The 217,500-nt window shown below is 40.4% G+C and overlaps 4 protein-coding genes across 13 annotated transcripts in view; 2 read left to right on the top strand and 2 right to left on the bottom strand.

The window, feature by feature from the left end:
• The window catches only part of myt1la (myelin transcription factor 1-like, a), a 72,877-nt gene extending 22,161 nt beyond the window's left edge, over positions 1–50,716 (top strand). For 2 of the 6 annotated variants that reach the window (XM_088089421.1, XM_088089420.1), the window contains exons 5-25: positions 1,771–1,833; positions 12,778–13,313; positions 15,582–16,215; positions 18,379–18,794; positions 21,702–21,836; positions 24,827–24,917; positions 28,027–28,137; positions 29,377–29,597; positions 31,372–31,667; positions 32,315–32,332; positions 33,502–33,726; positions 37,478–37,629; positions 38,806–38,874; positions 39,048–39,110; positions 39,217–39,300; positions 42,000–42,221; positions 42,497–42,588; positions 42,666–42,769; positions 43,592–43,735; positions 45,245–45,307; positions 47,524–50,716. In XM_088089421.1, coding sequence (XP_087945547.1) covers positions 1,771–1,833; positions 12,778–13,313; positions 15,582–16,215; positions 18,379–18,794; positions 21,702–21,836; positions 24,827–24,917; positions 28,027–28,137; positions 29,377–29,597; positions 31,372–31,667; positions 32,315–32,332; positions 33,502–33,726; positions 37,478–37,629; positions 38,806–38,874; positions 39,048–39,110; positions 39,217–39,300; positions 42,000–42,221; positions 42,497–42,588; positions 42,666–42,769; positions 43,592–43,735; positions 45,245–45,307; positions 47,524–47,664 — 3,880 coding nt within the window. In that variant the 3' untranslated portion in view covers positions 47,665–50,716. The remainder of the gene's footprint in view (positions 1–1,770; positions 1,834–12,777; positions 13,314–15,581; positions 16,216–18,378; positions 18,795–21,701; positions 21,837–24,826; positions 24,918–28,026; positions 28,138–29,376; positions 29,598–31,371; positions 31,668–32,314; positions 32,333–33,501; positions 33,727–37,477; positions 37,630–38,805; positions 38,875–39,047; positions 39,111–39,216; positions 39,301–41,999; positions 42,222–42,496; positions 42,589–42,665; positions 42,770–43,591; positions 43,736–45,244; positions 45,308–47,523) is intronic. The other 4 variants (XM_088089422.1, XM_088089424.1, XM_088089423.1 and 1 more) reach the window with 4 other exon arrangements.
• Positions 50,717–51,816: 1,100 nt separating this feature from the next.
• On the top strand, positions 51,817–60,745 carry e2f6 (E2F transcription factor 6). Its single transcript, XM_042503483.2, has 9 exons — positions 51,817–52,087; positions 52,570–52,884; positions 53,740–53,780; positions 54,629–54,672; positions 54,891–55,077; positions 55,827–55,982; positions 56,140–56,254; positions 56,370–56,517; positions 60,092–60,745. Exons 1-9 carry the CDS (start codon positions 51,977–51,979, stop codon positions 60,127–60,129), a joined length of 1,155 nt encoding a protein of 384 aa, XP_042359417.1. The 5' UTR covers positions 51,817–51,976; the 3' UTR covers positions 60,130–60,745.
• Positions 60,746–70,904: 10,159 nt separating this feature from the next.
• Positions 70,905–74,849, bottom strand: LOC148186911 (uncharacterized). The gene is made up of 12 exons (XM_088089752.1): positions 74,745–74,849; positions 73,797–74,650; positions 73,608–73,676; positions 73,365–73,496; positions 73,147–73,270; positions 72,903–73,054; positions 72,699–72,798; positions 72,514–72,590; positions 71,709–71,817; positions 71,545–71,605; positions 71,152–71,306; positions 70,905–71,044 (listed from the first exon to the last, which is right to left on the bottom strand). Exons 1-12 carry the CDS (start codon positions 74,847–74,849, stop codon positions 71,039–71,041), a joined length of 1,944 nt encoding a protein of 647 aa, XP_087945878.1. The 3' UTR covers positions 70,905–71,038.
• A 16,891-nt stretch (positions 74,850–91,740) lies between these two features.
• On the bottom strand, positions 91,741–211,063 carry hivep2a (HIVEP zinc finger 2a). 5 transcript variants are annotated; one of them, XM_088089056.1, is made up of 18 exons: positions 210,598–211,063; positions 199,392–199,450; positions 158,497–158,551; positions 157,294–157,385; positions 118,964–119,038; positions 117,502–118,851; positions 114,712–116,594; positions 113,657–113,917; positions 113,219–113,387; positions 112,475–112,568; positions 110,330–112,121; positions 110,008–110,165; positions 104,261–104,436; positions 103,440–103,541; positions 98,807–99,668; positions 97,633–97,741; positions 96,416–96,529; positions 91,741–94,886 (listed from the first exon to the last, which is right to left on the bottom strand). In XM_088089056.1, the coding sequence occupies exons 6-18, from the start codon at positions 118,490–118,492 to the stop codon at positions 94,146–94,148; spliced, it is 7,452 nt and encodes a 2,483-aa protein (XP_087945182.1). In that variant the 5' UTR covers positions 118,493–118,851; positions 118,964–119,038; positions 157,294–157,385; positions 158,497–158,551; positions 199,392–199,450; positions 210,598–211,063; the 3' UTR covers positions 91,741–94,145. The 5 variants fall into 5 exon arrangements, with proteins under 5 accessions (XP_087945182.1, XP_042359605.2, XP_087945184.1 ...); XM_042503671.2 differs by lacking the exon at positions 157,294–157,385; XM_088089058.1 differs by lacking the exons at positions 199,392–199,450; positions 210,598–211,063 and adding an exon at positions 170,037–170,570.
• Positions 211,064–217,500: the final 6,437 nt, after the last annotated feature.

The raw sequence follows: 217,500 nt of genomic DNA, 5'->3' as shown, positions 1-217,500 counted from the left end.
GCGGTGTTATTATACACAACCATTCGGCCAGACGGCACCTTCTGCAGAGGGCTGATACGCAGACAGGTGGTGTCAACTGTGAGCACAGCTGGACATATCTGTGGCATCCACATGATCACCAGGTTGAATTACAGTTTTGTTATCCTTGAACATATAAAGCAGACGCAGAAAGATACCTACAGTGTAGTATGTGGATCCAAAAGTCGCAAAGCGGCTATGTTAGGATTTAGAATGAAAAGGGGCAACACGAGGGTCCATGCTGGTGATGGAGTTGATTTAGGTACCAGTGAGAAAATGACACATAATCAAATAAGACTGATTCGAGCTACAGATCCATGAATTTTAAGGCTTATCCAGCTGCACAGTGGTTTTTACAACTACGAGCCAGGTTGTTACACCTCTTGAAAGTTATCGGGGCTGCAAACTTTTGTTGTTGGAGATCATAAGGGAAAATCAGGAAAGTATGGTAAAGAAAATAAGTTTCCCTTTTAAAAGTACAAGGGAAAGTAGAAATGCAGCGTTCATGTTACAAAGTAATCTACCAGGAATGTACACTTGCATGTATTTGACTGGCCAACATTGTGCGTTGGCGGATGAGGTCGTATTGAGATGCGAAAAAAGTTATGCCAGGTTAAACTTTTTTAACGGACCTCTTTTTGCCAAAACTCTCTGTGTTGCAGTGGCCTCATTGAAATGAATGAGGGGGCTGAGTTCTTTCATGCAGTGCTGTTGTCTGTCTGAACACAGCCTGTAGGAATAATCCACCAAAAATCTAGGAAGCAGGTTTGTGTCTTGCTTATTTCCGGAGGACTGTAGCAGAAGTTAGCTTGGACTCATACTTAAGCAGTTATAACAGAGATCTTGAGTCATGGTGGAGGAATATTGTCAGAAAATTCAGTAATTTCTCAGAGGACTACTGCAATAGACTCCACATCTCCATCGTCTGTAAAGAAAGAAACCACTTGTCGTGCTACTTTTTGCAGAGCTTAAGAACTAGCAAGTGCAAAACAAAGCACTGTTTGTATGTGTACCTATGGAAAGTAATGCACCGGAATTTTTATATAACACAAGATATCATGAGCCAGTAATTCATATATAACCCATGTAATCACGAGGGCTGCAATCATGTGATGGATGTGCTGATAGAGGTAAAGAAGGATGTAGTATAAGCCCACGTAAGGAGGCAGGATGGGGTGTCAGATGGGTCAAACACAGAACTTTCCCTAAGGAGGCCTGTGTTTGTGTCCCATGTCATCTTATTTTAAGGTACATTTCACATTATGTTAAGTACTTAGCTTTACATTAAGTACATAACGTCATGACGCACTGCCACCCGAACCTACCTGACTTAACTCTCCTGAATCTAACCTATGCAACTTTACAATAAGTACATAACTTTGGGCTAAATATGTGACTTTACGTTATGTAATTAAAGTGATGACACCCAATCATCATTCTATTCCCAAACCAAACCTAAGTAAACGTAACGTGAAATCGATCATGATTTTATTTGTTCGAAGTTTCCGTTAAACATGTAACTTTACTGTATGTACATAACCTGATGACTCCCAAATGTGATTCTCTTCTTTAACCTAACCTAACTGGTAGGGGCGCTACTTTTTTAGATATCATATGAACTGCTGTCTGAGGACATGTTGGATCCAGACATAAGCGTCGGGTCAGATGGATGCACATCCTCATGTTGCATCAGCACTACAGTTTGCGTGCTGCTGTGTGTGTCCTGACCACATGTGTGTGTTTCATCCTCAGCTGTCCCACTCCAGGCTGTGATGGCAGCGGTCACGTCAGCGGAAAGTACGCCAGACACCGCAGGTAGGAATTGCTTGACATATTTTTTAAATTTTATAATAAAATTATCATTTAGGTAGTTCGTATACAGTTCTTATACAGTGATTCTTATGTGTCAAAGGCAACTCTGGATGTAATGGGAGACATATAGCAGTAGTGTCACCTGATATTGAGGACATGGGCTCTAAAGCTGTTTAGTCAATTTTCCTCCACACTGCATGTCTGGTTATTGCTGCTGCTTTATAGTAATTTTCTTCCTTCCCCTTTAAGAAATCTACTTTTGTATGAAGTCTGAGAAGCTCTGCTGAGCTCTGAGGATGCCTCACACTTTACATGTTCAATGAGATCTGATATTTTGTGTACAGAACATCAGATTTTGAGATCTCTGGATTCAGTCATTCAGGGTTTGCCATTTCTCTGCACCTTTTATTCTGAAAAACTCAAGGAATAACAGTCTGTAGCAGGGTGCTCAGGAATATTTTTTGTTTTTGTTTTTTGTTACCCGTTTCATTTTCCTGCAACTTGTTATGTTTCCCAATAAAAAAAATTACAGTGACCTGTGATCCCCCCAAAGCCTGGATTTCATCCTACAAGTCAGGAGTTTGATGCTGACCCTGTATGACCACTGTAGCTGAGGACACTGATTTCTGTCTTGGCTGTTTTCTCTGGGATTTTAAGAGTTTTAATAACCTGACAAGGATAACGGATGCCACAATAGCACACAAATTATTTGGCTGATTGTGATAAATTTGAATATATTTGGGCACAATAATAAAGTTGGAATGAATTAATTTTTTTTTCCAAAATAAAATTTACAGAAAATAAAAGTCAACATTGACATGAATAAAATGAAAACAAGATGTAGAAAAACAAAAACAAACAAACAAAAAAAAATAAAAATACAGACTTTTCTTGGTGGATTGTGAAAAAAAAAACAGGGTGGGGCTGGCTGTGGCCTGGCCTGCAGGCTTCAAACGTCTCACTCAGCATCTCAGAAAACCGAATCGTACCAACTATAAATGAACTCACGTCACGGCTTAAACCTCCTGGATTTGCAACAGGCCACAGCCTCCAGCTCAGTAAATCTGCCGCTCTGTCACAGGGCCGCACATAGAAAACCAATCAGGCAGAGTCTGGAGCTGTGACAGCCTCAGGTCACCTCGGCCGATGGTTGTCCGTCCTACAGCCTGAAGGGGTGGGACTGCTTGATGGTTTCTGCCTCAGATCTCCGTTGCCTTTGGAAATGGTGAATTGCTAACAAACGCAGGGGTGCTGCTTCAAGAAGTGATGCTTGCTTCAAGTCATTTCAGCTTGTGTCCTGTGCTGAAATCTGCAGGCAGAGTGAGATTCTTATACTTAAGTCCCACTATTATCTTATTTTTCTTACAATAAGTAAAAAGGTCCAAATAGGATGTGATGATTTCAGTTTTTTTCAGTTTCTCCCAATGCATATATTCCATTTTTTGTTGAAGCTACAAAAACTTTCTTCGGTACAAATCTGCATCTAAACATCATGCATTTTATAAAACAGGTGAAATATACATCAAAGCAGGTGTGCTGTGGCTGCCTTGAAGTGGAGGGGGTTGTCACTCAAAGAAAATATTTGAAGGCTTTAAACGAAGCTGCAGAAAAGGGAAATTGCACTATTTTTTCTTTTAGGCATGGGCATATTTTAGGTTAAACAATCAGATTTAAACATCCATTATGAAATCAAAGCACTCGTTGAGATGTTTTGAGGTTATTTTGGAATATCTCCATGGTATTGTTTTTTCAGTGTAGAGGCTTGTGTGTGTGTGTGTGTGTGTGGGAGGCTGGCATATAGAGAGGTTGCACGGCTCAGGACAGCGGTGGTTTGACGCCCGAGGTAACAGAGAGATAATGAGAAGGGCAGGATGGCGAATCGCTGGCAGAGCAGACTGATGGTGCTGCAAAGGGCACAGAGACTCTCAGGAAAATTCAGCACCAGGCGTGCGGAGAATCAAACTCTAAAATAAGAGCTCTGATATTCACATATGATGTCCTATAAATACTTTTATGTAAGTTTTTAAAAGGATAATGTTTATGTAAACATTAATAAACAGAGTTATGTTCTTTTTGATCATGACATGATTTTCATCAGCAGATTGTCATAGAATTGTAAATTTCCACATTTTCCGAACATTTAAAGGACTTCTTGTTCATGTTGGCTTAAAAGCTAAGGCTCAGAGTTCTTTCTTGACAGTGGAAACAAGCGGTAACAATCTCGCCGCAGGACTGTTTTTCCTTTTATTGTCTCTCAGAAAGTCGTGCCGACAAATTACTGAAGTGACGGAGAAGGGAAGACAGAGGTAGAGACACGTAGAGCCAGACAGACTAAGAAAGGGAGAGAGAGAGAGAGAGAGAAGTAGGTCGTCTGATGTCTCCCTCTCTGGGGAAACGACGGCTGAATCATTTAATCAGTTAATCATCAGCTGATCACAGGAGTGTACAGTACACAAACGTCTGATTTTACAAAGAGGCACAGCGGAGAGGGAGAACACAGCATCTGCACAATCATCCATTTCCTTGTTTTCTTAGTATTTATTTCTATACAGGTTGGGAAGTTTCCTCTAACTCTACCAAACATTGATCAGCCATATCTGACTTGTTTTAATTGACGGAAGTGTCTTCCCCAGAGTCTGGATGTAGATGCGTGCAGAAGGTGTTAAGTCCAGCTTAGAACAAAGAGTGGCAGTAGCTTTTCTCAAGTATTAAGACATATTAAGTAACAGTAACCACCTATGTCAAATGGAGTGAACTGCATATTATTCTTTCAACTTTATTGTATCCAAATGAAAATTATGTACAGTAAAGACTACTCTGAGTCCTTAATGTGAAAGTTTTCTAGCTGATTCTCTAATTGTAGCACTTCAGATGAGGACCTTTACTGTGAAACAAGCAACTCATGGTATTCAATCTTATATATTCAACTCAACAAAATTTCAAAACATGCTGTCAAATTTCTTTTTACGAATGTTTATCTTTCCATACATCTGTGGCATTTTTTTTCAAACATTTGTTTTCTCATCAAGTATTACTTCACAAAAAAGTGACAGAATATTTTTTTCCCCCACAGAACAAGGTTGATGTTTTTCAGCTCTTGCACCACAGATAAAGGCATCAGCCTTTCACATTGTGCACATACTCTGAGGATAGCAAGGGACAGCAGCACAGAAGCTCAGTACTCTGGACCTTAATGGAAAACTTAATTACTCCTTCCATCTTGACAAAGGCAGTGCATACCAGATCGACTGAGTATGGTAACGGTAGTGAGGGAGAACAGATCAGACGTTTTGCTAAAAGCAAACTCAATGAAGTAGTTTACAGTGGCTTAAGCTGTGCAACAACTTAAGTCAGACTGCCAGACGCTGCTCTGGGTCTATAAGATCACAATAGCCTAGTTGTTGCAAATTTGCATAAAACCTTATACTGAACAAGTGTTGCAAGTGTCGCAAACTTGCATCACTGCCAGTTTGAATAGTTGTGGTGTGAAATATTCACAGGCGAGTATTCTGCATTTTAGTGTTCTTTATTCATCACATATCCAGCGTGTAAAGACCTTTATGCAAAAATAATCTAAATTCTATTTGATGTATACTGTAAGTATGTAATATAGACCCAGAACACATCATGTGAATCCCTTGTGCACAGGCATGCCGTCTGAATCCCATGCAGGAAATTTGGACTGCCAGACCTTTAATGGAATTTTTCATAATAAGAAAATGACAGAATATAGGTGCCTATTTTCCTTTAACCCTAAACTCACTCCTAATGCCCAACCTTGTGGTTTGAGAGCCAGTCACAACATTACTCTACATCATCCTGCTGAGATCTATAACTTCTTAAAGCAGAGACACAGTTAGCACTGCGCATGATACTGAATGAGTTGGAGGTGGTGAAGGGGGGGTTCAAAGTCATTGTCTCTCCCCTCTCTGTTTCTTTCCTCCTCCCTTACCTTTCTTTGTCTCTCTCTTTCACTTTACCTCTCTCTCTCTCTCTCTCTCTCTCTCTCTGGAGGATGTCACCATGGCGACAGCACCGTGCGGATGCTGCAGTATGAGGACCAGGAGGGATGCAGCCTGTCTCCCATGGCAACCGCTAGTATAGGATGTGAACATTGTGTCGCCCACATTACCCCTCCCCCCCTGCCCCCCTATTCGTCTCACTGCCACCACCCAATCTCTTATATACCCCCCACCCCCCACCTCCACCCTCTGTTGGTGCCAAAGCGTTGCCACGGCAATGAGTGTTGGCACTTGGCGTTGCCGGGGGCAATGATTCCACCTAACATACCTAGATGTAATTATCACACTGCAGCTGATATTTCTGTCACCTGAATCAGTCTCTACATTGACACTTGTTTTTTTTAAAACCGTGATAATATTAAAATAACAATCATCAGCCAAGAAAATGATTTGATGAATTAAACAGTGATTCAGTCTATTTTCACAAAAGAAGTATTTCACTGCTTTTAATAAAACTATGCTGCCTAAGAAGAAGGATGATGCAAACACTTTTGAAACTGGTGCTACACGACAAGAAAAAAACTGAGGAAAAGTACCTTTTGCTCAAAAGGTAGAAAACCTACCCACTACCAGAATGCACTGTGCTGCACCAGACCAAACCGCCCCTCCCCGCTGATGGGTGACATAACTCAAACTTGCTTGTGTGATACAATGGCAGCTGACCAGCAAGAGACAGTCTTATATGGCAGGTAACTGAGAGCTAAAACATGTTTCTGACTACATTTTTGGGCCTCTGTTTTGATGATACTCGAAACAGTATGGCACCCACTTCCTGTTCACAAACTCTTGATATTACAGCTAAACACAGCACTAAAATGTGTTTATAAGAACATATTAGTAGAGAAGTAGGCAGTACATGACAGTATCTTTATTTATCTTCGATCAGCACTGAATTTGATCCAAGTTTGAGAGAGAGAGAGAAATAGAGAGGCAGGTCTGTGTCTTGATGCATTTCTATGCTCTTTGTGTCTGCGGTGGCAAGATGGGTGATTAATATGAAAGTGCAAAAGTACAGCCTGAGTAGTTTGAACAAAAGCCCAGGAGAGCCCACGAAACTCCACCAGATGATGTGTTTTGCACGTCATTCAGTGGGGGGTGTCTAGGCACTGGTTAGATAAAGGGAATCTACCACACTTCATCTACACATACTACCCACATTGTTTTGATACAAAGCTGGTTGATAATTGACAAAATATCCCTTTAAAATAACATTCTTGAGTAAAAACTGACAAATTAAATGGTTATTCAGAATATTTTAATTACTGTATAATTTATTGTAAACTGACTGTGACTAGCTATAACCAACACTTAAAAACATAATTGTGGATTTAAACATAACATCTGTTTGTTGCTTTTGTAAGTTGACAATGGTATAGGAGACAATAATAGACTCCCAGGTGTCCTTATGGACTCCAGGTATCCCTACAGAGACAATAATGGACCTCAGGTGTCTACATAGAGACAAAAATTAACTCCAGGTGTCTTCACAGAGACAATAACGGACTCTCTGTTGGACTCCAGGTGTCCAACAGAGACAATAATGGACTTCAGATGTCTACGTAGAGACATAAATAGACTTCAGGTGTCCATGTAGAGACAATAATAGACTCCAGGCGTCCCTGTATGGACAATAATGGACTGCAGGTATTCTTTTAGAGACAAAACTGGACTCTAGACATTCATGTGGAGACAATAATTGACTGCAGGTGTCTGCATATATAGACAAAAATAACCTAAAGTGACCTTGTATTGGACTTCAGGTGTCCACATAGAGATAATAATGGACTCCAGGTGTCCATGTAGAGATTATAATAGACTTCAGGTGTCTACATAGAGATGAAAATGAACTCTGGGTGTCCTCATAGGAACAATAATGGACCCCATGTATCCCTGTAGGGACAATTGTGCACTGCAGATTTCCTGATAGGACAATAATGGACTCCAGGTATCCCTTTAAGGACAATAATGGACTGCAGGCATCTACATAAAGACAACTTTCCTCATAGTGACAAACATGGACCTCGTGTGTCCACATTTGGACAATAATGGACCCTAGGTATCCTTTTAGAGACAATAATAAAGTCAAGGTGTCCTTATAGAGAAAATTATAGGTGTCCAGGTGTTTATGTAGAGACAATGGACTCCAGGTGTCAGACCCAGAGATAAGTGTCCACATAAAGATGATGGTACATTGCCAGAATGTACACATAGACATTAATGGACTTCCAGGTATTCAAATGGATACCATTAACAATTTAGAGATAATAAGGGTTTCCAGGTGTCCTCATAGAGACAGAAATGACCTATAGATGTCCTCATTGAGACAATATTGGAGCTCCAGGTGTTCTGGGTTAAGAGAGGCTAACTAAGCATTTTTAAAGCTAACCCATGATGCAACACTCTCTGCAGAAGCTGTCTATGGCACTCTCGTCATTCAGAAAGAATCTGATGTTGGTAATGCACAAATGTGTCGTCCAAAAATATAACAGTTTCTAAAAACGTCATTTCCAGACAAATATTTATGTTTGGGCCTCATTGGCATCAGCCAAGGTCTTCTACAGACAAACAATAAGTTATTGATCGATTGAAGACACAGTATGTAATCCATCACACTGCATCATATCAGACTGCAGCAGATCAGATTAGTGTGAGGAGAAAATGTGATGTGTGAAGCCCCCCTCCCCCCCTCTCTCTCCCTCCACATAATTACCATGCGTAGTCTCTCGCCCTTGTCTGCAGCATTCCCTCGTTTCTGATCTGCTTTAATTACCACCAGAATTTTAATTGGCGGGAGACAGGAAGGTGGCTAAGGTCACACACACACACACACACACACACACACACACACACGAAAGCAGACAGCCTATAAGGTAAAAGATGGAGGGATCATTTGAGGAGAAGTGTGTGTGTGTTATCTGGTAGTAGGAATATATGCTGCAGTGTTATAAGGTGAATGAAACTGATGTAGCCACTGTTTATTTCTCTGTCTTTCTTTCTCTCTTTCTTCTTAATTAAAATTAATTTGGCATTTTTCATGAAGAAACACCTAAATACAGATCATAGCTGGAAGACGGTGAGAAAATAAGATGACAAATGATAATGGATAAAGGCCTCCTCTGAGGCAAAAGTGTTCTTCTATACATTTTCTTTCTAATATGATAACAGCATAAATACATTTAGTATGGATTATATGGCATATTAAATATTGGGTTTTACAGTGATTTAGATTTATTGGAATTTCTGTAAAACATTGCTAAAGCTGGATGACCTTGTTTGTCTTGCTTATGCTAAATCCAGATTTATGATTATAAAAATCAGAAGAGTGACACAAAATATAATCTGTTCTTTGGAGTTCCACAAAGGTCATCTGTGTCTACATCATCGTAACATCTGTCAACTATATATTGCAAGACAGTTTTAAATGACAAGATAAACATTATAAATGGGTCCTTTTGTATTACTTTTTTGAATGTAGCTGACAGGAAGTAAACAGGGACAGACACTGTTGCCCTAGCAGCAGAATAGCAATTAAAAGGGTCTATTGCTGCGTTCTTATAGGGTCTTGTTTACTGACTTCATGAGAAGAGTTCATATGACGCCCCAACTTTCACAGCTTCACAACTCTCCATGTCACAAACAAGATACAGTTATGGAAATTGGTATTTAGACTGTTTATTAGGTGTATCAAATTGGAAGTATATGAGATTTCAAAACGTATTTTTTTATCTGGCTCTCAAAATCAGGACAATCACCAAAAACCAGGTCTCTTTTTCAATTATCAAGCGTACCACTCATAAACTTGCCATGACATTTGAGTCTTTTACTGTTAGTAATTTTTTTTGCATAAATAGTTACGTCACAGATAAATTAATGAAAATTTCTGTATCCAGGTTCCTATGTTCCCCATCTCAAAAGCCTTTTATGATGACACATTAGGGAGACCTGTCAAAGGTTTCATGTTCTCCGCAATGTTTTTCCAAGGCTCCACCCTCTTTTTACCAAATTTGGACTTTCTGGCTCCAGTAAACATGAAAATATAAAATAGCTAGCGACGCTTCACTGCCTTCCGTGTAGTTTAGTTTCTCTCTGACATTTTCAAGAAATAACCGACTGACACTTGAGTAGCAGGATAACATTGATTGAAACACTGACACTTCATGAGGAAAGAGGAAAAAAATTGTTGTAAAATGGTTAAAATGTTGAATGTTTTGCAGGTTTGTCAGATGAACACACAGCGGTTTCAGTCAGAAAAGCAGCGTAACCTCCTCCAACCCGCCCTCCAAACACAAAATAAGCTCTTTCATATGGAAATGGACTAATTGATTTCCTAAAATCCACATTAAAGCCGTGTATAATTGTGCTTGCTGTTTTGGAGCAATTAAAGCAGAATTTTCCCAACAGTTAATGACTATTATGGGATTTGCGTAATTGAGGCCCTGGTTGAATAAGCTTTGGGGTTTTTTTTAGAAGCTGATTCTCCTCCTCAGCGAAAGCGAGTGGAAACCCACTGCAGTGTTTCAACACATTAGGCCCAGCAGAGGGAGTCCCAGCACTTTGACCTTTGACCTTAAGACAAAGCCCTCTGATGACCCTCCTGAGTATAGCAATTTATTATGACATCTGACATTTTTGGAGAATTTATCTGCAGAAAGGGATTTTTCTTTGAGCTAGAAAACAGCTCTCAACACTATATGATGGCATTTCATGTATTTATTTTTGTGACAACTTCCATATGTAGCAAATCACAAGTACAAGAGCCATGTATATCCAAGGCCTCCATGTGGGTATGTCAATGCTGATATTTGCTGTTTGAAAGCTATTATAAATATCAAAGTCAAGGGAAATCTGTGTCATAGGTTTTTTTGTTTTTGTTTTTCTCAATCTTGACAGCAGTTAGCTTTGTTTTCAACTAGGAACAACTTTGGTGTCACCTCAACAGAACAAGCCTCATGTTTTCATGAAAGAAGAATTTAGTGGTCACAAAATAATTTTTCAAACGGTTATGTAGATTAAAACAAACAAACTGTTGTTATTTAAAAAAAAAAAAAATACTCCTTTAGTGTCATGGCAAATAAAAAGAAAGGGTCCAAAAGTGTAGTTTAAAGAACTGAATTATTTAATTATTTGCAAAAAAAAATCCCCAAAATTAAATAAACAGAACGCAACAGACATGAAATGCAGATGGCAGCAAGTACAGCAGTGTGGTGTGCAGGTGACCCAAACAAAGAGCAAGGAGAGTGTCTCAGAGGAGGCAGCTTATGTAGTGACTGGGAGCACTGGGACCAGGTGCTTCCAATCAGCTCAAGTGGACGACCCTGCCTACCTGTTACATGTACCTGCAAGAGGAAAGCACACAAGGCACAGCCGAAAAGGGCCATTTCAACGGAGCAAAATTATAATTACAATCCATTTTGCGTAGCTCTTTTATTTTATTATCTCATAGGTCATTCACAGATGAAAACAATAAAACATTTTTCAAAACATGCAAAAATTATTAACTTGTAAAGCTTATTATTATTAAATAGCCTAAACTTTTCAAAATGGATCTGAATGGGTCAATCCCCTTCTCACTGGCAAAAGGAATGGCTGTAAACAGAGAGGCATTTTTTATCTAATATCTGAGACATATTCAAAGTGTGCCACCATCACATGATCAAAAATAAAATAAAATAAAATTGTACTAAATTGAAGTTGTTAAATAGCTGTGGTCCAGGACCCCTAGGGGATCCTCAGATTATAGATTACATTTCAAATATAGATCAAATTTTAAATTGAGGTTTATATTTATTTGTTTATTTTTTCAGAAATTATAATATGTATAAAAATACACAGTAAAATTAATCAGCAGGATAAAGACGCTTTTTTAATTTTAAAAAAATCACAATAGTCTACTAATGAAAAGCTAGCTGTTACCTGTAAATCTTTGTGCAGTCATTTTAGCAAGCTAATGCTGAATTACTGTGCAGCACTCATCCATAAAGTCAACTAGTTAGCTAACAGCACCAGTGAAACATATTGGTCAGTTTGCTGAATTATTATTCCAAGTTTATGGACATTATTTTGAGCCACAGTGGATTGTTTTGCAATTTTTTGAGCCATGAAACCACCATGACTCATATTCATAATACAACCGCTGCCACTGCAGCCACAGGCAAGCACAAATATATTCCCAAATATTTCCAGATAATTAGCTTAAGCACAGTTAAGTTTTATACAGTATATGTAGTAGGGGTTCCTGCTCTGTCTGTCCTTCAGGTAAGGGGTCTCAAAAATGTTGAAGACCCCTGCTCTAAGGTTCTTCTCTGCCAGAGACTGGCCGCAGCTAACATTTGGTTAAGTTAAATTATTACATTATTACACTTCCTTTAGCTGCAACTGAACACAATGTCCATGTTATATTGTTATTGAGACTCATATTTTCTGAGGTTTTCAAATGTTAGCACAAAACAGTAACAGTAGTTTACTTCATATGAGCTGCCAAAAGAGTGCACTGTCACCATTGGCAAAATCTGTGTAGCATATAGTGTATATAGCAGGATATGATGGTCACAAGAAGACAACTGAAATTATATATGAAATGTTTTGACCTCTACACGCTCATCTACAGCTGTGTTTTTTTTCTCGATCAACCCCTAAGTAGTTCTGAAGGGCCAAATATAACATGACCAAGTTAGCCATCCAAGTTGTCCTGTGTACAGCTGAGTGTCGGCACATTCGGCTTTGTTCTGGCTCTGTGGGATCCAGTGTGAGCCAGGTCTGGCCCATATGTGTCTGCCAGATTTCGCTGGTTGTTCAGGCTTATTTGACCCGAGAATCGGCTCCAGTTAGCGGCAGGAGGGAAAGCTTTGGGGCAGGGAAGATCAAATAGTAAATAAGAGAACAAAGATGGCTACTGATCATGTATGTGCCCTCTGTTTCGCTTCAGTGTCTACGGCTGCCCGCTGGCCAAGAAGAGGAAGGCTCTGGAAAAACAACCACTGGAGCCAGCTGCCAAGAGGAGGCCCTTCCTCACCTCCTGCACAGGGGAGGAAGAGGAGGAGGAGGAGGAGGACCCCAGCGCCTACACCAACTATGAGAATGAAGCCATGGAGATGGGGGAGGAAGGAAAGGAGCAGGGAGAGATAGTAGAGGAGGACGAGGAGGAAGAGGAGGGGGAGAGAGAAGGAGATGAAGATGGCGATGTGGAGGACGAGTTCTCGGAGGATAATGAGGAGCAGGGAGAGGAAGAGGAGGAAGAGGAGGAGGAGGAGGAAGAAGAAGAGGAGGAGGTGGAGGTGGAGAGAGCGGATACAACCATTGGGGGAGAGCGGGCGGAGGAGGAGGAGGACGAGGAGGAGGAGGGGATGTATGAGGAGGAGGAAGAAGTGGAGGATGGTGATGATGAGGACGAGCAGGAGGATGAGGGAGAGGATGAAGAGCAAGAGGAGGAGGAGGAAGAGGAGGGGCAGAATCGTCAACATGGTGAGTTTCTCTATTTGGCTATTTCCTGCTGATTTCCTTGATTTTCATTGTGTTTTTATCTGGCTGTTTTTCAGGTGCCATCATATGGGTTTAAAAAGTCTTTTGAACCATGCCACCCTGTCGTAGAATCTTTTTTTCACGGTGTCCATAAATATGGAAAATTGACTGTTCTGTCATCTCACTCTTGATAAGCAATCACAGTCAGCGTTAACCTACATTAATGGCATTTCCTGTGACTACTTCACATTAAAAGCCATCCCGTATTTCACCAGCTAAATGCTGGAATACATAAATGCCTCTTTTTTTGTGAACCCCTTGTGCATGCATAGTCTATTAATATTAAGAATTGGAATGGTGGAGTAGTGGATAGGATCCAACAAACCCCGGACTTTCACCAAGGAGCCTGCTTGTTCGTCTTCCATACGAGTGTTGAGCCAAACCATAAAGTTTTTTTTTTTTAAAAAAAAAAACCTAACCATGTGCTTTTGTTGCACAAGGAAATAAACATAAATATGAGGTGTTTTACTAATGTTGTTAAGTTTAATTTGGAAAGAATGTATGCATCTAACGAGCAGAAACTGTACATTTCCCGTGAAAACTATTTTGAGAAGACACATGCATTTATCAGGCATTACTTGACACGCTGTTGCAGAGCATCAACACCAGAGGCAGGAGTACACCTACCGTGTCATATTAAGATGTGACTGACAATGATAAAGCAACAATATTTGACAAGTTGGGATGAGAATGTCTTGCAATGAGGACAGAAAACATCTAAAGATTGAAAAAAGGAAATTCATGTATTGATAAATATTGTTAATGTCTCTTTATTAACTGGCCATTGGCCTCTGTTCATTTTGCAAAAGTGGCCTCTGGGCACAGGAAGTTAAGTATCCCTGCTCTGGAATTATTGTATTTCAAAGCAAACAGTCGTAAAATGAGATCCAGACTGTAATGCACCAACTTTGATTGTAAAGAATGAATGGATTTGTGCCAAATATCTGCCAGTCCAGGAGTTAGGGTTAGGGTTGTATGGTCTTGCTGTGTCTGCGTGGGTTTTGTCCAAGGTGCTCCAGTTTCCTTCCCGGGCCCAAATACGTTCTGATTAGGTTAAAAGGCATATATAAATTTCCGATAACAATCCGATAAAAATCCCAGCTGGTCTTTGTCTAGTTTATGATACATCCATAGCATCGCAGTCATTTTTCGCAGTCACACAAGGTCATTTTTCAAGAAAACATCGTCATACATCAAGTTTTTGTGGAAAGTCTGATTATGCTTTTTTGAGAGCACAGTCTCAAGAAGTTTGCATATTAAACGCTAAAATCTTGGGACAACTGCAGCTCAATCTGCAAGAGTCCCATCACTTTTGAACATAGTCATCATGGAACTTTTCCAAAAGATGGAAATATATGAAAGTCAAAAAGCTACAACTGTAAGAGATAGATGAACACAGCAACGTGCTCATATTCAGGTCCTGTTCTGGGTCAAACTGGTGTCCAATCTTGGTTTGCATTGTGTTTTGGATCTGCAGTGTGAGAGGAGAAAGTGATGAGAGCAGAATGTGTGGTAGACCAGATGCTCTGCGCTCTCCCTCCCGCCACGTTTCCCTCGATTCCCCCCAACACCCCCCGTGTCCTCAATCGCTTCTGACAGCGCTTCACGAATAATCGGGAGAGGAGCTCTGCTGAGTTATTAACTCCCACCCTCCCCTCCCGTCCCCGTTCGCCTCCTCGTCTCAGCGGACGTGTCACATGCGCTCTGCCTCGGCTTCTCCTCCTGAGAATATTTATGGCTCCCGAATCGGAGCACCTAACACGCCTCCCTTTTCAATTTCTCTGCTCTCATTCGCTGTCTCTGTCCCCAAAATCAACAGCGAGGCTTAGCAGGGAGAGCGGTGCTGCTCTGCACAGCTCTGCACAGCTCTGGGTTGTATGTTTTTTGTGAGTAAACAGTGGATCATAATTGGGAGGGATGCAGCTAATGTATTCAGGAATATATGAGAAGGAACTGGGTTCATCAGCACTGCTGAGTTTATTAGAGGCTGTGAAAGCTTCATTTCCTTTTCATCTGCAGGATTTTTATTCTAAAAATGAACAGATAGTTATATTATCTACAAAATGAATCAATTTTCTCTTTTATTTTTGACCAATTATGTTGTTTAGAGTGCAAAATACTGAGCGAAACTATGCTGATAACTGGCTTTAATTCAAGATGGGTATTTTCAGATGTGAAACCTGAGAGGTTTGTTTTTTTCCCTCCTGACAGTAGAGAACCACTACAAACCCAGTGGACAATCAAAGCTCATTTCAATTCAGAAGGACGACAACAACAACAACAGCTGCACCATCAGCGCCGGAAACGGCACCGGAGAGGAGTACGAGAACTACGACGAGCTGGTTGCCAAGTCACTCCTCAACCTAGGAAAGATTGCAGAAGACGCTGCCTACCAGGCCATGACCGAGTCTGAGATGAACAGCAACTCTTCCAACAGTGCCGGGGAAGACGAAGATGACGAGGAGTATGATGGCAGCAATCATGGTGACCGGAAGGGTGAACTCAGCGTAGACCTGGACAGCGATGTAGTCAGGGAGACGGTAGATTCCCTGAAGCTCTTGGCGCAGGGACATGGCGCCATGCTGCCCGAGGACGGCTATCCAGAAGGCACCATGGTGGACGATGTCGGCCACGCTAACGGGCGAACCGGGTTGGGGATTAGAGGTCAGGCGGAGGAGAGCGAGGAGGAGGTGTGTCTCAGCAGTCTGGAGTGTCTGAGGAACCAATGCTTCGATCTGGCTCGGAAACTCAGCGAGACCCAGACATGCGATCGTCCCACCCACCATGCTCTCCATCACCAAGTCCAAGTCCCAACAGACCATCAGGGGGTGCATCACCTGAACAGGTGAGTCATCTCTAGTCTTTTGATCATGCTTCTGTTAATTCCACATATTCATATTTTCATCCCCCTTTGTGATAGTAAAGGTTCTGCAGGTAGATTCCAGCATTATTTTTTACTAATCACCCATATTAGCATACTTTCTGTTGACATTTCTAGTGTGACTCAATGGGCTGGCTTTGATGAGAGTTAAAGGGTGGGCGCAGGGGGAGAGACATGAGGCAATAGTCAGATGAAAGGGACAGGTGCATAACAGTCGTCTAAAAACAACAGGATGTTAGTTATTGTACGACCTGGACCCCTTTTCAACACTGTCAACAGCTGTGACACACAGCTCATAGAGGCAATTAAAATACTTAAAAACCATAAGAACCTGAAAAAAGGAAAGTGATGGCGGTTTTCTGTGGGCTGATGTGGAAGTTAGAGTTGGCCTTGTTCCCTCGACAAAATGCCATCTGGATTTTTATATCGGATTTTTGATTATTACAGAAAATACGCCCTGTGGGTTGCAAAGGTTTGATATTTTCATATTTAGCTCAGCAAGACGATCTTCATAAGTGAACACCACTTATATGATTTTTGAAGCATAAATGAACTCACCTGAAGGCTGTAAAACTGTGTTCGGCGCGATGACGTTCTGTAGCATCATTTAGCCAATTGTTGGAAACGAACCTTTTTCAAAGACAAATAACAGTTTCAAAATTCACAAGTGGGGTATTGACTGAAATGTTTTACATCGTAGAACAATATGTTAAAATCTTTTAAGCTTTTGTTAACCAAAGAACTTTTTTCAGGCATCTAACAAAAAAGCATTCAAAAACCCTTTGACGCTGACATGAGGGAATGCTAAAATGCTAACTCATTTCCAGGTTTTAGGATTCATTACTGGAGCACTCTGTAACTATGGAACACTCTTTTTTTAGGTTTTCTTCATTATAAGAGTAATCCAGTGATGGTTGTCTGGACATCCATGCATCCATTGCAAACAGGAACTGCTAATAGCTCATTCAGCATACTTTAAATAGCACCATCTTAGCAAAATGTAAACAGACATTGACAAATATGCCCCTGAAGTTGTAGCCCAGAGCTAACTCACTGGCTGCATGGTAATGCATTATAATTTGTTGTTTAAGTTATTTTGCCTCTGTACATGTACAGACATATATGTAACAAGGTCATATTTAGGATTTATAGAAGTATTTTATCCCCATAGTTATCAACAGGATATTTGTAAAATATCAAAGTGTTGATAGAAACTATAAAAGTAAAAATTCAGTTTTTATTTATTATTTTTGCTAGAAGGCCAGATCCGACCTACAGGTCAACCAGGTTTAAATGAACAAAAGAAAGTATGAGCTTTGTATATCAACAACTGGCAGTAATGTAAGACTACCCACAAAATGGTTGAAGTGTTGCATTCACAACAAAACTGAAACCAACTTCTATTGACTGGGTGGGACAGGATCTCCAAACAGTGTCTTGTTTCCTGGACAAATAATTATTTCAATCAGGAGAGACAGGTGAGTGAAGTAAAGGTAATTGTTTAGCATAGTCTAAAGACGTACAGATCAACAGATGATGATGTGATGATTAAGATTTTGCAGAAAGTCTTTGGTGCTTTGATTCTGCAGGGAGTTTTTGTTATTGAGCTTCCTCTGCCCTGAGCAGCGGCAAGCTAAATCCCCAATGGAGTCTAGACTCTTGTGGTGGTGGTGGCTGATGACTCTGAGACTGATGGCTGATGACGCTGATGAATCTGAGAGGACGAGGTGGTGATGGGGAGGCAGGGCAGGCATGACTGCAGCGTGACAGTGGTACAGACAGAAAGAGACCCAAATCTAAAGCGAGACACAGTAAGATGATTAGCTAAAAGACTAGGTGCGTTGCTGTCGTAGTGGTTAGCTGTGATCAGCTGACACAAGTGCTGATGTCACCACTGGCAGCCACATAAAACCACAGCAGTAAACTATAGGTGAGCACAGATGTGAAGAGTGAATGGTAGATTGTATGACAAATAAATTATGGATATAAGCATGCAGAAGTGTGATAGTCCTTATGACTGAACTGCCACCAGAACTTAATTTCTCCAGAATCCATTTGGGCCTTTTCTAACTTTTGAGATCAGTTATTTGTCACTCGTGGTCATTACTTGTCCTACTTGCCGCTCAGGTACGACACCTGCCAACAGAGTGAACAGGAAGAGCACAGGTCTCTGGAACGCAGCTACTCCGACATGGTGAATCTGATGAAGCTGGAGGAGCAGCTGAGCCCGGGTTCCAGAGGTTATCCAACCAGCTGCAGCCAGGAGGGCGACGAGGACACCACATCGGTGGCCTCTGACCGCTCGGACGAGACCTTCGACATGGCTAAGGGAAACCTGTCGCTGCTGGAGAAAGCCATCGCCTTGGAATCAGAGAGGGCGAAGGTCATGAGGGACCGTATGGCCTCAGAGCACTCGTTGCCCCGTCGGGATCACCATCATCATCGAGGTCATGGCGAGCATAGCTCGAGGCTGAGCTGCGCCGGCGAGGAGCGCAAGTCCAGGATGCACCACGACGGGTTGAAGAGGGCGTACTACCCTAAAGGTAGGCAGCGAAAACCCACACACTGACCCTCACTGTGGCATCATTGATCCGTTTTCAGCAGAGTTATAAGTCTATATGTTGATTCTTTATGTTTGTTCATTACTGTTGGAAAATGTTACATATTGGGTTGTAGACGTGTTGTGCTTTGTGTTCATGAGGAGTGTTATCTACATTGTTTGTTCATCCACGTGGTTCTACACTCTGATATTTCACATCTGCGAAAGAGAAAGTATTGTCTGGGAGGTTTTTTTCATGCCAGGACTATTTTTACCTCGACGGCTGGACTTCCAGAGGCAAATTTAGTTCAGTCAGTCAGTCAGTGTGGAGCTCAACAATATTAAACTGTTCACAGCACCTGAACAAAATCATTTCATAACTGTATTTAAAGAAACATGCTGCAGTAAAAGAATTAAGAAATAAGTAAGCTATAATACTACACACAGTAGAAGTCACACTGCAAGATGATAAAAATAAAAATACTGTTTGTTCCCCACAACAAATATTCTTAAAAGCTGTATCATAAACTTCTCTTCTCATCATGTTTCCTTTCCAAATTCTGCCAATTTCACATCACCTCTTTGCATCATATTTGACCTGCAACTGCTTTTACTCCAAAAATCTGACCCCAGGTCAGCAGGGAGGAAGTTTATCTTTTCTGCCTGACTTATTGTAATCCTCAACACTGCAGCAGCCAGAGGCTATCACTGCTGCAGCATGAAAAAAAACATAACTGTAACTTTAATGTCTGTCTTTTCCCCTCCTGATTTGAGCGTTTCTGTGCACACTGAATGAGTTTTCTGACCCCTGGGCTCTTGAAACCTGTTAAAATCCCATTGTGTTATTTCAGAAATGTTGTACATGGCCGCCGATGAGATAATGGGCGCTCTTTTTCAGCATTCAGGACCAACACAGTTTTTTTTTTTTTTTTTTTTTCCCGCAGATGCATGTTTTTCCTCTGACAGCAGCTTATGTTGTTAAAATAGGCCGGTGTGGGAACATCAGACGACCGGGTTGTCAGGCATGAGTAATGGCAATCTGCACGGCCCGTTAGGAGAGCAAATCCATCTGTGGGACGCTATCTGCGCCCTATTTCTCTAAATCCACTCAAATACAACCCCGCCGCCGCTGAGAGGGAGTCGGAGCTGTGCGGTTATCAGCCACACAGCAGACTCAGATTGGCTTCAGACTGCCTCATTAGCACACAGGATACCTTTGTTGACCCAAAGGAAGTTTTTATTAGTCCACAGGAGAGCCTCAAAATCAAGAATCTCACCAAGGACATGAGACTCGGGTCAATTCTAGCTGTCACTTTCTGGCCCTAAAACTGACCTGAGGTCTGTTAACTTGAGCTGATTTTCAGCCCAATTGCTTCAAATCTCACCCTTTAAACCAGGGGTGTCCAAATTTTTTTGAGTGGGGACCAGATTAGATCATGTGAAAACACCTGGGGGCCAGCTGCCTCTAGCATCAACTGAATTAGTACGATTTTTTTTGTTTTTACAAACAAGCGAGACAAACACAACTCTGTCATCTTTAAGTGAAAATTTATTCAACTTCTCACTGCTCCATAAAGTGTCAGTCTTCACTGTTGATGCCTCTTTACTGTGGACATTATCTTTTGATAAGGAAAACACATTAGTTCCTACCTGATGCAGGACTACAATCCCTATGATAAGTCCTGTCAATGAAAGGTGAAAGGAAAAAATTCACAGTGATCTTGCATAAATAGCCAATATTGTGTGGCAAGCCACATATAGTATATTTTGAAACACAAGCCGAGGGACGTTTCAAATCAATTCCGGAGCCACAATTGGTCCCCAGGCCGAACGTAGTCCATGTCTGCTTTAAATTATAGCCTGACATTTTGTTTTATTTTATTCTTTCAGCCTGATGTTGTGCTTATATCAGCTGTATTTCCTGCTGTGTAGTTCGTTTTTGATTTTCCAAAACCAATCAGTAGCTTTGGATGTTTTCCTTCCCAAAAGATAGTTTTCAGTTGTAATAATAGCTGTGTTGTAGTGACTGAAATGTGTCAATTTCAAGAAGTTATTTCAAGTATTAACAACTTGTTCATCTGTACCAATCTCATCATAGCATGTCGCCATTTTTTGGCGCAATTTTTCATGAATGTAGCAAGGTTGCTATGTGGGAAGATGAGGTACCCATTCCTAAGGGGAGACTGCCAGTGTTTCGATGGCCCAAAATATGAAAGCATTGTTATTCCAAAAAATGTCCCATTGGACCAAAAGCCAGTTTCTCCGACAGCCCATCATCCCCCAAACCAATGCCCATTGCTCCAAAGTCCCATTTCTCCAAAAATACACACTGCCTGCACTTAGTCAACCCAATTGCCAGAAAAACTTTCACATTGTACATTTCTTTAAAGCACAGATATGTTTCAATTGTGCATTATTTTGTTGCCAATCCATGGAAACTTTATTTCCATTAATGCTTTAAATGCGTGCTTAGGTTTTTGGAACAAAAACGTCTTGGTTTGGAAAAGATCAGCTTCAATGGTTCAAACGCCACTGGAAAATGCTGACAAGGGTCGGTAAAAACACCTGGTCAAATGCAGCAGGGAAAACTGTATACTTCTTGCACAGAGCCTGTATTTTCGAAGTCCAGTTGGACATTTTTCTTTAAAAATGAGACTTCTGCATTTTTGGCAGTCAACCTTGCACGGAATATCCTAATCCTTCATACAAAGTTTTGTCAAGAATTTCTCCAACTATCTGAAACAGCCATCAGTGGGTACAACATCAGACATATTTGACGAATCTGAGATGTGGCTGCCAATTCAAAGTATTTGCACCAGACTACTAGCCAAATCTGCCTTCCATCTATGGACCATAACTCGTTCGCATTGGTCCTTTGACTCAAATCTCCTCACCTCTCTGTCTCTTCCAGACTCTTCCAGGGGCGAGAAAAAAGAGAGCAAGTGTCCGACGCCGGGCTGTGATGGGACCGGTCATGTGACGGGTCTGTACCCGCACCACCGCAGCCTGTCTGGGTGTCCTCACAAAGACAGAGTCCCGCCTGAGAGTAGGTCCCACTGCCTGGATGTTAAATCGCATTGAAAACACACAGAGCTGTAAAACAACCCTCAAAATAAAAACAGTCTGACAAGTCATTTCAACCAGCTTATTACTTAAGGCGGGTGTTGTGGGTTGTGGTTTTAGATGTACAATCATTTCTAAGAGGTGGAACTGCTTTGGAGGAAGAAATCATGTCATTGTTTGAGTTAAACCTTAGCTAGGGGAGATTAAAATCCCCAAATTTTCTGTGCTGTAGATAACTGAAGTTGGCTAATACCAAAATGAAATAGCAAAGAAGAAACTCCAGCTTAATGGGTCTCACTGGGCCTAATGCTGCATTCACGTAAATTTGGCCATAATTACAAGAAGCAGAAATGCTGATTTGGGAAAATTTGTTCATTTCCTTCTTAGAATTCAAATTGGATTTTAATAGCTACGATATTTCAAGTTTACTGAAAAGTCAGCGGCAAATAACCCCACCATGCTGGCAGTTTCATAAAAATGAAATCCAATGTTAACTCTTATTCATTTGATTCAGCCACTAAAAGGTGCTTTACACAAATAAACAACTCTGCAAACGTAAACTTATTTTGGCTATTCATCTGGTCTGACTACAAGGCTAGCAGGAGAGGTTACTTCTTTATGTTTGAATAATACAAATATTACTCCTGCGGGTTCTTTCACCTGAGGTTTAACTCATGATGAATCAGATTATTTTTGCCTCAGAGAAATATTTGTAGATCTGAAACCATAATCTTTTATTTCACCTTGAATTAAATATCTCCTGACATTAATATCTGACACTATTAGAAGTAATTGTCAACAGGTAGACCACAGTGATAAATGTCTATAAAAAAAAGGAAATTCCTTTACACATCATGTTTTGGCTGAGAGACATTTGATCCACTTCATGATCCAAAACTAAAATACTTAAACTTAAGTACTTTTATTGGTCAAACCACTCTAAATCTCCTGATTTCAGAAAACTCTTAAAACTAAATTTCCATTGGACACGACTGAGAGAATTTCAACATGCAGATATTTTCACAATAAAAGAATTGACTCTAACTTCAAATGATTTGTCAGATGGATTGTGTCGCAGTGAAAGTTGGATGCTGTTGGGCATGTTAGCCATCCACCATCATGCATCCGTCCTGCATGACTTGACATTTGTGTTTTGTTGTGTTGGAAGTGTTTTACAGATATGCTGAGTCGGTAAAAAGTGGAGCTGAGGATGTGTTGCTCATTCATACATTAATACTTTGTTTTAAATCTGACTTTAATCAGAACATGCGACAAAGCAAATTCAGACTACTGGTGGTTTTAATTTTTTTGATCATTGGTGTTGAAGTGAAAATTTAGTTTTTCCTGAACAAAAACACTCTTAAAAGTTTGTTATCTTGTGATAATGTGGCACAATACTTTTTTTTAATTTTTTTTTTTTTTAGTTTTTTGCTTTAGCTTTTGTGTCCTCCTTTCCTTTCTTTTCTTCCTCCTCATCACACCTGCCTGATGTCTGGTGTTGGTATGTGTTGCTGATGTAACGTGAAAAGTGAACAATACGTTTAATTTACCTGCTGGCTGCAAAAAACTCACAAAGCAACCTGCATGAGAACACGTCCAAACATCCGAAGGTGCTTTCACACACACTAAACCCAAAGGTAATATGTGACATTAGGTTAGACAAAACCTGAGTCACCTAGGTGGTGCAATCTTTGTGTCACACCCGCAAAATGTGACAATATAAATGGAATACAAATTCAGACTACTACAAACAGCAGTTGTATTTTCTTTTTTGGTGTTTGCCTCTCAGCAGAGCAGCTACATTTGAGCAAAGACTGCATATACTGCATGTCTTATTACATAAAATAAAATGATAGCAGAACAGACATTGTACTTATTGCTGTGGTAATTTGACCAGTACAAATGCTAATGGCGATTTTTGTTGGTTGTTATGATGACAACACGTCAGTTGGGCCGTAAACTGTGTCGTCTTCACTAGTTTGAGAACTAAGCTTATTCTTACCCTTAGTTTCCTTGTTACAACTGCACACATCAATCCAAGTTTCTCTCTCTCACAAAACTAAGACTAACATTATCTTAATCACCTTATTAACTCTTTATAAAACATAGAAACTTGACAGAAACAAAAAAAAAAAACTCAACAAAAAGGTCTTAGTTAGTCTTGTTAGCCATCTAGTTAGTGAGTCCACTGTTCCAGCAATCACCAACTCTGGTTTGGTCAACATAAATCCTTAACTCACACAGTTAGTTGTGAAAACTATAGTGATCATTTTTCAACAAACATGCAATTAATGGCAACATAAAAGAGGAAAGAACACTGGCACGTATACCAATTTCACATCAGAAAGAAAGGGACAGACATTACATTTTGGTTGGGAAGAAAATCGTGATGACGACATTTATATACAACTAATTCATTTGGATGTACACAATACTAAGTTCTTATGATGCAAAATCACAAACACTTGTATTTTATCACCGCACTCATTGTTCCTTTACCATCTGCAGAGCCATCAACAGATTTTAACAGTGCATGACAAACTTTTGCTTCCAGTATGTTCTCGTCTCATGAAATTTCATGAAATGAGCACAGTGATCAAAATGCAAATGAGACTTGTGTTTCTCAGCAAGAAAGGATTACTCGCAGAAGACATGACTTGAAACACAGGGAGACATTTACCTTGAACTTAAATTGTTTTTACAACAAAACAGTTGTGCGTTTATGTTGTGCTATTGACACGTAATCCTTTCAAGCTGGAGTTTGTCACAACACTGAATCTTTGTTTGTAGCTCTCATGCTCATTTTCTGAAATGTTGTAGCCCGCTGTCGTGTCAGTCGTGCATCTGTAATCTATTGTGCCAGTTGTGCAGCTGTAATCTGTGCATGCCTAACCGTCGCAGCTGAACGCCCGGTAACTCTCCTGTCTGCTCCTAACCCTCACTGTCTTTCTCACCTTTTCCTTTCTGTCAAAGTCCTTGCCATGTATGAGAATGTTTTAAAGTGCCCCACTCCCGGCTGCTCTGGACGGGGTCATGTCAATAGCAACAGGAACTCGCATCGCAGGTGAGTGAGCGACCTTCAGCCGGGCCGCTAAAAGCTGAATAACGCCGCCGGCATGTCATTGTGGCAGATTTACAGTACAGATACTGTAAGTTTGTGCTGTTTGATAGAGATGAGGGTCATTCCAGTGCTGCCTGAAGTCATGTCTTCATAAGAAAAGTCAGTTATCTTTCAGGTCTCAGTGCTGACCGTTCAGTGACACAGTATGTTTTTTCTTTCAAAGCTGAGTGTTTTTATGGGCATGTGAGATTTGAGCATGGAGGCCAAAACATAGCATTGTCTAAGGTCGGATCTCAAAAGGATCAACACACAGGAAGTCTCTTATGATTGCTCGCTTTACGTACAACCATACATTTTGAAAACTTTGTTGGTTTTCGCAGGTCTTTGTCACAGTTTTTGTCCCATTAAAGCCGTTGAACAAAGAATTTCAGAGGTTTATCTCTACCCTGATACCAAAGATTTTTATTTTCTTTTGTAAAAAAATTATCTCTGTTTCTGCCGACTTCGTGCAGATATGCTGGATCATTCACAGGTTTGGATGAGTGTGGGAAAGGGGCTTAAATTTGAATGTTGCCATGTGTGAGCTGAAGGTGTGTCTGCGTCACATCAGCAGTTCAGCTGTTTAACAGGCAGAGCAGAGCATCACACACAGGCGGCAAAGACACACACACACACACACACATGCATTTCTTTGAATTATGTAAAGTGATTAGGATTCACACTCATTTTCTCACACATACGTGGAGCCTCAAATCACATACAAACTGTTTTATGCACACAAAGTCTTACTGGAACACATACTCGCACACGCACACACACAGACACTTACAAATTAGCTCACAGACAGCAGCACACGTGTGCTGGCAGACAGAGAAGCACACACACACACACACACACACGCGCGCGCTCAGACTTGGCTGCAGGGTGTGTTATGTAGCACAGCTCCGCTGGGAGAGGAAACAAAGCACGAGCTAGCTAGCTTAGCCACTGTTAGCTACCAGCTCACATAGCTTTCATGTCTGGCAGTCGCCATGGAAACGCCTTCATAGCAGCAGTAGCAGCAGTAGCAGCAGCCGCCGTGCTGATCTGTCACAAACTCTTCACACACTCCTATCATCCTGAAAATGTGTGTGTGTGTGTGTGTATTGGTAATAACAATATTTCACTCCCTCTGTGTATGAAGTGATTAGGAATTGCCCGGAGTGACAGACGGAGGGAGAAGCAGGAAGTTTTGAATAATAACTGTGTTTCAGGCTTCTCTCTAACGCCAAATTCACACTGCAAAAATCATGTCAGCAACTTGGAAATTACTGTCCGTCCAGTCAAAGCCAACTTTATTTATGACTAACTGTCTTCACCAAGAATACCTTGAAACTATCAGACTGTTTAGTGGACAAAACATTTTTTTTTTTTGAGTAGCTAAACCAATAGCTATGTACGTGTCAGTCTGGATTAACAACACATTTTAATTGTCACTTTTCACTTGTAATTCTTTCTTTTCCTTTTTTTTTTGTTCAGAAGCGCTGCACAATTGTTGGCAACTTATAGCCTTAATTCTCGAAAATGACAAGGTTTATCAGGGTCCAAAGCAACTGCTTCAGTAAATAAACATAATTTACCCTAAATGAGACACTCATTAGATAATTGCAGACATAGCAATTGATGGAAAGTAGTAGATATGTGTCATCTGCATAGCCGCCTGTGGGGTTACACTTGACTGCGAAAGAAAAAAACAAAAAAACTTGAACTTGATACAAATTTAGAGGGTGTTGCTTAGTTATGCTCGTCTTTGGGAGTTGGTGTGAAGTAACACGTTTGTTTAATGGAAGTGACTGCAAACACATTTAAGAGAAAAGCGTTTGTGTGGAGCAGGACCCACTGCTTCTTACTCCCAGCTGTCCGTCAACCAGTCAGTAAATAGGTGGTGGGTAAAATAGCAGACCAGCACCTAACCGCTTAGGTACAGTTTGAGGAGTTCACATAGAGTCACTGCAACAGTAAGGTAGTCATAACGGGCACAGTGCACGCTCTAATGATGGGCCCTTATGCATGCTAGTCATTAATTATGTACGTAAACTAGCTACCGTATAATTGCATTGTGTTATTGTATAACACCCACATATGTATTGCCCAGAAGCCATCATTGCACATATATAAATAACAAAAATACCACAGAAAACAAGGAACTACTCATTTGATTTAGTTTTTTTTAACAGTTTACTTTTAGTTCATGTAGAATAACCACATATTTTTTTTAAACAGATTTTGTTACAGATCGCTACTGACTATTTTTTATCCCTTGTGTTTATTTGTTTTTTTATACATTCTAAAAAAATTTCATTATTGTTGTAATTTTGTAAAATTGTTGTAATCGCTATTTACTTTTTCCGTGGTATTTCAATCCTGCTCTTTGAAGCACTTTGGGCTGCATGATTGTATTAAAGGTGCTCTATATATAAAAAAGTTTGATCTGACTTTTTTTCATATATAACACAATCTTTGGTTTAATGTTAGTTCTCCTTCAAACACAGGAATGTTTCTAAATTGGCAAAAAAGAGCCCATTTTCTGCCCAACATATTGTTTGAGGGCTTACTCTTTCTATGGATCCCCTCACTCTGTCAGCCCCAGTACAAATACGCCTGCACTGTCTATATTTACACCCCTGGCCAGTATATAACGAGTTAGTCAATGAACTAGTAAACCAATCAGTCAGTAACAATTCTGCTTAAAAAATTATAAAGCAGTCCGACAGTCAGTACAGAACTTAACTACCAGTTAGTCTGTTCTCTAGTTGTCCAGCTATTATCAAGAAAACCATCAGTCTGTAAACCAGTCAAAGTTTGACTTTGTAAACCAGTAAGTCACTGCATCAGTCACAAACCATCAGTCAGTAAACCCGTAATGCTGTCATCATGAAGTAGGCCATATTAAATCCATAATTCATTCTGAACTGCTGTTACTGACAGCTGAACCGGTCTCCATTCAGAGCCAGATGCTGTGTGTGTTTGTGTCTGTGTGTGTGTGTTTGTGTGTGAACAGTACAGTATGTAACCAGGCTGTGTGCTGTCCCCCCCCCCTCCTCTGTCCTCCCTCCTCCTCCTCCTCCTCCAGTCTGTCCGGCTGTCCCATCGCTGCCGCAGAGAAGATGGCGAAGGTCCACGAGAAGAGCCTCCCAACTGACAGCGGCAGTAAGACCAATCAGACGTCAGACCGTGTCCTCAGGTACCACCCACTTAGAGACTTAGACCATAATTAAGATTACATGCATCACACGTGTTTGTCATGCAGGGCAACATTTAGACTTCAGGCCTACCTTGCCTTGATCCTTTATGGTTTTGGAAACAACTATGGAGTACATTATTATTATTATTATTTAATTAAATCAGGGATGCTAAGTGGTGCCCATTCTGAATTGTGCTGAATCCCACAATTTCAGCTACAGATCACGTGAACCTTAATGAGATAGGGAAGCTCAATAGTGCAGTAAAGCTGTAAAAAACAGTCCAGCCTTGCCTCTTAAAAAGTATAAGACAAGAAGGCTTTCGCAAATGAATTAAGATTATTATGAGTCTCTTAAATGAAGGATGTCAAATGGTACAATTAAGCCACTAGCGCATTAACTCTGCCTTTTTTCATTAGTACACAGTGGATAGCAAATGGTGACATGAAAATTTTAATTTTCTAAACCAGGAATTGCAAATAGCTAGTATAGATAACCAGCATAGAAAACAAAGTGACTGTTTGTGTTGACTGTCTCCTAAGATGTGGAAACACATAAAGATATGTTTTTAGAATCTGTTGGTCATACTGCTTAGCTTAAAACTGTCATGTGTAAATAAGGGATGCTTAATGGTGCTTTGAAATGGAAGCACAAGCCATTAATACAGCACCTACCCTGGTTTGTTCATTGTCATTTTGGGATGTGAAAACAGCAATTTTTTCTTAACTGTGTTGCTTAAATCTGGGATGCTAAATGGTGCAGAAAATTCCTCACACATGTTGGCGGGAAGCAGCTGTAGATCATACAAACTTTAATTGACTGGTGAAGCACAATAGTGAAGTAACAACCCAGTCTCTCATACATATCCACAAGACCAAAAGACGTAATTTCTTGTCTCTTAAAGATGATGTCAAATGGTTTCCTGTTTCCTAAGATTTGGAACCATGTTTTGATATCATTTACATATAAAATGTAAAGCTGATACGTCAGATAATGCAGAGAAATGAGCAGTGTGCAGAATTCCCCTTCTGCACCACTGTGTTGTCATGCAAATAAACTGTTAATTATTAATAAGGGATGCTGAATGGTGTATACAAATTTCCAGAATACACTATTAAGACAGTGTCTACTTTGTTTTGTTGATTGCCATCTTGGCTTTGGAAAATATATTTATATTCACACTTAATGCTAAATCAGAGATGCCGAATGGTGCGGAGAAATCCCCTCTGATTGCCTTTCAGGCCGATGTGTTTCGTCAAGCAACTGGAGATTCCTCAGTACGGATACAAAAACAACGTTCCCACCAGCACGCCACGGTCCAACCTGGCCAAGGAGTTGGAAAAATACTCCAAGACCAGCTACGACTACGGCGGCTACGACAGCCAGCACGGCAGCTACGGAAAGAGAGGCCCGACAAACAAATCCCACCACGGGCGAGACACCTCTCCAAAGGGTTATGATGGTAGGAAAAATGAACGCACATCAACAAGATGATCAAATTCTAAATCCTCAGTCTCACAGTAAGACTGTGTGACTATCATTTATCATTTATGTCATTTATTTGTCTCCTTTGTTTATAGGAGGTGTGGTGTTCTGTTTTTTTTCTCCAGCTTGCTGGTGGAAATAAATATGTCACAGTGGGTGGCAACAACACAGATGCTGTATCTACAGTACAATACTGGAATTCAAATAAGTTAGAAGAAGAATAACAAGCAGTATCGAGAAGAAGCAGGTGTTGCAGCATCATTATTTTGTCTGAAAATCTATTACATTCAGTCTAAATCCCATTTTCTGTTAATGAAAATGCCAAATTTCCCACTTCAGGCAAACGTAACATAACATTTATTTGAATTCATGTTGCTTTTATTCCTAATTTCTCTTAATTCAAAATGACCAGCAAAAACAGGTGGACTGAAACAGATCTACTATCAGTCCTTTGTCTCAGTTTAATGAAATAAACCACTATGAAGAATTTCTATTCATTTTCCTATTCTAGGGAGAACATTTTGTACTTGACGACAAAGGCTTGATTACACACACACACACACACACACACACACACGCTCAGCACTCAGTGTATTCTCTTTGTTACAGCGCTGAAAATGCCGGTGTTTTCCGCCTCTCCACATGGTTAGAGTGAAAGCAGAGCAGAGTTATGGAAATGCCAAGCCAAGAGCCTGCCTCCTCTGAGCAGTGGATGGAGGGATGGAGGAAGGGAGGAGGTGCAGATGGAGGGATTGTGAAACAGGAGAGAGATAATGGAGGCGAGCCCTGTTTCTTTGGCTGGGAGCCATTAGTGAGACGCAGGCAAGAGGGAGGTTTTTTAGACGAGGTGTCTGCGCTCCCCTCTCTCCGTCACGACTCCCTCCCTCCTTTCCAACATCCTTCCCTCCATCAGCATCACTCCAGCCTGCCGAGCCCCGATTCACCATTGCACCAGCATACAATAACTGTCTTTCTCCCTTTTTCTTTGTTCCTACGTCTGCCTCCTCTTGTCTGGTGTTATTCTACATTTTTATTGTTGTCAACAAATCCAATGAAGAAACCCAAAACAGCAATGTGTTTGTCCGTCTCTCAATACTTTTCGACTTCTCTACCACTTGAGTATGTGACTCAAAGCCCATTCGCTCCTACTAAAGACATAGATCTTCAAATATGTAGCTTCAATACATAGTCCAAAATTTCAGAAATCAGCTGGACACTGTGGGTTTTTTTTATTTGCAAATGTTAGTGAACCAGGAGGAAACAGTGCATTTGTTGGGGACTATATTCAATGGTGGATTAATTCACAGTTGTTGGTCAAGCGAGTATTTGGGGCAGCAGGATAGTGTTTGTGGGATTGAGTCAAAATAAATTACATTGTGTGTTCATGGTAATGAAGGAATATGTCACCCACTGCAGCAGTGTGGCTCATTTGTGTGTTTTAAACAGTTTTTGGACAACAACGGAGCTCTATTGCACAGAGGGAGAAGGCTTTGATACAAACACACACACACACACACACAATACTTAGTCGATACATTCACTGTTGGTTAATAAGGAATATCACCATTCTTTCTCCGTCTTTCACTTCATCAGATACTTTTTTGGCATATTTTTAGATGTGACAGAACCTTTTTTTTTTGTAAATTTGTATCCATCTGCCTCACAGTTTGGCCAAATGCCATCACCAATCTAACAAATCACCCATACATGTGTGTGTGTGTGTGTGTGTGTGTCTGTGTGCCTCCCCACAGCCAAGCGCTACTGTAAGACGTCAAGCCCGGCCAGCAGTACGACCAGCAGCTACGCTCCCAGCAGCAGCAGCAGCCTGAGCTGTGGAGGAGTTGGAGGAGGTGGTGGAGGAGGAGGAGGTGGCGGTGGAGGAGGAGGAGGAAGCAGTGCCAGCAGCACCTGCAGTAAGAGCAGCTTCGACTACACCCACGACATGGAGGCGGCCCACATGGCGGCCACGGCCATCCTCAACCTGTCCACGAGGTGCAGGGAGCTCCCGCACGCTCTGGGAGGGAAACCCCAGGACCTGCTGACACAGGTAGTCTGAGGCGGTGTGCACAAACACGTCTGACTTCATATATCACAGTTACACACAAGAGCAGGAAAATAATAAACATTATGTTAGCATCAGGAAGTTACTTTAAAACGTGTAGAATAAACAATACATAAGACATCAAATAAAGTTTGAGTTATGCTCATCACAGTGAGATTTTGTTGGATAATTCAGATTTATTACATCTTTAGTCTTATTTTCATTGTTTTAAAATCTTTTCTATCAGTAATGATAGCATTGTATCCATCAAGGTCATTTTTGAGATCTGTGAACATGGTGAAATCTATAAAAACACAAGAGATATTCATAGTTAGACATCTGGACAAGTTGTCAACTTTTTGGGAGTACGAAGGCGAGTAATAATTGAATTTTAACCAAAATGTCTTTTTCAAACATCCTTCACAGTTTACAGATTCACTTCTTGCGTCAACTTTGACCCACTGTTTTTAATATAATTATTTGCACAGAGTTATTCTGGGCAGTAAGGGGTTATTACCAACATTTAAGGTGTACTTACTTGCTGTTGCCAACATTTAAGGTGTACTTACTTGCTGTTACTACCTTTACATGAAGCAGTTCAGATAATCTGGATAAACTTTTTTTTTCCCATCCATTTTTCTCCATGTTTCCAGATCTCAGCAGTCAACTTGGTGAGTACATTATTATTATTACTGGTAGAAATGATGAACAAGACCATGAAAATCAGACTTGAGTTATAATGAAATGAACATCATCTTTTAACGGTGCTTTAATGCTAGTATTTAATATGAATCTGAAAACTTTGGCAATATGAACTATCCAATATGCCAATATTTTATAACTCATTTTGGCCAATTGCTGATATATGTACATATCTTTTTCCACCTAACTGCAGAGAACATCAAGTTTATCTACTACTACTTTAACCTAGGTTATATATAAAGCATTCCATATTTATTATTGTGCAACAAATTTTGAACAAAACTAAACTCTATTTTTTTTTAGGATCAAGTTTTTTTGGAGCTTGACTGTACTAGGGACTAAAAGTCAGGCTGTCTTGGCTTCTGCTCTTAATTTTTTACTATTTTGTGTTTAATCTTTAACTTGTAAGTCCCCCAATTTTACAAAAGTGCACTGACAGAATTGTGACCAATTCATGTACTTAAAAATGCTTTTCAACACCCACCTTGAGGCTTGTCAACAACCACGTCAATACAGCATCGTATCATGATAACTTGTATGGCAATATTGTATCGATGCACAGACAACGAGTATTGACTTTTATTTATCTTTTTTATGGAACTTATTATCAGTACAAGAAAACAAAGCAATGTTTATTTATATACACAATGATTATTTATATAGCACCTTTCATAGACACCAGCAACAAAGTACTTTACAATCAAAATAAAGTAAAGTAAAGTAACATAAAATAAAATAAAATATAAGTAGCCTACTAAAATAATAAAGTCAAGTGTTTTCTAAATCCACTAGATATACTTTGCTGCACTGAAAAGGATTGAAGTGAGATGAACTGACTGAAAACATTATCTATCTATCAAATTTTGACAAAGTTTTCCTTTGGGGACATCATTTGTAGTTGTAAAACAGTAATAAATTGCAATATATCGTGATATATGTTATCGCAATACTCAGTAGATCACAAATGTTTAAATACTGCAATACATTTACAATAATATTGTATTGTGACTTAAGTATTGTTATATATATATATTATTGTATCGTGGGGGCTCTGGTGATTCCCATTCCTACCAGCCAAAGTTGTTTGTGAGCTGTGACACCAGTGATCATCAGCTCTCTCCCTGCTTCTCTCCATCAGAGCCCAGTTGGCGACCTTGATGACAGCGGTGCTGTGGATGTAGCTGGTCAGCCCGGCGGTCCGGAGGGCAGCGGGACAGTGCTAACCCCCCTGCAGCCGATGTCACCCCAGCGGCAGGCTCTGCTCAGCAGCCGCTGCTACCAGCTGAGCGACACAGACTGCTGGGACCTGCCTGTCGACTACACCAAGATCAAACGGCTGGGGGATGAGCAAGACCACAAAGAGGTAATGGGAAGGTCTCAGAAACATCATGATACGACTGATGGTTCAAAGTTTACAGGCATCATATTGAAAAGAGGTACTGCAGATCTGTCAGTGAATTTATATCCAAAGTACCACAGCAGTTTGTAGATCTAAAGACATATTTACACCGACACATTTGAGTGGATTCTTTGTGTAATTTCTGCACAATCGCTTTAGTTCAAACTGTTCAAAAGTTCAGTGATGTGAAGGCAGAGAGAAGAAAAACACTAAACTCTAAACCTGAAAGCCACCTTAAACTTTTCATTAAAGATGAATGTAAGGTGCACATTGAATAAGTGACCTGAAAATGTAAAAATTTAATCAATTTTAGACCAAACTGAAGCCCTAAAAGCTGCTCATGCTCCACACTCTGGCCTTACAGTTATGATTAGAGGCTTTAAGCACCTAATTTAATATTTAGGCAGCCTGTCGCCTAATCATGCCAAGTAAGGATAATTTGAAGCATGAAATTGAGAGATTTAAGGAACCCAGAGTTTATATTAAAGGGTGCACACATAGATTAAGAGATGATTACACTTTATAAGCTATTTAAAGGGATGCTTGTCCCCTGGTGCATAGCAGAAAAGCACCACAGAGAAGTTGTGGACTTATTTTGCGAGGGCGTAGTTGTGGTTGCTAGTACGCATAATTTTTGCATCACTTTGCATACATATGAGGGAATTTTGTGAGTTTGGAAAGGTCCACTATGTGTGTATGTACGACTTCACTAACCAAAGGCATGGAAACTGCACAGAACGACGGTGCTTGCCAAAGTTGTACATCACAGTGTGGGTTTTGTTGTTATTCTTCACCCTGGAGCCACTAAATAGAAATAGTTCAGCACTGCAAATAATAAGAAAAGGCCAGAGACAAAGACAGTGCTTCAAGGAGCTTGTTTTACTCTCAAGGAAATAAAATGTGTTGTTTGAGTTTTTAAAACTTTGATATTGAAGGAGAAAAGGTGCTGCAGCCTGTGCAGAGAGGGAGTTTAAATGTTAAAGTGACAATCAGCGAGGATAGAGCTAATCCTAATCAGAGCAGGATCCATATTCATCAAACTTCAGAGAAGCACACTTAAGAATGCTTAAAGAAAACAGCTACGAAGGTACTTTGCTGAAAGAGGAAGAGGAAGACATTTCGTTGTGACCTATTTTCTCATTCTTTCGTATTACTTTCAGCAAAGTGTGAACATTTAAGAGCTATGGAAGCCAAATTCTGCTAGAACTAAAACAAAAAATTAAGTAACTCGGAAACTTTCTCATTAATTTAAGGAAATGACATTATTTTGAGATACCATGCCATTTTTTGAGTCATTATTTTCAGATCCCAAGACATTAGTTTGAGATACTATGTCATTATTGTGAGGTACAATGTCATTATTTTGAGAAGTTTCTCAGTTTTTGAGATATAATACCATTTTTTAAGATACCGTGTCATTATTTTTAGCTACTAAATTATAACTTGAGGAAGTTTCTCATTATTTTGAAGCACTGAGTCATTAAGTTGAGTTAATAAATAATTATTTTGAGAAAATCTCATTAATTTGAGATACTATGCCATTTTTTTAAGATTCTGTGTCATTATTTTTAGATACCAAGTCATTATTTGAGAAAGTTTCTCATTATTTTGAAACAGTCATTATTCTAAGTTAATAACTCATTATTCATAAGTCATTATTGCAAGAAAGTTTTCTACTGTTTCAAAAAAGTTTCTCATTTTGAGATATGAGGTCAATATTTTGGGAATGTTTCTCATTTTAATGATTTATATGTTTTTTTTTATCATTGGATGGAAATGGGCTTCTAAACCTGCATCGACAGCATCGCTGTCTTTTCAAGTTCTTAGCTGTAACCTACTCAGTGATATGTTGTTCTGCAAAAACACAGCGGAATACAATCAGTTTTAAATACACAAATCCAATATGCAAGTTGATATTTAGTACTGAATTGATATGTGCACACAGTGGAGATGCATGAAAAGTGATTGCAACCTAAAATAATGCCAACCTCAGATTTGTGCTTGTTGTTATGCCAATAATAGATTAGAACTACCTTACTCTGAATTATACATTCACCATCAAAGGGACCTGTGGAGTTTAAGAACATTTTGAGTCAAAATAAATGTGATAAATAGACATGTTTTTTCTTTAAGTGTGTGTGAGAAGGAATAAAAGTAAAGTTTTGCTTTCACTTAAATTTAAAAGCTTACTTTTACCAGTCTGATAGCTAACTCGGGTTGATAGCGTGGATGCAGCCGTCTCTCCATCAGGTCTTAGTGCGCTCTCATGTGGTGAAAAGCAGCACTGCATCAGCTCAGACCCAGCAGCTCTCTGAATGAACGCTTCAGGAGCTCGAGCATGGTGCATTAAAATGCTGAATTACACCACTAATACACAAGTAAAACATGATAGATCATCTGCACGCTTTAAATCCTCGCAGATCTGATATCACACAGAGCAATCCATGCAGCAAATTGCTACATTTGCCTCGTTGGATTTAGAGCGCTGAAGTGAAAGGTTTTAATCAGGAGAGTAATTGCGTTTGTTAATGAAGCACGACATTGCAGAGGAGGCCAGAGCCTGGAGCTCGCCGGCTGATGGGATTTTTCTCCAGACAGTCCTGAACAATTTCTGCTCCCGACTGAGGAGGTGTGATGTGTGGACTGCAGAGCAGACTGCAGTGCTCACAGCTACAAAGGCTCCTGTTCACTGAGTTCAACTGAGTCTAACTGGTGCAGGACGACACTGAACTGGTTACCCAGGGCTGATACATTTCACAGAGTCATTACCATGTGTTAAAGTAATCAAACAGGGCATATATAGACATACAACATAATAAAGAAATCATAACAGGCTCTCAATTTCAGCAACATGGTACAATAATGAGATTATCAGACTGTTCTAGATTATCAGACTGTTAGTTGTTAATAGTAATAATCATATTAATATGTCAGATGACTTCTGTCCTTCCTGTTATTTATTAAACAGCACTTTTTCTTCCATGTAAATGTATCTTCTTTTTACAGCCTCTGTAGGTTTTCTTTGGTCTAATTTTAGAAATGCACACACACCGTCAACAGCTGCAGTTGCTCATAATTCTTTAAAGTTTTCATATTGTAATTACAGATGCAGTCACCTTTTATTTTCATTTGTTCTATAAAATATACTTTTCTAAAGGCCCAAATTAGTCTGAGCAATAATCATAATCACAATCATGTTGATCATCAGAAAATATGCAAGAACACACAGTGAATAAACACCAAAACAGTTTTTGTCATTTTGCCAAAGTTTAGCAGTGAATTGAAGGAAGTTTTCGTGTGTTTGAGTGACTTTTAAAAGTTTTAATGGCTTTAAAAGGCTAAATTATTGCAAAACTGCATGTTCAGCCATGCGACAGAGCGGGTGTGATCACTCATATGTCCCATTTGGGGTTAAGGGAAAATTAATTATAAGCTGTCCCACAGAGGATAAAATTACACTGCTTTTTAAAAAAAATTGTAAAAAAAAAAAAAAGTCTGTCTTACAATAAAATGTCATTAAGTCTTGCAAATGAAAAATATACCAGTGGATTTTGCCTTTCTCAAAAATAAGTGTTCAAGAAAGTGAGATTAGAAAGCATTACATTAAATAACTTGATGAATATTCTTTGAGTTATCATCTGCGTCTCACATGTAAACATAATGTTGCAGAATTATGTTAATGTGTTGACATGGAGCCCGTAGTGACGTGTCGTAGTCTGCTTATTTCTCGTCTCTACACCAGAGCGACGAGCTGGATCCCTTCCAGGAGCTGCTGGACGAGCAGCGCTACCCAGCTGAGGTCACAATGCCCAGCCCCAAACACCACAAGTACCCGCCCTGCAAGGAGAGCAAGAAGGAGCTCATCACGTAAGACTCACTCGTACCTCTGACCTGATTAACACAGCACCATAATGGGATGTCTAGAGGGACTTAAAGTCAACCTAACTTCACTTTATTGTCCCTTCATGGAAATCTACTCTTTAAAATATGCAGTACATAAACATACATATAAGCTTAAATTCAAAAACACAGTACAGTCTCCAGAGGTCCAAAAGGAGTGCATGTGATTTTATGCCATCATCAATAGTTGTGGCTAAGAGCTAAATGTTTTTAGACTGTACATATCTCAAGAATGACCTGAGGGAATTTTTTTAAAATATTTGGCACAAACATCCACTTGATTATAACGATAAACTAATTATATTTTGGTGTTCAAAGTTCACTTTTGGTGTTTCAAGGTCACTGTGACCTTGTCTGTGTCATGCTTGTGAATGCTGTATATGGAGAATGCCTTTCTATGAATTTGGCACAAACGTTCACTTGGGCTTCACAACGGCCTGATTATATTTTGAAGATCAATGTCAGTGCCACCTTGTGTTTGTCTTATTCTTGTGAACACAATATTTCAAGAAGGCCTTGAGTGAGTTTCCTCAAATTTGGCACAAATGTCCACTTGGACTGGAGAATGAATTGATTGTAATTTGGTGGTCAAAGGTCACTATGACCTCACAAAACATGTTTTTGGCCATAACTCAAGAATTCATACACTGATTATGAAAATGTTCCACACAAATGTCTAAAAGGATAAAATGATGAAGTGATAACATTTTATATCCAAGAGGTTAAAGGTCAGCTTCACTGTGACATCATAATGTTCTGCAAACACATTTTTCTGGCCATTATTCAAAATCAAAACTCTGGAACAGAAAGGGAGACATTTGGTCAGATACTGATTTGATGTGTGTGAAGCATCCATGTTTTTATAGACATAGATGTAAAGTGTAAATGCAACTTGACCAGTTTGCATAGTCATACAACCATGAGACGCTAGTTCTAGGCTGCTAATGTTAAGAGTGAAAAACAGAAACTTTTGTTTCCAATTTTTTTTCTTGCTTGAGGAAAATAAGGTTAATGCATTAGTTTGATGAACATGCACTTGTTGTTAAAATGTTTAAAAAACAGCCTAGTTTTTTGTGAATACAACTTTCAGAATCAAGTTAAGGTTTTGCTGGAGTTCAGTTTGTGTCTCTTTCCCTCCTGCAGGTTGTCAAGCTGCCAGCTGGCCGACAAGAACATGCGCGGGATGATGACATCCAACTCACAAGAACTCAGGTGAGTCTACAAAGTCACTGTACTTTGAATCATATTCAGGGCAGGGCTGTTATTATGACCACTAAAAGCAGGACCAGGTTTGGACAGGTCAGAGGTTCAGATGGAGTCCGAATGTTGGTTAAGCTCACAATTCAAGACCAAGATGCTGTTTAACCCTTGCGTTTGTGCCTCAGGTGTCCGACCCCTGGCTGCGATGGATCTGGACACATCACTGGAAACTACGCCTCCCACAGGAGGTACAGTAACTACAGTTCAACTACAAATGCCTGCAGCTGTGCATGCAGCTTCACTGTATATGTCTTTTACAGTTATAAATATAAAATTTGTCCTCCTATCTCGTAGTCTGTCCGGTTGTCCACGCGCCAAGAAGAGTGGCATCAAAATCCTGCACAGCAAAGAGGATAAGGACGACCAGGAGCCAATCAAGTAAGGTTTCTTTCAATTGTAGCTTTGATAGAAAGCCTGGGAAGTTTCAGCGGGGGATTTTGAGAAATCTTACCCTCAAATGCTCCCAAATTACCACCTCACCTCTGTTTCATGGAAGACAGCCATACGCCTTCATCACATAAACATGTCAAAAGTCAAAAGCTTTCTGCTTGTTCTGTCTGACAAACATGCCAAAGCCCCTGGATGTTCTTTTGTTGTTGATAAACTGTCTTTTGACCACTCGATTCATCCAGCACCAGTTCAATGAAGCACTGTGAAGTGAAAAGTACTATGAAATGAAAATGTGTTGAAAAATTCTGCCCCTTGAAATCGAAAAGATTATATTTCTAAAAGATTTACTGTATATTTCCTGGTATGTAAATAGAACAACAGTCACTTTATAGTGACGGCTCTCTGTCTGTCATATAGTCATCCATCTACTCTTTTAAAATGCTGCCTGTGTGTGCTGACCTTTCTAACTTTAGGGAAGAATATTTTAGAGAGGAGCTGTGGTCAGTCCTCTACTTCACCTCCCGCTCCCAGCAGGCCGAGTCCACTAAAGGTTAGCACTAGTGAGCGTTTGACATTTTCCTTAAAGCAGAGCCATAATGTTAAGCCAATACGACCTTGTGAATAATAAGTTCAGCTGGTGTCAGTCTGCAGCCAGCTGTTGCTGCCACCTCTGTTCCATCCGCCATCATCGTTAACAGTGGAATCATAATTAAGCTTAACCTGAGCTCGGCTGGGGAGCGGCCCCACCGACGCTGGGCTAATTCTAATCAGCACAAATGTCACTGCGAAGGGCGTTTTGGGATGCAGGAGGCAGAGCAGAGTGTCTGGAAGCCGAGAGGGTGTCATCGGCAGAGCAAGCCGTGTTTGTCCTGCTCGTCGTTGCACCGCTGTGGCCTTGAGGCAGAGTACGGGCGAGAAGGAGGGGGTTGTAGGTGACTCTGTGCCTTCCCCCTCCTTCCATCAAATCCTTAAGAGATACCGTTTTTTAAAAAACTTCACAATTTTTATGCCTCTGCACCGGCAACAGCTGCAGCCAGAGGCCTTATGTTTTTGGGTTGTCCGTCCATCCATCACATTCTTGTGAATGTGATATCTCAAGAACGCCTTGAGGGAATTTTTTAAAATTGCAATTTGATTTCGATGGTCATAGTCCAAAGGTCAAGGTCACTCTGACCTTGACTGTCCCATTCTTATAAACACAATATCTCAAGATTGTCTTGTGGGAACTTTTTCAAATGTGGTACCAACATTCACCTGGACTCAGCTAAAAAGGGATTCACTTCTGGTGGTGAAAGATCAGGGTCACCGTGACCTCATCCATCACATTCTTGTGAATTCAATACCAACGATTTCTTCAAATTTTGCGCTAACATCCACTTGGACTTAACAATGAACTGATGGCAATTTTCTGTTCAAAGGTCAAGGTCACTGTGACATCATTATGATCTACAGAAACACTTCTACTACTTTTTATTCAGAACAGAAGTGGAGACATTCGGTCTAGTACTGAATTGATGACACTAATCTTTAGTGCCAGTCTTAATTCTAATGATGTTATGATTGTTTAATTGGAAGTGTAAGATGAGATTTGTTTAATTTGGTAGATGATCTTGTTTTCTACTCTGATTTATTTAGATAAATAAGTTATTTTAAATGTATGCCTAATTCATATATTGTTTTGAGTTGCTCTTACTTTTGAAATAAGAAAACAGGAACTACTTAATGTGATGCACATTTTGCGGAGTGATACAAGAGATGCTGTGTGTGTGTTCTGTGGAGTTGAGTAGTTGTCCTGTAGTTGGGGCAGATATTAAAAACTAACGGATAAACTGAGAAAACGTCCCCGTGCTTTTTCTTACTCACAGCCCTCAGATTGTTTAACCTTTTAAGTTAAGGCTGGAAGAAGGCAGCTTCACACAAGCAAAAAAACATTTTGATTTCTCCTGGTGAAATTTAACTTGCAATGGCATTAGAAACTTGCAGTTTGATCGATATTCCTCTGCATGAGTTTCATCTTTCCCTGTCTCTATTGTATACAACCTTGTGGAAACTTTGATGAGTCCACTCTTAATTCATGTTTTAACAAGTTTTCCCTTAATTTCCAAAAAGGGGTGAGGGTGGGACGGGAAATTCTGTGAGGACAAGGCAACAATAAAACTCAAGCTGCTTTAAAGGTATCTGCTGCTGGCATTTGAGAGAGAAGGCCTGATGCAGATCTGTCCTCTTGCATTCCTCTCTCTTAAGTGAGGTTTGGAGAGGAGCCTTTTAACCCATGATGAGCTGATTGAAGATGAGCCTCAGCTGGTTCTCCATGACTGCAGCATGTGGTGGGGGAGTACTGATCAGCTACTACAATCCTCAGCTGCGTTTCTACTGAGTTTTTGTACTTTGCTCTGGCTCCATCTCCTGGTGTCTGAAAAACCACAACCTGTATAAACAGTATACAATGACAATTAGTTTAGTGCACAACTATTCATACTTAATATTGTTGTGAAAAGGTTAACATGTAATAGTTTCTTGCTTTAATAAAAGCTGATGAATCTTGTTCTTGAACGCACCAACCGGGAAGAGGTTTTGAAAGGTCTCAGTGCTAGTCAGCATTTAGTTGCCTTTGTTTTTTTTTTCTAGATTGTGATGGACTTCCTTTATTAAGCTCATCGACACCTTTATCTTGTTTTTCCTCTCAGGTGTCCAGTGCCGGGCTGTGATGGACAGGGTCATGTGACGGGGAAGTACGCCTCCCACCGCAGCGCATCAGGCTGCCCCTTGGCGGCAAAGAGGCAGAAGGACAGCTACGTCAACGGCTCGCAATTTGTCTGGAAATCTGGCAAGACAGACGGCATGAGTTGCCCAACCCCAGGCTGTGACGGCTCGGGACATGTCAGCGGCAGCTTCCTGACGCATCGGAGGTTGGCGTGGCTCTGTGTCATTCTGTTTCAACTGTATCACAGACATTTGTATTTGATGTATTTGTTATGATGAAGGATTTGAATTTACACTTTCCTCAGATCTACAATGCTTATCCTAGATGACTATTTTACAATACGTAGATTGATTTCCTTCTTTACAGGCTGCCATTGGTTTCGCTTAATTTCTGAAAGTGAAATCAGCTAGCACTGACTAACCCATGGCAGTCAAGCTTTCGTCAATGTGTGTGTGTGTGTGTGTGTGTATTTTATTCCAGTCTTTCCGGTTGTCCCCGTGCCACCTCGGCCATGAAGAAGGCCAGGATGAGCGGTGTGGAGATGCTGACAATCAAGCAAAGAGCAAGCAAAGGTTAGAGCTAAACCCTAACCCAAGACATGGGGGAAAAGAAGTATTTGAATCTAATTCAATGTACTTTTTGGTGTCAGGCATTGAAAATGATGAGGAAATCAAACAGCTGGATGAAGAAATCAAAGATCTGAACGAGTCCAACAATCAAGTGGAATCCGACATGATAAAACTGAGGACACAAGTAAGTTGACCTCTCAGTATGTGTGTTTGTGTGTGTGTGTGTGTTTACTGTCACATAAATATATTATATGGGTAGATTAATGTTGTTTGGAAAACAGATTAAAATATATCAATCTGGTGAATCTTGTAACAAACATGTTCATTTACTAAGTGAATATTCCAAGGATTGATATCAAACATAAAAATACATTCACAAGTAGAACATTTGTGAAGTGAGTTCATGACAGCACAAGAAAAAAGACAAGAACCCTTCTGAACCTTTTGATGCCGACTTTATACAGATGATGTGGCCTTTTACATGTAAGATCTTGCAAACTTTCCATGCATAGTATTGTATGATAACACATAAACCTTGTTTATGTGCTTCATTTTCAATTATTCCCTCCGTGTTTACCTGTTGTCTTAATAAATAAAGTATATTACTGAATTCCTCAGGTCTCTTACAACTTCATCCGGCTGATTGTACGTTGCTAATTGTTTTAAAATCAATGTCAAGCTGCTATTGACAAAATTTAACGGTCACATCTGTACAGATGTTTCACATTGAAAGCCTTTCAAGAGCATTAAAGGCAAAATCACTCCTGTTCTTGGTAGTCTGCTTTTATTCTGAATCAGGCAGTGATTTTAAAAAAAGGGCAAATGGAGTGAAATAGTAAATAAAAACAGTACTATAGATAAAGATAGAAACTCGTAGCAGAAGAGTGGTGAGTATGATGAAATAAAATTGGTACAAATTTTCTGAGCAGTTTCTGTCCTTGTTTTGCATCCCTTTCTCTCCATAAAATGCCTCTCCCAAAAATGTAACTGCTGCTCATTTTGATAGATCACCACCATGGAGACCAACCTGAAGTCCATTGAGGAGGAGAACAAGGTGATCGAGCAGCAGAACGACTCACTTCTGCACGAGCTGGCCAACCTCAGTCAGTCGCTCATCAACAGTTTAGCTAACATTCAGCTTCCGCACATGGTAAGAAATAAGTTGATTGCACCGTCAGGCAAATGGTTTGTGAAGACTACTTTTACAGGCTTAGGATTCAAATAGAAGAAAACTACCAAGAGAGAAAAATAATTCTTTCATTCTTTCATTTCTAATTCAAAGACACTTGTTTTTACTATCATCTATGGCGGATTGTCGAATCTTGAGACATGAAAGTATTGTCAGACTATTTTTGTTCTTGCATTAAAGAAACTATTATTTTTTATTACTAAATAACCCATTTCTTCAAATTGAGATATATTGATAAACTCTAAAGTAAAAGAAAAGGGATCCTTTATTTTCATTTTATTGTGTTTAATCAGTTTATCTGAGGGAGTTTGGAGCTTCAGATGTTTGTCTTTTTCATATTTAATGTGCTGGATTTGTTTCTTGCTTTATTCTAAACATTAAAATCTGTTTGTGGGACTACAAAAGATTTGAATTGATCTGCAAAAAGCCAACATCTGCTCACAATATGAATCCAGGGAGGTGTTAAAGTCGTCTCCAGCCTATTCTGTAGCGACACTCAGGTTTATTTCTCATCTGCTTCTTTCTGTTCGCCACCTTCTTCTTTTTTTCCCCAGCAGTCCATGCTGTGCTTCTTCTGTGCTTTACAACGCCTCACAGAGTTTCACACAAAGAAACGGCGCTGTCTTTTTTTCAGTTTGAGTGAAGTGCTCATGGCTGTTTTGACGTCATGTTGTCTCAGTGTAGAGAGAAGACTGGGGCTAATTGGATAATCTCTCTTCAAGCAGTATGAAACCGAGCTGCTTGATAACTGGACTCTTAGCTTCCTGTGCTTTCATTTATGTGCTGGATCGCTTCATATCACACTGCGAGAAAAATGTCCGTCTTAAAATGAAATTTGATCTTTATCCCTCCTGAAATCAGCTCTAAATTCTGCTTACTTTCACTTGCTTTGATTATTTCAAATAGAATTATATCTTGTTTTTAGATAATTACACAGTTTTCTTGAAATTAGTTGATTTACATCGTGCATAGAGAAAACTTAATAGAATTTTCCCTTTATTGTTTCCAGAAAAGTACCAAACTGATTCTCAGGTTTTATTCACACTGCAGGACTTTTGTGCAACCGTTCCTACTTTTTTAGGATAAAAGATACACCCATTTTTAATAGGAAACTATCAATATGCACAGTAAGATATGACAAAAAGAGGCCATATCCATTTTTGTTTCAGTACAGTCATTTGCATTAATAATAACTTTAAGGGGGCGTAGTGTCTGTTGTTCTTCCTGTCATTAAGACTGTTATATCAAGTCATTGATTACATATATAAACAAAGAGAATTTTTGTTTTGTCATTTGTTGGAAAGACTAAGAACTAGGGAAACCTTTAGCTGTGATGTGAATAGAGCTGGAGGGGAAATAATTTGCTTAGGCGCGCATTGTGTGTTTTTTCTCGGTGTAGCCTATGAAGCCTTGTGACACCGCCATATGTCTAGCGGGCTAATAGACTTTTCTGTACACCCTCTCCTGTAGAGACCGCTGCCACAGAAAGAGGCCCCAGTAAAGCATAACTGCTGTTTACAGATGCCTCCCAGAGTAAGAGATCCATTTATCCTTTATCCAATTATCCTTCTCTTCTGCACTGTCATCCTCCCCTTCCTATAGCTCCCTTAGCCCACTGTAGTGTCCGCACATCACAACTATCCATTTATGCTGCAGTATACCTCAGTCAGTAATATACCTCAGTCATTTTCCCAAATGGGAAAAAAAAACAAAAACAAAACGTCAAAACTGTCTTTAAACATAATTTGTTTCATGTATTTTATTTCCACCAGCGTTTAAGTTATAATCATAATTCCATTAACTGGAAAACACTTTAAAAATTTAGCGATCAACAAGAAATATAAAGTTATAGCTCATGTCACAGCTATGCTAACAGTACTTTTTGATCCCCAAAACTGGAAGCATAGATGCTCTGAAATCACAAATAATTGGATTGGTTGAGTTAAACCACAGTTTCCCAACACTGGTCCAAGTTTGGTTACTAACAACTTACCAGAAGTGGGCCTAAAATTAAGCCTTACATGGTACCGGCTCTACCCTACTCTACTCGCCTTTGGTATCGTGTACTTTTCTGGGAGTCGTTTTCCATAAGAAGATAGTACCTCCTCAGTGTAGCTGGTTGTCATGGTGTTGCTGTGGGACGCTGCTGTGATGTCAGTTTCAACGCGACACACACATACGCACAGGGTTCAAATTACACAGTTACTTATTACAGAAACCTTAATGTGCAGATAATATATCATCTATAACACAAAAGTCATCAATTTTCTAGAGCTCCCCCTGAACGTCTCAAGAAAGGCTTTCAGTGGAGCTGAGCTCCCATTAACTCCCCCATAATTTGAACTATGCATACATAGACTCGCACTCGCTGGATACGCTCGTCGGCCAGCAAGGTGAGGAACGTTTGCACCTCCTCGAGCAACCACGGCGTGATCTATCCGGTTGGCATTTTTGGAAAGAAGAAAAATATGATACCAAACTGCGGCTGCTACAATAGCTTTGATGTTTGTGCTGTTCAGAGTATTCTGTGCGTGACGCGCATTGATGACACAAACAGTGACGATTCTGTCTGACCAATCAGTGGTCTGAAGTGCTTCATGTCACCATTTAGTACACCTTAGTACCCGGCCGGCCTTTTTTGGAACCCCAGGAGAGCAGGTACTAAAAAAGGTAGTACCAGGTACCAGGTACCAGGTACTTTTTCCTAATGGAAAACCAAAAAAAGGCAAGTAGAGTAGAGTAGAACTCTGTGCTCATCCAAACAAACAGAAATCACAACCTTACCAGACAAACTCTAACTAATTTAAATTTGATTATAAAAACACCAATGCTTGTTTGCTTTGCCCACTGGGGTTAAGCCAGTAAGACTCATTTTTAAACCAAAGCTGCCCTGTCTCTTAGAAATATCTGAATGTAATTTATGACACAAAAAGTAAAATAATTCAAATTCTGATAAATAACAAAAATGCAATGTGCTGTATGCCTCTCAACCCTTTTTCCTAGCCCACTGCATATAGGCCACACCAGTTCCTGCATTGGCACTGGACATAAATCTTAAGATGCAGAAATGTTCTCTGTGTATGGAATTTCCATGGATACTGGCCTCAGAAAGCACATACAGGTTAAAAAGAACTGGGCTTAAAATCGAGCCTTGTGGGACTCCACATGTAAAACTAACTGTGCTCATCCATACAAACAGAATTCATGACATTTCCAATAGAAATTGAACAAAATAAATATGACTTAAAAATACCAGTGCTTGTTTGCTTTGCTTAGTGGGGATAATCAATAAGATTATCTACTCTGTCTCTGAGAATTATCTTTACAATTTACACTCCAAGTCGCTAGGTTGAAAAACCAGTTCTGTGTCTTTCATCTGCCCACGAACCTCCCATCAGTTTTTAACATCCTGATTTTGTCTCCATATGCTAAACATTAACCTTCCATCTATCCACCCGCTAACCATCCCTCTCCTAATTTTTGCATGGTTTAAGGTTGCATTCGTAGACCTTCACAGGCTGAAGTATAGATATTAATTAAATACTTAAAATGTAATAAAGGAGGAGTATTTCAGCGAGTTTGTGTAATCGAGCCATACTTCCTTGATGGTGTTCCCTTTCTCCCTTGCTGCCCACTTGTCTTCCAAACCTTTCCCCACAGTGTTTTATAGAAATATACTGACTGACTAAAAACACAAACTCTAATACCTCTGATTGTTTGTTTCTTCATGGGTTTCTTCCCTCTCACAGGAGCCAATGAATGAACAGAACTTTGACACTTATGTGAGTACGTTGACAGACATGTACACTCATCAGGACCAGTACCAGAGCCCGGAGAACAAGGCGTTGCTGGAGAACATCAAACAGGCCGTTCAGGGTATCCAGGTCTAGCCCTGACAGAGGCCAAAATAACAAATGCAAAGCAAAAACAACAACAAAAAAAATCAAAAAGAGGGGAATGGGTTGTTTTTTGCTGCTGTAAACTACCATAGTTCTTTTATTTCTTCTGCTGTTATGCTCTCAACTCCATGGGTATCTCTTTTTTTAAATTATTTTGATTGTTGTTGCCTTGCTTTGAAAAACAATGTTTTAAAAGAACATCCACGTTTTGTACATTTTCATATGACCTAATATAATGTGATGTACTGTTTATAGCTGCTAATGTATGCACATTCTAGTGTATATGTATGTATTTATTTATTGTAAGCTTGAATCATTTCTTATTTTAACGCGATACATCAAAAAAACTGGGCGTCACGGGTTTAACGGGGAGCAGAGCGGGGAACTCGAAGAGCAATCATTTTCGAAAGGCTTTTCTCACGAGCTGCAAAGCTGGAGATTGTTTAATGGATGTAATTCATTCATTTTTGTAATCTTTGGAAGTTGACACTAATATTACTGTAAATCTTTAGCTAAAATTACGAGAAGAACCAATGCTATAAGCAAGAAGATCTCAAACATCATGACACGGAAACTTACTGGTGCAAATCCCATCATCCCCTTCGGAGTTGTTTCGTTTCAAACTGTCACTGTTCTGTCGCTTTTCTTTGTTCATGCGGAGAATGAAGCGGGAAAGACCAATGGCTACAGAAAATGTAGGAGACAATCTGCCATTCTGAATTTATTTTAATCATCAACCTTGACTAGCTAATAGGACAACTTGTCAGCAATATTGGTGTGATAATATTAAATCATTTGTTTAGATATGGGATGCAATCTATATGAAAAAATGTTTGGGTATATGCAATTTCTTATGAATAAAACTAGCAAAGAGCTGATAGATCTTTTTACTAACTATAAATGTATTGCGTTTTGTATAAACCTTTTACTACAATCATGTTTTAGGAATCTGACGCGGGTGAAAGGACTTTGGTTCTGTCATGTTCGACTTTGCACAGGGACACCTTTGTTTCCATGTTTTGATGTTTTTATTGTTGATTAAGAGGCACTCGGCAGGCGAAAGGATTTGTAGATATGATTTTTCTTTCTAAAGGCTGACGGCTCCACTGGACTTACAGGGTCAAACGTCCCCATCCGTCATTGTATATTGCACTCGTTCTGTAGAAAACGTCTTTCCAGTCATGCATCTCATTGTGTGAGCCACAATGGGACATGATGCCAGACGACTTGATGACCAAGCAGCACTTTTTTATTATCTTTGATTGTTCTTGAAAAGATGAATAAAAACTAGAGCCAGCAGTCGTAACGCGACGTCTGCGCACTGAATTTACCAACTGAGTATTTGATCTGAATCGGCCTTACGATGACATTCAGTCTGCAATCACAGTACTGATGGAAAATGTTTTCTCAACACCGTCGATCATGCATGCACTTTATTGGAGTATGTCAAAGTATTATCACGTGGTAACTGAAGCAAAAACTGTACAGCGAGTTTGTGGAAACTGTGACTTCGACAAGACTTTGTGCCGGTGATTCTTATTTGAAAGCAACCTGGAACGAATTTCACTGATTTGATTTGTTTTTTAAAGGAAAACTCCCCCTGTAGTCCCCTTAAACTGATAACCTTAAAGTATTTTTTTAATGTTCAAACAATTTAAAAAGAAAAACCAAAAACAGATTGCTGAACCGCACTGATAAGCTTCTCGCTAAAATGTTACCTTTTGTTTAATTTATTTATTTATTTTCGTAAGTATCAGGAAGCCAAGACATAATGTCCAATCATAGAGCTTAAAATTCTGTTTTGTGTACCCAAACGAGTTGAAACAAAAGATTATACATTTTTTTTTTAAAACCGCAGCTTAAATTTACTTCCTCTGGGTCAATTCTGGATGAATTAGGGAACTATAAGCTAGCCTCTTATCCACAGAAACTTTGGCCTATAGACTCATGAGTCTATAAAGCCATCCGCCATAGGCTACCAAACTGACAACGAATGAAAATAACTGGATTTCTAAAGCACCAAAAATCATCAGTCTGGTTCAGTGTCATACCTTAACCTGCCTCCACTATTTTTAGCACAGTTTGTAATTTCCTACATTTCCCAGAATGCTTTTCAACAGGGAAAGGGGTCAAAATTGTCACTTAAATAATATGATTAGTTTTTTAACCCTTACAATTTAAGTATAGTCCAAATATATGAATGTATGAAAATGATGTAAAAGACCACGTATGTCAAAGAATGTGCCACATTAGGTTGGAATATACACCTTCACTAATGTAAGCACCATATAGCTCCTATGGAAAATAATTTCAAGTGACTGACCCCTTAAACATGATGTTTACCAGCTTCTGATCATTTTTAGATGACTGACACATTTAACAGTTTCCCATAGGAAGGAAAAACAAACACCAAACGGGAGTTTTCCTTTAAAGATACATCTTCTTTGGACTTTTACTGCTAAGCCTCATCCCTGACTTCACATCTCTGTCCAAAGCTTTGTGTCCGCAGCTTCCTGCCAGTAAACTACTGCATTAGATAGACTGACGGCTTGTATTTTTTATTCAGTCAGTTATTCTTACTGATAACAAAGGAAATGGGAGTTAAAGCACAATTCTGCCACTTAAAGACAGTCAATAGACTAGATATTGTAATATCAGATGTAAAAGCTAAACTGTAACTATTTACATAGAGAATCTCAACACTAACATGTGACATGCTAGAATGCAAAAGAAATCCATATGAATATTTGTGAAATCATCAGTTTATGAAAATGTTACAGTTTCTTTTCAGCGGTGCATTGATAAGGGGTTTTTATACAACATTCATTTTCTCTCCTCTTACCCCTTCTTCTGTGTTACTCGCAAACTTTCAACAACAGTTTTCTTACCACATGGCATGGGTTTTGTTGATATTTTTGCTGTATGTTTAAGGTCACGAGATACGCTACGTGATATTTTAATTTGACTTGTGAAGTTTGTACAATTTTTATCATGCTGGTGTTGGCATCTCTTGCTCTGAATAAATCTTGTGTTGCAACACTGATCAGCACCTGCTCTGGTTTTCAATTGGAAGCTGATTCAGGAAGTTTATAATGAACAGTTAATATAAGTGTGTTTTTTTCTGTCTTTGATGAAACTGTTTGCTTAAATGTATAAAAATCAACTTGTGGAGCTTCAAAACCTCTGCTGACAATTGATTAATTAATAATAACCATGACATAATAATAATCTCAGGACTGGTTGCTGGTAAAATGTAACTAAATACATTTACTCAAGCACCACATTTAAATACAATTTTGAAGCATACACTTTACTTGATTATTTCCATGTCATGTCAAATTATACAACATATGGTGTAGTATACAACATTACAATAAACTATTGAAATAATAATATGGTGTATTGTTAAAAGGGATATAATATAATTAAAATTATTTCCATCCATACCAGCTGCAACACTATAATGGGGGGCCATTATGATAAGAGTTCACATAATATGATGTTAATTCTACCACAGAAAAGACTAGATAAACACTAAAAATAGGTGGGAAAAAACGTGGCGTTGCTTATCGGCCAAATGAGTTGCTAAATATAGGCATATTGGATATTGGGGAAAAAATTCAGTAACGATCATCCCTAAAACAAGGTAGGCTATGGGATGTTATATGCTATTGTATAATATAGGGCTAGTAGAGGTTAAAGATATAGTAGCTTATATAGGCCTGAGTATAAGCTATAAATGGAACTGTAATAGTCGTAATAACATTTTTTATGAAATAGTATAGTATATCGAATAGTCTATATAAACATATAGGCTATAATTTTAAACTTCAGTCCTCATGTTTTCCTCTTAAAATAAAAAGTGCCGGAAATCTCATATAAGCAATGAGATTTCATTGTCATGATTTTCAGTGTTGTACCTTCATAAGTTATAAAACCAGATAATGGATTAAAAAAATAAATAAACACACACACACACACACACACACACACACACACACACACACACACGCACACGCACACATACACAGACACACACACACATATATTATTGTGTAGATGTGTAATAACGGGCTTCAGGCAGTAGATGGCGCTCATTTGGCGCGCTCTGCTATATCTCCCTCCGTTGTTGTATTTCCGGTTCATAAACACACCCTTTCCGGTCTGAAAAGCAGCGGCGACACACGACACATAAACAAACCGGGCAACGTTAGTCGTATTGTGGCGCTTGTTAACGGTTAATAACGGGGCTCGGTGAGCCGGTAGCCCGGCTCGGTTCGGGGGGAGAGGAGACGTCGGCATCATGGGGAAGTGTGTTGTCTCTGGATGTCCGAACCGCGAGGCAAACCGGGGGATCTTCAACCGGCCACCGAAGAGGTTCTTCAACTTCCCCAAAGACCCCGCACGAGTCAAGGTACGGTCACGTGAAAATTTGACCAAATCTAACATACGGTTATCTGGCTAACGTTACGTTAAGTTAGACTGTTAGCATAGCTTTTTGGCTAAAAACACCACGTATTACCAAAAACAAGGGTTTGCAGAAATCCAGGAATATACACGGTGGGAAATTTCCATTGGAAATAACGGGAAACAAGGGACTGCACGTTATTCATTAGATTAGATCAGCCTCCTCAAAGCTACAGGTTTTTTTTAATCTCTCTGAGGGATTGGGGGAAAATATGTGACCCTCCCCCCAACATAAATAAACACATATGAGTGTGAGTATTTCTTTTTCCAAAGCTGATACGAAATCATTTTCAGTTTAAAAACAGAACCAGGTTGATGCAAACTGTTGAGGCAAAAATTTAAATGATACATTTCGAATAAAATGAATTTGACAAATGACCTCTACTGTAAGCAGGGACATTTTGCAGTAACGCTGCTGACTTTGCTCAGGTATGGCTGGCGGCGCTGAGGGAGACGGACAAGCAGGACTCCACGGAGCAGCATTTAATCTGTGAGGACCACTTCCTGCCGGAGGACATCTCCACCAACGGGGTCAACAGTGACGCCATTCCCATCATGCCCCCTTGTCTGGACGGGCCCTTGATCAGCCCCTGGGGAGCCGAATCGTCCGAGGAAGAAGATCAGTGGGCCACCGGTGGCGGCTGTGATGATGATGAAGATGATGCAGATGACGGTGGGGATGATGGTCCTGCTCACGTGGAGCCTCCGGCACCAGAGCCTCCTGCAGTGGATCCACCACAGCAGGTCAGGACAGTTACTCTGTCACCACATTTTCTCTTTGAATATTAAACTGCATATTTTTATACATATGTGCCATAAAGTAGGTCCCATTCAAGTTTATTATCTTTTGATTTATCAAAATATCCGACCTGAATAAACAACAGATCCAAAAAAATCATGTTTAAATGCTTCCAGATGTGATGCAGGTTCTTTAGACAGAGACGGTTTTAATGGGTGTCAATAGAATCTCTCTGTAAAACATTTTGTTTTTAGTAATAACATGTAATAACTCCCAAAACTGCAACATGATTGTAACAAGCGAGATTCAGGGTTCCCACGGTCACCTGGAAATGTCATGAAATTAAAAAAAAGTTTTGGAAAAGTCATGGATTTTTGTTGTGTGTACAGAAGTCGTTACAGAAATCTTCCAGGGATACCTGTCCATGTAATGTAACATTAATGCTCGTTTATTTCCTGAAGCTGTCAGCATTACGAATCTTTAATATGCGTCAGTGTGTGAGGATGTTTTTGTTTATCGTCACGAAGGTTTCTTCAAAACAAAAGACATTTAAACCATAAATTGATGCAGAAATGGCACAAATTGGTGCATAAAAATATAGCGAAATGCTGGAAATTATTCAACCCCCCCTGTTTCATATGTGTTCTCCCCAAATTTGAAATGAAACCTACTCCGTTGTGTCTCTCCCTTCATGTATGCTCACTAGTCATGGAAAAGTTTTGAAATGTTATCCGTGAAAAGGGTCGGGAACCCTGCAGATTTTGTAATGTCAGTCTCTTCAATGTTGAATACCAAACTTACAATGTGTCAGATGTATCCAGAGCTGTTTTCATCTGCGGTTGTCACTTTCTGAATTTCAGGATCTGGGTGCCATGACGACTCCAGAGGCCAAGACGACGGGGTAAAACACACCTCTGCTTCTGGTTTTCATCTTACGTGTTTCTGACTGCTTCATCAGAATGATGTCAGCGGGCAACCGCATAACCAAAAGTGGCAAAGCACTTTTTTTTTGGAGTGTGGGCGAAACTAAGTGGAAGAAGTTAATCTCTTGAAACCTGGATCCATATTGGTGTTCTTGGACTGCGGTTCGACGCCTCTCACGAGCTATTTCGGGCTTTGAAATCCAAGCAAATGGGTTTGATTTCTTTCGAATACCAGGGGTAAAAGCCGCTGACCGACCGGGCAAGAAATGTCCCACAAACTGCAACAAAGTAGTAAAAAGTGACAAACAAATTACCTAATAAATAGTTTTTTTGAAAAGAGAAAATTATCCAAAAAAATAGTGTAGTCCTTTAAGAAATAAGCACAGAGAAGTTGTCTCCAACCTCTAAGTTATTGTTTCAAGGCCCATCAGCACTGCACTGATTGGAAAGAAATTCATCTAAAAGTCAAGATCATTAATGCAATTACTTTGCATTGACTTGATTCCCGATTAAGACTTGTCAATGTGGACTTCACAACTGTTTTAAAATGCAAAGTAAAAGAATTTTAAACATGCAATTAATCGAGATTGACTACAGAAATGCAGCAGTTCACCAAATGAATTGTTCGATAGCCCTGCTTAAAATAAATGTTTGCTTCAGTCGTATTTTTTGCTCCAAGTCTTGTGGGGGGCCAGTGTCATGTGCAGGTATTGCGGGACACTGAAATAGTTCCTGCACACGTTGGCACAAAGCGTATTTTTCATAAGCTTTACAGAAATGACAAATTTAGCTGAAAGTTGATTGATATCTCTTCTCTTCTTTCCAGCATCAGCCCTAATCAGAGGATCCAGACCAAGAGAGTCACAGCAGGTGTGTGCTTCTGTCTAACCTTAAAGACCTCACCTTTTACGTATTTGACATTATTTAACATGAAGGATAAGATACAGACTTCAAGCACAAGATGATTGGTAGAAATGATTATTATTATTGTTTTTTAATCTGTTTTTATTAACACAGATGAAAGTAAACTCTGTAAAGGTTTAGAAAGATGTTCAGAGTCGTATCTTTGACTCTTGGTGTGTATTCAGATGTGTCTCTGGGGACGCTGACGCAGCGTTTCCTGGAGCTGTTGCTGAATGCTCCGGACAGCTCGGTTGACCTCCGGCAAGCGACCACGAGCCTGCAGACCCGCAGGCGGCGAGTCTTTGACATCATCAACGTCCTGGAAGACATCAGCCTCATCGAGAAGCAGTCGGCCAACAAGGTCAAGTGGATGTGAGTGAACAGATGGAGACGGGGTGTGAGGAGATGTCTTTAGGTTGCGTCATTCACTGCGCATGTTTGCGTCTATATTTTGGTGTTTTATGGAATTATATTCTTTAATAGTCCATGTTGGCTCGTGTTAATAATGACCGACAACAAATCACATATTTGTCATTATAGCCCAAAAGAAAACAAAAAAAAAAGGGTCTGAAATCAATACATTGGATTTTATTTGTTTGTAACATAAACATTCATATCCTAGCATTTCTGTAATTTTAGTCAATGATTGGCTGTCATACACAATTAATAGAATGAATAGATGAGCGTATCGCCATTAAATTTGCCAACAATTCAACTGAAAACATTTGCTGATTTCAGCTTCTCAGAAATGGAAGGTTTTCTGCTTTTCTCCGTTTAGAAAATTGTACAGTTGATATCTTTGGTATTTTTCAGACATAAAAAAATTGAATTTTTAGGCAAAAAATGAATAAAATAAAAAAAAAATGTGTATATATATATATATATATATATATATATATATATATATATATATATATATACGTAAAAATAATAAACAAATGAATAAGCAGTGAAAAGAACTAGTTGCAGCTTCAATTTACATTATTTATGCTCCGTCTTGTATCGATATTCTTCAGAACTATAATTTCCAAAGTCAAGATTGCCCTTTAACGCAAGTGAAAAAACGTCTCGTGTGTTGCCGTCGAGCGTCGCAGTAATGGCGCTGTCTGTGGTCTGTGCAGAGGAAGCTGTCAGATCTCCAGCTTTCTGTGGAAGAACCAGCAGAAGTTCGAGAGAGAGCTGGAGAACCTGAAGCTGGTGGAGGAGACGCTCGACAGCCTCATCAAAAGCTGCGCCCAGCAGCTCTTCGACATGACCGACGACATGGACAACGCCGCATATCCTTCCAGAGATTCATTTGTCACATGTTGTAAACCTTCAGTTTAACCATTTACGCCTAAAATGTGTTTTTTTTTTCTTTCTTTTAATTTTAGTTTGTGGACTAAAACAGTTGTGTAAAACAATGAAGCAGGTTTTCTTTAACTTTTCTTGCACGTTGGCTTATGTGACCCATGAGGACATCAGCCGGGTCAGAGCCTTCGAGGAGCAGACGGTGATCGTCGTCAAAGCTCCGGAGGAAACCAAGTTGGAAGTTCCTGCGCCCAAAGAGGTAAACAACAGAAGATACAGGCATTTTCTGCATCACTGACTGATACATTCAGGAGGTAGACAGAATAAAAGCAGCATCATCAGGCTGACGCAGGCTGTCGTGTGTGTTGACTCAGGACAGCATCCAGGTCCATCTGAAGGGGGGGAGGGGTCCCATCATGGTGGTGACCTGCGATATCGAGGCAGGAGACGCGACTACAGAGAAGAGCAGCTGCTTCTTAACGCTGGAGGAAAGCCGGATAAAGACGGCCACGCTGCACACAGGTAACAACACGGGGACTTAGCCTCTTAAGACCTTGCGTACACATGTGTGGACATCACATTTTGGGTAAAAATTACCATAGTAGTTAATTCCGCTTACTTGGGGCCTTATGGCAACGTGAATACTTACACTACCACACAGTGGTAACAGAAGAGTACTACACACTACCGGAAGAATTCAAAAGGGCGACGAGTACAAGAAAAAGTTCTGCCGGTCACTCCAAAGCAAAACATCGACAAGGTAAGAAGTCCAATCATATTTCATGGCTTATTCTTGTTTAGATATGCATAGACGCATTGTAGGTTTGCCATGGCATGCAAATTTGACAGAAATTAATAAAAATAACAATCTAGTAAGATAAACATGATGTACACGTATGCGTTCAGAGGGACTTAGCTTGGTTAAAAATGCTAATCCGTTAGCTGAAATGTGCCCAGGACTAGCGGCTATAAATAGGTTTATAGCTAATTCCAGTGCAGCTAAAAAACTGTACATTGTCCCAGTGAAATAAATAAACAAATAAATACACGTATACATAAATTACATGGATTTGTATTTGATTTTTTCATGATTTTATTTTCAGAGCATTTTTCTGTGGAAAGAGCACTGGAGCTGATCTGGCTACCTGATGGAGACGAGTCAGATTTGGATAATTTGTCTGACAACGATGATGCCATCCTGGATGCTGGTTATCAGCCCCCACCACAGGTTCAAAGCAGCAGTGAGGACGACAGTAGTGGTGAAGAAGACCCCATTCCCACTGAGCACAGCAGGGGACGTAAACGTCTCCGTTGTCAGAATAATGGTTAGCAAAGACCCAGTGGATATGAGTTTATTTTAGGCAGTTGGGGCCTCAAGCCTAGGTGAAGGATTGGGAGGAAAACAAAACACAGCACCATTCAGTGTTTGTAGCAAAATGCTAATTTACTTCACTTGCTGACAGATTCAGGGACAGGGACAGGTACAGGTTCAGACTATGAAGCCAGATCCCACACTCCCAGACGTCCCCGTCAAACACAACGGATTGAAGCTGATGACTCAAATAATGGCCCAGAAGAGCCAACACCAGGACCAAGCCCTCAGGGACAATCCAATAAAGGTAATTGTTCTTATTTTGGCACACCTTGAAGATAAATCTTCAAATTTCTTAGAAACGTCCACTCAGATTTAACTTTGTTATGCACCAATACACCTCAGTGAATTGCCTGTGACTTTCTTTGCACTAAGTGCTATTTTAATTCTGATTCTGATGCAGGACGTGGAATACGCTGGAGGGCTACTCCATTGACGCCAAACCTTGCCGAGTTTGAGCATGAGGACGATACTGAGCAGGACAGACATGGCTAGACCCCACTAAACTATTTTGAACAGTACATAGATAAAGATTTGATGAAAGTTATTTCAGATTGCTCTAATGCTATGTCACTAGCCAGGAGTGAGGACCCACTCGGCACATCAGTAGATGAGGTTTACCATTTTTTTGGTGCCTGTATTTTGATGTCCTGCGTGGGATACCCAAAAATCAGGATGTACTGGTCCAAAGCCTTGAGATTCACTGCCATCACTGATAGATTCACGCGCGACAGATTCTTCAGACTGAGGCAATCATTAAAAGTGCTAATTGATGACGATGTGCCAGAAGACCTGAGGAAGAGTGACAAATTCTGGAAGGTGAGGCCTTTTCTGGATCGGATTCTGCAAGGCTGCAGGTCTCAGACCCGACCTGAATGCATATTGATCGATGAGCAGATGATACCTTTCACAGGAGCCTGTCCATGTAGACAATGTCTGCCAATGAAGCCAAACCCAGTTGGCATAAAGAACTTTGTTTGTGCTACAGCAGATGGCATTGTGCTGGATACAGGTAGGTACAGGTGCACTGCTTGAGCAGGTTGAAGAACCAGAGGGTCTGGGTTTGGGAAGCTTAGTCATCGCTCGTCTGTGTCAAACTCTGCATCGTGGCACAAAAGTGTATAGCGACCGGTTCTTCACAAGCATCCAATGTGCAGAACAAATGATGAAGAAGGAGCTGTACGTGACCGGTACAGTAATGAAGAACCGGGTCGCTGCAGCAGTGCAGAAGTTACCCACTGACATAACCATGAAAAACACAGGAAGAGGTACCTCAACAGAAGTTTCCACTGAAGATGGAAAGTTGTGTGTAGTGAAGTGGTACAACAACAAACCAGTACTGATGATGTCTGTTGTTCATGGTACACAGCCCGAAGACACCTGCCAGCGCTGGGACAAAAAACTGAAACAATATGTGTCTGTCTCGCGACCAAGCATTGTCCGTGAGTACAACCTCAAGATGGGTGGAGTTGACTTGGTTGACAGGATGATCAGTTACTATCGCATGAGCGCTCATACTAAGAAGTGGACAATGCGAATGCTTATGCACTTCACAGATCTGGCTTTAGCCAACAGCTGGATACTGTACCGCAAAGACCTCACAACATGTGGTGCACCCAAGAAGAGCATCATGCAGTTCCTTGAGTTCTGTATGGAAGTGGCTAACGCCCTCTTGGCCCAGCATCACAGTCAAGAAGACGATGCAGACTTTTCAGAAGTGTCAGGGGAGGAAGAATACGATTCAAAACAAGGAAAAAAACGTCCAGTGACAACAGTGCCCCATGTCTCAGTCCGCAGGAGGGCTAATGCACGTCTCCCAGAAATGATCAGCCTGAAGAATGCAGCACGCTGCAGAGCAGCAGGCTGCACTGAGTGAACCCGAGTGCGTTGCGCGATCTGCAAGGTGTTCTTGTGCTTGCAAGCCGATCGCAACTGTTACACAGCCTTTCACACATAGTTGTGTACATGTTCCTAAGGGAAAAGGGCATTCTTAGTTTTTTCTTGTTTTTTTTTTTTTTTTTACATTGCAAATGCGAAATGCTTTGAATGTTTTATACTTTGTTATAGGCATATGATGTCTTCCTGAAACAGCATTTCAAATGAGCCATACTGTAGCTGTGACTGTCCAAAAGGGGCATTTTTTGTTTTATTTCGTTTTTTGCACTATGACATTTAAAACATGTGTGTACGTGTTATTAATATGCAACAGTGACAATGCAAAATGCTTTGAATGTTTTATATTTTGTTAAAAGCATATGATGTCTTACTGTAGCTGTGAATTTCCAAAAGGGGCAAAAATATTGTTACTTCATTTTGTTTTTTGCACTGTGATTATCAAAACATGTTCAAAAATATGTTTCTATGTGTTATTAATACATGCAAAAGCAGTCAGGAAAAAAATGCTGTGTTCAGGGTGGAAATAAAGAGTTTTCCACTCTATTACACAAAGGTGACTTTATTGTGTTTTAAGGAAATTCAGACCGAGTGTCAACATATGTTGACAGCATTTTTGCTTAGTTTTTATACTCATCGGGGTCCAATAAGCCCAAATAGCAAAGAGATAAAAAATGCATATCAAACAAGCGCTCAGGTCTTAAGAGGTTAAATATCATCTGTAATTTCTTATTGGCCAACATGGATACCAGTACATCTGTGAAAAACTAATAATTGGCTGATAAGTGTGAAATATTGTTTTATTTCATTTAAATTTTTTTGTCGTTGCAGAGTCCTCCAGTCCACAGAGTGCTGTTCAGAGCGCATAGCCACCAGCTGACCACCAGGAGGCGCCAGCTGTCCTCACAGAAGCCTGAATGGATTGTGTCCAGATACTGAAATCACAGCTCAAGCGGGAGCGTTTTCAACTGACCGAGCTCACATGTGGTACAATATTTAAATAATGCTCAGCTGACGTGTTTAAACCAGCTGAGGCATACACAAATCTTAAAATCCAAAACTGATCTGGAGCAAAACACATTTATTTTGTCACAGAACTCAACATGGAAGACACTACTTATGGATCAGTTTTATTTGCACCATTGCAAAGTTGTTTTTTTTTCTTGATGTCGGTTCAGATGAAGGAAATGGTGTAAAAGACAGAGAGGATAGTGACCATTTGACCAGGACGTTTGTAGCTTTATTTTTGTATGAGAGAGGAGTGAATGAGCTCGCTTGTAGACGCAGTACGCGGCTGCGCCTCTGCACTGCGCGGAGGCTTTGTTTTATACACACTGATCATATACTGGCTGATAGTACATCCGTTGTATATTTTTACTTTGTTTTTATGTTTGTCTTTCTGTGTTTCATCATGGTTTGAACTTTGTAAAGGAGTTAACACCTCGAAAGATGCTGTAATCAATAAAAAAATGAGCTGATACAAAACATGGACAGCTTGTTTCCTAAACATACAGCTGAGGTGCCTTTGAGCAAGATGCTGCACGTAGGCCTGATGGAATTGTTTCCCAGTCCCAAAAAAGACAAAGAAGGGGTCTAAGGTTGATCTTTGAGAAGGCTTATTCCCACTAAATGTTTTATTTCTCTCAAATGTCGCCTAGGCCTTCAAATTAACGCGTTATATTTGTCTTTTGAAAGAATAGATCACACATACAAGCTGGATTGTTGTGGAACTCAAATTGTTAACTGTACTTATTTTAATCCACATATAAGCCACAGTGGTTCGTGATCATTGGCGATTTACTGTCTCTGATCATTTGCAATGCGGGATTAACACTTTGAAACCCGGAGCTTTGTGCTGAATTTCTAAAAGGTGGAAGTAGACTGACAAATACCCTTCAGAAAATCTAAAACTGGGAGCAAAGTTTCATGATTCACTGAAAGGATTTATCTTGTCTGACAGACTTCATCCCCTGTGTCTCTGTCTTTCTATCTGTCACAAATATACACGAGGAAGACGCAACTTTCCTCCCGCCGATGTAGCAAACATGGAACAGAGAGTAACACAGGAAATGATACTTGATTGTCTCTCATTTTGCCTGTGGACAGGAACATTATAGCTGCCGGGCACTGTGTGTGCGTGTGTGTGTGTGTGTGTGTGTGTGTGTCTGTGTGTCTGTGTGTCTGTGTGTGTGTTTGTGTGGGCGCAGATACTGTTTCTCATGAGTGCCACCACAACATCCCCAGACCTCAAGCCGAAATCCTGCAGCCAAACTGTGGCCCAGTCTTTCCTCTATCTATCAAACTGTCAGAACATCCCACACAGCACTCTGAGCTGTCTCACATTTTGGGTTTTGGAGACGATGCTTTCATCCAGAGCGGCTCATACTGACGGTAAAAGGAACAAGAAGAACAAACCTCAGCTGTCAGACCTCCGACATCTCGAGACACCAACAGCAAAGAGTGAAAGTGGTCTAAAACAAACAGGCCTAGAGGGACATAACAGCTTAAATACAAAAAGGGCAACAAAAAAAGTAAACTGTCTCTAAACTTTTGTCTACACATCCAAGCTTTTGAGAAACAAAGCCTCAGAGAAAACAGACGAAGTGCAACAGAAGCTGTGTGTTGCTTCATGTTAACCATGATGCCATGATGCCATGATGCCATGACGGCAATACCTGTGACCAATCACACCTGAAGCACTTTTTGCACTTACTAAGGGTTTTTTCCTTAAGTCTAAATTCTTGCTTGTGTTGTACGTCGCTTTGGATAAAAGCGTCTGCTAAATGAAATTGTAGAATTGTAGAATTGTAGATGCCAAAATCCATGTCCGTGCTAACTTTTAGCATTTGTTAATTAGCCAAAAGCAGTGTTGTCCCAGCCAACACCAGATTTCAATCTGAAACCCCGGTCTCACTCCCAACTCGTCAGATGCTGATGTTCAGACAGCAGTCCTCAGCGTCAGAAACCGGCGCACCGAGGGACTCTCAAGTGGTAGAGACAGGCAGCACTTTCATGACACTGAGCAACTGCCATATTGAAAAGTGTGAGAAAGTTTGCTTAGTTTCAGCTGGAGACCGCTTTTTGTGTCCTGCATAAAACTGAAAGTGAGTTCTTGGAATAATGACAGTGTGCCAGTGTAGCACGCAATGCTGGTGACGTATGTCACATGAAGTTACATTACGCTTGCAACAAGTGTAGGGAACTTATTTTAAGCTAAACCATGATGGTTTTTTTGTTTTGTTTTTTTTTTTAATCTAACCAGATTTATTCTTTGCTTTCTTTTAACCATTTCATCAATTTTAACTGAGTGATCTTTTTTGTTTTAGATTGTTTTATTTGCTTCTTCTCTGTAAGATTACACTAATTTTCTCTGATTGGGCTTTGAGACCACACATTTAAAGTGCAGATGTTGCGTGAATTTTGGGAAGTGTAGGATGCAGCATTTATGGAGCCTAGCCATATTTAAAAACAAAATAAAAACAGCAGCCTCCTCCAGTAGTCTGAAAGTGCTGCAGTGCTCTGTCAGATGACAAATGGACCACAACGTCAGCGAGCTGGATCCTTTTCCACCGAGTGACTCTGTCCTGCCAAAGTGTTTCCAGTAAGCTCCATCAACTCACCACATAAAGTGCTTCATGAATGGGTTAAAATAACACTACCAAGATTAAGTTTAAGCTCAACTAAACCTTTTTCCCTCCATATATTTTTTTAAAGTCATAATTACACCAAAACCTGAAAAAAAACACCCCCTGTCTGAATTGCTACTCGCAGCAGTTTTACAGTGCTTTCACTCGGTTTTTATGGGGTTTGGTGACTCTGGCAGTTCCTGCAGTGACACTTTGAAGCTCCGAGAACACACTGAAAACATGTTGAGACACACTTGGCGTCGATGATCTGGCATCAAGTTGAAAGGAGAACAACAGATTTGCATGTAACATGGAGACAGATATGTACTTGCTACCGGTTTGGCACGAAAATTGGTTCAGCTTTATAGCTATGTTTTTTTCTGTTCTTAGAAAGATTAAAGAAAAAGGGGAATATTATATTTAAGATCATTTCAAAATAATTGAGTGATGTAACTTTTTTTCAATTGTTTTTTGTACTTAAACTCTATTTTTTGTCCTTTGATGTTTTTGTATTGTAAAAGCTGAACACCCTCCAAAAAACAGACTCCAGTTAAATTAAAGCACATTATCTGCAATCATGCTAAAAATCTCCCTGAAAAAAATATTCCCAAAAATATTCCCAATATAATACAATAATATGCCTAAGTGACAGACGTATGACAGAATATAAAGGATCTGACCTCATTTTGGGATCATCCACTCAGTCTGTGGTACAATTGAAGGGCTACTTTCTCTGATTTTCAACCAGCTTTGTATCAAAACAATGTGGGCAGCATGTGTAGTTGAGATGTGGTAAACCTTGCTCCATCCAAAAAGTGCTCTGATGATAAACAAATTGAAAACCAAGGAAATATCACATTTCTCTAAGTCTCATGTTTTAATCTGAGGAGTGTTACTCTCGTCGTCGCTCCACAGAGATCCGATGTTTTCAGATCTTCAATGGCATGTGGCGTGCTAAGCCACATTGCTTCATGTCAGAAATTATTCACCAAATCTGTTTCCATTAAACTTTGTCACATTTCGCAGCTAAGCATAAAAACTTTCTGCTGTTTTCGCTCAAGGTTTTTAAAGCACAGTTGAAAATGTCCATAAAAAGAAAAGAAAAGCCAGGAAAATGTATTCAAATTAAACATCAGGGATGAGACTATGTCTCAAAAATGAAGACTGAAAAGATATAGTTTCTGTAAGAAGGATGAGTTCTGATCACAGGATGATTTTCCTTCATTATTTCTTATGTGTTTACACTGACTTGTGGACTTGTGTTGGTAGAAATCTCATGTTTGCAGCACAGCTGATAGAGGAGGTTTATTCACAATGTGAATTAGCTGTCACATGCACACACACACACACACACACGCACGCACACACACACACACACACGCGCGCGCACAGTGTGTGACAGCTCGGTGTGTAGTTGGGTGTGGGCCATGATGCATGCTGATGGTTAACATGTTGCATCGCAGCGTGACTTTCTGAAACAGCAGTGGGTTGTTCAGAGCTGATGACGCCAATCAGGACTATAAATAACAGGAACACACACACACACACACACAGAAAGGAGTCCACCTTGTGCGTCACACAGATTATAAATGCCACCATCCTCTCTCCTCCCAAAATTCACTTCTTTCCTCTCGCTATTCCCTCGCCAGTAAGGGCTGCAGAGTCCTCATCTGCTCCCTCTATTGTCAGATGAAAAATATTTGAATTGCTCCTCTTTTTCATCCAATCACTGGTATGCAGAGGAAATACATACACAATAAGAAAAAGAATTTATTAAGATTATCAGTTTTGAGGTGCCATCAGTTTAAACTCATAAATCTCAGTGATCTGTAATCTTTCCTAAACCTCCAACTGATGTCCATCATTGTATTGCAAATGTGAGAAAAACATTGACCATGTTTATTTTTCCTCTTTTGATCGTTTTTACTTAGGTTCTTTCCTTTATTTTAGCCTCTGAAGTTCCTCCAATCAGTGTTCTCTTTAAAAAGTACAAACATACATGCTATAATATCCTTTGTGCATAAAAACTAAAAGCAGGGTTTTCACACATTTTATGGACAAAGTTTCAAAACTTTTCCATGACTTTAAGGACCCATAATATACATATTTTTTTCTTGCCCCACTTGCCTGTCACTGTATTTTCAGCTAGCTGGCCAACATGGAGGGAGAGATGAAATGCAGGGCCAAAATGAAGAATGAATGTAAACAAATGCTGTCACACAGACACATATTAGAGCCACGTTACGTTTTCAGCCTCAGAAAATAAATTTGCTGCTATGTTACAATACATGGACGTGTTATCCTTGAAGGACTACTGTCACCATTTCATTGCACACCACAAAATCCATGACTTTCCAAAACTTCCCAGGCTTTTAAAGGCATGGAAAATGTGATTGTGGAATGCTTTAACTTGAACTCAAGTTTTTCATTTTAGTGGGAACCCTGTATTGTTTTTTAGTCTGTAGATCAACTTGCTTGGAGTATTCTTTGAGTTTTGAGTAACTGTCACTCTTTATTTGAAAATGGAAAAAGGCTTTTTGTCTCTTCACTGAACTTCCCAGCAGTGTTCATATTTCTCTGTGCAGTTTTGGTCTGTGTTTTTAAGTCTGTATATCAACTCGTTTTGAGTATTTGTAACTGGTCAATGTTGTGTGAAAACGGAGCAAAGCTGTTTGTCTCTTCACTGAGCTTCACAGCAGTGTTCACATTTCTCAATTCAGTAGGAGAGAGTATTTAAAGTTCTGAACCTTTGCATCTCAGATGGGCAGATTCAAGTCCTGGGATCAGCAATTAACAGCCTGAAAACTTCAGCTATGTAGTTTTTCCATACCATGCCTCACTGAAATGGAGTCAGCTTTGGTCAGAGTGAGCAGGATTCTTTGTAGGTAACGGGAAGAGTCAAAAGTCTCAACTCTCTTTAGATTAGGAAGCATTTAAGAGGCCAGAGAGCAAAAACAAAAGTGAGTCAGGACAAGGTGGACAGCTTTGGGAATCTGGCAGAAAAGAAGAGAGGGAAGCTGCTGCCCATATAAAGACCACACAGCTGATGAATTAACACAGAGCAGCTGCGTCAGGCTCAGCAGGTGACAGTCAGCCCTCATGCAATCCTCAGTGCTTTACAAAATAACATAAAATAAAAACAATGAAGGCTCACTTTAAGAAGGAGCAGGTTCATGTACACCAACAAAATAATATTTAGTGTAGCAGTTTGACATGTTGAGTTTACAGCATGTTCTCTGTTTTCTGCCTCATGTGCTCCAGATTAACAATGGAAGGGAATCTGGGCTTCATACAGACAAACACTTAATGTGAGTTTTATTGTAAAATAGCCAAATTAAATGGTTTAGGAGGCCAGTCATGAGTAAATCCCTCATGCAAACATGCATACAGAATATTTTTTCTTAACTTTTTTTAATGTTTCCTCGAATTTTTGTAACAATGGATCCTGTAGCCTTACAAGCCATTCGCAAAACAATAAGAAACTAAAATGGGGCATCAATGCATTACCTGTATCCCAATTATTTCCATTTTTATGTGAAGAGTTCACACCTTATGATCATTTAGAAAAAATAAAACCAAAAGCCAAGTTACATAGAAAGACCATTTATCAAGAACTTAATCTAAAAAAAAAAGACACCTTCATGTAAACAGCCTGTAAACAAATAACACAGTCACTTTGACCTCAGCATTCACAGACAATTATAGATCCATTAAAGAGTATCTGTGCAAACACCAGGAAGACTTACTGTTCACTGAGCCTCGTTTCGACTACAGCAACTTTCACTGCTACTGTGGGGAAGTAAAACACAAAGAGCAAAAATCCTTCCTCTACAAACACTTTATTTTATTTTTTAGGCAATTTCTACATGTATACAGATATTTTTGAAAATGGATATTCTTCTGTCATTTAAAACAAGATTCTGTCCTCCTCACCATCATTTTACAAAATATGGTCTAGCGCTGGCTGTCTACTGCAGTCTCCCCTCATCATAAAGTGCCCAGCTAACATTTGTATGTGTGGCCCATGTGGGTGGTTAATTGGCCAAAAATGTACATGTTATGGGATTGTCCATGGGTTCCATATTAGTCTCATGTCATGTCCATGTCACTCTACACTGCTGACTTTATTTTTATTTATTCAGATACTGTTCCGCACTTTACACTTGTATATATGTATATAAGTATATAAGTATAGTCTCTTAGTTTTTAGTTTTTTAAGCGTATTCCTTTTATTTTCTATTAATATTGTTTGCTCTTTATTCTCTTTGTTCATACTGTATGGCGCTGCTACACCCCAATTTCTCAGTTTTGAGATCAATAAAGTCTATCTATCTATCTATCTATCTATCTATCTATCTATCTATCTATGTCAATCACCCACAGGACTGCTTTACCCATGTGGGCCCCTCGTGGTTTATGCTCGGGCTACCTGGATACCAAGTGGTTATGGGTCCAAGATGGACATCTTATCTTTTAGAGAACTAAAACTAAAAAAACTAAAGAATATGCATTTTCAAAAATGTGTCTATGTAGACAAAGCCTTATACATCTCCCCAGAGAGCAAGCCAAACGGTGGTACGGTAAAGAACCATGTCTCCAGCGTGACAATAACAGCTCTGTCAGAGATCCAGCTCCGACATGGTGTCACTGCTGATGAGACGAGCGGGATTCACCCTGCTGTCCAGCAACTGCGAGGCGACGGTGGCAAGGAACGACTCCCTCTGAGAGGAAGAAACCTTGGGAGGAACCAGGCTCTCTAGGGGGGCGACGGCCCATCCTCCTGAGGGCTGTTGGGCATCCAGCTGCTCATGGCCACAGAGCGTCTTCTTAGAGGTGGGGTTAAGTCACACACGAGCAAGTCACGAGTAAGTCTAAGGTCATAAGTCACATGCAAGTCTCAGGTCTTAAGTCACGAGCCGTCTCAGGTCTTAAGTCACAAGCCGGTCTCAAGTCACGAGCCAGTCTCAGGTCTTAAGTCACGAGCAGGTCTCAGGTCTTAAGTCACAAGCCGGTCTCAAGTCACGAGCCGGTCTCAGGTCTTAAGTCACGAGCCAGTCTCAGGTCTTAAGTCACGAGCCAGTCTCAGGTCTTAAGTCACAAGCAAGTCCCGAGTCACAAGCCGGTCTCAGGTCTTAAGTCACGAGCCAGTCTCAGGTCTTAAGTCACGAGCAGGTCTCAGGTCTTAAGTCATGAGCCGTCTCCAGTCACGAGCCGGTCTCAGGTCTTAAGTCACGAGCCAGTCTCAGGTCTTAAGTCACGAGCCGTCTCCAGTCACGAGCCGGTCTCAGGTCTTAAGTCACGAGCCAGTCTCAGGTCTTAAGTCACGAGCAGGTCTCAGGTCTTAAGTCATGAGCCGTCTCCAGTCACGAGCCGGTCTCAGGTCTTAAGTCACGAGCCAGTCTCAGGTCTTAAGTCACGAGCAGGTCTCAGGTCTTAAGTCACGAGCGGTCTCCAGTCACGAGCCGGTCTCAGGTCTTAAGTCACGAGCCAGTCTCAGGTCTTAAGTCACGAGCAGGTCTCAGGTCTTAAGTCACGAGCCGGTCTCAAGTCACGAGCCGGTCTCAGGTCTTAAGTCACGAGCCGTCTCCAGTCACGAGCCGGTCTCAGATCTTAAGTCACGAGCCAGTCTCAGGTCTTAAGTCACGAGCAGGTCTCAAGTCACGAGCCGGTCTCAGGTCTTAAGTCACGAGCCAGTCTCAGGTCCTAAGTCACGAGCAGGTCTCAGGTCTTAAGTCACGAGCCGGTCTCAAGTCACGAGCCGGTCTCAGGTCTTAAGTCACGAGCCAGTCTCAGGTCTTAAGTCACGAGCAGGTCTCCAGTCACGAGCCGGACGCAGGTCTTAAGTCACGAGCCGTCTCCAGTCACGAGCCGGTCTCAGGTCTTAAGTCACGAGCCAGTCTCAGGTCTTAAGTCACAAGCAGGTCTCAGGTCTTAAGTCACAAGCCATCTCCAGTCACGAGCAAGTCTCAGGTCTTAAGTCACGAGCCAGTCTCAGGTCTTAAGTCACGAGCCAGTCTCAGGTCTTAAGTCACGAGCAAGTCTCAGGTCAAGTCTCAGGTCTTAAGTCACGAGCAGGTCTCAGGTCTTAAGTCACAAGCCATCTCCAGTCACGAGCAAGTCTCAGGTCTTAAGTCACAAGCAGGTCTCAGGTCTTAAGTCACAAGCCATCTCCAGTCACGAGCAAGTCTCAGGTCTTAAGTCACGAGCCAGTCTCAGGTCTTAAGTCACGAGCAAGTCTCAGGTCTTAAGTCACGAGCAAGTCTCAGGTCAAGTCTCAGGTCTTAAGTCACAAGCAAGTCCCAAGTCACTGCGGTGAGAATCAAGCAAGTCAAGTCTATCATGTCAAGTGACTGGAGTCCCTCACCTCTGCGTCTTCCTTCCTTGTTGTTCATCCTTTGCTTGTCCTCATCCGTCGTCATCTTCGTGTTCTCCGCTTGGAGGAAAGACACCATACTTACCTTCTCTGTCCCCACGGTGTTCCCCTCTCCTGGTACCAGGTCTTCCAGCCTGTTCCCCTTCCGAAGTCGTCAAATGCTACAGCTTTGTCAGTGATTTTGGCGTCAGAAACTGAAGGTTAACTCCGTGAGTGAATCGCAAAGTTGAACCATCAATCAGTGTGACTGATGGTGTGATATTCCAGTTTCTCGCATTGGCCTTTGTTCTTTATTGAAAATAAAATTAATAATTTTATTTAATAATAAAATAAATTAAATTAAATTAATTGGTGTGGACGCGGGGACACACTGACAGATGCTGAGTCTGTATTATTGTAAAGTTATTCTCATTTTCTGTAACCACTTTAACATGGCAGCATTGTGGAAATAGCAAGCGAGACAGCTAACGAGCGAGAGAGGATCACCTCCTTAGTCCGTAAGACACGAGCCTTACATTTCTTTAGACGTTAATAACTAATACTTGTCACAGTGTCTTAACAGGTGGTGAAGAAAGTCGGGCACCGATTGAGACTGCGTTACGTGTCGGACCAGGTACCGGCACAATGGCAGAATTCTCCGTTTGGTAATCAGCAGCGACAGGACAATTCACTAACTATCGGTATCAGCTTGGCTCTGATAGCGGCTGAAGGCAGCACAGCCTCCGCCAGTCATACGGGGGACAGTCACACAGAGTCTCAGTCACAACTTAAGACATAGTCACACAGGGGAGCTCCCCTCCGCTGTGTGGCTGTGTCTTAAGTTAACTGTACTGTTCTGCATTTAAATTTGTATTTAGGCCACATGAATTTTGGGCTGGACTGCAGCGTGTTTCACACACATCTGCTTCCCAACCTCAGGGTTCTGACCCTACTACGGGTTGCCAAAGCTTCCCAGTGGGTCATGAGGCCTTCTTTATGTTAAAAAAGTAAAAATATAGTAAATTAAATGAACAACAATGCCTATTTCAGCAGTTCATTGATTTCTGCAGAGATAACTTAATGTAATAGCATTTTTCTAAGTTTAGATTGTTGTTAAGAATTTTTTTCTTTTAAATCTCCCAGGGCACAGTGAGGACCTGAACTCAAGCTGTATTTGCAGAGCAATCACTGCCTGCTAAAAAAACTCATCCTTGTAGAAAAGATGGCCCGTCAAAAAGAACTTCTCAAAAAGAAACCTTTAAAAAAGTATGATTGTAGGTATATAGAAGCCTATAAATAGTCTCAACAAATATCAGGAAACTCATCTGTTCAAAATTCACCATAATTGCTAATCAGACACAAACCTCCTGCAGTTAGGTTTGGGGCAATTGTACACTTTAGCAGTTGTTTTCTACTGATGTTGTTATTAATTAAATACAATGTAATATAATATAAAAATAAATATAAATATAATATCAATCAATAAAATATGTCATCCGTTTTCTCAGTGATAGTAATAAATTCCCTGGAGGTAAAATGATGGGAACCACTGTACACCATCAAACCATACACTAGGTTTTAACTTAGTCTTGTTCTAAATTTAACCACCTGCTTTTGTTGCCTAAATCTAACCAAGTGCTTTCGGTGTCACCCTGCATTGTCTGGTGTCCCAGAGCGTCAACAGCGTTAATATGTAAACATTAAAATCCTCTGACAAAGCTGTAATATGTGACAACTTGGGATCAGAACCGTCGGGTCCTTTGGAGTTCCACTGGTGCGTCCCATCTTCTACTTCCTGTTTTAGTCCTGTAAATACATACAAATCCCTCACAGTATATACGATATGGTGCATTTCAAACTATGTTTCTTCTTTTGGACTGTAGTGAAGGATGTGAACAGTGTTGTCTTCTTACATGTTTCTTGTAAAACAGGATGTAGGCTGTCTTCCGCCGCTGCTCACACACAGACATTCCAGTTGTTTCTGTGACCACTGAGTCGTTAAACGTCAGCCAGCGGTCAGATGGCCCGTCCTGGTTGTCTGGATGAACGCCGTCACTGATGTAGTGTCCTAAGAGCAGAGAGATCATTGTTAACACTCGAAGATGCAGCAGAGGAGAGAGAACTTACTTCAACCGATACCAGAATCTGCGATTTCATTATTTGCTCGTCTTCTTCGCAATTCATCCATAAATCTGGATGAACTTTCTAATAAGCAATCAAATCTGCAGTAAAACAGGTGAAGCCATTACTGACTCCTCACAGAGCAACAAAAGGTCCCACTGAGCCTTCAGTGTGTGATATCTTACCTGCTTCTCCAGTGAAGCCCAAATGGTTGATGACACTGACCAGACTGTAGCAGGCAGCGTCCTGCGAAGAAACAAAAAGGTGTTAGCTTTACATGCGCAGTCCACATAAATACTTTCACATGAGCCTGATGCTTCTGTTTGTTCTCAGGTTCGTTTTGTTTTACCTCCTCGGAAGACACTATAAGGTCCCTGAGCAGCACGATAGGGTCGTGCACCTTCTCCATCCTGTACGATAACGTGAAGCAGAAACGCTTGACGTGCAAAACAAGAATTCTGTAGGCAAAGAAAAAAAATGGTTAGAAAATTATCACAACACTTGAACTGTCATATCAAACATTTTTTAGAACACTAAGAACTTGTGAGATCTCTTAGGGATAGTGGAGCACAGTTCGGGAACCACTCAGATGTTGTCACATACATGTATTAAGAGACCTGAATGCAGCATTGAAGACGGGCCCCCGTTCATTTCTATAAAAGGTGCTCAGGGGTGCACGAATTCGCCAAAAATTTTCTATTTCCACAGAATGAATTGACCCAAAATGATTGGTGCTGCTTCTGCAACATTGGGCCCACAGAGCAGATGCACTAGAGACTTACAGCAGAAGTTGGCTGAGTGACTGACTTCTGGTTTATCACTCTGCTAACTTGAATGGGGATAAAATTATGCAATTTTGTGGCTCTTTCCAGGCTTTTCAAATGTTTTCAGACCAAACGGATGAAATCCTGATAGAGAAGCAAATAATCTTGTGGTGGTTATGGCGCTCAGAAAACGTATCCACTGATTTACAGACCTTTCTTTCCCGATGTAAGTCAAAGGAACAAAGTCTTTTTTGGCCCAATGGTATCACGTGATGGATTGTGGAAATTGCAGTACTACTATTTGGCCACTGCAAAATATGGCTTCACAGCCCAGCGCACTTCCTGGGGGCCCGCTGTTAGATCATTTATTACGGAGATAATGTCACTTACCTTGGCAGGGTCTTGAAGGCCAGCCTCTGTCCCGATGTGTTTCCTCCACATTGACATCTGTACTCCAACTTTGTCTCCTACAGAATAAAGACAACAGTCTCTGTGTTACAAACTATGCACACATACACAACCTGCATGTGTTAAGTCAATGATGATGTGACTGAACGAGGACAGATGGGTCTTACCTTTAGGTACTGCTGGAGCATGTCTTCTACAGAGCCTCCAGGAACAAGATCCAGAGACAGGTTGGTGTACACCTCCTGTCTTTTCGATTGGGCCCCACACCTGCACATTTAAGGAATAATACACTTTAGAATATTTTCCTTGACTTTTCCTTGACCAAGAAAACGTCAGTGTGATGATGATGTTATTTTTTACTATGGTTTTACCTCTTGCATGTCCTGGTCGTGTCCATTTTGAACGTCAGGTGACGTTCCACAGGGCAGTTGAATCTTCTACCTGTGCAGGCTGCGGTGTCCTGCAGCTGAGAGGACAGGCTCCACATCTGGTTCAGGACCATCGTTAGGAACTCGTGAGCATCCTGAACACACAGAAACACACAGGGGAGTTAATACACAGGAGAGAAACTATTAGGGGAGGTGAGATAATGAAACATAAAACCAGCTGACTTACTTTTTGCTGACAGTCACTGAACTCAGGTGCCTGGACCGAGACCGCCTCCTTAAATGAGCGCAGGAGAAGCCTTTTTCTGTTGAAGTCCGTGGAGGTGTGGGCATCTCTTATCGCCAAGAATCGTCTGCAGAGGTGAAAAAGAAGAGATAGGTGTTTTGTTTTTTTGTTCATCCAACCTAAAGGTGACGTGACATGGTGATATTGCGGGGCTGCTGTACCTCACTAGTTGGGCGTTGGGGTTAGAGTTCCAGGCGCGCTCCTGGCAGCTGATGTCCCTGATGAAATTCTTCAGTGTTAGGAGACTCTGCAGGCAGGAATTCATGTAGCAGCTCTGCCCAATGTTTGGAAACCTGACAAACACAACCAGTTAAATCATCACTGACCAATCATAGAGCGGAGCTCATTTTTGACATGTTCATGGGTGTTAAGACTTGTGTTACTGCTTGTGTAGATGTACTTACCCAAAGTGGTTGATGGAGGTGGTGCTAGTCTTTGCACAGACGTCAAATCCAATATGACTCCTTCTGTTGCTACAGAGGAAGACAAAACCCAAAAAACACAATGTAAATACAAATGCAGTGTAAACATTCAATCTAAGACAGCTGTTACATGATCATCACTGATATTGATGCAGGGAGTTTTTATCATACCTGTAAAACGTTTCTACCATCAGCGCTTCAATGATTTCCTGCTCCGTCATAGTGTTGTAAGGAAACCCACAGTGCGAGAGGTCCTTTTTGAGTAAGTCCGGTTGGCCGCCAATGAGAGAGTAGATCTCCACCTTCTCTCTTGGTGCTCCAAATCTACTGCTGGGAAAACTGTCTTTCTTACTGTCACTCTTGTCCTCGTTGGTCTTGTTCTTGTCACTCTTGTCTGATTCATTTTTCTCTGTCTCACTTTGATCACTTTTGCTCTCATCCGTCTCGCTCTCATCTATCTCACTCTCATCCGTCTCCTCCTCATCTGTCTCCTTCTCGTCCCTCTCATCCGTGTCTTTCTCATTCCTCTCATCTGTCTCCTCCTCATCTGTCTCCTTCTCGTCCCTCTCATCCGTGTCCTCATCCCTCTCATCCGTTTTGCTCTCATTCGTCTCGGTCTCATCCGTTTCCTCCTCATCTGTCTCCTTCTCGTCCCTCTCATCCGACTCCTTCTCATCCCTCACATCCATCTTGCTCTCATTCGTCTCGCTGTCATCCGTCTCCTCCTCATCTGTCTCCTTCTCGTCCCTCTCATTCGTCTCCTTCTCGTCCCTCTCATCCGTCTCCTGATCGTCCCTCTCATCCGTCTCCTCCTCATCTATCTCCTTCTCGTCCCTCTCATCCGTCTCATTCTCATTTGTTTTGCTTTCATTCGTCTCTGTTTCCATATCGGTCTTGTTTTCTTCCATCTTGTTTCCGTCAGAATCAGTCTTGTCAGACTTGTTCTTCTCGGTGGTCTCTCTCGTTACTTCTGGTGTTCCAGGACAGATTTCTTGATCTTGGACTTTAGAACCCTGTCGTCTTTTCTGTTGGTGGAAAAATCAACTGTCATGGTTCAAGACACTAATAAACTTCATCACTTTTGGGTAGTGCTCTCATTAAGTCTAACATAAACCATACCTTAAACCATTTAGAGAGACGATGCCACCAACGAGTCTTCTTGGCTTTCTTTGGCTCAGTCGATTTTGCCGTTGAGATGTCATCACTAGTGTTGGAGAGAAACATGGTTTGTTATTTCATTGTAAACTTAATTTTTTATTCACCAAAGTCAGAAAATAACTAAAACATAAATGTAGGTAGCAGAACAATGTTTTTTCCCCTTTATTATGTCATAAATCATTTTACAACCCATCAGATTTATCTTGTGAGCCATTGGAGGGGTCCTGAGCCTCAGGTTTTAAACCACTGCTCTCATGCACTTCTGAGTCAAATCAATCAGCTCTAGTGCACCCTCCAGGACATTTTTATCTTTTTTCAATAATAAGAAAAGCCAATGATAAACAACGTAGCCAAAAACCATCCTTTAGAACCTTCCAGACAAAAATGTCCATGTTGAAAGCCATTAAAATCACAATTTGATCATGCATTCTGTGATTTCAGACTTTCAGCCAGGGCTTCAATTTTCTTTAGTTTTTACCAATTTTCACCACATTGAGCCATTTCATGTTTGTTTTTTGGGGAAAATTCATGCCGTTTTCCCTGGTTTCCACTTTTGGCATCAATTCTGTATTATAGATCACTGTTGGCCAATGCAGCAAAACTAAAAATGGTGCATGTGTGAGTGGAGAAATTAGCATGTTTGTGTTTGTGTGTGCAGTTTCAGTGTACCTATTGCATTGCAGCTACACTGAAACCCACAATTTTTGGTCCTGCATTATATAAGAAGAATATGCAGAAGGTAGCATCATGGATGTATTAATCATACTGCTGACAGAGGACAGGAGAGGAGGAGGCCGTACTATATTGAGTGAAATTAGGTCACTGAGGGGTAGATGGTATTTTACTTGAAGACTAAATAACAGTACTTGTGTAAATGTACTTGTACATTGCATGACTTGGTTGAATCCTATTGTCATTTGTGTTTTGAGTCTTTCTTTTTTTAAGTATATACGTTCAGGGTTTTCCAATAAGGCATAGTCTATTCACATTGTTTGTAAGAAAAAAATGTAATTTGATTTGATCGAAGCATTGCTAACATTTGAATTGATGAAGATTTAAGTAACTTTATACTGAATAACTTTTTAAAATACAAAGTAATTACACACCTTTGAGATCCAATGTAACTAACCTCCTAATTTATGATACATTTATACTTGCAACGTTTGTAATTTATAATATTAAAGAGCCTCATTAACTTGTAAAACTTAAGAAACCTATACATTTGTCTTTGAACCAGATTGTTGCTTCACAGGAAACAAAACACAAAGATGACAAACTTTCTATGGTGAAAGGATGTGATTTCCTGTTATGTGCTCTTATGCGAATCCGCTCATGGAGATCTTACTGCGCATGTGATTATCGAGGTCCTTGTGTTTGCAGCTAGGTGGTCTTGTATTTATATGGTAGTCATAGGAAGTGGACATTTTTTGTCCTCGAAGGTTAAAAAAGGGGGAGAGATTTTTTTTTCTTTTTTTTTAAATGTGACACTGCACAAAAGATAAAAAAGCATTAAAGCAGTGCTGTTGCTAATCATTGGCATGTCTTAGACTTTGAATAAAATAAAAGTAAAAGTCCCACTTTGCATGTAGTATATAGAATAACTCAGTTTTTGTGTATGTTCTTTGTCATCACGTATCATCATGTAAACAAACTGGCATTTCTAGGGTTAAAATTCTGAAAATGAAGGAATCTTTTGTATTAATGATCAGGACTGAAGCTGTTCAAAGTGAGTGAAAATAAAATTAATATTGATATATTACATTTTTATGGCAGTTTTTGGCATGGACATTTTGTCCATATATGACACCAGAGGAACTTTTTAAAGGCAAAACTAAATGAGTAAAGCGGAAACATGAGCGTATAAGTAAAAAAATGTCTTCAGATTTAAATTTCTTACCTTTCCTCGATTCCCACGTCCTTGTCTTTCTCGTTTTTCTCGTTTTTCTTGTTTTTCTGTTCAGTGGAAACAAAACTGTGAGTAAACTCTGTCAAACATTTTTTACTATAAACATATAAACAATTTTTAAAATGTTTTTTCTCTCTATTCATCACAGAAACAAGTTGAATATTGACAGAAAAGAAGAAAAATGATCTTTCTTTGAAGCACATAGGAGCACACAAAAAAATATTTACGAGCCATTTTGACCAGGGAAGTTTTTCACTTCACAAAGCCATATGAGTAGTAAATCAGCTGTGAAACATACCTTCAGTGGAAGAAAACACAGTCGAAACATCTTGGTCGCTGTGATAATCACTTGTTAAACTTGGAGAACCTTTAAATCATGCAGTCTTGTCTGGCTGATCAACTGAAACTGTCCTTTCAGTAGAAGTGTCACTGCAGAACATTCTATCAAGAGGCTTTGATGTAAAGCCACTTTAGAACACATCATCATCATTCTAGAATCTGTACATTCCGTCCTTATTTGGATGTAGAATATTCATGTGTAAACATGTTTATGGCCTGTATACATGCACAGTATAAGTATATAGTGCATATATATATATATATATATATATACATATGCACATATAGTTTGTGTGTGTATACATAGTAGGCCTATATACTGTAACGTTACAACATCCCCAATTCTATTTCCTAACTCACCCCATGTGACCTTGAATTTGTTTTTCTTACACTCCTCCATGGTGAATGAAGTATCCAAACACAGGAAAAACTCTGGATGAATATTGCAATAAAAGCAGGCTAACAAATGTGCTAACAGTGTCAGTAAAACTAATGTTATATCAAAACATCTGTTAACAAACTCCAAAGTCTTGCACCGCTTGTGCAGTACAATCCAAGTCTAGCTTATCCAGTCGTACGCTTAGTTTTTCCCAAAAACATATTATTACCTAAAACCTTACTAATAATGTTAAATCACTTCTGCATAAACAGTCTCAAACACAGGCATTTATATCTTTCTACTGTTAGCAAGCTAGCCAATACATCATGAAAAGTTAGCTAATGTTAATGTGCTAAGTAGTTGTTTAAGAAGTAGCTCCAACTCTTAAAGTATGTGCTGCTCAACGACAATATCCAATTTTTTAATTCATTCATAAACAAGAGACAATATGGAGGCAGCTTTGCAGCAGTTGGAGGGTGTTTTTTTATTTTATTTTTATTTTCAGTGGCGCTAAGATAGCAGTTCCCATCTGATACTAGCTAAGAATTTGCCCTTGCAACCTAAAAGTTACTTGAGGGGAAATTAAAGGAAACTGGATCTTAAGGTATGAATAAAATGCAAATTCATTATTTGCTCAGCCTTCAAAATACACATTCAAACACACTTGTTGTGTAAACAGTATTACCTGTCAAACATAAATCTAACCCAAATCTTAACTATAAAATCAGTACAAAAGAATACTTTGCACATATATTTCAAAAGAGGTGCATTGGAGAGGAATGAGTCGGACAGTATTTGCAGAGAAAGTCATGTACGCTGTCCAGCTTGCAAAAACTTACTGCGACTCTTCAGAAACTAGAACCATAAAATAAGTGTCATTCTGTGTGGGGATAACCCAAAATGTCCTCACAAGACTGTGAAGCTTAACTTACTGGTGCGCACACACACACACACACACATACACACGCACACACACACACACACACACACAATCACAGAGTTGGTCAGGTCTTGGCAGAGTTATCACTCCTGTCCCAATCTCACCATGAGCCCTGGCTCTCAGTCCAAGTTTCAAGGTACAAGCATGTGTATGTGTGTGTGGCAGTGTATGTGTGTAGGTGCAGGTATACTTTGTTACCAGATGTGTGTGTGTTATTGTGTCTTGTGTGTATGTACAGTATGTATATACAACAAATATGTGCATGTACAAGTGTGTAGGTATGCTGGTGTGAGTTTATTGATGGTGTTCCTTCCTCCTTTAATAAATCTGCAGTATACACACACACACACACGCACACACACATACACACACTAACATCCCCACAGAGGAAGGCCATCAATTTAGCTGATGTCTGTAAGAAAGGGCAAGGGCGTGTTGGATCATAAACAGGTTACTTTTATGGTCTTTTGTGTGTGTGTGTGTGTGTGTGTGTGTGTGTGTGTGTGTGTGTGTGTACATGTGCGCAAATTAAATTGATGCTGTCTTCCCCCTGAATGTCCAGGAGTCCACAGCAAAGCATTGTGGGTAGTGTCACTCCTGTAAAGTCACAATCTGTAGCCGAGTGCTCTGTCTGGCACAGAGGAGGATGGGAGGAGTGTGTTTATAGCAGAGATAATAAATCACAAACAAATACATCCAGTACGTTCACTGAAGGTGAAAATAAACAAGACTTACAGTTTATACACAGATTTTAAAAGAACATTTTGGCTTGTTTTTGTAGTTTTGGCATTTCAATTGATGATGAGAAAATTGTACTTGCCAAGTTAACTGTTGGTATCTGGATAAAAAAGACCTAAGTTGTAATAAATTACAAGTGCTGCTGAAATTTTATGAACATTTTCACTCTATAGGCTAGCTGCACGACATAACTGAGATGTTTTGTTTTAACAGCAAAACAGTGGTGAAACTAAGGATGAGTGATTCGTTGGTGCTTCTTAACAATTTTTTTTAAAAAAAGAGGAAGCAAGCTGCAAAACATGTTGTGTCTGATCAGGGCAGGAGGGCGCTCTGCAACCTGCATGTGCACTTTGCTTCAGACAAAGAGTTTGAGGCACCAGTTTATTCCACTAGAACCTCTTGTTGTCTGGCATAATTTTAGAAACCTAGAGCAATAACTTGCGAAACTCACGATTCAACATTCACACTAACTTTTTGCTATGACCAGCTAGCGGTGATAAACAAAGTCGGGAGTTTGGACTTGAGTGTGCATGACCGATTGTAATACCATGAATGCCTTCAAGGAGAGACTCTGAAAAAGTGTCCCGTTGTCCTCATTTGTACAATTCGTCACATTTCTGCAACACTTTGTATTGTATGAACTACTTTGTCTGAGGTATACCGGGCCCTTTAGGACACTGAGGTTAAACCAGACAGTGAATGTGTCAATAAGTCAAAACAATGAGCTAAAGGAGGCTAAAAGAGCTCTGCAGAGCTGCAGAATAAATGATAATTCTTTGTGGGTTCAGCACTACGTAGCAATAACAAAACAATCCAAAATAACCATTTCAGTTTTTCCTTTGCCTTTCACCTGAAACAAACACTGGAGAAGAATACGATACTAATCCAATCTGTTACCTGATCATCAGATCAGTAACCATCTGTTATGTACAGCTTTAAATAGTGCAGAAGCTTTTGATATTTTTCAAGAGGGTAAAGAGTGTTTTTTGGCAGTCACGTCGGACTGGCACCATCCACCTCGGCTGTGATGACCGGTCTGGATGATGGGAAGCTGCCAACATGGCCACCCGGAGGACACCCAGATGGAGAGGATCCTGAGAGACTCCACAGATCACAAGTCTGTGGTGGACATTGTCATTAAAGGCCTTAGATGGAAGCCTGTAAACAAATATTACAGCTCCAGGTAATGCGAGACAATCAACTTGTATTTGGGTTCAATTATTATTGTTTTTCTACATAAAAATCAGATCACACTCAGTCTATACAGACACTTAAACTTGTACAGCTTAAAGGTGTACAGCTGTAGCTATTTATTATTCCTGTAGATTACTCTGTATTTCAGCAAGAGAAAACGGTTCAAAATTGAAATCTTGTGTAAAGTATTTTTGTACACTATTGTTCACTATTTTTTTTTTTTTTTGCCACAGATTGAAACCATCTGAGGAATTGATCTCCAACATCTGACACTTGAAATGTAGATCTAAAACTAGTATGATGCTTACAAGATATCTTAAGTCCAATAAGTCAGTATGACAACCCAGAGTTTCAAAAAACATCTGAACTCCATAAAAGCAAACAAGCTAAGCCTTTCTGTGTGATCAGCCAAATCTATATATAGAAAACACAACCCCTCGAAGACCATGACATATGGCTGACATGCAGGGCTGCAGGGCTGCAGGTGCAGGTGGTGGTGTAGGGGAGACCCACAGGGAGGATCCCTGCTACAGCATATTTGCACCATCAGCAGATCTACGTCTCTACCTGCAGCTTCGGCTCTGCTCTATTACTGAGATTAAAGTCTTTCTGCATCATTCTGTAGTATGATAAAACAAACATGCTGTCACATGCTAATGGTAACTAGTAGCTGGTAAATTAGATTAGCCTGCAATTTAGCATAATTAGTAGGTGATTTGCCAAAAACAAACAAACATGGAAGGGACAGTGACCCTCTCAAAAAAATTGCTGTATTAGTAAGTATGTGCTATTTATAACTCAGTTCCTAAGACCACAATAACACATTATTTGGCCATTTGGGGGCAGCAGAAATAATGCTTCCATATCATCAGTTTTTAAACCGTTTAGAGCAAACAGATGTGTTTTTTTCCACATCCAGCCGACACATTCATTTGGAGTCCTAATGAAGTCCAATATTCACACTCCATGTTTGGTCTCCACCACAGACTGTATAAAATAATGGATGTAGCTATCGTGAGTTCACCCATTAGTTTGTGGATGCCTATTTTCAGGCCTAGAGTTCGGTATTTTGGCTGACTCGGTCTTGTTTTTGTTTTCTTTTGAAAATATTTGTAAGTTCAAGCCTTAATAAAATATAAACAGGTGACTTATATAAAAATGTTGTGTATTTTAGATATTTGTTTTCCAAAATCTTAGTTTGTTGTTGGAGCAGCCAGTGGCAGAAGGTACCTCTGATACCTATAAACTGGAACTTAGCACAGGGAAATCTCTTGTGGTCACAAACCACACTTAAAACTTCTGTTTAACTTCTTAAATGCTCTTGCTCTTGTAATCTAAGATGGAAAAAATGGTTTTAATCAAACAAAAGGCAGCGTAGAGCAGTTGTATAACTAATAATATCTCCACAGTGGGGGTCGTTCTGCGGTTCTGCACCGGCCTCCAACTCCCACCACATACAGGACGGAAAGTTCCAGTAACAACCAGAAAACATACGGCAGTAAACAACTTATCTGCGTCCACATCTGGTACTTGTTAGACATGGACCCGATTACAGATACACTGATGATTCACAAATTACACCTGTTGTTCATGTAATTTGACCCAGAGCTGGAGTAAATTAAAAAAAAGAGGCTGTCAGCATTTTTTTTAGGCAACATGATGCCAGCTGCTACCTGGAAGTCCTTGGCTGGTTTGAAAGTGAGTTAATATGTTTTCTTTCTTTTTTTTACTTTCATGTTTTAGGTGTGGTTTTGTCCTTTTGATGGAATAATGTTTGCCTTTTTTTTCAAACCCCAGTGTCCCCATGACTCAGAGTGTTTAATGGGCTCCAAGTTTCTTGATGCCCTTCCAGGAAACAGCAGGAAAACAACATTTCTCATTTCTTCCACACCTCAGCATGCTGTACCCCATCCTGCCAACAGGGGGCAGTGTGTAGCTGTACTCACACCAGCTACTCTTCTCTCTTTTTCCTCTATTCTTATTTTTAACATAATGGCGAGGGAGACCTTTCTGTTTCTCTCCTACCTGGTTTCCACAATATTCTCCTGCTTTCCCACAGTTTTCTTATTACTCACATAGAATTTCCATTTACTCTTCTGTTTCACTCTCTCATATCAGCGCGTCTCTTATTGTGGCAACAATAGGAGGAAGGTTTTCGCTGTTTTTCCTCTCTCCTACATTTTTTCCTGGCACTTCCTCTCCTTTCTTTTACCATCTGGGAGATTAGAGGAGGATGACTTCCTAGGTTTTTCTTCTACTTTTCTTTTCTACCATCTTATCTTCTTCTCTTTGCCCCCATTTTTCTTCAAAAATCAAGAGGTTCCGCTCTTTTTCATCCTGTCCACCAAAATTTCATCTCTTCTCTTCTGTCCTTTAAAAGAGGACAGTTTTCTGGGTTTGTCGTCTTCGCTTCTCCAAAACAACATTGCACCATCTTCACCTTTGTTCTATTCATTTGTGAAGAAATAAGGACTTTCTTCCATGTTTTTCCTCCTTTCTTTCCTTTTCACTTCATCTTTGCCTGCAGTACCCTCAATTTTCCCAATCTTCAAATGTCTCAAGTGTCTGTTGTCTTTCTCTAGCTTTATTCTATTGCCTTGCCTTGTCTCCTGTCCTTTCTTTTGACCGATTCTCTTGTTTTGGAAATTGAGGGAGGAAGGTCCTCCTGGTTTTGTCCTCTTCTCTTGTCACAACCTCGTCTCTCTTCCTTCTCCTCCTACCTCTGTGAAATAACCTATGTGAATTTTAAAAGAAATGGTTTCTTAGCTCCTGTCTTCTCCCTCCATTCTCGTCTTTCCCATCCTTTACACTTGGTGTCCTCTTTTGATTCCTGTCTCTCCTGTATTTTATGTCGTTTCCCATCTATTCATTTTCTTTTTTACCTGATCGCATCTCTCCTCCTCTGTCTTCTTTTGTTTCAGTAACATGTCAGAGATAAGTGTTCTGAGTTTGTCCGCTTCTACTTCTCTTCTTTTTTCATCTCTTCAACTTTTCACTCCTTCCTTTTCTCATCGCTCCTCATCATCTGGCCTCCCCTTTCCTTGACTTCTTGTTGTTTCTTTAGCTCACCATCTTCTTGTTTTGTCTTTCACTTAATTTCATCTCTCCTCTTTTCCTTTATACTTTCCACTTTTTTTGAAAATGATAGAGGAGGATGTTGCTGTATGTTCTCTCCCCACTCCATCTTCTTTCCTTCCCCGCTTCCGCTTTTTCTCTTTCTTCTTTCTTTTCACCTCTAAACTGAAAGGTTCCTCTGATCCTTCTCTCCCGTCACTTTTGTGCCCTCTTATTTTCAGATGGTTCCTCAAATGTTAAAAGTCTCCATCCCTTTTCCTCTTGCTTCCTCTCCTCATTTTCCTTCTCTTAATTCATCTCATCTCTACTCTTTGGATTTCTGTGACTATCCTCTCCTCCTTCGTCATTTCCCTTTGTTGTCTTTCCTAACCTCCTCTCTTTTCCACCCTCAACTTATCTGCTTGTCTTTTTGCTTCTGTTGTGTCCTCTTCTTTTCTGCACAGTCCTTCGTGTGTCCAGATTTCCATTGAGTTCTTTCAGTTTTTCTTCACTTCCTCTTGTCTTGACAGCCCAATTAATCTAAAACATATCCCACAAAACTGAAAGCCCATCTCTCCAGCAGCCACAGAAATAAACGCCCAATGCTCCTAAGTTCAGTTTCTCTGAAGATACACACTCCTCGTAGTAAGTTTCAGTTTCCCAGCAGCATTTGAGCCAATGATTCTGGGTGTTTTCACCAATCCTTTGCAGAGTTTTCAGCACCATTTCCCTGTGGTGTTTGAGCTACCGATCCAGGGTGTTTTTACCAGCTCTTCGTTGCATTGTGCCGTCTGAGTAACAGAACCTGCATGTTTTTCACTAACCCATCCCTGATTTTTCAGTCACTTTTGTGCGACTAAACGTGGGTGTTTTAAGTCAAAACGTGATCTTTTCCTAACCACAATCAAGAGTTTTTTGTGCTCAAAATGAACCATGCATTCACCACAGCATCGTTGACAAATGTAACATATCCATGGTATACAGAAATGTACAATGCACCATCTTTTTCTTTACTTGGGTTGGTAAAAACACCAGGGTCCGTGGCATAAGCGCTGCTGGAAAACGAAGCAAATAGTTGGTTGAATATCCAGGATTGGTGGCTCAAACATCACTAAGAATTGCGGTGAATAGTCAGTAAAACAATTGGTGATTTAAACGCCGCTAGGATTATGGAAACTAAATGTAGGGGGTGTGTATTTTTGGGAAAATGACGTTGGAGCAAGGAGCTGGGTGGGTTGTCGGTCCAACTGGACAATTTTCAGGCCAACGGGGCTTTGGGTTTTGGGCCATCTGAACTATAGGCGGTCCCGCTTTTCGTCCTCTTCGCTCCCATTTTCTTGTTCCTCAGATAGTATCCATTCTCATTTCTCTGGCTTCCACTCTTCTCCTCTCTCCTTTTCCTTAATCCGCTCCTCGGTTTTCTTGGTTTGTCCTCTCCTATCCTCTCCTCTCATTTTTAATCTCATCTGCCCTCTGTTCATCTTCTCTCTTCTGGAGCCTTTCTTTTGTTTTTGAAGATATTACAAAAGTTTCAGTCTTCCTTTTTGTTCCTGCATCTCATCTTGTCTTCTGACCTCCTCTTTCACTTTTCCTTTGTCCTGTTAATTTAGAAAAAAAACAAGACAAGTCCTTCCTTTTGTTACTCTCTTTTCCCTCGGTTCATTTCACCTCCTCTCTTCTTTAAAGAATTAATTTTAGAATCACTCCTGCTGGCATCTCCCGTAGAAAAAAAATAATACAAACTAAGCTATCTCACTTTCCATTTGGACACACACACACACACACACACACACACACACACACACACACACACACACACACACACACACACACACACACCCATGTGTAGGGGAGGTTTTTTTTGTTTTTTGTTTTGCTAATTCCACCTTTTTTCCTGGCAGCTAAAAATGGAAAGTTGTTTACTCCAATGAACAGATGCCTCTATGACACAAACACACACACACACACACACATGCAGTCACACATGGACCATCAAATACACATGAACATACACACACAGACCACCCATGGCTGTGTGTGTGTGTTCCAGTACAGACACCTCATTTCATCTCACATCAAGCACACAAACTGCACACATCACACATGCATACGCACTCGTGTTCGTGTATTTCCCTGTCAGTTAAGCAGTGATCAGCTGCTACATCTCACTCTGGTGGTTTGATGTGACGTTTCTGCTTTCAGGCACAAAAAACTGAGAATGTTCTTCTGCGCGGGAGGAAATGGATCTGTGCACATTTGAAAGCGTTGGCGGAGACATTGGATCGCTCAGGCGGGGGACAGACAAAACCACTTTTAGGCCAAATTGACCCTTTGTCAAGTCTCGCCTCTCCTCCGCACTCCTTGGTTACAGTTGCTAAGTACGACAAACAATAGCTTCAGAGTCTGTTTCCATTGGAAACACCTGTTGATTTAATTGACTCAGATTTCTATTTATCCTCATTCTGCCAGTCTGTTTAAAAAAATGTGGTTTTTGTATCCCGTGTAGCCCAGAGAGACCAGCTAATGAGCACCATATTAATATTCAAGGGACTGATGAACAGTGATAATATTTTTTTCCATGCTCGCTTAAGTCAGGTTGGTCTTTTGCTATTCTTTTTGCAAATCTTTCTCTTTGTACATCTATGGCATCGTGTGACTCAAAGTCTCTTAAATTCAACACGTTAACGTGCAGCCTTACCTTCAGTCAGAGAAGTACAACTTGGATCAAAACAGCTGCAAGCAACTGCACAATCTGTCTTCTTTCAGTCAGTCCTGGCTCAGCCTTGCATGTCTCTCTCTCCATACCTGCCTCCTCTATGTCCCTTTTCAATGAAAAAAAAAAAATCAAACTCAATTTCCACCCAGGATGAGTAAAATTCAAAAACATAAAAGATACAATGAAAGGAATCTTTAGACCACCCTGACACCAAAGGCTGATCAACAGATCTGTTGAAGGACTCTGAACGATGACCCGTAAAACTCTGAAGTCAACCAAAGTATGGAGTTGTAAAGTGTGAGGAATGAGGATACTAAAGTAATGTATTCATGTTGTGAAGAGTTTTGCTATTCAATGAAAGGTTCAGGTTAAGTTAAAGATTGGAAAGCAAAGGCATGAAGCCACACTGACGATCAGATCAGCAGCAGGCGGAGACGTGCTGGTGCTAAGGGGGGGGGGTGGGGGATAATCAGGGAATGAGGAACAGGTGAGCAGTTCGAGGTACGAGTCAGAGGAACTGGTAGGAAACTCTCAGGGCATCTGGTGGATGGATGGACAATAGCGAGTCTGGAGTTGTCCAATGAAATGCAAAGACCCTGAAAATGATTGTTTTGACCAATTAAAGTGATCGAGCTAATTATTACATGATGATGTGACTGGATCTGCACAGCTGAAGTGAATTTTAAGCTAATACAGTATGTTTCTGAATGGCAAAACCACAATTTCATCCCATTTCTGCACAAATTACATCCAACTTTTCTTGTCTTTGAAACACATACTCTGAGTAACTCTAAGTCAGATTTGATCTTAATAAGATAAATGGCATGCGCAGCCAACCAAGCCTACAAATATTCAAAGAAATTATGAATATGACAGGTGGATGGTTTAATTTTTGGTTAGCCATTTGACTGATTACTTTTTGTTTGGTAATTATAATACTAACACTGAAACTATAATAGTAGTTCAGTACAATAATCACTGCTAGATGAAGTTAGTTTGCTGTTCCACTATCCATATACAATGAGTCATATGATGAATGACGAATTAGCGCCCCCTGAAAGACATTAAATATTGAACATAAAGTTACTAACATAAGGTTATAGTGGTTAGGTTCAGGCAAGTAGATTTACTGTGGTTAAGTTTATGAAAAGATGTACCTTAAAATGACTCAAAGTTTATTATATATTTCTGAACACTGGTCTCTTTTGCAAAGTCCCAGAGTAAAGTCCAATGTTTTGCAACACATTCACCACCCCAACCTGAGTCCTTATGGGACTGCTTCTTTCTTTATTCTTTGCTCCCATCAGCGCATTGGTCATGTGATCACAGCCTGCCCAAATACGAGTGTTATACACAAAATTACTGGCTCATGATTCCATATGATATGTACAAATGTTGGTGCATTACTTTTGTAGGGTAATGTACAACAACAGTACATAAGAACAGCCTGAATGTTCAGCTCTGGCATAAAAATAGTGTTAAAATGGTGAGGCTAAAATTTCATATTCTGTGCAAAGCGTACATGAACATCATGTTTAAGTTAAATGCTGTATGTACTGCTTGGCGGATCATCCCTAAGTTGACATTTTCTAAGTGATCCCAAGAAATCTCCTAAAACTGGGCAGAAGGAGAAAACCCTGTTTTATCTTTAGAGTTAATTACAGCTGGGAACAGCTCTGCAGCTAAACGTGGTATTCCCTTTTACGCATACACACGCACACACACACACACACACACACACACACACACACACACACACACACACACGTCCCACCACAGGCTGTTTGCTACTAACCATTAAGACATGTAAACAAGCTGATTTGGGTGACACACAACCAGAAATCAGAGCTTTCCCAGGGTGCACTCAGAGATCAGTCCTGTGTCGGTCGGGCTGTGGCTCGGCGACGATAGCGTGAGTTTGCAAAATAACTCTCAGCAACTTGCATAATTATTGCCTGTTAAAAGCATCATCATAAATCATAATAGTCAATCTGTAAGAGGAATGTGAACACAGAACCAGCAGAGAAGACATTTTTAAAAGCTGGTGATCCCTGCAGCAAAAAAAAAAGGTTTTGCATGTTTATTTTAATTTTTGTAATGTAAGTAGTCCAACTGCCAAAAAGTGCAGAGAAATTAAGAAACTAGTAGTTTCATGTTAACTCCATTTTATCTTTGCAATCATATATGTAGCGGGTTGAGTTCCTGCGTCTGGGATTCCTGTGGTTCTCCACTTACATGGATGGATGGAGAATGAATCATCTCCAAAACAAATGGACCAGGTGATATAAACTGGTAAAATAAAGCTGGATAAAGCAGTTTCATGTGAAAAGTTTTTTTTTTTTCTGACCCTTTTATCATAGAAGGGCTGCTAACAATGGTGGCCAGTGCAAAATCAGGGGGGACAAAGGGGACACATCCTCCTCAATATGTCACCCACCATTAAAACACTAAATTACCGGAGGATTTTAATTTTGATAAAAATTAAAGGTATTTTTCTTTACAAAGAACACTAATGCACTTTTCTCAACTTTGTCTAAACTTGCTGCTAAACTGTTGTTTGTTGTGGATTTTATATGTTTTGTTGGCTCAGCTGTTCAATTGTGTATCTGATATGTCTTTAGTTTTTATCTCGGGGATTTCATATTGTTTGTTTTATTGTATTGATAGCTGTTTTTAGACTATTTAGCTGGTGAGAAACAGTATATAGTTTCATTCTGTTTATGCAAATACTCAGTGAAATGACAATAAAACTGATCTTGAATCTAGAATTTTAACCTTCGACTGATGCCAGAAAAGCACAAATTAATGCAAAAAATTCACTAAAATTCAGGAAATCAAATCCTCCCCCAATTTTAAAACAAAATCTACACCTTCTGATTTTAGAAAAAAACCCTGTATCTGCTCCCCTGCCGGGGCTCAGCCTGTCAGCTGCTATTTGAATACAGAGGAAAATTACAAACTCCCTTTTTTCAAAATTAAGCTCCTATTAAAAAATCAAATTAAATCTCTTTACCAGGATTTTTGACAGCAAAAACGGATGACTAATTGTAATTTTAAACAATGTTTGTTAAAAAGAGGTTTTTGGATGATAACAAAGAGCAATGAGGTGTTAAAGAAACCTGTATGACAGCCTGTAAAGGTGTTAATCAGGTGTTAATCTCCCGAAGCCTCAACAAAAAAAAATGTGCAACTGCTAATTAACAAGCTGATTAATTGAGGAACTCTTTTGTGCAAAATATTGAGATACAATCTGTCTGCATACTCTTACAACGTTATACACACGCATGCCAACAACATGCAGACGCACCTACAAATACAGACAGAGAGGCAGTGATACATTTGTACACACATACACACGCTACAAAACAGCAACACACACAAGTCTCAGGGGAGACTTCCATATGCTCACAGCACTGAACCATGAAAACTACTCTCACACTCACACCTTACAAACTAGTGATGAAAGTGATTCCTCCAAACGCTAATCAGGACCAAAATAACTCGCTTGATCATCTTCTATCAAAGGCCACAGGACTCACCGACATGTGGACAGACTGACAGCATAAATGTAAGTTGACACCAACCCAGTTGTGTCAACAAAAAGAAAAAAAACACCACCAAAAAAGTAGACAGGTAGACATATGTGGGACATGGCTAATGACAGGGACTACATTAAAATTAGAAATAAGAGAAAGACAGAACGAGGGTGAAGACGGGATAAAGGGATGAATACAGTTGGAGTCATATGTGGTGAAGACTTATTAGCTGACCTCGTTCAAAGAGTATTTTCGAATAGATCGTCCGTGATGGGGGTTTGAATTAGAGCTGCTATGTCTACTGACACGTCTGTTACTGCAGTTAATTTATTCTGTCATTACCACTGCTGTTACTATTGACATTACTTTAAGGAATAGCGATTGACTTGAATCACAAAGAAACCCTGTAGGATGGATCCCATATTGTCTTAGTCTTTAGCAGAAATGCACGTCCAAAAATGGTCGTCAAGGTCCAACTGAAATCACAAGTCAGAGTTTTTGTCTGCTATTGATTGGACGACAAAATCATATTTGGAATATATCAAAAATGATAAGCGAGCCTTCAAATCTCTGTGGGATGGGTGTCGGATGTGTTTGATTGACAACTGAGTCAGCGGGGCACAAGGCAGAATATGAACAAATTTGAAAGAAATGCCAAGCGGTGTGAAGCGGTTCTGATGTGTGAAGATACAAACATGGTGGGAAATTGCTACTTTTTACAGCTTTTTCATCATTTATCCTATTTCCTCTGAAATTTTGCAATAGCCACTTTCCTCCACACTATAGTCTCACTTTTTTGTTGTTCAGGGGAAAGTTAAGGCAGCTATGCATGGATTCAACGGCTCTCTTAACGTAGTGTCCCTGATCCGTCTCCAGCTTTGGTTGGCTTCATAACTGGAACAGTGGCAGGTTGCAACCACAATGCATCTGTTTTGTTAACAAAAAATGCATCTGTGATAATAGCTTTAGATAGCTAACTAAAGTTTCAAAATGACAGTACATCTCTAAAATGAATGAATCTTACTGTGTGTTCAACTACTATTTCTGACTCAGGTAATATATAAATAGGCCTCTCGTGATAGTTATGTTATCAGCTCATCGTACATGTATGTACATGGCCTCAATCATTTTGCTGACCTTGATATTGCCTGTTGTGTTTACATGCACATTTGTTTACTTTGTCACCAACATTTTAGCCAACATAATGCCAGGATAAACATATAGATTTTCCAGATCATTTTAAATGTTACCTGGGCACGACAATTCTTTTTTTTTTTCCTTATGGTACCCACCAACTTGCTTGAATCGTCAATCAACAATTCAAAGAGGACACAGTGTAATGTTAGCTTAGCGGTAGCCTGCAGGACTTAGGAGTTAAAGAGTCACACTCCTGATAGTTACTGGCTCGCCTATCTCTTACAACTAGACAGAAATTTAGTTGTCTGTGGTTTTACCCTCCAACAACTCTGTCCTCCACTCTGAAATCAACCAACAAACCACCTGGGAGCCAAATGCAGCACACCTGTGACATTATGGAGGTGAATGTGCTTTGCTAAGATTGTCTATGAGTCACAAGAGGCATCACTTGGTTTTGTTTCTGTTGGCCAAACTTTTTTATGAAGTCTCAAACTGAGTCATTTTGGTGTACCCCTATAAAGGTAGACTAAAGGTAGATTTTCTCACATCATCTCAGCTCTGAATATTCTTATGAACTAAGAGTTTGAAAGGATGCATCATTATGCTATTTTATTGTCATAATATCAGTGGCATAAAATGGTCTCAAACCTGATAATGATATTGATTATCGGAATTATTTCGGGGGCAATATATTGTTCAACAGAAGTGATCATCATGACAGGCCTGTATATCACTACTATTTTGGCAACTGTTACAAGGCTACATTTGCTTTTTTTTTTTTTACAACTGCTACTGCTACCAGTACTTTCACAGCAACCATTACTGTCAGTAGTAAAAGTGTACTGTAATTGCTTTGCTTTTGCTATTAATATTAAAATCCCTATTAGTACTACTGTAGCACTGGGTTTACTTGGAAGAATATGGTGATGACATTTGTTTGAACTGTGTGCCTACACTGTATACTGTCATCACTAAAACACAATAAAAAATAGTGGAAAAAGGAGCGCAGACAAAAAAATGATTCTATTCATATTTATTTGAAAACAACAATCCATTTTTTTCCACTTCTACTGCGATTCCTTGTTGCAACTGGGGTCATACATGATATATGTATTAATTCCACAGAACACCATCACAAAAGTTACCCTTTTATATGCACGTTAACCTTTTTTTTTGTCCTTTTTTGTATTGTTGTCATTTCTATACAATGACTTGTGCTTTGATATCTTTGAAAGAGAGAAAGAGATTTTTTTTAAAGACATCATTGTCGTCATGATAAGTGTACATAACAGAGGGAGGATCGAAATAGAAAAAAGTCGTAAGAAGAGGATATACTGGTCGAATACACACTGATACAGAATACAGAGATACACACTCACATTGCAGCCTGCCCGACTCCACTCGAAACTGTCGAAAGAGAAAAGAGTTGTGTCACTGAAATTACCACAACCTCCAACTGCTCCCTTCTTCTCCTGATTTTAGGATTTTTAAGAACGCTTGTTGTTGCCTTGCAACAAATACACTCCCTGCTGGTGAGCAGAGTTTTGGCTAAATATTGCTTAGCTACAAAAGGGATGCCCGGTAGAGGAGGAAGGATCACAGAAGGGTCAAAAAAAGCAGTGCAGAAAGCCTCAATGTCACAACTGTAATATGTATTATTGTGATTTTTTTTTTTGAGACAGTTTTGGTGTACGGAGCGCAGAGCAGTTCTCCTAAACACATCAATTTCAATCAAAGTTTGCAAAAGAAGTGATCCGAGTGCTGGGACTTTCATAGCAGAGATCCGAAGAAATATAAGGTGCATTTGTCTGACAGTTTGATGTGTGCCATTAAATAAGAGTTTCTGGGGGTTGATTGCCGTGGCCACAATGTGCATCAATGCCAAAAAAATTGTGTGTGTGTTTGTGTTTTTAGGGGGGGTTGACTGAATATTTACATGGACTGGAATGTTTTTCCCCGTTCGAATAAAACTACTCATTCAAGCAAAGTTGTTTTTCAGAATGTGGAGCTACGGTGTAACATCAATATTCGTGTTGGGGAGGAGCGTGGGGAGTGTGTAAATGGAGAGGTGGCGGGTTAAAAACCAACGATTGAGCAGAATGCCACGGTGCAAGAAGGCATGTTCATTCACGTAATGCTGAGAGCAAGTCTGTGCATCGTAAAAATCAAAACAATAAGTAATACCACGGAAGTAAGTAAAAAACGAGAGAAATCACAACCAGGGACAGGCAAAGAGCAGCAGAGAAAATGTACAAGCAAACTACCATAACCTTAATGTGAATGTCATTCTAAATGTTAAGTGCAGATAGATAGATAGATAGATAGGTAGATAGATAGATAGATAGACAGGTTGATAGATTCTATATACCGTATGTATTCATATGCTGGGTAAATATTCTGGTAAATCTTACTTCTATGTGTATATACCTCCAAGTAGAGGGGGCTCACTTAGACGTATATAAATAGGTCTAACATATAAAGCCATATTACAGTGTACATATCCTCGCCCTAATGTAAGCGATAGCAAAAAACCCATGCTTTACATAGAAAAAGGCATCCACAACATTTAAGAAAAAATGTACAATTTATGAAACATGGTAACAATAATAAATAGTATTATATTGCTGCTGTACACAAAAAAAGCCATTTTTAAAATTTCACTCATATAAAAATATGTTTTAGTGCAACCATACGTAATAGTAATATCCATAACTTCACATCGCTTGTCGAGACTTTAAGGTGTCCAAAATTAAAAAAAAAAAAACAGGAGGTGGGGAAGGAAAAAAAGGGTTAAGGAGGAAAGGGGGTTGCATTTATTACAAAGCTGATACGCAAAACGTGATAGTATTGTATTTACATTTACCTTCCTGCTTTGTTTGCTTATAAGAATATAAGCAAAAAACAAACAATATAAGATTAAAGAAAAGGCACACACGTAGCTGTCATTTTTTTTTCTTTCTTTCTTTTTTTTTGACGTACCGTTTAACCAGAGTCTTATTTTTTCTTTGAGCAGATTTTGGTCGGGCTCGTGTTGGTGGGAGTTACCGTACATGTGTAACCGTATGCAGATCCCCTTTAAAGTCTTTAAATAAGAACGTTTCTGAGAGCAGGCCCTGGTTATAACAGGCATGCTCCACACGAACATTAAAACTGCAGAAGTCCATTTGCGTTTAAAGTCTTTTTTTGACAAGAGCTGTTTTTCTTTGTATGCATTGTATTTGTATGTGTGTGTGTGTGTGTGTGTGTGTGTGAGAGAGAGAGAGAGAGAAAGTGTGTGTGTATCAGCTGAAGTAGAAGAATATGTGTGTAAGTGTGCAAAAGTCATTTTTTCTCTCTCTGTTGCACTTCATCCCTTCCTATTATCCAAAAACAAAACAAAAAAATGAAATCCATTGTTTCTCCTCCTCTTCTTCTTCTGCAGTCCTACGACACGTCTTTGCTTCTTTTTGTGCTTTCTGCCTCCCTGTCTCTCTCCAGCTTGAGAGGTTTGGACGCCGTTGGAGGTTGGAGGGTTTCAGATGCGGGGCTGGGAGGGTGAGGGGAGGAGGAGGAAGAGGAGGGAGAGGGGGCAGAGGAGTGGGGGGAGGCGGGGATTGACGTGTGCAGAGGCCTGAGCTCCTGGCCGCTAAAGTGCTGAATCCCGGGACCTTGTGGGGTAGATGGTGAAGCGTGAGGAGATGGCGGCGACATGGAGATGGATGGCGAGCGCTGTTGGGAGTCATGAGACAACGTAGAAGGAGAGGGAGAGGAGGAAGAAGAAGCTCTGGCTCCATCTTTCCCTCTATCCCCTCTGACTCCTCCTCCTCCTCTCTCGGCGAGCTCCTCCGAGTCAATGCAGAGCGAGGCGATGGCCTTGGTGCAGGTCTGGATGCTCTCCTCCTGCTCCTGCCTCCCTCCTCCTCCTTCCCTCTCCTGCGATGAGGGGTGAGGTGAAGTCGACTGCCTCAGTCTCTCGCCTCCTCGTACTCCCTTCTCGGTGAAGGAGGTGAAATGAGGGGAGGTGGCCTCGCTGGTGTTGGAGTCCTCTGATGTGCTTTTCTGCAGCACAAAGCGGGATGCAACTTGCTGCGCCCCCTGCTGGCCTAGAGGGGCGGTGACGGACGTGGGGACGGAGTGTACCATCTGGATCCCACCAATGGGGATCATTGGGAACGGCGAACGCACCTGAAAAAAATATGTATATTTGAGTCGGATGTAAAGTGAGTCTGATATTTTTCTTTTTGTCAACAAATTCCATTAAAAGACCAAAACCAACACTGGATAATTAAACTATTTAAACAAATCAGTGAGCCACACTGTTGCACTGGGTGTCATGTTCCTTCATTATCATAAATACACACAGTGTGTTTTTGATTCAGTCCCACATACACTGTCCTGCTGCCCCAAATATTCACAAGACAACCAAATGTGGATTAATCTGCTGCTGAAAACAGTCCTCAACAAAATGTGCTATTTCCCCTATTTGTTTGATAGAAACTATGACCAGGAGGCGGTTGCACCAACTGGTCTCAACTAAGACTGGTCCTAACTGCTGAGTCAGTCTTTGTAAAGACCACTCTTCAGGCTGGACTTTAGGTTAGCTGCACCAACCAAACCTATGCCTAGTCTTAACTTCACCTGGTCTTAGTGATTCGAGGTTCGATGACCAGCGACTACGGCCGTTACATATACATTAAAATACAGCCGCTGTCTTGCTAATGCAAAGCTAATCATTTATCATTTGTGGCAAGGTTATTATGGATGATCAGAGCAAAAGAAGAGCAAATTTCACAGACATCGAGATATGAAGATTAATACAGTTGTTTAGGATCGACATGTCTGTTTGATTGATAGTAGCCGCCGTGTGCTGCTCTAGTAGTAAAGTGAAAGGAGAGAGACACTAAACACATTTGTTTTATAACTCATGGATGGACAGTGCGCTGTTAGCAGTGGCATTAAAAAGTAAAGATGAAACATGCTGAGCAGCGAATTAGTTTGCTATCGAGCTTGATAACGGACATTAGCGGTGCACTTTTCACTGGTGAACATTTGTTTGGTCACTTAGCGTGAGTTTCTGTTCAGCTGTTGTGGCTCTTGTGCTGTGTATCAGACATCTGAAACAGCTGAGACTTTGGCCGTACTCCTGCCCCTGTCTGCGCGTAAGATTCACGCCTGGTCTTAGCAAGGAGAGGGCTTAAGCCCTGTTGATGCAACCGGTATAATTTGCGGTGATAGAATTTATTTTGTTCCAACAGTTTTGCAGTTTTTTTAATAGTGCAATCAATAATAAATAATAATGTATATTTTTTAGCATATCCTTTATGTATTTACAAAGTGCTTTACAGAAAATAATCTAAAGGCATGTTTCATGCCCGCGACACACCGCATGTTTGAGTAATGTGTGTGACGGCTGAACTGCTGCATGCTTTCTGTGTTCACACAGGCAGTGTGAATTTATGGAGCCGTGTAAGTCACTGCATTGTCAACAACATGATCATGATTTTACAGTAAAAAGTTTTTAATAACAACCGAACAAATCCTGCTGAAAGAAACTTTGATTTTTTTTTTTTTTTTTACAAATTAACTTAAAATAAATGTACAAAAAACATAAACATATTAATCTAATTATATAAAATAAACTATTTCCAAGAAACAAAATGCAAAAAATTAAAATAAGATATATAAGAAAAACATATACAAAAAAAATCAAATACCTGGAGCTGAGAGTGGAGAGGAAGGTGGCTGAACAGGACTTGGTGAGGTGGGCTGGACTGGTTACCGCGACTACTGCCCTGGTCCCGTTCCCCTGGCGAGCCCAGGCAATGATCCTGGGAACACAAGCGGAGATGAACATGAAAACACGTCGTTGTCTTTTTTAAATGGTTTTCCTTCCTCTTTTTTCTTTTCTTTTTTTTTTTTTTAGACATTTTAATATCATGTCATGGCACAAACCCACAAATACACACACCCCCTGGACGGCACCAACTACAATAAACACACATAAGGCTTTGCAATGGAAAGCAAATATTCTGAACCAACATAAATTAATAAGCCCTGATGAAAAGTGCACAGACAGAAATGTGTACTTGTCTTGGAGGCAGGTGTTGGTAAGAAAAACAAACACAAATTGTGAAGACTCAGGCAAACGTCTTGTTCCTGAATAATGGTTGTTAAAACATTAATCTATCATTTGGAGAGTGGTCGGTTATCAAAGGCGAGCCGGCCTCTCTCTGCCTCACGCTTTGTTTAAGTGGGACCAGCAGGAGAAGCCAGAGTTTGAAGCAGGGCTCTTAAGAAGAAAAACAGCCGTGTTATTAACCACACCAACGCCGGCCAAGATCCCATTACCACCAAAACCCAGCAGCCCTATCTTCAATCATCCCTCTCTCTAACACACTCAGTCTATCTGACTCGCTCTTTATTCCCTCATCCTCTCTGAATGTTTCTGCTCCGTCTGCCAGGTGCTTTTTCTCCTCTGCTTTCTCTTCTTTCTGTCCTTTCCCCACATTTCAGCTTCAGGTTCACCACACCGGACCGCAGAAAGTTTAGTAAATCACAGTAAAGCACCTAAACGTTGAGCATAAAATATATAAAGTGGAGGGATAACAGTGAAGTCCATCCCTGCTAACGCAGACACTCAAGTTCTCATCCAAACACGTTAAACTTCATAAGCAAAATGCAAAACAGTAGCAAGTGAGTAGTGAAGTCTTTCTGAAATGCAAAAATATATTTATGTCATGCTGCCACTTGGGTGAGCCAAAGTGCAGAGCTGCCTTGTATCACTTTTAATATGTTAAAATCCACAAAACATGATCCACAAAGAGAAAAGTTGGCTACTCCATCATAGAAAAAAGATGATTTAAATAAAGAATAAAATAACTTATTCAGACTTGACTACAAGTCTCGTATTTGGAAATTTTAAGGCTTTTACCGTCTCCATCTCTGCGCTGGTTCTGCGACGTCCAAGAGGGCCGAGCTCTGCCTGACCCAGCACCCCGGCCTGGTGACCTGGCCTGATGCCTCGCAATCCACTCTGCTGGCTGGTAGTCACACAAGAAAGCAGAAATATCACATTAAATCTTCATGCAATATTTAATTTAATGGCATATGCTATTATCGGTAAAAGTCCCATATGGCAGATTTTGTTTATTAAATGTAATGCTGCACCTTTTCCTTTGAAATATGCTATTGATGTTAATTCTATGTCTGAGTTTTGTTTTAACAATTTTACCTGATGTAGTGTACCTGAGTGTAGGTACACTACAGAGCCCATTTAAATAATGTCGGCCTGTGATAATCATTGAAGCCTTGACTTCTTAAGGGCATTATTCTTGTTAATGATAACTCTGCAAACCACTCAAGCTGCCCTTAAAGTTCACATCCATGTCTGGGGATGTTTCATGCACATCTTCCCCCCGGCGGCACAGAAGATCTATACAATCAGCTCAGTTTCAAAGTGTGGCACTAAAGATTAGTGTCACCAATTCAGCATTTGACCAAATGTCTCCCCCTCTGTTCTTGAGAGCTGATGTTGACTAGCGGCCAGAAAAGCGTTTTTCTAGAACATTATGATGCCAGTGTGAAGTTGTACTTTGACATTTTGGACATAGACTGCAAGCATTTCAGCATTATATTCTAATAGACATTTGCATGAAATTTCTTCATATTTAGCATACGAATTCTTGAGTTATGGCCAAAAACATGTTTTATAGGTCTAAGTGACCTTGACCTTTGACCACCAAAATCTAATCAGTTCAAAGTGAACTCTAAGTGAATGTCAGTGACACATTTGAAAAAAATTCCTCAAGGTGTTCTTGAGATTTAGCGGGACAAACAAGGTTACAGGGACCTATGACCACCAAATTCCAATCAGTTCACCCTTGATACAAAGTGGATGTTTGTGCAAAATTTGAAGAAGTTCCCTCAAGGCATTCTTGCGGTATCATGCTCATGAGAATGGGACATGCTGACGGACAACCCAAGGACATAGTGCCTCTGGCTTCGGCTTTCACCAGCACAGAGGAATAAAAACGAGTACTCCAAAAAACTTTTCTGGATTTTGCAACAGACATTATGAAGCCTCAGCCAGCCGCTCCTTCACTCACCTTTGGTGGTGGAGGTGTTGGTGGAGCCCTCGGCGAGGAGAAACAGGCCGGATCATCGCCCTGTGGCGGCCTCTTGGTGAAAGATCACGCTTGTAGTCTCTTCCTCCGGGAGAAGTGGGCCGCGAGAGAGGGGAGAGCAGCGAGAAGTGTCCCCTCCTGGGGGAGAGATCTCGCCTGTAACCTCCTGCTGCCCCCAGGTCCCTCTTGGGGGAGATGTGACGCAGAGGAGAGATGTCCCGCCGGGGTGAGAGGTGTCCTGCACGGGGCGAGAGGTCGCGACGTGGGGAGAGGTATCGACGGGCTGAAGGTGAGGAGGATGGGGAGATGGGCGACGAGCAGCCGGAGTGGTCCAGCCCGGGTGAGGACAGGCGGGAGGAGGGTGAGGAGAGATCTGGGGAGGGGACGGGGAGGTCTTCATCTATGGAGGAGGAGGGTGGAGCCAGCAGCCTGCTGCCTAGCGCCCTCTGCAGGCCTCTGTGGTACTCTGTCTGGCTGTGGTCGCTGGGCGGAGCCTGCGGTGTGATCTGGATGCTCGGCACAGTGGTGAAGTAGCCAAACAGCGGAGGCTTGTTGGTGTTGCCCAGGAGGTCCGACGCTGAGTGGTGAGAAAGGTGAGGAGCGGGGTGGGAGGAGGCCACAGCTGTGATTGACATGGAGGGCAGGGAGTAAGGCTGCGGGCTAGTCGAGCGCGAACGGGTCTTAGGAGTGGAGTCGCCATCATAGTCATCCTCTTCGTCATCGTCATCATCCACCTCATCGCCATCTTCCTCGCCGCCATCTGAGTCATCAGCGTCTGAGAACTGGTGCTCCGCCATGGCGCCTCGGGACATCTTTTCCGACCTCTGGCCTTCCTCGCCGGCATCTATAAGAGGAGGAGGAGGAGGAGGAAGAAAAGTTGATGCAGGAGGAGAAAATGAAAAATAAGAGAAAGATGAGAAAAAGCAAAAGAAAAAGACAAAGACAAGGAGAAAACAAAAATGTGGAAGAGGAAAAGGAAGAGGAAAGTAAAAAAAAGTCGTAGAAGAGTAAAAAGTGAATGTGAGGGGAGTGGCAGAAAAAAAGCAAAAGCAAAAAAGCAAATGAGGAAGTAAAGATGGGAAAAGTAAAAAGTTGAGGAAGGGGGGAAGAGCAAGAAGAGAAAAAGAAAGTAAAAGAAAAAAGGAAGTACAGGAAGAAGAGCAGAAAAAGATGATAATGGAGGAATCAAGAGCAGAAATAGAAGAAAGGGAACGGCAGGTGCAGAAGAAGAACAAAAGGAAATTGAGGAGGAAGACAGAAAGTAGAGGAAGTGAAAGAAGAGGAAAAGGAAGACAAAGCAGGGGAAGTAGAAGAAACGATCACCAAACAAAAGATAGAAAAGATAAGGGGAGAGAGAGAAAAAGTTTGTATTAAAATGTGGCTACAAAAAGAGCTTCGACTGAAACCACATTCCCACCAGCTCAAACCAATAAAATATAAAACACAATAAAACAAAGTTATGTGAGATGCTTTGGTTTTTCTGCAGGGTGGACTCCAGCCAAATGTTGGCAAGGTCTCATTGTACAGTAGCTTCAGAGTTACTGTTGGCAGGTAACCAACCATCACTTTGGGTCTGACTTTATTATAAAATGTTGCTGATTGGCTGATAAAACGAAAAATGGGATTTTGGGGAATGAGAAAGTAGGTTTGTTATTGCAACTTTTGTAATAAAGAGTCAAAGTTGATGAAGTTCCACAAAAATCCTGAGCTGTTCTGAGTTCTTCAGAAAGTTTCATCTAGCCAGAAGTCAAAATCATAGAAATACAAAATATTTTGTATATTTTCTCTACTTTTTTTTTTTTGTTCCATCAGTTTTATTTGCTTCTCCTGGACATCCTCCAGCGTAGAGAAGCAGACACCATTTGGAGTTAATAAATTGTATTTCGCCAACTGCTATGAGCGGAAATCAGATCCACTAACACTAGACTACTTTTCCAGTTAGTCTCATATATACAACTGTTTTTTTCACAAACCACAAATGTTTGTCTAAACGACTCTGACTGACTTTCTGAAGCTCTCTCTTTCCACAAAACCCTGCATGTGTCCCAATTAACTGCCAAGCCAACACGCATGCACGCGCGCATGCACACACACACACACACACACACACACACACACACACACACACACACACACACACACACACACACACACACACACACACAAACAAACACACTTAGTCCAGCAATTAAGTTTATATCAGTGTCACTATAGATCATCTACATTATTAAACAACCAGTTCAGGCTGAGCAATATATCGATATTATAACAATATCGTTATATATTACTGGATATTGTCCTAGATTTTGGATATTGTAACATCATAAGTTTCCTCTTCTGCTGGTTTTAAAGGCTGTATTACAGAAAAGAGATGTAATTTTCTGAAGTTACCAGACTGTTCTAGCTATAATATTATTTGCCTTTACCTACTTAAATCCACATTATTTAGGATTATTTATCAAAAATCTCATTGTGTTTGGTGAAAGCACCAATAGTCAACCCTACAATATCACCGCTATGTTGATACTGAGGTGTGGTAAAAGTATTACTTGAGAAATTTGATTCCTCCATATCGACCAGCCCTTAAACCAGTAATATAAAAATATATTTATGGTAAACTAATATATCTATGCCAGTAAATAAACTTACAAGTCTAAGTTAAACCCTTAACTGACAGACTGATGATTAAGTCCATGCAAATTCACGTTGTTTGAGAAAACTTTGCGTGAACCAACAGGAATGTATTTGACATTTTTGTGGTGATCCCCACTTTCCGACAACGTTTAATTTAAAATGATGTACAAGACATTGAGTATATTTCTCTCTCTAAAAATGTAGCGTCTTGAGCTTGTATGTAACTAACTGTGCTAAAATGCAAAGTTACAGTTTCATAAATATCATGTTTATGTGATGAGAGTGGTAAATCAGACGGGTAAAACATTATAACATGTATACAAGATATTTATTCATACATTTAAAAAAAAAGTGTTATTCTTTTACTTTCATTTTACTTTCATCCATTTACTTGTGTTCACTAGTTGCATTTTTGATTGGGACTGAAGGTCAGTTCATCGGCAAAGTAAATGCTAAGTTTCTAAATTCAGCTTACTAACTAAAAGCTTATGTTAATGGCCACACATAATACTATTACTGGTAAATGATGGTATCCTGTTCTCATTCGCAGTTTGTCAAGTACTGACACTGACAAAAACATGATGCTTTGGGTTCCCCTCCAGTGACAGTTTTACATAGAGAGCACACAGGCAAGGTGTGTCAATTTATGCTCATTACATGCACTTGTTCATGTCTTACATGTCTTTTCAAAATAAGCTTCAGTTTTCAGAGTAAATGCACAGTTTTTGCCTGTTAAATGCGAACACCTTTTCAAATAAACTTAGAAACGTCAGTTAAAAAAACAGGTTTTATTTCCTTAGGTTTAGCACGCGGTTTGGTGTAAATAAAAACATAATGGTTTACTAGCATAATGCATAACTATCAGAGGAAGCTACACATACTAGCACACTACGTTATTATGAAAATAACTCGACTGACTTCTGGTTTCACACTGGACACTAACAGTGGGCCTCTGTGTCTGTTTGACCCATTTAAAACATCTTCCTCCCACCCTACAGTATTCAGACTTTCTCTCTCTTTATGCCTGCTGTGTCTTATGCGGCCGCTGCAGGGTGCCATCGTTTTCTGATGCCAAGGGTCACTGAGCAAACATCTGTTTATAACGATTGATATTGGGTATTACGGCAGTTAGAAGTTATTCTTGTCAGATAACAGCTAATGACGAGACACATTTCATTCAGTAATAAGAAAGTTCAGTCTTAATACATGATTGACAGTGTGCTGTTGTTACCTTGTACTAACAAAGACTGACAGGAAAACGGAGAAGTTGTTGCTAATGGTAAATAAAGATTAGAAAACTAATCTCACTAATTCCAGCTTTATTATCGAGTCATCAAAAGATTAACGAGACACCGAAACCCACTCATCTGTTTAGAAACCATCCCAGCCTCGAGAGACAGCAGATGAGAATTTATCATTGGTGAATATTTCATGGTCAAATCACATTCATCCCTCTCAGCCCACAACAGCTTCCACAGTTAATAATTATCAGATTATTTATATCATATCAGATGATTAATGGGATGTCGGGCTTCTCTGCTTAAACTTATGAACTCAGTCAGAGGCGATGAAGAGCAAACATTTGTTGCTTTTAATGAATAACTGCTCAAAAATGAAATTGTGGTTTTAAAATTGTTCATGGAAATATTATAATAATCTAATAAGAGACTCCAAACAAACAGTGGAGAGATGTTTTTTTTGTTTTGTTTTGTTTTTTAAGCAGCTTGTGTGTCGAGTGTGGTTGTCTGACATGAGCCCTGGCTGTCAGGATGAGCTCTGCTTTCCATTACACTAATTGTCCCTGTACAACCGCACAGAGCCAAAGACACTGCAGGCAGCACTCGGCAAGACAGCAGGATATCCTCGCAGATTCTGGAGTTTGTGTGTGTGTCTGTGTGTGTGTCTGTGTGTGTGTGTGTGTGTGTGTGTGTGTGCGTGTGTATGTGTGTGTGTCTGTTTTAGTCGCTTGTGAGTTCCTTACCTCCTTCTTCCGCCTCAGTGTCCTCAACAGAAGACATGGAGACTCCCAGCTCCAGACACTTTTTCATATGAGCCTTAGACTTCATGTGTTTCGTCAGGTTTCCTACAAAACACACAGACACACACACAAACACACACAGCATTTAATGACCCCTCGACTACGTCTTACTGGAAACCAGAGCTTGTTTGGCTGTGACAAAGACACAGGGCGAAATGGAAATTGAAGTGATGGAAGAAAAGGCGAGACCACAAAATTACCATTTACAAATTATATATAATTTATAAATAATGTAATTTAATGACAAAATTACTCAACCTGGTCTGAGCTCTTGGTTGAATGCTAAGTCAGATACATCTAGGGGGGAGTTTAAGGTTTGAAAATCTATCAGGCAGATAATGGCTTTTTATTAAAGATCGGATGTCAGCGAGTCAGCATCTTCAAACCCATATATGAAGGAGGTTCCTGTCTGACCACAGCTACAGAAAAAAAGCCTCTCTGCATGTTTTATTCATCTATTCAACCACTTCGTTCTTTGTTTTAGGATTTCTTCAGTTAGAGCCTTCGTGAGTTTTACTACTAAAAGAAGCTGCAAACACCCCAAAATATATGATTAGTCTTGTGTTTAAAGGGAAGTTTTTCTACTCTGGTGACGAGCAAATTTATTAGATGACAATGAAACATCCTCTATGTAGAAATCCATACTTCTAAATGTGACTGTAGTGAGAAAATAAAGTTCCCAGGCTTTGAAAAATCCACTCAAACCCCACACTTCAGATTCATAAGCTAACAACATGAAATGACGTGGTAAAAAATAAGCCTACCTTTTGTCTTGAAGGCGAAGTTGCAGAACTTGCAGACGTACGGCCGGACGTCGGTGTGCGTTCGGATGTGTTTCTTTAGCATACTCGGTTTCTTACAGCGGATGCCACATTCCTCGCAGATGTATTTTCCTCGACCCCGACCACGGACATAAACATAGTCCTCATTGGATTTGTACCTGTAAGAAAGAGTAAGTAACAGTACTGTATGGTGACGCTTTTCATTTTTCTTTGTTTTTTCTTTCTGCAAAATAAAAAATGAAATGTTTTATAATACAATTTCATATGTTTCCTTCAAGATGAGTGATAAAAAGCAAAAAAAAGCAGCTAAGACACAATATAGTATATCCACAAGTATAATCATCAGCTCTGGTTGCTAAAAAAGAGAGGAAAAAATGGTATAAAAAATATATGCAGTATGTATTCCTTTCTTTGTGGTATCTCCTGTTGACCCTCATAGACTCTTTCTTTTGCTCGCTCCCACACAGAAGTCAGAGGTCAGGGCTGGCAGCTCTGCAGCTGATTCATTGTGATGCTATAGGACACCAAGCTTTGCTGACGCTGAGGTTCTGCTTGAATAAAATCAAGGTTTCTCTGCTCAAATGCAGTTCCAAGTATCAGAGAGAGAGAAAGGCCTGAAAGGGCTCGGAGAGTGTGACCTCTATATGGATGCCACACGAGTAGTCTGACAATCTCTGAGAAGCGGAAAAGTGGGAGAAGAGGATAAAGGAACTGCTCTGTACAAAAGCTTCATCATCTCCTGAAACACTCATGTGGCGTATGATGCAGCTACATATTATAACAACTCCTACCATCTCTATGCTGATGACACACAGCTCTACTTCACAGTGTCACCACAAGACAAGAAGGATTTCTGACTTAACAAGATACAGAAAAACTTGTTCATGCCTTTATTTGCTTGACTATTGCAAGCAAATTTTGGTCACAAATTTAATAATGTTAGTGAGCACTCCTTTTCTAAGACAATCCATCCACCTGACAGGTGTGTTGAATAAAGCAGCATCATCACTACACAGGTGTGCTTTGGAAAGCTTACAGTAAAAGGCTCTCTAAAATGTGCAGTTTCATCTTTAAAAATAATTTATAAGGTTATTAATATATATCCTCTAATTACGTTAATATTTTATGTTTAAAAAAATTGATCAGGATATCTTAAAGTTGTTTCTTAAAGAATTATGACCAGTATGTGTGCTGAGAGGGACATTTTACAGTTGACAAATAAACTGGCTGGTGCTCCGAGAAAGATGTATACTCAAATATGTCTTTTGACATTTCTATAAGACAATTTCCTTGTTACTTGTCAGTGGATACATATTTGTCCACAGATAATTACAAAAGATAAGCCTCAGGCTCATATTGTAGGACAAATTATGTTAACAGGATGAATTTTATATATCAGAAAACAGGCAATATGTTTGACTTTCAGTATTATATCTTTTTTTTTCCTCCAGATTTTAACCTTTTTTTCCCTGAACTACTGGATACATTTACCCGCACAGGCCTCTAAAAATAATTCAAATGAAACAGTGGTAAAAAATCCCTCTTTAGTTGACCTGATCATAACCACCACACACATGTAGCAGAGATGTCTTTGTTTACAAGATTAGAAGCTAAAATTAGAAACAATGCAGTATTCCTCCTTTGGATTGTTCATTGTCTTTAAACTGGTTCTTTTTTCTAAAAAAAAAAAGAAAGACGATAACCACAGTCCTCCCTCCAGTCCCACTTATACTTTTACAAGACAAAAAAAACCCCATCACTGTCAGACATGATTTTCTATCCCAAAAGAGGTTTCGAGTGAAACAGCGGACACTTGGCAGCAGGATCAGTGGATGTCTGCATGAGTCTGTCTGTCATGAAGAGAAATTACCACCAACCACCAGTCGAATGCTGGTAAATTTAGTCTGTCTTTGCTCTGCTGCAGAAGAATCACTTTTTTTTTTTTTTTAATGCGAAAAAAAAAGTTATTTTCTTTGTGGTGAAATAGTGAAAGCGGCTGGTGAGCTGTGCAGTTTCCTGTCCTGTCTGCAGCAGCTGGAGGAGTAGGTAATGGGTAGTTCAGGGCCTCATGTGTTAAAGAAGGTCAAATATCAGGTACATCAAACGATCCGTCTGCATCAGCGAGGGGAAATTTGTCTTTCAACTGCACCGCCGAGTGGGAAATACCACTGAACGCTTGTCTGAGTTCAAGACGTTTACACAGCTGCTGCCAGTTATGAAAATGAATTATGCTGATTATTTTGTTTTATTCTATTTTATTCACAGCACACGGTAAGATCATAAAACAGATTCTCTTTCAAAATTACTAAAACTTTCAAGGGAGACACGGAAAAGTAATGGATTTCTTTTCTCTGCCAAAACTTGCAAATTGTGGATTTCTTTTCATCCAGAAAATTTAGATCCTTTTCTTGTTTTTTTTTTACCACTTATTACTTGAATGCATACTGTTTATGTAAGCGCATGTGTGTAAATGTGTGTTCCTTTGCCTGTTTGCCCCATTTGTATGCTTTTATCCACTTATTGCTTCTAAAGTGTCCTTTGGGGACAAGAGTGAATTACTTCACTGTCTGCTGCATTTAATAACTCCCTGCACGCGTGTGTGTGTGTGTGTGTGTGTGTGTGTGTGAGGTCATTTGCATGTTTGTGTGTGTCTGCGCCGTCTGTTCCATTCAGTAACCTTGGTCTTATTGGCTCCACTGTAAGACTATGAAACATTGTGATACTGTAGGAATGCCTCAGAGGTTTCTAGCTTTCCCTCACTTATGATTTTTATTTGACGATTTAATGTACATTACCTGTGCTCTCTATGTGTAAAATAAACTTCATGTGACTTAAATAATATGATATTGAAAAATAAATGATATCCTTGGTTTCATTTCTATCAATCAAAACCTTTTAAAATTCTGTTTGATGATCAAAAACCAAATTCATCTTGGCCACATAACAGACCTCTACAAGTAAGACCAGATATAGTTTGAAATTTTAAGCTATGTGCCTAAGCAAGTGGACATGTCCCAAATATCCGGACTTTCCCCCAGGACTTTCCCACAGAGATGCTTGTCTGGAACAGCGTGAACCTTCAGTGAACTTTATGTCATTTTTATGTACTCACCATCTTTCTTTTTTCCTAAACCCAACCATAGTAACTTGTTGCCTAAACCTGACCTCCGTTACATCACTTAATTAACTTTACATTAAGAACGTAACGCCATTCATGGGGTGCTAAATTGTATTATATGAATTGTTTTATGAAGATATGTTGGTGCCTGACTTTCAGTGGCAATAGCAATTTACAGCTTATATATAAACCTGTCTTTCTACAAATCTCTTAAAAAATTAGCAATATGATCAAAACTGTTTAAACAAATATATAAGAAAAGATGAGAACAGATCTGAGCAAACATTTGAAGCCAGCTTTTGGTACTGGATACTCGGTTCTACAGACACTGTTTCAGCAGGTGCAAAAAAGCCCAACCTAAAACTTATCACTTTTGCTGGGAGCTGGCTCAGAGAAAAGCAGTAGGTGGTGCTAGTTAAAAGAGCACCAGTCAAAGCTCTGGGAGAAAGCAATGGGAAAAAATGGATGTATAAAAACAGAGAGCACACTGAACAACTAAAATAGTGTTTATCAACTAATACTATAGCTATTAAATGCATTGTGTCTTTTCAAAAAACACTTCTGTTTTCACAGAAAATGTACACGTTCTGCTACTTAGATGCATAGTTTTTTTTGTTTTTTTTTTTTCAAAATAAACGTACACCTGGAATGATTTAAAAGAAAACATCTTGGTTTGGCTCAACATTCATATGGGAAGCAAACAATGGGCTTTTCTTTACGGGTTCAGAATGAGAACGGGCTGATGGAAACACACCTCTTGCATTTTGAATCTTTGCAACCTAATTTGCACCTGATATTGAATACTTGGGAACCCAAATGCAAACATGTTGTATGTTCAAAAAAGCTCTCTATCCTTGCACAGAATTTAAAGTTTTTAATTAATGAAATTGTCCTCATCAGTCAAAAGAGTAACAAAAGTTTAAATGTTTCTATATCAGTTTGAGGCCACATATTGCAGCTGTGGTACTGAGACTTCAGCCATGCTCTCACGATTGAATAATAAAACTTAAAAATAATGAATACTATACTATTATGAGTGAGATATTTGTTACAAAATACATATAAAAGAAATCTAATAAAATATATAAAGTTCTCTTAATACCATAAACAGAATAAATAAATACTGCAGTGGCTGATGTTTAGAAAAACAGTGCGAAAAAGCCTTTAAAATACAACTAATGAGGGACAGATCCCACTTCACACCAGTCTATAAAAGTGAGAGAGGGAATTATGAAAGCTGACGTCCAATTACAGCGATGCAGCTCAAGTCGTTAGCCTGTGATGGGTTTACCAGGCTCTGGCTCTTGGCCTGACTCTCACAGGCACAAATTAAGCCCAAAGAATAGATTGTAAAAGGGTAAGTCTTTTTTTTTTTTAATACCTAAGAAGATTTTCCGATTAATCGTGCTGAAACAAATGTCCTCATAGTTCATACAAAGGTCATCAGTGTTCATTTTTGTTGAATTTTGAGCTGTAAAAAAGGATAAAAAAGTAATCAGACAGTTCAGCATTTTGTGAGTCTGAGACTCTGGTTGTTGTGAGCACAGAGCAGCTGCTGTACATTCAGTCTGTGATACTCATATTGGGTGATGCTCATATTGTTCCTAAATCTCAGTTGAAAATAAAAAGGTGGCCAGACTTCTGACATCTCAGCTCTGGAGCTTTTCACCTGAGAATCTGAGGCTTGCAGATTCAGTTAAACAACTTCTAAAACTTGTAATTTCCTAGTTTTATTTTTTGTTTTGCTTCTTGAATCATTATTTTTCTTATTTTTACGGTTACTTACATTTTAGTTTTCTTTTAGAGGCTAAATCTTATCTAAAGCACCTTGTAATGTTGTTGTGAAAAGCTGCGGATAACATTGTTTGTGTAATTGATGATAGTACAAATAAGAAAGAGCAAAAATGTCTTGCAACACTGAGATTGCAATAACATTCAGACAAAACTTTAATCAGTAGGTTGACTGATTGATTCTTGACTCTGAAAAGCAACATAATGATTTCAAATCAGGCTTCTCGTCCTCTCAGTTTCAGCTGGTAATGTTAGATCCAAATTGTTGTCAAAACTGAACCAATTATACCTCAACAAATGTGCTGCGCTCCAGATGCCACTGAAACTCCTTTGAGATATTGTGCACAGAAACCAAACTGAAATGAAAACATTTTCGAGCCATTGATAATTAAGGTGTAGGGGTTGTGTCTGGGAAAACACTGACACAGTCATACCAAAAATAAACCTATTTATAAAGATGAATGTTGTGCTTGCCTGTCTTTATAGCTTTTACCTTTAAATATTGATTTTTAAGTGCCGTTAGCATTTGAATTATTTAGCAGACAATTCAAATTCCAGTCAAAGAAAAATAAATAGACACATAGATTTTCTTTAATTGACATTCAATCTGCTCTCTGCCCCTTACCCCACTGGTTTCCAAGGAAGGATGATACAAACTCTTAAATATGTGAGGTGTGATCATGCAGCAGCAGGAACCACAGTTAAATTCTTTAAAAGGCAAATGTCCTATTGCTCGCTCAGATTTCATTTTGGCAAAAGTACCATCAAAAATTCCTACTGGACCAACGTTATTGGACTGGTGTGTATTTATAGGACCTACCCGCCTTCGAAGATCTTGATGCGGGTCGGTTCAGCGGCGGGCTGTTTGACCGAGACCTCCTTCTCTACCTGCTCTTCCTTCGAACGGTCCCATGACACCACTCCCTTCATCTTCCTCCCGAAATTACTGACATCGACTGGCATCAGCTCTGGTTTCAACTTCAGAGACAATAGCATAAGAAAGCATGAATTAACTTTTTTCAGTTCCTGGACTTGTGTTTCACTCTGTTTGCACCCATGCACGCACACTTAAATGTCATTTTCTGCATATGTTTGCATGTTTTTAAACTTCTATATTTTACACCATAGATTACTGGGCATACCTGATCAAACCTCAGCTTCCAGGCCACAGATGACACCAGCTTCCCAGAGCTGGGTGGCGACATGGCAGCAGTTGAGTACATCCTATCAGTGTTTCTCCTCTGTTTGGACCTCAGCAGGGCCAGTGCAGCCTTGGTGCTGAGGTTCAGCGGATTGGGGTTGTATGAGCTAACACACCATGAGTTGTAGACAGAGCTGTGCGAGGCAGTTTGGGTGCTGTTGGGTTTGGTGTAGTTCAAGAAACACCAGCTGACTCTACTCATAGTGCGCAGGCTTGGGAATTGGAAAAACTGCTGGACGTCAGCCACATCCGTGAGTAGCAGAGTCTGGCCCACTGCTCCGGATAATCCTGCGCTTTGGTTGGCAGCTAGCTGTACCAGCATGCTGACAGGGATTTTACTGGGTGTAGGCTGATTTGTGTTGTCAGTGTCCTCTGTGTCATTGGAGGACACCATGGACTGTGGGCTGGAGCTGGGCTCTGGGACTGAGTCGTCAACATCGAGCTCCTCTGGGGAGTCCCGACCACCTGAAACTGGGGAACGATCTGTGACAATCTGGAGAGGAGGAGTGAAGCTCTCTGCTCGGGGAACATCGGGGAGGTGCGGAGCAGAGGAACGGACGGGAATGGCAATCTTAGTGGCAACAGGGAAGTCACCAAATGGAGGAGAAGAAGACATCCTTTCAGACTCATCATTGGAGTCTTCACTCTTCAGACGAGCTCGCTGACCTCTGCTCTGCCCCTTCTCAGGCTTGCTGCTGCTTCCAGTTCCACTTAGCTCCACTGCACTCATCTCCTTAACAATCTGTCCATACATCCTCTCCTCCTTCACTCTTTTCTGCTGCTTGGTCTCGATAAAGAGCTCCAGAGAGCTGGCGGGGGACAGCATGCGCTTACTGCCTCCGATGCTAGATCCTGAGGCGTCTGTGGTGGATATGGTGCCTGACGTTAGTGACAGTGGGATCCCCGTGTTTAGGCGTTGCTCTGGTAGTGAATCTGAAACCTTCCAGGGTGGAAAACGCAGTGCTGCACCATCAGTTTGTCCAAGGAAGTGTGATAAGTTGAAACCAGTCCCACTTATGCCTCCTCCAATTCCTCCAGGTGGTTTGCTGACACCCGCAGCACCAACTGAAGGGGACACGTTGCTGTTATCGGCACCGCTTGGCCTGGCTAAGCCTAACCCTTGCGGCCCGCTGCCATGGTTAGCTATAAGCTGGCTAACACTGGTGTACATAACACTACCATATGATGGCACATGGGTCTGGATCCGCACAGGAACCAGCATACCTGGCAGAGAGGCTTGGGAGCCCAGGTTCTGAGTGGCAAAGACGGGTTGGACCTGCTGCAGGAGCATGGAGGCAGTGGTGGAACTGGGCAAGGAGTGCTTGGAGGAGAGAGAAGCAAAGTTTTGCTGTTGTTGCTGGGAAAGGGGAGAGGTGCGAGATGAGAAAGAGGCGGGGTACATCTGAGAGCTTGGATTTTCTGATTTTCCATCATGTGGCTGCTGATTATGGATTTGCTGCAGGGAGTGGAGCGGTTGTTGTTTGTGGAGTGGGTGTCCAGGCATGGAGCCTGGTGATCTAATGTGGAGTTTTTGGAGTTGTTGCTGGGCCTGGAGGGTCAGCTGCTGTCTCGGTGTCTGACTGGCCTCCTGACTCCAGAACAGACCTGGCTGCTGGTAGGAAATGAAGGGAGGACCACTCGGATACTGGATTACATCCTTATTCATGACCTCATGACCTGGATATTCTCCCTCAGATGAAGAGCCCTGGGCCTGCAGGCGGTGCTGATGAGACCTGGAGAAAGGGTTAAATACTCTTATATTTAAACAAATTCTATTTTATAATTAGGGCTGAGCGTCAAAAGATACATTTTTTAATTGCGATTAATTGCAGAATTTCAATAGTTTATTGCGGTTAATCGCATTTTTTAATCAAATGTTTCCAATTCCACTTTTTTTGCATTCCAGAATAGTTTTGAAGTCGATATTGACGAGGTAAATCAATTCTTAGCAGACTGTCTTGATTAAGAATCCAGTACATGTGAATTTGCATTTCAAATAGTCTGAGTTTGGTCCATTTCATTACAGCTTAATGACAAGGGTTATTGGAAATTTTATATTTGCATAAGGAAACCCAGACTTTCTCACCTGCCATAGAGAGGTTCGTCCTGCAGGCTGTCCTCACTGATACTCTGCTGGAGGAGATGCTGGTGGTGCTGGTGGTGTTGGTGAGATCCTACACCTGCACATACAACAAAGGAATGTATTGTACGTAATGTATTTTGACATTGAACTTATCCCTACAGAGGAAATCTCATATGCTACTCCCATTCTTTGCAGCTACAACCTGCTACTTTATATAGCTAATTGGCTAGAAACACTTCAAAGTCTGCTTGGTTCATTGCATAGAGAAAGCCCCCAACTTTTGTTATCATGCAACTGAAATGTGAATAAAAGGTTTAGGAAAATGTCATGGAACAGGGTTGCAGAGAAAATTTTTAAGGAATATAGTGATGTGAAAGTTAATTATCATACTGTATACATTTGCTTATCTACGATATTGAATAAAAATGCAACTGGCGGGAGAATCTCACCTTTAGTTTAGTTATTGTCAAAAGGCAGACTTTACATATCAATCTTTTAAAATAAAGTTGCAAGTCTTAATTATAGTGATAAAACATTTGTTCAACCAAAACTAACCCTTCTGTTTTCATTCCTTTAAGGGTCATTCTGACCGATAATATTAATAATTTTCTAAAACCATGATACCATGAAGCCACAATATTTTCTGAGACAGTTATTGTACCCTGAAAATTTCATACCGTTACAACCCTACTAACCAACTACAGATCATTTGACAACACAGTTTTAGAACTGTAATGCAAGGCTTACCACCAGTGCTACTGCCAACTCTCTTGGTTCTGCTGGCTACATCGCTGCTGCTGTGGGGGGATCCTGTTGGGCCAGGCCATGCCCCATGTTCCAGACTCTCCTGTTTGATTGACATCTCAGCGCCCCCTGGTTCCTGGACGACTGCCTCTGGATAAACACTCAGTGAAGCCTGTCAAATGTATGCATAAGCAGGAGAGTTTGTCAGTCCTTCTAAAATTAAATGTTGTCATACTTGTTAAGTGTGTAAGCGCCAAGACACCAGTTAATAGTGGGGCCTTGGTGCTTATTGAGCCCCGTTTTTTCTCTAAACCATCTAGGTCCAGGTACATAGGTCCTCAAAGTAAAGAACAACTGACACCTGCTGTTTTGTTTAAATGACCATCTAGAACTTGCATTACACTGCTTTTTAAGAAAAATACTAGAGAGCTTTTATGCTACCTGTCGAACAAGATATCCACGCCGGCGTTCCTTCATTGCAGAGGCACTGGAATATATTTCTCCCTGTCTGGAGGAGGACAAGCTTCCATAGTCAAAGGATTTGCTGCGCATTTCAGGCAACTCTGTGGGCAGCGTGCAAGGTGCCTGCTCTGATGAAGACCTCCTCATCTCTCTCTGCTGGTGGTGGCTGGAATGACCACTGCCAGGCACTGTCAGGAACTCCGACTGCTTAGGTCCCCCGCCAGATGCCGACGAGTCATCCTAGTTCAAAAAAAACAAGGACAGTTGTTAACTTTGGATTCACTGGGAGCATGATGTGTATTCTAGGTGTTTTCTGACAGCATATATTGGTAACAATACTATTAGGGCTGTCAAACGGTTGATTTTTTAAAATTGCAATCAATCGCAGAATTTCAGTAGTTAATTGGAATTCATCAAATTTTTATATCACGTTTTCAATTCCAATATTTTGCATTACAAAATAGTTATGAAATCCATATTGACAGAGTAAAGCAATACCAGATTGTCTTGATTAGAAATAGAATAACAGCAAAAAACTGCATGGGAGTAGCATAAATGAGTAGAAGACTCATGGGTACCCACAGAACCCATTTTCATTCAGATGTCTTGAGGTCACAGGTCAAGGAACCCCTGTGAAATGTCCATGCTGTTTTTTCATTGCCAAAATGTAGTATATATTTTGAAGCATTATTCAACCTCCTATCTGTGAGACTAGCATGACATAGTCAAGACTTCTGTATTTCTCAGGTCTTCTAGTTTCAAATGATACCAGTATTAATCACTGCAACTCTAAAACTCAGTCCGATACAGCCTCTTGAAGATAGGAATGTTGACTGGCGATTGAAAAAAAACAAACCCAAATTTGTTATGTCCAGCCCTTTATGGCACTGCAATTAACACGCTAACACTGACAGCCGTAGATACTATTGATGTACCATAGCAAATGTAAGAACAATGCAAGCTACAAAATCCATGCTAAAAATGCTGGAGGGGTAGTCAAGATACTTGAAAGTATTAAACACAGGATGGGGTACCTGTTTAGTGGGTGAGACAGACTTGAGGCCTTCATCTCTGTCAAAGGACATGGAGAAGGAAGAAGAGTGGGACAGGTTGCTCTCCTGACTGGGGCTGCGAGAAAGGCTGGTGCAGGTTGACTCAAAACTTGATTCCCCTGACGAGTGCTCCATATCTGCCAGGCGCAGCCTCTTCTTCTTGGGTGGGAGTTTTTCCGATGGCATCTGAGCGAGTGTGTCACTCCTCTGTGGCAGCTGGAACTCCTCCACATGCTGCAGCTGCTTCTCTGGTTCCTTGGACATTGGAGCGTCTGTATCTTTCTCAGGCTTGTCCGGCTCCTCCGTCACCCTGATCTCAGGAACTTGGATGTTGGGTTGTCGGACTAGCTTATGTGGGATGTGATAAGGCTGGCCAGGTGAGGCTGCGGCTGATGAAGATGAAAGGGAGGCCAGGTCACTGTCACTTTGAAGCTGCTGCTCCATGCTCTCTGTCCTCAGCAGGGCAGATTCAGGGCTAAGAGCATCTTCAAAGATCTCGCTGTCGGACTGTTCAGAGTACTGGTTAGATGGAGCTTTATCTGAAGGCTGATACCCTGGCTGCTCAAAGGACTCTGACTTCTCAAACGAATTTGGCCGGCTGAGGGAGTTAGTGTGCTGGATGACTGATATGACATTCCCAGCTGCCTTTCTGCCCTCGGAATCAGGAAATAGAGCAATGTCCTCCGAGCACATGCTGGCACAGGTATCAAAGCTGTCGGACTGGCTATGAGCACTGTGAAGAGAGCCCTTCCCTGTTGGAGTCGCTCTCGACCCATCAAGACTACTTTGTTTAAACTCGTAGTCCCCTATCATCTCTACTGAACCACTGCAGCTACTGTCGCCGTGCCCAGGGCTGTCCTCTTCATCCCCAACACTCTTCTCTTTCCGCCTTTTTCTTGTGGCTATTTCTGACATGCTAACTTTAGTACCATATGGGCTGTAGGCAATGTGCTCTGGGACTCCTGAGCTACGCTCACCAATTTTCATACCCAGAGATGAAGCTAAATTCTTGGGCATGTGTCCACAGCCCTCAGCCTCTCCTACATGGGCTTCGTTGGCTGAATGTTCAAACGCAGCCTGTCTTCTGAGTCTGCGCCCCGGTGGGTAAAACACATCATCCGATGTCATCATCTCATCGAAGGAGTGGCTGCCTCTAATCCCACTAGGGGGTACACTAAGGTTTGGAGGGGAGGAAGTTGGCATAGAGTTACTCCTGATAAGATGTCCAGAATCTGATGGAGGCTCCAGAAGTCCCGTACTGCTTTGACAGGGTCCTGTTGGATACTGCTTGGGATCTCCTGAAACTCCTACATCCCCTCTGAAACAGATATGATCCTCAGCTATCTTCCCCATGTCCAGAATACCACCTGTTTGCTTTAAACCAGCCAGGCTGGGGTCTGCCTCTGCCATGCCCACTGTGATAGACTGTCTGGATCGTGAGGGCCGGTAGTACCAAGTCCGACCAAACATTATCTCTTCGTACGTCTTGACATTAGTATTTGGAGGGCTGATCTGCTGCTCCGCACTCTCGGAGCGTGAAAAGTAGCCAGAGTCTGTGCTGCCTTTGCTGTGAGGACTGAGGAGGTTCAGGGACTGGGACATGGCAGAGTCAGAGTCCTGTCCTTTTTTCTCATTCAGCCTCAGGGCCAAACGTTGTTTGATGGTGGGGGAGTCATCCAGTGAATGCGCCCTCCCGCCAGCGTGTGATGCCAACATGTGGTGTGACCCCTTTATATCCTGAAAGGGTGGGCACTCCAACCCTGTGGAGGGGACTCCTCCAGGTTTGGGAACAATAAGGATAGGCACTTTCATAGATCCCACAAGCAGCTCTTCAGCTGAGTCTGCATATGCTGGTTCCACACCACCTACACAGTAAGAAAGATTGGAGCACGATATAGAGAAATGTAAATTAGAGCACAAAAAAGCAGATTAGAATTGAGTAAAACTTTGAGTAGAAAATATATACATGTAGGCAGTGAATGAGTGCAAAGTTAGGTAGTGTACAGTAAAACAATAACGGTCCACATGTATTATTGTGAACTGGCCCTCTTATCGAAATTGATAAATATTAACATTTTTTAATCTTTTAGATTTTGATCATTAAGAAATTGACCAAGTCCATTCCAGCAAACCTTAATATAGTGATTCCAGCATATTGTGTAAACATTAAGCACAAAAATCCTAAGAATGACTATGCTCTCTGTTCACTGAACATGTTCTTATTGTCTATACTCTCTATCTAGAGTTTGTATAGAGTTTGGCAAAAGAGCCTTTATTCTTTCACAGAAGGACTTAAAGAAGCATTCATTAGAAGCATTCATTAGTTTCTCTCGGCCGTTTCAAAGCAATGTCGCAGGACTTTTGTGTGTCATCTTCAATATGCCAATGCCAGGATGTATCTTAGCTGGTGTTTTAATTGTTCTTGTTTTTATATTTCACTTATATCTTATATTAACATTTCTTTCAGTCCTTACATTGTTTTGGAATTGTATATTTTAACTTTGTATATTTTTTCTCTGCAGTTGTCTGCAACTTATGTTACTGCCTGTCTTGGACAGGACACTCTTGAAAAAGAGATTTTTAATCTTCAGAGGGTTTTTCTAGTTATATAAAAGTTAAATAAATAAATAATTTACCAACATAGTATTGGGAAACTAAACAGAGGTTACAGGCGGTGTTTTTAAGAACTGGGCTTTTAGGGAGAACAGCTTTATGCATTTTAAGACTTTAATGGCTGATTCTGAAGATGTTAAATTTTGGTTGGGGGGTTACCTGTATTCTTGTCAGCTTCAAAGGGGATCTGGGGGATGGGGCTGTCTTTGTCCGTCAGCATGGTTGAGCCCTCCACACCTTCCTCGTCTGTGTCAGTACTCTGCTCTCCATCTGAATGGACCTCGGCCTCACCCACTGGGGATGCCTGGTCCATGTCCCCGCTACGAGCCACAGCTAGCTCTGAAAATGGTACGAGTCCAGCCTTGATGGCATGAGCATGGGACTTGCGATGCTTGTAAAGGTTGCTCTTGGTTTTGAAGGAAAACCCACAGGGTACACAAGGATATGGCCTCTCTCCAGTATGTGAGCGGATGTGCTTCTTCAAGACGCTGGGCTTGGCGCAAGCTCGACCACAGTAGTGGCAGATGTACTTACCAGGCTTTTTCGGCTTCTGCTCTTTTTTGCTGTAGCCCTCCTCTCCAGGCTCGGGGCCGGACTGAGAATACTGTCCAAATGAGCTGGGTAAACTGGGAGATTTCTGGCGGGGAAACCTCCCTGCTCCAGCCCCGTGAGGATGTGTATGTCCTGGGTGTCCTACAGGGTAAAGGTCATCCGAGGGCAACTGGCCAGCAAAAGGCCAGGCGTGAGGCTCTAGACCTGGCTGGGGTTTGGCTCCTGAGAGGAAGCGCTCAGTTTGGGGGTGCTGAGGGTACGGCTGGCCGAGCTGGTAGGAGTATCCCCTTGGGAACCCCTGAGCAAAGGGCCCTTGGGGGTCTTGAGATGGCGGGCCTCCCATGGCTCCAACTACAGAAGGTCCAGATAGCAGCTTCCCAGAATTCCCTGTAATTGCGTACTTCTGCTGGGGTGCTGATCCCCCAGTGGCACCGCACGGCAAACTCTCGCGGTGTTTTGCCTCTGGGTCAGCAAAAGTGCTTCGTTTGGTGGTTGCAGAGGGCTCAGACGCCCACTTTCGTTGTAGAGGTGCCTTCTCCTTCACTGGTTCCTTACTTGAGCATCTCGGCCCAGCGGCACCTGATTCATGAGCCTCCATTTTGGTGAAGCTCCTCTCGGGGTTAGAAGAGGGAGGAGGGAGGGGATGTGGGGGAGTTGGGAGGGTAGGTTCTGGAGGGTTACAAGGTCCCAAAACTACCAGACATGATAGCTGAACCTTTGATGGCTGCCAACAAGTTCACAGAAACAGGAAGTACCCGTCCATTGCTGAAACAGACTGATTGTAAAGCCAGGTTGTAAACGGGAATCAGGAAGTGGAAATAAAAGGGGAGCTTTAGTGGATAACATCAGAAATGTTTCTCTCCTTTTGCCATTTTGTAAACACCTATGTTGCTAATGTTGCTGTGCGTAGTTTTTTCTGTCCAGTTCCATCTAAAGGCAGAAGTATCCTTGAGTGATCTGGAGATGACACAAAGAGAAGAAAAATGTTTGTAGACTTGTGGAGCGCATTTTAACTTAAATCTGTATTTAACAGCTGCATCAAATTAAGGTTAACATACTGAATACTAACTTTTCTTTGGGGAAAAGTGCTTGTAGATCCTCTTTCTTTAACTTCAAAAGTCATCCAGTTTTCTCACAAAAAGACCTGCACCAAAACAAAGGAGAGAAAAAGCCAATTAGTTTTGTTATTTAACATTCCATACAATCCAAAACACGATGATGGTACTCATGACAAGTTAACCTGTAGCCTAGCATCTTACTCTTACTTTTAGCTGCTTTTGTGTTTAAACCTTGAAGTAATTTACAATAAGATGTAACATTTTGGCTGCTAAGTGCAACACAACACAATGTATTTTGTTGAACAGAGAGAACTCATTAAGTTGTCAAGTACATTCCTGATGTGCGAATGTAAATGTCAGTGATTGCTCAGTTAGTTTCTTCGCGCTGGAATCCATCTGTGCTTTTTGCCTTTTCCACCCCTCCCTCCTCCCTCCCTCTCTCCCGCCCTCCCTCCACTCAGTGAGTCACAGATGCAAAGCAAACCCACGCTGTTCCTAAAAAGACACAAAGGCTTATAAATAGCCCTGTGGAAGTGACGTCGGAGTGTCATAATGTGTGTAGGCGTCCAAAAAGGCCAAGTCGAAGAGCAGCCATCAGCGCTAACACCTTTCCTTCTTCTCTGGGTGTCAGAGTTTGATCTAACTTGGTATGTACTCCATCAAAAAGCACACAAGAGTGCGTGCACGCGCACAGACACAGACACAGACACACACACACACACACACACACACACACACACAGAGAGAAACAAAAAGAGACACACACATACGTAAATACAGTACTTGCAGGCATTGCAACTGCACTGCAAACAGTGCAGCAGACAGTGTACGTGTGTTTTTCCGTTGTTTAACGTTTCTCAACCACACTAACACCTGACAGTAGAGAGCCGCAGAGTGTGTGCGTGCTCACAAACGCAGGCACGCAGGCACACACGCCTGCTGAAGTTGCATTTTTGCTTTGTATTTCCTCATCTCAGGGTTTAAGCAACCTCCCTCGCACTGATTGCGACATACACATACAGACACATCTATGTGCACACACAGTGCGGCCTCAGTGCTGGTAAGCAGGGCTCAATGACGTGTGTGTCTGGGGGCCCAACGTGAGATCTATAAATAGCAATTGAGGAAAACATGCTGTATTCTTAGCAGCAGGAATGTTAACTTTGGGCTACCTTGTGTTTTTCACATGTAGCCCCCTGCCCTTACACACACACACACACACACACACACACACACACACACACACACACACACACACACACACACACACACACACACACACAAACATTAGCTCAGACCTCGGTTATATTTTTATGTTTTCCATGGTGTTAAGAGTGTAAGAATGTGGTCTGAAACTTAGAACAATGGGCATTCAGTTTGGCATCAAACAGGTACAATACCCTAAAGAATGAAACACACCAGTACCGCAGTGTCATGGCTTGGTGATGAACTGCATAGAGCGAGGAAGAAGAAGAAGAAGAAGAAGAAGAAGAAGAAGAAGAAGAAGAAGAAGAAGAAGTAGTATTTGTAGTAGTAAAGGTCCAGTAGCGCCAAAAAGAGAAGGAGTTTAACATAACTACTACGTTCTAAATTAGACCAAAACAGAATTGGAATCAGGTCAGGTTTAGTGTTAGTTTATAGTCTACATGGAACTGACTATATACTAGAAGGAGATTGGCAACAGAAAGTTTACTGATCTGGTGGGGAGTAGGGACAGTCTGGAATCGGACCTCGAGTGCAAAAGGGTATTGCATAAGATGTTTCAATTGTAATCGGTACTGGGTCATTTCAGTTGATACCATAAAGGTATCGATATTGAACCTTATCTGGCACAAATAAGAAGAGATGAGGGGCACATCTGGGACATAAACCCGAGATCATGTCTCATCTGATCCAGTTTGATGATCTTGTATTGTTGTATGAGGTGACCTAAACATTTTGGTCATTCAGACATTTATAAAATTTGCAACAGGAAGATTGTTTTTCTGATTCCCTTCCCAGCTAATTTCAAGGTAGCTCTAACTCTAAACAACTGGACTTTGTTTTCACAATGGCTACAACAGGAAACAATTCATCCTTTCTATTTCCAATGCCAAAAATTCACCCAATTTGACCAAATTAATTTCTGCTGCTCGGTATGGACTATTTGAAAAAGATCTTTTTTGCACACCCAAGATGACTTTAGTGAACAATTAGAGGGCAAATTATATACAGTATACACACTGGACTGACCAGTGAAAGTTCAACCTCTTTGTTTTCATTCCAAACAGCCATATTTAGCTTCCCGATTACTGATTTCTGGCTACTGAAGTTCTCAAAATTCAAAAACTTCATGTAACTCTTGCTGCCATTTGGGGTCGCAGCTTTACCGTCTGCTATTACGCTCACCTCGACGGATATCTGACCTCCCTACACTCACACACCCACAATAACTCAGGAGTGAACTCGACCTTAAAGCATGCAGATAATTTAAAGTTAAACTCCAGTTTAACCTTATGTAAGGTTGACTGGTTTTATAATGAAAGTGTTGAATGGTCGCAGTCTGCACAGTGAGTGGGAGCTGTGTAGTGAATGGCTTACATAAAGCTTTATTCATACATGCACCGGCACAACCTGCCCCAGTTCCTGTGCGTAGGAGAGACATAGCTACTGGTGTGTGTGTGAGCGTGGGAAGTGTGCGTGCCAGTTGTGTGTTTGTTTGTGTGCGTGTGTAGGCTGGCAAAGGGCATGACGAGACACCCAAGTTGTAGGTAGGTCAGAACAAGAGGCTTTACTCAGTGGTAAAAATAGTAAGGCACACACACTCAAACACTGACACAAAGTGATTTATCAGAATTCTTTAAATAACCGGAGTTACTTAACATAAAGGAGCAGAGATCAGATCAGCTTTCATAGACATGGAAATAGATCTAGGTGGTGTTTTATACCCACTGCATGCTTTTCTTAGAATAACCTGATCTAAGTTTCTTTTTTGTGTTTATGTGTAGGCAAACTAAAACATCAGAGCAGCACAATGTGTCGCAGTTATCCAATCACAAGCAGGCAGTTCCAAAAAGTGATACTGCAGAGAGATGTTAGCGAGGCATCGGGATCTGACCGCTCAGTGCTGTAAGGTGAAGTGAATGGATATACCTCAATGTATTCATTGAACAACCACTGACTTGTTCATGGTCATGTTTAAACTCCCAGACAATTCAAAGGCAGCCACAAGATTTTAAAAGGTATTGGAGGGACCTATGTGATGGGTTCTGTTAATTTTCCCTTTTAAAAAATTATTAATTTTTTTTCAATAAACCCAGAGAATAGAGAGAACGAGGTACAAAGACAGAGAGAAAAAGGAAAGGTGAGACAGACAGAGAAGGAGAGTGACGGAACAACAGAACAATACAGTGGATAACCATCGGGAGAGACACAGACTACGTGCGAGAGAGAAGTGGAAAATGTGAGAGAGAGGGGCTGCAAGATGACTTAGTTGGCACTGTCTGCCTTTGCATCCCTCATAGTGGAAGAGACGTGTGTAACATTCAGTGGAGAGCAGTGATTACCATCTGTACACCACATCCCATTAACCACCACTGGAAGACGGAGAGGCACTAAGGGGCATAGCCTACTCTGCTGAACCTGTTGTGTGCAAAACGCAGAGCAATGACTACAAAGAGCAAAGACTACTGAAGTAAACAAAGGAAGAGAAGAAGAAGAAATGGTGCAAGGAAACATGTCAGCCCTTATATTGTAATAAATGTTTTGATATTGTTTTTTTTATTTTTACAGTAGAAATTCAGGTTTTTAATCACTCTCAGGCCTAAAACTGCTGTTTTGGTTAAGCTTGGATAAGCCTGTTTGAAGCTCTACTTGGTACTGGGCAAAGAGAGAATCAGCAACTTGAAAATAGAAAATTTGTTCCATATTGCTACTATTGTTACTGTTTTCCCCAATATGATTACAGAATGTCATTTGAAAAGTGTTATTCAAATATATCAGATTCAAACTCTAGTCAAACATAATTTCAACTAGCTGAACAAAACAAAACGCTGTCCTACGCCAGCATATAAGAGCTTTGTTTTGTTGACAGCTACAAAAAATGATCTATGTGACATTATGTGGAAGGTTATCCACAGAAGATTAATGTAAAAATAAAAATCAAAATTCCATGACTTTTTCAAAACTTTTAAAGATTTTGACAAATTCCATGACTTGTCCAGGCCTGGAAAAATGTTATTGTGAAATTCCATGAGTTTTCGAGGTTTTCCATGACCGTGGGAATCCTGATAAATGATCATGAAAGGGAAGACTGAGTTGGCTCGCCTTTTAGCTGGTATCACCACCGAATCAACATCTGTGTAAGAACTGTAAGCCGGCAGGATGGGACAGGTATGACCTTCTTACAGTGTGCTATGTGTGCATGTCACCCCAAGTAGATTTGAAAAGCAGCTAGCAGCATTGTATTATATAAAGTTTTATCATCCCTACAAAACACATTTTGGACCAAAATAAAAAAAGTACTGAGGCATCCAGCCTCACTTTGTTGACACAACTTGAATCTCCGAGGGAGACACTTCTTGGATCAAATGCTAACAATGAAATGTTCTTGTTGTGAGCTCCGGGCTGTTTGCAGAATCAATTGTGTGTAGTTTGTCCTGTGGCTTCCTTTCTGAAACACCTGTACCTCATATAACAGTGCAGAGGGAAAATATCTCAACCGTGTCTCGGTTTCCCAAGTTGTTTTCTGACCTCTTGTGCTTGACAAAACTTAGGTTAAATGGAAACGAGTTGATACACACAAGATTCAAGAGAACTGCGGTGCATGCAGGTATGTACAAGTGCACTTAAACACACATGTACTGTATGCCCAAAACCCTGGAGGTATGAATACTGTGTGGGCATTAGCCATGCAGTATGAGCAGAAGGCTGTGCTGTGTGTGTGTGTGTGTGTGTGTGTGTGTGTGTGTGTGTGGAGCTCTATGAAGTGTGTGGGAGGCTGTTCAGTCCTTATTGGGCTGAAGGCCCTCTCTCTCCCTCTCTCTTTCACCTCATTTCATCGAGCTTCATTGGAATGACAGTCGGGAACGATGTTGCCAAAACGACAAGAAGATAATAGATCAACATTTGTGCAAATCCCGGTCGCTCCTTCTGTCATTATCAGTGTGTGTGTTTGAGTGTGTAGGTTTGACATCAAGGTTTTGATGTATTCATCTCTCTTTCTGAAACACGCACACACCAATAATCAAATGTCTTGTTCAGATATGCAGTAGATAAGCCTCTAATTTATTTTCAATGAAATACCCAGATGAGGGCAGAGCTGGCTTCTGGTAAAACTCTGTGTGTGCATGCGTGCGCGTGTGTGTGTGTGTGTGTGTGCGTGCGGTGGGTAGTTATTCTTAAATTGGCCCGCCAGGGTGCCGCATACCAACTGGAATGGTTGGAATTCCTGTGACACAAAAACAGAGAGAAAGTATCTTTGTGTGTCTGTGGGTGTATGTGTTTGTCTTGCCCTGTCTGTCACTGTTTTTTTGCTCACAGTATGCAGAATTATATATTTCTAATCATCAAAGCAGAAACAGAACACAAAATAAACAGGGAAACAGAAAGGTGAGAATGATACAGAAGAAGAAATGAGGAGACAAGTATGCAGTAAAGGGGAGAGGGACACCATGGACCAGAGTAGGGGACACTATGATGCAGAGATGACACATGGAGGGAAAAATATGCTGGGATACAGAACAAGACAAGAGTGAAATTAATTTACAGGCTAAGGAACAACAACACAAAAGAGGAAACAATATAAGGACATTTATCAAGGAGCGGAAATGAAAATGAGAGTGAATGAGAGGGAGCAAGTACATAAAGGAGAAAATGATGATGAAGAGGAGAGAATAGGAGGGCAAAAGACAACACAGAGAAGGGAACATGGATGCTAACAAGGGACAAGGACACAGAACAAGGAGGCAGAAAAAGTACAGAGAGGGAACAAGAAAACAGAAATGATGACAGAAAGAAAGGACAGATAAAATATAGAGTACAAGATCAGACTAAGAAAGTGAGGAAACTGAGGAAAAGAAACAGACTTGAGAAAGAAAACAAGATACAAATCAGGGAACAAGGACATAACAAAGTGAGCACAAAGGACTCAGGTGGGAGGCTAAGAAAGGAGGATACACATCAGGAACAAGGACACAGCTATAGAGACCAAAGCTGTACAGAGATGAGGGAACAAAGAACAAAGGGATTAAGGACACAACCGACTATGGCTAAAGAAGACTGAATAAGGACGCAGGAGAGTAAATGAGGACACTAAAATAATAAAGAGGTAAGACAAAAACCAAAGAAAGGGAAAAGGGTACAGATGAGTGAAAAAGGACACAACAAAAAGCATAAAACAGGAAAGAGATGACGAGACAAAAACAAACAAAGTGGATAAGAACACATGTGGTGACACATATTATATATTGTTAAGGGAATAAATACATAACAAAGTCCTAGTACACAGGACTCAATTGAGAAGCTAAGTAAGAAAGACACAAATTAAGGAACAAGGACACAAAAAAGAGACCAAAACTATACAGAGATGACAAAACAAAGAACAGAAAAAGGGAACGAGAATACAGATAAGGGAGCAGGACAAAACAGAAAACAGAAAGACAAACACAGGAAAGACATAAGGAAACAAAGAGCAAATGCAGTGAACAAGAACACAAGAAAGTAACTCAGACTCGAGGAAATAAAGACGCAGGCGAGTAAGTGAGGAGACTAAAACAGGAAAGGCATGAGGAAACAAAGATCAAAGACTAAGGATACAGATGAGGGAATAAGGACATAAAAAATGACTAAAACAGGAAAGAGGAATACAAACTAAGGAAAAATGAAATAAAATGCAAAAAAAAAAACAAAACAGGAAGAGATGAGGGAACAAAGACTACAGGAATGCGTATCCTTGAAAATCATACAAATGATGGAACAAGGACACAGCAAAAAAGGACAAAATTAAGAAAACAAAAACAAAAGAAGGGAAAAAGGTTACAAATGAGGGAACAAGGACACAACAAACAGTTCAAAACAACATAGACATCGGGACAGAACAGAGTAAGGCTGTAGAAGACAGATTAAGGACAAAGGACAGAAAACGAGGAGACTAAAACAGCTGAGATGAGGCAACAAAGAACAAAAAAGACTGGACAAGAACACAAGAGAATAAGAATATAGAAGATTAAGGACTCAAGTAAGGGAATAAGGATGCAGGAGGGTACACAAAGTGACTAAAACAGGAAAGAGACATAAAACAAAAACCACGTAAAGGATAAAGGGTACAGATGAGGGAAGAACACACAACTAAATGACTGAAACAGGAAAGAGATGAGAAAACAAAGACCCAAAGGAACTATAGAAGGATACAAGATTGGGAAAAAGGACACAACAACGAAACTAAAACAAGAAAAAGATGCAGAAAAAAAAACATAGAAAGTATTTTCCCCCCAAAAAAGGAAAAGAAAGAAAGACCAAAGACAGGTGGAAGTTTACGATGTGGAAACAAGGCCACAACAAAGAGAAAAGGAAACAAAGGCCAAATAAAGGGAGCAAGGATATAAACTTGGGAAAGAGGACACGAAATAGAAACCATAACGGTACAGATTCAGGGTGACGACTAAGTAGAGGACTCAGGGGAGGTACCAGTGAAATGGGATGTAGCCAGTGGAGACGAGCGCTGTGCCAGCTGATATCAGGTTACTGTACCACCACTACCGTATACCAAATACATGTATGCATGGATTAGACACACACACACTCACACACACAAAGGCCGGGTTCGTATTTCTGAGTGGTAGGCAAAGTGTTCTGGTACTTTGGGTGGTCAGACGCTGTGTAAATTATTGAAACATGTTACTAATGGTTTCCATTCAGTGATTAACCACTTCATACAGCCAGGGAGAGAGAGAAGGGGCGATGGAGGGCAGCTGGCAGCATGTTTGTTTTTTGGCTCTGCTCTGTTTGGCCCCAACTGGACTGAAACCACACACCTCCATTAAAGCACTACCTTTGTTTTACCTGGAGGGAGACAGGAGTTACTGGAACAATAAGCTGGACTGAAGAGTGTGTGTGTGTGTGTGTGTGTTAAGTGTGTTAAGTGTGCATTGGGAATTGGTCCATCTACTGGCATAATAACCAGGTATTTTAACTATCCTACATCCATCTGCAGTGTAGTGTCTAGTGTTTGGTAGTGTGCAGGTTTAGTCTGACAATCAGATGCTATCTGTTCTGAAGCTGCAGGAAGAGGTGCACAGAAGCAGTTGTCTTAAGGTTTGACATGTTGATCAAAGAAATATGTTGATTTAAGAACATGTATTTCTATAATTTGACTTAAAATGGTCTATTTAGCTGTACTGATCTCACCCCAAGTATTCTGGGAATCCAGTTCCAACACTGAGGTGGAAATTAAGGGTGTGGAGTTCCAGCATTAGCATGTAGCTCATCCAATTTTCATACAGGAGACTAGAGCTGGCTTAGCCCAAATCATACTTTATCCAAATTTTATTTGCCAATACCACAGTCTATCCCTAACTTTAACCATAATATAGCTGTCATACGCAAACACTGTAGAACACAACAATTTTCATAAGGCTAGGCAAAAAAACATTTTTGTGACTGACTGTGATAAAGGCTTTTGAAAAACTGTCTAAATCAAAGGTTTTTGTCTGGCAGTAGGGTTGTCTGATTCCCACATTTTGGCATTTTTGTTATCATTATTCTGTTGCTATTTTTCTGGCTCAGGCCCAACAAAGCTCTGAAATTAAATGATTTGAATTGCTGATGTGGGCAGCAATACAGAGTTCTGGAAGCAGGCTCGTCCTTGTGCACCTCATCATTTATTTATCTGTATTCATTGAGTTATATATTGAGTTATATATCTACTGTATATTCGCCATAGGTTTAACATCAAACACATAAATGAAGGTGAAGAATAATGTGCAAAGGGAAGAGGAAGAAGAAGGGAAAAGCCTGAAATGGACCTATAACTTACAAAAATAAAACAATATTCACAATGTTAAATAAGCAGCATATTAATGTAAGATATAAAAACATTTTTACGACCATATGGTTATATGTTTCCTCGGACCAGTAAAGTTGCATTCCTGTCTGTCCAGACTCATATTCAGCCATGACAGTTAACGATGCTTCAAATATGGATGTTGCTGCAAAGAAGCTATAAATTCTAAAACATGAACGCTTTAAACATGAACAATTGTTCCACATTTGAAGAAATTTCCCTCGAGGCATTAATGAAATATCACATTTACAACAATGTGATACATGGATATCCTAAAAATATAATGCTCCTGTCCTCAGCTGGTGCCAGCATGGTGGCATTAAAAAATAGCAACAAACACAACTAAATCAAAAAAAACAAAAAAAATAAATAAAAAAAACCCCACAACATTGGTCAAAAACCGTTGGGCTTTTGATTTAAAAATCATAATGAAAACAGTTTGTATAGTTTGAAAACAGCATTGCGGTTTGACAGAGTTATTATCATCCCAGCGAAATGTGAAGCGAAGCAGTTATGAGAGAAAACATCCCTTTAAGTTCCTCGGTGAAAACAAAAACACTATGTGTATGTAAGCTGCAAGCAGGCCCGCCGACTGCAGGTCGCTGCAAAGTTAAATTTAAAACATTTTAAGACCTTCTCGCTGCCAGTCCAAATAAAATCTAAGGCCAATTTCACCCCCTGCCTGAAGTTTTATAAATAAAAATACACTTGCTCAGCAGTTATATTACAATACCTGCTTTCTTACATCAGGTCAGGTAAAAGTTTTATGCAACTTTGTGTTGAAAATTAAAAAGTCATGTGTGAAGAATGCTGTTTGCAAAACGCTTACATCTGAGTGGAAATGCCGCCTTCCTTCTACAGCGCTGCACCAACTGCGTCCCCTTGAGCAAGGCACTTGAGCTCAAGCTGCTACAGCGAGGGCTAACAGCAGGATGTTGTGGTTAAACCAGGAAGCTCCCAGCATGACATGTGTGCAAGTTTATAAGTGTGAAGAAGGGGTTTGCAGAAGAGGAACACATGTGGATTTACCTACTGATAAAAAAATTCAGCCTCTCAAAGGAATCTCTTTATGTGGATGTGAGGAATGACTCAGTGCTTATCAATGTCTTTGTTTACATGTTAATATGGAGCAGTTTATAAGAATGCACCACCTTCTCCATTCCCATTTTCCTTCTAACTGTCTCCTCCACTTCTATTTCTGTTACTCACTTCCTACATTTCCCAGAGAGCTTTTTGACAACCTCCAGGGAAAGCGCTGGAGCTGGTTACTGTCACCTCTGGGTTATATGTGTAGGTGGACAGAAAGCTCTTCCAGTAGAAATACAGTGAGACTTTTCTCGTAACCCGTCCTGTCTTTTACTGGAGCTGCATTGAATTGTGGTCTATTTTCTACTCTTGTGGGTGCAAAATGCAGCCTCTCTGCCTTTTTTTTTTGCAATGGATTTTTTTCCCTGTGAGATTTTTGAAGTGCACTGAAAGGAGGCAGCTCTGAAAAGAAGCCAACACTCATTGAGGAAGCTATACTCTAACTGAAGGACCAACACTACAATTTAGCCAGTTTCTTGTAAGATATTTCCAAATTTTGGACAAAATTCCCCCATCAAAATTGTTTGAAAAGGAAAAAGATGAAAACATTTTAAAAGTAAAGAAAACTAGGACAAAACCAAACTGACCATAATACCCAACAGTAACAAAATGTAGTATGAATAAGCCATCATGCAGTCAATAATAACATAAAAAATGTCTCCTTCAGATGACAATGTTGCACTGTTGAAATATGCATGTCAACAAATAAATTAGAGAATGTTTTGTGATTTAACACATGAAATAACACAGGCTATCTTTAATTTCTGCCTCCCAGGGACTGTTGAACACTCCCCTCTCCCCAAAGTCGTTTGCATTAATATGGCAGTACATCCAACCTGCCTCACAACTGCAGACGATGCGTAACAAAAGCAGCTTTAGACCTCCACATCAAGTGTCTTCACCTGCAAGATCGCCTGAGAGCAGCCACTCGAACTGCTGATACAACAATTGGCTTGCACAACCGAAGAACTTCTGGACAACCCATCAGAAGACGTCTCAGGGAGCCTCATCTGCATGCTCGTCATCATCACCAAGATTTTGACCTCACAGCAATTCGTCATCACAACCCACTTGTGCAGTTGTGAGGTTGGGTGGATGTACTGCCAAATTCAGGGAATCGACATCAAAGATGACATATGGGAGTGAAATGTAAACTCAGTTCACAGGCAAAAGCCCTGGTGGAAAAACTTGAACTCAAAACGTGTGGCATTTGTGGCATTGTGTTGTGTGATTAAACACGTCAGCACATTTTAGAGTGGGCTTTTATTGTGACAATCCCAAGGCACACCTGTGTAGTAAACAGGGCTGCCCCTCTAAAGTTGCAGATCTCAGTAGACTCTGAGGCGAACAGTCTCCTGTTCTTTGTTTGTTGTTTTTTTATTTGCTAGTCAATGTGCTGTGCAGTGTACTTTTGAGGATGTTTTGTACCCCAGATTTTCCCGGGGGTGAGTGCCTTTGACTTTTACGCTGCTCTTTGGTACAGACAGATATGTATATGATGCAGCAGCCCAAAGGAGGAGAAGCTCTGCACTGTTAGGCTTCAATACAACACTATATTCTCTCTTCTGTCTATAAGTGATGAATTTACAGCTCACAGCAACTTAATGGTCTCTGGCTTTTATTTGATTTACACATTTCAGATCTGTTGTTAGTGCCATCAGCTTATTTACTATATTACACTGGGCTCCATTCAAACTTTAAAACTTTTTATGGGAAAAAGCAGTTGTTGAATATTCATATTGAACAGCCAAATCTGATCCAACTGACAACTGACCTACAGTAATTCTGAGTCGGGTACAGCTCTAGTAGTAATGATGCTTTTTTTTTTAATCAGCAACTTGATATGCCACACCTGTCAGGTGGATGTATTATCTTGGAAAAGGAGTACTACCAAGGATTTTAACAAATTTGTGACCAAAAATTTGAGAGAACTATATCTACTGAGTGCACAAAAAAGTCTTTAAATTCATTATTTTTATTTGACGCCCTCTCCATGATAGCTACTTCATGCATCAGCCTGTGGTTGTCTACCACCGAGACAAAGTTGTGTCTTTTTTAAGTGTTAGTCAAGCAAGTCTCAAGTCTTCAAATTTTCACCTTACATCTGACTCAAGTCAAGTCATGTGACTTGACTCCCCTGCCTCTGCCAATATCTGACAGAGATGCAGCCGGCGTGCAGTTGGTCCAGACACAAATACATCAGCAAGCTGCGTTTGTTGGCTAGAGCTTACATGTACGCAAGCCAATTTATCCCACAAGTTCGTCACCAAGCTTCCAGCAGTACGTGAGTGAGGACTTAAGATTGTCCAAAGAAGCAGAAATAGAAATACATCCATTTCTGAAACAAAAATATCATCATCTAAAAGTCATTATTACACGTCTCCAGAGTCTCTGTGGAAAAGCGTTCTCACTTTATCATCTGAGGACTTAAATTGTCGACTGTTCATGTTGAAGCAACCATGTTTTGTTTTAATTTAGTGCTGTCAATCATTTGTTGAGCTGAGGCGTCGCTGCAGATCTGAATTTGAAAGAAGAGCAAGGAGGCATAAAACGATAGCAGGAGAGGCTCTTCAGAAATGACTGAAATTAAATCTAAGAGAGAGTGAGAGAGATGAATAAAGTGAACTTAATCTGAACTGTGATGTACACACACATACACACATACACATACACACACACACACACACACACACACACACACACTTTAGCAGACAGCTGGTAGACAGTGATTTACAGCAGATAGGAAGTCAATTATGCTACTGGATATTTCTGTCAGAAAAAAAATATGTGTGTGTGTGTGTGTGTGTGTCTGTGTGTGTGTGCCCTGAATAGAGTATGTGTGTGGGAGGTGGCAGCACAGGCAGCTTTGCTGAGACAGGATGAGGGTGTGTGTGTGTGTGTGTGTGTGTGTGTGTGTGTGTGTGTGTGTGTGTGTGTGTGTGTGTGTGTGTGTGTGTGTGTGTGTGTGGGAGGAGGAAGTTCTTGGTGTGCCAAGGTTACAGTGCTGCTGCTGCTGAATTGCTGTTATAAAAGCCTCAGTTACACAACGGAAATACTCCAAACTTAAAGCTGCTCTGTGACGGGGGAAAGAATCTAACTTTATGATCGTCATTTCATGTTCACCATGGACACTTTTTCTATTTCAAATCATAACCACAAAATAAGTTTTTATGAGTAGGAATGGATCTCCAACCAATGGTTGCATCCTAAAATTCCTAGGTGATCTCTGGAATATGCACCACAGTGATAAGAACTGAAAGTCTTATAAATTAGGACATTGTCTGCACAGTTTTTTTCATGCCGTAAAGTCACAATTTTAATAACTGAATTCCATTAAGTTGACAAAATTAAGTGAAAATACATGAGCGGTTGCAGACTGCAGCTGACGATTAATAGTGCCATTCTCTGCATTCCCACAGCTTCATATTTCACTTCTTTTCATGCACAAATGGAAATACTGTCCCCTGCGGGCTTCCATAGGTGATCTGTGGGAAGGTTTTGAATGTTTTTAGGAGTAAAAAAAAAAAAAAAGATGTGGTTTGTCTGGAAAGGAGAGAAGAAAATGTGGACCAACTCAAACCACTGCAACATAACTAAACCAACAAATATGGTTCAAAAAGAGTCGACAAAGGAGGGTGGGGATGCAGCTTAATGGTTCAATAAAATTGTCTAGAAAAACAAGCAGAAATCAGATAGGAGAGAAGTATGGTTTTTCAAAAAAGTATTTCTAACTCTCGGATGAACTCACAGAAAGGCCCGCAGGGTCTTAAGATGTAGCGTAAACACAGGATGAGGGTCTCTGCTTCTTTCATTGTTGTTTTGGTGGAGTATAATACAGTAAAATTGACCAGTAACAAACCAAAACCACTGGCAAAATGACTGGGTATAATCTCAAATGTGTGTGTGAGTGTCTGCGTGACATATGTTAGTCAATGATTGCTGTGCGATTTTGCATGAGTACATGTGTAATTATGTGTGTGTGTGTATCCAGTCCTAAAGTCTTAAGAGGTGAGGTCACTCTCTGTTCTGTTTCAGTGCTGTCCAATGTACACAGCTGACGTGTATGCATGTGTGCGTGTTAGCATGTGACATACACATGAAGGCTTCTTCCATAATAGTCCTGGAAAAGTACCTTAGGTGTCACATCAAATAACCGCTAAATTGTGGTTTCTTTTACTCTCGTGGTGACTTTATTTTGAAAAAATGTTGGTTTTGTTAAATCACCCAATAGAAAATATATGACACATTCTATGTCTGTAGAAACAAAAACAGAATCAGACACAAAACCATTCTCTGACACCTCATCTTTTACTCCTATATGTTAATTTGCTGTGTCTCCTCTTTGCTTTTTAATGCAGAGACAACACTTCCTCCATCTGTTTCACATTAAAAAGCTTACAGCAGCTCATCAGGGATAATCCTTACGCTTCCCTGGAAAACTTTTATTGTGAAACCTCTAAAGGAAGTGTTGGGTTTCATTAACAGCAGCTTGAGAGAGTGGCAAAGTAGAGTTGGTCAAAATGCATGAATCAGTGTGTGAGAGCAATATTAATGTTTAACAGGGAATCTGTGTAGTGAGTATGGCAAGACAATGTTTTTGCACTACGGAAATGAATGCTGTGAAAAAAACCTAAATTGTGGTGACTGGTCTTTACCCTTGTTTCACTGAAAACTAATTATTTCAAAATTTTGATGACAAAATACATTTACTTAATTTTGAAATTTTATCCTTGAACTTGGAAACAGTAGTTGCCAAAACCACTAGGGTCAATTGAGTCGCTGCATAAGAGCTTTCAACTGTATTGAATGATCTTCCTCAGCAGATAAAGATCCTCCAGAGCAGCTGCTGAATGGATCTTGTTTAATGTCAAAACTTTAAGCCAACATGGATGAGCCTTAGAAGTGCTCAAAAATTAGAAATTTGAATCCAAAATTCCATGCAGCACACAAGAAAATATTGACGTTGTACATTTCTGCCATCCACAAATACATTTTTAAAATGAGTGAGCAGCGTTTGAGTCACAGAACCACCTGTACATCCCAGTGGTACATTGCAGTGATTACATCGCAGCAATACACTGCAGTGGCTACATTGCAATGATACATTGCTGCTGTTCCCAGCGGTGTTTGAGCCATGGGACTTGTTTTCAGCGGTACATCCTGGCATTTCCAAGTTTAGTTTTAGCCTCCGAGTTTGGGTGTTGTGGCCCAAACTACCAAAGTGGTTTTTGGTTTTGGTTTGGTAGTTGACAAATGTAAATTTTCAACACATCCGCAACAAAATAATGTACAAATGCAATGTATTCATGTTTTACAGAGACTTCCAATGTTCTGCTTCTGATTCAATCAAAAGCTTCTGAAAAGCTTCTAAATGAACTTTCTGGTAAAATTATTTTGTCAGCTCTTTAATTTATGTCTTTATTTTGGTTTATTCATTTATTCTGTCTCAGTGCTGCTCAATATTTTGCACAGAAGAAATAACTGCCCTGAAGAGACAACACACACGCATGCACGCCCACATACACATGCACTGTGGTTAACATGGGAAACATGATGTGACACCGCACCAATTCAGGCTGTTAAAGAATTCCATGTTCCATGTTCTGTCTCCTGGTACACATTCACACATACAGTATATACACTGTACCTACAGAGGTTTTTTTTTTATTTTTTCCGAAACAGCGGTTCCTCCACAGCTGTGGCTGTTTGACCAACATGTTTCCATTTAACAGAGAAAGCAGAAAGAGACGGAGAAAAAGATGGAGAGAGGGAAGGGGAGAGAGGCAAAGGGGGGAGGGGGTTGAAGAGGTGAGGAGGGGAAAAACAGGCGTCCTGTTGGTGTAAATTGCCAGTGGAAAAGAGAAGGCAGTCATATTTTCCACAGGGCTGTTGGGCCAGCCTTGAAACTATTACTGAGTTAGCCCTGTGTGTGTGTGTGTGTGTGTGTGTGTGTGTGTGTGTGTGTGTGTGTGTGTGTGTGTGTGTGTGTGTGTGTGTGCGTGTGCGCGTGTAGCTTCATTACATTTTCCACAACAGTTTGCAAAATACACCAGGAAGCAAGATGGACAGAGGAAGGGGTAGACGGACTCGTTTTGTGGATGGACGCTCTGCTTTTTACAATGTTCTGTATACTAGAAGATTTTATAGATTGTTAAAGGTTCTCCTGTGATCCAGCAGCAACCAATAAGCACTTTGAAGTTCCTCAAAGAAGTTATGTAATGTTAGAAATGCTGTGTTTTATTTTGTGCGTGCCAAGAAACCCTCCCAAGTTGTCCTCTCTTCCCTTAGATAATTTGTCATATTCGGTAAACATTTAACTGAGCTTCTTTAAACCTCGCTCTTGAGCAAGACAGAGACTGTTACCTGCTTGACTTGTAAAGGTGAATAGGGTTGTCCCAAACTGTTCCTGATTTCAATGCTGATATGGACATATTTTAATGGACTGTATAAGCTTAAATAAAGAAGAACAAAATCAGATCTTTAGTGAACTTTATCGAGTTTTGTGCACCTCAGCCTGCTGCTCTCTTTTACCACTGCTGAGGTCTTCACTGCAAACATTTAAGCCTGGTCTCATTTCCAGGGTGTCAAAATATGCCACTCGGACAGTGTCTACCATTTAACATCTGTATGAAAAACACTGGCTTTCAAGCAACCCTAATGCAGTCCAATCTGCATCGTTATTAGATACTCAAAGCAACAAACATACTTCAAAGAGTCCAACAAACACCGTACTTTTACCTGGAGACCGGTGCACGAGACCAACAAAAAACAACACTGAGTGCGACGTCTGTGCCCACTGACGTCTGATTTTTTTTGGAACATCAGTAATCTTTTTCTAACTATAACCTGTGTTGCCTAAACCTCACAATCAACCCCTAAGTTAGCATCAGGAATAGACATGGAGTCCACCAGACCTGGCACACACAGTGACAAAGCTAACTGGCAGCATCACACAGCTAATGTTGCCTAACAGGTTTAACATCAGAGTTGCGTTGTCTTGGTGTTGGTGTGAGTTTGGGACTGTTAATGGATCAGTGTCAGATGTTAAATGCTGCTGCTTGGTTAGTTAGTGCTAACGGGGTAGATATTGAACTGACCGTTCTCCACATTCCTCTGTCCCATCACCTAGTGCCAGTATATTAATATCAGCCTATGGTTAAAACTCTTCTTCTGACAATATTGATCAGTTAAAATTCTTATTTTCGGTTGACAGTTTAACAGTTATTTATCAACATTCCTATAATGAAGAGTTGCTATTGAGTTGTATTACGAGAAATGCAGGATCCAGGGTTTGTGGAGCTCTATCTTGGCCTTGGTATGACCGTTATTGTGTTTTAAACATGGAAATGCAATACTGAACTCTCAGAGTGCCCTTTCAACAAAGTGAAACCACAATTAATATAACAGCTTCAGCTACTATGAAGTTTTTACAGTACAGCAGTGCAGCAGTATTATACATGACCAAAGCTGATTCTTATTTGTCCACTCTTATCATTATCTTTACATTTTCTGAACCTTTAGTGTTATCTTCATAATACAGTAAGCAACTGCTTTTTAAAGAGTTGATTTTATTTTTCGTGGAGAGCTGGATAAAGACTACTGTGCAGAACTCTGGCAAAGACTAGGGCAGTGTGTCAAAGTAACTAACATTAAGTAATAGACGTCTACTTTATCAGATGTTTCATTTTTACATTTCCTGAACTGACCTGCAGCAATTCCACAACAATCTCTCCTCTTTTCCTGTCTGATGTATATTTAGCCCTGATGCCTCCAGCTGTGGCCGCAGAGACATTTGTGACGCAAACTGCCAAAACCTCTGCACACTAGCGGCCATTGTGGGAGCAAGTTCTTCATCCTGAATTAGCTTTGTGCCCAGTGGCAGCTGGTGTGCAAGTCGTTGTGTTTTATGCAACAAACCTTTAGAGATTCTGGAGTCTTTGAATGAATGATGCATCAACACTCAGAGTGGGAGCTTCCAGCCCACAGCAGCTCTTTAAAAAGTTTGAGTCCAATTCAGGGCACAAGACTATTCCTGGTGTATCTTTGTGTGTGTGTGTGTGTGTGTGTGTGTGTGTGTGTGTGTGTCTGTGTGTGTGTGTGTGTGCAAACAAGCGTGATGCTCTCACTTATGTAAGCTGTTTTCTCACATCTGCACCCCCCCCCCCCTTTTTCTTCCTCTTCTTTCCTCTCCTTGTTTCCTCACCTCATCTACTCTGTCCCTTCCCTTTGCTTCCTATAGCTGCCTTATTCTTTATCTGTCTTATTTTTCTTTCCTCCTTTTTATTCAAGTTTTTTCCCACCCAACCTTATTTTTCTCTTCTTTTCTCCTCTCCTCTCCTCGACATCGTTAAAAAAGCCTGCAGGCAGGTTTAGCAGCGCTATAATGCTGAGTTAGTTTTCCTCTCAGGAAACAAGTCGTCCTGGAGGCCATTTTTCACCAAGTTGCGTCAGAAATCTGCAATCGGGGCCTCGCAACAACACCAATAATAGAACTCACACTATGTAGGGCGGATAATTACCAAAACTTTCACTTACAGACTTCGCAAACCAAACAGGATACAATTAGGGCTTTTGTTACCCGTATTTATGGAGAGAAGGCTGACAGAGAATAGCCCAGTATAACCAGAGTTTTGCTGCTGGGCACTGGAAGCTGCCCATTATGGAGGGTAATAAAGTATGCACCAACTATGGAACCAACACCTAAAGAATAAGATCTCCACAAAAGGCAAAATTATACAGAAAAAAAACAGCAAGCTTGTAGTTGAACTCAGAAACATGTAATCCTGTAAAGACTATTGCAATCCTAGAAACAAAAAAGAGTTACAGCCAATACTTAGTTCTTTACAAGGCATTCTATATGCGATGCAGTTTAATTCCTCATTTTATATTCCTCTACAGCGTCAAAAGTATCTTCGGATTATCTTTTGAAAACTACCATTTAGCACATGGGTAAAGATTGAAGTTAACTTTTCTACTCAACTTGAAAAGACTGTGACAATTGCGATAGTGAGGAGCTATTCTTCTACTCACCAGGATACAAAAAATACTGTAGACTAACCTTGTTTTTAAAAATCCTTCATCTTGGCCAAATCAGTGGTTGTGCTTTACCATGCTCTACCAAAAGCCAACTGGATTAAAAAGAAAAAAAAAAAGATTTCCTGAAGGAGACTCCTGTTCGTAGTGTAAAGGGCACAAAGGTGTAAATATTGACGGGGCCCAGAAGCTGCCAGGGGCCCATGTATGAAGGCCCTTTTCTTGCCTCTTGAAAAAAACATTAGGCTCTGGTGGAGTCTGGCAGGCTGTTAGATTAGCGCTGGTAAATCATTGGCTGCTGTCCGTGGTGCTGATTAAAGGCTGGTTTGCAGGATGGTAGGTACATCCCTTATTTCAAGGGGTGGCTGTTTTGACACGTGCCATTTGGGGGTGTATTTGGCCTTACTTCGTCCAGACCAGAGTTGGTGGCAGCTCAGAGTCTGTGGCTGTAGCAGCCTGCACAAACTCCAGGGAGGGGGTCTGGAGTCCAGTTCTTCTGTTGCTGCCATTACAAAAGTCCAACCCACTGTGAAACTGGGAATTTGAATTGGACCCCATCTGCCTCAATATGCATCGCCCTTCTCATAAAAACATGATTATTTTGAAAAAAATAAAAAGTACAAAGACATTTCCACCATAAATTGATACAGAAAAAAACAAAAGTAGTGATTGAAAATTGACCAGATTGCAGGGAATTAAATGTTTGAGATTTAAAATTTCCCGCAGGAGAACCCCCAATTTCATATCAGCCCCACTAATGTTGAAAAAATCCTACGCCCTTGTGCGCATTAGTGTGTTTGGGGCAAGTCACACATTCGCTGCTGTACTGGCACTAGATGAATGACAACAAAGACATGGTAAAATGGATATGAATAAGCTCGTTTCACAGTTCACAAAGGCCGACATGTTAAAACATGAGACTTCTTGAGTGTTTTCTCACTATGTAACAGTGCTGATTGTTAATTGGATAATTGAGTTAATTGGATAATTGACAGTTCACTGATGTTTGTTGCCACTAAAAGTACAGATACCCTACAATTTCCATCATACAGGCTTTTGAATACAAAGTTTGTCATTTTTGTCATAAAAAATTGGGTGTACGGCCTCTGGGGATCAAGACTTTAACCATCTAGCGCACTATCTTTGTCTTGAACTCTCTCTATTATCCTTTTCAAATAAACATAGAAATGGCAGAAAAAAATATTTAAAAAAACTATAGCTATTTTGGGGTGTTACCAGTGAACTGGGTCTCATGTTGGATGCATTATGTTCATGCACCAACTCGATTCACAACCTTTTTTTATTATTATTTTACATAACTGAAAAGAAAGTGTGAATGAGTCTTTGTGTGTTTGCAGTGCTGTTAAGCATCGACTGAATCACCGCCAGCCTTTTTGATGTGAGCTTCCAGCATTTTAAGTGATGTGTCACTCTGGCATTGTGACATAGAATAAATCTTGAAGCCATTACACAGCACCAGAATCAAGATGAAAAATTCTCCTTGCTCTTCGTACTTTCTTGTCACTTCAAAAGGTGAGAAAATCTTGAGGGCTGAATGGGATTTTGTTTTCTTCCAGGGTTGCGGTTTACCTAACAGTTTCTTAGATATTTTTTAAAAATATAAAAAATTCAAAACTGGTGTACTCAACTTCCTAATCTTTTTTTTTGTATGTACATGTTCAGTACTGAGAGGACGTGAAAAGACCAAAGAGAAGAGGAACTGAAGGCTGATTTCTGAAATGCTGAGAGGTTTTCCAAGAAGACAGCAGCCATCGCTGTCACTCTAACAGCTCATGATTCACCTGCCAGATTCCCTATTTTGCCAGTCAACTTGATGTTTACAGAAGATTAAAACTCCAGAAGGACCAAATGATGGTCGCTTAGCTGCACAATTGGCCGCTAGTGTACAAAAAGCTTCCCTCTGAGTCTGCCAGGATGCATTCCAACGTTTGGATGAGCCTGTTAGTACTGTCTTCTCCTGTCCTGCCTCTTTATTTATAAGCAGCAAATGATATGTGCTTTGAGTGTGTGTGTGTGTTTGTGTGTGTGTGTGTGTGTGTGTGTGCAGTTTATTCTTGACACTATGGGGGCGGGTGGTTGAATGACTACTGTCCCCAACACTCGTTACTCTCTCTCTCTCTCTCACACACACACACACACACACACCAGTGCTAACTGTCCACCCCCGCACAGAGCTAATCTCTGTCCCCTCACATCCGCAGAGCAGCAGGTAGGTAGGAGGTGTGTGGTCTGTGTGTGTGTGTGTGTGTTCAGCATGATGACTAACATCTTATAGAATTAAAAAGCCTGAACTCTCAGGAGCACAGATGGCTCAGTAAGCGAACTAGACGAATAAGAAACAGCTAATTCCAGTTGATTTTTGCCTGAAAATCTTCCTAAATGTCGCTACAGTTTCATCCCAAAAATATGCAGAAGTAGCAACAGACTGTTACCAGTGTGTACGGTGTGTGAGTGTGTGAGTTACTGTATCTTGTACTGTACACCTGCATATGAAAATGGTTCCTGTTCCATTTCCTGCTGCAGTTTTTGCAACTGATTTGAATCTCTCTTCCTTTCTCTTTCTTGCAATGTGCTTTTTTTCAGCTGCTTCATTGACGTGACATGTAAAATGCATTAATGTTGCAAAAGCATATAAGGAATGACACTCAATGAAAAAAAAAGAAAAAGACAGAAAATGCAGACAAAATCTGTTTCTGTCCATAAGCAAGACTTATCCTATTTACACTTAAGTCTCCAATCAAGGCCTTAGCGAGTGTGTATCATGCATGCCTGAGTGTGTATATTTGTACAGTTCTGTATGTGGGAGTGTGTGTTTTTGACAAGACCCTACATGCCACCGGTACATGACACCCGAGTGCAGCTAAATATCCTGCACCGTGGGGGTGGGGGGGTGTTCCTCCTGACACCTCGCCCTGTGGAAACCACATGGATGTTTACTGTCAATACAGGGATGTGCGTCTGGTTGTCTCAGCGTTTTTTTTTTTCAGATCACATTGATTGTTTTTTTCAATAACTAAATGAGATGGTGCGACAGAGGGTACATTGAATGAGATTGAGAATGTTACGGGGAGAAAGGAATAGAAGGAGAGAGAGAGAGATGGCGCAAAGCTAGGAAGAACAACGAGGCTCATAGTGGATGAAACAAAGACAAAGAGAGAGAGACAGAGAGAGGGAGAGATCATGTGCAGAGGTCAGGTGCATTTCAGCTTCCAGGAAACAGAAAACAAAACAATTCATTCAGATCGCGTCAATACGTGTTTCACTTCACAAGAGCTCAAGCTGATTAAAGATTCATTCTTCCTGCTGCTGCTTAGGTCTGCAGACAGACAGCAGGACAAAGACAGACGCTGGTCTCCATTAAGTCCAGCAGTCAGACTTGTTATACTAAGCAATCTCAGAACTCATCGGCTATCAGTCTGACGGCAATAAAGCCTCTGTGGGCAATGGCTAGTATTTTGGAAGACCTGGTGCAGCGAGGATATCTGGGCCAGGACTTTCTCGTCTGTGTTCTGGCCATTTCGGCTGATCTCTATGCACAGAAATCTGAATTTAAATACAAATACATTTTGAAAAAGGTAATGTAAAACAACATTTTGGCCAAATAATAACCGTAGAGTTCCAAGGCTGTATTTAGGCTAATTTACTCCACAAGGCACTTATTATAACATACGCCCTTCAATATACTGACAAAAAATACACACATAAAAAAAAGAAAAAATGCTATTCTACAACAGGAAAATGTGCAAATGTAGTCAGAATAATAAATAAACTTAACAAATAATCTTTACTACCAGTTCTAGAATTGCGGTGTATTGCAGTTGTGCATCAGACGTGGCTCATGGTCACATTCAATTACCAATAATGCCCTTTTCACGTTATGTTTTGTCAGATAGCCCATGTGAAGTCTGGGTAAAGTGTGAAATATTTACGCTGCACTGCATGTGTAATTTATGTAGAAAGTAGTAGCTTTAAATTTTTAATTTTTTATTGCCACTAGAAACTAGAACACTTCTGATACCAAAATCTTGCACTGTTGCCTTTAGATTATACATACATATGCAGATATCTGTTTCAAGTAATTAGGTACTCAGATACTGTAGTCACTCTACTATTTAACTAGTTATGACTTTCGTGATAGAGGCCTGAAACTCCGTCTTTCTAAACTTTACAATGCTGCAATTTGTTAAGATATCATATCTTTCTTGATTTTATGATTTACAGTTTCATGAATTTTTTATTTAAAGATTTATGGTTTTGCTACTATGATGCCTTCTATGTACTGTGTCATCTTTTTGTTTCTTAAATTGTATTTAATAAACATCATTTTATACTGAATTACCTTGTTGGCCTATTTCTTCATCCCTTCTGTCATGTTTCATGTGAAGCACTCATTGCAGCAAATGTCCTTATAAATAAAGTTAATTATAATTCACAAATCCTCTTTTAACCACGACCATGACCTTTCTTTCTGTTGTCTTGCTTTTGGCACAAGTTAACAGAGGTTTTATATCAGAAACCAGCTGATGTTCTACCTCTGGAGTGGGCACATTGATCGTTTTGAAAGGTGCTAACAAGCAACTTGTTGTAAATAAGATAAGATTTATTGATCCCCAGCAGGAGGAATTCGATTGCTGCAGCAGCACAAGGACAGCAACAGTGCGGATAATGAGATAAAGTAAAAGAAATAAATACCAAGAGGTATATAAAATTAATAAATAATAGGAAAAAAAACTATACATGAGCACTTCAACACAAAATTACAAGGTGACATGATGTACAGTAAGTTAATCTTTTAAAACCTAAGCTAATTGGCTTGAATTTTTTCAAAAACATGGGATAAATTCAATTAGCAACAAAAGAAGTTCTCGAAAACTGGCAAGAAATTAGTAAATATTACATTTAAAAAATACTCTAGCAAAAATAAATGTTAAAATACAAAGAAATAACTTGGAAATAGTGCATGAAGAATTCTAATATTTTTGTGACATACTTTTAAACATGTGATGTCTTCTTTTTCCTTGACATTTTTCCCTAGATCTTTAAGAATAATAATCTATATCTACTTATTTCTTGCAATTTGTGGAACATTTCTTGCTAAATTGCTCATTGCCTTTTTTCCCATGTTTTTGAATGAAATTGCACCAATTTGCTCGGGGTCCAAAGGTTTAAATACTTGTAAAAGGAATCTAAAAGCAGCACAAGAAATGTAATATTGCTCCAGGTTTCAAAGGGTTAACAAAATTCTCATCCGTCTTAGTGTCATGTCAGAAACACTAATTGACAATACATGCATTAAGCATAATATTAAAAAAATACACATCAATAAATGCTAATGCTCTCTCTTTATGTCACACAAACACGCACAAAGACAAACAGATGTCCACACACAGGTGAACTCACACACACCCACACAAACACTTGCTCCACGTAACACTGCTCCCATTTACTCCTGCAGCTTTACTACTGTTTTGTCTCTCTCTCTGTCTGTGATCACACACACACACACACACACACACACACACACACACCCACACACACACACACACACACACACACACACACACACACACACACACACACACACACTGGGTGAGGAAACCATAGGAACAGATGAAGGCGCTGTCAGCAGCACCTGCTCCTCCTCCACAGCCGGCACTCCTCCTCTCATCCTCTGCCTTTGTCTCTCCCTCCTCCCTCACCTCACCTTCCCTTCCTTTCTTTTCTAGTCTCCTCTGGACATCTTCACCTCATGTCCTCTCACATCCCCTCTGTCAGCACCCTCATTTCTCCTCTTATTGTCCCTTTTTTCTCCTCACCAACACAAACAAGTGGACTCCCTCACTAAAAAGTACTAAAAAGGGGAGTTTGACTTGTCCTCACACAGCCCTCTTCAGTTTGACCTTACAAAACAATAACTTTTCAAAATGTGGAAAAACACATGAATAAACTATACCAAACGAAAGAAGTTCTTGAGAGAAATGTCAGATTACAATACGGTAATAAGGTAATGCAAAAAATTAACCAGAGCGGCACTTGGATAGCACAGACCTCCATCAAGGCCAAATGCCCTATCTCCCAATGTTGGAAGCAATAAATATTAAAAGCCATACACAATTTGCCCATTGCTACACTCGTCAAGCAAGTCCCATGAAAGTCGGGCCTGTAGTTTTTCTGTAATCCTGCTAACAAACAAACAAACTGAACTGAAAACATAGCCTTCTTGGCAGAGGTAATAAGAACATGATTTGCAACTAGATGAGTAAACTTCCAAAGCTGAATTAAATACAAGTAGGAAGAACAGCCTTGGAGGTTATTGATTTTTTTTTTTTATCCTGTGGAGAATTTATGCTTTCCTTTTTCTTTTCTAGTTTGTACTGAGGTTGAATTCCCCTGACCTCTGATGCCCAGCGAGGGGAGCAAATCACAGGACTCAGCCTCTTCACCATCGAATACAAAGAGCCAATATTCAACAAAGTGTGTGTGTTAGTGACAGAGAGCAGGAGAGAGAGCAGTTGTTGTATTACGCCTTTGTTTTTCTCTCCATGATCTCTTTGTTTTAATGCCTTGATGTCTTTTTGACCTCCGCCACCTCTCTCTGTTTGTCTCACTCTCTTTTTCTCTGACTCTTTCTTTATGTCTCTCACCCATTTTGTCAATCTGTCCATTGTCTTCAATGTTTTCTTCTTCGCTTTCTCCTTTTTATTCTTTCTCGTCTCTTATTTCTCCCCTCATCTCGTTAAATCTCTCTCTTTTCCTCCTTGACTCTATCTCTTACTTCTTATATTAGTTTCCCTTTATCTCATTGTGTTTTCTTTTTTTGTCCATTTTGGTCACTTTTCCACTTTCCCTTTTCTACTGTCATAAAAAGCACTTACTACACTCATTTCAGTAAGCATTTGTAATTTTTGTAATTTTTGCATTCTAGTGTCTCATGCTTTAGATATCTTTAAGTATTTTTTTTGTGAATTAATTGACTTAACTTGAGATATTTTGTAAAATGAAGGTGGACTTTTTTGTTGAATGGAGGTGGAAAATATCATGTTTAAAAATAACTGTACACCTGTCTTTTTGTCTCCTTTTCTTTGTCCGTCCATAGTTGTCTCTTTGTCCTCCCATTTCCCTCAGTTCCTCGATTCTCATCTTTTCCATCCCTTTTTTCTCCTCTTTCATCCCCTCCTTCCGGTGGTAGTAATCACTCCTCACCTTTTTCCCCATTTAAAGTTACACTTTCTGTCATCTGTAGTTTTAATTAATCATGCGACTCGTTAACGAACTCTTCCCCTTGACTGTTAATTAATCAGGTTTCTGCCTTAATGAACAGTCTAAACTCGTTAAACCTGTTTCGCTCTTAATTAGCCCGTTAGCTCCGGGGCCTAACGCTCCGACAAGACTATTAGGCACTACTACGCCTTAATGGCAGCCTCCGTGAGTGTGTGCGTGAGCGTGTGTGTTAAGATTACCTCACTCCCTAATGGGGCTGCTCAAATATTTATAGGGCAGGAAGCTGAATGGGAAGAATGATAGCGCTCAGGGAGACAGCAGACACTGAGGGAGTACATGAGAAGACTGATGCTGCCTTCAAGTGCTCCTCGTAAGCTCTAACTTCCGACCTCGGAAGTTGTAAAGATATGGAAAGCCCAAAGGGTCAAAACACGCCTCTCTCCTCCTCCACCGCAAAGATGTGGATGTCATCCACTGGCTGGACCCAAAGGAGTGCCAACAAATGTCTCTAAATTAACACCAAATGCCATTAAGGCCAATGTCACATCAATATTTGCTCGTGGACAGAAAGTTTTATAACATTAGCATCTCCTTTTCTGTACATCTCCAGGGCACCCATGACTTAAATTTCACTGTCTGCCCATGCACAGACACCAACTGCAAATGTTAATGTTGTGTTGACTGGATGATGGGCTATAGTTTGTTAATTTTTCATCTTGTGTGGTGAAGGCTGCTGTCGTATGCTAGGAAACTAAAGGAAAATAGTATCTGAAAGGAAAATTTGTTGCACAACTACTAAGGGCTTGTGTTTTTAGTTCTGACCATCTGGTTATGAGACCAAAGTTATAACGTCCGTCAAAGAGGTTATCGCATGCTAAGATCGAGAACTGTACATTTGATCCTCCGAGTCAAGTCAGACTTGACAATAATCTCCTACAAACATATATTTGCAGATGAATACAGAATCTGTAGGCAATGTTACAAGATTTCGGTCCTTTTGTAGTCCATTTGTAGTCTGAGTAGCATCGACCAATCATGTTTGAGCAGCAGATAAACAGTCTGTGTGGACAGGCATAACACATTGGTAGAAATGAGAAACTAGAACCCATCAGCTGTATTCAGACAAAGATTTAGCCTTTAACAGCTTGTTTTCTTACAACTTAGGTCTTGTTATTGTAGTTCTGGCCGTCTATCCTAATGTTTATGAGAACCAAATTATTACCTTCCCCAATGAGGTTTTTAATTGCCAAGCTCAAGAGCTGTAGACCTGAAACTCAGAGTAAAGTCAGACTCAAGTCATACAAGCGATGACTAGAAAATTGACTACTGTGAGACTTACGACTAAACAAACTTTAATGAATCTGACCTACAAATCAAACCAACCTTAAGTGTTGAATATAATCACATACTGCTTAAGTGTGGTCACACGCATATATGCATCCTGAGAGAGCAAAAGAATAATAAAAAAAAATGTATATATAACATTCATGACAGTAAAAACTATGTAATTAAGATCCAAGTTGTGGAAGAGTCAAATTTTCTTTTATGCAATGCAGACATCTGGAGCTAGGGCTGCTTAAAGTTCAAACTCTAAGGAAATAATACTAAACACTTACTGTCACTAATCAAGTACATGCTAAAGTGTAAGCATGAAGCATCGCAGCAATCAACACGGTACATGCTAGAGGACTGCAGCAATCTGCTGTGGATGATGTATGTTCTCATCAGGAAGTTGGGAACACAAAACGTAATGATTTGGTGTAGCAGTTTAGTTCAGTTGAGTCTTGAGTCGTTTTTTCGACCTTCAGGCGAGTGAAAATCCTCTGCCAACAGACTGAGGTAATTCCACTTGTTTCCAATTCTGCTCACTTGTTTCAGGAATTCTCTGGCAACAAGTGTGAATGTCTTTAAAAAGAGTAGGTAGATACAGGCAGATTGCTACATGAAGAAAAAGAAACTTGACTCATGATTCAAAGAATGTCATGGCACGGAAACAAATGAAATGATATCACCCCCATTCATGGATTCACCCATTATTAGATGACAAATTGGATTTTAAGACTTATAATTAGATTAAATGACATGTTGATAGTTATCTTTAGCCAAGCAGGGTGCAGAGTGGCAGGCAACACCCGAGAGAGATGGGGATGACGACATGTGTGTGGTATCTAAGCTGGGGAAAGTTGGGGTGATGACATCACGGTGTCAAACTCACACTGAGACGAGCATGAGGTCAAGGTGCTGTGTTACACTGATGAAAGAAAAGGAGGGATTGGAAGGATGGAGGGAGGAAATGAGAGCAGGGAGTCAGGAGAGACAGAGATAAAGAGGGAGAGACACTGGGAATAAGCATAACGAGAGAAAGACAGAAAGAAAGAAAGAAAGAAAGAAAGAAAGAAAGAAAGAAAGAAAGAGAAAGACAGATGAGGGAAACAGGTCATCATGAACTCAGTGTAGAGGGATTGGGTGGAACCAGATGGGAAACACATGCTGTGAAACACACACACACACACACACACACACACACACACACACACACACACACACACACACACACACACACGTTCCAGTGAGTGTAGGCGGAGTCTGACGATGACCTCTTGACAGCACATGAAGGGATGACACTCTTCCTCCCTCGCGCTTTTATTCACTCCTAAAATTAATCTATCTGATGTAATCTCACAGATAATGTACTTCCCTTTGTCACTGTCACATCCAAGGCATTCTGGGTATTTGAGTCCCCAAAGAGTTTGCAGTGAGCCCCTGCAATCAGGATGAAAATGTAACACCACAGGAATGCTGCATTTAAGTCTCATGGGAGTGTAACGATCTGCGCAAAACCAGCATTCACCATTCAGTATTACAGCTATCAGATTATAAATACTTCATTACAAACACTAATGAAAGTATATTTGAAATGTAAATTCAGATTGTGTGATGTGTCATTAGGTTGTTTGTGTTTATGCAGTGTGCAGGGGAAGGTGTGTGTTACACCTGTGTGTGTAGAGTATCAGTGGGTGTATGTTTGCATATACATTTTTTTAGGTGTTGTTGCCAAGTGTGTGTGTGTGTGTGTGCGTGCGTGTATTCATGTGTGTATGTGTTTTGAAGGTGTGAGTTAACAGCATGATGCCTAACCTTTCATGCTCTCAGGGAAGCTGAAGTGTGAACAGCTGATTGTCTCCATGGTGAGGAGGAGGCTGCTCTCAAGCCCTGTAGTTGTCATACTCTGCGACAATGTCAAAGTGTGTGTGTGCGTCCACTGAGAAACACAATCACACTTACACACATACTATGTACACAATGATGTATATTACGTTAATCAATGTAATCTTTGTTTTACATTGTAACACAAAATAGCACCAAAGGTGCTGCATTGATGTTATGTTTAAAAACTCTCAGCTTTCAAAATGATTCCAAAAAGAGACCGGGGAACGGCAAGGACTTAACTTTTTGCAGAGCAAAAGTTGACTCGCTAAAATAACATTATTCTAACTCTCATGTGAGAAATAATCAATGAAGAAGCAAAAACTAACTTAGAATGGCTCGTAAGGTTGACCTTTGCCAAAAACCTAACAAGTCTTTTGTTTTGTTCATCCTGGAATATGAAGCATAATGTCATAGTTTCTGTTGTAATGTTGCTTTGGTTATCTGGATCACTAGGCAACGTTATGGCCAACGCAAAGATACCCTACTGATCCAAACCTTACCCAAAAGGTGGTCAAGAGGTCCTTTCACAGATACACTGCAAACCTAAAATTATCGAGACATTACTCACAGGAGCTATATGTGAGAATGAAAATGTCCGAATCAGTTGTATCTGACATTAAACAGCCTACCCTGCCAGCTTCAGTCCAAAGTTTGTGTCCGATTGTGAACGGAGCAGCTTATTGTCTGGAGAATTCCCAGTGAGCGAGTGGGCATGTTCGTAACATTTCTATCATGAGGCTCGCATAAAACCGGACAAAAACAAACATGTGAGGGTGAAGAAGCATTTTTTACACAAAGACAGCAACAAAAATGTCTATCTGGAAAAATGACAAGATTCTGAAACTTTTGTCAGTAAGGATCAAAGCCAAATTTGTCAGATATATTCAAGGAAGGACAAGAGACTTTGTTTATGACCAAATTACAAACAGGCTGCACAATCACGGCGTAATCTGTGTCATGTCCTGCCTCCTGCACATTCGGTCCAGAAACACCCCTCGCATAAACCAACATATTTCCAGTTGGTGAGAATGTGTCTGACATGGCCAGTCTCAAAGGAAATTTGCAAAGAATGGGGTCAGGACATTGTCTAGAGTTCATATGAGAAAACATCTCAGGGACAAACATAACTGTGGTTTCAGATCTCTCAATAATAAACAATGTAATGATGATCTCCATGATGAAATGGCAGCAAAAGTGACCTAAGATTAAATGCCAAATAAAACAGGTGGTCACTATAGTTAAGGCAGCCAGAAACCAAACAGAGCTCACCCTACTGTTAAATTCACTAAGAACATAAGTCACAGACTTCTTGATGCTCAGCACTCAAAGACAAAAAAGTTGCCCCTGACAAAGACAATCAGAACAACCACCCATAGCAGCAAGCCACACTAAAGGTGCTGGTCTGACTATTGAGAGCAATTTAGGCTTCACGGTCTTGCCCAAGCACACATTGGCCTGTTGACAGGACAAGCATGGGATGGAACAGCCAACCCTGTAATTAGCGGATGACAGGTGCCAACATTGTCCTTGGACCCTGAACCTTGGATAATATTAGAATCATGTATACAGGGAGATGAAAACCAGGTTTCTCTGAGTTTCATCTAAAACATAATGGAAAACTATGGCCAAATTCTAATTTTCCCCCTGGGCCCCACCACTCTGTTTTGAGTGCTGCTGTGTAGGCTAGGGTGTCTCATTTCCTTTGTGGGATCAAGAGGTAGTGTTCATCCGGCCCTCCAGGTGGCCCTCCAGACGGAGTAGTAGAGGAAAATGTAAACAGGCATATTCGTCAGTGTTAGGTGTTCGTAGCTAATGCTATTTCAACAGTTACTTTTAGCTCCCTGTTTTAACCTTTAATTCATGAGTGTTGGCTAACTGACTAATAACTTACATATGACCCCTTGTTGGCTACTGATGGCGTAGTTTCATCCCTTTTCTTAGATTAAGATTTCAAACCCTAGCCCAGCGTAGGGCCAAGGGGGAGAATTTGGATTGGACCTATATGACACACACTCACCCACAACAGAAAGATGTCACGATAACCACAAACTATTAAAATAAATCTCTTGTGATTCTGGCTCACACATTAAATTACATCTCAACATGTTATCGCAAAATACTAGTCATCACTTCCTGAAAATAAATCCAAAACATGTGATCAACAGCATCATCAAATGTGGAGCAGTCCATGTGGTAACTGAATGGGAATCATTTGGGATTTTCGACACATGCAACAGATGTGGCTCCTTTGTAAACATACTGAAGGAGGCAAACACTAATCATAGTGTTCAGGGTACACTGCCAGCTGCAACCTGTGACAGGTGTCATCAAGCATATTTGTACGTCATCACATCAGTTTAGCTTTGTCCTAACTCTAACTTGAAGGGCCCACTTTTTTTAACCTCTTACATGAGGCAGCTCTAATAAACTGTTGACGATATTCCTTTCAATGAGGAAGCCTCATCTGCTTTTCTTTGCCTTCGTAATTCTGAGCAAATGCCCTTGCAGAAAACAGTAAAGGAACTTGTCTTACCAGTTCTGCAAGTTGAAAATACCTTGACAGGTGTGACCAGCAGTGACTGTACAGTACAATACAGTACAGTACACTATGTTCATTTTTAAATGATAAAAAACCTTTTTTTCTCTTGTCCTCTTAAGTTTTTAAGTCAAACAGCTGACTCGTAATTTGTTTCAAGTGAGTCAGTGGTGGATTCTGGGAAAGGGTTGGGTAAGGATGACCAGAACTGATGGGAAATACATCAACACACACACACACACACACACACACACACACACACACACACACACACACACACACACACGACTTCCAGATTGTTATGTATTTTATTGCTTTGGCAACGCAGCAGTGACAGTCGTGCCAATGATGGATGTTTGAATTAAACTGAGTAGAAGAGAGAGGGAAAGAGACAGAGATGAAACAAAGAGGGAAAGACAAAAAGAAAACTTCTTTAAGAAATAGAACTAACGGTATGTAATTTTTAAAGTCCTTTACTTTTAATGAATATCAGTTTTCAAAATAAAACTATGTGAGCTAGGCAACAAAGGACAAAAGCAAAGAGTCGCTCACCGCTGTGGAGTCTTCACATTTGTTCTTCTATACTTGTGAGGACCCTTGTTGACATACCTAACCTTAACCACCACAACTACATACCTGACCTCAACCTTTACCCTAACCCTGACCTAAACTAATTCTAACCTTAACCCTAAAACCAAGTCATAACCTTCAAACAATCCTTTGAAGAGCTGAGGACCAGAAAATCCCTCTCAAGGTTTTCAAACTTAAATTAGTCCTTACAAAGATTGAAATACAAGAACACACACTCATATTTAGCCTGCTGTGCGAAAATAAATAGCTTCTGCATTTACGGATTTATCCATTACCTAATGGAAAAAGTGAAATGCATGCTGAAAAACTTAATTTTCTGCTGTTGTGCAAACCCCAAGCTAAAGTGATATTAGTGGTAAAACTATTATTACATGTTGATGCGGAAACCAGGCAGAGCGTCAGAGTTCAGGCTCTCTTTGTGGGAATCATGACCCTGTATCATGACTCGTAGGTCAGCCGAGAGTTCATTTATCCATTCATTTTCTCTATCTTGGAAACTGTGTGCAGTAGTAGAAGGTAAGTCAAAACCCTTTACAGATTCCCAGTTGATCACAGGATAATACAGAACATAACGTTGTATTTTTAATTATATGACCATGCTGCTTTGTTTTGTGTGTGTGTTTGTGTGTGTGTGTGTGTGTGTGTGTGTGTGTGTGTGTGTGTGTGTGTGTGTGAAATCATGGCTAATTGTTTCATTTAATTTCTCAGTAAACAGAGAACAGAAAGTTGGGTTTGCTTTTAAGGTTCAAACTTCATCATCTTAAACAGACTTTTGTTCAGAAAGTCCTGACCTGAAATGCTTGACGGCTCCTGCTGAACTCCAAAAGATCCTCAACAGCAATATCCAAAGCACAGACACTAAAATGTGACACAAACTGTGGGATTCTCTATAAGAAACTCCCTCATCTTTACCACAGAATAAGGAAGTTGGTCACCATGTCTGATTGGCTAACTACTGGGTTACGATAATGTCTGCTCTGCTAAAAAAAGAAAAAAAAAGAAAAAAGATTGATCATCATGAAGCGCGGCGGCGTTACTTGACGTCTTAAACAACTTCCCTTTACATATTCTAGTGTGTTGCTGTTCACTCCTGATCGGGGTTAATGGGGCACAACAAGGCGTCTGTACAGCTCTGACCCTCACACATAATTCATTGCTAGCTGCTGCAAACTGAAGGTCATTTTACTGAGCTGAACGGGTGAGAGAAAGTCTGACCAAAGCATCTTACACTTCGGCAGACTATTCCAACCAGTTCTGCAACATGTAGCTATAGTGAAAGAAAAACAGTTTAGAAACAAGTGAAATAGGGAGAAAGTAGCAAATATAAAGAAATCAAGTGATAAAACAAAATCGTGATCTGATTGAAAGCAAGAAATAGCAAAGAAACTAATGGATGCGATGTAAGTTGAAAAGGCCCGTTTTTTAGCTCTATTTTTGATCTCCACCAGCTCAGTCTTTTTAGCTGTGAAATGCTCTATCATGTTCACCAGCTCTCCGTTTGTTTATTGTCAATTTTTTTTTACAGCTTTTTTGATAAAAAACGGTTCAATGGGAGTGATGAGAGTGAACAGTAAAGGGGCAATACTTGACACAGAGAGCAACTGATGCAGTATAAAGAGTGAGAGTCCGGAGGTGGGTCAGGAGTGGACATGAATAAGTCAAACAAAAGCAGGACCAAAGTTTTTGTCATTACGCACAGACATCACTCACGTTACTACTTTTTGTAGACCAAAACATGACCTTTTTTTATAGCCTAACCAAGCTGTTTTGTTGCCTAAAACTAATTCTGACAGTTCTGCAATATTAACCATGCATTACTATGTGTTTCAGCCATGTGGCCTGCTTTTCTATGAGACAATTTGTCTGTATTTGGCGACCTTGGATGAGAGTGTATTGGAAACTCAGTAAAAAGCTACATAAAACCGAATAGAACTACAGATTCAGCTGATAATTGTCTGGCAGTTCATCACTATGAGTAAATTTATGCAAAAATAGTAATATCAAAATATGACAACTCTCCATTGCAAAGGTTTATGCAGATTAAAAGTAAGTATTATCAGCAAAAAAACTGCTTAAAGTATTTATTATTCAAGATGGCACCTTAGAGTGTTATTTAACAGACTATATATTACTAGATTTAGATGTCAGAGTTAATAGTGGCATTTGTAACAATATACAATATTTAATTAACTGAGTGAATGTTTTGAAAGTGTAATCTAAATCTGACTACCTCAAACTTACACCTAAAAGTCCAGTGTGTAGGATTCAGTGGCATCTAGCAGTGGAGTTGCAGAACTGAAACGTCTGCACATGCATCAAGTGCGTAGAAAAGGCAGAATAGCTGACTCGAAAACTTGAATGGCCATATCTAGAGCCAGTGCTTGAATTGTCCATTCTAGGCTACTGTAGAACAACAGTCTGTGATAAGAGACTCGCTCCATATATAAACAGCTCCTTCTAAGGTAATGAAAACACAACAAGGTGATCATACCTCATACAGGTTTTTTAGGTGATCATAAACTTATGAAAAAATATTTATTAATATTATATACCATTGCTGCCAACAGATGCCCCTAAATCCTACACTGGACATTTAAATGCAGAACTTGAGTAAATGTACCTGACCAGAGCAGAGCATCATAAACTCCTCTTACATTTTGAAGTACATGCGTCCTTCATGCGGTCATCAAATAAAAGAAAAAACCAACACAAATAGTATTAATAAGCTGTTCCATGTTTGATGATTGTGAGAAGCTCTTTTACTTGAAAATCTCGGTTCAACTGGGTTTGAATTTGGTAACTGTAAAGACCAGGGCATACAGTATGATTCACAAAATGCTCATATAATCATCAAATTACTCAGCGACTCCCTGTGCCCTGCATAGAAATGCCTACATTTGTGGTGTTTCTCATTTATAAATGTTTTTTTCCATTAATTTATCACCTGTCTGTATGTGTCATGGCAGAATTCAGCAAGATTACATTTATTACAATACAGAATTTCGGGACACGATCTAATTATGCTCTCTTTTAACCCAGCGTTGACGATTTTTTTCCGTGTGCATGTTGAAATTATGATGTTATGTCTTTTAAATTGATCTGCTCATATTTACATTCTTTAAAAGAATTACATGTGTTTCCTCCTTCCCCAAAAGTCGTCTTTAGCAGCTAAAAGGAGAGTGGATTCATACCGATGTTGTCATTGCTGTCAAGTTTGCTCAGACCTTAATTGACAGCAGACGCTCACTAGTTCTCCATCCAGAACAATCCATTTTTTATGAGTTAATATTTTCAACACTCGCAGTTTACAGTTACTACCCCAGCTGTTTGCCACCTGTCCATTTTGCGTGCTTTTCCTTGTCCTGGCCGCATGTGAACATGTATTTCCATTTATGTTGTTGCCATGCATGGGGCTGCAAAAACAAAGTGGATTTATGCTCCTGATGATATCAAGGGCAGACAAATGCCTGTCTTACTGCCTCTGGAGGTCGTCAAGGGCAACTGGATCCTTGCTCGCTGTCAATAAACCGAGCGTGGGTGCATTTACCCCTGAATTATTCTGCTGTTTAGCTTTATCCAAATAGTGTGGTGACCCGTAATTTGAGCCAGTTCAAACAGTTTGACATTTGCGTTTATTCTGCACTCAAATGTGACCACAAATTTACAACAAAACGGCACCAAACAAAACTCTCGCACCGCATTCTGCTGGTGAATCATTGAACTACTCTGCCTTTTGTTTCATTTGATCTAATGTTTCTGTATGTTTGGTTTATAGTGAGAATGTATTGTGTTGATGAAAGCCACATTTCCCACAGGGGAGAGTAGAAAGTCATCGACCCCGACCACCCCTCTGCCTGTGTTAGAGAACGAGCGTTACCCAACTGGAGCAAGACAGCTGCATCAATATCAGATTGGAGATGGGGGGAGTGGGGGTGGGTGGGGTAAAGAGGCCATGAAAGAGAGACCGAGAGTGGGGAGAGAAAGAAGAGGTCAGCAAGGTTCTATTTTTATCTTTCCCCGAGTCGTGTCTCGGCTTGAATGGAGGCAAAGAAGCAAAGAAGAATTGTGTTGAAAGGCGCGAGCACGGAAATTATTTCATAACCTTGGCACACAGCAGCCTGCTGAAAGCCAGCGAGTTCTGTGAATGTGTGTGTGTGTGTGTGTGTGTGTGTGTGTGTGTGATCACGAAGCACCAAGCCATCATCACAGCCTCAGTCTGACTTGCCCCGGAGAGCTCCGAACACATCTTCTCATTGCGACATTTTGTGTTGTGCTGATTTGTTTTTTCCATGATATATTTTCGTAGTTTGGCCCATGCTCACTTGTGCTGCCTTTGTAGTCCCTAAGTGATGTTTATATTACAGTGTGTGTGTGTGTGTGTGTGTGAGAGAGCTTGTTAGGGCAGGTAACATATTCTTTTACAGCTTTTTAACATACTTCTCTCGGGTCCACCAACCACAGTGTCTGTGTCAAACCAAAATCATCCCAGCTACTTCAACTGATGGTAATTTAGCTCGCTGGAATGTGTGTGTGTGGGTGTGTGTGTGTGCGTGGGTGGGTGTGTGTGTTCTACAGCTGACTTTTCGTTCCATTTCTGGTTGTGGTCACATTGAAATTCGGTCCTCTCCTGCTGTTGTAACTATTTAGACTTAGGAAATTCTTTTGATTTTCTTATTTTTACTGGACCACTGATGTTTGTCAGCCAGTCAAGCCGGTTCAGAAACCAGCCAGTGAAACTCAACAATAAAGAAAAATAGCCGGAATACTAGCAAACCCAGTTTAACCATCTTTACAAAAGTATAAAACTCGGATAGCTATTAGTTAAGTAGTTTTAGAATATAATGTGTAACCATGTTAAACAGTCAAGAAACCAGTCAAATCAGCTCAGAAACCAGTAGTACTCCACAGTAAAAACCAGTGAAACCTCTATACAGCATGCAACAGTACATATATAACAAAATAAACAGATAAGCAACCAGTCAAATCAGTTCACAGACACCAGTCGTGAATACGCCACAATAAATACCCACAAAACCAGTAAAACCAGGTCTAAGACAGAATGTAACAAAATAAACAGATAAGAAACCAGTTAAATCAGAACAGAAACCAGCTATCCAGCTAATCAGTTGGCCAGTTCACCGACACATTAACACCATAGACAGCAGTCTAACCAGTTTAAAAACAACCTTTTTTAAATCAGTAAAACGTTACAGCAGACACTAAGCTGAGCAACAAATGGCTTAGATCCAGTTTGACCACATCAGCATCATGCTGGTCTGCGCCACAGTTACACAACTTAGGGGATGTATTTGCAAAACAATCTTTAGGCTCACAGTAGATTTGGTTGTTTGTACACACTCACTTATCCAAACTGCACAATCCAAAAGTATGAGAACAGTCACGTGTTTTCCATTGTATTGTTACTTAAGCAAAATGGACATGAAGTGATACAGTGAAGTGAATCTTAGATCAAATCCATATCGAATGAGTCGGACTTATGGCCCTTTTTTTAACACAGACCCCTTCAGTTTTAGGACACTGGCCTGCAAGGAGCTATGCAGTCACATTACCTTAACTAAACTCTGCATGAAAGGTCTACTTACTAGGTTTTCCCCACAGGGGTCTCATGGTTTTCCCCACTGGATAAAGGTCAAAACTCAAAAACTCAAAACACTATGGGTTGTGGATAAAAGCTCTGTAAAAAAAAAAAAAAAAGTAAGTGAAACTTGAGCTAATATTTTACTTCTACCCTGGAAATAAAAATAAGTCTTAACTTTATTTAGCTTTAATTAACTTTAATTTGTACATTTTGCCAATCAACAAATGCAGTACAGGAGAATTACATCATTAGTTTCCTTTTTTAGTAAGCAGCAGTTTGAGAAGTTTGAGTTACAGGTTGGATAATTGTTCCAGTCAGAGCTGATTAGATCAGATATATGGATCAGATGAGCAAATATTGCAAAAAGCAAACTTTTAGACTCAGCGCAATAAACGCTTAAGTTTTCCTTTCCCTGTGCCTGATGTTCTCCTGCTCCATCTGTGCCCAGATGCTCTCTGATAGTGTGGTGCAATGAATAACCAAACAATTTTCCACCAGTGCCACTACTGAACAGTTCATCTCCAAAAATATAAAAATCAACGTGTGGTGGCAGATGTTTTAATCGTGGTGGGCTGCCACAAATAAACAAATCTGTGGGAAACCCTGAATTTTACTTAGCTTGTCTCCAATTACTTTCTGTCCCCTTACTGGAAGAATATGTATTAAAAGGATGATAGTTCTGTTGTAAACACCCTCACATTAAATCATCACTTTATTCTAATAGTTGTTTATTTATAAAAACCAATATGCCAAAACAACAAACACTTGTACTCTTACTCAGATCTCCATGTGTAAAGACGTTTACGTTCATAGAATTGTCTCTGTTTTGGAAATACTTATCATGTTTTCATCGAGGAACATTTCTCTGAAGTGGATTTATGTGATTTTGAAACGCAACATTAATTTTAAATGCCCTGAGTGGAAAATACTCCAAAGCTGTGTGGAAACCATCCAAAGGTTAGGGATACAGCCCTGAATCACCCTGTACATGTGAACCTTAGATGTATTCAGATTAGTGGATGGAAAATAAGCTTTTTGGGAACATTCTTGGCCTGAATGAAGCGCTCTGTGTTTATGAACCTCACACACCTCATCACACCCACAAAATCCACATTACCCAACTCAGGCTGAACTGTCCGCTGTCCTGTAAAACCTCTGAGGAGTCATTCAAGTAAGATAAAGCATGCTGAATTCACTGACAGGTTACCTGTTGGTTTGGTTTCAGCGGGAGTTCCGACAGAAAGTGTCCTTACGTGGCCATCCTGGAGGAAAACACACAAAACAATAATTGTGAGCGCGATTTCATGACTTAAACCTCTTGAACCCCCTTCACCCGTTGGTCAATACAAACTAATGCTGTGGAGCCAACTTTCATTCAAACACCACTGAATATTAACTTTTAGAAGATATTCCAAAGTTAAAAAAAAACAACCCAAAAAACACTCATGCTGAATTTTCGGGAAGGTGAATAAAAGCACGAACAAGACACATGGAAAATCTTATTTTCACAAAAAGGTGCAGCCCTAAAAGGAACATGTGCACCAAGTTAAAATGTTTGACCCTCTGTAAACATCATAAGGTTTTAATGAAGAGTTAGAACAAGCAGATACATATTTAAAATATTGGATGCCCTCAGATACTTTGACAATCTTCTAACTGACAGGAAAGCTGTACATTAAGAGGTTAAAGATGTGTTTGAGTGTTTATGTTTGTATTTGGCTTGAATGTGTTTGTCTGCGCTGTGTAAGTGTGTATTCGAATTAGTATTTGTGTGTATTTAACTGGTTTTATGGTGTGTGTGCAAGTTTGTGGATTTAATCAGGGGTTTCCGTGTCAGTGTGTGTGTGTGTGTGTGTGTGTGTGTGTGTGCATTTCTGGGGGAGTCTGGTCACTATCGCAACAGGAAATAAACAGGATGTGGTAGAGGAAGTGGTCACCGGAGGTGTGAAGCAGAAACCCCACCCTCCCTCTTACTGTTTCACACAGACACACACATGCAAATGCACAAAATAGCTACTTCAGCAGGAAGAAATGAGAGAGAGAGTGGAAGAAGAGAGAGAAGGAACAAATACTGAGAGAGAAAGAGGAAAAATACAGTTAAAGAAAGCAGAGGCAGAGGAAGAGGGCAAGACAAATGGGGAGAAAGGGGGAGAAGAAAGAGAGGGAGGACATGAACAAAAAAAAAGAGAACCAGAGAGATAGAGGGGAGAAAAAGACAGAGCAATAGTGAAGGAGGGGAGGGTACAGAGACAGGAGGCAGAGAGAGCAGGCAAAGGGGGAAAACCTGAAAGAGAAAGACAAGGGTGAGACAAACAGCATAGGACAGAGGGAGCAGATGGGAAGGAAAAGAAAGAGGAGGCAGAGGAGGTGAAAGAGAGCAAGAGAGATGGGAAAAAGGAAGGGAAAGAGAGAAAGAAGGAAGAGAGTGTAACAATGTGAGAGAGAGAGAGGGGACAGAGGAAAACTAGGGGAGCAGGGAGGGATAAAGAGGAGGCAGAAGGGGAGGAAGAGAGAGAAGCAAAAGGAGGAAGGAAAGAAAGACATGGTGGAGAAAGAGAAACAAGAGCGAGAGAGAGCAGGAGAAATGTGAGAGGGGGCAGGAGATAAAGAGAGGAGGAAAAGGAGGAGAACTAGAGAAAGAGAGAGGAGGCAGAGGGGGAGGAGAGAAAGAGACAGAGGGAGGGGTGAGATGAAAGAGCACGAGAGAGAGAAATCTCACGGGCAGGAAAGTTCCTCCAATTCATCCGATTTGTCGTCTCTTTGCCACATAGTTTAAAATGTGGCGGAGAACGGAAACACACACACACACACACACACACACACACACACACACACACACACACACACACACACACACATTGATGGAAAAGGCCAAACGACACACAAACATCCACACAAATACCGACAACGTAATGGGTGGAAAACATCAAAACACACAGTGACAGACAAGTGGACAGTCACATGTGCCACACACACACACACACACACACACACGCGCGCACACACACTGGGATGGCTGTTTTGAGATCAGATTTTTCCGTGTCGTCCTCTTGCTCCACTCTGCCAGGAGTAAAGCAGGGAGAAACTATGACACTGTTTTTCTGTTTCATGTCTGTCAAAACACACATCACTCACACACACAGATGCACACACACACACATACACACAGACACACAACAAGGTTGAGTTCTGTGTCTTTCCATCCGTCTGAATTGAGCTTTTCCAAAGAGGAAAATGAAGCCATCCAGCTGTGAGCCTTTTTTATTTTCTAACAACATGATCACACTTAATCTACACTGCAGCTCCCCTGCATGTTTTACCCATAATCCCGTTTGGTTGCTGAGTCCAGTGAATGATTCCATGACTCAAAGGAGCTGATGTGAAATTGATCAGGCCTGGTTATTGATATAATACCACAGCTATTGCTGCAGAGGGGAGTGAAAGTCATTCATTTTCTAGGCATCTCAAAAAGTGAGAATTTACATGATGTCACCACCACTTGACCTTTGACACACAAAGTATGTAAAAGACTCAGTAAAAAAAAGTGTTATCTTACATTCATTATCCATAAGCACAAATATGACAATAGGATGAAAGGATAATTTCAGTAGTCAGCAATACACAGTTTCCTTAATCAGGTTAAGATCATTAGTGTGAAGGTAAACATACTTATGGAAGCCTAATGAAGCTGATGTAAGTTATGTGACACCACAGGCTTTAAAGGGAAAGCCCATTAATTATTGCTCTTCTACAAACTGCTTGGATTTTGTATGTTATAGTGGGTGTTTTTCTTCAGATGATCACCAAGTGAAGGAGCGATTCACTGCAACTATTACTGCAACTTTCATGCACCAAAGCGATCTTAAGATATTAGTGAGAGTCAGCAAGAAAAATCTGGTTCAAGCACGTTAAGGAATTAGAGGTTTAAGTGATACAGAGACGCAATAAATTTACATTGTGTGTGTTGATAGTAATGAAGGAACATATCACCTAGTGCAACGGTGTGGCTCATTTATGTGTTTAAAATAGCTTTTGGATGACAATGAAGCGCACAGAGGAAGAAGATATATCAGGCTTTGATACGCACACAATACTTTATAATGGATCAATTAATTAAACGTTTTTGTCCTTTTAGGGGATTTGTTGACAATGACAAAAATACAGAATATCCCAGTATCAACCTTTATTTATAATATGTAACTTATCCAAAGTTGCAGCTACGGCATTACACAAAGACAACTCATAATTGTGTTGTTTAAAAACCAGACGTGTGTCTTGTTACTCATCATCTTCAACAAGAACCCCAACCCCAAATCAACCAAAAACCTCCTACAACAGGAAACTTCTTCTGATACATTAAACCAAAGCTGCTGGCCACCTAACTGTAGCATTAACGTTGTTTCAGGAGAGATGCCATTAATTGCATCTCAAATGCTGTTGCTTTGAAAGGGTTCCTCCAGTGTATCATGTAGAACAGTTGGTATCACATCTAACAAACTAGTCCTTCGGAATGACGCTACGTATTAACTATGAGGTAACGAATTAAATGTAGCTATGCAGGTAGGGTTTAGGCAAGTCAATTTCTTTTGGTTAGGTTTAGGAAAGGTATCATGGTGAGGACATACCTTAAAATGACTCAGAGTTCACTGTTTCATACAGGACGCAAACACCGGTCACCTGGGAGAAAGTCCTGTGTTGTCTGACCCATCCACCGCCCCAACTTGCCTCCTTCCTTTATATTACTTCGTTCTTTCTTCTTTATTCGGTGCATTGATCACATAATCGCTGCATTCCCAATTGCATGGGTTATAAACGAATTATGGTGCATTACATTTCATAGGTGTATGTAAACAATACATGAGAGCAGCCTGGTTTTCCATCTAGATTGGGAATTTGAACCAACAACCATCATGTTTTACGTCCACAAAGGCTTTCCTTTAGACTTCCTCTGCTCCAGTTTAAAATTCATGAACATGCAGCAAGCAGTGCTTTATTAACATTCATATTGTTTTAAATTCACCACTTCTGTTTGTTGAGTGGTGCAGTGAGTGGAAAAAATGAAGACAAAACCGATGAAAGGAAAATTCAGCAGAGAGAGAGGGGATGACATGCAACAAGGTCACAAGTTGGATTCAAATCCACAACATCTGGAATACATGGCTGCAGGGTGGGAAATTACCACCAGCCATCAGCCAAACTCTGGCAACTGGTGGTTGCGACTGGTAGGCTTGTCTACTGGACCCAGTGTTCTGGCGAGGGACCAGCCATCATTTGGAGTTTGATTCTGTTCTAAGTAGCATATTTGGGTGCCAAAATGAAGAGGGAAGCAAGTGAATTTTGGAATCTGTTAACCACCGTAGGCTGGCAGATAAAAAGCTTCCATCTTCCCTGATAGTCTGCACAGAGTGCTCGCCAATGAAAGAGAGTCGATGTAAAAAAACAACTTTCAGAGCCACGTGACTTTCTGAAAGTAAGGGATCAACTCCCACTAATCACATTCCTCCCCTTTAACTTCTTTTCCTACCTTCTCTCCAAACTGGAGGATGGAAAGATCAAGGTAGAGATGAGACACAAGCGGGTGAAGGAGAAACAAAGAGGTGTCGAATATTCATCTGTTGATTTTCCATTCAGTGCAGACTGGGAAGTCAAATGGCCTCAGGGCGAGGAAAAATTTGGATTCTATTCTCATCTCTTCCCTATTCCCTTTTTCACTCCTCTATCCTCCAGTGAACCCGTCTCGTATATAGCCATGAACTATTTGTATTTCTGTTTGTATTCTCATCTTGCTACTCATCACCCTTTTCTTTCCATGTGTGTTCCATTTTTGTAATATTAAAACAATCAACCGACCAGGCAACCGTTCAAACAACCATCAATCAAGCATATACTATAATAACAAGGACTTTCTTTGTTTACTCCTGTCAGCACATTGGTCATGTGATCGCAGCCTTTACGTTTAAATGGGTTGTACTTGCATTACTGATTACGAGGATTGTATACCAATTCTATTGCATTACTTTCAAAGGTAAACGTTTGAACAGTGAATATGAAAAGCCTGAAGCATTCAACCGAATCAATCAACCTCAATCCAAGCTAGCCTAAGTGAATTTCATTCAGTTAAACTTCACAAGAGCTTCTAATCATGCATTATTTTTTTTCTATTGTTATCTGGAGCTCTTTGAGCCAACGAACTAAACAGCTATGATGTCAAGAACCAAATCAGAGACAAGTACTTCATTTAAATGAATCAACCAACAATAAGCCATCAAAAGAAATCATCTTTACATAAACCAGTAACCAATCAAACAGACTTCATGGACCCCTTCAGTTTAAAACAACCAATAGACCAATTTTCCAATATTTTGCTCCCATCTCACAATTACAATGTGAAAACCAACCAAGCCGTCACCCAGCAGCTGTGTATCCAAACTCCTTATAGCTAAGGGATGTAAAAACATTCATTGACCGTCATATCAACATATATCGACCAATCAATTAAGTATCTAAATGACCCATAAATTCTGGGTAATACAAACAAGGAACTCAGTTTCAGTGCTGTATTTTTGTGCTTGACTGGCTGAAAAATGTGAGATAGATTTTTGTTAATTTTTGGAAGCACTGCACTAAAGGGAGAAGAAAAGGGGAAGGAAAATGCCCACTTTTTTATTTTTCTTCCACTGTTAAGCTGCTCATTATGGAACCAGAACCCCCACCCCCCAAACCCACACACACACACACACACACACACACACACACACACACACATACAGAGACCACAGAGGAATTTCCTAGTTACATATAAAACTGATAATGGGATGTGTCCCAGCGGGAGTGGAAAATCAGAGGTGACTTACGAGCCTCCACATACCAACCTCACACACGCACAATCGCCTCTTTCCTCAATCACACACACACACACACACACACACACACACACACACACACACACACACTCAAACTGCTTACTTTTACACCTATGGGAAGAGAACAAGAATGACGGAGAGACAGGAGAAAGTTTGGCAGGGAGAAAACAGTTAACTCCTCTAAGTTTTTCCATGTCTGCACAGCACTGGGCCTCTTTATCATTTGTCTTTTGTTTTGACGGTGAGGCAGCTGGGCCTTTCCTGGGAGGTGAGGAGTTTGTTTTTTTTGAACATGTAGCTGCAATGTGTAAGGCAGTTGGAGTTAAATTCAGAGATTATTGTAGAGGTGGCCGGAGATGCCATTGGCATGAAAAGGTAGAAGAAATGAGAATAAAGAGATAAAACAGATCCAAACTAAGAAAACTTTTAAAGAGGTGAAAACCCAAAAGAAAGAAGCAGAAATGGGATAGGAAAAAAAGAAAGAGAATAGTTAATTAGAAAAAGATAGGATGGTGATAAGAGAAACAGATAGATGAAAATAAATAAAATGAGAACCAAAAATGGGAAGACAAGTATAGCGAAAAAGGAAAGAAGAGGAGATGAATGGAGAGGTGAGGTGAGGACAAGGGCGGGAGGCAGGAGGAGTGACTATGAGAGAAAGAAGACAGGAATAGAAAGAAGATGTGGAAAACATACAAAGAAACAGGAGAGGAAGAAAGGAAAGAAAAGTGGAGAGAAAAAAGGTGCAACAGAGAATATTTTACTGCAATAAACAAAATCCATTCATACCCGTCTTTCTCTAGTCTACCTCCATCACTCCTTTTTCTCTCCATCTAACTCTTTCCTATCATTCATCCTTCCATCCCTCTTATCATCCCTTTTCCCCACCATCACTTTATCATCCCCATGTTTTATCCTCTATCACTTCTCTCTCTTTCATCTCTCCTCATCCCCCTTCATCACTCCTTCTCTCTCCATCCCTCCAACTCCTCCCATCACTCCCCACTGTGAGTCTGAAGCTCCATCGTTCCCTCTCTCCCTGATCTTCAACATCCCTCATCTCTACCTCCATCATTCAGTCATTCCATCAACACCCATCCATTCTGACATCCATCTGTATCCCTCCTCACTTGTATCTGTTTTCCCCCGTCTGCCTCCATCTGTCCATCCCTCTCTCTCCTATCATCCCTCCATCATGAAGCTCTGTTTGCCAGGCCAACCAGAGGCTATGATATGCTGCCACTACCTCCTGTCTGTGTGTGTGTGTGTGTGTGTGTGTGTGTGTGTGTGTGTGTGTGTGTGTGTGTGTGTGTGTGTGGTCCTGGCAGCGTTTGCAGCACAGAAGGTATAAGGGGCTTATACCTGCAGAGAGAGAGAGAGAGAGAGAGAGAGAGAGAGAGAGAGAGAGAGAGAGAGAGAGAGATGAATGTGGAGTGTGTCGTAAAACTGGACGTCAAGGTGATAGAGCCACCTGTCCTGCTTGAGCATGTGTGTTTGGGTGTGTGTTAAGGATACTAAGAGGAAGCAGGGTTTTGTTTGGTAACATGAGTTTTGTGGTTGAGTTACTACACACACACACACACACACACACACACACACACACACTCTCAAAAGAAGCACAAATATAGGTCAGACGCACAGTTGGACAGACAGATAGATGTCACAAAGAAAGAAAAAAATCAGATGTGCATATCTTTAAAAGTTAATTCCTGTGTATAAGAGCTTGGGTCTTATTTTTGTTGTTTTGTTAAACTTAACCATCAGTTTGGGTAACATTTTACTCACCAAACTAAGTTGCTAGTTAATCTGATAAATCGATTGATCAGACAGTTTGTAAATAAAACTCCAGGTTTGCTGAAGTTACTTGGTAATGATTATTTACCAAAAAACTGAAAAACACCAATAGTCGACCCAACAATATCTTCGCAAAATCGGTATTGAGGTATTTGGCCAAAAATATTGGACATTTGACTTTCGCCATATCGCCCAGCCCTGACTACAGTATTTTTATAACTGATACAATCATTCTTGTGGAAAAAATAATAATCTAGATCTCAACTGCATCTAACAATCATCATATCAGCAGATCTACCAAAAAAACAAGTAAGTGGACGAGTTAAAAGTTCTTTTATGTCAAACTGTCCTTTCATCCTTTGCCAAGGGCGTCCATTTTGTTAACAACTGTCAGCTAACTTGCATGCTAACTACCACGTCTCCAGTGTTTTATGCTTATTCAAAATAGTCAACACACCACTTCCTGTACACCGGAGGAGACATTTTCCTGAGAAACAGCTGCCAGGCAGACTTTACCAAGCAACAGCAGCACAACATGCAGAAAAATAAAAGCAGATAGTGTTCACTGTGATGGATTAGATGTCTCTGCAGGATCATTTTCATACTGTACGCAAATAAGCGGGAACATGCCTGCAAGCTGGGAAAGACAGCACAGAATTCAGTTCTTCGGAAATTTGTTAGCTTCATGAAACGATAATTGTTCTCCCGGTTTAATCACCATCAGGACATTGTTACATGTTAGTGCTAATGTAGTTGTTTCAGCAGACTGTTATTTGGGGCCTCTGCTGGCTCTTCATGATGCATGACAGCATCTTTCTGGGAAGCAGGATTCTCATCTCCAGAGTCACGTCTCACAAAAAACCAAATCCCATCGAAATGAACGGCGTTATCGCTGCTAAGGTGAAGCGATTGACTGTGGCCTCAGACACACATCGCCTACTCACCCGACTGCAGAGCACTGCACGGCGCATGCACGTTCGCACACACACACGTGCGCTGCAAACACACACGTGCACATACCAGGGCAGAAGCAGCACACTTCACTGTCTGAGAATTTGTGAATGGAAAAATGGTTTAACACACTTGGCGGACCAGCACGACTTCCTACGCTTCTTTCTAGGAGGACTGTGGGGACGGATTGTCTGTCTGTCTGTCCTTTTTTCTGTCTATTAGTCTTTCTGTCATTCTGTCTGTCTGCTTGTCTGTCAGACATGTATTTTTATATCTGCTTCATCACTCTTTTACTGTCTCAACATTTGCCTGTGTGTCTGGCTGTTTTTAGCAGTCTGTCTTTTTCCATGTGTCTGCCTGTCTTCCTGTCTGTTTTTTCTGTCTGTGTGTCCTTATATCTATTTGTTTACCTGTCTGTCTGTCTGTCTTTGTCTGTTTGTTTAACTGCCCGTCTGAATGCCAACTTGTCTGTCTGTCTGTTTTTGTTTGACTCTCTATCTGCCTGCATGTCTGTCTTCTTACTTCCAAATCTGTCTGCCTGACAGCCCATCTCATGTTGGTGTCTCTGTGTCACTTTATTTGTCCTTCCATCTACAGTATTGACTGAACTGTCTGTCAGTCTCTTTCTGGAAAAAACAGACAGACAGCTACATCTTTTCCACTGTGTCTTTCCCACTGTCTGTCACTAAACCCAGATTTGAACTATTGTGGCGTGTATTTAAAGATACAGACTCTATTTTGATAGCTTATATTTACCCTGCTTTCAAGCGGTGTCGGAATAATTGGAAAAAAAGAGCTCTAGAATTCATATGAATGCCAATCAAGATGGACCAGCAACTCAGAGAGTAAACACTTTGTTACATGAGCTGCAGAGTTGATGTCACATGTGCAGAAACATGGCGGCCGAAGGCAAATGTTTGCTTAATGCAGCGTCTAAAAGTAACTTTTTGACTCTGAGAGGACTGGTAGATGAAAATATCCACTGGCCATCCATATTTTTTTTTCTGCCCAAAATAATAAAATGCCTGACAGACAGTGGAGGAGCAGCAGCAGCGTGCCTGTAAATGACACCAAAACACAATAGGGACTTTAAGCATATTTTCTTCCTACATGACTATTTTGGTACAAACATTTCACTGCCGGTGTGGCAGATAGCCTTTAAGGATTTACTTGCCAAACGGAAAATCTACTGCATCTGGTGCTTGGTGGGTGTTGACTTCAGAACCCTGGTTGATGGTGTAAAACTTATATTAATATACATATTAATATACATATTGCACGTCAATTTTTGTGTAATTTGTTATATGGTATTAGGTTGTAATAGTTGGTTGCTCTCCACGTAGAGTGATTTTGACTAGCTAGAAAAGTTATTTATCAGCCTAAGTAACGTAAAGTAATAGTTAAGTAGTTTTGTACTGATGCAGCGACAAGTCTGAGACAAAATTACTTTGTTATAAAAAAGCTTCAGACTCTTGTGTTTTTAAACCCAACTGGCACAAGATGTCAAAATGATGTCAGAAAGATGTTGGACTCTTACGTCAGACAGATATTAAATTATGGTTATAATTTTTAAAAAAATCAAGTCTATGATATATTGAATATCTAATGACATTAAAATTTTGCGTTGTGTGAATAGAAAAATTAAGACATTTTAAAGATGGTGGGTTTTGTTGCAGATTACTATATGAAGATATCCTACATCAAAATGTCAATGGCATGAGATTTTTGGAAGACATTTGATTTTAATTACTTAACAACACAACTACACACAACCTAAATATCAACTTCAAAAGATGTTTTTGACCAGCTGGGAATGCCCTGAGTAGTAAAATACAACACACCATCTTTGCAGCATCCCTGTGTTTCCACATTGCAATTTTAAAGTTCATGAATGCACTAAAGTCGGACAAACGACTTCCCAGCTTAGGATATGCAACCATCCAAGAAGCATGTGAATAAAGCCTAATTATAAAGCATTTAAAGACAAAAATGACCTGGAACTTGATTGGGTACATTTCAAAATCAAATTCAAAGTTATACCATGCACACAGTTTACAGTGAGCTAAAACACCAGAGAGAAAATGAGGAGATGAGGTGAAATGAAAAATTATAAAAAGGGAAAGAAAGAAATGAGAAAAGGAAGAGGAGAGGAATGGGAGTGAGGAGAAGCAAAGTGCAAAAGTGGCCAAAGATAAAGACTTAAATTTAAGAAGGTATGAAGAGAGGGAGATAGATAAAAAAAAGTAAAAGTGGAGAACAACAAAAGCACAAAAAAGTACATCATAAAAACACATGGCATCAAGACAGAGAAGAGAGGGACAAAAAGATGACAAGGAATCGCTCTCAAGGTCACTGTAATCACACTTCTTTACTCTGACAGACAAATGGCTGTGTGTTTGTGTGTGTCCAGGCAGCAAGGGAGACATAAAACATAAATGCAAACACACACACACACACACACACACACACACACACACACACACACAATACACTGCTCAACCTGTTTTCTTGTAAATCACTGTTCTCAAGAGAAGACAAGCAACACCCTGTGTGTGTATGTGTGTCTGTTGCGGTGGCACCCCTCAGTTAATGGAGGGAACTGACACCACTGTGTGAGACAGTCAGCTGTCCAGTGTGTGTGTGTGTGTGTGTGTGTGTGTGTGTGTGTAAATTAACAACAGCACCCTGGGAGAGAGTAGAGGGTGCTGAGGGATGAGAGTTTCAGTAGATAGATATGTCACAGCTACCTTTGTCTCTCTCTCTCTATCTCTCGCTCTCTCTCTCACACACACACACACACACACACACACACACACACACACACACACACACACACACAAAACACACGCTGTCATTCACGGCTGCTGCATTGCCACGACAACGGCGGACGAGGACATCCCCCCTGCTTGGTTGCAACAGACACAAACACACAAACACACATACACACAGACACACAGGAAAGAACCCTTTACAAACTCGAAAAGGAAAGCATCACAAGGAAGAAAGAAAAGTTCAAGTATAGACAGATGTACAGATGTATGTATGTATGTACAGATAGATATATAGATATATATATAGATAGATAGATAGATAGATAGATAGATAGATAGATAGATAGATAGATAGACTGTAAACCAACCTGGCCGGCTCTCCCTCTCTATCACCGAAAGCATTCCTCTGTGTTCACACTCCCTCCTTCCATCGCCACGGTAACAGACACACCGACCGGCAGACCCTCTCACACACACTTTCTCCTCTCTCCCTCTGTTTAACACACACATTCACACACACACACACACACACACTCAAGTTTAAACTCCCATTATGTCCAGTTCGTCAGCAGCCATCCATTCATCCATCCGCTCTTCAGTCCGTCCGTCACTCTGTGTGTTTACATCTGAGTGTGCTCACTCGCTCACCAGTCAGGCATGTGTGTGAGTGTGTCTGTCGGAAGGTGTGTGTATGTGTAAGTGTGTGTGTGTGTGTGTGTGTGTGTGTATGTGTATGTGTGTGTGTATGTGTATGTGTGTGTAAAGCAGAGTGGGAGCCCTAGAGAAACACTCCTCTTGCCACAGGAGTAAAGCCCAGGCGTGACGCAGAGCCAGAAATAGATGGAAGGGCCACGGCTGGGGGGGAGTCGCCGGGCCAACACATACGGCTCTTTTTCAAGGACATGCATATACTGGATGTAAACATACTATATATGCACAACATGTATGAGAAAAAAACTTGTCTCCACATGCATTGTGACTTTAAACCTTTTATGGAGTGAAGTCTATGCATATACGTGTGCATGTGTGTAGTTTAGTGTTTATACAGTCTGTTTTATATTTAGTGTACAGTATATGTTTTAAACTGCTGTATTTTACCACACATATACATATAAAAATAAAATAATCTTAACATTTCTAATCAACCCAAAAGGGATTGGTTAATCATACAAAACAGTTGAGCTAATTTAATGGCAACGTAGTGGGATAATTATTCTAAAATTGGACTGCTACGAGTTTTAATACCCATATTGTTACATACTATATTCTTGACTGTAAGTAGACAGTCAAGACAAGACTAAGGGCAAAAAGACCCTGGAGCCAGCAGGAAGTGAGCCTTAGAGAGCAACACCAGAGTGATACAAGGTGTCTTTCACTGTCTGCAGAAAAGCATCTAACACCCAAGAACTTGTCCACTTACTTTTTGTCCCCTACTAGGGTCTATATATAAAGGGGCTGTTCATTCAACGTAAGTCGAAACACTCTCAAAATAAAGCTGAAATCAGCGCTTTAACTTCAATGTCACTGTTTCATTTCAGTGTTTCTATGTGTGGTGGTAGCTGACTCGTGTGTGTGTGTGCCTGTGCGAGCTTATGTCCCTCTGTAATCACTCTGTGCCCCCTCTCTAAATTCTGAGTTATTTGCAAGGCCTGTGAACTGGCAGAAGTCTTAATGAATATATTTTTTCCACTACAGCAGTTTGTGGAGTTTCAGTCGTGGGGTAGATAATTAATCAGTCAATCCAATCAGAGCTGATCAAATCAAATCGATGGATAGGGATCAATGGACGAAAAGCAAACTCTGAAACACACCGAAATAAACAGCTAAGTTGCACATGCATTTTGCCTGGTGCTCTATGTCTCTGCCCTAAGTACACTCTGCGCTGTGAGAGAGTGGTGTTTAAAGAACCAAATTATATATATAAATATATATATATATATATATATATATATATACATATACACATATACATACATATATACACACACACACGCACATATATATATATATATATACTGCACTGTATAAATACACTACATTAATTAATGTTACTAGAACACAGAAAAAACAAGAAGACAACAGTTTCCATGTTTACCAGATTGCAGTCTTCTTCTTCACTGCCGTTTTTTAGGCATTTGTGTTTCTTGACACATTACCACCACCTATGGATCAGTATAAAACTGTGTGTGTATGCACCAGCATCTCTCTCTGTTGTGTGTGTATTTAACTAACACTGGGGCCGGTCCTGTTGTGCATTGAGAATACTAAATATCAATGCATTTGATATGAATTTCATATGAATCATTTAATTATGCATGCACAGTGGGCCAAACTCAGGTCAGTACTGATATGTGCTTACTGTGTGTGTGTGTGTTTGTGTGTGTGTGTGTGTGTTTGTGTGTGTGTGTGTGTGCGTGTGTGTGTGTGTGTGTCACAATGCAGTATATTTGCAAACCTCAGCATTGCTCAGCCTGCGCCTGGTTTAACACTGATGTATATATTATGTATTATGTATAGCCACACACACAGATGTATGAATTATGCACATGTGCAGGCTGCTATCAATAAATAGTGACTCCATTGTTTAATGTCATCTGATACAAAACTGTTTTTACCTTTAAATTATTCTATATTATCACATATACTTTAATTAAGTGGCTAACAATCAATGGATTTGAAGTTGAGAACCATCATATGGACTCATACCTCTTCATACTTCAAGGCTGGATAGATGTCTGTTCTCTCCTAAGCATTACCATGGACATTTATAATTCAGTACTTTATCGTTGACTATAAGCTATTTCGTAAGTGTCCACACAGTCAGAGAGAGAGAGAGAGAGAGAGAGAAAGAGAGAGAGAAAGAGGGAGAGAGAGTAGCGACTGCTGGTTATGAAACAGCTGTTGAGTTGAGGGCTCTGTATGTATCTGAGCCGTGAGAGTGCAGCTTACATAAATACTTGATCATATCTGGATTGCTCTCAGTCTGAAAATATATAATCCCCCTTGTTAGGATCGCTCTCCACGAGGACAGAGCGAGAGGGAAGGGAAGGAGAGATCAAGGAAGAAGGAAAACATCAACTGTCAGAGTTAGTATGGATACGAACACATCATCGCTTTAACAAGATGTTGTCATTACTGTTAACATCCAGCAAACTACAGCTCCCATAAGGCTTCCACTCCCCTCTGGATCTAACGTTGTTATGTCATGAAGTGCTCAAGTCATGTTGGCAAAATGGGAATAACTGACAAATAATGTTTAAAGAACGCGGGAACAAACACACATTATTTCAATCACACCATAGAAATTAAAGCTAAATTACCTATTTTTACCATGTTGCATATCTATACTAGGTCCTTGACAAGTTATGAAAGATAATAAATGAATTCTGGAGACAATGTGGCTCATTTAAATTAAGCTGAATCAATCCCATTAGCTTCAATATTGGATTTTATTTTAAGTTTGTGACAAATATCTGATCAATAGCAGGAGCAGAGATTTATATCTCCTCCTTGAACATCCAACAGGATTATATGCCTGTTGTTTTCCTGCTGTGATTCTGGTGTTTATGGTCTGTAAAATATGATGTGAACTCAACATGAGACAAACAGAATATGTTGTTGAATGTCGACAAAATAGCCTGTGTCTTAACTTTTCTAAGCACTGAAATTTTACAGTCCTGCACAGCTGTAATTACTCTCTTAAAGCAGATTATGAACAGTAAACCTCAGCATCATCTTACAGCTTTTCACAAATACAAGTGACAGAAACTCTCAGTGAAGAACAGGAACTCAACCATCTCGCCAGGAGTGGCCTTGGATGTGCCTGCTCTCAACCAGCTCAGCTGTACAGGGACTCAGGTGCACATGCTCTATGGGCCCAAAAGAGCGTTTTTTCGCATTTGTGCCCAGTGAGCAATGTTTATAGGAATGGAACAGGAATTTAGTCCTATAAACAGAAGTAAAACTGGACCATCCACATTAAATGATTTACCTCTGGTGTCTAGGGACACCAAATAATAATCAATTTACCTGTTCAACCTTTAACGTCTAATTTTTCACTACTGAAAGATAATGTAACTAAAATGAGAGTTTATCACTTTAATGTTTGACTTAATTGCCAGAAAGTGCTACCATAAATTGTTACTGAGGTCCTTAAAGGTCACTGAGTTTATGCAAATTAGAATTATTTCAACATCTAGTTTTTGCTTTCTATTTCCTGCTCAACAGGTAGCAATACCTTCATTGTTTTTGTATCGGTTTCTGGTGTGCGTGGAGTAAACAGGGGAATAGGAACTCGGTCAGTAAAACAACAACCTTAACAACAAAAACAGCATCGCCCTCAGAATTAAGATCTCATCCGAGGAAAACGTCACCATCCTGACCGCACTGAAACACCGCTGCAATGAGCAACAAAACCAACAACTGATGGTTTCAGACTGCAAGCAAAACAATAACAGAGTAAAACGGGGGAGATGCAGGTGAGAGCGATGGATATGTAGTGTTCAGGTTAAGATGGAGGATGCAGAGCGTAACCTGATTTGGATCCCGCTATCAAACCGCTAAATGGAGGCCGTTTGTCTTTTGAAGCCCCACTCGCTCTCCTTCTTTGTTAATGGGGAATATTAATTTCCTGTATTCCATCTTTATTGCATTAATATTTGATGATTAAATATGGCTAGAAGCATCTCTTCCTCGTCCCCAGCCGCGCACTGTCTCCGTCTTTGTCTCTCTGCCGTTTTACTTTCTGTCTCCCAAAAAGTGTTTTATTTCTGTCTCCCTTTGTCTCGGCTCTTTCTTTGCGTATTTTACTATGTCACTCTCTCATCCTCTACCCTTGAAATGTCTTCCTTTTCTTTCTCTCTTCATTTCTTCTTTAACGTTTTTTTTTTGCCTTTTCTTTTCTTTTCCTATACTGCAATATTTTTCCTCTTTAAATGCTTCTCTGTCAGTGTTTTCTCTCCTCCTCTCCCTTTTGTCCTCCTGCCCAAAGCCTTGGTAAGTCTGGTGGTTGCGTGACGAGATCTCGAGCCTTGGTTTCAGTCTTTCCTATGAGTGATGTGACATGATGTCCTCAACACAGGACAGTTATTTATGCATCTTTTACATTGAACAACCATTTGTCGGTGGATTTAGCCAATAAGAACTTTCTGCTAGCAAGAGCCAGTGAGGCTAAATTTGTGTAGAATTCTGTTTTTGGCATTCCATTTCCAATTAATCAATCAATTAATCACAAACATTATCGATAATACATTATTTTGTCCCCTCTTAGGTCCTATATACACATGATGTCAAGTGTCATTTATCCACATGAATTCCTGCAGCATTATGAGAAACTAGCAAGTGGTATGAACTACAGTCCGACATCCACCATGCCAACAGTTGTCTAGTCTGCACATGCCCTCTCTCTTACACCCACTGCTCTTGAATTTAACATACCAAACAAAAGTAAGAGTCTTACTAATTGTAAAGTAGCATTTCATTGGTTAACTGACAAGCTCACACAAGCACTCACACACACATTAATGTACACACATACAGTATACCTGCATGCAAAAAACTGAGAGCGCCTGCATGCAACTGCCCACATGTGGACTTTAAACACAGACACAAGTATAAGCACACACAAACACAGCATACCAACACTTAAAACGCATGGCTGCACACAACTGTGAGCCTGCGAGCTTGCCTATAAAATAATGCGCGTGTGCACACACACACACACACACGACTCTATAGACAACCAGTAGCTTTGGAAGTGGAGCAGAGAAAATGTGAGGGCTGTTCTTTCCACAGCAGAATTTCCCTGCAGCAAAACACCATGGGAAACACGGCATGGTAATAAAACAAGGTGTTTTTCTATGCAATACCCACGGGACCCTGGCAAAACTTTGAGATGGGGAGATGTCTCTTTTTATAATGCATATGAGTCTGTCCTGCCTGTCAACTTGACTGCTGGCTATTCTCTATTGAGAAATAAGCAATTTATCCCTTTGAAACTCAAGAAAATCAACTTAATGTTTTTCAAAAAACATGGGAAGAGGGCAATGAGTAACTTAATATTTAATGACCCAAAAATAGCAACAAATAAATTAAAACTAACCTAAAAATCAGAAAAAAAGGAAAGTAAAACCAAATACAAACAAGGACATGACCAAGAAAAAATTGCTAAGGTTGAAAAAAAACAACATATATACACATATATATATATATATATATATATATATATATATATATATATATATATATATATACACATATATATATATATATCTTCTGTAACATATTACAAATATATAATTCTAATAATAATAATTATAGTTGCTGTTCGATTTTTTTTATTTTTGCTCATTGCCTTCCAATGTTTTTTAAGGGAATTACACCTTTTGGCTCAGGTTTTAAAGGTTTAAATACTTGAATGCATCTCAAGAAAAAAACTGATGTCCATCCAGGTTTCAAGGGATTAATAATAATATGACGAATTTCATGTTGCATTCCTCAAAGTTTGGACCAATATTGTGCTATAAATTGCAGGTATATTTCATGAGTTAACTCTTATGGATTGCCTATCTCCCAAGTATGTCACTCTGTTTCTCTGCTCCTCTGCTTTGGTGTTTTCATTTTTTAAAACATTGTGTCGATAAAGTTCATTGAATTTAATTGAGAGAGAGAGGAGGAGAGAGGGACCACTTTAGCCTGTAAGCCACAGGGGGACCCAGTACAGTGTTATGCAACCAAGCCATGCCAACAAACACACTATACTAACACACACACACACACACACACACACACACACACACACACACACACACACACACACACACAAAGCCCAGCTGTCCCTAATTCCAAACTATCTCCGTCTATTTGTCTATCTCTGCTTCCCTGTCTTTCTCTCTCTTCCTCTCTCCTCCACTATCTCTGACTTTATCTTTGTCTGTCATGCTGTCAAACTCTCTACACTATGTGGCCAACAGTATGTGTGACACCCCTGTCTGTTTTTCATACTTTCAGCACCATATTAGACAACAGTGTGCTTCCCACTTTGTGTCAACAGATTGGGGAAGGTCCTTAATGCCCCCTACACAAAGAAATGCTTATCCAAATTTGGTGTGGAAGAGCCTGACTGGTCTGCACGAAGCCATGACCTAAATGTGATCCGACACCTTTTAGGATGAACTGCAATGCCGACTGTGAGCCAGACTTGATCACCAGCATCAGTGTTGAATGGAAGTGAATCCCTGCGGTCAGGTTTGGGCATCCAGATACTTTTGTCCATGTCTCTCATTCTCTTACCTTTCCTCTCTCTCTCATCACTTCACACCCTCTCTTACTCTCTCTCACCATGTCACTCTGCACGGTTTCATGTTGCCCCTGGCACCTGCCGCCCCCTGGGGGTGGTACAATGTGCGCACACACACTTGCACAGAGACACACAGTGGACTCGGCTTACTCGAAAAAGCAGTGTGCATTATTAGAAGTCTTGCGGTGTGTGTGGGGGGCTTCCCACTCATGAAAAGGGTGATACACACACACACACACACACACACACACCAAGAAGCCTTCCCAGAACATGAAGACTGAGAACAAACCCTTGACCCTCATTAAAGAGACTGCTGCCTGCCTCTCCAACACACACACACACACACACACACACACACACACACACGCGCGCGCGCGCGCACACACACACAGAGCAGCGGCCAGCAACACAGGTACAGCTGACGTCAGCTCTTAAAGGTTACCATAAACTCTCAGTGGAAAACGCAGCAGATCCAAAAACCCGATTACAAAAAATCCCCACAGTGTTTACCCCAAACTTCTGTTCATTAAAGTTAACGAGCCAAACCTCAAAAACACAAAGGTTATCCTCGCCTGTTATTACATAACATCAAACTCAAATCATGCCACATATTGTTGTTCCTGTATCAGGAAAGTAACACCTGTGACATGGTGCCATAACAGATCCCAAAGGTAAACAAACAGAGAAGAAATACGGAGAGGAGAGAGGGGAAGGTGAAATTTCTTGCTTGTTTTGACACTCAATATTTTAAAGTTTTGCGCGTCAGACTGTTGTAAGATCTGTTTGTGTTCTTTGTGTTCTTACTTTCCGTCTTTTCAGCCATGTGTCTGTTTGTGTCTGTCTATTTGTCTCTCTGTGTGTCGTCCAGCCCAGGCTTGCCCCGCCAAGCTAAAATTATTCGGAGGCTGTCCCTTAGGACGCTCCAGCTATGTGTCCCTTTCACAGAAGCACACTTTGGTCCCAGAGACATCAGGGGTATCCAGTTTAGTGTTACACGCAAACTATGCCAGCACAAACACACACTCACACACACACACACACACACACACACGCACACACACACACGCATATGAGGTCTATGATAAATAGCAGTGTGTCAGGGTTAGAGGGGCAGAGCTGTCAGTCACAGCTGACTGAGACGAACTAACCTAAATCTGTCGGTCACTTTGGAGGAATTTGCTGTCATGATATTGTTAGACACTATCACAGGCAATAGAACGTCACATTAAAGAGAAAATGAACATGTTTTGAATTCTCTGACTTTGTCTTTGTTAATTCAGAGATCAAACTGGACATACAGGACTGCATTTTGTCGAGGAACTCTTGCTCTCTGTTCCCCTGAGCTGACAGGAAGAGAAGCTGCCAGGCTGGCTCTGTGTGTGCTTGTGTCAGTCAGTCAGCCAGCGGTTCGTTAACTAATTAGTGAGCTCGTTTATCTCATTAGTCTCTGATTGATCTGCCAGCTGATGGACTGGCAACTGAGCGCCCTGTGTGTGTCTGTCGTACGTCAGACGGAGCGGGCTAATCGATATTAACAACACAGGGAAGAGTTTAACTGTTACGCAACCTCATTATCTGGCAGCGACTGCACCGGGTGGAGGGGGTGGAAGGGCTGGCAGGGGGGAAGGATTCCAACGTTACACCAATGTCACCAGAAGGGCAGCCTCCTGTTAGCGACAGGAAATTAGCGCAGATAGCGCGACTAGCTGGCTGTTTGATGGTATCTGATGGTCAGGTCAGGACATGGCTGGATGCACACGACTGTCAACTGTGTCAACATGTCACACACACACACACACAGACACACACAGTCACACACACAGTCACACACAGCAACAACATAGTGTGTTTTTGTATACATTTTGCTTCAATGGGATGAGTAAAGGCATATAGAAGGATAGACAGAGGTTTTCCTAAATGTGAGACTTTTGTTTGTTTGTTTTTTCTGTTGTATGTCTTTGTGAGTTTAATCTTTTTCATTTTGGACTTAACAAGCAACATGAAAACATCACATCAAACAATCAATCAGTTTAAGGAATAGTTGAGCATGAAATGTAGCAAATAAAACACTACTTTATCTGCCAAATCTTACCTTAATAAAGGGAATCTACTCTTTTCCTTATGATTTAAATACATCTACATCATATATGGACATCCTACTAAAGTGACTTGAGTTGTCATACCAATTGTTGTGGGATTCTTCTCACATCTTTTTTTCTTTTTCATTGTTAGAAGTTTAGATGTCTTTTGGAGGCTCATTTTTTTTCCATTTCAGCTGCTTCTGTTTGCCAGAATCCAACCTCACTGTGACTTACTTCCCCTCGCAGGAAATTAAAGAAGGAAAAAACAAACAAATAAAAGAGTGCTAGTAAGCTGACGAATCACCCTCTGCTTCCCGACAAAAAAAACATAACAGGTTGTTTACCACCAGAACGAGGATTTGGGATCCAACCATCCGGAAAACTTGAAGAATGCCGGGAATGCTTCATTAAGAAAAGTGTGGGAATGCTTTTTTATTTTGGCCTTATTTTTCCGAGAGGGGAATTCCATACAATCCCACCTGGGAGCTGCCCAGTATAACCACAGCTTTGTACAGCTGAGAGCTAACAGCACTATGGGGCAGACTGGGAATAAACCCGTGACCTCTAAGTGCCAAGCCGGCTTCTATGAGCTGTTAACTGCCACTGCTGCTCCTTTTTGGAAAGCAGAACATAGACCCAAATAAAGTGGCTATGTTTAGACCAGTTCATTCACTTAAAATACTAAATCCAAATGGATGGACGGACAACCCCAAAACATAATACCTGTGGCCATGGCTATGCCCAGCGAGTAAACATAAAAAAGTTTTGAAGTTTGACATAATTTCTACATCATAAATGTGGGGCTTGAGAATGAAATGGACCTGGTAAATGGTAAATTAACCTGCAACTGTATAGCGCTGTTCTTGTCATTTAACCATTCAGAGCGCTTTCACACTATGAGTCACATTCACTCATTCATACACACATTTTTACACTGATGGCTGAGGCTACTATTCTTAAGCCATTCATACACTCACACACTCTGATGTAACAGCCATCAGAGGCAATTTGGGGGTTCAATGCCTTGCCCAAAGATACTTCAACATGCTGACTGGAGGAGCCGGTCATCAACCTGCCAACCCTCTGATTAGAGGATGACCCACTCTTCTTATTGAGCCAGAGCCGTCCCATCATACAATAACCATATTTACATACATTGCATACATACATATACAGATATATTACATACAGACTAAAGTCACTAATAAATGATCATGCATCACAAGCAAATAAATAAAGAAATTGTACTATGTCAACATACAGTATGTACCCTTTGTGACTTGTTCATGTGTACTCTTAGATGTGATATTGCCCATATGACTTGAAGGCAGCATAAAACAAACAACTTTTTGTTGATGGAAAAAAAAAAGAACATGAAAAGAGGTGAAATGAGCATTTCTTACACATCATGTTCTGTTTATTCGTCACAGAGAGTACTACTCAGCCCATGGAAGAAAGTTCCATAATGGCTATGGAGGGAGATTTCCAAAGTTCGAAAAAATGTTATGGTAGATGTAGCATCCAGAGTTTTAGGGGCTCGACCAAAAGTCAGGGCGTTTCAGGCTCTACTAATTTATATTACACAATTCCTTTTAAGTCCACCAACTTTATAGAAGTGAAATACTAAACTGCTGCAGTGCTCCTTTAAAGAGGTTCATCTGAAAAGTGATGTCTGCAACACAAAACTAGCATGCCATATGCTGCGGACTACTACCTTTAAAATAAATGCAGCTGCAGCTCTGCAAATCAGCATAAAGTTGAACCCTGAGTGTGCAGACACCTGAGTGTGCAGGTGAGATGCACAGATGAGGTGAATCCAGGTAAAAGCCATTAACTTTCATTGATTCCTGTTATTAAGTTTTTATTGATGGAGGAGGAGGAAATGGAGATAAAAGAGAAGCAGACGTTTTAAAAAATACTGAAATGTTAGAAGACATTTCAGTATTTTGTTGATCCAGTACACACACAAACTTGCACACACACACACACACATGCACGCGCGTGCATACACACACACACACACTCTCTTCTAGTTCTGACTGCCCGTTCACCTTTAGCATTCCCTGTGACGCAACAGCTCAGGGAGGGCAAGGAGAGGCCAAACTATAAAAATCTGGCTTTCCTCCTCTACGCACACGCACACGCACACACACACACACACACACACACACACACACACACACACACACACACACACACACACACACACACACACACCTCACAGCTTTCTGCATTGCCACTGCGCCATTCAGCATCAAATATGCATCAAATTATATAAGAGAGGCTCTTATGTAACAGACTCTATCCCCTTCCATACCCCAGTGTGTGTGTGTGTGTGTGTGTGTGTGTGTGTGTGTGTGTGTGTTTTCATGCTGAGGTCTATGGCTAATGAAGCCATCTTTGCAGGGGCAAAACACTGAAACAGAGGGAGAGAAGGAGGAGGAGAGAAGAGCTAAATATAACTCTTCTGGCCCTGAGCAGCATCTGAGAAACAGGAGGAGAGGAGAGGACATACGGAGAGAAAAAAGGAGGATGAAAGTGCAGAGAAGGGAAGAAGAAAGACAAAAAGATGGAGAAGCATCCTTTCCTGAGAGGCCAAATACAATTAACTGTTAAAGTTACAGATTTGTGTTAACAGACAACTTTTTTTCAAACTTCTATTTTTATCAGGGCAGAAAAAGTTGACATTCAGTTGTACAGATCCACCTAGCAGCTTTCCTGTAACACCAAATTCTACGGTTCCTGATCCTGAATTTCAAACCAGCATCCCTTCAAATATTAAACCTGAATCTCTTAATTTGAAGCTTCTGCCCACAGTTCAGCAAACTCTCCTAAATCTTCAATGATCAGTTTCACTAACGTGCACATTATGTATGTAAAAGCGCCAGACAACACACTAAACCACTGGTCAGTGACCACTGGAGCTCTGGCAGTAATAGACAATCCCGTAAATCCAGTGAGAACGCAAACTGTCGCGTGTTCTTGTACCAAAATAAACATGAACGACAACAAGCAGGCCAAAAAAAAGTCGGGAAAACAGCTCTGAGTTTAGTGGGATCCTGGGTGGAGAGGCGTGTATGAATTACTGTAGCCTTCAGAAAGAATGTGAGGTAAGTTAATCTTTTTTCTACATTTTCCAGAATTACTTTAACCTTTTCCTATGTAGAGGCAAAAAGTGATGGGAGACTCTCAAAGGAGCGCCATGAACCTGCAAGGTAAGGGTGCTAAAGACATCAGACTCAGTAGAATACATTTTGAAAGCCATGGAAATTTTCAAGATTCTCCCTGATACTGACAGAAGAACTGCAACAATTACTCGATTAGATGATGGAATGATCAATAATCTTTGCAGTCTTTTTCATGAAGAAATGTTCAACAATTGCTTTTCCAGCTTCTTAAATGTGAAAATTTGCTGCTTTTCTTTGTCATGAATGATAGTAAATGAAGAGTCTTTGGGTTTTGAGCTGTAGGTTGAACAAAAGACGCAATCTGAAGATTTATCTTAGAGATCTGGAAAATTGTGATGAGATTATTTGTTAATCTGCAGATTAATTGTTAGTTGCACTCCTACTCGACAGTCAAGCAAGTTTTTTTTTGAGTTAAATCATTTAACATGGCGTCATGGTGGTGCAGCGGTTGCCTCACAGCAAGAGAATGCTGGTTCAAACGGTCCGTCAGGGCCCTTCTGTGTGCAGTTTGCATGTTCTCCTTGTGTTAGTGTACTCCAACAGCCCAAAGAAATGCAGGTTCAGCCTGTTATCATTCCAAAGTTGTCAAATACCGTCACTTTGTCAATGCTTTAGGCACAACATCCTGACACCAAAGGCCACCTTTAATGTCCATGTGATATGCTGCTGGGTGGTGACAGCTGAGAATGCGACCGGACAGAACTGGTCACAGCGCAATTATATGCAAGTGGACGGCACCTGCCGTGTCCACATAATACAAGGATGGGCAGCGTCACTTGGAAACGTGGCCGGAAGGAACCTGTTGCGTGTGCATGATAGCTGGAGGATGGCATCAAGTTGGAATGCTGCCAGTAAGGACGTAATATTCGAAGTGCAAGGGTGCCTATAGGGCATCTTGCCATTTGCCTCCTTCCCCTAATCCTAACCATCCATGCCAACATGTCTGTTTGTTGACGTCATGCTGGTTGTTGCCATGTGCTTATGTTGCCTAAACATAACCACGTGCAGCGTCATTGCAGTATGTGCTTGTGTTGACAACAACAGCAGATGCAGAAGGATACCTAGTGTGTAACATATAGACGACGATGCACACTGCAAAACGGCAGTATGTGACGACATGGGATGAGAACGTGTCGGCAGGTTAGGTTAACTGAGCAATCTAAATTGGCCGTATGTGTAAAGGTGACGGTAAACGGTTGTCTGTCTCGATGTGTCAGCCCTGTGATAGGCTGGTGGTCTGTCCAGGGTGTACCCAGCCTCTCGCCCAATATCAGCTGAGGACTGGCTGACTGTGATTAGGATAAGCTGTTACAGATAAGGGAAATGGAAATCAGCTAAAATACTGTAGGAGAAACATACATCACATGCATTGCATTCTGCTTTATTTATCTATTCCAGTAGAGAGAAAATGTTCTCTGAGTTTCCCCCGCCATTATGGATTCCTCCCTGTACGATTGCTGAGAGCAAAATGGCAGCTTGTGAAGGAAGCCTTGGCTCTACGATTCTGAACTCCTGCTGGAAACATCTGGACATGATGTCACATCCTCTGTGTTTGAGAGTAATCCACACCACCAGCGCTTAGTGAGGGCTTTCCGGAGCATTTTAGTTGTCCGTCACTCGTCGTGGGACCAGTTGCCTTTGATTTCTACAAATCAATCAATCCACACAACCGTGAAACAACTTGACCCCCTCTGTTTTTAGTATACGCCAAATCTTTTTTTTTCCAACACAGAAGCGCGGGCAGCCACTCTAATCACAGATGTCCAAATTTTAAATGTTGTGAAGTGGTGAACTAGCCTCCAGTTTCACTATGAGCTTTATTGTTTTGCTACGGGCATATAAAACTTAAGAGGGCAGAGAAATAAAACTAATAGATAAAAAATAATGTCTATTTTTTTCCCTGCTCTCATGTACTCTACTTAAAAACTTTTTTGTTTATTGCTTTTGGTGACGTCTCTGACATTAGTAAGAAGCATCCATCCCAAAGTTAACGTCCCAGGTGGAAAAGCTTCATCTCAGGTCAGATCAGATCATCAGGCTCAAGAACACTTCACTTTAACATACACACACACGCTGCCTAAAAAAGCAGCACCCCACGGACAGAAACATAACACATATAGCATAGCAATCAGCCACCACACAGCAGCCTCTCTGCCCGGCGCTGGAATCCACAGCTCTGACATTTCTGCCCACCACAAACCCAACGGGAAACCTTTAACAGCCTGAGGTCGGACTGAGAGAGAGATGGAGATAAATTACAGTGTTTGGTTTGGTGAGGAGGGTGCAAACCAACTGCGACTGGGTTCATGTACAGCACGCATGCCTCTGTGTGTGGAATATGTGTGTGCATTTACAGTACATATGCACACATGCACGTCTATATGTTGTTTGGGCTTCATTTTGACGTGTGTTTATATGCAGTACTCGTTTCTACACATCTGTTCATATATACCTAAAAAAAGGGCATGCACTGTATATCCAACTCTGTATATCTGCAAACTCTGTAACTCTACAAACCATCGGTGTCAACAGGCTAACAATTTAAGCAGCAAAATAAAGACACCAAGCTGTCAAAAGCTGCTGATTTCTGACTTGAAAATACAAAAAAGTTGTGAAACTGTAAAATGCCTGCATGCTGAACAGTAAGAGACAAGACATCCAGCTGTGGAGAAACAGACAGGAGGCCTGAATGTATTTATTTAAGAGAGGACAGATGTTAGAAGGAAAATGTTCTTCTCTGTAGTGTTGTAATACCTCAATATAGCAACACTATTGCATACATGTACAATTTAACCAGTAAATTGTATTGTATATTAAAACTAGACTCCTGGCTCTGTTTCGGGCTTTAGAAAGTCTACGCCATCATAGGAAACTTTGGCCAATCACAGGTCATTTCATTAGCTGATCTACACATAAAGATCTACGTGCACATCAATGTGGTCACAGCCTGATTCAATGGCACAAACTCATGCAGAGAAAGTTGTGATTCCAGCTTTTGTAACAAAAAACTAATACTTAAAATAATCTCTGAAACTGATTGTCTTGAAAAGGAAAGGTAAATATAACTATTAATCTTAATCTATGTTTATTTTATATCTAATTGTTCAGTTTACTTCAAATTTAGCTGCATTTACCTTCTTTTGAGGAGTTGTTGCAAATGAAAAATGACAAGTGATATGACCTTGTTTCTTCTAAGTCTGACCTAACTTGATCATGACAAAGAGGATTTAGCCAGTGATGAAGTGTGGAGATCTGCGACTTCTGCTTTGTTAAGAATATACAAATGTGATTGACTGGTTAGCAACCAGCAAACAAAAGATATACAGCACAATAAACTTTGTTTAGTTGCTAAAACTTGTCATTTTTAAGTTGCAAACTAAAAACTAAAAAAAGAAATAAATAAAGTTTAAGTAAACTTAACAATTAGATATAAAGTCAACATAATTTATGACTTATATTTACTTCCATTTTTCAAGGCAATCAGTTTCTTATATCTTTTAAAGTAAAATTCAATTTTACAGTGTGCCTATACTGCAAAGCAACCCATGAAAAGAAACAAAGTGATCAAAAAGTTGGTAAAAAGTTACAGTTGGAAAGGGGGTCTGACAATAAACAAAATAAAACCTGCGCTAATATTGGCAAAGTGTTTCAGATGTGGAAATGCTGCTAATAGTTTTTGCTTTCTAACTGGAGCCATAAGCTCATGGCTACAGCTTCAAAGTCATCTTTTAAGTACCTAACGTTAGCTACAACTTTGAATCACATTATGTCCTTCGCCAGAAGGACAGCAAGCAGCAGCTCCAGAGATGGAGCCCAGTAAGCGGTCGCAAGAACCAAAGTCCTGCCAGTGCAAACCCCGGCTCTGGGGGACCGGACAGCCTCGACTGTAACAGCAGCAACTTTCCGTTGTTGCTGTTAACACCCAGTGTTACCACTGGCCAACAGCCCACTGTGACAGACGACGCTGGGGGGGTCCATCTCTGGAGCTGCTGCCCCTCTCCTCAGGAGGAGGCGTAGTCTGGTGGCTAGCGAGCTAATTCTTGTCTCATTTGTCGTATGATAAAAAGAGAAAGAGAGAGAGGCAAGGACGAACTGAGCGAAAGAGCTGTATGCAACTGTACAATGAATAAGGATTAAGTAAATCAATGTTAAGGACGCACTAGATTACTGTGAAGCACATGCATATGCCAGTGGTGGTTTTATGGGAGGGGCTTTGGACAGATAGGAGCGAGCTGCAGGTGATTTTCAGATCACCCCAACTCTAAATATTTTTCGGTTTTGGACTGTTGGCGGAGAAAGAAAACTCTGGGAACTCATAATGCATGTTTTTTACGATCTCCTGTCATTTTATAGATGCAACATACAGTACTGTGCAAAAATCTTCAGCCACCATAGATTTTTTGTTTTAGAAAAGTTGTAATGAGGACATAATATATAAATGTATTGCTTAGTCTCTGTATGAAGATACAAAGACTACAGAGAACATGTACAATGTTTTAAAACAGCAGAAAACGTCAAAACAAAATGGCTTCTTCTGACTGAAGTCAGTATTTAGTGTGAAACATAGAATCATACAACCATAACAAAAGGTAGCTCAAACAATCAATATTGAGCTTTGGACATGTCCTGAATGCTACCTGGTGTAAACACACCAGAGGATTAGTATTGTAAATCTCACATTGCCTGCCTCAGAGAGTTCAAGACATGCTAAGTGGAAATGGAGGTCACAGTAAATATTTGCAACTTAAGCCCGATGAGGTTGTTTTACTCTGAAATATTTGCATTTTTTATACTGTATACTGGTTGTATTTTGGTAAAGAGACTACTGAGAAATAAATACGTATGGTCATTATAACCTTGCTAAAGTTCAAAGTGGCATAAGACTTTTGCACAGTACTGTGAATCAGCTATTACTGACATAAAAGACAAACTAATTAATAATGAAAATAGTCCTTAATTACAGCCCATTTATAAGCTCCACCAAACTAAAATAAATCCTGACTTCAAATGTTATGTTATAGGTGTGCTTCTTCAACTTTATGGTCATTTTTGAGGCTGTAGTTTTTTGCTGGTGTTTTTGCTATATACTGGAGGTTTTTCTTATAGTTATAGTTATATAGCTTATAGTCTCACTGACACACTGTAGGTGGATAAAATATCAGAAAAAGCTTTTTTTTTAAAGCTTTAAAATCATCACCTGAATTCCATTAAAAAATGTATTTTTGACAAATTCTAAAGTGTAACTCTTAACTCCTATATCATACATATCATATAAAACCTGCAAATTCCTCTACCTCAAACTTTCATCTTACCTGCAGCATGCGCAGGATCATGAGTCACAGCTGTCAGTTTACTAAACCTTGTTATATTCCAAAGCCCTGTGGTTGAACTCGTGAGTCTCCACTCATCCTTAAGTTTTATGTAGACGGACGTCAAAAGGAGGTTAATAATGATCCAAAGGCCAATTCCATGCAACTTTAACATGCCTTAATACCTTTTAAGGTCCTAAAAGCAGATAAGACACCTTTCTTCCTGTCAGTATTTTACAAATCGTGATACATTTTTGGGATATTCTGAAATTAAATACCTTAAAATGACTCATAACTCTAACACTCCCCTGTAATGTGCTTTACTTTCATGCCAACAATCACGATTTTGGAAGGAACTTCTCCGTATTTAAATTTTTTTGAAACAAGACTTATCTGAATATATTTGCATAGATATTTCTGGCCCTCAGCTGAACGTTTTATATCCAGTGGGAATTAGATAGATGGAGGACAGAGCAAAAAATTTACTGATGACACTGAGGCATTCTAACAAGAGATCACACACACACAGACACACACACAGACACACACACAGACACACACACAGACACACACAGACACACACACAGACACACACACAGACACACAGATGGCTGACAGCTGCGTCTGATCCTCCTATGTAGTTTAAGTTAACAGAGAGGTCTAATATCACTGAGTTGTCAGCCAAATCCTGTCACCGACACCGTTAGTGTGTGTTTGTGTGTCACAGCACGGAAACACACATCAGGTACAGATCCTTTCAAAACAAACAGTGAAAATATCTAAGTGTCTTTTAATTCCTCAGTTAAAAGACTGAAGCTGAAGAGGGAGACAGAGAGGGAGAGGGAGAGAGAGAGATCGTACCGCTGACAGCCGAGAGAGGAAAAGGAGGATCTGTTTTGAATTTTTTGGGTTTCTTTTAGCACATCGAGATGAAAGAAGATGAGGAGAGGGAGGAAGACGAAAGGGTGGAAGAGGAGGACAGGAGAAGAGAAGAGATGAGATTAAAAGAGAGAGGAGGGGTGCAGGAAAGAAGTGAGGGGAACTGATGAACCAAAGAAAAGGAGAGGAAACAACAGGAGAAGAGGAGAAAAGAAGAAAGAAGGAGAAGCAGTTAAAACAAGAGAGATGAGATTTGGGAGGGAAGAAGGGAGGGCAAAAGTTGGGAAAAGAATAAAGGGGGAGAAAGGGAGGAGTAAAAGGAAGAAGGAGAGGCAAAACAAAAGCTTGCAAGAGAGAAAGGATGGGAAGACACATTTGGAGGATGGATGAAAGGAGAGAAAAAGAGGGAGATGAAAAGAGGAGGAGAGGAAGAGGGACAAGAAAGGAGACGAGAGAGCAGGAGTGGAGAAAGGGAAATGGAGCAGGATATAAGATGAGAAAAGTGAGGAGGACAGAGAGAAACGGGAAAAGAGAAGGATGAAAGCAAAATAAGAGGAAAGCTTGAAGAGGAGTTAAAATTAAAAAGACGAGAGAAGAAAAGAGGAGAGGAGAGGGAGGAAGGGGAGCAGAGAGGAAGTAAAGAAAGGCGTAAATGAGAGGAGAGGAAATGGAGTGAGAGGAAGAAAAAGAGGAGTCAAGAAGACAAAAAACGAGGAAAAAGAGGAGATAAGATCAATAGAGGAGGGGATAGGTTAAAAAAGAGAGAGAGGGATGAAAAAGGGAGTAGGATATATAAAAAGAAGGAGGAGGGAAGAGCTTAGACAAGGAGGGAAGAGGAAGGATAAATAAAAAGACAGGACAGGAGAGGAAAGGAGGATAGACAAAAGGAAAGCTTACAAGAAGGGGGAGGGGAGGACAAATTAGGAGGCTGGATGGGAGGAGGAAAGGAAAAAAGAAGAGAAAAGATGACAAAGAGGAGAAGAGGACACAGAGAGGAAGTAAGAATGAGAGGAGACGAGTAGAGAAGGAAGAAAAGAAAAGGAAGAGGGCAAGACAAGCAAAAGAAGAAAGGAAACAGCAAAAAAAAAAGAGGAGTAGAGGAGGACACGGACAGAAAGGAAAGAGGAGAACATCAGAGAGGAGACAAACTGGGAAGATACGAGTTGAGACAGGATTGGAACAGAGGAGAGGAGATGAGAGCAGAGAAGGGAGGAGAGGAGAGGGGGATGAAAGGGAGGGGAGGACTGAATCCAGAGACAGATAGACAGAGCTTTGAAGAGGACGAGGGAGGAGAGAGGGGGATCAGAGTGATGAAGGATGAAACAGGAGGCGAAGGGATGGAGGGATGGAAAGGCAGATGAAAGGAGTGAGGGAGTGAGAGATGGAGAGTAAGAGGGGAAAAGTTTAAGTTTGACAGCAGTTAAAAAAGAGGAGAGGAAGAGAAGAATTCCACTCATTTTGGGGAAATTTCACATTTCTGGCTTGATATTTTATCACAGTGACATATTTTAGTTATTTTATTGGTAAAAAAATATATTTCAACATAATCCACACGCAAACTTCACTCATGTCACATCTGTCACAACAAGCAGAATCACACTTCTCAAATGTTAGACTGAAAAATACAAGTTTGACACGAAACGTCTTCATTTGGACGTGTGTGTGACAGAGGATGGATTTCAAAAGATGGACAGACAAAAGCACAATCCAGTGTGAGTTTGTGGGAAAACCGGAGAGCTCTGAGTTACGTTGGCGGTAATCGACTGTGACAGTTTTGCATGAAAAACATTTTCGCTAAAAGTTTAGACACAAAGACAATCCAGTTACACACCGACCAACTTGCAATGTATCGTACAATTAAAAGCAGTATGTGTAAACCAGGAGAGGCAGCGAGCGTTAGCCTGTAACTGTAAATTAATATTGATTTCTTGGATATACATATACATATATATGTGTCAAACTGTGACCATGTCTAAATAAATCTCTCAAACCAGTCCTGAGGGAAAACTGTATGTTCAGTACGTGAGGTTTCTTCCTCTTTTTTGAGGTTTCTTCCTCTTTTTTTTTTTTTTTCCCCGTTACAGGGGTTCTTTTTGGGGAGTTTTTCCTTGGGTGATGTGAGGGTCTAAGGGCAGAGGGATGTCGTACACTGTAAAGCCCTCTGAGGCAAACCTTGTTTTGTGATAATGGGCTATATAAATAAAACTGACTTGACTTGACTTGACATTCAAAAAAAAACAAAACACAAATACATACTTCTGCATAAACTTTAAATATATATAAAACTAAAATTACCAACTTCAATTTATTTGCCTCCGCAAACCAGTCAAGTGTCAGTTACAGTTCACACCCATGTCTGTCCAGACTCAAATGCGACAATTGACAATGCTTCAAACAGGCTTTGAATGTGACTACAAAGAAACTATATATTCTAAAACACGATGGATGTAAACGTTTATCCGCTGCCGGGTCAAAAGGGTTTAACAAGATAAAGTGTGAAGAGGAGCATGAAATCTTACGACTTAAGGAAAAATAAGGTGAAAAAATCAACTAAATGCCATGCAAAGGTCTTTTTCTTCAGTTAACATCCTTATTGGTCCAGACAGTCAAACTGGGAACAGCCCAATAAAGTCACAGCTCTTTTGTGCTGGCTAATGTCTCACTGAAAGGTGTCTCACTGAAAGGTGTCTCACTGAAAGGTGTCTCTCTGAGAGCAGTGCAGGAGGGGCAGCCATTAGACTTTCCCCACCCTTATCCAGGTATTATGTGTACAACCTACATTTCTCCACGCTTAAACACTTGTGACTACAGAGAAGACACACATCAAAGTGATTCAGCAGGGACGTGTTTTCAGGTCGCGCCAGATTTATTTCCCTCTTTGAAGCGCTAATTTTTAGCCTGCTAGGCCACTCTCAGCACTCACCGCCGCTAGCATGCGGTAATCCCCCCGCGAATGACGGACGGGAGGCGCAAGGTGCTAGCCAACTGCGCTAGCTTTTAAGCCTTAATACCCTGAGTATGAGTGAGCTAGCGCGGAGCTAATCAGTCTTAATGCCATGCATATGGAGTTAGCTCCAGAGATTGGTAGCCAGTGTAGCAGCGGCTAATCCTAGCAGCTGCAGGAACCAGCCCAATACCCCGTTTTTCCAAATATGTCAAAATTTGAAACTGCAGCATGAGATTAAGATTAGAGGAAGAGAATAAAAATAGAGCGGAGGAGATGAGAGAAAGGATGTTGGAAAAAGCATTCGTACTGTAGCACTGAACACGTTATTTGGGAGGGATGCACTTGGATGACATGGAGCTCTTGTTGCTACTGAGGCTGAGTGCACGCTGCCAAATGCATATCAAGTCAAAGAGCCATCAGGAGGGAGCAAAGAGAGCTGGAAAAGAGGAGAAAGAAGAGAGAAGGAGAGGAAAGGGCAGGAGAGGAAGTGGAGAGAAGGTAAATTGGGTAAACAATGATGAGCTTATTTTATTGTGCTTTCATTGAATTGATTCATATCTTTTTCCTCGGTGTAATAGTTTGGAAGTCTCTCCGCAAAGAACAGAATCTCTCTTAACCAAATTCAAAAATGGTTAATTAAGCTTATCGGTGAGCCCCAGCTGACCACGGCGTCCCTGTATGCTAGACAGTTACGGCGGCCAGCCAACACCATTTTAAATAACAAGCTGCACCCTTTTCACAACGACTTTCAGCTTCTCCTCTCTGGACAGATGTTTTTCGTCCTGAGGTGTAAAATGATGCTCTACAAAAAAAACGTCTTGTTCCAGCTGCCATCACACTGGCAGTATTTTAGTATTCTATTGGTATGTATTACATATTTAACTATTTTGATTAGCACTGGGGCACTTGAATCATTCCATATTTAATCTTCTTGTCAGGTTTCATCCTGTATGTTGTATGTTATTGGATGCCTTGCGCAAACCAAATCTTCCTACAAATAAAGCAACCTGAACTTGACCTGAAATCATTGAACGACTTTCCCTAATCTTGCTTGGTTAAAAAAACAAAACAAAAAAAAACAAACAAAAAAACAGCTGGAGCCGCAGGGTGAGACACTCACCACCGGCTCTTTACTCTGTTGATTTCCAGTGCGAGAACAGGAAATGATGTCATGCTGGTGTGGGCACAGAAATATCTTGGTAGCTCTTATCTTTAAGTGCATGTGTGCGTCTGTAAAAGTGCTTCAAACTGAAGCACCTGCTGCTCTCTTTCTCTCCCTCAGTCTACAAAATCACAGCCTTCAGCCCAACTCCACCTCCCATCCTCCTCTTCCACTTCCTCCTGCCCCTCCTCCTTCCGTCCATCACATGGCACGAGCCGCAGCGCCAGGGCACTGACATGGGCCACAATCTCTTTCTCTCTCTCCCTCCCTCCCCCTCTCTCTCTCTCTCTGTGTTTCGGGCAGGAAGCCACCAAGTGGCACAGCAGAGGCGAGCCACCTGTTCCTCCCTGGCAGAGGAGATTGTGGAGGGATGGGGAGAGTGATGAAAAGATGAAGGCAGGGGGAAGCAACACACGGGGGAGCGAGGTGAAGAGGAAGGGCGCGATGATGGAGCGAAGGGAGTGTAGGGGGAAAAGAAGGAGGATGGATGGAGGAGAGGGAGAAAGAGGTAAGAAGATGGCAGATGAGGAAAGCAGGAAGCAAAGAAAGAGAGAAGGAAAAGAGAGAAAGGAGTGGTACAGAAGGAGAATGACGGAGGGATATGAAAGAAGGGGTGACTGAGGGAAAAGGAAAGACCGAATGAGGTGAGAAAGACTAGAGGAAGGAGGGGGACAATGGAGGGAAGAGATACAATGAAAGATAACAAAAAGTCAATAAGAAAGGAGGATAGAGTGAGGGATGCTGAAAGGGGAGGAAAGACGAGAAGAGATGAAAGACAGCGCAACAAGAAAAGGGTGGAAAAGAAGAAATAAGAAAACAGAGTAAAGGGAGGAAGAAAATGGATTAGAGATGAAAGAAAAAAGAAATCAAAAAATAAGGAAAAGGTCAATTTAAAGGGATTAGGCATAGTGGAGGAGAAAAAAAGGGTGCAAAATGAGAGACAAAATAAAGTAAAAAGAAAAGAGAGATGAGGAGTAAGGGAAAGATGATGCTGAGGGATGAAGGGAGGCAGAAAGCACGGAGGAGGGGGATGATGATGATGATGCCTAATTACAATCCCTCCTCCCCCCTCTTGACCTTGTCGTCTCTCTATTCATCACTCCATCTCTCCTCCCACAAACATCCGGTCTTTCTCTGAATGGTTCTTCAGCTGATGGGTCACCGCGTCATCCTACTGAGCAATGCTGTGACCACTCACTGATAGTGCTGCTTCTGTTTACTTCTGTGTTTTTGTTGTTAATTGCTGTTTTACTGATGTAAAGTTCTGTTTATGACAATGTATTACTGTTATACGAATGGTTATTTCTGTGTGATTAACCATTTGAAACCTGGATTGACATAGGTTTTCTTTTTCCCTGTTGGGAAAAAAACCACAAAACTTCATTTTTATAGTTAATTTTTAAAATTACATTTTTTCAATTTTAAGCACTTTTTCTTTCTTTTTTTGTTGATTAGTTTCAGGTAGTTTTCTTGTAATTTTCTAGTGACTGTCACTTGCTTATTTTTGGGCCATGGCTAAGTTTCTCATTGCCTTATCCTCATGTTTATTTTTAAAGAAATCAAAGCAGTTTGCTCAGGTTTCAAAGGGTTAATGTTTATTACAGTTCATTGTTTTACAATTTATTACTATTTTCGCTAATATTTATTACAGATTATTAAAATGTATTATTGATTTACCAGTGGTTATTACTGTGGTATTCATTTTTTAACAATGTATTAATGTTTTACTAATGTTTATTAATGTTTATTGTGATATACTACTGTTAACCTATGTCTATCACTGTTTATCTAATGTTAATCACAGTTACTACAGTTAATGAATGTTTTACTTTGGTTATAGTTATTGCAGTTTAGTACTATTCATTACTGGTTATTACCTTTTTACTAATGTTTATTATGTTTTATTATGAATGGGAAGAGAGCGAGGCTGGTATGGCTGTAGATTCTGTGGTACTGGTATTTCTGTTTCCATTTTTTTACTTTTATATTTACACAAAATACAACAGATACAGTCAGCTTACAAGGATGTAAAAGCACACAGACACACACACAGAACACTGACATACGTTAAACATGCACACACCAATGCAAATGTCAATGCAGAAATTCACACACTGAACCACTTATGTGCAGTACAGTCTCTCTGTTTCACACACACGCGTACACACACATAGAGCACGTACAGGAAGTGTGCAGTCTGCAGAAGCAACAACGCTGTCATTTGCATGAGGAACGATGCGGAAGCGAAACCAAAGCTCCTCATTGTACCGAACTGTACTCAGACACACCCCTACTCTCTCTCTCTCTGTCTCTCTCTCACACACACACACACACACACACACACACACACACATGTGCACACACACATGCATGCACATACACTACTTTTCATGCGATTTGAATGCACAAACAAAGAGGCCAGTGGACTTCTGGTTACCTGAAGGAAATGGGAACCAAACTAACTGCTGTTGTCTCGGCAACAGTCATATCCCATAATGCTATTCAAATTTTGTCACTCTGTTATCTCACTTGTGGCCTGCACACACACACACACACACACACACACACACACACACACACACACACATTTAGACTATGGGGGAAATGCTCACCCAGAGGCCATTCATTTGGACACAGCTGTTTGTCAATACACTTGATCATCATTCTCTGCTTGTGCATTTGTGTGTAAAACTCCCTCTCAATGTGTTGCTGTCAAGGGCACAACTTGCATCCATTGTACCAAGCTGCAGTTGCCATGGCAACAGAAAATACAGAAAATAGTCTTTCCTCTCCAAGTTCTGCCTTTTTTTCTACTTTTGTTTATTTGAACATATTGTGTGGGAGCAAGAGTGAATGAATCTGTGCTTGTGTGTGTGTGTGTGTGTGTGTGTGTGTGTGTCTAAGTGTGATACTGTTCACTTCCTGGTTTGTTTTAGCCAATCAGTAATCAGAGACTGACGTGAAACTCTCATTGGCTAACTGTCCATTACTGGTTTTTCCTTTTCAGTGTATCTCTCAATGTACTGACTCTGTGGTTACCATGGTGCCCGCATCCACTTGGTGCTCCATCTCTCTCTATCTCCCTCTCTTATTTCTTGTTATTTCCCTTCATTCAATTGTATTCCTGCTTTTTTTAGAGTCAAGTGGTTCATTTAGTCAGTATTTCGATCTTGTTGCGGCCCAGCAGTTTGGTTATGTCTCTGTCTTCTTATCTGTCAGATGTTATCAAGTTTTTTTTTGGTTTTAGGTTGTTTAGAAGCTGGAAAACCAACCATTCTGGTGTAACAAAACTGCTTCCCTACAGGAATTTTGGGATCACTTTTGCCATGACAACACTCTCTACCATCATCAAAAAAATAAATTAGGGAAGAATTTGGAAGAATGGTGTTCATCTCTCCAGTACAGTTTCACAGACTTGGGGAATCTATGAAAAGCAGACTGAAGGTGTTTGCAACACTTTGCTGCTACACACATTTCATCATTTTCTGGTTCTTTTACTCAATTTTTTTGGTGTGCAAATTCAAAAGATATGGATGTGTGTGGAGGAGACTGTCCACCCAAGAGAGCAGCATCAGTCAATCAAATAAGTGCCCTCGAAGAACACATTTGTTTATATCAAAGTGACAGCATCCTCTGGCTGCTACAGTAATTCTGACGGAAGCAAAGCAGGAAACATTTTTTCTAGAACCATGATCATGATCATCCCCTAACATTATCCACTTGTTTATTACTGGAACCATGACAACAACGACCTCCTGATCCTAAGAATTTAAAACCTGAGAAAAATTCCTCCAAAAACATGTGGAGAAGGTAATGAGCATCCCAACAAGACATGGCCCAAAAAGTAAAAAACAAACATGAAAAAGACCTTGAAAAAGTGCTAAAGTAAAGTGTATATACATACATAAACACACACACACACACACACACAGTATGTGCATGTCTAGCATGTGCAGTCTGCAAGCGGTGATGCACATCCTGTGCATGTTTTCTGTTGTGTGTGTGTGTGTGTGTGAGAGAGAGCGAGGGTGTGTGTTTTACAGAGATGACACTATGAAGTTTAAACACTACATATTTGTTCTTTGAGGTGCAGATAGTAATCTATGCTTTACATGATCTATTTCTGTGCACTGTCTGAGTCAACCACATACATATACACATACACATACACACACACGCACACACACATACACACACTAAGTGGCGGATACGAGCACATATAGAGAGAGAAAGACAGACGGTGTTTGAATGACATCGTTCATCTCGTCCTAAATATGAAGTAGCCTGTTTCACAGGAAGAGGAAGTGACACCACTGGCACACGCACACAAACACACACACACACACACACACACACACACAAACACACACACACACACACACACACACACACACATACACACAATAAGCTGCTTCTTCTATCCACCAATCTGCATCAATCACACATTTAAAAAAGAACAGATAGCAAAAGGCCTGACTTTACGCTTCAACATCACTGTCTTCTTGCATCCATGTGTTGTTTTTTAAGTACACATAACAGCCATTGCAAAAGGCCTTCTTCATATTTAATCCCAAAATCTTTTCTTTTCTGTGACAGTCAATTTCTCTCAATCTATCCTTAATCAGCACCTTATTCCACCTCTTCTCCTTTCTCTAATATTCTTCTGACTTGTGATTCAAAATGGAAATATGTCCATCCTCACCTACATGATCCATTGTGATCATTGTGGGGGGGAGGTCATGCTTTCAAATATCTGTTTTCAAGATGTTTAGGTCTCTCTGACCTTTGACCTCCCCATTGTAGCTTATCGTTTTTATAATGTACAATGAAAATGAAGCTTATGCTTTTGTTGGCCTCCTGTTAGGTCTCTATGTACTTTTCAAAAAAAAAAAAAAAAAAGCTTATTTTTAAAGAGGAAAAAATGACTGGTGGGAACTATATAAGCTTTGGAATGAAATCTGCATCAGGGACTATGGTCACTCACCAGTGTCACGATTTAACAGATTATTTAAGTGATTTCATTCTGACAGAATGAAATTAAATCACTTTTTGTTTTTGTAAGGGGTGTTGTTTTAGAAAAAGTAACAAATCAAAAGAGGTGGAAAGCAAGATTTTAGCTGAATCTCTTGTCAAACACTGAGATCTTTTTTTTTTGTCTTGATCAAGATATAAACTTTCTAAGGATTTATTAATGATTAAGAGAACAATAAAGTTAGATGACTGTGAAAAGCCATTTCTTCTCATGATCCCACAATAACTATGTTGTCACCTCCACGTGATGTTTTCTCGTGATCATGGCATGAATTTTTCGCACTCCCCAGTAAAGTGACGCATTGTGTTGCAATGAAAAAAAATACACGTATGTGCTGTCATGCACGCCAGTAATTCTAGTTTCCATACAAAGGCCTACTGTACCACAACACATTGCTGCCACCATGACAAAAAAACAATATTTGATTCATTTATATTTTTCATGTTATAACAGGATATTTTACTATATTCCAGATTTTTCTGTTATATCTAGAAACCATGAGTATGCTTACATGGACATGGATAACCCATTTACGAGGCTTATCTCAGTTATGATCATATTTGGGATATGGTGTTTACATGAGCATTGAGTATTGTGTCAATGAGTATTCCAGCTAGGACACTAGGGCTTACAAAAAACAGAATATTGTGTGGTCATGCTCAAACACATAAACGGGATACTCCAAAAACATGACTTTAAACAGGTTATTCATGTCTGTCAACACACTGAATTCTTGTCGTAACAACAACTTGTTAGATCATGAAATGCTTTAATGTTAAAATAAAAATTGGCGTTACTTTGACATTATAAGGTGAAAAGTATTACCTTAAGACAATAAGACTTTTTGTCCTGTTGACTCCTGTCGTTGTTAAAACAGCTGGCAGAACTGTGTATCTCATCACAGTTTGTCAAAGCAACACTAAAGTGCATCTCATTCTGTCCTTGTTCTTGGATCTATTTTACTACAGCTGGCATCACAACAATTTCTCTGCCTTCAGCATTTAACTGCAAAACCAAATTAGATCTTCCAACACAAGACAACTCTAAACAACCGCACCACTCCTGATGACTCCTGGTGTGTACAGAGCAGATTTCACTCATTTCTGGGGTGGAGTTAAAACATGCGAAGCAGTCAGGAGTAGAGAAACTTTACATGATGGCAGTCAGCAGGACCATTAAAGTGAGTTTTTTCCATTTACACTCCCAGTCGAGGTCACACCTCTGGTAACGAAGCTGGCCGGTTGCCTCGGCAACCAGCCAGGAGAAAACAGCAAGAGTAATTCTGGTTAAATGAATACAGCTCAACTCTCTCCTTGTCTTACCGTCTGTTTCTCTGTGTGAGCCTCTCTTTCTCTCTCATGACAAAAGGATCGGCCATTTTAAAGCCTAATGATGGGTATTATTACAAAGACGGCCCTTTTTTCCACAATTTTCTCCACTATCTACTCCACTCAGGAGTTTGTTCTCATAGCTTAGAGTAAATGTGTCTTTCTCTGCTTTCACAAATTTTAAAAAAAAAACAAAATGTCAATCCAATGTCTCCCAAGGGATTCACTTGAGGCAATTTTACTTTTGCAACAGTTTTTCTGAAAAATTTTGTCAATCATTCCAGTTTGCTGACTTCTTTTATTTGCAGCTAAAATTTAATTTATGCTACCAAACTTTTGGCTCAGGTTCTACAAATTTCACTCAGACTGACTAATATATCCATCCTCCATTTTTCCATAAATCAGCATCATGTATCTTTACATCTGAGTTACTATGTTGTGTGAGACTGCGAGCTATAACCACCACACACATACACAGTTATTAGTGTTGTTGGTCCTACCTTGTGTAAGTGTTTTTCCTCTGGTCAAGTTAAGCAAGTCGACAAACTGGCCACAGCCCCTGAGGGAGAAAGAGAGACATAAAAGATGATAAAGACGCGCTTATGTCCTTTTATTTAACTCCACTGTTGTAAACACACTGTGCGTTACTTTAAGACCATGTGCAAACAACATGGCTGCCTCTTGGACTGGAGTCATGCTGAGTCCTGGCATATCCCAAAATGCGTTATAAGTGTTTTATCATCATAACAAAAAGTGTTATATCATGGTCTCATCATGGTTTTTATTAACCTTTTCAGGACAAAATCATTGATGCATATGCAATTTTTGGATAAAAAAAAAAAAAAAACACTGATATTCTATGGACCAGCATGAGAATATATGACAGTGTTTGACCAAGAGCTACACTATGTGGCCAAAATGGATGCCATTTGTGTACTTTGGCCAAAGTACACAAAGTGCATGCATGAAAAACATGCATTTCCTTTAGATCCAGTTCAAGAAACCTTAAAGCAATAGTTTGACATTAAAGGAAATACACTTATTTACTTTCTGGCAGGCAGTTATCATTCTCACATCTGTCCGTTTTAATATATTGTTCAGGCCCGGATACACCAAATCTTCATCTAAGAACGAGCTGTGACAAAGCTGAATGATGCGTTGCCTTATGTCACTTGTGTCTCGGCCAAAAAGTTGTGCATGAACACACCTAAAAGACGACAATCAGCAGATTACAAACTACGACGGTAGTTTGTAATCGGCATTCAAACCCCTGACTGCACTTCTAAAGCTCAGTCAACATGTTATATCCTGTTTGTTTATTCTGTACTAACCTGTGAAAAATGTGTAAAAGTTATATTTCTTGGATATGACCAGTAACTCCATGGAGTCTCTGAAGGTTACCTGGGAACTGTTTGAATCAAAGTTATTTCCCAAACAGCATATATTTTATAAAATAGTTTCCACTAACTTTGTGAAAACAGTCTGGGAAAAACCTTTTCACAGTTCAACCTAAAAATGCCCCGTACAAAAAGCCAGGTGCATAAAGAAATGGTTTTCAAAGTTTGTTGTGGAAGAAGTTGATTGTCCTGGTCTCATCCAACACCAGTGGGATGAACTGGAACTCTGTGAGCCAGACCTGATAACCAACATCAGTGTTAGACCTCACTAATGCTCTTGTCAATCTCTGCAGCCAGGTTCAACATCTGGAAAGTCTTCCTAAAAGAGTAAAGGCTGTTACTGCAGCCCAGTGAAGTCTGGTTTTAGAATGAGATGTTCAACAATCGTACATGGGTGTACTGTTCAGGCATCCACATACTTTTGCCCTTGAAGTGGAAAAATAAACACGTGGATTGGGAACATATTTGTGACAGGTTTAAAGGTCAAAAGGTCATGAGTCTCTCTCAGCATATAAATATAAATGTGGTATTTAAATTTATGTCAGGAAAATAAAAACCAGCAGTTGTTTTTGAAAAAATTCCACGACAACGGGAGTGACATGCTGATCCTGTGGTTTGTAATCTCAAATTTCTAAAAACACAGAAGTCTCTGTAGTTTTCTTAGCGGATTCTGAGTGTTTGACACTGACATTTCAAACCCTTCATTGAATCCAACAATAAACAAATAAAAACAGATTCTGTCTTAGAGTTTCAGATCACTCGTGTCAGCCGTTTGTCATCTCGATTTTCAGTTTTCTTTTGTCATTTTTTTCTTTGGATTTTTTTTTTAAAGCCCGTTGGGGTTTCTGTTCTGTCTCACCCGCGGAGATTGGATTTCGTTTCATCCCCTGATATTTTTGAAGTGTTCTTATCTTTTGTATGGATATGCAAATAACTCAACTTAAACCTACAGCAGTAGCTGATGTGTTTTAATTGTGCTAACTCCAATGAAGCAGATAATATCAGAGTGGGCAGCAGAGCTTGGGAACGGCACACCAACAAGAGTCAGATGGTTTAACACAGTGATGCATATTCAAGATTCCCTATTACCTCATTTCTAATGATAACACCCATTTTTAAAACAGATCAGTTTAAGCTGACAGTAAAAGATGTCCTCTTTCAGCAAGGGCAGCTCAGAAAATGAATCTACAAATAAAACTATAAGAGAAAAATGGAAAGAAAATGGCAAAAGTTGCTGATTACAGTATATGTCACAGTCCCTAAAGTGAATTAAAAAAAATGAAGACCCAATAACATAATAAAGAAAGAGTAACAGAGAAAATACAGTTTTACGTGCAAATGGCATTTTTCAAAATCAAATTTTCAACAGATTTTTTTAGATTTTAAGGGGAAAAAACTTCTTTGATGTGCACCTCATTTTCATTTTCCATTTTTGATTCACCTACCTAACCGCCCTCACATTCGTCAGTTAGATATCCTATGTTTCCCAAAATGCCACTGGACATCCCCCCTGTAGTAAAGGGAGTATAATTGTACTCTGCTGGGTTTTATACATACGTAGTGAATTACTGCAAGCAGGAAAGTGAGACTTTTGCACTGAGAGAAATCGAGAGTTTCATGCTTCGATCAACACCGAAAAAACAATTTTGTGTCGTCAAACGTATTTCAGTTGTGGTTTCGTTTCTGTGGGTGTGCATGAATGATGAACATCGCTGCAAAATAGCAGCAGTAGATTGAGAGAGACTGACATCAAAAGTTGGAAGGTTTCTGGTGTTTTAGATGACTGACATGTTTTTTTAATCATACCGGAGCTGCTGGGAATATGGTGTCATCTATGTTCGAGAAGTTACTCAGCTGTTTATTTTTAAAAAATCTAATAAAACCAAACATGAAATGGTTGTGTATGAGCTTCACATTAGATACTCAGCAGTTTAAGATAAAGTTTTTGAATATTCAAACAAAAACTCAAGTTTTTGCCAGACTGCTATCTGCTGGCTTTGTTCCTTTGTACTTTCTGCCCATAAAGAAAAGTTGTATTTTAGTCTCCTGGCATGAAGGAATAAACTTTAACCTTATCAGGAGTCAGACGAGAAGACAGCAGTTTCACCTCTGTGCTAGTGGTTCAGTGTTGAAAATTGTTTAAAAACCTATACAGAGAGCCAGGGGGAAATGCTAACGTTAACCCTCCTCAAAGTAGACCTTCACAACAGATATTTTTGGCTTGTCGTTGCAGCAAAAGCACAGGTGCAATTAATGACAGTAAAAAGTGCACTCCATTTAGGTGAACTGGTTCAAGGTTACTGGCATTGTGGATGTCGGCTCACTGTCATGGCTTTCTAGGACACTTAATGGAACTGAGACATTGTTAATGACATTAGCTGCACCTGTGTTTTTTTTTTCTGAATGACAAGTTAAAATGTCTGCTAAAAAGATCCATCAAAAAGCCACATTTACAGCTTATAGCTAATGGTTTCAACACGGGCACAAACACAGAACAAAGGCACAGTTGTTTCCAGGCAGTTAGCTTACTTATCAAGCAGCTAGCTTAAACAGCAAGACCCAGTTTTTTGCTTGTGATCGCAAAGATAACAGATAAACCCCGTTTAATTAGTGGCTGGCTTGCTAGCTAACAGGATACTTCATATAGAGGAGTCTTTTGACGAGAAGTTTCTCTCTGTGTCTGTCTGGACTCTCACATGTTCTGAATGCATAATTATCAAACTCATATCAGTCCTCTCATCTTAATCTTGAATAGAACAGTATTTACCTTAAAAAGCTTTTTATCAAGTAGGAGCAACCTGAATACACACCCTCCATGTTAGTGAATAGGATATGGGCCAAACTAAAAGGTATACGTCAAAGAAATTCTTCTAGTTTTTAAGTTTAGTTTTTAAGTAGCATTTATCTCTACAAAAAGTCATTTCTAGGAAACATGGTTGTCTCAAAACCTTCAAGGGAAATAGCTACGGATTCATGTTATTGATTTTTTTTTTGCCAATATCTGCTATGCCAGTATAAAAACAACTCACTTAGCCAGTAACCGGTATCAATATATCCAGCTCTTCCCACCTAATTTTAGTGATCATCAAGTCTCTTTTGTAGTGGACTATACATTATTGGATTATATATTATAAATATTATATTATGCATACTCTTGTCGTGATGGCCCACCAGCAGATAGAGACATGAAATACAAGACGCCCCGATATAATGGTGCAGCCCTAGAAATAGCATCTTTTTTCTATGATATTCAAATGGTATAAAATATGGATGATAACAATTAATCGATAATCGATTAATCGGCCGTTAAGAATTTAATCGAACATGTGAAATTTAATTGATAAATCAATAGGCAATGAAATGCTGTAAAAAATATATGGAGTATCATACTGTGAGCTTTGACTGAGGATAAAATACATTTGGTACTGTTTGAGATTAGCAAAATTATACTTCTTTTTTTTTTTTCAAAAAATGATTAATCAACCGTTAATTTGACCAATAAATCAATAAGAACTTACAATTTGCAGCCCTAGTATAAAAGCATCCCTTCTCATGGCTTGGCTCAGACAACCACCCATGCTGAAGAACGCTATATTTGCAGTAGTTTTCGACTCCATATGTTGCTTGTTAGGAGTTAGCGCATTTGATTTACAACCCATTCAGTCTACAGTAAAAGGAAAACTGCTTGTTGGTTGTGTCAGTTGGGATTTTCTGATTACAAAACACTGATTTAGCTCTACTGTCTCATGCATAAATGCATGAAGTGAAACTAATTACAAGCTGTTGAGAAAGTAGGCCAGTTTGGGTAAAGGTCTCTCTCTCTCACTCTCTCTCTCTCTCATTCTCTCCAAACACAGACGCAGCCCACCTGACATCAGTGCCTCCCTCTGAGTAAAGAGAGGTTGGGTTTCAGATTCCCTGTCAAACACACACACACACACACACACACACACACACACACACACACACACACACACACACACACACACACACACACACACACACACACACACACACACACACACCACCCTGTTACTTTCAAGCATCTTTCCATCTCGTTTAAAAAGCTGCCATAGAACAAGAGTTAGCATGTCAGCACCTCTGATTCCCTCGTCTCAAAGTCAATGGGTTTGTTGAATGTTTTTTTGATTAGAAGCCTTAAATAAGGTCTGTGGTTAACACAAGCTTAAGAGACTTTCACATTTTGTTCTACAACATAAAATGCGTCAGTAAATACCCCGCTGAGAACTTGGAAGCTTTTATGTCTTTAAAAAGGGTTGTTGCTAACAAGTGGCTACATGAGACTACAGAACGTCATCATGCTGAACTGCGCTGAACACAGCTTACTTTTACTTTTGGCGCATTCATTTAGGCTTTAAAAATCATTAAAGTGGTGGCCAATTATCTTGCTGAACAAAATGTCTAAGTATCATAAACGTTTGTTCACCACAGAGGTTATTTTCTGCAATGATGCAAAATCAGGTGGAAAAATCTTATAGACTTTTTAACGAGGGAACTAGGACAACGTTAGCTGTCAAGCTAACGGTTGGCCGTCAAAAAAAACGTCATTCTTGGGGAACCCTATCGGCCGACATGAAGCAACAGTCAGCATGGTGATCATTGACTGGCTGAGGGATTTAAAAAATGTCCTCATCTTAGAGGTTATAGCGGACTGGGAGAGGGAGTTTCCTTTTGTACAGCTGAGGACAACAAGCTGAGATCACACACACACACACACACACACACACACACACACACACACACACACACACACACACACAATCTATCGAGCAAAGTCCTTCAAATGAAAAGTGTGTCAGCAGCTGACAGAATAGACACACTCCTCTGTTGGTACAGCTTGGAAACCTCTCATCCTATCGCCTCTCCTCTTCCTGCTCTCTGTTTCTCCTCATCCTTCTGCTCCTCCATCATCCTCTCTTCTCTCATTGCCTGTCCTCTCCTTTTCTCTCTCACTTCCATTTTTCCTGTCTTGTCTTCTACTCTGGTCTCTGTTACATTTCCTTCCCTCATCCTCATCCTCCCTCTTGTCCTTTCATTCCCTCATCCCTTATCTCATCTTTCTCCACCTCCCTCGCTTCTTCCTCTTCTATTGTATTTTACTTGCACTCTAACTTAACTCTTTTTCTCCACTTTTCCCCTCTCCTCTGCACCTCCTCCTCTCCTGTGCTCCAGGTGTGTATATCCAAGCAGGTATTATGTAAAACCAAACCACAGAGGAACTATTTATCAGCAGGAGCCAGTCAACCAACTCATTAGCTTTGTGTGTGAGTGTGTATCTTAATAATTTAGCCATCGCTGTCAGGACCTCGGTCACCGGAGCGCTCTCAGGTTCCTCTACAGCTCTCAGGTGATCACAAACAAACACACACACACACAGACAGGTGAGACTGTGCAGTTGCATTCAAAAGCCGCACAATTCATTCAGTGAGATAAACTGTGGATCAGTTCAGTGTGAAGCTTAAAATCCTCTTTTAATGCTCTGAATTCATTGCTCTCCAGAGGAAGCCCATTCACTTTGCAGCAGAGAAGCACGGTGTTCCTGTGTTGCAGGTGCATTATGTTGCAATGCAGCTGTTATTTGTCGGTAGTAATCCACTCGAAGGTGTCTAATACAATACAATAACAGCCGGGACGAGGCAAATAAAGCCACAATACAAAGTGGAGTAACGTTTTCTGTGTGAAATCTGTTTTTAAAATGGGCAAATTGGTAATTTAAAGAAAGATAGAACGTGTATACACTTGTTCAAACATACACCTGATTACTTGTACTTCATTTTGTCATTATTCTTATTGTTGATGTTGGGGTTTTTTTTTTGGCCTTTCATTAGTGATTTATGGTTAGTCTATAAAACATCAAAGATATCAAGCTAATCGACCAAAACTGGGTCTTCAAATGACTTCCTTACACCCTAAAAAAAGTTGGAGAGCCTGCAGTCAGGGAATGTAAGTACATTCATTCAAGTAGGTTTTTAATATATTTATTTATTTATTCATTAATGTACTTGTACCTCTACTCCACAATCTGAGGTAAGTATTGCACTTTTCACTCCACAATATTTATTTGACAGCTTTAGTTATTTTGCATATTTAGATCATCAATACTACATTTTAATCAGCTAGTATATTATGTTCAGTGACAAACAGTGCTTTTCATGATAATCTCAAGCCAATGTGTTCAATAATTCTTTCAGCACTTGACGCCAGATGTAACTATTGAAATCCATGGCAGCAGAGTATTTAAAGCTGATGGTTTTACTTGTCATCTGTACAAGCAGACTGTCAGGATGTTAACGATTTTACATTTAATGTCAGGATATACACCAGCAACCCAAAATTTTAATAAGAAGCTCAACTCTGTGTGTGTGTGTGTGTGTGTGTGTGTGTGTGTGTGTGTGTGTGTGTTTGGTGTCTCAGGGCGTGTTACTTCATCGCACCATGCCATACATCTGCAGTCATTTCAAATTCTCCAGCTATGATGCTATGATGTTAATTGACAGCAAATGCAAACGCATCACATCTGCGGTGAACCAACTGATGCACAGCCAGCGGCAAGACAGATGCAGACGGCTGCAGCTAGAAATTCTCAAGAAGCAAGACGCACTGATAATCAAGCAGATTTAAAAGCAAGTCAGATAATTAACTCTAACAAAATCACAACAGGCTGCTGCCTATTTTGAGTGGCTCGACAGCAGCAATTTAAACCTCAGATGATTGTTTTAAACCAATTTAGACATTGTGTTCCTTAAATTACTCCAGCATATATAATGTAGGTTCAAAGGAATCACCCATAAGGATGTAATAAATCAAGATGTATCATACAGTAGCAACTTAAGAAGGATGTTCACAACCTGCACCATCTTGAAGCGGAGACAGAGGCAACAATCCCCCTCCATTTGCAACCATCTGTTATCACCTCACAACTGAACAAACTGTCCTCTGAGGAAGACCATCATTATATGTCTTTGGAAACCCAGTAAAAGCTAGTAGGTGGTCCTTGGGTTAATATTTTCTTGTCACGCCAATGTAATCTAATATTTGAGTGTTTTTTTTAGTGTCATAATGTTATGACACTTAGAGACAAGATGACACTGTCCCTGACAGATCACACGTCCCACTAACAGGTGCCATTTAAACTAGCATACCTTACTGTCACTTGGGCCAATTTATATCGGCCACATTAAATATATACTCTGAACCCTAATAATCACAGGTTGCATGCCCATGATTAGTTGAAAAGTGATTATATAAGAATGTCTATGTTTGTTCATAAACCTTGTAGCCACATTTGACTGTTAACATTTCACCATGCAGTCTACCCCTAACCCTGTACCACCAAAATTAGCCTGCGTTTTTTTAAATGCAGGAAAAAATACGTAATAGACTCCTTTCCTGTTCCCAGAACCATCACTGGGGAATATGATACAAGACAGTATAAGTGTGCGGCAGTCATGAAAGACAGATGACACTTAACTGCCTCATTAACTAATCATAAAACACACTTCATTCAAAGTCGACAGAAACAAAATAAAACTCACCCAAACCGTAAACGCTGGTTACTTTTGTTTGTAATCTAGTCAGTAAGTCCGCTGCTCCAACAATCATAAGCTCCCGTTTGGTCAAAATAAATCCTTCATTTGCCAAGTTGTATTTTAAAAACATGTGGTTATTCCCTATGGTCTCGCTCTACCGTTGCTGTTTACTTTCCTGTAACTGATCTCTATGTGTCGTGATGTCTTTAAGCTCAGCTGCCTATACCACCAGCAAAGATTGGAGAATTAGCTCTGCTGGTGCATGCTGTGCACTACGTACAATGAGTTTAACAGAAAGAGGTACGCCTGTATTGTTGACGGTATTGAAAAGCATACCCTCAGGATTTCTAAATACCATAATACCATGATACCACCCCAACCTAGTGGCAAACACTACACCAAGGATAGCACTTGCGCTTAGTTGGGTGTCCACGCTATCCCCATAGGAAAACAATGACACAGCCAGCGCAGAACAGTGTTACTGCTGAACATGTTTGGGCAGGTTTGGTCTATTAATGGTTACCAAGCTAGCAGGCTAGCCATACTGGAGATTAATACCACCAACCCCACTAGGCTGGTATACACAGCAACTTGCACATTTCCAAACTGAAATGGTCCTCTACTCTGTCTCTTCTTTTGTTGTTCCTCCGCAAATTTGGAGCAATGAATGTTCACCTCACATGACTCTTCACAAAGTCATCCCTGGTTTAAGTTATTACTATCGGTGATGACACATGTCTTCATGGCAGCACAGAATCAACGATTGTTGTACTTAAAGAGTATTTGTTTCAGCTCTACTGGCTGCTGCTGTAGTATGCAAGTTCCTACAAGGCCTAGGTAATAAATTAATTGACTGTTAAGTGTAGAAAATCAACTCACACCACATGCATGTTCTCCGTACACTTATCCACCCTTGTGTGTGTGATTGTGTGTGTGTGTGTGTGCATGGACGCTCGCTCCTACGCAGCACACCCCAATGGCCATCTGAGGTGGCAGTGGGACAGATGGTACGTAGGTCGGTCTATTGCCCCGCACACGCTCTCACACACACACAGTCACCACAGACATGTGCACGTGCACGCAGTCGTGCACGGCATGTCTCTTGACAGCAGAAGACACACTCCTCAGCTGCAGGCTTGTAACCTCACAAACACTGCAAACACATTCTGGGATGGTTTTTGTTAATACTCCCCTTAAACAGCAACAAAGCGTTCCATCGGTGCTGCTTCTCTCTTTAATTCAGCTTCCATTTTATTTCACTGTTTTGCACGCGGCTTTTCATTGTTTCTAAAAATACCACCTTTACAGTGTCAATCCAAGTTTAAAATTAGCTGCTTTGCCTGCCAACACAGACAATAAACACACGCAGATGTGACAATACAGATGCAATGAACAATTCCATTTATTAATAATATTATTTTATTTTTTCGGCTTTGCTAATGTTTAATGTTTAATTTTGTGGTGTTTGTCTTTCTCATAATTTGTAATAAATATTTACTTATTTTTTTAATTTACTCAATTCTTGGCTATTTAATGGTCCTTACTCCTTATTGGTAATGTGGACTTTATTTGTGTTTCCTGTGACACATTAAACATCAAAGAAACGCTCTGACAACCAAACAGTCATGTTGGCAGCAGCTGGCCAGCGCAGTGTCCTTCAGCTGCAGTTCAAAGCCTCATATTGCCAATCATCCTTGCTGTCCTGTCCTTAAGCATAAAGTAGTGCTCGACCCTGACCTTTGACCTCTGACCTCACTGAGGTGGAAAAAAACAGAGAGAAAGCTTCCCTGCAGAAATGAGTAGCGGATCACAGGATTATGACTTGCAACAACACACGCCTTGCTTATATGATGAAGCAGCGAAGAGAGGCTGAGATATTTTCCAGCACATGAGTAACAGCAGGCTCTCTTTTAAGTGAAAGAGAGACAGAGCAGGGCCTGGCCGTGCGTCGGAGTCTCCCCGGCCGGGGCCCCTCTCTAGACGGCAACACGTCATGGAACATTCCCGGAACCAGCCAGCGCACCACCCACCATTTCTCTCACTCTCTCTCTCATACACAGACACACACATACATGCACACACAAACAGAGGAAGCAAACGATGAGCATATGAAGATAAAGTCACTCCCTTCTGAAAAAGTACTCCAGTTTTTATATTTGAGAAGAACACAAAACACATTGTAGCTGTGAGCCTGAATTTAAATATCTCAGGCATGTCACTCTGATTATGCTGTAGCAGCAACAAGGAAATACAGGAGAGAGATAAGGTCACAGCTTAAACTCACTTTTGAGCACTATATGGTGAGTCTAGTGACATTTTAAGGGTTTGCAAGTGAACTTCTAGGAGCCAAAACACGCAGATGCGGCCAGAGCTTGTTTGTTGGTGCACAACTCAAATGCAGAAAATCGACCTTCCAGACGCAAAATCACACCATCACACCTCTTCCACTTTCTCAGCTTCATATCCACGAACAGTCCCCCCTCCCTCTCCCTCTATATTTCTCTCCCCCGGCCTTGCAGCCAGCCTGGCCGTGCAGGCTACTGCAAATTCCTCAGGATATTACGCAACCCGGGTAATCTGCATGCAATGCAATGCGTGCCCGGGGTATTCCCCCTGCATAGCCTTGCCCTTATAAGCTAAACTAAAGATCAAGTGGCGTGAAAACAGCCCATAATGTCCGTCATGGCGCAGAAAAGCCCGCTGTCACTGTGACATATGTGAGAATATGTCCGGTAAGGTTTCGTTTTCCCTCCACTTACCTTCTGTCTGCGCTCCGGCTGCGCGTCTCCGTGCGAAAATGACAACAAGCAACCCCGGTGACAGGGGATCCGATTCCGGGCGGGCTTGACACCTCGCTGGTTGTCCGCTTAGGAAAACAGCCCGGTTGTTAGAAATCCACAAGAGTCGAGGAGGAAAGCGGTGGAAACGGCGCGGCGAGGCGGCCGACGGAGGAAAAGTTGCGCGTAAAAATGGAAGGAATCCTTTCCGACCGGATTTCTGCTGCCGGAGCTCCACTACTGCAGTCAGACAGACAGTAAAATGTGTGCGTCTGGTTGTGTTGTGAGTGTGTATGTGTGCGTGTGTGAGGGTGAAATCAGGAGACACACGCACACACACACTCGTACGCACACGGGGGTTATTCCAAACGCCACTTCCCAGAATAGCAGCATAGAGGAGAGGGAGAGGGAGAGAGAGAGAGAAGGAGAGAGACGGAGTGGCAGAGAGCGAGAGAGGGCGTGTGTGTGTGTGTGTGTGTGTGTGTGTGTGTGTGTGTGTGTGTTCGTGTGACGTCGTCGGATCCCCCAGCGCGCAACCAGGGCAAAGGGAGGGGAGGGGAGGGGAGGAGGAGCAGTGGCCGAAGAGGAGGCTCTGTCTGCCGGCACGGAGAGAGCAGGATTCCCCGGTCACCTCTGGAGCGCCCTGTCTGTCTGACTGCCTGACTGTCTTCCTGCCTCGTTTGCTCGTTTGTGCCTGTCTACCTGTATATTCAATTGTAGATTAGGACTGGACTTGAGCACATAAAAAGCCATACAGTTTGCAATATGAAATGATCATATAATTTCTATATTTCAAATATACTTATAGTTATACATATACATATTTTCGTGTATATTAACACTACACATTAAAATCTGATAAGTTGATCTCACATAAAAAATAAAACTGACTGCCTTGAAAAAAAAATGTAAATATAACTATTAATCTTAACTTATGTTTACTTTATAAGTAATTGCTAAGTTTACTCAAAATGTAGCTGCATTTACTCAATTTTGTGAGGTTGTTGCAACTTAAAAGTGACAAATGAAAGTACCCTCTTCTTTCTAAGCAACTTCTGTAAACCAAGTTAGTGTGACTTCACGTGATCATTACAAAGAGGAATTTAGCAATGATGAAGTAAGGAGATCTAAAAGTTATGTTTTATTTCATGTTTGAGAAAATACAAATATGATTGACTAGTTTCCAACCAGCAGAATACAGATATAAGGCACAGTTTACTGAAGTTGCCAAAACGTAGGAAGAATGACTTAATTACACTTTTCATTTTTTTAAGTTGCAACAACTTCACAAAATTAAGTAAATATACTTACACTTTAAGCAGAATTAAAAATTACATAGAAATTAAATATAAATTGAGACTAATTGTTATACATATGTTTTTCAAGGTAATCAGTTTTCTAGATTTTTTTAAAAAAGCATAATCAACTTGTCAGATATTACAGTTATCCAAATACAATTAAACGTGCTCATGATTATTTATTCTCAATTTCTCACAGGTATCAATTAAAGATCTATGACTGTTTTATGCACTCAAAAGATGTATTTCTTTCAAAGTATGGCTGCAAATTTGTTCAAATCAGCATTAGTGAGTACTCTCCTTTCCAAGATGATCCATACACTGCCAGGTGTGGCATATCAACATGCTAATTAAACAGTATCCTTGCTACACAGGTGTGCCTTGGGAAGTTTTAAGCAGGAATGTCCACCAGAGCTGTTGCCTGTGAACAGAATGTTCGTTCCACACCTGTCAGGTGGATGGATTATCTTGGAAAAGTAGAAATGTTCACTTACACAGATAACAAATTTATGACCAAAACTTAAAAGAAATATGTCTATTTAGTGCATAAAATGTCCTAGATCTTTAACTAAACCCTGTAAAAATGGAAGCAAAAACAGGTGTTGGTTTTAAATTTTTCTATTTCTATTAGATAGTCTTTATTGTGTACCTCACTGTGTAACTCATGATTACAATATTAAAATCTAAAAATTGAAGAATCTTTAAACAACCCTTTCCTTTATTTAGGATCATTATAGCTAGATTCCTTATTGTCCTCCTTCAAGAAAATTTGTTGAAATGAAAATGAGTACAAAAAAGACATAACGGATGCAGACAGAAGGTTTCATCCATGTCATTGGGTATAAATGAGCCATAAGGGGCAGTTTTTTCCCAGCTGAGAACGCCAGGTGTTCCTCATGGAAATGCCTAGCTTGAAGCATTGAGAGAGAGCTTTGAAGGCGCAGCATTTTATACGCTTATAAGCTTTCGCTGCCTGCGGTTGCTATGTGCTAAATATTCACAGAGGTAAACATGTGGCATAAGGTAGAGTACTTGCTTTCGATGAGGACAAGGCATGGAAAGTGGAAAGATACAGCATATTCATATATTTCTCCTCCATTGTTGTTATTCAGCAATTTTCCTTGTCAAATTTGACGGTTTGTCTTTGTGATAGGCTGTCTGTCCCTCCTCTATTGTGATTGAATGGCCAAAGTGACAGTGATGAACGCAACATTTTTACCCAAAGTTGAACATGTTTCAACTTTTGGAAAAAAAAAAAAAAAAAAACCTGCAGTACTCAGCGCAAAATCCACACCCAAGGCCTTATTGCGCTGCCAGTGTTTGTAGAGCGGCGCAAATACCCAGCACTCCCATTGCAAAGGATAAAAAATATAGCTGGCCACAGAAAAAAAACAAACAAACAAACAAAAAAAAAGCTTTAATAGAAACGACCTTAAGATTCAAGGGACCCCTGGAGTTGTGGCTCCCAGGGGCAGTTGCCTTCAAGGTTGTAAATCCAACTTTTGGTTAGGAGACCCAATATTTCTAGTTTAGTCAAAGTTTTAGTTGTATACTCTGGTATCCATTGGATTATTTTCTGATAAGGCATTCTTTCTGAAAAGGATCACAAAGGCCGAAAAGATTCGAGTTTTTAACATGGGTGGTAAAAGCCAAATACTAAACATGTTTCAACAGAATTTATTTATTAATTTATGTGGGTAGCTCTTACATCCTTCCACAGCCAGCTTTACATGTACAACAATAAGAAGCCATGTCATTCATCTGCTGCCAGATTTTATGTGAATCCTCAGTATTCAGACAACACACCCACTCCAGCTCAGCCCTTTCATCTATAAAACACATTTAGGAATACAGAGGAGCTCATTTAGGCAGCCCTCCCGCTAATAAATTCAATCAGGACTGATAAAGTCCTTTTTCCTTCGGACAGGTTCAGATGCTCCTTTGTGCTAATAAACTACATTAGCTTTTGTGAGCGCCTTTTAGCAACAGGTGGCTGGTTTGAAGCATCACAGGTTTGATTCCTCTGCAGACGGAGCATTAGGCCGGTGAATGTGAATTGCCGCGTGCAGGCTCTGAGCTGCAGTAACCATTCGCTGTGGTAATAAACCAGACTTTTGTGCAGCCCTCAGACGTCAGCCTTCTTCAAATAGCTCTTATTGTACCTGCAGAACATATAATGACACATAATGGTCTGATAATTGTCTTGATGGCATCCGTCCATTCGCAGCGCAGTGAGAAGTTATCGTCCGAGAAGGAAAAGATGTTGCTTAGCAGGGGTGGAGTCATCAATGCAGCTATTAGAAATGCAGTGAGCTTTTGTTGTAGATCTTTTGCTCATGTCAAAGGTTGGCAAAAACCATATCTATTTTTATCTCTGAGGGTTTTATATGTGGCATGAACTCTTTTTTTAAAGGGAAGTGATGATGTGTCTATTGTCTAAGATATTAAGACGTATAACCGCAATGATCCTGGTTCAATAATGGTCCTTTTTTGCACGTCATTCCACTCTCTCCCCCTGTCTTTTCTGTCAGAAAAGGGTAGTAAATGTCAAAAGAGAATGCAAAGACATGCAACAAACATCCTGGACAAGATTCCAACCACATTACCTAACAGAGCTACATCAAACACATAGTTATTTCTTCTTGAGTCCTTGATCTTCATTTCAAGGGGAGGTGTAAATCTGCAGGGTGTGAATCCCACCTTCTGCTAACAGTTTTGGTGACGGTAAATCTGACAGCATCCCTAATTCCAGCTCTTTAAAGATACAGTTCACCCTCAAAACCAAACTACATAGTTTCCTCTTACCTGTAGTGATAATTTATCAGTCTAGATTGTTTTGGTGTGAGGTGCCATGTGTTGGACAGCCATAGAGATGTCTGCTTTCTCTCCAATTGAATGGAAGTATATGGCACTCCTTTGTGGTGCTTAAAGCGCCCAAAGAAAAAAAAAAACTACATCTGCCAACCACATCATAGTGCAGGAGGAAGTGTGCATCTACTAATGGAAAAGAAGCTCATGTCCATGATGGTTCAAGATGTAATCATTGATAGGATCCTCCTCGACTATGTTGGCTTGCTCAGTGGTGCTGGGTGAACTAGCAGTGGATGCACTGTTATCTCTGCACTGTGTTACAGTTGGCGAATGTACTTCGGTAGAAAGAAAATACTTTCTGCTCACAACAATGTCTGTGGATTAAATTGAGCAAGGTATCCTCATACAGTGGTTTATATGATATCCTGCGAATTAGTGCCCCAAAAATGATGTTACACCCCAGCTTACATTTGTATGTGGGGCCAACAGGTAGAAAATGTGCAGAAAAATGGGCCCTATATAGGATTGTTGATGGGTTCCATAATGGCCCCATGCCAATCACCAACATAGGGCTATCAGGATACAAAGTGGGTATGGGCCCAAAATGGGCATCATATCTGGGACCCAATTAGGTGGTTAGGTTTAGGAAAAGAAAGAAAGAGGACCTTAAAATGACTCAAAGTTCACTTAAAGTTCAAGTAGTCCTGAACACACGCCCCCCTGGGAAAGTCCTGTGTTTTGTGACTCAGCCACCACCCCGACATTTCTCTTAACAAGACTGTTCAGGACCAGTTTCTTTATGACTCCCGTCAACACGCCTTCCAAAATATGTGGATTATGCAAGAATTATAGGTTCATGGTTCTTGAGTAACCAGGTCATGTCTTCTGGAAAGAACCATTGTTGCTGAGCTGCATTTTTTTGGCACTTTGAGCACCACAAGCTGAGTGCCATCTAGTTTCATTAGTTTCATTTGAGAGAAGGCAGACATCTCTACAGCTGATATGCCCAACACTTGGCAACTCACACCAAAACAATCTAGATTGATAACTACCACCACCACAGGTGAGAGGAAAAATATGTATTTTTCACTTTGGGGTGAACTGTCCCTTTAAAGACACTACAGCCAATGAATGCTGTGCTATAGTTAGATGGAAGAAAGACGTCAGATCTCCGACCTCCAGCCACACAACTTCTCAATGAAAGTCCTCTTCTCTTAGCCCATAGGCTTGGTTATCCGTGTTTTGTGTGTGTGTGTGTGTGTGTGTGTGTGTGTGTGTTCGCTCGCGCATGCACGCCTGTGTATTTGTGCCGGCCAGTGATAAGTGGATTAATGTCTGCCATCTCCCATAAGAGGCTCATCGGGATGTGACCTCATCACTGGTGACCCCGGAGTCCCCATGGCGACACCGTGGCAACACGGCACCATAACGACAGAGAGCTGCAGCAGCTTCTGATGCGGCAATTTGCATCTGCTTTTCATATGAAGCCCAGCAGGAAGATGAACGCAGCCTGAAGCCAGCACACTGACTCTGTTTTTATACACACACACACACACACACACACATATGTGTGTGTGTGTGTGTGTGTGTGTGTGTGTGTGTGTGTGTGTGTGTGTATAGAAAGAAAGTCAAACTCCAAACAATGATTTTATCACTTTCAGCAGCAAAATTATTTGCCAGCAAATGTCTTCACATGAGTCATTGCTTTGATAATTTACTCTGCAGCTGTCAGTTTGATGAAGTAAGTGTGACTTCTTTCACATATGCTTTTTTACTTTAAAACTCCATCAATTTCTTCTTGTTATATATGGTTCCAAGATGTTAATATCATTTAAGTGTCTCTTTCAGTTAAAAGTGGAATAACAACTTTACTTAGAATGTAAAAAACAATGTACGACATCAGAATCCATTGTATTTGTAATCTTGAACATAATGACACTGGTGAACCAAATAAGTGTTTGGAATTAGACAGTAATGATAAAATTTGAATAACGAATGTTATGAGTGTGAAAAACTAAATGGTAACAGTGGGATTATGCTGCAGCTGTGATTTGGAAAATTTCTCCTGATGTTATGACACTGTCTGCTGTAAAAATGTGTCACCATTGTTATCCATTGTAACTGACTAATGCAGCCATTAAAAGGTATTTGCAAGGTTATATTTTAATGTCAAGTGCATGATATACCTGATGTAAAAAGTGGTTCTGTGAACAACATGTTTAAAAAAACTTTCTCAAAATGGATAATTTTGCATTATCTGTATTTTCATCAGCAACAAGGGAAAGCCAGACAACAAAACAAAGTGGTTTGGAGGAAAAAAAAAACAAAAAAAACATAATTTCATAATCGTGAGGCCCAACGTTTCAATAAACATCAGCAGACATTACAACATGTAAACTGATAAACTAAACAAATGATGCTATTTGAGGGTTGTTCACATGCTTGTCTGTTTTCAGTCTCCTCTAACTGCAATATAGCCGCAACCTCTGAAAGTGCCAAAAATCGCAGTTCCTTGCACGAACACTTGAAGGTGGCTCCAACAGCGAGTCATTTCCCAAAGACACCCATGTAAAATGCCCAACTTTATAGCAGAAATAAAAATGTCTACAGCCTATTACATAAAACTGTTGTAGTAATTCCATATTTCATGGCAACGGTACTATTATATAACAACTGAGTTATTATGTAACTCAGTGTTTACATTTTATAAAAGGCTTAAAGTTTGCATATGTGTATGCATAAGCACATGAGTGACAGGCTGTCTGATCTGAGACAG

The sequence above is a fragment of the Plectropomus leopardus genome, chromosome 16 (genome assembly GCF_026936395.1).
Source record: "Plectropomus leopardus strain MGB_pleo_1.0 chromosome 16, ASM2693639v1, whole genome shotgun sequence".
In the NCBI taxonomy this organism is placed as follows: domain Eukaryota; kingdom Metazoa; phylum Chordata; class Actinopteri; order Perciformes; family Serranidae; genus Plectropomus; species Plectropomus leopardus.
This window is presented reverse-complemented; position numbering and strand designations above follow the sequence as displayed.

Excerpts from the sequence above, each read along its gene's own strand:
- e2f6 (XM_042503483.2), top strand. The coding sequence starts at position 51,977 with ATGGGGAAGTGTGTTGTCTCTGGATGTCCGAACCGCGAGGCAAACCGG. Across the intron at positions 53,781-54,628 it reads CCAGAGGCCAAGACGACGGG|CATCAGCCCTAATCAGAGGA; the intron begins GTAAAACACACC and ends TCTTCTTTCCAG. Across the intron at positions 55,078-55,826 it reads GCCAACAAGGTCAAGTGGAT|AGGAAGCTGTCAGATCTCCA; the intron begins GTGAGTGAACAG and ends TGGTCTGTGCAG.
- LOC148186911 (XM_088089752.1), bottom strand. The coding sequence starts at position 74,849 with ATGTTTCTCTCCAACACTAGTGATGACATCTCAACGGCAAAATCGACT. Across the intron at positions 71,606-71,708 it reads TTATAGTGTCTTCCGAGGAG|GACGCTGCCTGCTACAGTCT; the intron begins GTAAAACAAAAC and ends GTTTCTTCGCAG. Across the intron at positions 71,307-71,544 it reads GGGCTTCACTGGAGAAGCAG|GACACTACATCAGTGACGGC; the intron begins GTAAGATATCAC and ends CTCTGCTCTTAG.
- hivep2a (XM_088089056.1), bottom strand. The coding sequence starts at position 118,492 with ATGGAGGCTCATGAATCAGGTGCCGCTGGGCCGAGATGCTCAAGTAAG. Across the intron at positions 112,569-113,218 it reads AGTTGGCAGTAGCACTGGTG|GTGTAGGATCTCACCAACAC; the intron begins GTAAGCCTTGCA and ends TTGTATGTGCAG. Across the intron at positions 94,887-96,415 it reads CTCTCCACTCTCAGCTCCAG|GTGCGTTCGCCGTTCCCAAT; the intron begins GTATTTGATTTT and ends TATTTTTTTCAG.